The sequence below is a fragment of the Drosophila serrata genome, unplaced genomic scaffold, assembly GCF_035046125.1.
Source record: "Drosophila serrata isolate PLE 108 unplaced genomic scaffold, ASM3504612v1 contig_272, whole genome shotgun sequence".
Classification (NCBI taxonomy): Eukaryota; Metazoa; Arthropoda; class Insecta; order Diptera; family Drosophilidae; genus Drosophila; species Drosophila serrata.
In genome coordinates, this window is record NW_028257170.1 from 11,481,991 (window position 1) to 11,716,667 (window position 234,677).

Below are 234,677 nucleotides of genomic sequence, written 5' to 3' on the forward strand. Positions count from 1 at the left end.
TAACTTATACGAAAGTTGTTTCGTGCCAAACTGAAATTACATTTATCTGGCCCGAATTCGTTTCTGGTACTCGTATCTTATTTGGCTATATTGTTGGCCAAGTCCCTAGACATTTCTAATGGCGCATGGCGTTCGGTCTTACATATAGACTGGCCAAAAGAGATTTATTATCAAGTGTCATTGTCGGAGGCCCACACACGCCCACAGATATATCTATATATATATATTTATTTTATTTTTTTGCCCACCAGCAATCATTTCCACATCTCTCAGGAGCCGCAAGACATTTATTATAATCAAAAGTTGGCTGCTGCCTTGATTTCTATGGCCTCGAAGAAAAAAAGCACACACACAACTAACTTTTCCGAAATAGTTTCTCTGATTTTCCTGGCAATTTGTTTGGCTTAGGGTTGACAGTTCAATAAGGCAGAAATTCTCTTTAATATCCATAAATAACCGGCGCAAACAAAAAAGTTCCTACCTACCTACCTGGGGGCGCAGGGTTACTAATTACGCATACGCAACGGTGTCTTAGGGGTTGGAAAAGTTTCGGCCCGAAAAGTTCCTTAACCTTCTGCGCCCTAATGCCATTTCCAATAACTTCTGCTGCAGTTCCCACAAAATTGAGGGAAAAGTCGAAGAAGATGGCAAAAACGGAGACATTCGCCAAAAATCCCTGCCTCGCCATATATCGTTTTAACATAATTTCTGTGGTAAAATTAACTTTATGAACTGTTGAATGAAACGAGAACGAGAACGAGAACAACCCTCGGAGGCAGCCAGCGAGTAGCTAGCGTGCGTCTCACAACCTGCCACTTAAAACAAATAACAAAGTTTTGCTTAACTTTCCTCTAGCTCCTGGAGCCCGTCCTCGTCCTGCTCCTCGTCCTCGTCCTTTTCCTATTTCCCTTTTTCCTTCATTTTATTCAGGCAGCTCTTGGGGGAAATTATGGCCAGACACAAAGCGAAAAGCGTCGTCAACTACGTCGAGCTGCTTTTGTCTTGGGCGGCACGGCATCCAGCAGGAAAATCATCCTCAACAAGGACTCCTCCTCACTCAGCCCGTCTGGCAAGGAAGTGGCATCGCCAGGCAGAAAGGCAGGCAAAGCACCAAAGCTTCTCCTGATGGCAAAATTACATATGAAAGTGGATTTCATTAAAAAGAAGTTGGCTGCAGTGAAATACGGCAAGTAAAAGACATTTATCCGGGAGGACTTGTCTGTGGCCTAACAGAGATGGCCAGATTTGACGGGATTCGCCATAGAGAGTTGTAGAAAGTCCTTTTTGAAGGTATACAATTTTATGAGGATAAATACTTTTCTAATAAGATTATGTTATTTTTCTTAATATAATATATTCTTATTATATATATACCAAGTTAAAATGGTTAAGTTAAAAAATGTTAACCAATAGCCACGTTCTTTTTAAATATTTAAACAAGTTTTTATATAATTGAATTACTTAAAAACTTTACATATAGTTTAAATATATTACTATTTCTAAGCCAGATTGGATTCAAAAAACTATCTTAGAAATGGTTCTTGTATTAAAATAATTAGTATTGAATTCCGGTTCACAATCTATTATAGAGTAACCTAAACAAAGATGTAAGTAGTTACATTTTCACACATTTCCTAAGCATTTATCCTTCCAATTAGAATCTAAATGTAATTTAAAGAAATTCCAAAGAGTCTCCTGAAAAGTCACTTAGGTCGACTTATAAAAACCCATATTCTCATCTCCAATTACAGAAGTAGTTTTGATGCCTTCAAGCAAGTCCTTGGACAGGTGACGATGCCATGGCGACGGGCAATAAGTTAATGCAAAATAGTTCGACGTTCTTCAGGACTCAGGGACCGAAGCACTTGGACAGAGAGACAAAAGGAAATTTCCATCAAACTAAAACGGCTTCAAGACGTTCGCTAATTGGCTCAAACTGGTGGAGGGGGAAAATACGGAAGTAAATCCGCCAAATACCATCAAACATCATCAACCGTAAAGGTGTTAGAAAAATCGTAATGAGACGTTCAAGCCAAACACAATTGGCTGCATTCAAGTTTGGGGCAATTTAGTTAGGCAATATAGCGTTATGTGGGAAAGGCTTTCAGCCGCTGAACGAACCTCTTTCCGAAAGAGTGAGGGCGTATGTACATATATATAAAAACGGCGCCAACTCGATGCCAACTTCATGAATTTTGAATGAACGTAAAGGGCAGAAACTAATGCCAGCAAAAGCTGGGGGAGTACCCGACGGCGGCTCTTCTGCTCCCAGTTACCAGCTCCAAGCTCCCAGATCGCAGGGAAAAAAGGAAAACTAAGGGCGAGGGCATTTTCCCGCTGACACAAGACATGGAGGAGCCATCGTTTCCAACTTCCGACGACTACTTAGAGACGCCTAAACAGCTTCATTACTTTTATGGAGCTGACGGCGCGCTTCGTTGGCTCGCCATTGTCTGTTTGCCAGTTTGGTTGTTTGGCTGTTTGGCTGTTTGTCTGGCCAGGCGCAAATTTGTTTGTGTAAATTAAATGAAATGACTGTAAAAATGCCAAATAAGCTAATTTGCGGTTAGTTTTTTTCCCCTGTTCCCTTGAATTTATGTACCAGAGAATGCAAAAAGAGACAGAATTGGGGTTCTCTCAAGTTTTGAGTTATGGGATCATTAAGTAACGAAACACAAAAGCTCTTTCTCTTTAAATGGATTTGTTGTTTTTTTATTTTAATTGGTTTTAATAATGTCGTGCTTTGCAACAAAATAAAACAATTTTATAAATATTTTTAAAAATATATCATTCAAGATATATATAACCAATAATCCAGAATTTGCATTATGTTAATCTTAAGCGTAAATATGTAACTTTAAAAAATTGTACACAGGTTGAGTAAAGGAGGAAACTACACACATGTTGAAGAACCAAAATTTGACCATCCGACTCGAAGGACCAAAACGTAAAGATGTAAAATAAACGATATTTACACTTGTTGAGTTCTATGAAACATAATATTTTCAAAACATAATTTCGCTTTAAATACGTAGTCTGAGATTCTGCTTTCAGTATAATCTATGACCTTAGTAGAGACCGAGAGGTCTATGTACAAATATATTTTATCGTTCTGAACTTTAAAATTTGAACGATTTTGCTACAACCAAAAAAATTTTCTAGGCTTCTATAAAATCACTAAATCGCAAGAAGATACACATCACTCTTTTCTTCTTTATTCAGCTTTCAAAAATCTTCTGTAAATACTTGACAGGAGGCAATGTAAGTTTAAGTGTAAGCTAAGCAAGGACCTTGTTTGTAAGGAAATATTCAACAGTGCACTGAAGAGAAATACCGTCTCTTGTATATTTTATAATCTATTTATTTTATTTTCTGGAATGACCACAGTTGTCCTTTTATGTTCCCGCAACCCCAAAGTTAAGATATCATTTGTTTTCCGACATTTCTGTATTATTAAACGATCAATCAGAGACATAAAAGTGTCTTGCAGTCGTTGCTCATTTTCTTCATTAAATTTTTAAAAGTCTCCCACCAAGTCACTCCAATTTGGGTTTAGTTTATGCCGAGTTCCCTGTATCCCCAACAGCTATAGCTCTGTTCAGTCGAGTCGTTGTTGTGGTCACTACACCATTGTCTGGATGGTCATTTTCTGGACTCCACTCAACTCCACTCTGGTTGCATACGAAATGCAGAAGACTTTTTTCCGCACTCCCCTCTCTTCCACCAACTCTGGTTATTTTTCCGCCTGACCATGAATTTTGCATTAGAGTTTAGTTAAAGTGCAGCTGGTGCGAATCCCAAACGGATATGGTAAGCGGAACGCAAGTCCTTTTTTTTATTCGGAATATATATACCGGATAGATATGGAGAGTATGCAGAGCCAGCGCCAGTCAGGGCCATTAACTATGTAAGAAGGGAGAGGGATTTAAAGAATTTAAAGTTGGTTTAAGGGTTGCTGGTAGCAAATAATGTCTATGAAGCTGTAGGAAAAGAATAGAAGGTAACCTAATATTATTAGAAAACCACTAATTGAGGTAAACAAGAAATTTTCCCAAGGAAAACTGTAATTAAAACGATTACTACAAAATCCGAATCAAATAGATATAGGATAGCATTTAAAAGAGAGAGTAAGATAGCAAATTTTCATAGTTGAGACCTTATTATAAATAAATAAATCAACAAATCCAACTAAAACTTTGATAAATAACCATAACTATAAAAATAAACTATAGTTTCTTTATCACTCTGATAAACACAATACAATTTACTTGTCAAAAAGTTAAACCTTCATCTTTCGCGACAGCTGCCACGACAAAGTAATAGAGAAGGCATTTCATGGACCCCTTAATCCTAATATGAAACTAATCCTCAACTCAACTTGGCTTCCCAATTAATCCAACTATTTCCGCTTCAGGCCTCTCATTAGTTTTCTCGATTGCCTGAAGAAATTTTCCTCTTGCAGGATTTCCTCTGAGTTGATAATGGCGAAATGTTTTCCCTCCGCTAGATAACTAAACTCCAACTGAGCGACAACAGCTGCGACAGGGTCCTGTTGGCTCCTTCAAATGAATTATAGCAACAACAAACTTTTGCATTATTTTATGAAATTTTCGTTAAACAAATTTGTTGCCCGCTTGTCAGCATGGTGTGTTTGCATTTGTGTTTGTCTGTTTTACTTAAATGTAAGCAGAACCAGGGGGACACCAGCAAAACTCCCCTGTCCTGAGCTTGAAACTTGTTCAGTTTGTGTCACCCGGACACACCTGAGAGTCCTGGGCGAAAGGATGGGCCGAGGGATATACTCGTATCCAGAGAATGAGTATCTGGCGCAAAACGCCTGCTCCTCCTCCTCGTCATCGTCCTCGCCCTGTAAGTATGGTATTATAACTTTTTCACGGCATAATTTATGCGCACTTTATGCAAATTTTTTCTATAAACCAACCAACGGTGATGCACTGACAAAAATGTACATTTAAATCATAAGCAAGAAAGGTTTTTCAGGTAATGTAAGGAATAGGATAACGTTTGTTTAAGTAAGAAAACTTTTCTAATTTATCTTTAAAATATATATAAATAATATAACGCATATATTTTGAAAGAAATATTTAATCAATATGTCTATATATATCTTTAAATCAATAAACGGGCTATAAGCCCATAAAGCTTTTATACATTTTTCTTTAAATAAATACAAATGTATACTGAATACTAATACTGTCACAATAATACAACTAATTTATTAAAACATCAAATTTGTATGCCATATAAAAGAGCTCTATTAATTTATATAGATTTGTATATAAATATTAAAAAGTATATATTTTTACACACTGTAATACATTGGAATATGAAAATCATTCCTTAATTTTTCCTCTGCATTTAGGAAACATGCGTATATGTGCTGTGTTTTTGAAATGTAAACTGTAAGCGGGTTTTTGCTTTTAAAAAAACAGATATTCAACATGGTGTGGTGTTGGGAGAAGTGGGGTCGATAGAAGAGCGCTACGTAAACGCCAGTAATTATACATTTTTGCAAAAGTTCCTGCTGCCAGGTTCGACTTTTTGGCCCACCAATCCCGGCCAGGCGCTTATTTTAATGAAAAAAGTTACCCCAACTGGTGCCTGGCTCTCTGCGTCCCGGGCAAGTTCTAATTGATTTTTAGATTGATATGCAAAGCGGAGAGGAGGAGCCGAGAGCCAAGCCGAGATTTCTCCCAGCATCCATCTCTCCGGTCGCCGTTGACAGAAAGTTTTTGGTGTCGGGACCCCCTCGAATGCTCCCTGAAAAACTCCGCCCGGATAGGCATATGAAATTTCAATTAAAATGCCAAAAAACGAAATGCTAATGGCCAGTTGATATGCAACTAATTTGCAATTTTATTTTATGTACACAGCTCTTGCCAAAAGTTTTTCATGCTATCCTATAATTTATCAATTTGCTTATCGTTTTTGGGAAATTTTATTCGGATAATTTACTTGTGTCATTTTAGCTTTTTCAGATGTGCTGGAGGGGATATTATGACATATTTTATTTAAGTGAATTTATTATCCATTTGGAGAGCAATTTTCGAACACAAATTTCTTAAATAATTGTTAGATATATTAAATAATAATACTGAATTGGCTTTTATGCTAATATATTTTTCAATTTTTGTATTAACACATGTAGTATGGTTTTTAAAACACTTAAAAATGCGAATGCTACCCAATTAAGTGCAATTTGCTTATATTTTACTACGTTCTATTTTGTATTTTTGATTTGATATGTAAGTTTTTATAAATTTATACAATAAATAAATATATAAATAAATATTCAACTATATTAATACCCCCTTATTTAGTCTTATTATTTATTTGTCCCATTGTATTCATTTTATTTTCCTATTTACTAACCCCTATTTCCATTATTAGACTTTCATTACTGGAACAGTCATTTCTGTCCATATACCAAAACCCATTTCAATTCATTGAGTTAACTTTCCCTTCGCAGTGAATCCAAAAACCTCACACCTCTGAATCCTCCTTCACTTTGGAGTCCTTAATTGAATTCGTGTAATTCGTCCGGCGATTTGCCTTTCCACTGTTCCACCTTCTTTTCTTCCATGTCTCTTTCTTCCTTCCTCTCACACTCTCCACCTTTCCTTCTCTACCTTGTCTCTCGCTCTTCGTTTAATGAGGACTGACAGGCGACAAGCGTAATTAAATTTTATTTTACTCTTACATGCAAATTCTAAGCGAGTTCTTTTTTAGTCACGTCGCTCTGTTCTCTCTGTGTTCTCCCCGGGCCCTGATTTGATTTTCCGGGGTGGTATTATCTTAGTCAATCTGTATTTAGGGGTAGACCTGGGTGTAATTTATGAGCTGACCAGACCAGCGGGTGGTGCGAAAGTGTAGCCCGCAATTGCCCAACTTAAGTTTTCACCACCCGAATTACATCAAATTGAATTTGGCGCACAAAGGACATATTGATTTCACCCCGACACATTAAGTATACGCAGTGGTGGCCAGGCCTTTGAGCTTCTGCTGCTGACTATGATGGAAAATGCAAGTCTGTCACTGACAATGACATATTAGACTCATTTACACATTTTATGTGTATCTCTCTCTAGTCTATATATTACGAGTTTTTTTTTATTTATTTTTTATTCAGTTTTTGACTAAAGCAATTTGTATGCAAAATAGTCGTAAACAATTTTACATACTCTCTCTGTCTAGCTCTCTCTCGCTCTGGGCGGAAAAATAAGTCAAGTGCATTGACGAGTGACTTTTGAAGGCATTTCCACCAGGCTGATGATGATATGGGTTGTACACAGAAATAATTATGTATATAAGTTCCTTTAAAATAAATTAAATTTGATTTCGATAAGTAAAAACCTAAACCAATAAATATCTCACATAAATATAACTGAGAAACAAATAAACAAAATTCTAATTATTCACAATTTTGAATTTAATGCATACATTTATTTGCATTTCATCAAAGATATAATAATTTTTAATATTTAAATATTTTTAAATAAAAAATGTTAAATATTTAATTTTTCTTCTCGATTATTGAACTTTTCTTTGTGTGCAATTTTTCCTCATAGTTATCAGAGTCTCAATTGACATAGAAATCCATTTGCATTTCTCTTTCAACCGATTCTTCATGATACAACATACTTAGCACTAGAAAGAGATGGCCACACAAAGCCAAAGAGAGACAGACAGAGAGACAGAGTTCTGGGTGAGTGAGTTGAACAAGTCGGCGAATTCTTTTAATTAACCCATTGCCTTTTATAGGCCAAAGCGTTTGAATTTGCTTAGATCTTTTAGGAGGGGAATGGGCTAGCAGTTTGTAAAGAAAATACAATTTATCCGAGCCGATTTAATTAGTTAAGTCGGGACAGCTTGAAGCATTTGATAGGTTTTACTATAAAATAGGGGTAAAGTCTGGTACCAGTCATTTGACATACATATACATATATTTTGGTAAATAAAATTGAATTTAATTATTAAAATGGATCGGTGAAAAGGTTTTGGTCAACAAATTGAAGCCATGGCAGGACATGGAGCTCATCAACGACATTTAATTTAGGAGACTTAACAAATTTACATGACTTCGAAGGACTTTATTTTAGTAACTACAATATAATTAAAAGTGCATAATAATTTTTAGTACTAAATCTTATTTATTTACTTATAATTTTATATATAAATTATCCTTATTGCGTTACTGTCTTACTGCCTTACTATATTCCTTTCCAAAAAGAAAGCCATAAGAAATCGATTGGTCAAGTAGTATAAGCAGTATAATTTAATTTATAATTTATACTATACAATATAATGCTTACACAATTTTGTACATAAATAAACATAACAGGTATTAATAATATTATATATTGATAACAGTCTCCATTGATTTCAGTGAATCTAAAATTCGACTTGAACCAGCTCTAAAGACTGTAAACTAATTACAGTCTCGACTGCATATATGCCATTTAGTTAAAGCTGACGCCATCGACATGGGGAGATTGATTTGCTTTCAACGCCCCAATAAATGGCAATTAAGAAGCCGCTTGTTGCAAAACTGTGCCTCGCTACAGTTGCTCCACATTTTACATAACATACATATTCTATAAACTGGTGTTTCCTCCTCCTCTCTCCAGTGATTTTCTCCTTCTATCGGTTGACTATCTGAAGTCTGATTGTCAGCAATAAATAGTCAAGTACATAATACTTGTAATTTATTATGCATATATAAAAAAGAAAATATATAAAAATAATGGCAAACGCCTATGAGATGCTGGAGCCCCTATCTCCCTTATATCTTTTATCCCCTTTATTTCATTTTTTATACAATAGCCGCAATCGTACTTAGTTAGATTTATGGCAAAGTCAGTCGAGCAATTTGCGTGGGTAAACATGCACTAAAACGCAATTTAGAGACGGATACAAGTACAATTTTATATATATATCTTCATATACTGTGTATATATATATTATATATATATATCTATGCCCAGTTCTTGATTGTATGCTGACACAGCGTTGAGGCAGGCGCCCAATTTAATGCGATTTAAGCAAGAGCAGCGCAAATTGAGCGAGCCACTTGAAAGAATGAATGAATGAATGATGGATCCTAGTTGCATGGCTGACTTCTTCAACGAAATGACAATAAAATTGGCTTCCTATGAAACGACTTTTTAATACCCTAGAGTTTCATTTTATTATTTCTATTTCTAAAATTAAGATAGGAACTTAAACATGCTACAGAGAACTGTATAAATATCGACACTGACTCCATAGCTACTATCGATACTATCACGATACTAACGCTCAGTGTAAAGTGTCATTTATGAGCTATGGTCTTAGTAACGTATTATTTAAAATTTGTATATTAAGGTGTGTCAAACAGCCTGTAGTACTCACATTACCCTATTTCAACCACAAGTTAGTCCCACTTCGGCAATGATAACGTTATCAGGCAGGCAAAGACTGTGACAAATCTGGCCTGGGCCTGCCTCACATTATTAAATTACAAAAACTCACGGATCTTGTGCTATCTCTCTCTTTTTCTTTCTCAGGGACTGCTTCTATCTCTTTTTTTCGCTTACCAAAAAGGACCTCCTCTTCGCCTCCACCAATTAATCCCAACTGGATTTGGCATAAAGATAAAATGACGACCAGCACTGCGAAGCTCTCGACTGTCTCAACCGCTGCTCGAGGGCAATATTCCAAGCCCCATCCGAACAATTTTCTAGCGCCCCTGGCTCACCCTAGAGTTTTCCTCACCCTGCCTGACAATTTTCCAGCGCGTGGCGAAGCGGTTTTCCCCCGAAGCCCGGCCTACGATACAAGCAGATAAGTCATTTTTATGTGACACTTTGCCTTAAATATTTCACATTTTTTGTGACCATTTTTGTTGGGCGCCATTATGTAACTAAGCCTCCCCCCTCCTCTCCCTTTCCAAATCTTTGGGCAATGGCACTATTGTGTATTATAATGGATACTGCGCCTTTAATGGCTGACGATTTTGAGGCACTGATATGCCCAAGATGGCCCCCAGTGACCTTCAGTGGCCAGTGGGTGGGATTTGGCAGGCAGGAAAGCTGAATTTTGTCAAAAGGAAACATGAAATGGGAGTGAAATAATATCTTTGTTGGTCTGTGTCAACGTTAGTTTGCGATAATCTTGAGCTTTGCTGCTTATGCAGTAGCTACGAAGTAGGTCATTTGTGCTGAGACAGGTAAAACAGCCAAAGTCACCTTAATCCTGGGCTATCGGGTTCAGTGTTGTTATGTAAACTGATGAAAATGGGTTAAGGATGTGAAAGTCCTGCTTGGAAAATTGCAGTTTTCGTTCAAAATAAGTGATGTGATGTGTCTTCTTGATTTAATTTGTATTTAGGGAACAAAGAAGAGAAGATATCTAGATATCTTACTAGATATCATTCTACTGAAGGTATAGAAACAAAACTATATTATTTATTATTACGAATAAATACAACCTTTTAAAAATAAACTATTAATAATTGATAAACAAATGTTTCTTTGATCATAAAGTCAAATATCTATAGCTTAGAGCCTATACTATCCACCCATTATCTCGAATTTATTACCAATCCAATATACATTTTCCCAGCATCCATCCAATGGACCCTTGAAGGTATTTAAAGCCCTCCAATCACTTCCGTCGCCTACTTTGACACATCTTTTTATGGCGTTAATAATGCCAAAGACCCCCATTGCTTTATACACACCCCACGAAAGTTTCAATTTCAAGTTAATAATAATACAGCGTCCCTGCAGCGAAACGAGAGAAAAAAGCCTCTTAAGAAATTATCGACAACATTTTGCCCACGCAAATGAGAGAATTCGAGTTTCGAACGAGGCATGACAAAATTGAGCCGCTGTCAATTGATCTGCCTCCAATTTGGTGAAATCCCCACCACATTTCCCCCCTGCTCCATCTCTGCGTTTGTAACCGGAGACCGGTGTGTCGAGAAAGCGTTGAAATTGAAATTGTAGAACGCCGAGGTCAGTCTCCCGAGCCGCCCAGCCTCTCCGAGTGCCCCTACCTGCTGGAAAACAAAAACGTGAGCGGGTCGGAGAGCTGGGGCTTAAAAGTAAAGTCCATGAGCCCCCCAGCTCATGGTAATGTAAACATGGCCAGAAAGGTGTGTGTTTGGTTGTGTGTGTAAATAATGCGTAAAAATAATAACCCAAACAAAAACAGAAAAGCATAATTTGTGTTGACTCTTTCAATTTCTGTATTGTCCATCCAATCAAAGAGGGAGATCTCAAGTGTCGCTGGTTTCGGGGGGCTTATAATTAAGCCAAAAGCTGTTGAAATGTGCCCACACCGCCACAGCACACTCTCTAGATTCAATTAAATTTTCCAACCGGCCACAAAATAAATGACTTTATTTTCCGTCCAATTTCGGTTTAGGTGCGAATGCCACAAAAAAACCTGTTTCGACAGGCAACTACTACTATGTACACTCGCACTCGCCAACTTTGGCCAGAACGTGTCGGGTCTATTAAAACGCGAAAGCGAGTTGCAAAAATTGACCAAATACATCGCCGGGCGAGCTGCAATCAAATGTGCAAACTGTGGCAAGTGGCAAACGATCCTAATGACAAATGAGATGGACTGGCCCACTATTTTGGCACTGATGACCCACTTGCTCCGCGTTTGGTCACGCCACTTGCCCGAGGAAACATTTCGAGCTGTAAATGTGTCTCCCGCATCGTTGTCTCCGAGATGGATGGATATCCGAGTGGTGGAGTGGGACAACTCATAGATTAAGTAGGGAGAATAAATGTGAGGGCGAAATAAAGACGAGCAATAGCTATTGGAGACACGAAAAGAAAGCATTTAGCAAGCAATTTAATATACAGAAAACTGGGGTCAATAAATAATACAAAATTTGTAGAAAAGCTACAGGATTATGGTTGAAATTAACATTAAGATGGTCATGGCTAATTCACTTTGTCTAATTATGCTTAAACTGATGAAAAACTTAGATTAAACATAGGGGAAAGACAGAAGTAAGTGTTGACATTTGCTAGAAACATGTTTCGCAACACCAATAAAAATGTTGCTAGAAACATGTTAAGCAACAGCCTTTCAATATGCCAACTTAAAGTCAAGCTTAGGTACTGTTCTTCAGTTCAGTAATTGATATAACTCCCAGATTGCATTAATTTGTATAACAGATTGGAAAATGTAATATTGTAGTTTTTATTTATTTAATTTTCAAATAAAACAAATCGTTACAACTATAAATCACCAATAAATGAAACAACTTCAAACAATTTTCTCAAGCTAACCATAAGCTTTCTGGAATAATTTTTCATGCAGCTTATAGAGCAGAGTTGCATTGCTATTTCTTTCACAATTTCAAGCACTTGTGCTCGACTTTTGACGTGCCTTTAATTACACACAGTTATTGTTTTTAATAAATTTGCATTTCGTTGTCGTTGCCCAGACTCGAGTGCCTCACTGACAGGCCACTTGAATGATGGGAAAACATATTTTTTGCTTATTTTACACATGCAAATACACATTTCCAACATTCCCACCTCACCCTTTACTTATTCCTACCAAAACTCAAGCAGCTCTGAAATTATTTCCCAGAGTTTTGATATTTTCGCTTTTGAATTTCAATTGCATTTGTTTGTTCAACGCTTTTGGATTTTTAACAACATAATAAATAAATAAATCCCCATACAATGTACACGTCAAACGCACTCGAGTGAAGTGAAATTTATGGAAATTGAATAAATGTTTTTCGCAAAATACCATTTTGTGCAAAAATTGTCAAGCTTTTAGACCATGAATTAAACCATCCCCCAGCACAGCCCCCCGATTAAGGGCCTGTTAATCAAACTAATTTGGGCGGCGGCGGCTGCCAGTTATGCTAATCACATTAGGAACCGCACCAGAGGAGGGACTATCTATCTATTGGCTGCCAGACAGGCAGGCTGTCATTTTCATAATTGGCCAAAAAACCAAACAGCGAACCGCACAACTATTAGCCAGGCACCAAACATCGCACACTGACAAACGCACTAAATGCTGGCCAAAAACTGATTGACAGAATGACATTTGGCATTCGAAAAATGTTTTTACGCAAATCATATTCATGATAAGTATGATAAAGTAAGAAATACTATATAAATACTATAATTATTATATTATATGAAGGTGTATTACATTATTAAGACTAAAAGAGATCTGATTAATTAATCCTAGTCTTCAAATTCTAATACAAACTACTGACAATAGTAACGAAAATCGTATCAAATTGTATACCTAAATCTATTATTAAATCATGAAAAGCCTTGTCTATGTATATACTTATTCCGAACCCTGGGGATATGCAAACTAAGCTTGCCGCATAAACCCCAGATGGACATGGCCCTGGTATCGTTGGTTCGTTGCCAGAATTGCCCCGTTATTAAAATTTAACGCCGCAAAAGCGTAAAATTGCCACATTTATGTCCTGCAATGTCGTTTCCCTCCATGTCCCTTTACCATCACCGCTCCTTCTCTGTCTGTTGTGCGTGCATTAAAAGTTTTTAAAATACACACAAATTGACTTTTGATGTTTCGCGGTTGATTTTCTGTATATTTTTGTTGCCGCCGTTGCAATGTTATAAATGGTGCGTAAAAAGTTTATTAAATTTTAAAGTTTTCCCCCCGTTACTGTTTGTGCATTGAGCGTGTGCTGTGTTTGTGTGAGTGGAATTTCCATAAAAATAATTTTTCAATTATGCTGGCGGTAACGAAAGGAGGCTAAGGCTTTGGATTTCAACTGGTTTGCCACTTGGCAACGGCTGTTGAAACACTCGCAATCGTACACAAAACGAATCCATACGGAAAAGTGGTAACAAGGGGAAAAAGACAACTCAATGAGACTGAAGCTTAAAATACTCTTGGAGAAAATAAAATTAAATAGTCATAAACATGAAAAGTTCCTGTTAAATACAAGTGTGGATATTTCTATAAGCTTTGTAAACAGAATTATATACTCCAATAATGCTTTAAACCTCTCTTTCCAAATTCTAAGAGATGGATCTATACTTACTAAAATTTGACACTATTCTTTAATATAAATGTTTTTGTTCAATAATAAATCATTTCCAGTCGGGGATATTTTTTCATAAACAAGCTTGCTTTTTACATAAGCTAGTTTATAGCTTACTTTTCCTTGATTTTTGCAATATACCCTATTTCTGAAACTTCTTTCAGTGATAACGGTGGCGTCATTTAATGAAGTTTTAAATGAAGTGAGACAACTAAAGCAACACCAACAACAGCAACACCAGCATCAACACCAACACCAACAACACCAACACCATCAACAGCACAGGCGACGGTGGAGTCGCACACAACTGCGGCGCGACATTTTGTGGCAATAACGTTGATGATGGTGCCGCCAAAAAGGATCCAAGGGTATTTTTGGTAGAGGGCTGGGTCCTACACAAACACACACATGGGGCGACATGGCAACCTGCGACTATTGCAATAATTTGGCAGCAAGTGGTGCCCCGAGAACGAATGCACGAACTACGAACTCCCAACTACTATTTCCTCTCTACGAATCTTCCCCTTTTCACTTTTTTTATTCGTCAGTTGAAAATACCAAAAGCCTTTTTCATGCACAGAAAGAAACAATCAAATGTTTTTGTTTTTAAAACATGTTTAAAATATTTTTTAAGATATCAATCCTTGTTTTTTCAAGCAAATCCTAAAGCCACTTATAGTATTTTTTCACTTTTTGATGCTGCTTTAAATGAATTTACTTCTGAATATCCATTTAAACATTAAAAATATATATTTCAACAATGAAAAATAATATTTTTAATGCACAAAAGAAATGGTTAATAATATTGAAATATGTTTTTACTGAATACATTATGTATTTTTTTAGTGTAGTGTTAGCAAGCGCCTTCTATGCAGTGTTCGGTGTTCAACGAGCTGTCAACGTTTCTACTTCATATTGTGTTGCAGACTACTCCTTCTTTTTGGCCAAAAAGGAAATTGTATTACGGTTGCCGACAGGACAAGCAGGGTGTTTGACTGTTTTTTATAAAACCAAAAGATGAACAAAATAAACAAAAAAATTCCTAAAATTGAGAACACCAGAGATTTATTATTGAAACATTCCAATAGTCTTATGCTTAAAGAATGAACTTATTCAAACAACTCTTTTAGATGAATTTTCACTTTACTAATTAAATTCTATAATATAGATTTTAAACGCCATGTCATTCGTAAAATTTTATAAAACTAAAATATATAGAAATTTATAAAAAAAAATTTAAAATATTAACCCAAAATGATTAAAAAGATCAAGGTTAAGTGAGTTTTTAAATACCATAAAATTATTCAAAATTTAGTGTAAAGTTTGCACTTGTAATAAATTATACAACCCAGGAGATTTCTGCAATATGTCCGATTAAATAATTTTACCTTTCTTTCCAAGTATCTAATAGGATTCCATAAATGTATTTAGGTTAATATGTATATTCCAGATAAAAAGCTTACCTGTAAAAGAAAGATAGAAAAACAAAGATTAAGTTAAGATAATTTATTAAGCTTTTACTTATTTGAGTTCTAATGAAACCCTTGAAAATATTGTTAAAATATGTTGTAATTTAAAGAGACATCAATAATTGTATATTGCAAGTATATTACTGATACCTACTGGCACCTGTGTTGTAATATTTCTAAAGAAAAGAAATCATAGTCATTTATATTTCTTAGGGCTTTTCTAGCCTACCAATATTTCGAATTTTTCGGTATTTCGCCCTCAACTTCAAGCAATGACATATTGCATTCGAGTACTTAATGTTTTCACTTGCACTTTGATTTCGAGGACTTGTGACCATCTGCTGCTGCTGCTGATGTTAATTATGGATATCAATCAGAAAAAGAGACAAATAGGAGGCAATAAAACAGCTGCCCAACACCCGTTGCACATCGTCTAAAAAAAATTTGAATTTGTTAAACATTTTTGAATAATTCGCTTCACGCTTTTTCATTAGGAGACAACATCTTTCGGAATATATATTTGAATGATCACCTGATGAAGATAAAGAGCGATCAAAACAGTTTAAAGAGCTATCAAACGCAGCGTTATGCAAGAGACATCTGCATAAATAATAAGGGCAGCCCTCGATTGACTATTTGTCGTCTAACACTCACCGGCGGCACCTTTTTGATCTCCCAGCGCCAATTTGGCTTTTATTTCAGCCGTTTTTGTTTTTTATTCTTTTGTGTGTGTTTGTCTGGCAGCGAAATTCCAATCAAGTTGCCAGCTATCAAAGGGAAATACCGACGACGACGCTGTAAAAATGTGTGTCTATTTTGTTTCCATGAAAACTTTTTCTGCCAAACCAGAAAGATAAGCAAAATAGTTGGCAGCCAGCGGCCAGGAATGAATACCATGGCCCAAAAGTTCTTCGTTTTGGCACCTGGGCGAGCGAGCAGCAGAAGAGCACAACAAACAAATATAAATAATAATTACCCAACTGCAGTTACCCTGATTTGTTACTCACAAAAGGTTATCAAAATTTATGCGGCAAAGTTTTTTGGTTTTCTAGGTGCTACTGCCACTGCCACTGCCAGCAAACATTATTTCATAACTCAAATTAATGCTTATTAATTTTTATTGCCATTATTTGTGGCCCATTATTAATTATCTATTTGGTATTTTTATTGCCGCGCGACTGAAAAGGTGCCAACGAAATGAATTCGTTTCTTTATAACGTTTTTGGTTGTGGTTTCTGGCTTCTTTCGGTACGGGTTTTGTATGCAAATGGGAATTATTGAGAAATTATGGAGCATTCGTTTCGGATTTTGCATATATTAATTGTAGTATCGAGGAAAATGAGTATAAAGGTGGCATTACCGTTTAGCAAATTAGCGGATTAAATGCAAATATGGAAAGTTTACCATAATAACTCTAACTCAAAGAGGTTTTATAATTTATTTATAAAATCTTATATTTGCAATACCCAAGGCAATCATTTTCCTATCCAGCAAATGACTTACAATTCATTTGGATATATATACCAGAATCCAAATCTTGGCCATGTTTTTCCCCATTGCTTATCTTATCCATCATTTCAGCTTGATAAGCTTCCCAATGATTGCCAATACTCCTCATCCATCAATCGAAAAAAAGGACTAAAATTAATTAAACTAAAAGCGAGGCAATGCTAATCACTTAATTACTTATCCAATCGCCAGATGTTTTTGCTTCCTCTTCATAGACTTTTCCCAGCTTTCCTTCTCTCTCCCTAGGGGACTCCCTGCATATTTATAATTTCAAATTAAACTTGGGCGAGAAGTGCACGCGTGATCCATTGAGCCGGGGAAAACCAATCAATCAAAGCTAGCAGAGGAGAGCTCCTTCCCTAGACCAGACCCTTACGGTCCCCAGGCTTCGGTGTTGTCCATCCCCTACTTTAGTTTAAGCTGCCCGCTTGATTACCGTTCAAAATTGATTGATTAAATGCCGTTGTCAACCGAACTCCTCCATCGTTTTTCCGACATCGTTCTCCCCTCCCCCCTCCGGTGAGGAAACTGTCAGCGCTTTTGTCAACCGTCTGCGGGTAAATCCCCCAAGGGCTTGCAGCTGGATCCTGACTGGATCCAGCCTCCAGGAAGAGAGAAACCGAAACTGAAAACAGAAAACTGAAACCGAAAACGAAAACGAACGAAAAAACACATGCTCGCATTTTAATTTAATTACTTACAGCATCCGAGCGGCGAAAGGAGCCAACGCGAAGACACATTTACTCCTACATCCGCTTAATTGATTAATAAAGATTGTCAACTGAAACAGTTTCGGTTTTTGGTGGGGAATAAATAGCGTTCGCACGTCATTGCAGTGACAAGGGTTCCCTAACTCCCAGATGGGTGTCAGATGTAGGACTACACAATTACGGGGATCTCATCCTTTTTCCCATTTTATTTTTTTGGGGGGTTGATAATGAGCGGATCGGAGAGAAATAATTATGGAGCTCAAGGAGGTTCCAGAATTAGGGGATGTTCTCCTCGGCTGTCTTGAGACAAATATTTTGAACTGTGAAGAAATTAAGATGAACTGATGGCGGTAATTATGGGAACATTTAAGTAAACACCTTGATTACAAGCATAAAAAAGGACACTTGTCAAAATACAAGTTTATATTTGTAAATATCAATATATCAATATATCAAACAATATCATCATCATTTTATTTTTACATATACGTGTAATATATATTTAAAAGCAATTTCGTAAAAGATATTGCCAACATTTTTTAAGTGTTGGGGATCGTGACTTTAAAATGCTTTAGGCTAAAGATCAAGTGACTTAATGAAAGAGCCTAGACTTAAACAATTTAAATGTCATTGTTTTTTAGAAATTCTTAACAATATGACTGAAATATTAAATAATTGAGATATATATCTTACAGTTTATATTTAAAATATTTACAGGTGAAATACTGAACCAATTTATGTTTCTTTTTTGCAAGTGTTTAAAATAAGAGATTTAGATCAGCCCAAAATGTTTTTATGTTTGATCCTAAAAAGTATTCCTTATTCTATATTTTTATTTAGCAAAAGCAAAAGCTTTCAAGAAGTTTGACTTGTATATATTTAAATATCCGTCATACTATATTTTCTTTATTATCGAAATACAACAATATCGAAACAAGTGCATCATATATACACTATATATGTCACTGCTCACATGTCTGGCCGTAAATTACGTTCAATAAATATACATTTTTGCCGCACTATCGCCTGGATAGAGCCATTACCCGAAGCACTCTTATTTCACATTTCACATCCCGAGTGGCCTTTGTCGTCATCGTAAATCTCAACTAAATGTCAACGCAGCGAGTTCTACGGCACAATTCAATGAGTGCCTCTTCATAAATCTCGACCACCGATGTCACTCTTTCCCAATTTATTTGTCGTTTTTCAATATATTGCTCTCCTTTTCAGAGTTATCAGAGTCACCAGCCAGGTGCAATGGTGTCCCCCTTAAGTGTCTTTAATTTAGTGTACAACTAAAATTACAAAATCACCTGAAAACTAAATTTGTACTGTACACAACAGCGCGAATCAGATTCAGATTACCTCAGTTTCGGCGGAATGGGATCGAAAAGCTAAGACTGGAGCTAAACGAGAAGTTCCTCGAATTGAATCTAATCGTGCGACTATCTACGTGTAATTACAATTAACTTGGATGGGGGAGAGAAAATCGAGGGGAAAGCTAAAAGATAATGAAATAATTTTTTGTGCGTGGCAGGTTCACTGTGTGTGTATTTGTGTGTGGGTGCTGTTGTGGTGGGTATGATGTTGTGTGTGATGGGTGGTAACGCTAAATGTTGGTTAGCCCTAAAAACAGTTTCCACTTTCGGGTTGGTAATCAATCATTGTCAATGCCCTGTCAATGCTGTGGTCTGCATGCCCACAGGGGTTGGATAGGTGGATGGATGGATAGGTGGATCGGTGGATAGGTTGATAGGTGGATGGATGCCCAGGGCAAACTTAAATTACTAACATCTTCACTCAGAAAAATAAGTGTATAAGAATTTAATGGAATATTTTTGCTAAAATCTATAAAGATTAAACATATTGTTATACCCGTTACTGAAAGAGGACAAGGGATGTTGCGCAACATCTGCCAAGCAACATCTACCTTTATTTTGGTGTTTCGAAACAAGAGCCTAGCAACATCTGCACCAATTTGTAAACATTCTCTACTGCTCTCCGCACTGCTCGATTAAAGTACATTGTTTAATTTTCCTTCTGAATTGACTCTAGATTTCCCACTTGCTTATTTTTTCTTTCAATGTATTGAAGTACATTTTTGGTTTGATATCAACCTATATTGTCCCATTTTTTGTCAAACAAAAGGAGGATTCTTCAAACACAAAAAAAACTAAACTAAAACTAGGCCAGCGACGCATGAAAACTAATAAAAATCAAAATAAAATCAAATTAAATAAACAGCCAAGCAACAAAACAGAAAGAAGGAAACAGGAAAATAGAATGCGAATGGCAACAATAAAGCAGGGCAATTACAACAACAACGAACAGACGATAAAAACCAGAGAAAGGACTTGGGAGATGAGGCGAAAATTTAAGGCAACCAAAGGGACTAAGATAAATTTTCTAAAGCAGCAGACACAATGAAAATTACGGCAACACGCCGAGGAAAAGTCAAAGGCTCGGGCTGAAAAGGAAAGCCGAAGAAAAAGTAGCGGAAGGAAATGCCATTATGACGTAAATGTGCTAAAATAAAACAACATGGCGGACAACCCGAGCAACAACAACCAAGCGTGTCGAAAGCTATATGTGTGTGTGTGAGTGTATATGTATATGTGTGTGCGTATTTTGTGAGGCTAATGTCAAAGTCAATCTTAGGAAAAACGCGTAGCGCATAAACATACAACAAGAGTAGAGAGTACAACGGCAAAAGGCAGTAGCAGTTAACCAAAAAACAGAAAGAAAGACTATTACTCGAGTGCCCCGACTATGAGATACCCGGTGTTTATTGCTTTATAATCCTGATCTATTTAGATTTAGAACAAAGTGAGAGTAAAATATTATCAATATTTGTTATGTTGCATAAAATGACTCTTGAAAGTCCTAGTTATGTTAAGTTCAGATCAATATCTTTAGCATTCTATACGTACTGTTCGTGTGCAGAGAAATTAAAAGATAGATCAGTTAAGGCTTTGGGAACAGCTGATTTATAACCGAAATAAATATTTGATAAAAACAATAACCTAAACACCCCAAAATAAAGTATTTATTATAAGACTTAATGGACTATATTGCATTCTACATTTTCCCGAGTACAATATACCCCACCTTAAGTTTTAGTACCGAGTACAAAAAAAAAAGAAAAGGAAACCCCGAAAAGAAAGCAAGAAAAGCAACCCCCAATTTTCAACGCGGGGGGTTTTTGGCCGGAAAAAAAAACCAACGCAAGCCGGAACCCCTCAAACGACAACTCGATTTTTCTTCTGGCACAAGAAAAATTGCCAAAATTAAAGGAAAAAAGAAAAACAATTTTCTCTTTTTCTCTCTTAGCCCCATTTTAAGGGTTAGAAAAATCTTTGGAGACCAAAGTTACGCAAAAGAAAAATTGTTTAAAATGCGAAATGAAGATGAAAATGTTAAACACGTTTCGGAATTGTTTTTTCTCATTTTTTTTTTTCTTTATTTGGCTTGTGTCAGTTTGTGTGATTTGTTTAGGTGCAAGAGGTGAAAAGAATAGGAAATATAGCAACACCAGAAGGAAAAACTAACAAACAAAAGTTGGGGAAAAAGTTGGAATGTGTTTTTTTGGTGGAAAAGTTGAAAAGCTTAAGGTTGGTGGCTATGTGAAAATCTCCCGAGAGCATTTTAATCCGAACGGTCTGGGAATCTTTGGATTAGTAATTTTTCTTTTGTGAAGATCAGAATATATAATGAATTAATATTATAAATATATGAAGGGTATAAGTTTGATATATTACACTAAGACAGACTAACTAAAAATTCATTGTTCATTATTTCATTACCCAGTTATTATTAAATTTTTATGGTTGTATAATAAACTCTTTAATAAAATGAGAATTCTTCGGATGAGGCAATTCATATATCTTAAGTTATAATAAAAACTTTTCTTTTTACCCATTGCTTTTTTAATATTTGTAATTAAAGTAATTGAAGGTTTTTATTTCATAATGACAAACTATCTAATCCAATGAATATTCAAGGCTTCCGCATCTTAATTAAAAGAGTCGAGGTCTATTCGAAAATCATAACAAAGTAGCTCTACCCCTTTTTTGCCAAGGTTATGGAAAATAACAACAACAGAGGACTAGAGCAAAATCTACAGCGTCTACGCTCTCTTTGTCTGCTTTCCCCCAGCTTTTCCCGCTTTCCCTGTTCGCTCTCTTCATTCTCGCTCTGGACTCGCTCTCCGTTTTGGTTCTCCCCCGCAGGATTTTCCCTTTTTTATATATGTATGTATGTGTATACGTATATTTTCTGCAGTCGACACTTTGGGGGTGGTTAGATAAAATGTGGAAATTGTTGAAAATGCCGCCTGCCTCTCAGGCAGCCGATGGTGCTGCATCGTTATGTGGGGAAAACCCGGGTCGACGGACTTGGATGGATGCCGCCTTTGCTGTTTTTGGGGTGGTTGTTGGGCGTTGGGCGTTGGGGAGTTGGGAGTACGCAGCTTGAAGCTCGCAGAAGTGGAAATGGAAGGTGCGACGGCGACAGAAGACAGACGATGGGCGAAGGACGAAGGACGACGGACGACGACAAATGTTGGAGGACAGAATACGGCGGCAACTGTTTTCACTCCATGTCCTTGCCTCCGTCTTCTGCTCCCGCTGCTTCTTCAGCTGGCAGGCATTTTCAAAAAATTTCCTTCTTTATTTTCCCTGATGCACAGAGAAAAAGATAACATTGGTGAGCATTTGTGGGTATTATTCTATAATATTAAATATATAATAATATATTTTGATTTATATATTTTGTATATTGAATACTTGTAGTTTTTGAAGTTGCAAACCTCTCGGATGGTAGGTAGTATAGTCCTACTTGCTTAACCAGTCATTCGAACAGATTGAATTCAATGAACTCAATCTAACCATGTCCGTCTGTCCGTTCATCTGTCCAAAAATTCCAGTCACAATTATTGTTGTCAGTATATATAATATCTTTCATAAAACAAATATAAATAATATTTTTAGATATATTGTATGATTTTCTTTAAATAAAAATGAGAGAATTGCTAAGATAAAAACATATAAAAATAATCAAGGGTGCTACAGTTTTCACTAGGCCTTTTTCAATCCCTGAAATTGGGTCCAAATTTAAACTTAAAGCTGTTAAATTGAAAAAATAAACATTTACTTTATATTCGGCACCTCGAAAATTGCATAGCATACTTTTAAACACCTTTTAAAGAGTTTTATGCCTAGTATGACAATTTATAAACATTTAGAAATTTTTAACAGTATTAAAATCAGATCGATAATCTTTTATAAATCTATACATTTTCCAATTTTCCGAAGACCAGATAAATAATAAACGGGATTACGGTTGAAATTAGTTTTAACAACACTGTATATTGAAAATAATAAAGAAATTATAAATAAAAAAGAAAACAAGAGGTGTAAATTCACCAAATATTACAAAAATAACTGACTTATTAAATTACCTAAAGGATATTTAATTTGCGGATATATCTAGTATCCTATCTTGTTATATTTTTATATGGTTTTCTGTGTTCAAATCAATCAATAATATTTTTAATATTCCAAATTTATTGTATTTAATGCCACCAATATATATTTTTACTTGTAAATATTATTATAACTCTGACTCAAATACGCAATATGACAGTTTTTCCCACAGTACATTTGCTGGGTCTTCTCTCCATTTGGTTCTTTTTTTTTGGAAAACTCGGCAAAAATAACAACAATTTTGCCACTCATAAAAAAGGCAATAGACCAAGAAGAAGGGGAAGGGCGAAGGAAAGTGGAGGCCGAGAGGAAGTAGGAAATTTGAACTTGGGCTTGTGATGTATGTCCGATGTCTGTGGAGACCCAAAAACTGCCAATGCGGCCGACCACTGCGGCAGAGTTTTCCCTGGTCGAAATGAAAATGGCAGACGAAAATGCTAAGCGATGGATGGGCAGTTGCCACCGGGTGTTTCAGTCGGGTGGTTTGACCTCTCACCCCAGCCCCCCACGTCCGCCCCCCGTTCACAATCTCGCCAGTCACCCATCAAGCAAACTGGTGAAAGTTGCCCTTGAATGGTGTTTTCTGGATTATGCCCTGTTCCGCCTGCTCTCCCGATTTCCCTGCCCGCTTTCGTCTAGGCTTTTCCTCTCACTCTCTCTCTCTCACTCTGTTTGTCCCTTTCCCTGTAGGTCCATTTTCCTGCTTTTCTCTGCAATTCCAATTGAGTTTTGGGTCCGGTGTTTGAGAGCAAATTGAAGTCGATAAACAGAAGTCCAGGAAAAGCTAAAGGCAATCAACATATGAAAATAATAATACGAAGCTGTGAAGCAAAGTTGAGCGAAAGATATTTGACAGAGAAAGTAGAAAATTCTCTCAATACATGTGTGTGTGTGGAAAAATATTATTGCTAAGAGGATTTGAAGATTTTATTGGATTTATTTGAATAGTTATTCAAAATTATGTCAAAAAAGATTTCCAAACTTCAATGTATTATGTTTTCTATCAAACTATTCGTTTACCAATTTTCCAAAGTTTATTTTAAAAATATTTAAATTTAGTCTAAACATTTGAAACTGTATTATATAGTTTTAGAATTTATTGGAACAATAAAATATGGTTTTCAGAACTCACCTCCTAAAAATTGATTCCTTTGGTATTATATAGCATTTAATACTGATTGCAAAATTTGTTACTTCACTGCGGTTAAGTTATTTATATATCGGTTATATCGGTTTTGGATCGTATACGGTTTTCGCATTAGCACGGCACGGAACGGAATGGTTGCATTTTCGTATATTTATTTATTTATTTATTTGCTCTCGCAACATCGGATTGCGGACTGTAAAGTTAATTTCTGGCTGGGTATTCGTTCACATTTGATTTGACGAACCTAAAGGAAGATATTTCAAATTAGTTATTGACGAACAAGTGGTGTGAAGAGCAATTAAATGCGAAACAAAGGAATGTTACATGGGCAATAAAAAGCCAGACGATGAACGCGGTAGTTAAAAAAATTAACAAACTAAGAACAACAAAATATATGTATCTACGTTATTTATATGTTCAAAGAACAGTGCGGATAGGTGTGAGGGTAAAGGTGTAACCCGGCCAACAACAACTAAATCAAATCGCAGGAAAATGCCTGGATTTTTCCAGCACCCCCAACCCCTTCGCTTGGCTGACTCTCAATGGGCTCTGGGGCAAATATTTTAAATGCGCAGATTTTTGGCATGTTTTAGTGGCAGTTCACGTTTTGAATTGTTGCCATGCCCCACGGAAACGGACCGACGCTCGTTTCACTGACAATTTAATACAAAAAAATGCCAAACATTTTCACAAAATAAAAGGACCGGCACAAAAAGCTAACGTGGAAAAAGTTTGTCAGTCGTAAAGCGTGTGTTAACCCTTTAAAATAGCCGAAAAAATGTGTGTGTACGTGGGCAGAGGAAAGATAAAAAACTTGTTCCAATCGGTATGGCTGGGTCCTTTTTTATGAACGTGCTTTGCAAAGATATGAATACGAACCAGTTGATATAGGGGATAGTTTAAAAATGATTTGCATTAATGCCAGCTGAATATTTTAGGGGCAAAAATATAAAAAACGGCATCGATAAAGGGTACTATTTTCATGAATGAATCAGGAATAATTTTTGTAATTCCAACTTTGTGGCTTCCCTTTAAATTGTATCGTTTGTATTTTCAAATAAAAGCTTTATAAATTGATACAATTTATGTTCATACAATGTGAATATTACACTTTGAAAATTAATTGGATTTATTTAATTTAAATTGTTTTCAACTGTTTAAGGGATGTTTCCACATCTTATTCTTGCCTCACTCGAGTACTAGTAAATGTATCACTTTGTAAAAATTTCTGCACTTATTGCTTCGGCATTCCCTGAGCATTTTGCATAATTTAACACGCGGGTTAAGCTCGCATCGCATCGCAACGCACCACCCACTCTTCCTGCAGGGATCCCCCGCTGGTCTGGCCTGCAGACCCGCCCCCCCCCCCCCTTTTCCTGCTAATACAATTCCGCCCCCTTCCCCTTCGACCAGAAGTGATGCGTGTGGCTGGCTGGCTTCCATTCAAACGCCAGACTAACTCAATTAGAGAGCGCAGACAGAAGTTGAAGTCGAGTGTTACTTTGACTGCCGGCCAACATGCGAGTGCGAAGAAATAAATAAATATATTCTGAAACAGCTGAAACTGTTTCGGTTGCAGCAAATTTATGGAATTAAAGCGTTGGCTGTTTAAGGAAACCCCCAACAACTGGAGGAGGCGACTCAATGAACACAGAGACAGCCCGGCAAAGAGCTGAGAGTGCTTGCCAAATGTCTAGATACTTTTTGCTAGCCGGGAGATACTTTCAAAACAAAAACAAAAACAGTAAAAGCAACAGCAATGTCTGGACTTGTAAACTCGACTTCTAAAAGTACAGAGAGAGAAAAACCAAGAAGAACTACTAACAAGCTAAAACCAATAAAGGGTCCTTAATTTGTTTTATCATTTTTAATAGTTTTAAGTGTAATGTAATTAATGTTATTAAACTAAAAGATAATGCAACTTCTTTGAATTTTAAAAGAGATAATAATACAATTCATTGACTTTAAAGATATGATATGTTTCTTTATCGTTTTGCTAATATAAAATTTCAGTTGATTTATACTTATTAAAAGTAAATAAAACTCAAGTTTAGAGCTGTTTCTACCCTCCATTTTTTTAGCGATCTAATATTTAAAAGCAAAAAAATAAAAAACAGTTTTAGAAAAGAATATAAATCCTCAAAAAATGATTTTAATGTGGGAATCCCTGCATTTGTCAATTTTAATAGTTAAAAAATGTTCAAAAATATCCCTAAAATATTCTTATAAGAATAGAAGACAATAAATTCTTTGCTTTTAATCCTTCATTGCAAATTAATAAAAAAGAAACAGATTTAAAAAAAGTATTTTATGTGGAAATCCCTGCATTTATAGGTTCATCTTTAATAACTTTCCCAAAATATTTTTTAAAAGTAAAGAAAACTGATATTTTTGAGATGAATATTTTCCTCTCATATTCTCGCTCTCACCGGGCAAAAACAAAAACAGACAAGAAAATAAAATGCAAACAACGGAAAAACGTAAAAAAAAAAGGAAAAATTGGCGTCGTCTGAGTTTTTTTTATCTCTCTATGCTCTCTCCTGCAGCTGTGTGAGTGCGAGTGCTCGAGTGTGTGTTGCTGTTGTTATTTTTCGCATTTTCCCGTAGAAAATGTGAATGATTTTTCCTTCACTTTCATCAACAGCTGCGCTCACACAGATGCAAGTTTTATTCTTTTTTCCGCTATTATCTTTGTGTAAGCATACATACAAACATATTGTATGTGGAAGCTTTTTGTATCTTTACCGTTTTGGCTGCTTCGTTGTTTTCTTGTTTTTATTAGTCGGTGTTTTTGTTGTTGTAGTTTTTTTGGTCTGTTGCCGTTTGTTTTACTTTTTTGCTTGTTATTTAGTATGTTTGTTTATTGATTTCTTGGTGTTGTGTGTTCTTCGCCGGCTTGCTGTTTCGCAAATGCCGCCGAAACTGCAATCAATTGCAGTTTTATATCAGACACACACAGATACTTATCGCACAACTACACCCACACACGTACACACGAGACGGCGACCGCGACGCCGACTGCGACTGCAGCGTCGACTGCGCTGTCAACGTCGTTGTCCGTTAATTAAACGCGCGATTTTTTCATTTGTTTCTGTTTTTATTTGTTTCCCTTTGGCTCTTTTTTCGGGCAGTGCTTTTGTTATTGTTATTAACGCGCCGCACGCTTTGTTATCAGCATTCCGCGCTGCCGACGCCGACAGAGCTGCCTTCGGGATTCTGTTTTTTTTTTGTTCTTCCACTTCCCGTTTTGCGGTATGTGTGAATTTTCACGATTTTCCTTCTGCCGCGTTGTGTAGTTTTTCCGGTGATTTCCACTTGCTAACTGGCGTTTCTTCCGACTTTTCCAAGCGGCAAGCTAAGTTTTGTTTTGCAAAATGCACAGAGAGCGTGCAGAGGAAGATACCGAAAGCCGGGTGATGGAGCGACAGAGAGAAAGAGAGAAAGCTCGCGAAACGTTTTGGCAAATGGAACACACTTACGGCATTACGTGAAGCTAGATAGCAATCACGTAACGTTTTGTAAGCGGGAAACGTTAGATTTGAAAAATCTAATGTATGAATAGAAAAATATTCAATCAAAATATTATACATGAAATTGGGGACCGTATTTAAGTAAATAAAAAATATAACATCGGTCTCTTAAATAAATAAACTTTTGTAAATAAAGGTCAATCATTTATGTTAGAAAGAACTAAAAAAGGAAACTTCCACTTCATAACACATAATAATTATTAGAAAGACTGATAAATATGAAATTAATTATTATTTCTCTCGTAAACTTTCTGTATAAAAAATAGTTTTTTGTACATTTATTTTTTTTTATTTTGTTCAATTGGTAGTTAAAAATAGCTAGTTTTTAATATGACAATATACTACTACTACTACTACAATATACTAACATGAAAGAAAACACTACCCTTATGATCTGTTTTAATATCTGAATTATTAAAAGTAATGATAATAGGGCAATAGTAAGACAATTATTAAAATCCCAAAATTCTCAGACTGAATAAATTCTGAAATTCTATTTGAACTAAAATCATCTGGACTGATTACAAACTTACGGAACTTGAGAACGGGCCAACATAGATGGCTTTTACAAAATCGAAAATGAAACACAAACTGCGCATGATCCTTTCTCAGCCGACTTCTCTCGCAAGTACACAAAAACAAAAGCCAGGCTAACAGCCCAAAAGGGGGTTAGTCTGCTGGGGGAGAGGGTTGCTATAGCAAAGGGGGGCTAAGAAGGGGTCTTGGGGGGCTAAAAGCACCCAGTGTGCGGGTGTACATGACTATATTGCTAATGGCAGAAGCAGAACCAAGTACTGCCGGCCGGCCTTCTCCACCACCTGAATGTGGTTAGCCGAGAAGACCAAGTGACCAAGAGGCAGGAGCACCAGAAGGATCAAATTATTGTTGCAAAAGTTGTTGTAGTCACTATTATTGCTATTGTTGCTGTTGCAGTTGAGTTGACAAATGCAGAGCTGCATTTAAGGTATTTGGGCCTTACTGGCAGCTACCAAAAGATATTAAGAGGAGTTGCAAGCACTTAATATCGGAGCATTGGTTATAAAGAGCAAATACAACTTAAGACATATATTAAAACGAAAAAGGAAAATTAAATAAATAACTCAACAACACATTATTATAAACAATAAAATTAAGAAAAATTTGAATGTGACCTTTCATTAAGAGTAAGAGTAACCTGATAAAGCGGCGTTAAATAAATTTTCAGATTCGTTATCAATGGACGAAACTGCTTAAAATACTATTGCACATAAATATAAGAGTCTATAGTTTTCTACAGTTATTTAGGGTACAATTACAACAACTTAGGTAATAATGCATATAATATATATAGTATGTATACATATAGATATAACTATTACTGTTGACTAACAATTTCCTCTTGGTTTTCATTTTAACTTTAAATATTCGTTAATTTCATTTATATGGTAGATTTTTTCATGGAAGTATATCTTTAATAAAAGATGGTACAGGGAATAATACATTGGAAATATAAAAATATATATTATTTTTCTACTCACTGATTATTATGATTATCGTTTAAAGAAAAAAAAATACTGAGAAGGGACAAATTACATTTTTAAATTCAGTTTCCTGGAGGTCCCTTAGTTTTTTCAGCTTTACTAATCCCCCAATCAATAAATGACTCATTCCTACTAATTATTCAAACTATCCAGACCTAGTCTTCCAATTTTTCCCCTCCCACACTGTCTATCCATCGGCACTTGCACAATATTTTCATAACAATTAGTTTCATTGATACACATTCGGGGGTTTGTTTTCGAATGGGCACACCTGCAGTGCATTGAAATTCGGAATTTGTTTTCGTTGCAATTAGAAATTTTATTATGGCTGGTGGGAGGTGAATTTTTTTGGGGAAGATCTATGCTAAAGAGGTCCCCGGAGAGCTCCAAGACTGTTGTTTTTCTGAGCGATACTTTATGGCCAAAACAAAAGATGGTCAAGAGCCGTTGTTTACCTGCGAGCTGAAAGAGAAAACACCGTCCAGAAATTATGGCACGCGTGCTGGGGCAATTAGTTGAAAAGCCGTGGATCGGGGAGGGGCTCTTCCACTACTATATCTGTCAGATTCGCAACGGGGGCGGCACTCAATTTGCCATTTTTATGGGGCGCTTGGAAGTGAATTGAAAACAGCCCACAAGATATTTCGTCTGGACTCATCTCGGTGTGTCCGGAGGGGTAAACAATCAACAGGGTGGCTGTTGGAGTGAATCAGCGGGAATTAAGTTAACCATCATGCTGGCGGATCTGCACTCTCCATCGCCTCCCTCTTGAAAATAATTTACTATGCGTTTACTCACAATTTTTTGTGGAGCGCGCACTCATTTGTTAATCGTAATGATTTGTGCAAATGCCGTTAAATGCCATTTGACATTTGTCAAACTGAAGTGACCTTAATGCCAGAGTGGGCGTAGTGCCACCTCCTCTCCATCTACTCTCCATATTGTGCACTCGAAAGAAATCAGAGCAAATAATCCACACGACGTTGAGTTATTACAATTGAACTCGATGAGGGTTTTCTAGGGTTTTAGTAACTTATATGTTTTTAAACAAAATGTACAAAAATCACAATTGTACACTTAAAAGTTTTCCATAATTAGACTACAAAATGTAGCATAGGCAAAACGTACAAATTCAAATAATCATATCAAACATAATTCGGTACCTTAAAATATTCGTTGTAATTAGATATCTTTTAGATCCCTTTTTATGGATTTCATAGATTTAAAAAACCCCTAATGACTACCGGAGCCACCCGAGGTACTTGATACAATTATTATTTGTTAATAGATTTAGAAGTTGACATTTTAAAATTATTCTTTGACTTGTTCTACCTTTCTTTTTTCTATTTTCTAAAGCTTTTTGGAAGCCTTTAATTTTATAAAGAACAATATTGCTTTAATGATTCTTATATCACTCAAAGAAATGTTTTCAAATTCCTTACACATTAGATAACTATTTTTTTCTAGTGTGATAAAGGAAATGCTTGCTTGTCCCGGACACCAAATTGAAACTGATGATCCAGTCACTCACTCGGGCACAGCCATTTCCTCATCCTCTCAATCGCACAGCTGCCAAGTGAGCCATCAGGCGGCCTTGCCATTCCCGCTTTTAATCAAAGTCCATGATGTGTTATTTAATTAAAATTATAAATATTATAAACAATACGTGCTCTATATGTGGGCGTGTGTTTGCCTTGGCTATCTGTTAACTGACAGTTGAATAAAGTGTTTACTTTTGGGCTTTCAATGTGTTGCTCTCTGCCACCGATTCGCACAAATAATGAAAGCAATTTTTTCACATCAAGTTAAATTTAATTTTTTAAATGGCATTATGTGAGTAACAAAAGGATGAAATTATTGAATTCTTAAATACGGAACTTATGTGTACACGCATTCCGTAGTATTTTACAGATCACAGATAAATAATAAATAAAGACCAACGTTTAATCAGGACTTTAAATGATTTACGTTATTACTAGACTTTAACTAATTCAATAATTCGTTGGCTTTACAAATGTTTTGTTTACAGATAAAACAACACCAAAACTAAATGCCAATTGAGCCTGGAAAATTTGTCAGCAATTTTCAAAAAGCAGAGATAACAGGAGAGCTCCTGGATAACCCATAATTTATGACCAATTCTACAGTGCATACAAAAAGTCGTTGAACCGATTTCCGTGCTGCATTTGGCTTACCAAAAACCCTTTTTATTTTATTTTATTGTTATTTGCAGCAATTTTCACTGATTAATTAATAACAATAAAAACGGATTGGGGGTGGGGAGGGTGAGAGGAGGAGAAGGTAATGATTAAACACAGTGGCCATCCAACAAAAGCGTCACACACTGCAATACAGAAGCAACAACAACAGCATATTAATTTGTTTGTTGCTTTTGATTTATAGTGGGAAATGCAGGAAGGCGTTGCACACTTTCGGGGCGTTTTTCCGGGCAGCAGCGGAAAATGCTGCTGCCAGAGTGAAAAGCTATAAATCAGTAAATGGTAAAAGTGGGCGACACCATGGATGCACTTGTTTTTTAACCATTTTATGGGATGTGCAAAAATTCAATGAAGCGACCAGCAGCGACAAAACGCCGGAGCGGATCTCCAGCAGCAAAAACCCGACAGCAGGCGCATCGAGAAATTTGCATCACACACAAACAGCAAACACACACACAGAGGCAGAAAACATAGGGCTCAAAAACACATACACTGAAAACTAAAAATATAAATCTGAAATTAATTACAAAAAAAAAAGAATTGCGTCAGAACATAGTAGAAGATATTTTAAGCAATTTTAAAAGAGTTCAAAAAATTCGGTGTTACCAAAGTTGATGCCAAAACCTTTCTACAAATTCTCAAGTTTGAATTTTGAGACAAAATAACAGAATCCTGACTTGGGAATTTCTAGGGCACTCTTTTGCAAATGTTCGGGATGATAACGATCTTTTTACGATATATATATAATTATATACATAAACTTATAATTGTAATTGTAATATAAAATTATGTCAATTACTTGATTTACTTGATTACTTGTAAGTAAGGATAGTAAGTATAGTCAAAGAACACACAAATATTAGCCGCAAGATATTGTTCTAAAATAATTAGGTTTTTTTATTTAAGCTAAACCTTAAATCCAAACATATTGATTTTTATCTCAATTGCAAAATCGGAAATCATATATTTTTAATTGGGTGTCACTTCAAATTTAATAAGCACTTAATCACCCAAAAGATTCCCTAAAATAGTACACCAGAGTACACGGAATAAAAAATAACTTAAATTAAACTAATAAATATAATGAATAAAATATATTTTTGTTTTAAATTAAACCAAAATATATATCGAATAAACTACATTTTAGTTCAATTAACCCATTTATTCCCAGTGTACCCACTGGGTGAGGCACTGGGTGAGGAGACACACAAAATGTTAATGCAAATAAATTGCCTGCTGACTTTATTTAAATTTCCCATAAGACACACATGAACGAAGAAGACTAACGTTAGAGGGAGGCTGGAATGGGTGGGTGTGGGTTAAGGTGTGGACTGGAAGGGAGGGGGAAGGACCATGCCACACGGAGAGTGTTGAAGGAGCCTCCTAAGCAAAGTGTTAGGCCGGAGTTTGCAACCAACCGGTCTCCCTAACAGACATGTGTTGCCTGTGGCAGCTTTTTGTAATTTTAATTTTGATTTTAATTTGTGTTGAAATATTTACATAATCACTGACTGACAACACACTGCAAAAGATGAGACCGTGGGCCGTCTTAAAGGATGAGTTTGTGGGGGAAGGATGTTGTGTTGCTTGGAACATCTGCTTGGGCGCAGCCAATTTTTGGTATCAAACTTTAATGAAAATTTATAGGGTCTGCATGAATGATTAAGTAACCATGTGGTGGCCTGAGAGTCTGAGTTTTGTGCCTTCGTCCTATACTTCATAACTTATATTCTTGGAGTTTTCAGAAAGCAATAAAGAATTTTATTGCCCAAACCGAAGGCACAGGTTTTACAATTATGACACAAATTGTTGGTTTACCTGAACAAATTTTGAGAGAATTATTTAAAAGGGGATTGAAAGCTGCAGTTAAGTTGTTAATTACAATTGCATAGTTTTCAAGATTCTTAATAGCATTTTATAGTAATAGAAAATCAATTAATTTAAATAAAATTAAATATTCGACTATCCAAATTATTTTAATTTATGTGACCTCAAAATACTGTTGGTTGACCTATGAAGTCCTTTTCGGGTTGCCCTTCAATTTGAACTCTCGCTTGGTTGCCTCCAAATCCTAATTAGTCTTGAAAATACCAACGAATTTCCCTTGATGTCAGTTTTAATTGCACTTGCTAACCAAAAAAGAAATATGTATATATGTGCAGGAAAGCAGCATACGGCGCAACAAATATTTTTAATTAGAAGCAAAAACTGAGGCCTATGCCATCCCTAGCCCGCTTTTTTTTTGCAATTAACTTTGGCAAAGGCAGCTCCAAGTGGAAGCTCGACTATCCCCAAGATGCAATCGCTTTCACTTTGGCCAAAGATCAAAGGCAAGCGACAAACATATGCCCAACAATGGCTGCCTCATAGATATATTTCCTCGAGCTCAAACTCCACTCGAGAGCGAAGCCACAGCCTCCCACGAACATATAGAGTGCATATAGAACGCTTAAAACGAGTCGCGGCATCACAACAATAACAAATGCAGCTCCAGGTGAAAGCTAAACGCAGAAAAAATGGTTTTAAAGGTAAAAGGGGAAGGCAGCGAATAAGTGAATGAAAAAATATTTATGAATGGAATGTAACTACCGCTGGCAGATAAAAGCCAAGTCAGTGATGGCAAGACATATTTTTGTACCAAAATTTTAAACTATTTTAATATTAAATATAAATTTAATCAGTATTTGGCAAGGTAAAATACTAAAGTTTATATGTAACTAATAAGACGTCCGATGCGCTGAAATGTATGCTAAGCTTTCTGCAAACTTACCTTTGTGTGCCTAAATATTATACATTGTTCAAAAGATAATACAAGTCGATCTATTATAATTTGGAGAATGTATTATATCGTAAATAATATTATAACTAAAAAAAAAACGAAAAGATTTTATATTTCAAACCAATATTTTACAGTCATTGTCATGTGTTAGGTATGCATTATCAATATTCTCAAAGGAACCACCTTAAACAATCGATTAATTTTGAACTGATTTTTATTTTTGAGGTTTTTGGAAATTCCAACTTATTTTTTGCTGCTAAAAATAAATACATATAAATTACTTTTATTATTTCATTTCAAGAATTCAAATCTAATTACTGGGAGTAATATATACTATATTAGTTTTTAAAACTACGCACAAATATTGAAGTAAAAAGTGTACTGATGCGAATTTTGTGATTAAATCGAAAGAGCTCTAAATGAAATCTTTGTTGTCTTCCTCTTAAAATAAAAGATTTGTGTGATTTAAAATATTATTTAAAATAGTATATAATATAGTATAGTTTTAAAAAATACCTTTTTGATATCAAGTTAATTAAATGTTGGCATAAATATGTTTATCTATTTGTCACTATTCTTTTATTATTTTAAATAAAATCTGGAACGCGTATAACTTTACAGTTTAATTAATATATATTTCTATATCAGCCGGTCTTGTAAACATTAAGCAAAGTACCTACGTACCTAAGTAAGTACCATAACTAACTGAAACTATCTAACCAACAACCATCACTGGGCACAGGAGACTTCAGGCCATAAATACAGGTAGTCGCATACTGAATAGCCTTCGTAAACGATGCCAAGTGAGGGGATGGAACAGGAACTGGATCTGGAGTTGGAGTTGGAGTTGTTGTTGTTGTTGGAGTAGGATCCCAAAGTGAATTGCAGTACACACAACACACTGCACACACCCACACCCGACTGCGTGACAATGGGCCTCTCTGCATTGCAATTGCGTTGTGCATAGTTTGCGAAAGTCCTAGTCCCGAGTTTCCCCTGTTGCAAAGGCCTTTTGATTTATGACATGTGCGTTTTAAGTTTGATTATTATTTTTTTGTAGCTCAAGTTTGCTCGAATGGTTGGTACAGTTGCCTCTTCTATTAATTGGCAATAGCAGGATTGTTGCACAAACTGTATGCGGTTTGGCAAGTGCGGGGAAACCTAAAAGATTTAAGAGGGAGTTGATGGGAGTTCTATTTTGTGATTGGTGTGGTCTTATCAGAACTATAGGGAAATCCTTTAGAACTTGTTGAAGATTTGGTTTCAAAATGTTGCAAAATTGCTTAAAGAATATAATATAATGTGTTTGGTTTCGGAATGAAAAACATAGCATGTGTGTTGATAATATATTAATTTATAAATTATATATTTTACCTAATTAATTTTCTATTTCACTATTAAAATATTTAAATAAACCGAACCACAAATATGTTTAGCTAACAAATCTCATTTACATTTTTGTGGAAATGCGAAAAATGCATATAATGCAAAAGGATAACCATACCGAAAACCAAATGAAGATGCAAGTGCAAAAGAGCCGAGGACTTGGCCGTGCTTAAAACAGGAATAAAAAAAGCGGAGGGTTGATGCCATGAGAATGTTGGTCCAAACGAGCGCCACAAATTGCGGCAGAATGCATTTTTCTAAAGACAAAACCAGCGGGAGAGAGATAGATAATGAGAGAGACGGACATAGAGAGAAAGCGAGTGAGATGGAGCTCTGAGCAGGAGCTGGAGGATGCAATGCAATCTCAAGTGGTTATCTCCGAGGCCCTCTGGACCTGTGGGACATGGGGACCAAAGTCAACATCAAAGTTCACGCCGACAAAGCGCCGAGAGTAAATGTTTAATGAGCGAGGCGAGCGGGGAATGTAGTTTGCTAAAAAGGAGTAGAGGATCACGACTCCTTCAAGCCCTGGCGCAAGCCAATTAAAACAAAAGCCAAAAAACAAATGCACTTCAAGCGGACGGGAAAGGGCTAGATGGAAAGCGCGTTTGACAGTGTCAAAGGACCAAGGCAGCGAGAGCCTACCACGTGAAGTGTTTGGCAACATTGTTGGACCTTCCAGGACTCTCTCCCCCAGCGCGCGCACTCCAAGCAACAGTTCTTCTTTGAAGTCAAAAGGACTTTTTCCAGGCTGCAGCGAAAATCGGAGGCACAGTAAATTAGCTACACTTCACTCGGCTGTGGAGCCCAAGGGAATGGGGACAAAGGATATCCAGAACGGGCGAGTTAAAATTCACGTGACAGCTGCCGGATGGTGGCAGGTTAATCAAGGTGGAAAATTAATGGGGATGAGAGGTGTCATATTCCTCGAGGTTGTCAATCGACGTTTCTAATAAACAAAATGTAATTAATTTATTGCTTAACATTTTGGACACAATTTCTATTAGCTATGTATCTTTTACTTCCCTTTTTTAATAAAAGCTTAATATGTATTCCTTTTGAGAAGCAAAGTTTTAACGAAAAAGAATCTTTTTTAGGGTAATTATCTTAAAACTATGAATATAATACACAGATTTAAGTCACTTATTAAATTAGCAACGCCTTAAAATAATACTCTATCTTCACTATAAAAAACTACATTAAATCTCAATCAATGCACAAAGTTCTTTCGCAAAAGAAAAAGCTTATCTTGCCGTCTAATATCCTAAACCGATTCAAAGCCCTTATTTTTCCCCACAATTTTCCTCGCTTTTAATTATGCTTAGCTGACAGCGCCAACTACAATAGCGACCCAGTGCCAGGAAAGAGGAATACTACCAGGGATAGGGATAGGGCCAGGGCAGGAGCACAGGACAATGGCGATGGATTAGGTTGAGGAGGGGCTTTAGGCCCACTGGCGCCCGGCGATATGTGACAGCCATTTAATTTGATTTATGGCAAGTGAATAGCCTTGATTAGGACGCGTTCGCTACAATGAGAACCGACAACCGACACAGAAGCCTGCGGGGCCAGGATGTGAGTCCTGTACGGCGTATGGTGTATGGTCTTGTGTGTGTGAGTGTGGATGTGTGTGTGTGTGGATGAATTTAACTCAATTTCACATAAATCAAAAATGTAGCCAACCCAAACCTGCTCCCGGAGCCCCATCCTCGTCTCTGCGATCATTTATTCGTTTCCCCGTGTGCACCTTGGCGCTAATCGCATTTCAATTCTTGAAACGAATTGCGAATTGAATGAAGTGTTGAAATTTCAGCAGCCATGCCAGAAGATACAAAAACATACACTCGAAAAAATATATATTTAATTAAATAATAAGTTAACAGTGAATGTTCTTCAATACAGGATTCCGTAATAGGAAACCTCCAATAAATTAGAGCAATTATTAAAAAGCAATTTAAATAAAACTTTTAAAGATTTTGAACTTAAAATTACATAAGAGTTGATAATTATCGTTTTACGAATATTAAAAATAAGTTTGATACAATTTTCAAGCCTTAATTTTGTCAAAATTTTTAATCAGATAAAACTTATTCTTGGGAAGTTTGGTTGTCAATCGTGAAAATGTTCGAGCTTAGATTGACAGGCACCCAGACTTCTGTCAAATATTTTAAGCTGTTTTTTATAGCGTAGTGAAGAAAAAATTACTAGTTTTTAGTGGTTACAATAGCTAAAGGCAACCATGTGGTTGCGCTTTACAGCACAATTATGGTGCTTTACAGGAATAATAGATCATTGACAGGCAGTTAACAGCACAATGTTATTCACGATCAGAAACAACCTCTGAGACAGAGAAAACATTATGGCTTTATGTTTTAAACCATACCTTTATAAACATAATAATGAAATAACAATAATCCTAATTTTCAATATCTAAAACTCATTGTATCTAAGAAAAAAAGTCGCTGGACAAATTGCATTTAAAATTGAACCTTTTCCAATTTGTAATTTAAACAACTTTCCAAACTTTAAGTCGTAAATTTGATTTTTTCTTTGAGTGCAACACACATGTAGATATAGATTTCCCCTATGAGCGAACAAGTTCATAAAAGTAAATCCAAAGCAGGCAACAATAAGCGAATTTAGGTGTCAAACAGCAGGTGGCAGTGGCAGCCAACGGAAGTGCCTGACGTCCTTCGATTGCGGACTTGGGGTTCGGGTTTGGAAATGGATTTGGGTTTGGGGTTTGCTTTCTGGGGTCCCGAGGGTCTGTGGGGACTGCTTGGCTATCGTCAGAGACAGATGATATCTTAAACACACACACACACACATAGTCAGACAATCACACATGACTACCCGGCCAAATGTTATCAGAAAACCAGAAACACGCAAAAAAATACAAAACTGTTGTACAATTTTTGACATGGGTTACTCCAAACAAAGGGCCACCAACCTGGGGTAGGGGCGGGAGCTCGGATCCGGATACGGATACGGATACGTATGTGTGGGACCTTCTTTCGAAATCAGTTGGACAGTGCCTGTGTATTGGCAAACCGCAAGAACATCAACTGATGGCAGATAAATTAAATTTTGCGGTTCTAAATGGGCAATCAATGAGGCGTTCCACCGGAGGTTTCGTTGCAAAACTCTACTCGGAAAACTGAGTGGAAATAAAATTTAAAAATTGAACAAACACGAGCCAATAACTTGACCTCCGACAAAAGGAGACAGACATGCCAAAATTTGGAGAGAGAAAAGAAAGAAAAGTTGTTAGTCAAACTTTCTGCTACGACATCAAATATTGACTCGTGCCGGGGTGTCCCCTGCTCCTGCGTCCCGACTACGCCTCAAGTGGGTGTTGTTGTGTACAGTTGACACCTGGAATCCCCTTCTACGACTCTGTTTATTGGTATTTATTCGACAGCCGGAATGCCTAATCAAACAGTCGGCGGAGGAGGTACTTGAAGGGCTGCTTAAGAACACAACATACAACTAATGTTGTGCGCTGTGTTTGGTGCTTCCAAAGGGAAATCCTTAAAGCCAGACGGTGTGCGTGTGTGTCTCTGAGTAAAGATGTGGAACGAATAAAAAGGGAAAGATGCAACCGAATTTCCCGATTGGCGAGGATTGGTTTCGCGGAAAGGGAATAAAGCTAAAGCCTCAAGGTTTCCATGTAAATATATACTTTTATTTTAAATTGCTTTCACGATTGATGACAAAGGCTTTGAAAGACTGGATTATGTATTGGTTGTTACAACAAGAGGGGAAATTTAAAAGCAATAAATAATAATATAGTCTTATATACTATACTATATCTGTATAAGCAGATCTTAATAATCTTCCCTGTAAAATAAAATACCAAATAACTTAAATACTTTGTTCAGCCTTTGAAATACTACCTCTTCCTGTTAGTCCTCATAATATGTTATTTCCTTAATCCTTTCTATATAGAATAACTGTATTAAATAAATTAATAATCAACAGTTGACCAGTCAAGGCGAGTGGGTCAATGGCTTAACAGTTGAACACCAAATAACTCGGCTCTCGTCCTGGGGCCTAGACTAACTTGAATAAAAGAGGGGCTCCATACAATTCCATACAATTTCTATATCAAAGGCAACCCATTTTTATAGTTCAATGGGACCGCCCTGCAGGGAAATATTTATTAATTAACCATTATCGTTGACTGGACCCGGGCTGACTGCTGATTCTGGCTCTGGCTCTGGATCTGGCTCTGATGCATCGATGATAAATGGATGTCTGAAGAGCAATTTGCATGCGAACTGAACAAAAAAGGGAGTGACGGCGCAAAAAGGGGGAGACTGGGGCGACTGGCGGCAGAGGAAATCAGCGGCGGCCATTGATGCCATTGAGATGTGGACACAAAACAGACGGACAGAAGGACTTCCGGACGTGATGGCAACCTGTCCGTTGATGAGCATCATTATGCCAAAGAACATGCTGCTTGTCCAGCAGAGATCGGGCTCCCAGGAGTTGACAATTATGACAGTGGCAGGCATTCGACATTCGCTCGCCGCTGCTCCCGATGCCCCCGCTGTTGATGCTACTGCTGGAATTAACGCCATTTTAATTGAATTTTAATATTTCACACACGACTCAACAGCCGGAAGTGGAAGTTGGCAGCAGGGCGGATGAGTAGGGCTTTGATATCCACCCGAAACCGCAAGTAAAATGCGAAGAGTAGGCGGAATGGTTTATGGCCAGTGGCCATAAAGGATGGGCCTGTGTATCTGGCACTGACTGGCCAATGAAATAGCCATTATGGAAATCTGTTGCCAAGTTCGGTCACATAATGGATAATGATGCATTAAATTCGGCACAAATTAAATCCAACCCAGAGAGTAACTAATGCATAGGAATAACACAGTTATACATATCGTTAGATGCTTGGTATTGGGAGTTAAGTATTTTATTATTATTAAGTATATTAAAATAATAATAAGAATAATAATAATAATAATAATTATATTAATGAACTAGTTCATATATTGTAGCCACTCCCGTGTGGCAAATGAACATCACCTAAAAGAATCAGTTCAACTCGCTATATTTAACTCAATTAGTAAGACATTTATTTATTGTAAATTTAAAAAATACGCACATATTATCAAGATAAAATTAAAGCAACGATTTATTCAATTGTGTTGTTATGCCGCCATTTTCTATCCGCACTCGACAAGATTAGCTTTCCGCTACAAATCATTTGATCTTGTTTATAAAACATCTCAAATGGATAACTTAACTCACCTTTATGGGGGATGGGATGTTCTTAAATATTCCTTAAATTGGTAGAACAATAGTTTTTAAAGTCAGTTCATAAAACAAGTGTTGGTTTTATGGGTTTACTTTTTTTCTTCAGATTTGCGGAAATTGCAGCACTCCACTCTCCGTCTAAATTAAACCAAAAAAATAATAATTCTTAGAAAATTACTGGTTTTACATTATTGTATTATTATCGATATTTCAACCATCGATATACCCCGTGAAAAAAATCAATCACGATGGAAGCAATTTTGCATCATGATAAAATCTAATAAATCTAAAATCTATCATTGTCAACAAATTACTAAATCAAATAAAATAAAATTTTCAAATTTTTCAATATACATTTTCTTTACACAGCAACATACCTATATAATTAATTTAATATTTTTAATATTTTGTCCATTTTAAGTTTATTTAACAACACGCACAATTATTGATTAATTGGTTAATTGTCGTTGGTGTAGCCACCATATTTAAACAAAGATAAATGGTGATTCTCTAGACAACCAAATTTTCTAACCAGTAATATCAAATATTTCTATATTTTTTAAATTCGAATAAATACCGAAAATACCATTCCGTAACATAACAACTTCAGCAGAAGCACGCACTATCGCCGGATAGAAAATGCAACTCTGATTTAAGTGTTGGCTAACATTTTCAAGTGTTGGAAGGAGTCTGCGTTGTTCTTCATTTCAGAAAGCTCTATTCTATTTCTCGGAAAACCAATCAAACAAAAATGGTTAGTCAAGTACAGTTAATGTGATACATGTAATAAACAAATCTCTTTTAGCCTCCATACTGTGGGAAGTCAAAGAGTCAACACCGAGAGAGACCGAAGCCAGAACCTTCATTCGCCCGGCGTCTTCAGATATTAGAGCGGGAAATTAACAAGCTTACCACATTGTTTCGCGCCTACAAAAAAGAATTCATTGACCCGAAGCCAAAGGGCCATCAAAAAACCACAAAAAAGCCAGCAAATTAACGCGACAAGACCTCGGAATCAACATAAACAGGAAATGCTACATATGGAGTACAGTTTACAGTAAACTAAGTCAAAAGTGAAGTAAAGTAAAATTTGAGAATCAATCACCTAATAAGGAAAAGTAATGTCGTTAATGATTGTACAGGTATAGTCTTTAACTGACATCTTCACCCATTCATTATAAAGATCTGTTATAAATTTGTTACAATTTGTATACATTTGATCAAATCCGAAACCTAACATTGTCCAAGTACATTATATACAAACAGGAAATGTCTGCCAAGTAAATAATATGAAAAATACTGTATTCCATACATACCATAAGTTTTAAAACTGTATTCAAGTGCCACTTAAATATATTCCCACGATGATATGTACAAGAACCTGATCAAATATTTTGCGTGGACCAACGATTTCCTGACGGGAGCATTTGGGTTTGCCAATGTCCAAATATTAAATGCCATTGTGACAAACGCCGCCAACTGGCTATGAAACTGTCAACTATCGATGCCGTTGATGACGCACTGCAGCAGGCCACCGGGGACCAAAGGACCTCAGCCATTCGAATCGAATAGACCCCGCTTGCAATCAGTGAGCGGCAATGGTGGCAAGAGGGCGTGACAAACGCAGTTGGCAATTTCTTCGTGTAACATGCAAATTTCAACGATTTTCAATCACAACTTCGCACTCACTACAGCCCCTCTCGGTGACACATTGCTGAGCCAGTGCTGAGCATTGAGGTATAGTTAAGTATGAAACTAGGATTATATTTATTTATACATTTTGTTTTTTTTTTGTCAGTATTATTATTTACCAACTTGTGACAAAGAGTCAATTTAATTCAGGTAATTACAATTATAGGAATCGGTTTGGGAGATCAATTGGCTATAATCTCATCAGACATGGTTTTACGATCTAATTGAATATTTTGAAGCTTAAAGCGAAGGGTACGTTTTTTAAACCTATTTTAAAAAAGGTTACCTATATATATATCTAAGGTCTCCCAGAGTTAGAATTATACAAATTAAGTTGTGTAACACCGACCGATTCCTATTTTACATAGTTAAATTTTTTGGTTTAGCTGACTCCTTTTTTTTAACGTAAATAAAAAACTAACTATACTTTAAAAAATTAACCTGCAGCCAATTCAAGACCTTATAATATTATCACTCGTACATTTAAATTTCCCTTCTGTGTGTTGTCTGCGTTTGAATTTTGAAATTCGTAATCTTATTTTTATAGGTACTTGAATTTAACGCTCTATAAAATAGTATGTTACTCCTCTTAAAAGAATCTGATCAAGTATTTAATTTAAAATTAGAATGTTAAGTTATTTAGCTTTCTGCCTTCTGTTTTTCTGTCACCACTGTTTTCAGCTTTGCATGGGACACACAGTGCGTATGAGCAATGGAAAAGTAATTAAATTTACCAGGCACTGCAATGGGAACTGTATGGAGTTCAGTGTCCATCCTGTTCTCTACTCTCTGTCGATTTCCCGGCTAGTTAGGCTAACAAAATAAAAAAAAATATTGGGGGAAAACTGTCATTATTAACGCATTGAACGCGGCGCTGACAGCTGTTGCAGCCCCTCGAAAGCGAGGAAATAGGGGCGGGTAGGTGCCATGTTGACACTTTGCCGGGTCCAAATGACATTTATTGAAATTTCATCATTAAGAGTCGAAAGGGGGAAACCCAAACTGCTGCTTGTCAACTTTCCTGTTCGTCGAACTTATTTAAATTCGAATTCTGACACGTGCAGGGAAGAGCCAGCAGATTGTCATATCACCATCAGGTTATCAAAAGGCAGCCCGTCCTGAAGACACAACCCTTGCTTGCTGCTGGAAATCACTTTTTTTTGGCATCGCAAAACAACAATTCAGTGAACTGAAAAATATCCCCAAGGAGAGGAACCAACATTTTCCACATTTTTGCATAATTTTCAAGAAAAACTTTTTCAACTTATGCGTAAGGTGACAGAAATCATCATCATCCCCTTATCGAAGAATGATATGTGGTCTTATAATTCGTATGTAATATGCTTAAGGCAAGTGATGATGACGAGGGTATATGGCAAGGAGTCGATATAATGCCAAAACAATTTCTTCAGGTTTGAACTCGAAGCCGAAAAAAACGATATTGATGGGCTGTAAAAAACAGAAAACTTATTTCAAGTTGAAAGTATTGCACAGTTTGGTTCTTTGTAAATATGTATGCTTAAAATATCTTATAAATATATATCTTATGAAAGTAAACTCAGCTATACGTATAAGCCCTTTCTTATAGAAAGATAGATGATGATTCCAACATTCCTTAAAGGAAGAAATATAATAGTAAAGGGGTGCTAAAGCTTACCAAACCTTTAAAACCCTCAAAGAAGCTTATACTTTACTACTTGTAAAAAAGAATATAGGAATTATCCTTTTTTCTATCGATACAGGTTTAAAGATTCACAGAACAGAAATAATTCTGTGCAAAATGGCAATAAAAGTGGCATTACAATCAATTGCTCGCCAAGTTCAACCCCGCATCCTGACCGAGAGGCCTCCGAGTCACATCAAAAAGCCACCCCTGCGAACATTCCCTTGGAAGGCTCGGCTATATCCTCGTTCTTGGCAGTTGACCAGCCTGGGGGCTCGATGTCGGGCCTGGTGTCTAATCAAAAATGCAATGTTTGGCTTGGTTAAGCGGAAATCGGTAGATTGCGTTCGCACAGTTTTTGCCGCTTGTTGATATTAACACATTCCTACCCCCCATTTCCCATCTCCTCCCATCAACACCCCCAGATTGATGGGCGTGGCAAGGTATGTGGGGGAGTTGGGTTAATGAAACGTCACAGATGATGACGACGTTGGCATAAGATTTCAATGATATGTCAAAACTGAGTGATGCTGATGATGGATGGTTGATCATAATACAGTAACCATCGTCCTTGCACGGTGGGAAAATATGTATACAAAGTTTGAACTTATTTGAAACTCTTTCTAAGACATTTGTTCTAAATATCTTACATTTCTTTTAGAAAATATCTTCAAATTGTACATTTATATCATTTCTAAGTATTTGCAAGAAATATAGAAATATGTTTAGATGTGAGACAAAAAATATCTTGAATCATAAATTTTTTTATTTTATAAACTGATACTATAATCAACTGGTGTTATATTTATAAAAGTTATGGTTTATTATCACCACATTGCAATAAAATTTTGTATATTTTTCAATCCTTGAATCAGTCCCCGTTTTTTTCAGTGCGTGTGTCCACATTGCCCCTTCTCACAGCTCTCTCCCTTTTTCGACTCATACATCACACGCCTCTACGCATAAATTTACGAAATTTGGCCCAACTTGAGCCGCATTTACATGGGATTTCCACGGCGAGAAGAAAGCTGGGAGGGCGCCAGAAAGTGGTGGCTTAGATGGACGCTTGATGGTGGGTGGTGGGTGGTGGGCGCCATAGGAAGACAAACAAACCCAGCATCCGCTTGGTGGCAATTTCCGTTTTGTCACTTAACGCACATCAAATGCAATTTTCCTAGGCAAATAACATAATCAACCGAAAAAGTAGTGAGGGAAATCTGCCGAAAGTACCCCGACCAAGCTGTGTGCCAGGTAAAATTTTATCACACCAAAATGCTTTCAATTTGTGTTTCTATTTACCGGTTACTCTTTTTATTTTTCACTTTGCGCTTCCCATATTGAAATTTGATTTGTCGCTGGCAAAGTGCACCAGGAATATACATTTTTGTGATGGATATTTGAGCAAAACTTGCCCGAAGTGTCGACAATTGAATTTGTGCTGCTTGTGCAATTTGCGAAATTTGATGTGGCACCATTAGACTCATCGCGTGTCGGCTCCTATTTGCCAAGGAAGGGGCAAGTGATGTGAAACCATAATTTTTAATGACATTTTTATATGGAGCAAAAGTGATTTTATTTTAGCGAAGCTGCCAGAAGCTGTGAGTCGAAGACTTTAAGACTTTAAGCAGAGCGAAAGCAAAGACCTTAAAATAATAATATTCCTTTTGAAAAATATTTCTATAGAGCGTGAAACTGGCAGACAACGTATGGCGTTACCTATCTTGTATTTAAAGGTGTTTCTCTAAAAGGTATTTATAATTTTATGAAACAAAATTTAAATAGTTGACTAAGATTAACTATTATATGGCCTTGTTAATCTTATTTTGAAAGGTCTACCTCTAAAAAAAATCAAATAGCAAAAAATAAGTAATTACAACCTAAATGATAATTCGAATTGTTAAGTTTAGATGTGTCAAAAAGATATTAATGGGCCTTTCTGGTTCACTTTTTACACATATTCCCCTGTTTCTAGGGTGTTAATGCGCTCTGATAAAAAGCTAATGATTTAAGAAATATTGAAGAACAATAGCAACCGTGGCAAGTTTTCCCAAGTTTATAGTTTCTATTTTATTTATATTTATTTAAGAACTAATAATTCCTAAAACTAAAAGGTAGTTCCTCCTTAAACCTCAGATGGTGCTTTCAATTCGCGTTTTCCCCTGAAGCAAAACTGAAACCGGAAAGGCCAAACTTGAAATTTAGGCCAGGGAAAAGCAAAAGCTAAATCAAGGTACAAAGGATGGGCTAAAAAGTAAACGCCTTTGGTTAGTTAAAAGTGAAAGAGCAGCGTAAACAAATACGACAGCCGCCGACTCGGGAGCACCTTACATCTGCTGATAAAGAAAGCAGCACGCATCCTTTACAGCCCCGTTCGCATATGAACATATATATCGTGCAGCTTTCAACCCGCTGAGAGGTTGGTCAAAGGGCGGCGGTTTGGTGGAAGAGCCATGAAGCAGACGGAGGGACGAAGACGTCTTTTAATGAAAGATGGCAACAACAACATAGGCGATAAAAGGCTGTCATTAATATTGCAGCGGATGCCGCTGGTTGCTTCATTAGAGACGACGCCTCTTCTTTGCTGGGTTACCGGAGATGGGGTGCCAGGTAGTTCATAGTCCAAACTAGGTTGCCGTTTTTGAGTAAATACCAGTCATGCAGTGCGGTGGGCGGGAAAACGTCATTGAATCAAGATGAAAGTGGAATTTCCAATGAAAACAAAACTTCAGAAGGGCAATTCCCTTAAAATGGAATTTTTGGTCAAAGGACTCTCAAAAAACCTTACTGCTATTTATTATTTAAAAATTGTTATTAAAAGGTTTCCCATGAAGTCACATGCGCTGATAATTATGTTCTACCTTCTTCAAACTTTAATAAATTAAATAAAATAATAGAGGGTTCAAGAAATTTCAAAATTGTTTGTTGATTTAATAATATATCTAAATCTCACCTGCACTCAGAGAAAACCCTGAATCTTGTTTTCGAACTGGCAAGATTGAATCGTAACAGCGGAAGTAATTTTGGACTTTATAATGTATAATCGATCGGTAAAGCATATCATGCAAATTTTCACATTATCTTTGATTTTCACCATGTACTACGAATAAAGCCTGAGATATTAGTTATTTTATACGATTTTAAAATAATGCTTTAAATCGGGTAACTATATCATATAGCCATAGCAATCGGTCTATTGATATAAGAACCTAAAAAGATTTGCAAAAGTTTGGTGTTTTTACTTACATGAACGTTATATATATTTCTCCTGCAAGGTTTTTTCATTTGACCAAAATGGATCGATTTTCAATAATCAAACTGCATACTGCAAGGTTATACAAACTTCGGCGTCCTGAATTAGCCCTTTTTTTGAATATCTAAGTTTCTGGTTGAACTTTTAACTTTTTAAATCAATTGGGGAAATCAAGCGCCCCAAGTTATTCTTGATCAGGCCTGAAAAAAGGATTTGCTTTGATTCTTGAAGGTATTAATGACTTGTACCTCCCGGTCAAGCTCACTCGGATGTGACATTCATACTTATTAAAAAAATCAATCAATCAATCCCTTGTTACGTTGGACGTAAAGAACCTGGATTTTTTTTAAAATAATTATACCATTATCTTAATTTTTCATGATTCGATTCACCTCAGGAGGATATAATCGGGATTGTTTCTACTGTAACTAAAAGTGTTATGGTTATTGATTAAATATTCCTTGGTAGTTTTAAATTCTCATACATCATTCTTTTTTCATTTCTTAATTACCTTTTTAACGATTTGATTTATTTTTCTTGATAAACAGCTTTTTGAACTAAAACAAACGCTTCGAGGGCTCCACCTCCGCCTCGCTATTCCCATCCACCGGACGAGCTAACTCAATTGAATTGATCCTGATCATGGTGTTGGGAGACCGCTGGAAGTTGATGCGCATATACTGCTTCCTGCGCTTCTTCCGGAAGTGTGTCTTCGTGTGCGTTAGTGTCTTCTCCACGACGGTGGCTTTCACAGAAACGAGGCCTGGCTCCAGAATCGGACGTCCTACGAGGGTGAAGTCCCTGGCCCCCGCCAGAAGAACCTTGTCCAAGCTGATTTCATCGCCTATCGTCGGTGGCCAATAGCCTTCCACTAGTATGATGTCCCCAGGAGTAATTTTGAATTGTTTGCCGCACAGATGAACCACGGCAAAGAGACGACCCTGCTCGGACTTGGCCACCTGCTTGTTAATCCGCTCACATATATTCGAGCACTCCTTTTGCTGATCCTTGCTTAAAGCGGATATATCAACTGATTCGGTCGCCGGTTTATTTTGTTGAAGAAAGGCCGGGGAAATGCTCAGGGAACGCATGCCACCTAGAAATACGCAGTGTTATGTCACATTGTTTACAGGGTTTTAATTTATGTTTCTTTAACCTGCGAGTGCCGCAGTGCGATGGGGCACGTGGCGTATCATCTGGCGCACAGTTTGCGCTAGAAACGACATTGTTTTATGCGGTTTTTAACTCAAAAAGTACATAAATAAATTGCACAATATCCAAAAACTCCAAGGCAGTGCTTGCAAACGACAAAATATATAAACAGCTGTGCCTAGATCGGGAGTCTGGCATCGCTGGAGGCTTGAGAAAGTGGCGCTACCAGACAGTTATGTCTGGTGCTGGCAGCGTTGCCAGACTTTTTGGTTTCGAGCTACTAACATTGCCAGACCTTTTATTTTCGAGGCCTAACCACCAATTTTTGGCTATTTTTTAGCTTTCTTATCCCATGTTCCATCCCCAGCAACATGCTGACTTTTCATTTCGGTCGCTTTCCAACACTCGAATTAAAAAGCAGGCCCGGCGTTTCCAATAATTTGCTTAGCAACTTATTTAAGCTCCATAAACAAGTAGTGAGGCGTTGAAAAGGTCGGAATCGAGATAAACGAATAATTGATAATATTTTTTAGAATCACAAAAATGGCCGAAACCGAGAAAATCGAAGTTCGCGACATAACGCGCATCGAACGCATTGGCGCCCATTCACACATCCGCGGTTTGGGTTTGGACGATGTTCTGGAGGCACGTTTGGTTTCCCAGGGCATGGTGGGCCAGAAGGATGCCCGCCGAGCCGCCGGAGTTGTGGTCCAAATGGTTCGCGAGGGCAAAATCGCCGGAAGATGCATCCTGTTGGCTGGAGAGCCCAGCACCGGCAAGACGGCTATCGCCGTGGGAATGGCTCAGGCCCTGGGCACTGAGACCCCATTCACCAGTATGTCGGGGTCGGAGATATATTCACTGGAGATGAGCAAAACTGAGGCCTTGTCCCAGGCTCTGCGCAAAAGTATTGGCGTTCGCATCAAGGAGGAAACTGAGATCATCGAGGGTGAAGTGGTGGAGATACAAATCGAGCGCCCAGCTACGGGCACCGGACAAAAAGTGGGCAAGGTTACCCTGAAGACCACAGAGATGGAGACCAACTACGATTTGGGCAACAAGATTATTGAGTGCTTCATGAAGGAAAAGATCCAGGCGGGCGATGTCATCACCATAGACAAGGCTTCCGGGAAAGTTAACAAGCTCGGCAGAAGCTTCACCCGAGCCAGGGACTACGATGCTACTGGAGCCCAAACTAGATTCGTTCAATGCCCGGAGGGTGAGCTGCAGAAACGCAAGGAGGTGGTGCACACCGTCACCCTTCACGAGATCGATGTGATCAATAGTCGCACCCACGGATTCCTGGCACTGTTCTCCGGCGACACTGGTGAAATCAAGCAAGAAGTACGCGACCAAATCAACAACAAAGTGCTCGAGTGGCGCGAGGAGGGAAAAGCTGAAATAAACCCGGGAGTTCTCTTTATCGATGAAGTTCATATGCTAGATATCGAGTGTTTCTCCTTCCTGAATCGAGCTCTGGAGTCGGACATGGCTCCCGTGGTTGTGATGGCCACCAACAGAGGAATCACTCGCATCAGGGGCACAAACTATCGCAGTCCCCACGGCATTCCGATCGATCTGCTTGATCGTATGATCATCATTCGCACGGTTCCCTATTCGGAAAAGGAAGTCAAGGAGATTCTGAAGATTCGTTGCGAGGAAGAGGACTGCATCATGCACCCAGATGCTCTAACCATTCTCACGCATATTGCCACCAATACGAGTCTGCGCTATGCCATCCAGTTGATCACCACCGCCAACTTGGTGTGTCGCCGTCGCAAGGCCACAGAAGTGAACACGGAGGATGTGAAGAAGGTATACTCGCTGTTCCTAGACGAGAATCGCTCGAGCAAGATACTGAAGGAGTACCAAGACGACTACATGTTTAGCGAAATCAACGAGCAGGAGGAGCAGGATCCAGCTTCTGGCGGAGGAGCCAAGCGCCGTGTAGACGTCGGCAGTGGCGACGGCCAGCCTATGGAGCACTAAAGCGTACATTATTAGCATCTCCTCCGAATACATTCTCATGACCATTTTTATTGATCATAAAAATAAATAAGCTGTTTATGACTTACAAAATGTGTTTCGTTGTAATTAGCTGATATCAGGAATGGCAAAAGATCTATACATCAATATTTTCTTTACATTTGAGTTGCAATAAATTGATATTTTATCGCTTGAATATATGTGCGATAAATTTGTGTTGTGTTTCATAATTGTTAAAAAAAACTTCGATATCAATATTTTAAAATTGGGATATTTTCGATATCTTCCATTTCGATCAATTTAAAGATACTTTCGAATCCGAAACAATTTTTTTGTATATATGTCAAATTGTATTCTCGATATATATTCTTGCCATATATTTACTTCATTTAACCGATACAAGATTTACAATTTGTTATCACCAACGATCCACAACTTAATTTCCATACCCAAATAATAAAGAAAAGTGTAGCAATTACCTAAAAATAACTTCATTGCATTTATTTCGCGTTTCCATTAAAGAAATTTGCACTTAATGTGAGCATATCAAAATATATCTTTCCATTCCTTAATCCTTGCATTGGTATAAAATTGTCTTTATGGCTTAGTTACGATTCCGTGAATGATGCTCCCTCATTAAATACAAGAAATCTGTTACATAAATTATTTGATTTTCATAGACCCGGGTCTCTTAAAAGTCTTATATGTGATCTATCATGATTTTAACACTTATACAATTTACAATTCCATAACGTACATATATACGACTGACAATGTGCTGTTTTGGGGCCAGATAAGCCAGTATCTTATCGCCATAAAACACACTGTATACTTGGGGATGACTCCTCCTTGACTAGGCAGCCGAATTATATGTAAAAAATTGTTCTTTTCGACAGCTAGTTAACAAATCTCTAGTTACAGTGGCATATTATTTGGTAAAACACATTATTTGGTTAGTAAGATTATGATAAATACCAATTCCAAACAATTGTCAAGGAGTAACTAAAATTTTGAAATCTTTCAAACTACTATCTTTCCATGCATTCTTTCTACTCAGACTTCTTGTCATCTGCGTTCTTTTCTCCATTAATTTGCTCTTGCGATTTTTTGTCTTCTGTCGTATTCTCCACTTGCTTTACATCCTCGCCGCCTGGATTTCTCGAACTAGCCCGGAAGAAGGTTCGGTAGGTGTGATAGAAGGCAGCCCAGAGGATAAGGAAAATGAAGCCATAGTAATTAACAGCGCCAAAAACCACGATCCATCGCTCGTATTTCAGGTAAACGAATGCCGTGAGACACCAGCCCATGAAGCAAATGTTGTACGATTTCAGAGCGATGAAGTACAGCAGCCTGTAGATGTCAGAGCTGTTGAGAACGTCGCCCCACTTGGGCAAAACTACGGTAGTGTAGAAGCGGGTAATCTATAAAAACGAGAAAATGGCGCATTATTTCTTAAATACAATGTATTTTGATAATATAATTCCGACATGCACACTCACTTGCTTTTCCGTACTCACGACCATATACTCCATGAGGAAGGTCATGTAGTATCCGCTGTGGTATCCATGCCATACAGCTAGAAAGCCCAGAGCTGCGCCATAGCTAATCGTGCGATTGTTGAGGAACTTGAGACGCTTGTAAATGTACTGTCCCACCCACTGATTCGTGTTTACATTGAAGCTCTGCACGTAGTGTTCCATCGTGTTGCCAGTTTCCAAGAGCATCAACTTGACATTGCTGCAGCCGGACCAGTCGGGCTCACCGTTCTTCTTTTCCCCCTTATAGGTCAGTCCAATGCCTATGAGGGCTCCTTCGGTGAGCAGCCAGCAAGAGATATACTTGTACAGACTGAACTTAGCCCAGAAGCCCAAATAATAAATTTTCTTGAGGAAGGCCTGCTTCGCAAACTCAGGGGTGAGGAAGTAAGAGTCGGGGAAATAACTGAGTCCCACTTGACACACGACTAGGTAGAAGGCTCCAGCTCCGAAGCGACGAGCGCTGGCCTCAACACTTCCCTCGTGTTCACGGTACTGTCCGTTGATGAATGCTTGATATCGGCGATATGGGAACTGCGGCCCCACCAAAAATCCACTGGGGAAATAGGCGAAGGCTAATAGCTCCAGCAGTGATGGTGGGTTTTTTAACGCTGTTTCCTTCTGGTCCTTGGACAGGTCAGACTCTGCCTTCAGGCCATCAGTGACATCAAACCCAAATCCAATCATTCGGAGGACCAAAATACACTGGGGCATTGTCCACAGGATATCGTAATCGTTGCTGGAGGTGAAGAAGTAACCCAACAGCAGATATCCCATATGGAATACAAAGTTAAGGGTCAGGAACAGTTGAGTCTTTCTCCGGAAGATGAGTACCAGGAAATATGTGGTCATAATGCCCACCAGGGAGTGATATGTATCGGAGCCATAGTTGAAGTAGCACAATCCGGCGCCACTGGCGGCAAAGAACAAGTGGTGCACTTTTTTATTGTTTATGCTGGCAACGAATTTCAGATAAAAGATAGCCACGGGATAGCCTGAAAAGTGGAGTATATATTAATATATATAAAACGAACTTAAATTAGCAAGGGGTATACAATTATTGCCGGAACACCTGTACATATGCTCGACATGCACTGCATATATTCACACATGCATACTTATAGGAAAAGAGGCGTATATGTAGGTCTTACCTGCCAAAATGGTGAGCAACAATCGCAGGGCCTCCACGGGAACGCCCACTCGCAAGGAGATTCCATCCATTAGGCCCCTGTGGGGCAACACTTCAGTGTATTCCGTCATGCTAAATCTGGAAATGGAAGAGTTGCAGGGCTTATCAGTCACTTGGCTCGCGTGTTTCGATGGTTCAACGTTCTGCAGTGCTAATCACTCAGTAATTGTTGTTATTGTTATTGGCGCATTATTACGCAAACTGATTGTTTTTTTATCAACACAAACTGAACGGAAGGGGAGGGGATTAATAAAAGAAGAAGAGTTAATACAACAAAAACAACAGCAACAAACGAGTGCACTTGGTCAGGGTCAATGAGAATGAAAATCTCGAATGGACGCCACGAAACCACTAAATTTAATGACGCACTTGTGGCCACGACAGCTTTAAATATTTGATGGTTATTGATTTCACGGCCGGGCCAGAAAAATTAATGGAAAAAACAAACGGCTGCGCCAAGCTACAATTTTGGCTAAGATTACCTAAAGTTATTGAACACTAGACGCGACTGGAGCAGTGTGACCGGCAGTAAGAAAATTTCCAAAGTATATAAGTAATTGTGCGCATGATTAACCCTTAAGTGGTCGGGGTGAGTGTTTATTTTAACGAAAATATACAAAGCACACATTTCTAACTTTGCCTATCAAAAGCTGTTTTGTTCTTAATTTTATTTGTAAATGAAAATATGAAATAACATTTTTATTTGTTATTTGATTTAAAATTAAGAATATTTTAAATTAAATTCAGGTTCAAACAAAAAGAAAGGAAGCTAAAGTTGGCACGCAGAACATTGTAAACCATTGCAGACTGCAATTCGAACAGTTATAATTAATACAATAAAAATTATTTACACCTCTGTTGAAAACAATGATGTAATACCAATTTTCATTACATTCACCGACACTAAATTTACAATTTTAAATTCAGAGCTTTGCATTTTCCTTTATATTTAACGATCGTTTCTGTAGTACCTATATGACGTCTTCCGATTTTCATAAAATTAAAACCAAAATACTAGAACAATCAAAAATGTCTATGTCTTATATTATATCAAAATATATTGATAACTGACAATGTAATTTTTTTCGATCGTTCCGATCGTTTCTATGGCAAACATTTGATATAGTCATCCGATTCGACCCATTCAGTCTTATATGGTAATGAGAGTATATAAGAGACTTTTTGCAAAATTGGTGATTAAGTGTGAAACTAAATAAACTTAATAATTGCTGAAGAGCCTTATAGAATAAAAAAAATATATATTTTTTTTAACTTTATAAAACACATTTTATAATATTTGAATTAAATCTACATGTAAAAGGTACATGATCAGAAGAACAGAAATAAAAAAACAGTAGAAAATATGACAAGAATTAAATGATTAAAAGATTTAATGTTTTATTAATAATACTATTATAACGTTTACTTTAATAGATTTTAAGTAAACCAAATTATAAACTTGGTACGAAGTCGTGCAAGTCGAACAATTTATAGGGTTAATTATGTTTATTTCAAGGAATTTTTGTTCCGTTGCTCTGGTCACACAACACGACGACCAACAATTGCATAGGTTTTTAAAATCTTACATTTATTTAATTGAACATTACTCAGCCAATTTCAAAGTGCCAAGGTAGGGTCAAGGGTCAATGCGAAGTCAGTCACAGAGGTTGCGGTCAGAAACAATCATCACAACAGCTGTCTTGCCGCTGGGTGAGATTCAATGTTTACGTTTACGTGTCACTTGAATGCTTTTATGTGATTTTGAGGATTTACATTAACTCCAAATAAATCTGTACCGATCTATAGCAATCCGAATGCAAAACTGGCACACACTGGGAGCAGCATGCGCCGCAATAACTATCCATACCAGCCCCTGAACCAACACCCATCGGGATCAGGCGCTGCTCCGGCGAGTCATGATTCCTTGGAGGCGGAAAATGAGCTGGCCGCGGAGGAGCTTAAACAGAAAATTGGAGCGCTGAAATCGCTTACCATCGATATAGGCAATGAGGTGCGCTACCAGGATAAGTTACTGCGCGGAATCGACGATGATATGGATCGAACGAGTGGTTTTCTCGGCAACACCATGACCCGGGTGTTGCGGTTGGCCAAACAAGGCGGTGGTGCTCGCCAGATGTGCTACATGTTCCTCTTTGTCCTCGTCGTATTCTTGATCCTCTGGCTGACCCTTAAATTTAAGTAGTTGTATCTTATTTGTGTAAAATATATATGTACCAACAAACCTTTAGTTTGTTTAGTGAAGAGTGTTGTGATTTCTTTATAATTCCAAGGAAAAAAATTCTTAGTATTAATGGGTTTAGCAATTACTTTTCTTTGACTAGATTAGGCAGATAATAATATTTAGATAATTGTTTTCAAACCATTGCAAGTTTTACCATTATGTCAAAACTAAAAGGAATTGCTTTGGGTATTTTCTATATATAAACTTACAAACTTTTATTATTTTCGTAGAGAGAGTGCTGATTTGTTCTAAGTACAAAAGACACGCATACGAATTAAGGTATAGAGGGGGTGGGCTACACTTTGGTCTTACAACTAATGATGATTATGATTAACGGGCATGTTGCAGCTTTCATTTCCACAGAGTTGTTTCTTCCTTAATTGAATTTAGAACTGATTTCTTCACAACATTAAAGGCTATTGCTTTTGGTTAACACAACCCTAGAAAAATGAACAAAACCTAGATGGAATTGATAAAATATCCACAGAATCAGTGAAAATGAAAACCGGAACATTCCTGTGCGTGTCCAGGGCAAACAAAAGCTAGGCATGGAAGGTCTTCATTTTCTTGTTGCGTCTGCTAAAGTCGGGCTGGTCAAGATCATCGTCCTCAATATCTTCGCTGCCCACTTCATCTTCACTGAGGAACTCAGCGAAGTGATCGCCGGCATTCGGACTCTCCAGGGCTCGAACTGGGGATTGGAAAAGTAAACGTATGAGGAAAATTTTTTTGGAATGGAAAATATTGTACAATTTACTTTGTTGATCTAGTATGCTGTTTTGTTTCCTGATCTCCTCAATGTCCTTTTGGTTTTCACTGATCTTTCGCCGCATCGTTTGTATGCATTCCGTGGTTTTCTTTAATATCTGGGCTCGGCTTGCCTATTGGGATATAAAATTAGGGTTACACAAATGTTTACTTTTCAAATTGGGGTTTATCTGATCTTTATATAAAAAGAATTACTTTGAAATAGTCATCATTAAAATTAGTTTTTAAAGTGTAAAATATCCTACGGTGTTACCCAAAAAAAGCTATTGTCTTTTTTGATCTCTGACATGGTCCTGGCCGCCACTGTATCTATCCAAGATCAGCTGTTGGCCTCCGTTACCTTCTCGCCCTTGAGCGTGGGCACCGCCTCCCTGAGATTCGTAAAGCTCTCCTTGATGTGATCCCGCCGCCGTCGCTCCAAGGCATTGTGATGCGCGCGCTTCTCGGCCTTCAAGTATACACAAATAGGAAAATATGTATGTGTAACACAACTCGCTCATCAATACGTAAATAAGATTTCATAACAACAACACACGTGCGCTCTGTGTTTATCAACAACGAACAACGTATGCAGCTTTTTCTTGCCATTTCATTACACTCACTTGGGTAAAGTTTGCTGTACTGGTGTGTCGCGACGAGCCCAAACCATTATCCGAGTCCCCATCATCCTGTAAAAGGGATTTAATTCATATAAAATACCATAAACACAAGGACATATATATATATATTGTGATTAATTGCTTACGTCACTCTCGATATCAATGTCTCTGTCGTCGTCGCTCATACTCATGATTCTGCAGAGGATTTGGATAGTTACAGTGAGTCGCCGGAGAACACAAAGTCTATGTATTAAGATGTTTATTTACAATTATTGTTTTATTTATATTCGCCAGCACGTTATAGAGAACAACAAACCACGAATTGGAGACTTCGACTAGATGCGATAATTTTATATCGATATCTATTTTTCGATACTATCATAACGATACTAAACAGATATTTTTAACAAACGGTCACATCATAATTGTAAACAGAATTTTACGCCATGTATGAGAAAAACGTGTAAAATCGTTCTGTAATGTAAGCCTATACACGGGCATGTTAAATTTCACGAACAAATTGTTAAGAATGTGAGAAATTGACATAAATATAAGTTAAATGAATTTAATAGACAAATAATAAAACAGAAAGTTGATTGACATTTTCCTCCTCCCTCCTTTAGTTAAAAGCTTTTTTAATATTAATATTAATGTAAATAAACCATGTCCGAAACTACAGATTGAAAATGTATATTTCATATAAAAATACACGTAGTATAAATAATATCTATATTTATTTTAATTAATATATATATAATATATGCTAAATAAATATAAAAATAAATTATTTTTAAGGCTAGTTGGAAATTTCATAAATTCCAGTTTGAAATAGATATAGCCTGAAGTAAGCCAAACTGGTCACACTGTTCTATTATTATAAATTTATTTTGTGCCACAATTATTGCTTGTTTTCTTATTCTTTCGAAAGTCAACGGGATGTCTTTTCCCACCACAAGTTCCCAGCAAGCCGAGACGAACCGCAAAATACTCGAGGAGATCCAGACGAAGAAGCAGTTGCTGGCCGGTGGCATCATTAATCTTGGATTGAGTACCACGAGTCAGGTGTGTGTGGAGCATGTGGACATTGAAGATTTTTACGGAACTTAAGATGAAATTTCTTGCAGATGCCCGCTCCTCAGTTACTGGGACAGCCGACAACCGTGAATCCAGATTTCCAGCTGGGCGTGGGCATTGCCACTAATGCCACGCCTACCGCCCGCTCTGCATTTAATCCAACGAGCTCTACAACTCTGGGTTTCTTTATACCTCAGGATTCGTATTTTGGAAACAGCTTTATACCCGTGCTGCCACGTCTGGAGCCGCTGCCGTCGCCCGCGAATACCCCAACCACTCCCAACGCCCCAGCCACCCACAATATCAGCAAATAGACTGCCCGCCAATGGCACGTCTTAAGCTAAAGAAGTTGGAGGAGTATCTGCAGAGTGTCGATGGCTTTGAGCAGCCCAAGATCCTCCTGGAGCAATATCCAACCCCACCGCACATAGCTGCCTGCATGGCGCATCACATGCAGGCCCAACACGAAGATATAGAAGGAAAACTGGTGGGAGACTTGGGCTGTGGGTGCGGAATGCTCAGTATTGCTGCCACTCTCCTGGGCGCCCAGCTCACAGTGGGCTTCGAATTGGACGGCGATGCGATAGACACCTTTAGGGGCAATGTGGTGGAGATGGAGCTGCCCAATGTGGACTGCGTCAGAGCGGATGTGCTGCAGCTAAAGGGGAGCAAGTGGGAGAAGACATTCGACACAGTGGTGATGAATCCTCCGTTTGGCACAAAGCACAATGCTGGGATGGACATGCGATTCCTGGAGGTGGCACTGCGATTGGCGAACCGAGCGGTCTACTCACTCCACAAAACATCTACACGGTATGTCGCAAACTGAACATGTTCTATAAACAACGGATATGACCATTGCAATGTGTTTTATTTTCCACTCCCGCAGTGCCTACATTCAAAAGAAGGCGCAGGAGTGGGGTGCTCGTGGCTCAGTGGTCGCCGAACTTCGGTACAATATCGAGGCCAGCTACAAGTTCCACAAGCACAAGTCCAAGGACATTGAGGTGGACTTCTGGCGCTTTGATATCAGCAAGGATAAGTAATTAACTCGGTTGCATTTCGTTTATGGACATTATTATTGTATATTTAAAAATAAAGAAAATAGGAAGATTAAAAATGATTAACATTTCCCTTTTACTCCACATTGAAGACGACTCCCTGGGCGCAGGCCAGTTCGCCGGAATGATTGACGGTGATGGTGGCCCGCTTGCAGTACTGTTTCCAGGCATCTGATCCGGACTCTCGACCTCCTCCAGTGGCCTTTTCACCTCCAAAGGCTCCGCCAATTTCAGCTCCATTGGTGGTGGTGTTGATGTTGACAATGCCGCAATCGGAACCGCTGGCTCCGATCCACTTGAAAGCCTGTCCAATGTTCTCAGTGAAAATGGCAGAGGAGAGACCCTGCTCCACCTCGTTATTGTACTCGATGGCTTGGTCTACGCTCTTGGCCTTGAGGACGTAAACGATGGGCGCAAAGGTTTCACGATGAACAACGCTGGCATCATGACTGAGTCCTGTGATCACAGTGGGTTCTACATAATGACCGGCTCTTTGGATAACATTGCCACCAAAGGCTACTGTGCCACCTAAGGACTTGGCCTCCTCAATAGCCTTCGTGTAATTCTCCACATTTTGTTGGGTGTGGACGGGACCCACAAGAGTTTGTGCGTCCAACTGATGTCCGATTTTGGGTATTAACTGTTTATATTTGCCAACCAAAGCCTTCACAAACTGATCGTGCAGCTTCTCGTGAACAATGATCCTTCTGGTGGTGGTACATCTCTGACCGCTGGTGCCAATGCAACCGAAGAGTGCAGCATCCAGGGCCATCTTCACGTTGGCTGATTCATCAATGATCAAGGCGTTATTGCCTCCGAGCTCAAGGATTACCTTACCGAATCGCTTTTGGACTTCCACGCCGACATCACGACCAGTTTGGCAGCTGCCCGTAAAGGAGACGAGGTTAACTCGCTTGTCAGCCACCAGAGTCTGGCCCACATCGGTACCTCCTTGGCAGAGAGTAACCACCGGAGGGAGGTTATTTCTGCGCAGCACTTCCGCCACAATTTTTGTGGTTGCCACCGAAACTAAGGGCGTGCTGGGAGCTCCCTTCCAGAGGACACTGTTGCCAGTGGTAAGAGCTATCGCAGCATTCCAGCCGAAGACAGCATTTGGGAAATTGTAGGCCGAAATAACGCCCACCAATCCCAGGGGACGCCAGGCCTCCAAAATTGAGTGATTAGCTCGCTCGGAGTTAATCAGCTGACCGGCATAGATCCGGGAGAGACCCACCGCGTAGTCGCAGATGTCTATAAACTCCTGTACCTCACCCTGTCCCTCGCTGTATATTTTTCCCACCTCCAGGGAGACGAGTTTGCCCAGCGGTTCCTTGTACTTTCTGAGCTCATCACCGATCTGGCGGACGATCTCACCTCGAACTGGAGCTGGCACCTGTCGCCATTGCTTGTACGCACCGACAGCCAAACCGATTGTCTGCTCCAGCTCCTGGACATTTCCCTGACGTACTGTGGCGATCGCTTGACCGGTACCAGGATCATAACTCGTTATGGACGGTCCACGCCCCTGCCAATGACCGGAATAAACACCAGGATTATCCCGCTCCAAGCCCAATTCCTTGAGAAAACTATACTCTGGTTGGTCAATCAGAAAGGATGTGGAAGATGAGCGGCTCGAAGCGACTTGGGTGATCAGTCGGCGGGGCGTGGCGAGCCTCGAAAGATTTCTCAAATGTGCCATCATGCTGAAAGAAAGATAATGTATAAATGTATAAAATTAAATTGAGGTTTTTGGATCTTAAAAACACTTTGAGTACATATAACATACATATGTGTGTAAATAATGCAACATTTGTTATTTATTCATTAATTATTAATTAGTTATGTTCCGATTTGGCTGCATATTTATGAAATGAATATAAGATTTTAAGTCTGTGTGTAGAAGAGCAAGAGGAGATTCATGGATTACTGATTACGCCCTGATACCATTTCTTATCGAGCGATAAGTGCTCCGTTTTGTTTTCTAGTTGCTGGCTGGAAAGTTTTTTTAGATCCCCAGCAGCGCGGATCTACTGATAGCATCTCCGTCAATCTGGTACTCACTTTGATTGCCTCCGGATTGAGAGTTCACGACTGGCCGAGTCGCAAGTCAATTATCAACTGAGGATAGATTTGAATTTTGAACGAGCAGGGCCACCGGCTTTTGTTTGCCGCTTATCGCGGCATAAACTGAATTTAATTCAAAGAGAGAGAGTGGGGAACACTTGGCGTCTTATCAATAATTTTTTATTAAATAGGAGGTTGAGTGCAGTAATTCATCTGTTGTATACTTTCAGGTGAAGGGTAAAAGGTATATAAAACTATTGGAATTTGTCATATACATTTAATAATGTTGCATTTAAAGTGAGCTTAAGGTTTAGTTCGATTTGATTTCATATTCATACATACATAATTCGATTCTTGACTGACCAAGATAACAAAAATATATTTTAAACATGATTTGTTCAGGCATCTTTCAATCTGTTCCCAAAGAATAATTCTAGATCTGTGACCTGGAAATCCGTAGATCAAGAAATTCTTTCTAGTATCTAATAATGCTGAACAAGATTCTTTTTCTATTTTCAATATTCATGTCGGGTGCTGTTTTCGATATCCTCTTCGATAAAGCTACGGCCACGGTTTCCCTGACAACCCGTGTACTACATAAGCTGTTTGTTCGTTATCAAATATTTCGCACACGAATAATAAGCTCATAAAGTATATTTAATAAAAGAAATAACTAAGCATAATGGAGGTACTGGAAGAAGGTAATTTAATGGATAGAGTTCCCATTTTGCTGCAGCGAGACTTGGAGTTTTATCAGGTGAAGTAACATTACATTTATTTTGATAGTTTCTAAACTAAATCACCTTAAAACAGACACATCAACGAGTGCTTCAGGAACCAATTTGCTCAGGAGTCGTGGGAGGAAAATTGGATTTTCCACGTTATGCATCCTTTGCAGCCATTAAATTAATTCGTTGGTAATTAGTTAAAGATTTTAATAATAAAAATGATTTCGAAAAAGTAATTATTTTAAAGGTGGGAAGATGAGTATTTTGCATCTTATCGAAAGCCCTCCGGACTATTGCATACTGAAAAGGAAATGAATGAAGGAGATTTTGTATGAATCAACTTATATCATTTAAAATATATTGAGAAATTATGTTACTTTTTATTTACCCCAGACCAGTGCAACCGTCAAAACCTCAGATCCTGATAAATTTGTTCAGCTCGTCACCAAGTCGGCGGACCTACTTCTAGAGCATATCCATCGTCTCTCCCAGGAGTCCTTGGATCATGCGGACTTATCTGTACTCACTGCCACAATTGGAGCTGCTTCGCTGGTCAAGAATTCTCTGAGCGTTTACATGCAGGCAGCCACCACGACCATTTGTGTCCCGAAGGGAGATGAAAAGGGTGGAGCTCTCAAGCTGAGCTTTAAGCAATATTCACAGATGTCTGAGGCCTTGGCGGAACGTCTCTTGGATTTACATTGCCGATTATTATTGCTCTATATAATGCAGGATGCCGATTGCCTGCATTGGGAGGATACACAACCGTTTTTTGAGTCCGAACGAGGATCCTACACTGTTCAAATGTGGTGGCATTATATGCGCGGTTCCAAGAACGATTTGTGGAATTCGGTGCCTCCTAAAATGGCCCAGAAAATATTTGCCGGAATGCTAAATGAAACGCTGAGCGTACTGACTGTACGCTATACCCAAATAGTGACCAGCGTGGCACGATCCACACTCCATCTGGTGGATATATGCAACATGCTCCTCTGCATCGCAGAGCTGTTGCCCCATATCTGTGAGAGTGGTGAGGCATATGTGGGATTGCAACTGAGTAACCAGAGTGTCATCCTGAGGGATATCCATGCCAAGTGCCGGGAGCTTTTCTATTGCCTCCTCCTCAGGGGAGCTCCATTGGGGGTGCTTTCGAAGGTAATATTTTCATTCTCACAAGATTTACTTATTAATACTAATTAAAATACAATTAAATTGTAGGTCTTCCGTAAAGGTATTGACAATATGGAAATGTTTAGCTCTCGCCATGGCCTTCCAAGTGCTTGGATTATTTTTGCCTTACCCAGGTATTTTCCCAAGGAACAATCCTGCCAATGGGTTACCGAATTTGCCGATCTCTCAACCAATACTGCCATTTCCTTGGATTTGAGGGTTTTGCTCGCTTTTCCCGAGGCTGACTGGTCTTATCTATTGAAAATTCTTTTGATGAGAGATGCCTATCTTACTGGCATTATAATGCGTCATCTTATGCAGCATTTACCTTCGTCGGAGAACTTTAAAAACGTCGCTAAAATTTCTTTTACTAGCGCTGAGGGTGCTCCTCAAAAGTGCGAGGCTTTCTTGTGTCGCGGTGAATGCTTCAATGTCACCGAATCTATTGCCGGCGACATAGGTAAGATGGGATATTTACAAATGTAGATATAGAATTTGGATATGTTATTATTGATGCGATTATTTGTTATTATCCTTTTTCAGATCCTGTTGGCCAGTCCAACTATCAGATAGTCCTGTCACTCACCTACTTAGTTGTGGCTGTTGGCAAGGCAGTGGATATCAAATCCTGTCTGATTAAAACACTTGAGGAACATGCTATCGCCGGGTGGAGCGATTGCCTGGACAAGCGACAGGTGTGGAACCAGAAGAGGACTCCTTGGCTGGAGGCCATTATGCACTTTGTCTATCCCGTCCTAGATTGTGTGGTGGAGATGCTAGTGAATGCGGTGGAAAATGGAGCCAGCATGTATCAGGCCATGTCATTGGCACTCACCTGTGTCTCTGAGATTTGGGACTGCCTACCCGAGGGACTGTATAAGATAGCCTCCTTGCTGCAGGATATCATTCCAGTTTCAACGCGGCCTCTGGGGGATTCAGTACTCCTACAGGTGGTTTTTGCCGCCTTATATACCGAGCTGATAAAGACAGCGGAAATGTATGAGCAGAGTGAGTATTTAATTAATAAATAATTTTATTTTTGTTTATTAATCGTATTTCTTTTTCAGGCAAAAACGAGGACAAGGCCTCCATTTGCTATTCCATATCAGAAGCCATTTGCTCAATCGATGAAGATGACAAGCACACGGATCAGATTGAATTATTCCTCAAACAGGCCAAGCAGAGTATCAATTTGGACACCGATTTTGAGGGAACCGTGGGTAGTAACTGCCGAGGGGCAGGTGGAATGAGTGCCGTCAGTACCATCAAAATGGACGACTTAGCCTTGACAAATGCAGAATCAGAACGTCTTAGCCATAGTCCGCCAAACAATTACGCCATGGAGCTGGATGTGGGCATTGCTGACTATATAGCCGAGGTCCTTGTCAGCGATATATTAACCACAAATATTGGTAAGCAAGCCCTCAAGGTGGTCTATAATTATTTAAAATTCAACAAGGATTGGCTGCTGGAGCAACTGGGCACCGGTGACAATGATCCGAGTCCGTTTCAAGGAGTCCAGGGCCAGAATATCAAGGAGGCCAAGACTTCGGTGCTTAGGTCTATGTTCTTCATAGGGAATACCCCCTTCGACCAGCTGCTCACGGGATCCCTGAAAATAGACTATGTCAGCTGGCTGCAGATGCCGCTGTCCCTGAATCCGGAAAGAACCTGGCTGCATTTAACCAGACGTTGCGACTTCCAGGAGGATGCCAAGTTGGCGCTGCCCGAGGTGGCCATGGTCGCTGGTATTACAAAGATAATGAAGCGGCGCAAGGAGTTCCCCAAGTGAGCTGTCCGGGATGTATCATTAGCATCACTTCACTTGAAGAAAAAATGTTACTTTAACGATTTAAAGTTGTTCTTTAAGAAAATAACCAAATGCCTTTAAAACACTCTAAAAAATAATCTTATATAGTCTAACATATAGTCCCAGGATAATTTATTGGTGAAACCGATTCGAAATTATCCTACTCAAATATATAATAAATATAAATAGTTACTTATAATGTGTTTTATGGATTAAAGCTATCGCCTCCCAAACATTGGTCCTTCGAGCAGGATATAGAGGGTTATTTTATAGTTACTTTCTTTGTTTATAATTAAAGTAATCTAAATACATTTTCTATTCTTATTTGCAAACATACTCTTAACTTTTGGTATTCAGAATTTCAATTTTTAAAGTTAGCATCTTTTGACTTTAATACAAATCTTAATGCTTGGGGCGTCCTTTATAGCTTTCTTTCTTTTGGTAATTCGCGGTAATTCAAGGAAATTAAATTTTCTGTGTAAGGCAGCTGTAAATTATGTCGTAGATGCTGGCGACAGTGGAGAATTTCCTCGGGGGGCGTCTTCCCCACTTTGGATGTCATTAACGCCGCATAATGCAAACAAGACTGACGATAGGCACCTTAGCAAATGCACAGCACAATAAGCGGAGGGGCTAAAAAAATATTTACTCGTGCTTCTCACTGCTTAATATATATGTATAGAAGGAAGCCGGCAGCAGCCGAAAATGTTTTTGTCCACATTCTGCGTAGTTGCTTGGCACTTGGCAATTGCTCAGCTTTGCTCCTGGTCGCCTTTTGAGCTTCTTTTCGCCTCCTCTCCGTTTCGCTCCTCATTCAGCCAGTTATGAAAATTACTGAAACGTAGCCAAGGGGAGGAGAAGAGGCAGCAGAAAGTGGCAGGACCAGCAGGACGAAGGCACGCACACACAGGGAGAAGCCAGGCAATAGCAACAAACATGAGGAGCAGCTCACACAGGACAACGTGACAAATAAAATCAAGCTAGAATTGGAAAGAAGCTCAGCAGGATGATGGTGACTTTGGGTATGCGCTACTCTTAGGTAATATAATTAATTTACAGTTTCATTTTATTTACGTTTCTTAAAAGGTGAGTTCAAGATTTTAGGGCATAATTTAGAAAAATTATTTGAAGTATTTTATTCCTTAGTTATGAGGTTTTCCTGATTAGTTAGTTGAAATGCATTATAAATTACATAATGCTTCTTTTAAGAGGTTCTTATAAAAAGAAAATAACATTTGAATGAAAAAATTGTTAAAAAACACTATTTGCATATTTTAATAAAAAGTCATTAGCTTGGTTAAGAAGCTTAATAACTTTAAATGTTACATAATAGCTATTAATATTCAAAATATTTCCACAGATATTTAAACAAATTTTAACAGGCTACTAGAATATACATCCTTTTCAATAACATTTGATTAAGCAGTTGCAATAAGTTTGTTATAAAAAATAAATAAAATAAACAAGTAAATTATAATAAAATAATACTAATGCTAATAATAAAGCTAAATAACCTTAAACAAATATTACTAAAGTCAAACTAAAAATACTCAGATTTAAAATTCCAGGAATAATTACCAATGATTACCTCTTCAATTCAATTCAATTCATATTGTACCAAATTTCTGGGGTAAATATTATAACCTCTTAATCTTTATAATACAAAATCTATGATTATTTATTGGATTGAGTTTTGTTAAGCAAAATAAAAAGGCATAGTTTTTCTCTCTAATTTAAATATTAAACAAATATTCCACTCTAAATGAATAATTACAGCGAAAAAGTATTTTTGTGGTTACCATAAATCTCCAACTGAAAGCCACTTTTTGTTCAACTCTTGGATGTAAGCATTTAAAAAGAAATAAACACCGAAGCGTCCTCTCATAACAAATCAGCTCGGCAAGTTCGAATGCAGCGCCGCCCCATTGGCTGGCCTTTTGGCTACAAAGCAGTGGCAGTAGGAAAAGCAGCCTCAGCGGCGACTCTGGATCTGACTCCGAATATAGAAACGATTCCCTGCTAGGTCCTTTCATTCAGTTTCATTCGGCTAGCGCTGCTGGGAGCGTGCGGACGTTCGTTCGTTGTTTAGAGCACGGTCATAAAGTCAAGTGGCAAGGCGGGCAAAGAGTGGCACCTTCAAAAAAATAACACAAAAAAATGCATAAAAGAAGGAACAAAAAAATAAATTGAAACCGAAAAAAAGGACACAAAAACGTGCGGGGGTAAAGTGCAAATGGTAACGGTAATTTGCAGACATTACACACACACGCACACTAGCATATATAACGGTGATTAAATACTGTGGAAGCAGAAGTGCGAAAAGTGTCACATTACGCATACGCAGCGTATGCCCAACTTAAATACCGCAAATTTAAAAACGAAATTTAAAAGCGTAATGAGTTGGTATTCACGTTGAAATTGAAAATGCTTTTGTCGTTAAGTTGAACTTCTCAGTATGCCAAGCACGTAGTGGACTTTTGTGATGTGGATACGGCTCTTTGATTGTTTTATTAGCCATTCTTGGATGGTAGTGAGGTCTTAAGGATCGAGTGGAAAAATCAAATAAAAATAGAAAAAATTAAGAAACTATAAAAGTGCAAATATAAATATATTGAATAAAGTGGAAATACATGAGAAATAAAATAAGTTACAAAGGAAAATATGTGAGAGAGTCAACGATAAAGACAGATACAGCAAATAAAAAGAAAACTTAAAATAAGTTAAAGTTATATTTTCTAATTTAAAAACTAATTATGAGCCAAATGCAAATGCAACAGCAACGCCATCGGCGAGGACGACATCATCATCGTCCTCAGTCCGCCGAGTGCGAGTGTTTACGTCCTGTGATAAGGGTTTTTGGTCTGCTGACTTCATTCGGTAAGCTCAAGTGCCTTGCAAATCCATGCAGGCAAAATAATATAACTCTCAGGACAGGTGACCCTCCATCCCCCGCCTACTCAAGATAATGCCAATCACGATATGGGGTTAGATGCATGTGCATCAATAAATGCATGTGCATTGCTCTTGTGTCCCTTTTTCGGAATGTTTACCCTTGACAAATCGTAGGAAATGCTTGTGCATGGAAATCTAGCCTCGGGATATGTTGAGTGCTGTGGCTTATTATATTTCTTGCCATTCAATATGAATTCTAAAGCTAAGCTGCTGAGTGAATGCGTTCACTCTCAGAATCTCTTTATGACTTCCTTTAATAAAAAAACCAGTATTCCTTCAAGACAATTTTCCTGGGCATTGTAACAAGAGAAGGGAAATAAATTCTATTAAAATTAAATTCAAGGGAAAATGAACGAAATAAAATTGAATTAAGTTTATGGAAATAAAGTTTTACCAAACAGAAATGACCAATCAAATTAAATTTCATTACTTGCAATTTACATAAATTTTTCCATTTAATTATAGATTATTCTTTGAAGCCAATATGGTCTTTATTTTTTCTCTTAAACGGCAGCCTATAAAAAAGTAGCGTTTAAATTAATTGATTTCTATCAGTTAGTAAGTAGAAAAAATTATTGCAACGCAATTTAAATATTTTCTCTCATAAAATTAAACACATTTAATATCTGAACTTTCTGTTATCTTCAATCTGCATAAAAAATATGGAAATTCAGTCAATTTTTTTAAGGATTTTTCTCGGCCATCTGGTGCAGTTATCAAACTTGGCTTAAACTCTTATCACGGCCAATCACAACGATTTTTCAGCCAGCAACCGAGATTTCCCTAATGCGCTTAAAATAGTGAACTCGCCAGAAGAATGACAGAATTTTGATAAATGGCTGGTGGGGAGGACATAACAAAAACGTTGGGTCAAGTTTAAACTAATTTCCTTCCAAATTGTTTTGAGCAACGCAGAAAAACAAGGACTAAAATCTCGATATAGTTCATAAACCCCTCTCTTAATGGAGGGTAGAGAATGGGAGGTTCCAAGGAAATCCTTTTTGTCAGAGCCATTAACAAGGCATTGGCCTCTATGCAGCTTGCAGTTCACATTTCGCATCCTGTGCCAAGAGCAGCGTTTTCCCCCCATTTTCCCCTATCAGAGCAACTTTTCCATACGGTCGACAATGAGCTTTGTTGTTAGCCTTTTGGCGCCAGCCATTCGCCAAGTTTTCCCCTCCATTTCCAGTGATATCTATTTTTTCTCCATCGCTTTCAATTATCCAGATAATTTTTGCATGTTTTTTCGATTTCCGCTTTTTCGATTTTTGTCCCGTTCCGAGTCTTTAATGTAATTGGTTTGGTTTTGGGCTCTGCAGTGTCATTTAAATACGACCCATATATACATATATCTAACTGGTTTAATCTGATTTGTTTTTCGCGGCTTGGCATAATAAAAACAACTTAATTAGATTGAGTTTTTACGCAGATGGGGGCAAGGGGCAGTGTTGGCTTTTCTTGGCCATATTTTACACATTGGAAGTGGATTTGGTAGCTGCGAATCGGGGGACTCATAATGTGGTTAGAATATGAATATTTTAGGGGGTTGTATGAGAAAATCATGGAGGGAGTGATAGAAGTTGTCAAGGTTTTCTTAAGTTCAGAAACATAAAAATTTTACTATAACGAATTTTGTTTTTCGATTTTATTTAGCTAACCTAAAGTCCAAGTTTAAAAAATTTGTTTATATGTATAAGTATAACTTAAAGTTTAAAGTTATTCCGTTTGAAGGTTTGTATTACCTAATCAGGAGTGTGATATGATAAGTTGTTAAGATTTAGTTGAATTCTCTAAATATATAAACGTTACCCAATTTAGTTTTTTAATTCTATTTAGCTAAGCAAAAGCTTAAGTTAGTTAATGAAATTAGTTTAAAATATATTTGATTAAAAACTATCACTTAAAGCTTAAAGTTACTCCGTCTAAATTTTTTAGAGAATTTATTCATTTTTTTAAAATAATTTTAACAAAGAACATGCTGTAAATTCTCTAGTTCAAATTATTTTATGTTGTAAAAAAATTTAAATTAAATAGTGTAAGAAAAACATTATGGTTTTCCTTACTTAATAGAAATCTAAATAAATATAATTTCTAAATAATATAAACATATTTCTAGTTTCATATTATAAAAATTTAAAACATACATACACCTTACTTGTCGAACAAAATGTATTTAAATTTAAATCTACATAATGGTTGTTTAATGCCTCGAAACTTCTCATCCCCACCTCGGTGCTTTTCTTCGGTTTCCTATTACATTTAATGGCCCCATCTTGGTAAACAAAAAAGCCCCAACTCAATAAATATGCTTATAAATATATTCGCGCAGACAAAATCACATTATTTTATAGGCTTGTTCAAGGATAACACTCTCCATTCCGCCCCGCACCCACAAAATGTTTAAGCCATTTTTCGTTTCAGTTATCTGCGGCGTCGGCGTTGATGTCTACATGCATGGCTATAAGGCTGGCCTATATATAGTGTAAGCCATATCGTATATAGCCCGGAATTAAATTAATTAGTGGTTAGTTTTTCAGCCGTGCTGGTAATGTTTATTGAGATCAAATGGCTGGTGACAATTTTCCTGCAGCTGCAGTGCTCGGAGTAAGCAAATATGGCAATTATATTTTTAAATTTAAGAATAATGAGAATAATAATGAGACTGAGAATATAATATATAAATATTTAAGGTAATTAAACTGAAATATTCAATGAATTTCGGTTTAATTTAATAAAAAAAATTGTTTAATGCTCTCCGATAGAGATACCTTATTCGAATTAATTCCTTTAGTTTTTCTCTTATCCAAATAAATATATTTATTGTTCTGATGACTTCAAACTATAATAATTTAATACCCATATTTATGGTATTAATTTTATTTCAGAAATAATTACCAGCGGACATCCTGCAACTGCTTGGCCTGCTGGCGTCTGTCAGCCATTTGCGGTGGGTGGCGACCCACGCCCGTTTATGCGGTCATCGGCGTGTGCTTGATCCTGTACCCACACAATCTGTGGCTCAGCTATGTGGCCGGGATGTTCCTGATACTCCTTGGCCTGCTGAGACTCTGCACGCTGCTCCGGTTCAGCCCCTCGAAGGACGAAGGCCTCCTGCCGCAGTGCGACTTTGAAAAGTGATGGCAGAAAACTTGGAACCTTGCCTGGAATTTGTTTCTAATCTTTGTTTGTTTTGTGTGTTGATAGGGTCTCGAGCTTTGTGGATAACATGGAGGATGATTTCGCGGAGGTTAGTGCCTCTCAAGCGGCCTTGGATGACGAGGAGGCGGAGGAGGAGGTCGATGACAATCATCCTGTCATAGACGATGATGTTTGCTAATAGTTAAGATGTATACTTTTTTATTTCCCATCTTGATTTATGTTTGCCCCACAAACTGTTTAATAACATACGAGTTGTAAAAAGGTTTCAATTGAATGGTTGCACTAATTAAGCGTTTGTCTCAGTTTTTATCAAAACGTAAAAGTCGGATTACTATAACATATAGTAGTCAAAACTACATAAAGTTTCTGAATTTATATTACTATCCTGTTTAATTTAATAATTTCATTAATAAAACTTAAACGTAAAACATCTTCAATCTCAATTCATAGTATTTACAGTATTTACTTTGAAGAATAATGAAGAATGATTATTTCTTAGCTTTCTGTGTTATACTTTAATTTATTAATTATTAGTTCTAAACGACCCTAAAAATTGTTAATCATTTAAAAATAATTTGTTACTTGAAATTTATTAAGAAAAAGTGCCTAAAGAGTTTTAGCACAGAGTTTTTTACATACAAATTATGAAAACACTTGCTATAAATTGTCGTAAAAAGATGAAACTTTAAAATCAGCATTAGAAAAATTTTAGTTTTCACACAAACAATGTCTTTCCAGTAAGTAAATTAAGTTTTAAACACAAAATAAAACCAACCGCATTTAATAACGAAATTGGTTTGTTTCAATTTAACTTTAAAATCAAATAAAATAAAAACCAAAATCGTTTTACCCTAGATGATAAATACATTTGGTACTTCAGACATTTAAATTTATGCTTCTGCTTCTCAGTAGTAATTTGGCAAATATATAGGTTTTATAGATCAATATTTATAGATGTCTCTGATGATCAAATCAAAAAGTCTCTCTTTTTTTTTTAATCTCAGTAAAAACAACTCTGTTTAATTTCGTCTTTTATTTGATTTTGAAATAAGTGGATTTCTCTGATGGCTAAATGCCAAGATAAGGGGTTTATTGTCAAATTGATCCTCTTCTATAATACTAAAGGCGCGTTCGTGACCATAATGGTCGTCGTCCTCTTCGTGGTATTCATCATCGTAGATGCGATGATGACCTCCATGACCATGACCGTGTCCGTGTCCGTGTCCATGTCCGTGTCCAGGTGGAGGATATGGATAGGGGGGATATGCACCTCCAGGGTATCCAGGTGGACCCTGGGGCCCAGGCATTCCTGGCATACCGGAATAACCCTTGTCTCCCTGCGCTCCCTTCTCGCCGGGATCGCCCTTGGAGCCCTTGGGGCCAGGATAGCCCTTCAGGCCGGGCAGTCCGGGTGTTCCAGGAGGTCCTGGGGGACCAGGAGGACCTGGCGGGCAATGACAGTGCGACGGTGGCGAATGCGGAGGATATGGATAGCTTGGGGGATACGCCGGAGGATGATGGTGGTGATGGTGGTCGTAGTCCCCTTCGATGATCACTTCCTGGGGCGGCGGAGCAGGGGCCGGACTTCCGGCTTGGAGGGTAATAAGACGTCCCACAGAGGCATCATCCTGGGCTTTTATTCCCAATGAAATTGTCAGCAAAACTGACACCAAAATAATGCAGTTCGCGAGGCGAACTTCCAATCGTGACTCCATGGTGACAACTAACCAAAATCCGATCATTGTTCCATCTTTTTATATGGGGACAAAGCCCTGAAGAATGGCAAAAAGAGAAGAATCACTCAAAACTACCGTTAAAATGGCTCATTTAGATTTATATACCTTGTCTTATATACGTATTTTATGCAAATGCCTCTTGTTTAATAAACTAAGCCAACTATATATAAAGTGTGCATAATTTGCATAAAAATCAATGAATGACTTGAGAACTTTCACACTAAATCGGCATTGGACTTTTGCGATTGAGCCATGAAAAGTGAATTCTATGTCAAAGAACTAAATATAAAACAAGAGATAAATGATTATAATGTCGATGGAAATGGAGCATTGACATTTATTGGTATAACCATCACTTTAATTAAGTGTTTTATATTTACTTACCTGTTGGAATTTGTACCATTTTAGCATAATTTAATATGTTCCCTTCACTTTATTGTGACTCACAAATGAAAACACTTTCCAGAAATGCACGTGGGTTTTTAAATCATTATTTTATTGTGGGTTCTTTATTCTTTTGTTGGAGTGAAGTGGAACTCATGCTGAGACAAAAGCCCCGCCCACCCAGACCTTAACATAATTCTGGTTTCTGGGCAGATCTCATAACAAATCTCCTAACGAAATACTCACGCTTCAGTCTAAGTCATTTGGTTTTAGGGGGACTTTTGTAATATTTCTCATTGTAATATTTATGCTGTGTCAACATATGTAAATAGTTGTAACTTTTAAAGTTAGCTTTTATTTGTTGTTTTGCTTCTTTTCGGTTTCATACATGTTTGCTATGCAATAAACATATTTTATAGTATTTATATATTAATCATATACTTTGTTTAACTATTATTCTCTCTTTTTCGCGTTTTCGGTGAGAAAACCTTGAGGTAGCTGCGTTTTTAATTAATTGTTACAAGTAGGTGTTTTCTTATGTTGCTTGTCAATCCCTGATATTGGCTATATAAAGTTCTGTTGTGATTAAGAAGAGTTCACTGGTGATAACACATATTTCACTATTTTCACAAAATAAACACAAAGGAAGAGTAAAAGAATCAACGAAAGGAAAGTAACTACATTTTATATTTATTTTATTTTGTATATATATATATATTTATATAATATTAAGATATATATTACGCATCAACATAGACATAAAAAATATTTAAATCGTTTAAATTATAAATAGAAAGTATTTGAAAAAAAATCAAAAACAGAAAAATATCAACATTTAGGCGAAACAAAAGCGGAGGTTTGTCTGTTTTGTCAGATGGCTTCAGACTAGTTTCTCGATCGGGGAATAAAGATCATGGGACTGAACTATTTCCAAGCCATGAAGGTCTCAAAAGTAAACTCGAATTGACTAGATAATGGATGTTGGTTATAGTTATAGTTATAGTTAACTTTTGACTCGGTTTCTGTGCTCGAATGGATCTATAGAACGAATGAGCCGATCGTCTAGTCGCTCTTACCAAACAAAGAGTGAGTTAATGGTGCTAAGCTCATTGAATAATAAATCAGAACTGTTGCTGAACTTTCGATTAACCTCGGTTAATCTCTTCACAAAGAATTATTTCTGTACATGTACATAAAACTGGCAGAAACCCAACCTTATTAACCCGAACCCGATCCAACTGTGAACAAACAAACCTAGGAGAAAACCATAGTTAAAATTGGGCTGCAACTGAAAACAGAAGAAAACATTGAGAAAAGAAACTCATCAGATTTTTAGTTTGTTATCACTTGCTCTTCTTATAAGATACGACTAACAACTATCTTTGGGATTCATTCGAACTCTGCTGGCTCTTCTTATTTGTTCGCACTACTCTGATTTGTATATTTTTAGTTATTGTTGTGGCGCTCCTTCACAGTTTTAACAGCTTTAACAGCTCATCTACCCCTTCTCTAGCCTGTCCACTCCATTATAAAAATATAAACAATTTTTTCCATTTTATCGGAAGGGCAGGGTGGTTCGATTCTTTGGTGTTTAAAAAAACTATACAATTTGTGGGAAAGTAAGTAATTGATGAACCGTTTTAAAGGGCTTCAATCACTATATTATAGTCGTAAGCTTGTTATCTTTGTTAGAATTGCTTTTGAATTGCCTGTGTGCTTACTTTTAACGAATAACTTCACCAATTTTGATTAAATTAATTGTTATTTTACATTTTCTACTCTTTAAATACTTTTCATTAAAATATTTAAAGCATCTTTCATTGGTAGCAGTGACAAAATGTGAAATACAATCAATCATATTTCGATACGAATATCCTTTTAACTGTTCAATTATTACTTTATGCCACTTCAATTTTTAGTTTCTTCAAATCGATACACCCTAACAAAGAGGGAGCTGGATGAGGATGACAACTCCGATCTGATCTGTGATCTCTTACTGGCCGTGATCTAGGGAATTCGAATTCATTGGGGGAGACTTTGGGAGGACACACACAACGTCAAGGACAGGGATGTATCCCAGACCTTGGTGTCGTGTCATGGGGCTGGTGATGAGATGGACTCCTAGTGCCTTTAGTGCGGACCCAACGCCACCGCCTAGTAGAAGGAGCTGCACCAGGCATCGCCCGCCGTGGGGCTTAGCATTCCGACCAGACTGGCAGAATGGTCAGAGGTTACGGCGCCAGTCGCCACGGACGGAGGCGATGCCGTCGTGCTGCCGGTGGCATGTGTCGAGCTGGGCAGACACTGGAAGCAGTAGTTGGCCCCGTAATTGTTATCCCAGAACTGTTGGCCCTTGCACTGGAACCTCACGGCGAACTCCAGCCGCTGGCCCACATGCAGCGAGTTGCCGAACAGCACAAAGGTGAATTTGTCGGAGAAGCCATCGCAGGAGTTCTCCACGTAGTTGGCCTGCAAGTCCGCATAGCTCCTCCAGCCGTCCAGCGAATACCTTATGTGCACCGACTTGTGGAAATCGAGATTTCGCACTCGAACCGATCCGGCTATCGTCTGGTTTATGTTATCCGACACGGCCGCGTTCTCCAGCGACACCTGCTTCTCCCTGACCGCATCGAGGAATGTGGCCAGGCCACCTGGCTGCTGGAACAGCGGCATCAGCAGTTTGTCCGACTTGGGACCCAGCTGCAGAGGTGGCTCTGACTCCAGTATCTCCAGGTCCTCGAACGCTGACTTTGGTATGGTGGGTATCTCGTCCAGGAAGGTCTTCACATCCGCCAAATCCAAGCCCAGGACATCAGCGAATCTCACAATCTTCTTTCGTCCGGGGGTTCCGGGCGGTGTCTTTCCCGTCTTCAGGGAAGAACAACGCCTCACTCGCTGAGGTCTGCAATCATCCTCATCATCAGTGGTATCTATGCCGTGGCTATGTCCACCACTCTTCTCCACAGCGTTTTCCACATCTTGTTTGGCCTGTTCGATTTGTGCCAGCTCCACATTCACGGTGAGATTGCTGGCCGACTTGTCTGTCTCGTCTACACCACTGTCGGGCGACAGTTCCTCGTTCTGGAGAGATCGATCGGGGAAGATGGATTCCTCTGTGGCGGTTCTGTCGATGGGGGTTTCCTCTTGAACCCTTTCGTTGGTGGTTTCGTCTTGAACCCTCTCAGGGCAACCTTCTTGCTGAACCCTGTCACAAGGTGCTTCCTCCTGAGTTCTTTCCGTGGAGATTGCCTCTTGAATCCTATCGGTTGGGACTTCCTTCAGAGCTTTTTCGCTGGAGACGACCTCTGGAACTCTGTTTGCAGTGCCAGCTACGTCTAGGACTTCCATCAACCCCTTGAGTTCCAGTTGCTCCACCTCCTCCCCAAGATGGCCATTGGTGAGATTATCCTCCTGGGGCTTAGTCTGATCCTGTGCCTTCAAACTGATGCTATGCTGCTGAATTTCACTCAGGATCTGGGCCTGCAGTAAGGCCTCATCCTCGTGAACGACATCCTCGCTATGTGGCTGCTCCTCCGGCAACCCGTTCACCAGCTCATGACTGCCGTTCAACTGTAGGGTATTCACATATTCTTTTAGGTCCGAGGCCGGTAGCTTTGGCTCCTGAGCAGCTGCTGCTGTGGATGTGGAAGCGGATCCCGATGCGGAGGCATCGAAATAGGGACCATCGGTGCTGCTGCTGTGACTGCTGGCCACTGAAGCGCAGGCGTAACCCGATTCCGCCGTTGAGTTGTGCGGCGTATTCGAGGCGGTTTCGATTAGGCGCAGGTACTCGCACTCATCCACAGGACTCCCGGGCGACTCCAGCTCGCAGTCGAAGTCGAAGAAGGAGTCGGACTCGTGGCGCAGGGGCTGAAGGTCCGTCACTGTCTGTTCAGAGTCGTGTGAGTTGACCCACGTGTTCGTGCTGGTTCCATTGATGATGGGCTCATCTTCCGCATTGCCCTCGCCTTCCTCGGTTGTCTGTAAAAAAGTAAGGGCTTATTAAAAAATGCTCAAAAACATCTCATAAAAATCTCTCCCTGAATACCAACTTCCTTAAAACATTATAGGCTTTTCCGATTTACTTAGTTTTCAAATTCTAATTCATAGTAGGCCCATCTGAGAAACTTCATTGCTCGACTTGGATTCTATTCATTCAGTCTACATCCTCTACAACGAAAACACTGAACACACCGTTCAGAAAATCTCTCTCACACAAAAATCAACTTATAAAACAATAGGAAACCCGATAATAAAATATTAACAAAACCGACAAATGAAACAATAAGAAACCCGTCAAGATGCGGATGCTAAATATAAACCAAGTTGCTCCAAACTTTTCCACAATTGCGGTGATGAACGGTGCCATGCGGAGTTTAGCACTGGAGGATCTACGTGGGAGATATGTCCTGCTATTATTTTATCCGGCAGACTTCTCATTTGTTTGCCCCTCGGAGTTGCAGGCTTTTAGCGATCGATCCGAGGAGTTTCGCAATGTTGGCTGCGATGTAATGGCCTGTTCCACTGATAGTCATTATTGCCACTGCGCCTGGATGAATCAGCCCAGGAAGGGCGGCGGTCTGGGCGAGATGGACATCCCATTGCTGGCGGATAAGTCTATGAAGATCGCCAGGGACTATGGGGTACTTGATGAGGCCACAGGATTAGCTCTGCGCGCCTTGTTCATCATTGATCGCGAGGGACGCATTCGCCAAATCACAGTGAATGATATGGGCGTTGGTCGAAGTGTGGATGAGGCATTGCGTCTAGTTCAGGCCTTCCAGTTCAGCGATGAATATGGAGAGGTTTGCCCAGTTAACTGGCGACCAGGCGCCAGGACCATGAAGGCGAATCAAGCCGGTATGGAGGAATACTTCAAGCACGCCACATAAGAAGATACTTCAATTTCTTTAAGCCGAGTTCAAGCAGCAAAATAAAGTTTACGTTCAAGCTTTACGACCTCTCTTTATTTAATTTATCTTTAAAACAAGTAGATGCCGGGTATAATTAAAAGGAATATGAGTATCTGAGCTGACTCTCACTGCCTTATTGTGCTCAAATTTATAAAAGGCTTCAATTAAACAAGACTGAATGCAGAAAAACATGGCTAATGTTGCTGGGAACATGTTGAGCAACATTGATTGGTACTGCCAACAGAGATGTAAATGTTGCAGAAGTTTTGAGACTTTTTGTTTAGCATTTTAGGAAAAGGGCTTTAAACAAACTGTCAGTTAAAAATACTAAAAAAAACTGCTCTCTCACCTGTGATCCCAAGGTGCGCAGCTTGGAGGACAGACTCCGTGCGAAGGCCTCGGCTCTTCCTCGGCATGAGGACATCCCAATGGTTGGTATGATGGAAATAATGCTGCAGGGCGGCCTGCTGTCCGGCGTGCTCGTGTGTGTCAGTGGTATATCGCCGGGATCGTTCATTTACGTCACGTCACCACACAGTAGTGCCTGGTGCAGTCGATTGGCGGAATATCTGCAAGTATATAACCATCGGGATATATGACGTGAGTGATATATTGGAACGGGATGAGGCAGCTTTAAGTAAACAAATAAATTCGCTCGAAATGTTGTTTTTCATCACTTTCCCTTTTCGTTTTTTTCGCCAATGTATATTCGTCGGTGGCATTTAAAAACAGCTGAGAAAATATATATTATGCAGTATATCTGCTTTTATTATCCCATTCCCCGGCGCATTTCTCATTTTTCGAGCACTTTTGTTGCCTTTTCATTTGATTTAGTTGGTTGTCATTAAAATTTAAATAGACTATTCAAAGAATTTGTCGGGTTAATTAGTTTTATCTCACAAAAATGTTAAGTTTAACGAATATGTAAATGAAAATGAAAATAATATTTAATAAGAAGCGTGTTATGGAAAACTTTTGAACAAAATGAAGAAAACAAAAACACAATAATGAAAATATATGTAAATTGTATACATATCTGTATACAACCAATAACAAAATAAATATGTAACGCAAGTGGGAGCTAAATTATTAAAATATATATGATATAGTTTCAATATAATATTATTAATAGAAATTAGCAAACTAAAATATAGTTTATTGGTGGTTAATGCTCAAAGCATTAATAAAAGTTTATTAAATGACATTTAAATTTAAACGAATACATAAATAAAACGTAAAATTTTCTATTAATTTAAACAATTACTTTAAACTCTATACTCTAAGTTATATAATCTTTGAAATAAAAATAATATTTAAATTCTTATTTATTATTTTATATATTATAGCCGTCCAAATTTACATTATTTATTTTATTAAACAAGAGTTAATCAAAATAAATTAATATTGCAACCAATTTGTTATAAAAAAAGAATTTAAATAAATTTGTAGTGTTATTTAATAGTTTCAATTAATTGCCGTATTCTTTTTGTCTTTTTAAGTAACATGATATTTAAGTTATGTCAAACGTATTTCAATTTATTTCCAAAAAATAATTATCTCAATTTATTTTATGTTTAAATCAGGTGATGAAAACCCGTGATGATTTGCCCCGAATGAAAAAAAGCAAATGATGTCTGTGAAACACCAATGTGAACCGGGTGACCATAACAAATTGTTAACACCTCTTCGTTTTGCTTTTGGCAGATGGTATTGTTATTGTTTTCCTTTCGGTGACAGCACGTGCATTACCTTTGATCAGGTGCAGTGGCAGGCCACGCCCAGTTATAGATCTACATATATACATATATATACTGGGAGAGAGCGATGGGAAGCAAATTAGCAAAGGAAGTGCCGCCCAATGAAGACATCAGAGTTTTTATTTTCGAAATTAGATGCGCCAATCGAGACGAGACAAAGTCAATTGGCCTTGAACTCTTCGCGGCATTTATTTTTTTTGTCTATTCGGATTTTCCGTCTCTGTTTGGTGTATATGTTTTACTTTTTATTTTTGGCAGCATGCATAGGAAATTTAATTAAGCAGTAAAGCGAGTAAAAAGAAGTAAAACGCTGAGCAGCCAAATGGCGTCGGCAAAGTTTTAAATAAATAAACGATCGTCTGACAATCAATCGGTTAAGGGGGTCAAAATGCCAATCTCTTTGAAATTTCCTTAAAATAAAAGCAGACCTGCAGTATACGGATGCGAAAAAAATGAGGTGATGCCACTTATGGCAGATATTTTATAATTCATGCATATCCCTTGAAGATTCTCTCATTTGTTGCACCCTTTTTGAATTTTTTTCTCAGATAAATGGATTCTTGTTCTGGCTTTCGGCCAAGTGGCTAAATGCGTTTTGGGCGCTGATGACGTTGGGTCAAGAAAGAGATTACAGAATGAAATATATACACTTAAAATATATGTGAATAATATATACATTCGAATTCATTGACGTTTAATTGAGCATGTCCTCATTAATTGCGAAATTAAAAAACATTCCGAAATAAATTGACGTATATAAATATTAATTAAAATAATCTCAACCTTTTTGCAAACAAAATAAATGAAATATTAAGAAACGGTCCCAAAAATCATCATTGTTTTGAAACACTTTTCAAATTCAAAAATACTTTTTATATAAATAATAATTCGTAATGCAGTGTCTCAAGCTCACATTTTATAAATAAAATATATGTACAGAAAGAAAGAAATGAAAATAAATAACACACAATCACGAAATCTATAAATAAAGCTAAGACAACATATGTCTTTGACTTTTATTTTTCGGCCAAAGTAACATTTCCGTTTCTTGCTCAATTTTGTTTCGCTTTTTTTTGCACTTTATTTGCGATTTTTTTACACAATGTTACTGCATAACTGTGAGATACTTTTACTCCAAGTATTCGACTTAAGTAGATACACGCACTGAGCGGTAAGACACCACCCAAAGAGGCTTAATTGAATTAAATTGGGGGAAATGTACGGAATTGATGTTAAAGTGGACAAACGCAATAAAAAATATCTTTGAATTATGCTTGATTAGTTCACTTTTAGGGTATTTTTATGAAATAAAGTCAAGGTGCTGTTGAGGTGCCAATTTGGTTCAAGAAAGAGGCAATAATATAAGGAAACCAACACAATTATGATTCTAATTTAGCTAAATTTGTTTACAACTAAAGAGAATTTTAAGGAATATTTTCCCGGTACCATTTAATTGATATTTTTGGTAAACTTTATAGTGCTTCAATTCCTTTTTAAGTTAAAAGGTATTAAATATGTGAAAGGAAAAGCATGTAAATATATTCCTATTACGTATATGTATAAGGGAATAATATTAAAGAAAAGAGGTCTAATTAGAAAAGGTATTTATAGCAAACAAGTTGCAAATCAAAAGTTAATAAAATCCAATAAATAATGGGTTCATAATGAACTTGAGCTCGAAAACTCAATTAGATTGTTGAATGCATCTACAGGTGCTTCGATCGCCAGACACAACAAATGTCCTCCTTATCATTTGCATTTCACAGTAACACTTCTCATGTTCGGTTTGTTAGTCACTGGGACAGAGATGGATGCGCCATTAGCTGTTCACACCATTTAAATAGTTCGATTAGATGTTTCTAGGCCTACAACCGGACCATATAGTTTTTAAGTTGTTGTTGTTGCTGGTCGACGGCTTATCACCTGAACCCCACATGATATTTGCAGTATTTGCGATGGGTGGGTGAGTGGGTGGTTCGCCGGCTAGGGGGAGGCGCTTAATCATGCTGCGGCGGCGTCTCGATTATGGCTTGTGATAACGAATTTGCAATTTTATTTATAGCAATCAGAATTGACCCGCGAACCGCGAACCGCGAAACCGAGAACGCCTCACTCACAATTACACTTTCCGCGAATTTTACACTTACACTAGCCGACGGTGATGTAAGGGAGTAGTAACCCAAGGTTGTACTATATTCGAGCAAAGTAATGTGTGTTATTTCCTTGGGTAGCTGGAACCAAGGGCCAGAGCCACAACCAGCTGAGTAAACCACCGAAAGGCCCACGAACTGCACCACGTCTGCAGCGTCACGGTGTCGGGCGTGCACTGACTACCAAACGATCTTTTTGTTGTGTTTTTGGCATTCAGCAAATCCACCCTGATTGATAAGGCAAAATCGGATCGGAACGGATCGGATCGGATGGGATGGGATGGATGCGATGCGATGGGATGGGATGGGATCGGATCGAAATCGAAGCGCAGGGCAGCGGAGCAAAATCGCAAATCGTAGCCAAGCACTGCCCTCACGCTGATTGCACTCACCCCGCATCCGCATCCGCCTCTGCTGGTATCTGTATCTGTATCGGTGCCCAAGTATCTGTATCTGTATCTGTATTGTATATTAGCTGTGCATCCCAAAAGGTAGATGCAGGCTATATACAAATGCTCGTGATCGGTGACGTTGCAGCCTCAGATGTCTGCCTCAATAGTAATCTTACGTACACATTTATTTGGGAATATCAGCTCAGGTAGGAAAGAAGATAGTTCAAAGGTATTAAAAAGGATTTCCATTTAAATTTATATTAAATTTTAATCTATATTCTTCTTGAAACATGTTTAGAATACTATAAAAGTATCACAAGAATTCCCAAAGATTTTTTCCAGGGTATTATCAATGAATCAACGTACTGTTCCCCGTTATGGCAATAAATTGGTAAATGCTTTGCCAACAATAATGTTAGCCATATCGCAGTGTTACCTGCAGATAAACTATCAGCGTTCAGCATTTTGCAGCATTTAAGCCCCGTGGGCTTTTGGGACCGCCCGCTGTGATTGTGGTGGGATTATATATATTATAATATCAACTTGGTCATATTCAATATGTCCCTAATCAGTGCAGTGGTGGAGGGGCTAAGCTAGAGATTAGGTAACTAATTAGCTATTATTTGAATTTGGCGCCGGAACAGTTTGTAATCCTGATTTAGCACTACTCAGCGACTCGAGTTGGATTGACGGCTGACAGTAGAGCCCGAAGGTGATAAGATTGATAAGCGGATCATTGAACTGTTCTCCAAAGCAAATATGCTTAGAAAATTAAAGTCTTAACAGGCAATTAATTAGGAAATTGCCACTGCACTTGAAGCAGTGCAGATAAGATAAGACTTGAGATAATTTAAATTATGGAAACGTTAAGATAACTGATTTTTTTAAGAATAACAATAAGAAAAAAGGTCATTCAAGTTTTTAAATATATTTGTTTTGAATTGTATCTAATGTTTCTCAAATAAACCATGTATAATTTCTTGTTAATTCTAGAAAATAGAATAAAATCGGTTAGATTCCTGCAAAATAGCTTTAGTAAACGAATCCTTTGAAAATCCACTTGAATGGCTGAGCTTATAGAAAACTAAATAAATATTCGGTTTAGCTTTTTCGCTGTCATTTTCTGTCGCATATATCATTAGCATAAATTCTATTCAGAACATTTTTTTTTTGTTTCAGACCGGCAAGTGCCGCCCACGCTTTGGTAAGAGCGATATAGATACTTGTTCTACCCATCAACAAACCACAACAGCTGACTGGTTGACTGGCTTTCGGTTTTTGTTTTTTATTTATAAATAAACCAAAATTAATAATATATATTCTTTATGGTAAATTAGCTAAAAATTCCGGCTGGCGCATGTTGCTTATTATTCCCGGGCTTCTGATTTGGAATCCTCTTCCCCAGACCCCCGAAAATATCGATTTGCATTGGAATTCTACTGTAATCATATATATATAAAACAAGTGGCTTACACGAGCCACATTTGAAGCGCTAATTTTCCCTCAGCAATTCTTTGTATCTGTCAGATACATTGTGTGCGTGTGTCAGTGCGTGTGTTTGGGTGTGGGTGGCTTCCATATTATTTAATTTTCTTTTTTATTTTGGCTTTTCGGCTAGCGCGTGCTTCTATTTTCTTTATATTTGTATGACATTGCTATCGAACGAAATGTCAAAAGCAAACAAAGCCAAGCACCGTGAACACAACAAAAGCAAGTGGAAAAACGCTTGCGCCTTACTAAAAACTCAGTTACGGATACAAAGATACTCGGGTGGAAGAAGATACTTTCGCTTTCAACTGGCTTTCGCTTTCCTTTTTTTATGGTTATAAGTTCCTAGCCTTGTTTGGATTATTATGATAACGAGATTAGAATGGGTTTGTTTTGATTGCGATAGCCAAGAAATTGGGGCAAAGGGATGTAAGAATTCAAATCGTTTTAGGAAAGGGAATATAATTATTCCTGATGTATTTATATACATTTTAACATATAGAGTAAGAAAACCTTCTGATTTTGCTGATTATTTATAAAGGAGCCATGAAACAGTTACTTAAAATAAATATCAATTATGTTAAACTATCTATTAAATAGAAAATTAAATGAAATTAACTAGGGTTCTAAACATATATAAACATAAACATAAAACTTCTATATTTAACTCATACGTCCTTGTAATTACTTGAAAAACGATTTCAAAATCGTCATTATTTAAAGAAAACTGGTTAATAAATGTAGAGCATAGCAGCATCTAACTAAATGCACTCAATTGAACTCGTTTTGACTTTTAGGTTGAATTCAAGTTACCGATAAATTGCGAAAACTACATACGTGCTTAGATTTGACTTTAAATGGCAAAATCAAAGTCAAATGTATCCGATGGATACACGCACATGCTAATTGCAGCAGCATCAATTGAAGCCACATACATAATTATTGGCATGCCATATCTATATAAAACACGCACTTAATTCCGCTGTCGCTTATATATGGGAAATGTGTGTTGTAATAATTTTGATTAACCAACCTGATGTTTTTATTTTATTCCAAGGCGTTCCCTTTTTGGCCTTTACCAGCGCTCGTCGGCGAACCAATAAAAAGAATTAGTTGTCAAAAGTCGTGGCATAAATATCGCCTACATATACTGTAATATATATTTATCGTGGAAATATATATATATATTTACATATATATATATGTATACTCGTAGTTAATATATGTTGGGGGTTGCCTTCTAGATATTGCGTGCCCGGATGCCGTTTATGTGGGAGGTGAGGTGACCCAGTGTTTGGAGGGAAAGGTTACCGAAGGATATAGTCGTCCAGTCGAGAACTTTCACTTTCGCACACAAACACACACTCACACACAAGCACCTGGCCGGCGGGGGTGCGCTAGTTAGATAACACTTTCGCGGCCGATTTCTTAGATATGTTTCGCTTTAATTTCTTTTCTCGAATATTTTAGCAAATATTTAAATTAATTTATATTTATTTTATATAATTTTCTACGGGATTCGTTTCTATTTTCCACACACTCGTTTTGATTTGGGTTAAGGCTGTGATAAGGACCCGTCGGGGTTGCTCGGCTTTTGACCCACGAAGGCTGACGAAAATGTTCTGAATTCAATCAAATTTTCACATTTATTCGGCGTCGTGTTTTTGTTTATTTACTTATTTTTTTGCAAGTATTTTTAAATTTATTATTATTATTATTATTATTTATTTAGCCAGAGCTGAGAGGCAGCCGTGGCAGCAGCGCCCGTTGTAGTGGCAACGTTGGCGACTTGGTCGCAATAAGAGTGTCATTCAAGGGCATTGCAAGGTCGCAGCAGTTGCGTCTTTCGCCCGCTGAGATGCGAGAGCGCCAAACGACGACGACGACGACCGCACATGGCGGCCTCTTTTTAGTCGATTTCTCCGATACACAGATACAATGATTTTTGAGAATTATTTCCTTTGGTTTATTATAAATTTTTAGCGAAAAATTAGAGAGAGAGACAGGCCGGCCAAGGGGCGAGTGGAGGGTGAATGCGAACGTCACGCAGTGCCTTAATTATTACTAATTTGGTGTATCTCGGGGATACGTTTCTGGCGCAGACCTCCGGCTCGTATCTCTCAGTTCGCCCGTTTGGCCGTCCTGTCGTGTGGCAACTGAGGCAAGCTCCGCCAAAAGTTGCAACCGCTTCTCACTTTCGCTCTCACCTCGGTGCTTCGATGCCGCCTTGCCCCTTGTCACCGAAACTCTCTCGCGGTGGGCGGTTGTTTTGGGAGGTACTTCTAGATACTGCTGGGCTCTAAATGTCAAGTCAGAGAGCCAAACAAACGGGAGAGGCACGGCACAGTGGTTTTAGATAAAACTGAATTAATATAAATGAAGTATTTAATAATATTTATATGTTTTATTTACTGTAAAGTGGTAACACTAAAAAGTAAAATACAATGCAAATTTCTAAAGTAGGATGGATTTATTATCAATAAAAAAGAAGAAGAGGTTTTTGTTAAAATATAACAAATAGATTGGTTAATTTTACGAAATTCGTTCGGTTCATTCATATTTTAAAACAAGCATATAATTTTCTTGTTTAATGCTTTGCTTAATTTCAGTACATCTATTATTTAGTCACTTTTTGTATAAGTTTATAAGTTTCTTTATTTTTCCTTAGGAGACTGCAATGATTCTTAACTCCAGTACATATAAACATTTCTCAATTTCGTGTGACCATACAATTCATGTACCATTTGTGTTAATTATAATGTATTTCAAAACATAAGGTCATAAATTTCCGTAGTTTTTTTTTTTCATAATAATATTAATGAACTTATAAGAAAAAGTGGTGGTAAGAAATATTTATTTTTATATTATTAGTTCTTTACTCCAATTAAATATACTTTCATATTCTAAAATAAAATAAATTAAGGTATAAGTAAGATTTTGAATTATTTACCTTATAAACATCATAATGTATAAATTTATATTTTGATACAAATTTTATCTGACAAATAACACTGTGCACCTTTTGTTTGCTGTTCGAGTTGAGGCTCTCTCCCGGTTTCTCAGTTTATCACAGCTCTACTCTCAATTCTTGTTCTCTTTAGCGTTCCACTTGTCGTTCAGCCGGCATTTTTCAACATTTCTGCTTTTTGTTTATATTTGCGTACCTAAATTGTTTGCCCGATGTTTGTTTTTATTTCATTATTCAATTAATTGCTTGCTTGTTTTTTTTTAGCAAGAAGTCGCTCCGTCGTTATCTTATAATGCTGCAAAAACACCCATTTCCCTCTGTGGAAATTGTGTCAATTGTGTAAATTTCTCTGTTATTTTTATAGTGCATTGACTTTCGGGCGTAGTCTATGCAAAAATTACAATTCCATTTAATGGAAATTGCATTTCTGCGGGTTAAAGATGCAGATACAAAGATGTAGATACTTCTCTCTTTGGTTCCTCTCTTCTCGGTCGAACCATTCTCTTCGTTGTGATACTTTCCGCTGGCCAACTTTCGCTTTCATTTCAATGAGATGGGGCTCTCTGCAAAAACAATTTCCATGATATCAGCGCCACGTGCCAACCCCCCGGCCACCTCCTCCCCCTTCATCAAGGCCGGAAAATGCTACATGAGACAGGGATAGTGTGCGAGAGAGTGAGCTAAGCGGACTTCCTTTTATTTGGTTCAAATCGGCTTTGTTTATCACATGACATTAAATTAACTGTAATTTAATTTTAAATTTGGGTGTCTAATTAGTCAGTTAGTCAGTTGAATACAAATTTATATGAAGTCATTCTGATGCACATTAAATGCTTTTGAACATTAACATTTTTAACATTGTTTTTTAAAAATGTGTTACCATATTTTTTAAATAGATATATAATTGACATAACTTTTTCGTACATCTAAATATATGGAATTTATTGTAACATTAGCAGATGTACTGAACCAATTTTATAACAGATTTTTAAGATTAACCATTAACCTCATTTTTTATATAATTAAATATTGAAATAGGATAAATTCAGTTAATTCAGAATACTTCAACATTATTTATATAGTTTACCAAAAATTTCTTGTTTGCCTTTGGTAATAATTGCATTTTTGACAATAAAGATCAAAATTTTAATACTTTAGATATTCCTATTTTATAACTTTGACATGGATATAATTCTTTGTAATATTAATTTAATTTAATACTTAGTCTAATTTATATAAAATAAAACATTATAAAATAGGTAAATATTTTCTTGTCTAATATTAATTTTAATCTTGATATGTATAATATTAAAAGTTTAAGGTCCTTTTTGCCTGTCAAAAACATATTTTACATGCCTGCAATGTAATTTACGCCAAGCGCCAACGTGTTAATATTTGGAACTTCCCAAAAACATAAAATTACAATCATACTTTTGGGCGATTTTCGAAAAAGTCGTTAAGTTTTATGGAATATTTTGTAAACAAACAGGTCTGCACAAAAGTCCATGCTGAAATAGAAAACAATAAAACAGAATGTTCTCTTTAAAACTGAATGATTGAAAGAAACATATTTTGGCGCAGCTTTTACGGTATCCCTGGTCGATAATCGATAGGCCCAATCAGCTGTTCGTCGCACTATTACAGTTGTGTGCGTTTGAGGTTACGAGTAAAAATACAAGTAAAATATTATCAACAAATTTCCTGATGTCGTTATAATTAAACATTCAAAACGTCGTACTGTTCTTACTTTCGGGTTTGTTTCGGGCGCGGATTGTTAAGAGCGAAGAACGGGAATCCAATTAGAATGTCAGCCAGTGCAGTGATTCGCTCCCTCCCGAGCAAGCTCCGTGAGCCCCACAACTCCAATATCCCGCTTTTCCAAGAACAACAACAAAAACAACAACCACAACATGGGATACAACAACCACCAGCCCGCCACTCTGTAAGTTTACACGCCTTGTTGTTGGTTGCTGGGGGCAACGGGACAGCTGTGCTGCTCAGCTGCCTCGCCACACTGAGAAAAATATAATTCGATCATTATAATTAATTATTTGTATATGAAATATTTTCAAAAAACATTCCACTTTGAATTAATTTATGTTTAACCAAGATGTTGTTAAAAAGAAAACACTGTTAAAGAGGATTGAAATTTATATAAAATATAAGTATGCTCTTTCTTATCATTCTGTTTTTTACAGACCCCACAAAAAAAAAAAAATAACAAGCTATGGAAAAATTTGTGATAGGTAACTAGAAACAAAGAAAGATAGTATTTTTATATGTGGTCAAGAAGAAAAAAAGCTATTTTTGCGTTCAACCATTTAAACGCTGATATTAGCGAAACAAGAAAATATTTAAATAAAAGATTTTTATTTTTACATTTTTGATTTTGGACTCACTGATAACAAATAATGTGATGTTGATCGGGAAAAGTAAAAATATATAAAATAAAAGGACTTGTTTTAATAGAATTGTTCAGTGTAAGGGGAATCTTAAGCGTTTAGGAAAACAAATATAAATTGGTATATTGAGACCTCAGTTCTAGTTTCGTCGTTGTTGAAAGCGCATTAAATTAACATAGTTTTATATGTTATTTCTTATATCCCATTTTAAATAAACATTCAAACCGGTTTAAATCAGATTTTTAGTATTATATTTTTAAGGTAAGGATTAAGGATTATTTATATTCTAATTCCGCTTTTAATTCTCAAATAAAAATATTGAAATTGTTTTTCTTTTTGTTTTTTAACCATTAACATGTTTACAATATATACTATCTGAAAAATTTTTTATTGTAATTAAACGTGGAATCAAATAGAAGTTTTATGACAATTTTAAATTTGTAAGCAAATAAATTTTTTTGGTACGTCATTAATCTTGTGGTAAATGTTTTATCATAACACTAGATTTGTTATATGCGTCGATACCGTATAAATTATCTTGCCAAGCAATCCTAAATAAATATATTCTAGGACTAAAATAAAATAGAATAAAATACATAACAGATCGACATGGAAAACCATAAAAAATTACAATTACATGCTGTCAAAATATACTTATATTTAAAAACTGATTTTAAATTTATAGATGCTTATCGAAGACGAAGTGCACGGAATAATCGAGCTGCCGTGCTACATACAGGAAATCGTAGAGCATCCACTGTTTCAACGACTTAAAAAGGTTCATCAATTAGGCCTCGTACCGTGGGCCCTTGATAAAAAGGCCAATCAGAAGCGATATGATCATTGCTTGGGGTGAGCTAGAAACTGTGTTTTAGTAAATCAGAATGAAATAAATGGTTATGTACTTTTCAGAACGTACAAGAGTGCCCAAGATCACCTTAAAGCCATCGAACGCAACTCACGATATGAGCTTAAACTACCGGACTGGTGTCGCCAGGCAGTGGAAATAGCTGCCCTTCTTCACGACATCGGGCACGGTCCTATGTCCCATTGCTGGGAATCTGTTTGCAATTACAGATTTGATGTAAGTATAATTTTATCAAGGAAAAAGGAAAACATTTTATTTATTTTTATAATATTTATTTTAAAGCACGAGAAAAATGCTTTGGCCTGTGTCGATCGCATTTTCAATGATTCCCATAATCGGGAGCTGGTTTCTTTGAGAGATGACGCTAGTGGTCGGGGAGTTCAATTAATTAAGGCTCTGATTCTCGGCTGCAGTGACTCTCTATCATTTCCCATGTTGGGACACAACTATATCTTTGATATCGTTCACAATCGACGTTGTGGATTGGATGTGGACAAGTGGGATTATCTTAGACGGGATAACAAGCGTGTGAATGTCCTTAACTCTGATGAAATGGACTTTGATGATGTCTTTCTGCAGTCGCGCATATCGGCCGACGGTCAACGCATCGAGTACCGTTATCAGGACTATCATCGTATATATCGTTTGTTTGAGGCAAGATCGCGCCTCCATGTTGCAGTGTATCAACATCCTCTTACGTGTGCTTTGGATGTTATTTTCTCCAAAGCAGTGCAAAGGCTGGCTCCTGAGCTATTGAATCTTCGATCGGAAGCCCCAGATTGGCTGCAACTACATGATGAAAACATTCTAGATATAATTAAAATGGATCCCGATTCGATATATATTCACGAACCGCAACGAATTGTAGAGATGCCACCCAATGAATGCTCAAAATCGAATGTAATTCGGGTGCAGAGAGTAATACCTGGACCTTGGGAGGCTATGAAATCAGCAAAGGCATTCGCTTTCTATGGCAACAAGCGGTGAGTAAATAAGTCCAACTTCTGTAACTTAAATTAAGGATATCCATTTGATTTATTCACAGCAAGAAGCGCCCTATCAACAGATGTGAGAAACCGACTATGATCAATAAGTGCTATAAGTTACAGTAAAAAATTTCGGCCAGAGAAAACCCAGTTCATAGAATAGTTCTTGTTAAGGCAGTCAACCAAACGTAAATTATTATTTCGCTGCTTTTTTGGTTTCTATATTTTATTAAAGTATATTTTTTGACATTATGGATGCTCGCTATGTTGCGTTTTATATAGTATTGTACTACTGTTAACATTATATTACCTAAAACTATGTTAAAAGTCGTTGATTTCATATGTTATGTTAAGTTATTTTGATCATTATCATTTCTTGTTATTTTCCACTCCCACTTAGAAGTCAAATAGTACAAAGAAAAAGTGTTCTTAAAATATTCTTTTATTAGTTTATACATGGTATTATCGTAAGCATCTTAAGTCTAAAATACTAAAACAAAAATTTCAACAGTTCACTTGAAGACATCACAATTCAAATTCAGGTTCTTCTAACATTAAGTACTCACTAATCAATATAAATATTAAAGGGATTTGTCATATTTTTGATAACCATTTTGAAATATACACAAGAGAAAACAATCAATTTGCTACAACATATTGGGGAACTTAGCTGACTACAGTTTCGAGTATGATTTTGTTTGTCAAATTTGTTCTTTACATTTGTTTGAATATATAATTCAATTGCCTATCAGAGGGGGAAGATGTGCCGAGTCTGTGATAATTCTCTGTGGTAAGTGGGCAGCCAGATATTGTTTATGGAGTCTCTGGCGGCAGAACTGATAGAACTCGATCTCATTCGTGAAGTTACGTCGCACTATATCCTTAACATGCTCGCTGACCGGGGGCTTAAAGTTGTTCTTGTTGATTTTAGTCAAGTATTCGGCGCTTGCTGCAAAACGATATAAACAAAATATATTGTAATGGTTATTACTTCATAATCTCAAGTGGATCTCAATTGAATTTCTCTGTCTACTTACTTGCATATATATCTCTTACGCCCTCAAAGAATCGCGGTACATATTTCTCAAGCACAGAGAGAGTGGTGTTCAGATCTTCCAGCACTCCAACAACTGCATATTGTTGCTCCACGGCAAATTTGGCTCGTTCCAGGGCACCCACAGTATTAAAAGGACTAAAATAAGCATGAAAAATGATTAGTAAGGTGTAGTTAAGAATGTACAAAAGGATGTCTTATCAACCTGCCAGTTTAGATTATTATTTTTGTGTACAAAAAAACTCACGTGCACTCGTAGTCGTGACCACAGAAAAACAAGCTCTGTCGCCGATGATCGCCAATGCCCTCCACAGTGACACCTTGTGTGTAAGTACATTCCTGATCCCCACTGAGGACACATGTCTCAAAGTCCTTTTTAAGCCAAGCCGGATGCGGCAGCGGGAGGTCGGGAAAGGCAGCTTTACGCTCCACAAAATACCAAGGCGCTCGGACATAGTAGAACCAGCTAATCACGCGTTCCACAGGATCTCGAACCACATTTAGGTAAATGGGTTTTGGCAGGTTGAATTTGGTAAAGTTTGTGAAGCACACATGCTTAATGAAAACGGAAGGTTCTGGCAGTTCGCTGATCACCTCAGCCATTTCCTGCTGCTGGTCCTCCGCCAAGCGAATGGTCTCCACCTTTTGCACAGCATCTCGATGGAACTGGAAATTATTACGCTCTGATAGACGGCGCAGGAGCTCCATGAACGTCTGACTTCCCACTTTTGGAACTCTATTAAAGAACACCAAGTCCATTTGTGCCTTGCGGGTATTGTTCAGATCCCGCACATTAAGGGAAGACATCTGGGAAGAATTTTAAAATTTAGTATATATAAATTTAGTATAATATAAAACAATTCATTTATTTGTTACCTTCAAGTCCTTGGGTTTGATACGCATTTGTTTGGGAATAAGAGGGAGTAGTATCTACCTAACTTAGCTCACTTACAAAACAATATTTCTTAAAGATTTAGGGAGGGAGAATTCCTGACCGCTTATTTAATTTAAATAAATGTATAGAAAGGTAAGTAATACTCGTATTTATATTTATTCAGTAGCAATAGACTCAGTTATATTCTCAGTATTTCAATACTATTTTCAATTAAGATTATTCTCGAGTTGCAGGGCCAGATATTGTTTATACAAACGCTGCTTGCAAAAGTAGTAGAACTCGTATTCGTTGGTAAAGTTGCGTCTTACCATCTCCTTAACATCTGGGTCAATGTGGGGTTTACGATTATTCCGATTCCGATTCCGAATACTTTTGCTATTCACTGAAAAAATAAGTCTTTATATAACATTTCCTATGGTGTGGGCGGTACTTGAACCCTGGTTTTGTATTGAAACCCCTGGTACTACCTACATTTGTATAGGAAACGGGCGTGATTAAAGAATCTGGGTATATATTTTTCGAAAACAGTCAGCGTTATATTGGTTTCCTCAAGGGTTCCCACCACAGCATATTCCTTTTCTACTCGACGTTTTGCTACTTGTATAGCATTGTGGGAATTAAACGGCCTACAGATTGATTATGTTATATAGTCTTGAAGACCAGGAAGAGTTAACCTACTCACAAGCAATCGGCTTCTGAGCCGCAAAAGTAAAGGGATTGCCTTTTAAAGTCCTGGATATAGTCCGTTACTGAATACTGGACAAATCGGCATTCCGGATCTCCACTTCTTACACACTCGCTGAAACTTAGATTGTACCATTCCTCTGGCCTCTCCCGACGCCCTGGATACATCCTTCGGAATATAGCTCTCTTCACCCAAGAGCGGCGTTTGTAGAAATCCGTGACCATCCGATCTATGGGATCTCTCACTAAGGAAACATAGATCGGTTTCTTGTAGCCAAAGCCTTCAAAGTCTAGCCAGTTGGAGTGTGCCATATAGATGGATCCCTTCTCCAGTTCACTGGCCCATTCCAATTCTGTGAGTTGCTCCTTTTCAGTGCGTGTCCTGTTCATCGTTCTCACGGGTCCATTAAGCACCACATTAATATCATTCATAGCAGCCAGTTGCCGCAAAAGTGGCATCATTTGCTCGCTTTCCACCCGGGTTGGTCGATTGAAGACAACCACTTCCAGAGCCGCAAATCGTGTAATATTCAATTTCATAAGGGTCACCCGTCCGAGCTGGGAAGATCATTGGTTTTGTTTTTTTTTTTTTTTTGTTCAGCAGAGTTCTAAGCTAATACAAAAATACGGATTGATGAGACACGGAGTGTATGAAGTGTAGGTATATTCTGCTAACTATCCCAGGGGCCAATAGTGCCTAAAGTGTTCAAGTACCGAATGAAACTAAGTATCCTTGCATCCATTTCCAAATCTGACATTTAAGCCCCCTTCAAGGTATTATGGATTTGGAATTGGAAGTAAGACGAGACCTACTCTCAAAGATATCCCTGACTCCTTTGAAAAATCTTGGAATGTAGGCTTCAAGTACAGTTAGAGTAATGTTGGTCTCTTCCCAAGTACCCACAACCGCATAATCCCGCTCCACATTCAATTTGGCTAGCTGAATGGCATGTTGAGAGTCGAAGGGCCTGAAATGTACTTTCAATTGAAGATTTCCTCACGGCAACCGTTCTGCTTCCATAGTTACTTACAAGCATTCACGACTGTGGCCGCAGAAAAAAAGGGATTGTCTCTTGTAATTACCCTCAGTTTCTTTAACACTTCCAGGGATATATTGACACTCGGGATCTCCGCTGCGAACACAGTCGTTATAGCTCTTTTTGAACCACGTTTCCGATTTGATAGTGGCATTGGGAAATCGACGATGGTGGATAGCACTGCGATAGCCACTGCGAACATAGTAATACCAACTGATCATCCGCTCGACCGGATCTCGAACCAGGTTTATGTAGATGGGTCTTGGTAGCTGATATCTGTGGAAATCCAGCCAATTGCAATGTTCGATGTATATAGTGCCCGGCTCTAGCTCGTTAATCCAAAGAGCCTGTACCATTCGTTCTGGAGGCGATCGGGTGCGGGAATTACTCTGCAGAATGCCCTTGGTCACCACTGTCAGATTATTATTGGGCGCCATGGTCTGGGTAAGTTGCATCAATGCCTCACTTCCCACTTTGGCGTTACGATTAAAGAAGATCACGTCCAGTCGGGACTTTCGAGTGTTATTTAAACGAGCACTCCGCAACGAATCAAGCTGGATTTAGGATTCGGGTATGTATTAAGTCACGTTTTTGCCACTGTCCTACAGGTTAGTTACAATTACTAATGAGTACTTTATTAACGAACTACAGAAAGAACTACATAAAAAAACAACTAATGAGAGGTCAGTCTTTTACGATTAAGGGTGAATTAGTCCCTCCAGTTCCTTTCGTTTTAGGGCTATATACTGGGTATAAAGGCGCTGTTTGCAGAAGTAGTAGAAATCATACTCGTGGGTAAAATTACGTCTGACCATGGCCCTGACATCTTCGTCCACTATCGGCTTTCGATTATTGCGATTGCGATTCTGTAGAGACTTTTGGTACACTAGAAACGGAACTTGTGTGAGCTAACTTTATGATATATCTCTGTATGATATTCTTACTGTGGAAGATGATCTTAGCTCTAGCAAAATAACGAGGTATATAGTGCTCTAGAACGGTCAGAGTTATGTTGGTCTCCTCCCAAGTTCCCACTACTGCAAATTCCGATTCAACCCTACGTTTGGCCATCTGAACAGCCAGAGGGGAGTTGAAGGGCCTGAAAGAGGTTTTGGGTTAGGCAAACACTTCTCATAACTTAGCCCCCCTACCAGCACTCACAAGCAGTCCTGACTGTGGCCACAGAAGAATAAAGATTGCCTTTTAAAGTTGCCCTCTGCATCGGCAACTGCCAATGGCACATACTGACATTCGGGGTCCCCACTCCTCACACAGTCGTTGTAGCTCTTCTTGAACCATGCCGTGGGCTTTAGCGGGGCCAACGGATGATTTCGGTAGAATATCGCATTCCTATATGAGTTGCGGACGTAGTAATACCAGCTGATCATGCGTTCCACAGGATCTCGAACCAGGTTAATGAAGATCGGCTTGGGCAGGTTATACTCATTGAAGTCGATCCAAGGGATGTGTTCTATGTATACGGATCCCTCATCCAGGTTATATACGTAGCCAGCGACCTCCGCCTGAGCCAGGGGCTTCAGTTGCCTCTTTGACTTTTTATTCACTCCGTACTTATCCACACGGAAGTTGTTGATATCCTGCAGATGCTCCATGAACTCCATTAGCGACTCGCTGCCCACCTTGGCGCATCTCGCGAAAAAGAGACGATCCATTTCGGCCTTGGCTGTGTTGTTTAAGTGACGAGGTGTTAGGTCACCTAACTGATTGGGGGATAGGGCAAGGGTTTAGAAGCTTCATGGGAGGGTAGCGAACAATGAGACACTGAGATGGGTTCAACGTGTACGAGTACGGATAGTGTGTCTAGTCTAGTCTACTAATTTACTGATTTACTGAGTACTATTTATTGAAAGAGTATGTTTTGTTCGCATAATATATCACCGACTACAATCTAAATAAACTTCAGGGCTCTAACCCAACTAATACAAAAGACCATGCTTCTCCAACTCTTTGAGATTTATGGCCAGATACTGCTTGTACAAGCGCTGTTTGCAGAAATAATAAAACTCGTACTCGTTGGTGAAGTTCTTGCGAATCATCGCCTTTACCTCGGGATCAATATAAGGCTTGCGCTTGTTCTTGTTCCGATTGGTGATCTTGTCATTGTTCACTGTTTCGAGATGGGGTTTATATGTAAATAAGTAATATTATCTTTGGTGCTATGCATTTTGTAGACCTACTTTCATACATCAGCTTGGCACCGCGAAAGAATCGCGGGATATAGTTCTCAAGTACGGTTAGGGTGACATTGGTATCCTCCCAACTTCCGACCACTGCGTAATCCCGTTCCACGTGCTCCTTGGCCATTTGCACAGCAGTTGGCGAGTTGAAGGGTCTAAAATATCGTGTTAGCTCACTTCTTGTCTCCGGAAGCATTTAATCTTCACGAATGTCCTATCTACTTACATACAATCATCGTGGTGACCGCAATAAAACAACGACTGCCTTTTGAAATTCCCCACCGGGTCCTTGACAGTATGCGGCACATACTGGCACTCCGGATCTCCGCTCCGAACGCAGTCATTGAAATTCTTTTTATACCAGGACTCTGGCCTTAATTTTTGGTCCGGTTTTTTTTTATATTCGATGGCATTTTTGTAGGCGCCACGTGCGTAGAAGTACCAGCTTATGACCCGTTCCACCGGGTCACGGACCAGATTTATATATATGGGCTTGGGCAAATCGAATTCGTCAAAGTTCAACCAATTGATGTGTTCTATGTACATGGTTCCATCCTCCAGGTCGGCGATGTATTCCGCGGACTCGCGCCTCGTAGGTTTATCCATTTGGCGAACGGTGCGAGTGTGCAAACCGTGTCGGTCCAGGGTAAGGTCCTCGTGGTACTTTTCCAGGGCTATGAAAAGTTCCAGCATTGACTCACTTCCGACTTTGGCGGCTCGATTAAAAAACAACACTTCGATGTCTGCATTCTTAGTGTTGTTCAGGCGACTTGCGCTCAGTAGGTGAAGCTGAAGGTGAGTTTAACAAGATGAACGATCGTACTCAAGGTCCGGTGAGTATGCTTACGAATTCCCCTAAATGTTTTCCTTTTGTTATTAAGCAATAAATTAAATTCCTGCCTTTCTCGGATTATTAAGCGATAGGTAAAACCCTAAACAATATTTCGTAGTGCTGCGAAGGTCAGGGAGAGAAGCGATAGACGTTTTTCCTTATTTTGTTTATAAAGCAATAGTTTTAAGTTTTTCATTCAATTCAAAGCAGATCTTTAAAAGATGTTTAAGAGAGCAGAAAATATAGGATATTTACATACCCTTAGTTAGTAGAAATTATATCGTAGCACAGGACATAATTAGTTCAATTTCTCAATTTGTCAAAAAGTGTTCAGTTATTTATCCCCTCGAGAGAATGCTTATATCATTCCCTTTTCTTTATTAATATATTTATGAATAAATTATTTTATAAAATTAGTTTCCTATGGCCATTTCGTTGGCCTCACTTAATCTGGACAGACCCTTGTCAAACTTCTTGAGATCATTCAGCTTAAGGGCTAGATACTGTTTATGTAGGTGCTGACGACAGAATTGATAGAATTCTATTTCCCGTGTAAAGTTTCGACGAACCATATCGATTATATGCTGCGAAATATGCGGCTTCATGGGATTGGTATTCTGACGATTGGCGTGTAGACCCGCTGTGAAAAATGTGTTCCTAAGTAACTAAGCTTTTTACTGACTCTAAACTCTGAAGAACGAATTCATTCAAAAATCAATTGAAACAGAATCAGATACTATTATCTTCAAAAGTAATAAATATTAATATACTTTCGTGCCATAGAACTAAAATAACTTTATCATAATCTTTGGTCTCTGGTATAGAGTATCCGTTTGAATTGCAAAGCTACTTTTGATTTTGAAAACATTCCTTCTTCAGAGTTGGCCTCAACGAAACTTACAGTAATACATCTTGGAGGCATTCGCAAAATAGCGAGGTATGTAGGCCTCCAGAACAGCCAGGGTTTCATTTGTGTGCTCCCAAGTTCCCACCACAGCGTACTCTCGCTCCACATTCATTTTGGCCAATTGCAGGGGCAGACGAGCATTAAAGGGCCTACGGAACGGTTTCAAGGGATGACAGAAATCGGGATAAAACTACCTAACTCACGTGCACTTGAACTCATTGTGACCGCAGAAGAACAAGGTCTGTCGCCGATGGTCGCCCACATGTTCCAACAGGGAATTCTCAATGTAGGTGCAGACTTTCTCGCCACTTTCCACGCACTGATCATACTCGGTGTTAACCCATTTGGGATTTGGCATTTCGCGGTTATTCTTCCGCCTTCCGGGCACAAAGACCCACGGAGCCCGAATGTAGTAATACCAACTAATGACCCTCTCCACGGGATCCCGGACCATGTTTATGTAAATGGGCCTCGGTTGCTCATACTTGGTGAAGTTCAGGTAATTAACGTGACTGGCGAATACTGTACCATCTTGTAGGTTGGCAATATTATCGATCATGTCGCTTTCCCCGGCGGGTTCTAACAGGGCAACGACACCTCCATTCTGAGGATCTTTTTCCACCTCATAATCGTGGATTTTACCCAGCTGTCTCATCAGCTCAATTAGCTGCATACTGCCGGTCTTTGGAACCCGATTGAAAAACAACACATCAATTTCCGCTTTGGGGGTATTGTTCAGTTTCGCAGCACTAAGTTGGAGGATCTGCAAAGGTTTCATAGACCCTTGAGTTGGTTTCTTGTATGGGTAGTGCGGCGGAGAGTGAATTCAAGCAGGATATCCAAAAATGATTAGTAGCGAAAGGAGAAGAAAGACTCGGTTTGAAATTTGGATGTAAAATCATTGGTTAAACTATTTGGTCTTGGTAAAATCTTTATTATTTGATATGTATATCTAAGCTGTGGGAAATTCATCCTTATGGACAGCAATGTACTGCTTGTAGAGTCGTTGCTTAATAAACAGATACAGCTCAATTTCGCAGGAGAAACTGTTTCTCAGATACGCCTCCACATCCGCATCCAGATGTTTGTCATGCGACACAGTGTTTATGTTGAAACTTTGCATTTCGCCTAGGTAGAAAATGTTCAGGGAAATATCTGAGTGAGTACTGATCAATTATGAATAAATTATGGCGTAAACCTACTGTAGTAGACCGTCCTGGCATTGGCAAAGAACTTGGGTATGTATGCCTCTAAAACGGCTAAGGTCACATTCGTATCCTCCCAACTGCCCACCACTGCGTATTCGCGTTCCACTTTCATCTTGGTTAATTGCATAGTGACTTCAGAGTTGAAATGTCTACGTAAGAGTATTCAAAGTCTCATTTACTCACTGAAGCTCAACGAAACTGTTTATTCACAAAGCCGAGTACTAAAGGGATTGGAATTTAACTTCATTTGAATTGGTTTTCGTTATACTTGAATAACCTGACTTTAATTAATGAGCAACAAAGAGTTAAGAAATCCCTTCTTCTAGCTCAAACAACAATCCCGTTTGTACTTGCTTTGGGTTTTCATATTTTCTGTGTACTTCGTAAAGACCTACGTGCAAATTTCCGAATTTCCGCAGAGGTGAAGTGAAAGCCTCCGCCAATCGCCGTTGAAGGGATTGTGGGAATCGAAGACGCAATGAGGGGCTATCCTCTGTTTAACGCACTCGTTAAAGGTGGTATCGAAATACTTCTTGGTCTGTACCCTTTTATTGGGATTACGCATCAGACTCTGGGCAAAGATCAGTGGGTGACGCTGGTAATAGTACGCACTGATCACCTTTTGAATGGGATCGCGCACCATGTTGATGTAGATTGGACGTGGACTGTCGTGCTTGGTAAAGTTGATCCAGTTAGAGTGCTCCACGTAGACGCCGGGAGTAGGGAGCTGGGACAGCTGTTCCACCAGATCCTCTTCATCCTCCTCAGTATGTATATTTGGCTTCGCGACTCTTACTAGATTCCGAAATGTATCAAATCCGTTTTCATCGCCCAGACGACTTAGGAGTCGCGTCATCGACTGACTGCCCGTTTTCTCCAGACGATTGTAGAAGATGAAGTCCCTCTCAGCTTTGGGGGTATTATTCAGTTGAGCGGCATCCAAAGATTCCAGCTTAAAAGTGTGCAGATAGATGAGTCTCCTCTCCTCACACAAACATTCAAAATACTCGACACCGAAAACTAAATACAGGATTACGAGGAAGTAATTAGTGGAAAAGAAAGAGAAACTTTCTTGGGTCCTTAGACATGCAAGTGTCTGTTTATTGCAAAATATTGCCTATACAGGCGCTGTTTACAAAAGTGATAAAACTCATATTCCTGAGTGAAATTGGCTCGCATTATTTGCTTGATGCGTTCGCTAATCTTGGGCTTCCAGTGGTTTGTATTTTGCTTCTTAAAAGCCAGGCCCTTGATGGGTTCTACGGAGAGATGGGAATTATATCTTCTTATCCCCTATGTTGCTTAATTTTAATTTGGGTTTACCATAGTACACATCAGTGCTGCCCTTGAAGAAACGAGGTATGTAGTGCTCGAGCACAGTCAAAGTCACATTAACATCCTCCCAGGAACCAATTACGGAGTAATCTCGCTCCACATTCTGTTTGGCCCTGGCTATTGCTCCTGGCGTATTAAATGGCCTGGGGGAAACTTAATAGTTAACGAAACTATGGGAATGTCGAACTAAGAACATACTCGCAAATGGGAGAGTGTCCACAGAAGAACAAACTCTGACGTTTGTGATCGGCGGAATCTTCTTTGAACTTGAGACCGAAATCGTAACGACATTCCGGATCGTGCGTGAGCACACAATCCTCAAAGTTTTTGACATAATGCGAACGATTCTGAAACTTTCCGGTGACTTCAAACATTTTCACAGAGTTCCAGGGAGTGCGTTTATAGTAGAACCAACTGATAACTCTTTCGATGGGGTCGCGTATCTGATAAATGTACGGTTTAATAGGGGGGAACCTCAGAAGTGCATATAATTGTTCCTACCAAGTTAATGAAGATGGGCTGGGGGAAATGGAGTGGCCTTAGGTTCATGTAGTTCATGTGCTCCACATAGACGAATGCAGAATCCTCCTGCAGATCAAAAATTCTCTGGGCCTCTGATTTCTGACGCTCCACGGACCAGTAAATTCCAACGGGCTTTGAGAACGGCGCCCGCTCGTTCTGATAGTCGTTTCTTTCGCCCAGACGTATCATTAACTCGATCAGAGTCTCGCTTCCCGTCTTGGGCACTCGGTTGTAAAAGACTATATCACGAGAGTGAAACTTGGTGTTGTTGAGGAACTTGGGATTCAAGCGCCACAGCTGCAAAGGTCAGGACACAGGTGTAAGAAGGAGATCGATCACAGACAGACGCACAGATATCGGTACAGATGCAGATACACACAGAAAGCTCTAGGCGAGGTACGGGGTAAACAGAAAGCAAACGAATACTGGGTATATCGGAGGCTATAGGAATCAAAACTTGTCTGGTGTTTCTTTCTAAATTTCGAATCAGAATCGCTCCTATAGATTGGGATGATTAAATTAAAACTTCATTAGCATTAAGTAAAATTAGGTTTATGTGGCATCCTGAGTTGAGTTACATTTCACACTTCCTTAGCACTAAATGAGTTTGTTTCTGTGGCAATTGATCCCTGCTAATACTCCTCGTTGTAATCGTTTTTCTGTTCTGGCACCAAAAGATAGTCATCTTCCCCGAATCTCTTGCCATGACTCAAGGCGGCGTATTGCAGATACAAACGTTGCTTGCAGAACTCGTAAAACTCAATCTCGTTGGTGAGATTTTTCCTCAGAATAACGCGAGTTTCCTCGCTAACGACTCGAGTGACATTATTGCGATTCACTTTTGACAAACGTTCCTTGCCCACTGAAAATATGACAATGATTGAGACTACCCTCAGCTTGAGCTCGGATTCGGTTTCTTACGGTAGTAGGCAACCTTGGCGTTGCGGAAGAAACGCGGTATGTAGGCCTCCAGAACGGTTAGCGTAATATTGGTATCCTCCCAGGTCCCCACTACTGCGTATTCCGACTCCACTGTTCGCTTGGCCTTTTGCATTGCAGCCTCCGAGTTAAAGGGCCTATCGAGGGTTAGGTGGCGTTGATGAGCTTGTTAAGGTCCCTGTCGGCTTCCTACTTACATGCACAGCTTCTGATTCATGCCGCAGAAGAAGAGCGTTTGCCGGCGATGATCGCCCACTGGGTTCTTGATCTGATCCTGGGTAAAGGTGCAGTGCGGATCGTGGTTCTTCACACAGGTGTCCAGGTCGAGGTTAAGGAACTCATCCGAGGGCATGGCCGGTGCCTTGTCACCCAGCTTGGCCTGCATGTCCCGATAATACCAGGGAGCGCGGATATAGTAGTGCCAGCTGATGATGCGGTCGATGGGATCACGGACCAAATTAATATATATCGGCTTCGGCAGGTGGAAGCGAGTGAAGTTAATGTAGGCTATGTGCTGGCTATAAATATGCGGCTTTGGCCGGGTCAGGAGTTCGGCAACCAGTTCACCCTGGCGCTGTTTGTTCATGAGGACCGTTTCGTGGGCACCGCCCTTATTGCGAGCGTGGTTAAATCCATTGATTTTGCCCAAACGGGCCATCAGCTCCATCAGGGATTGACTTCCCACCTTTGGAACTCTGTTGAAGAACACAAAGTCCGACTCGGCAAACTTGGTGTTGTTCAGGAGATCGGCTTCGAAATTAAAGCTATCGTCACCTTGGGTTGCCACCCCATCGGCCAAGTCATCGTCGTCGTCCTCTTCATCGTCCTCGTCGTCCTCGAAAATATCTTTATCCGCTTTGTGCCCACTTTCGGGTATAGCCAGTTGCTTGTCATGTGCTGCCTTGTGATCAGGATCACCGACCTTTGCCTGGTGATGCACATGATGGTGGTGTGAGTGGTGATCGTGGTGATGCCCATGGTTGCCGGAATCGGCATACTCCTCCTCGCTGCTCCGACGAGCGTGAACATTATATCCAATACGCTGCATAGACGATATGGGCGACATAAGACTAAATCTGAGCATTATCCTACCCAAGCTTGCAATCAAAAAAGTCCACCAAGCTGTAGTTAGAATTAAACCGGAAAAGATTACGGAAGGATAACGAAAATTAGCATAGTTTTATTTCTCGACTATAGCCTCAGCTTGGGATTAGCATCCAGTTGAAGCGCTATATACTGTTTGTACAATCGGTGCCTGGTAAACTGATAGAACTCGATCTCTCGTGTGAGGTTTCGGCTTAGCAGGGCCCTCGCATTGTCACTGAGAGTGGGCCTAAAGGCATTCCGATTGACATCTCCCAACTTGCTCCTCAAAATGTAATACTCCTCCTTGGCCCCGGCAAAGAAGCGTGGTATATAGCCCTCTAAAACGGATAGGGTGATATTCGTATCCTCCCAGGTTCCAACCACTGCGTAGTGCTCCTCCACATTCTTCTTGGCCCGCTGCATGGCCTCGTGGGAATTGAATGGCCTAAGGATAAGTGGGTTTCATTTCCTTCCTTGCCTTAATTTTGGTGGAAAATCAGCCAAGGTGGGGTTGCTCTTAAGTCGATAACTTTACCGACAAACTCAATATAATCTTTATGGATTTGAAGTGCATTTTTGGACTTGGAAAAATAATCGATAATTTGATTTAATATTTTGAGTTCCACAAGGGAAATACACTTTTTATGTTGAAGGGAGTTGAAGAGTCAACAAATTCATTGTCAAAATAAAAATTGTTTATATTTTTTAATTTTTAATTTTCCTGATTGGTAAGATTTTTATCCCTAATTGAACAGCCCCACCCATAGCTAGATTCCATCAATTCTCTGGCACAGCTCTACTCACATGCACACCTCCATGACCTGACCACAGAAGTACAGTGACTGCCGCCTGTGATCACCCAGGTTACCCATTTCCATTTGCTCATAGACACACTCGGGATCCTGCTCCTCGATGCAGCGATTAAAGTCCTTCTTGAGCCACTCGATACTGGGCATTTGTACGGCCTCCCCGAAGGTCTCCCGCCTCTCGGCCAGGTACCAAGGAGCGCGGGCATAGTAAAACCAACTGACCAGTCGCTCAATGGGATCGCGAACCATATTAAAGTATATGGGCCAGGGTTCGTCCAGCAGGGCAAAGTCTATAAAGGCCACGTGCTTGGTGTATGTGTTGGCCATGGTGCTATTCAGGATGTCGGTGTGAATGAAGTTCTTGGCGTAGGCGTTGTGCATAATGACCACCTCGTAGAGTCCTTCGACATCGCGGCGAGCCTCGAAATTATTTCGTACGGCCAGGATCTTGAGCAACTCCATCATCTTCTCGCTGCCTGTCTTGGTGACGCGATTGAAGAACACCGTCTCCAGCTGGGCCCGCGGGGTGTTGTTCAGCTGAGCGGCGGTCAGGTGGGTTAGCTGCCGGATTGCAAAAGTTGGGAGTGCTAGTTGGAGTAGTTTTCAGCTTGCGGGTTTCTACCATTGGTGGTGGCGGAGAGCACAGAGAGCACACGTACATAAACGAGTCAAACACAAGTAGGACAACAACATATAGTATAAAGTTTTGTAAAAGACGAGTAGACTTTAAGCGGTTTGGCGATTTAATTTTTTTTATTTTGTGGAAGCAACAAAGAAGGCACCTGGAGGCGTCCCATCTCTTAAGGAATTTCGCAAAGATTTGAACGTAACTCTCGCAGCTGGAGTACGTGGGCATAAATAATAATCCTCCCCATAACGGACACTTACCTTTGCTATTTAATCTTTATAAATCGATTTTCTATTGCGTCTATGTCGCAAACTAACTAACGACCCAAAAAATGCCGCCTTTCGAACTGAGCTATCAAAATTCCAAGACAGAGTCGAAGTGTCTTTATAGTTTTCGTAGTTTGGTTAGTGTAAGGAGGGATAGTGTAGGAGAGCTAGCTGGAGTCAGAGTCGGTATAGAATAGTATATAGGTATAGGGATAGCTAATAGACTACCAGAGGACTAAACTGCATATTTCTAGTGTGTGTTTGGTGAGGGAGTGTTGTTTGTGTTGTATGTGTGTGAGGTCTCGGGAGGAGAATGCTACAGATATTTATGAGAGTCCACGCTTGACACAATGAATGCGAGACGGAGAGAGACAGAATGGGTGAGATTTTAGGGCAGGCAATATGCTATATATGCTATATAATGCTATATGCTGTAAGCTACAGGCTAAATGCAGTATCAAACACCAAGGAGCTGAAGCTACCTTTCCACATGTCGGTCGCTTTTGATGGTTTCTTTTATTTTTCTGCTTTATGAGCCACCAGAAATGTATGCAACAATGTTTACGACGAGATGGCAAAATGCAAGATATATCGGATTTATGGAACTCGAGCTTACCTGTCCGGTACTCTTCAGATATTGGTAGGTGCCGTGCAGAGTGTTGATGTCATCGTGCTCTGAAATTGTTAGCAAAGGTGGGTTAAGGGACATGTACTATAATAGAAAGTAGAGTTTCATAGCAAATAAATCATTTCCCCGAAGACACCCCACTATTATCTCATCTTAATCTACTTTGATTACAAATATCAGCTGTGTCGACCCCAATTAGATTGAATTATTTCGATGACCTTAAAAACTGACGCCAAAAAAGGAAGCAACCCGAAACACTTTTACTTTTCACTTGAGCCCAAAAGTGTTTATGCAATATTCGAAAGACGAAGGCGAAGTTGAGGCCATTTACAGCTATGATAAATAAATAAAGACGAGTGCAATAAATATGCAAGCTCATGATGACTCCTTTCACTTTTCCGGCTCACTTCGGATGCGATAGGGATCATCCTCGATGGGTTTCGAAAGGTATCTCTCTCCCTCCGCCGAGATTTCAAAGCCAACGCATGCAAATGGATATTTCTGCGTGTCTTGTGGTCAATTAAAATCCTGATGCCAGGCATTTGTCCAGCCAGAGTTTAGTGCCCACTGGCAAATGACTGCAATTGATCAGCAGTTCGAGGCGGAGAGATGCGGAAAAACATCTTGATTTTCAAGTGTACAGTGTGGGCCACTTTTGTTTTGGCTTCGATTTTTATGGCCAAGTATTTCATAATTCGATGGCAAACTGTAAACAAGGAAGTCTGTAAATCGACGCATATCCAGTCCGATTGCCTTTAAACCAGATCCGTTGTATTTGGTCAATTGGACAGTTCGCTGGAAAATGTGAATGAAAGTGTTGCCCCAACTGGTTTTCGCCGAGTTTCTGCTCAAAAACCACCGACACAAAGTCACTGAACCAAGAGTGAAATACATTTTGCGGTCGAAACCTTAAAATAGAAGCCTGCTCTCCAGCACTTCTCTTTTATTTGTCACTTTTTAACTTGATTCTTTTATTTTTTGGGTTTGTGTGGTTTCGAAATTGGGTCACATCCCAATTGCAGTACTATGTTACTCTGATTGGGTTTTGGCTTTTGGTTTTCTCTGCGTTGTTCTATGGCGACCTTCAATATAGCTATAGCCTAGCTCCGGTTATTGGCCATTTGAACTGTCATCTGTGTTGAAGGTGAACGACATAACACATGTTACAGTCTATAGAATATGAGCCACTCATGAATACCTAGGTGTATTTATTCTGTGGCGGGGCTTGGTCAGTGTTTTTGGTTGAAAATTGTAAAAGGAAAGAGGTGACTCAAGTAAAACTAGTGAAATATTAATTGGGAGAAAAGGTTGTTTTTTATTAATACTAATTAACATTTTATGGCAAACTTTAAACAGTTTTACAGCCATTTCTTTGGGACTTGAGTATATATCTGGCATAGTAGCTTAAATATAAAACTGAAGTCTTTTATTAATGCTTTAATTTTCCTTATTTCCTTATTCCGCATCAAACAATAACCTTCAATTGCTTCGATTGAAGCCGGAATTCTGAGACAGACCCACCCAAAACCTTGTTCATTAGTTTAATGTTATGTTTCACTTCTCAATCTCTCTTTCCCGCCCTATCTCAAGATCTGACTCTAACATTATCCGAGCCCCTTGGTACCGCCTCTGCTAACACAAATTGCTTGCTTACTTGCATTTTCCAACCGAATTGGACCTCAACTCCGAAACACTTAGTTTGGCCAGCTAACGAACTAGCTGCACTTGGAAAAATGTAATATTTAACCTTAATTTTTAGACATTAAGAAGATAATTTAAAATTCGATTCGATATTAATATTCGTTTACGCAAACAAAGTTTAAGTATCACATAGAGTTGAGATATATGGATTTGGTTCTTGGAATTTGGTAAGCTTTAACAATTTCTTGACTGCCATTTAAAGACTATTATTTTCGGTGTAAGTATAGGTACTGCTATTGCTGTTGGTGCTATTTTTATGGGTGTTTGGTCCGTGTCTTAGTTCGTGTCTATGTGGCTGTCTAATTGAAAATAAAGCTGCCCGGTTCGGTAGTGAGCGCGAAAAACTGGTTTGCAATGCATTTCAGCCAGGGGCAAAGTTGGCATTGCTACATTTTCTCAAAGATTTTTGTTTTTTCGCTGTTCCAGTTAAAGGTGCAGGCAATTGTCGGGTTTGTATTTTAACTTGAGAGACAATGGCTTCTGACAGGGTGGAGTGCCGAAAGGTTCTTAAGATGGTTGATCTATTACGGCGAGGGTTGGCACAATGACATGGGATAGTTCTTGAAAGATTTGCGGAAAAACTATAGAGGTATCAATAATATTATTTGGGAAATTGTGGGATATAAATTCACATTTAGAAGTGTCTGAATGTCATTTGTTTATCTAAAATGATTTGTCTATACAGGAACCCTTATTATTTTAGTTTTTTTAAGCAGATAATACAACTTATCTGGCATAGTTTTCATAAACAACATTTGAGTTATTTTTACTAGATTGAACCAATCAATTCAAATATCAGAAAATCTTTCTTTATTTCACTTATTTTCCGGCATTCATCTCTGCTATTCCTATTTATAAAAGTTGTTAGATTTGTTTTTAAGAGAACTTTCATAATCGGCAAAGCTTTTAAGCTTAAAAAGGAATAATTTAAACAGAATTAATTTAATTAAATTTTTAAATGAATAAATTAGAAACAATTCAGATCATGTATAGAAACCGCTAAAACAGGGGCCAGTTAATATTAATTAGTGTCAGCAATTTATCCAAGCATAAAGTATCTTAAAACCATATCCATATCTTTGGATGAATTTGCGGATTTTGGCTTAATGTAAATCGCTATAAAAACTAGGTTAAATTCCATAATTAATTCTTTGGTTACCCCACTTGCTAAATTTTTCTCCATTCGAGAAATTAACATAAAAGATCTGAGGCCCCAAGCCTTTCTCTGCACATTTCCACTTGCTCATTAGACCACGAAATCAACCAACCACCAGCCAAGTTGGCTTGCAACGTTCAGCGCCGTTAATTAACTTAAGTCAAGTTCAATGTTGCCAGACAAATACATGTGTGTACGTCACATATATAAAAATAAAATACAAAAACAAAACAAAAAACAGTCAGACCAAAAAACCGACAACGGCCAACAAACGGTGTCATCATCATGATGGCTTAAACGAGCATGTTGAGTACGTCGTCATAATCGTATCTTTATCTCGTACTCGACCCCGAGTCGTGTGAGTCAATTAAATGAAATATTTATGAATGGATGCATGAACGAGTAGCTTAAGGCGAACCTTTTTGATGAATTTCACACTGTTTATTTCGTTTTGTCTTTTGCCAGGAGAAAAAAATGCATTCCCTTCTTTAAATGTGTTTTTCCTCAAATATTTTCTTTCTTTCTTACTTTTTCTTTTTATGTAGGTACATTTGGCATTAGCCGGTTTTTTTTTGTCTTTGGGAGTCGTGGAGAGGGGCTAACAGGGTACAATTTGTAACTGTCGGCAATTGACGCGTGCGCAGACGCAAATGCAAGAGCGGCAACAATGAAGATGCCACCAGCTGTGTGGCAAATACAGCGCACAAGTGCACTCTGGACTCTACGGTGCATCTGCCCCGACTTTATCCGCTTCCACATCATCATTACCATCATCATTACTCACTGCAAAGTGTAAAATCGACTTGGTAACGGAATTTTACCCTTTTTTCTTACCCCTTTTCAAATTGACTTTAATTGGGATTAGGCATTATTGAAAGTTTAAACATTCATTAAAAAAGCTGACTACAAATATTTTAACATATATCTTAGGTTCATTGAATAAGAATTCTAAAACAACACAATTATTCCATTTATATTAATTTAATATACAACTTAAAATGAATACGATTTTAGTTTTACTTAAAAGTTTATTACATGCTTCTTATATAATTGAAATGGAATCTAATCATCACCATTAACAAGGAATAAAATATAAGTTAAACATTAAATAGAGGGTGTAATGATCTTTAACATGTTTCTGGGCTAAAACGGCTTCAAACAATTTAATGTGTGAGTTCATCATGAAAACTACTAAATTACTAAATTAAGTACGTTGAAATGCAACTTACATCAAAGATAATTTTTTAGTACAACTATTTATAAGTATTGGGATTTTAGACAATTTGTTTCTATTAAAAAAAAAAATTGTTGTTTTTCATCGTTCAAGTTCTTATACGTGTACTTCAGAGGAGGAATAATGCAGGAGTTACATAGACAGGTGCATTAACACTTGAAGTAATCTTTCCCTTATTCTTTCAAACAATATAAAGTATGATCTACGTTATACATATTTGTTAGTCATTAAAAAATAATTAAATATAAAAATCTATTTGTATTAAAAAACAAATTTAAAACTTAAAAGAAACTAATTCGAAGTAGCTTCATGATTCACTTGTCTCTTAGGGTATTTTATTTTCGCGACCCAAAGAGAGGCTTTCTTTCTTTTACTATAACCACCAAACAAACTGGCGTCAGCTGACTGGCGTTGTTGTTGTTTGGCAATCACCGCAGTAAGGCGTGAAATCTTCTGTTTTCCCGCTCCTCGGCCCCCTGGGCTCACGGTTTTCCCCTGGCGAAGAAAAGCAGCCAAGTGGAGATCACTTGGTGGCACAGCTGTGCTGCTGCTGCTGCTGTTGGGGCAACTTTTGCCTAATTTGCAAGTGGAATGGCACGGCCCGGGCAGGCCGCAAAACTTCCGGCATGGAAATTAGGGTTTGCATTTCCAGAGAGGGTTTTGATTCGATTTTGGATTTTCCGCTGTTGCCTAATGACGGCAGCGTTATTAGTAAGTAGCCCAATTCGGGCTTTCATGCTGACGACTACTAAATGGCAGAATCTCAAGTGACGCTCCAGAAAACGCTCGTTTTTGTTTGGCAGCAAATTATGTATGCCTTATTCCGATACGCAACGCGAATGCAATCGAGCGCAAATTCTGGCCCACAATCTGGCCTTGTGTTCGTTGTTGCGAGATGGAAATGAGGCTCCTCTCAGGTGCGAGATGTGTATGTACATCTATGCGATGGCTGTATCTGAGTATGATGGGAGTATCTGGGGAGTATCTGGGGGATATAGTGACTTACTGCCCGCATCGTGTCCGCTGATGTGATTGCCGGTCAGTCCGAGGGCCGAAAACTCGGACGGCTGCAGCTTCACCTCCATTTCCTTGAGGCGGCTGTTCAGCTTGTTCGTGTGCATGAACAGGAAGAAGGTGCACGAAATAGCCAGCAGGGCTATCAGCTCCACCGAACTGCAAGAGAACAAGTAAATAAATTGTTAGTCAAAGGTTGCTCAACGAGGCAGGGGCAGCCCCGCTTACAAAGCCCATTAAGCTTTTATAATTTACGCCAAATTGGTTTTTAGCAGCTATTATTTCATTTACACTTCGAATTGCTGTCACAAACAGCCAACGCTGCCAATGGAGCGGACCGGACCGCTCCTCTACCCCCAGGACAGGACGAGGGAGTAAATGGTGGCATAGGGGCAGAGGTCCTGGCACTGGGACTACAAAGTGTGCGCTGTGACAACATTTAATTAAGTTCTGAAAACCTGGAACGGAAACGAAACGAAACAACAAAGCAAAAATCGGCGAAGGGACACCAGAAATGCACCGGACTGAGTGAGGGGAGAGAGAAAGAAAAATTGCAAAAATTATAAAAGAAATTAACAAACAAAGAGGGATGAGTTGTGGGCAGTTGCTCCAAGGGTTACCTGTCAGGTGTGCGCGGTACAGCAAAGGTTATAGGGTATTTTAACGAACTTAAAGAGCTTTGGTAAGGTAAAGTCGACAGTGATTTTTTTGGTACTCTTGTAAAATGATTATTCAAATTATTTGGAAAATAAAATAATAGAATACAATATATATAATCTCATTTGGTATTAAACATTCTCTCTTTCAATTTAAATCCAATAAAAAGATTTCCTGCTCCAGAAAGATACATTTATCAATCACAGCTTCAAAGTATATATTCTGTAGCTTACTTTGCTTAAGCTCACATACAAGCTTAAACTACTTTCGATTGTTCTATTTTCTGAATATATATTTTTTATACACCATCAAATTGAATTCGCAGCATTCAGATTTGGCATTATTTCTGCTCGAGTCGGTAAGCCAGGGAGGACAACAATGACCCAGTTGAAAGTTGAAAGTTGGATGCTGGATGCTGGCAGGGCTTAACCGAGTTGCAACAGACCGGACAACCTTTTGTGGGCCCTGGTCACTCCTAATGTACACACAAAAAAATATAAAATAAAAACATACATATATATCTATTTCTATTTAGTTTTTTCCTATTTTGTATTCTTTTGCACAATGTTGATAGCTGAAAAGAAATATAACGAAAACAACAAACGAAAGAAGGAGAGCTGAAAAATAAAAGCAAGGAAAAATTGCAATGCAAACTGTTTTCTTTGGCAACTTTTTAATGCAGCTGTCCGAAGCTCCGACTGGACAGCGCCAGAAAGAAACAAAATTAAAAGCAAAAGAAAAGTGTGTATATATATTTTTTATTGTTGGCTTTTGTTGGCATAAATCTACCGGCAGATAGCAGGAAAACTGTGCAGACAACAACAGAAAATTTAAAAAAGGTATCAAAATAATAATGACAATAAATGCGGCCATAGAAGGGAATACAAATACAAGAAATAAACAGAGCACAGGTTCATCGATTTCAGAAGTCGAAAGTTTAAATACACTTTAGCAGGTATTTATATTGTGTTTAGTTTAAATTTTTAAGTATAATATTATTGTATTAATGCAAAGAATTTCTTCTTAACTCAGCGTAATCTAAATTATTTCACATCTTGTGATCTTTCTGGTTTATATGTATGCTGGTTTATTAATATAATTGTATATTCATTTTTCTATTCTTTATTTATAAATTGACAGTCTTTTTGCAAATATTTTGAAATTGTTAAAATACTCTATTTAACGAAAACCTTCCCCATCTTCTGGAGTTTAGTCCGAGGGGTCTTTTTTAGTTTGTCATCAGGTGCACGGAGTAATTTATCTCAAACGATTGCTCTGGAGTTGCTCAGCTGGACGGAAAAGGAGGAAAATGGGGGAACAACCTTTGGAAAAATCCCAGTTCTGACTTTAGTGAAATGTATCTGCCGGATAGACAGATGCAATTGATAGCTGAAACACTGACCAGGGGCTAACCAGAAAAAGAACCCAACAAAAACACAGACGGTCACCTGCTGTGCGGAATCAGCTCAAGTTCTTAAGTATATAGTACATATATATATATATTTTTTTTTTTTTTTTTGGGGGGAGGCTTCATTTCATTAGCCCACAGTGGCCGCCAAAAGTTTGCGGCTTATGTGCAGGCGAATGTTTCTGTTCGGCATTTATGCGCCACGTTCTTTTTTCGACCAACTTATTGTTAAAGTTGACACTAAAGTGCCCCGCAAATCCCACTTAAGCGCTCTGGCCGCTGAAACTTCTACTTTTTCTTCTGCATATCCCAACTTTGTTACTGAAATACAAATGTGGTCGAAACAATAGTCATTGGAGTATGTTTTTAGAATATTTTAACAGCAGCAGCTGTTTGTAAATAAACATTTATTTCAACATTAATATGTTTTCTTGATATCAGATAAAATGCAGGCCCTGGTTTACTATTGTAATCAATCATTAACATCAAAATTTATGGATAAATGTAAGACGGTTTGGAAATCGAGTTCTTTTTACGATAGGTTTATCTGTTGACTAACTTTAACAGACAGATTTGACAATTTGACAGTGGGGGAGAAACTAGCTCAAAATTTCTATAACAATTCTTATTACTGTGCTTATAAACTATATTCTAATAAATAATGAAGTCAATGCATTAAAAATAAATAGTTATTTCCTGTGTAATCTCTTTGCTTATTGACATTAATTTTTCAGCAATTGACAGAAATTAATATTCATTTACTTAATAAAATATGTATTACAATTCCCAGGCAAGGTATTAAAACTATATTGTTTGATTCTAATTTTCTCACCGCTTCTGTATTTGTACTTATTCTTTTTTAGCTCAAACAAAAAGTCCGAAATTTATTGACATTTTGTTTGCTGCTCCCATTGGATCGCCCGGCGTGTAAATGCCGAAAGTTATGTGATTATTAAAATAATTTTACGTGACTGCGTCGATTTCTTTTGGACATTTCTAGTCTAGGTTTCTAGGAATGGGTCTTGTAGGGTTAAGGGGGTGTATTTCGCCCGTGTCCGACTGCAGTTCGTTTGCTGCCACGTAGCACATGTGCAGGCCATTAGGGACCAAGAGCCAGGGACCTCGGCCACACTTGGTTCGTTAGCGATTTTTTTCGGCAGTCTCAACACACTACCATATATACTATATACTATATGCGATACGGGCTCTATTTCCCTGGCACTGAGGGGGCGTTCTGGGCGTGGCAAGTGGGAAGTGATGAGGTTCCAAGAGTAATGGCTTGGAGCTCGATTTCCACAGTGGCACAGTTGGCTGCAACTTCATCAAGATGATTGAAATATGTGCGTGCATGCTGGTAATGAGTGAAATGGAACGGAGAGTTATACGAATTTATAAGATAAACTGGCTTTTTGTAGCAAGAATTTTCGGATAAGATTGGGAGAGAAGTTGGGATTCTGGGGAAAGCATTGTTCTTCGAACAGGATTTTTATTTGCAATACTTGTTTGAAGTCTCTTCTTATGTTTGTTTAACATTAGATGTTTTGTTTTTGATTTGTAAGATATTTGAACTTTATTTTTTACGTACTAAGAAATGTTGAATAATGTTCCTTCCTCAATTATGAAATCTAAAGAGTAAAGAAACTAGTATACATAATTTTTAAACATTTGAATTTCTCCTAATGTTGGTCTATTAATACCCATTTAAATCACATTTTAAAGTATATTCAAGTATAATGGTTTGCAAATCATACTAATTAACTCAAGATCATTATGCTTAAAATAATAAATGGTTAACATACCATTCTCTACCTAACTGTATCTTTCTAGCAGGTAAAGCTATTGGCCATGACTATAGGTACAGAATGGTTGTTTAGATAATTTCTACGGTTCATGCATATCCAGCAATTTTCTTTTTTAGCAAATTCAATTTCCATCTCGGTGTGGAGAAATTACAGAATCACCGAGAAGTTGCCTTAGAACGCAGAGTTCAATGGCCAAGATGCTTTTCAGCGTTAGGTTGGCCAACGGACCGCACCTTTCACTTAAGAGGCAGGGGCAGGTTAGGGGAGATATGGAAATGGAATAAGTCAGCTGCCGTTGCATGCAAATTGCCCGCCATTTCCGCTCATTGTCATTCGACTGCCCATACACGTAAGCGCAGGCACCAACTCCTACCAACTATCAACTACCGACTGAAGACATAATTTAATTAAACGATGGCAAATTTTCCAGCTAATCAAACTGTAAAGCGGCGAGCGACCAACCAAATTGCAGCCAGTTTCCAAGGCATTAGAAATGAAAATTGCAAAATGTGCGACACACGGGGAAAAAATAGTGTACATCCTACAAAAATCATATATTTTATTTAAACAAGAATATGTAAGTTAAGCTCAGTTGTCACTTCTTTGTATATATTACTCCTTGACTAAAACCCATTATAATATAATAGTACTCATGAATACAAATCATTTGACTTGAAATTCTTTGAATCCCAACGTTTTATGCCGCACACTCTCGCTGGTTGGAATTATGGAATTTGCACTGTAAACAAACAACACTCGAAATATGCCTCGGTGATATACAATGAAGCAACCTCAACTCCAGTCACAGATCCCGCCAAGAGCTCCATCTTGGTTTATTTTGCAGAGCAGGCGCAACAAATTGTTCGAGACATGAAGATCTCTTTCGCAATGGGCCCCGATTTCCGTGGGGGAGCCGCGTTGAAGATGAAAAATCCGAATAGCGACTGGAAGCCGGCACACACTCCAATCAATACACGCATTAGGCAAGTTTTCGAAAGGTGTTTGAACCCAGTTATGCCCCCGGGGCATCGGGGCATTAGATAGATAGATAGAAGTGGCCAAGCAAGTTGGTAAGAACGCAAAGGCTGACGGAATTATGAAATCATGGGATCGGAGAATATCTGGCCCTGACTTTGGCGAAATATTCTTTGTGCCAACATTAGCATTTTGGAGGAAATGCCTGGCACCATGACATAACCCAACCGCTCGGCGGCAGATCTTTTTATAACTAGTTTGGCCCCGGGTCAGACAATGATTTGCCTGATTTAATATGCAAAGAAATTGAATTTTTTTCCTTACCCGAAACATATTTTTAATTTTATTTTGCCGTAGCAAAAGTTCAACAAACTTTCAGCCACCATTTTTTCTGGAAACCTTTCGCCTGACTTTTGGCTCGCATTCGCAATCCATGAGCACTTCATTAGGCAATTTTCGTGGGTCCGGCTCAAACAGCCATTAAAATTGTCAACTAAGGTCAGTTAATGAGGCCTTCCGAGTTGGTTGTGTAAGCCCGTAGGAAAAGTGTGTGAGAAGCGCATAGAGAGGTGCAATGAGGTCAGCTGGGTCAGGGTTCAATTTCTTAGGCGACGGGTTCCGTTAGGGACAAACCCCGAAAATAAAGAGTTAGCCCGTTTAAGGTCATAGGAAAGCCATTTTGAGATAATTTCTTGGGATTTTATCTGCCCAAGATGTTTGCCAAGACAAAGAGTTGTACAGAGCTGGACTTTGTTCGTGTATTTCTTTGGGATTAATTGGGACTGCGAGTTTTGAGTTCATAAGTTCATGATTTAAAAGCAAAGATATATGGTTTTTTTTTTTTGTAGAGTGGCTTTACTAAAGAATACAAAATATAGGTACAGAATCTTGGATAGTCTTTGTTAATTACTTGTAATTTGTATATAACATTTAAGCACAGTAAATGTTCTAAGAATTTTATAACAACGAAATATCTTATCAATCTAAACAACCAATCTTTGTATTATGTTAATTCTAATTCAAAAGCTATGTACTTCTTTGAACTTACTAATGGAACTGGAAACATACTAATGGAACTTGAAACTTACTAATAAAAAAGAAATAGTATAACCTTAAAAAAATATTGTTTCTACAGACATTCAACCTATATCCAAAGACCTATTTCGGCACATTTCATCACATTTCCCTGGGGCTTGGCTGTAGGAAACGTTGTTCCCTGTGGCCCACTCCCAATTAAACTATTAACTCTGATCTGATAGCAGCCTCCATGACGTGGGCCGGCATATATACTTATCTCCAGATAGCCATCAGGTACAGCCACAACTCAGGCTGGTCCTAAATCTGGGCTCGGAGCGAAACTAGGCCAATTGTAATTAAAGCGTTCTACGTGCCTCTGTCGATGATTTTTGGTTTTACTTTGGCAGCTGATGACCCACATTTTCGAGTATTTTCAGAGTATTTTTCGGAGCAATCTTGGACGAAAAGTGCGTAGCGGAAGCTGTGAGTTTTGAAAATCTAAGCGAAGAAAATCGAAGCGTACTTTTTAGTTGCGGCTGATTGAGTCAATTGAGCAATTGAATTTAGTGACGGCACCGAAAGTGAAGTAAGGCAATGTTTGAAAATAACGAAAAATGCGCCACGAGTAATAATAATAAAATAATATTTTGATTAGAAAGTTGTATAATCTGAAAAAGAGACGAGCGCGAACGATTCGAGCCATGTGAATTTTTTATGCAATTGTTTTTCTTTTCTGTTTTCAGTTTTCAGTTTTTTGGTTTTCGGTTTTGAGTTTTGTTTTTGCACGTCTCCCATCCCGACTGGCAGTGGAAAAGAGACGAACTGTCTGGGGGCGGTTGATATTGTATTGTATAAGTAGCTAAAGCCATAGATATAGCAACGGTTTTCAGCAGCACGAAAAGCCAGCAAAGCTTGGCATATGATTTAATTGAAGCCACAAAACAAAAGTAGCAACAACCATCCACAGATTGGAACTGTGTTTATTTTAATTTCACAAATGTTATGCCACTTTTGAACTACATTTTACCATTATTCTCTTTATTTTTTCTGCATTCGCCGCTGCTCTTTTATTTCGTTATTTTTTTGTGGTTTGTTTACTCTAATAACAAGACTCTGTCAGCATTTAAAAACTCATCAAAAAACAGTTTTTCTCGTTTTTCATTGCGTTTTATGTGGCAAGTAATTGTGATAAATTTTAAGTAAACAAGCCAACGGAACCAAAATAAAAAAGTTGGGTCAACAAATTGCTTTTAGACCATGTTTAAGCAGGGCGAGAGAGGGTCTAGCAAATTTGCTTGGACCCTAATGGAATTTCGGTAGTGGCTTTCACCATTAAGAGTTTAGCAGTGTTTTAGGCAAAAGTTAATGCATTAAATTACATTAAATTCATATAAGATTTAAAGCCTTTAAATTATTCATATATTTGTTGAAGCGTAAAATTGCAAATGTTCTTATGTTTATATACTATTTAACAATTACATTTTATACTTAAAAATACAAGACTCTTTTCTACTCAACAAATAAGAAGCTGCGATGAAAACTTATTTAACTTTAACTATGTAATTAATTATTGATATACTTAACACCATAAGAATTAATTTTAATGAGGAATGTATAACAAATACAATATATTCGATTCGAAGCCAGAACTTTACTCTAAGTTAATAAAGCAGTACGTTCTCTTGTACATAAAACTATAAATATAGTTCAATTAGGGCAAATTAGCACTTCTAATACTCGTCTACTTGTAATATTTGAGTATTTTTACCTCTTTTCCATGTTAGCCCACCATTAGCTACCAAAATTTAATGAGTGCAGCCTCAAAATCCACATACAATTAAGCCAAAAGCGACGACTTGCCCGAAATTATTGTAATCTTCTTCGGCACGCTCAAGTGTAATATAATACAACAAAATAAAAGTTAATGACTTTGCCAGCCGAAGCGTTCAACAGCCGCAAAATAATAATCAAAACACAACAATTGCTGAGGAGAGAGATGCTGGCGGAGAAAAGGAAAATACATATTTTCGAAGGCATTTCGCGCCTGTATCGAATATCGTAAATCGGACATAACATAGCAGCATATCGTGTGCTATAAAGAGGCGCTTAACACGCACTTGAAAATTGAGTTGAATGCGCGGGTTGGGGTTGTATGTTACTCTTTCCCTGATTTTCTATATCTAAATATTTCTATCCTCCTTCTCTCTCATGATTTACTTCCATCCATCACCTGGCTTGTTGCAAATAATTCACGTTTCAAATAGAACGTGATCCCATAAAAGAGAGCGGAGTTAAAAATTAAAAAAAAAAGAAACGGAAAATGGAAATGAAAAAGAGGGAAAAACCAAATCCGAACCGGACACAGCATTCTGTTGGTGCGAAAAGGTCTTCTTTTCGATCAAATGGCTAACTGCGGTTACTGTGCAAAAGACGTAAAAAAGTGAAAAATCCAACTCAACTTTCAATTGCAAATTGTGCGGCGTTTTCAAGAAACGTGCAACTGCAACGCTCCGTTGCAAATCTGCAAGCCTGCCACTCCCCCCGCCCAAACGACAAATTGTTTTCGCCTCATCCGATACAAGTGCAGATACAGATAGATAGGTACAGTCAAATCTCCCTAGGTTCAACCAGCAACAATTACAAAGAAAAAGCAACCAAAACCGTAAAATATTCAAGTTGTTAGAATTATATCTTATACATTTATTTAAGAACCGCAAGAATGTTTATTTTCCAGTCATAGATACTTATTATGTAATATTAAGAAAATTACATAACTTTTAATAATAATTTTTTTAGGTTCTAAAATATTTTTTATACTTGAAAATTTTGTGTATTTCTGTAACTTTAACTTAATCTTTCAATTACAATTTAGGTTACCAAAATAAAATGATCTATATTTAATTCGACTCATAAAATTAAGATTAGCTAATGTCTCATATATGCAAGTATTACTGTACCCAGATAGATAGATAGATGGAGACATCTGTGCAAATCGAGCAGCGGCTAAAAGTCAGAGTCACAGTCATGGTCGTTGAATAAAAGTGTCAATCAGGCCAACAACATCTTCATTATCGCCTTCATCATTATTAGTGGCAAGACAATTTGCCTTTTTGTTTTCAAATTTTGCTTTTGCCGAAGACAAAAAAACGTGAGCGCGAAATATTGAATGGAAAGTAACTCGAAAAAGTGACAGATGTCTGAAGATATGCTGTAGTAATATTTACTCTAAGTTTTTGCTGAATAGTTTTTGTATTCTGGAATTTACAATGAGGGTCCTTTGTTGCCAAAAAGTTGTGTTGCATAATAAATTCATTTAATGATAGCTTACTCTTAACTTAAATTATTTCTTAATTGATTTAAAATTGTATTACTTGATTTGAAGACTTTATAAATCTAAATAATGCTGTTTTTAAGTTGAATTTGGGGATAAATTGATATAAATCTCTAGTTTCCAGTGGTTATTTTTTATTTACCTTTTTAAAACTGCTTAGGTCTCTATATCAACCGTCCAATTAAAATGCTAGCTCACTTTGTAAAGCAAGTTCCTCTCCTTTTTTATGAACTCCCATTTAAATTCCCTTTTCCATTCCTGTGCCATGTGCATGTCAAATGCAAAGTGAACGAGTGAGGTGAAGCTTCATTTGGCTTAGATTAACGCGACTTCTAATTAAGTTGTAAAACCTACGTGCGGGCTTTTCAAGTATCTGGCCCCCACATATAAAAGTCCTAAGTACACAACGTGGATTGCAAGGTTGAACGGGGAGTTGAAAACTTGTGGCAGGAATTTAACTGGAAATTCATTAAGCGTTGACTTAGTTCTTTTTAGAGCATTAGAAAATAAGCTGAGTAAAAAAAGAATGAATTTGTGAATGTATCGAAACATATTTATAGTTTCACTAGGTTTCTAGTTCTATTTAAAATGGATAAGCGCGAAGCATAGGAAATAAATTTTGAAGAACTTGAACATCACATTTCTCTCCATATAAATTATATCCTTAGAGCAATCCGATTAATATTAAAAGTGTTTATTTTTCTTGTGTTTACTTCCTCGTTTAACTCTCTTTCCCTTCACTATTTTTCCAGATATTCAGGTAAATAGAAGGTGCTGCTCTGCTCAGGTAAGCTGTAAGTGCTGAGCGAGAGATGTTGAGAGGCGTCCATTAACACACTCCAATTGTCATTTGTTTTGTTTCCAGCCGGTCTAGAATTTGTCCACGGAGGGAGGCGATGCGATGTGTGTTGACAATTAACGAATTCCACATCATGGCCATAAATCAGTCCGAATCGCTGGAGTGTAGAATAGCCCTCGGCAAGGAGGAAGCCAGTGTGTGTTGTGTGTAGTGTAGTGTGTTTGTGCCAAATTGCTTTTGTGGGTCAAATTGTAAACAATTAACTGTTATGGCAACGGATTTCGCCGCGAAGGTTTATTTTTAATGCGATAATGGAGCAATGAGAGCGGTGAATTTTTCGAGGCGGTTAAGCTTGGAGAGTCATCTTAATGATAATGAAAATAATAATTTGTCATTTTCAGTCTAGGTTTTATAATGGGATTAATGCCATTCAATGTCATTTGGAAATGGTACCTTAAAGTCAGTATAAATCCTTGATGTAATATATTTAAAATAATATACAAAACAACAATTATTTAATTTAAAACTGGAAAAAATAGAGTTGTTGAACGATATGCCGAGCTAAAAAATTGTCCAACTTCTAAGCTGAGTTTCAGGCAACATTGCCAGAGGCAAAAGAAAATAGCTGTAAGCCTTTTTTTGTATTTTCCTTTCTTACCATCACTTATTTAACTTGCAACAAATGTTAATACAATTTTGTTTCAACACAACACAAGGAACAGTAACAACCATTGCCACAACAACAACAACAGAAACAGACAAAATTTACGCACTCGAGAACAGAAGCGAACAACGCGACTCGGTATTTGCTGCTGTTGTCGCCATCGTTGTCATTTCCTTTAACGAGCTCATCCTTGGTGCAACCAGCGCACGTGACGCCCACACAGCCACGCCCCCTTTTCCCAGAGAGAAAACCCCGAAACGAGGCTGGAAAGGCTGCTCCTTGGGAGTCGCCGTTGCCTTCGTCTTCTTGGGTGCTTACTTTTACTACTTGACGCTGTCATTTGCGGCATTGCAATTAATTTTTGCCTGCTCTCAGTGTACGAGCGTGTGTGTGTGTGTGTGGGAGGGGATGGGGTAGGGGTTCACACTGAGAGAAAAAAGAGCAGAATTATTGCAAAAATATGAATAGAATTGAAGTATTCAAACAATAGACTATGTTTGAAAATAAGTTAGAATTGCATAATATTATCGTTTAAGAGATTTAACTTATAAGTTGATTCCTAGATATAAATAAATTATTTTTTATTCAAGCTTATAATTTTAATGTTATGAATTTAATGATATTTTATTCTTCATATATTTAGTATTATTTTTTGTTTAATAATTTAATTAACACTGGTAAAGCTGGATTTATTTCCTACTTGCATAAGCAATTAAGTTGTGTACCCTGCATTTGACCATGTCCTTTGAAAATATGTGAAATTTTACTTCTTTTACATTTTGAAATTCGCACAGAATATAAGTGGACTTGCACCAAAATTTTAAAGTTTGGATTCTGGGAAACTATTTTTTAAGAAATTAACACTAAAGCGAGGAGTTCAATAGATATATAGATTTGGAAACAGATTGAAACGCGTCCGGATAAGCCTTACTATAGTGATCTGTGATTATTTAATATATTAGAGTCTCAAGAAATACTTGTATGCCTATGGAATCGAGCTCATATAGATCTCGTATTCAACCCTTCACAAAAACCTTAAGGTTTTTCAATAAGATATAAGTTACATGTCATAAAATGAACTTGCAAAGTATATTTTTGATTCTTTAAAAACCCAATTTGTAAGTATTTATTAACAAATTAGTTCTAGGGGTGAAGCTTAATTTCTCTCAGTGCAAGGAATAGGAAAATATGGGTGGTTCCGGGGCCAAATAACTTGGCCCACTAATTTCTGATCTCCAACTTGGGAGGGTGGCATGGCGCCTTCCTCGTTGTCAAACGCTTCTCATTTAACGCCTGCATGGTCTCCATAGTGCAAGCGGGGAAAATATTGTGTCTTGCCCTGGAAATTCGAGCTAGCTTTTCCGACCTGCCATAGCCATGATAAGCATTTGCATTGTTGTCATTATTTTACCTGAGAGGATGGCCCTGCGACTGAGAAAATTGATATTGACAAAGAGAGTTTAAAGACGATTTTCCAAAGACTTGGTAAATGGGCTTATGTTGGAGGGAAAGGTATGGAATTAAGGTTAGTTTTTTTAATTTCGAGGGGATTTGCAATATTTTATAAAAGTAATTGCAGTTTCCAGATAATCTCAACCCTGGCTTTGTTTTCCTTTCAAGGATTCACTGTATTTTTAGCTACCACAATAATTAATCTAACTAATTCAAATAATTTTACTTTTTAAATAATGAAATTCACTTTCTTATAAAACTGAATCAATTTTTCTTCTGTGATTGCATTGACCTACAAAAGGAATCCCTGCAGCAGCTGTCGAATGCATATTGGCCACGTTAGCCAATTGGCGTTAACCGAAACCTCCTGGGGGTCTGCAGAGGGTGGCATTAAGTATTTAGTATTTGTATCACTCCTTGACTTTCACATGGCGAACCCGATCCTATTTTCTGCTTGTTTGTGATGTAAAAAGAGCGGCCCGACTGACAGAGACTTGCCATTCAAATTGGTGTCAACCAGTCATCTGGACGCCAAAGAAAGTGGCGCCAACGAGCAAAAGGCAGAAGGTGCACTGGGAAAAATGTATAGTAAAAAAGTGTAAGCAAAAGGGGAAGGCATAGTTTTTGCCAAGAAAAATGTCATGCAATTTGGAAAACTTAAAATATAATATATATTTTAATACATAATTTATTATATAGTATTTATGTTTGGGATGCATAACTTTCTTCGGTGCGCGGCTGCTGGTTTTGACTGTTTTTTTTTCGCCAGAGATCACCGAGTCTTTGGGAGCTCCCGTCTCGGTCTTGGTCTCAGTCCGAATCCAAGTCGAAGTCCCAGTCACAGGCGGGGCCAAAAGTGGGTCGCCTTCGCCGTCTCGGCAACTCGTTTAACCGGCGACCGAAGGAAAAGCTCGCTCGCATATAAAAATCTCAAAGAGAAGGAATAAAAAGACAGCAAAAGGAGAAAAGAAGAAAAAATGGAAATGCATCCTGGGGGACATCTTTGACTAAACGAGACTAAGCTGCATTAAAATTAAATTTTATTTTCCAATTTTATTTGCAGTTTTGTCTCCCAGCATCACCCAGCGCGCCTCTTGTTTTCGAAAAGAGGAAGCGAGTGTGGAAATTAATTAAGCAATTCAATTTCCCTTGCAGGTATTTGTCTGGCGTATGTTTGCCTTGGCATTTATGTTAATTGGAAGGCAGAGGGGAATAGAGAAAGGATGTTGGCTATATCTAACGGCGCAGTTATCTGGCCAGGAAAGCTAAGAAATTGAGCTCTTGGGAAGTTTATCTTAAGTGTTCTAATCAACCGAACGGGAAATGCAATTAAATACTCTGGACATGTATTTATTGATTCGAGTTGGCAAGATATGGCTTTTAGATTCATTAGATACAAAGATCTTAATGAAATATGTTCTTGTCTGAATGATATCTATCTTCATATATGTATTACTTAAACTATCTCTTTTATATTCTTTTAGGTAAGAAAAAATAACATCTTTCGGCTAAGCTGATTTCTTTTACTTTGCGTTAATAAATCACTATATTTATATCTTTATTTTTAGTCCTAAATCATGTAGCATTTTCCCTTAGTCATTCTCATTTTATTTCGATATCGGTTTCGTAACCAAATCCGCGTAAAAATTAATTTTAGCTACTTGTGGTCCGGCTAATTAAAAAGATATATGAACAACGTCCGGGAGGGATTACGTTTAAGCTCTGCCATTATCTAAAGCATCCATATGCAGCCGGACAAGGCAAACAAAAGAGGTAAGCCAAGCTCAACTCACCTGGCATCAGTGCCTTTTGTTTAGTGAAAGGCAGGTGAGTGCCTGCTGCACCTGCCGCCCGTCGAAGGCTCCGCCTAATATCCAAACATTTGTTCAAGACTCTAAGACAGTTGCCGTGGAAAGTACACGCACAGCTTGCGACCCCATCAAAATATCTTTCCCCCAGTCATAGCTCCACCGAATCCGGATCGAATACCCATCATCCGTATGCCCCCGGGTCATGATGCTTATTTTTTTGGTCGAAAAGGCACCCTGCTTGCCTGCCCTTTCTTCAGGTGGCAACAAAACGAAATGATAGCAAGATTTATGATTTACGAACATGATGTTCGGTACATGTCCGATAAGCGATCCGAATCGAAGACATCATTAAAATCAATTTTGATTCGCCAGGCAACCTCCTCCTTTCACCGGGCTCCGAGTAACAGCTGCTCCGCGAGGGGGAGAAATTGGATTACAACTCTTATTGGGGGTGTTCAGTGGCAAGTTACAACACCCGACATTCATTAGGGATCATTTTAACTTTCCTTTACAGGACAATTCGAATTCGTTAACTCTTTTTGGGTCCCGGCAATTTGAGGCAATCAAATCTGGGCTTTAATAGTCCATGAACTTTATTAATTTTGTGGCATTGATATTGAAAATATAAGGGTGATTCAATAGGGGTTTTAAAGCCTTTGAAATGGTGTTCATATGCCGGACTTTAAGATACATTTTATAGTGTTTTTAAAGCTTATATGATTTCTAAAGCAGTATTTGTCAAAGCAAGATATTAATGCAGAAGTTTGACTTTCTGTAACTTTAGAGTACTTTACCAATAAAAGTAAATCTTAGAACATAAAATATAGATAAAGTGCTATAAAAATCAGTGTTAATCAAAACCAAAATGAAACCTTAGACCCATAAGCTGCAATCATGAAATTCACTCATCTCCCAAGTATTTTGGACTTACTCAATCCCCAACTTTTATGGTATTTATGGGCTTTAATAACTTTAATCTTTCGTCCCAATTGCCATTTAAATCTGGAATGACCACTTCGAGAAAATGCAGTCAAGATTTCTAGTTTTTCCCCACATACTTGTCATGCCCAGGCCAATCCCCCTGGCAATTAAAAGACCGCAGAGAGCGCAATTATAAAAATATTTAATTATAGTAAGTCTCGGGATCTTCCTTGAGCCGTGGACCGATTTTCCGTATGTGGTTTGGCCTAAAAGCCAGCGAGAGGCACATGACTTGGCCGGGCCGGGTGGCTTCATGTGGTCATTACGTCATGATGCAGCTTTTGGAGTGGCACAGCCAAAAGGCAACAGACATGGGGCGGCAGCGAAACGGGGAAGCTAAAAACGGGGGAAAACTTGCAAGTTGGGGCAGACAAAAACCGCATATTTGTCGTGAGCATTTTGTTACAATTTCAATTTTGGCCTGGTCCATTGTTGGGGGTCGGTTTCTAGACTCCACTCTTGATATGCTCACGGAATCTTGTAGTTTTATTTTATTTTTTCGCCCGTTCGTTTAGGCGTCGCCTTCGCCTTTTTGTGTCGACTGCCACTACTCGGCTTTTGCTTGCATTTGAAAGTGCATTTGTTTCGGTCTTGGCCAATATTTGCCAACTATCAAACTGGTTTATTGCGGTTTCTTTTCTATAGTTTTCTTAAGCGTTGATGAAATGGCCTTTTCTAGCCAGTTCGACTCGAACAGCTCGACTTCTCAAGTGCAAGGGAATGGGAATGGAAATGGGGAAGTTTTTTTTAATGTGAAGATCATAACAATAACATTTGTAGGAATATATTTGATAATGTTTTAATTTATTTGTATATCTTATTAAAAGTGTTTAAATAAATGTTATTACTAACCATTTTGACAGGAAATCCATAAAACAAGAAAATAAACATGTAAAGTATGTGATTTTTCGAATGATATTTCAAATAATTTATCACTGTTCCTTAGCTATTATTTTGTTCATTTTCTGATCGATTGTTCATCAATTTCCATTAATAAATTCCTTTCAAAAGCTTTTAAGAGGTTCAAAAGCATGTTAATTAAATTCTAAAATTTCAACTTCCCAAAAGAAGAGAGTGTAACTTTGGCACCTCGATACCCAAAACTAATAAAGAGAGTGTTTATATCGGAAATTATCACCTAAAAGTTCTTCGATTGACTGCCAAAAAAGTGAAAATATCCACAAATACTCCACATACTCTCTACTAATTGCAGTTCAATGCTTTCACTTGATAATGGAACTCCGTACTCCAAATGTTTGGTGGCGCCCACCCACCTGGGAATCCAGCTTTTTGGATCCCAGACATGTCCCGCCGTAAAATATTCTGCTCGCCTAAGTAGCTGGCGCCCATAAATCTCCGGCAGTTTGTTGGCTGTTTAAAAAAAGGTGATTTACATACTGGAGGAAGCCTCGACTTTGGATCTGAAGCTGAGCGTTAACTCACTTTCGCTGTGTGAGAGTACAGAGGCAGGGAAGAAATTAAATTGAAATTTGCCTCGTCTGCATTTGGCAAACATAAAGACAAAAACAACACAAGAAAACAGAAAAATGTTTGCAAACAAGTAAAAACAATTTTTTCTTTTTTTTTACTTTTTCTGTTTTTTATTTATAGCATTTTGCATGCATATTTGATCAAAAACAATAAAATTGTAGCCAAAGTATGAGGAACATGGCTGACAAAAATCTTGATCTTTTGGGAAAAATGAAAATTGAAAGGTTTTGAGTGATTTTTTTTCTCTTAATTTTTTTGCAACGTTTTTGTGCGTTGCATAAATATCATTATCATCATTTGAAAGTCTGGGAAGTGCTCAAAGCAAATCTGAGGAACTGCGTTGTTGAAGTGGTATTAACGAGTTGTGTTCATTATTATTAACAGGGCAGTGAAAGGGAAATTAGTCGATGAAAATTTAATCTTAATGAGCCAAGCGAGCTCTCTCGAAAATGTCTAATTAATGTTAAGCAAACATACAAATATTTCAAGTAAAGTAATTGCATTTTCAGAAGCTTTAATTGCTAAAAAAAAAAAACAATAATCTTAACCATTACTAGCACCCTTCAACTTTCTTTATATTAAATAATTATCCTTAACCCCCGCCTTGATTTCAGCCACGATTATTCCATTTAATTTATAGTTCAGTGGCTTTGAACTATATCCACCTTTCCACTAATTCCACCTTTTGCCGAGCAATTTACACTTTTTGCTCGGCCAACTTCAGACTTCAGAAAACCCGTCGGAAGACGAAAAAATTCATCATTGTCATCATCACTTGGCTGTTACGCATTGCTGGCCACGCCCCCTTTGCCCCCAGAGCCCATATTTGTATATCAAGTGAAAGCTATACACATAATTTCCACTTTTCAGTATCTCTCTCTCGGGCTATGTATATTTTTTTGCACTTGTCTTATTTTTAGTCGAAAAGCCTTGCAGCACATTTTTCACATGATTGTGTTAATCAGCGTTCGCCTTTCTTGTACCAAAAATATTGCGAATTTTGTTATTTTTCATTCGCATCCCGGCTCGACATTTGACCGTTTTTACATAATGTAGAAATGCTCTTTCATCGCCGGGCCCGTGGGAGAGGGCGGTTGTTTTTGGTATCCACACAGGCATAACCAAAAGTTTATGTTTTTGTGACCAACTAATAATAACAAGCAGATAGTTATAGACTATCTCTCTGGCTCCGGGTACATAGTGGGCGGACGGTCCGGATTTGGCCCAGTAAAACTGTTAGTCACCTCGCCTTCTGAAATGTGCTAAACGGCTGCGGTTATAAATTGCTATAATGTATACAAACATGTGAGTGTTTTGTGGGCTTTCACTGGCCAAAAGTTGCGTGCGAAATATCATAGAAAAAGGGAGGGATGTTGGCCTAGAGGGCGCAGAGTTTCACCTGATCATGCGGGCCAGGTGTGAAGTGTGATGGAAAAACTGTGTAAAATGCGGGCTCTGAAAAGGGGTGAAAAGGAGTATTTGTAAATTGCAATAAAACTATTGCTAATGTTTGCTCTTGTTATTTTAAATATTTTTGGAACAAGTGGAGCGAATGAATAACTTCATAACTGGGAGGAGTAATATGAAAGTTGGAAAATGATCTATTTCAAAAGACCAATGATTCGGAAAAGATCGGGTTAGATTATGTTAACTTGTATAGTCGTGATCGGGGTTAATACCATAATTTTTTTTATTTTTCAAATGTTATATTATTGATTTAATAAACTAAGTGTAATAATTTTAATTGGTTCCCTATAATAATATACCCATAATAAATAAATAATATAACAAAATGATGTTGCCTTTTGAACAATTTCTCACTTATAATTTTTATTTTTAATTATTTAATTGCACTTCTTAAATTAAATACACATAAAAAAATATGTTATTATTAAATAATTTTATTTCCTTCTTATTTTTTTTGTTAACAATTTGTTATTTATACATTTTTTGAGTTATCAAACAATGCACATTCATTATAAATCAATTTTTAAACCTTCATTTGGGCATAATAAAAGGACATATAATTATGTTTTTAGCAGAAAATGTGAAAATATATACCGAATTGCATGTGGATTTTATTAAAATTAACTTTTTAAATTTATTATTAATACATTTTTAATGTACCACCCGCCGCAGGCAGACAGCAATAATTAGCTTTCCCATGGCCCACCAGCAGCGTGTAAAATTCCCAATATGTGTAATTTCTCGTCGCCCGGGGCCATAAAGATGGATGGAAATTGGTAAGAAACACAGACACTAGGAGAAGAAAGCCAGGGAAACCGAAGAGTTGGCAGTACGCTCTTCGTTTAAGCCCGGCTTAAAGCCAGCTCTCTCTCTCTCTTTTGCTCTCTGTATTGACCCGCTTCTGGGACGTTCTAAATAATTTCTGTCACGCTTCGGCTTGCAGTGAAAATAAAAGTAAATCTAGTGTTAGGTAAGCCCTAATCCATTCGGAAAACAAATTGGGAAACGTAATTAATGCTAATTCATGCGAAAGTGAGCCAGATTGCATAACCTTGCCTTTGGTTCTACGGCCAACTGCTTTTGAATTTATAAATCGCTTTTGACGGATTTCCACCGACTGCGAGGGCATTGAACTCATTTTCTCCATATGCATTTCTGCATCGCGTGCCTGCTTAATGAAGCTGCCAAACATCTGTCCGAGAGTTATTTAAGCAAAACCAATTAATTTAATTAATTAATATCAATTCGCGAATGCACAAAAGAGATGTGCAAATAACGACAACAAGTGCGCACATCAATATGCCCGGGAAATTATGCTTTCCTCTAGGATAATATTTTCCCTCGCTGTAAATCATGGCCATATTTAAACATTTGCATAATTCTGCTGTAAGATTGTCCTTTCACTAAATTGCTGCAAATAAAAAATAACTGTTTACCCATCGCCAGATTGATTGACGGACCGATTGAGTGGCTAACTGATTGAATGAGAGTTGCAGCTGCATGAAATTGTCAAAATGAGCGTGAAATGCGTGCCACTGCAACATTTTAAATGTATCTCCATTTAAATCATGTGTTTAATTAATGCCAGTAATTCATATATTAAATGTTATAATTTGTTCTGTAAATAAGGGGGAAATTGGGTTGATAAAAAAGAGAGAGAGAGAGAGATAAGTAAATATAATAAATGCTTTAATAACACTATATATTCTGCATAATTACTAAGCATATTTGTTATCTTACAAATAATCAGTTTATTATTGATTTATTATTCATTTATCATATCTCTAGTTTACTTTGCCTTAACGAAAGGTAAATTCTCACACCCTCTTTGAAAAACTAACAAATGGTACAAAAAATATTTTCCCAAACGCCAATTAGCCCACAACATGTGTATTCGGCCTATCATTAGTTTACATCTCAACGCACTCGTTGCAACAATTTCAGTGTGTTTTTGGCCACAAAAGCATAAAAAAAGAGCGAAACTTGCACAATAGCGGACGCAGTGGCTCAGTTCTCTGGCCTAAACACCTTTTAATGGCCAAAATTGTTATGGGCGGCCGTCCGTCGACCATCAACCATCGACTAATGAGCGGGCAGTCAAGTCAGCGGGCTCTTAACTCTTGACTGAACCGAACTGAACTGGAGCTGGGTTCTGTAAAAGGCCAGAATAAACACTGAAAAATGTTGGCCAAGACAATGCAGCCAGCGTGGGGGAAGCTGGCAAGACATGGCTCTTTTGGCTACTTGAAATAGTTGATGTTGAGTTTGGCTTTGCGGTTTTCCCTCTTTTCATCTCTGTAAAGCTGGCCCCGAGGTGCTACACCAAATGAATTATGAGAAGAATTGAATGAAAAAAACAAAAAAATTGAAGCATTTTAACTAGATCAAGAATGAATAAAAAATAAACTAACTCCACAGAGAAAAATATCAATAATAAGAAATTGTTTTGATGTATAGATTGTGTTAAAAGTAATCCATGAGTCCTTGTACAGAAGTTTGATTCAATTAAATCTAATCTAGATCATCTCTGCAAGAAGTCCTTCTAATACTTTTGTTTTAATCTATATTCCTTACCATTTCTAAGCTTTCAACAAAATTTAATTTACTTTAAATTAAAAATTAAATTCTCAGTTTTATGTGTTACCATTTTCAGATAGACTAAATAAATTTTCAAATTTTCTCAGTGTTTAGAATGCGCTGCAATTAATTCACTTGCTGGCAAGTACTTAAAGTCCGGCATAAATGTTTGAACTGATTTTGCTAGCAATTGAAGTTTGTATTTAATTATATTTATCAAATGCGACGACCCTGAAATGTCTTTCACTTTTAGCCAGCTGCGAAAAACGGAAAGTTAAATGCCTTCGATGGAGAATCGAGAGCAAAGTCTTTTTTTTTATTGTAATCTTCCGCCGATGGACCAAACGCACTTCTCGGTCTGCAAGCTTGGTTCTCAGGCCGGTCCATAAGCAATTATGACCGGTTTTCAATTAAACTGAAACTGGAACTCGATTGCATTTCCTCCTCGAGACTTTGAGCCCCGTTCTCGGGTGAAAAGAAATGAAATCTCTTTCGGGGGGAATCACACTTACCGCTTGGGGTACGGTATGCGCCGATACTTGAAGGCATTTTCCACATCGCGCAGTTTCATTTTGTACGAACGTTCGGCGTTCAGAGACATCCAGAGGGGAGTTACACAAAAAACACAAACGCTTGAGATCTTTTCCGGAGACCTTTCTTGGCCAAAAGAATTTCCCGGTCAGCACTTTTCTCACTTCTAGCCCCGATACGAGTTGTGGCGAGCTATAGACGTCCGTAGCGCTCAGCGATCGCGGCTTGACTGAATGTTCCTTGGGGCACTTGGCCGCCTTTTTGGCCAAGTTTAAGACGTCGACAGCGGCGGCTTGCGTTTCGTTGCCTGTTTGCTTTTACCATTTTCTTCAGCACTCACGATCGCGCTCTCTTAGACTCTGTTTGCTCGCTCTCTTCGCCGCTCTTTGTTCGGCCGCTGGCGGTATAGTTATGGACGTGACTGTAGCCCATTTGTCTGTGGAAACATTTTTATTATTACCCGCATCTGACATTAATCTACTTAGACATATTTATTTAGGTCGCTCAAACAGCTCTGTTCTTTCGGCCAGGAATCTAATTTTGGCCACTTGTCCAAATATCCTTTATTGAAACAGTTGGCCAAGCGACCCTATAATGGATTCTTTAACCAGAAAGTCAAGAGTCGTGGGTTGGAGACCACGTTGGCAAAAAACAAGAAACCCAAGACCAGAAGATTGCTTCAGCTAATTTCGTTTTTTAGACAAGCGAATTAGAATAAGAAACAGGTTTACCTTTGAACTTACCCCACTCCCTAATGGCCAGTCGAAAAGCTGACCTTCCCGCTTTTGTAATTTCCATCGATTTCTTTTTGCCAGTCGTGCATAAATATAAGATTCTTCTCGGCATCGCTCGCTGGCCAGGCTTAGAGATTTGTATAATTTTGGCGGAGTCAATTTTATGAATTTCTATGGCTGTTCGGTTCCATGTGCCTCCGCACTTGCTGTCCACAGAGCGCATTGACCTTTATTCGATTGAAGACACTTGAGGCACAGTGGGTAACGCAAGTTTTTCGGCCACATAAAGCTAATAATTGTGTTACAGTAAATATAAATGAGTTTCCTTATGAACAATTTAAATTAAATATTTAAGAATTCGTTCAAGTTTAAATTAGAAAACGTTACTTAATATATGTAATAAAATGTTATTTATTGGAAACAGGTTAAAATTTAATTAAGGAAAAAACCCACTCACCTTTCTGAGTACAATTTTAAAGATATTGTATCTTAATATGCTATGAAATAAGTTTTTATTCAAAATAAAATAAAAAGTCTTTTAATTATTAAATATATAATTATTAAAATTCTTTAATTACTAATAGTATTGATCTGAAATCCTAAAATGTATTACGAAAAACTGTATTTTTTAACCTTTTTAAAAGTTCGATATATGTATCTATGCGGTAATTTTAATAACAAAAAAAATGTCTTTAATTTTAATATAAAGTTCAAAGTTAAGTTTAATATGCCATGGACAGTTAAAATCTATTTTAATAATTTTTAACAGGGACTTTAACTCGTATAATCCCTCAGGACTTGGTCAAAAAAAGACAACTGAGAAAATTAATAATCTAATATTAATCTATTTTCAGTTCATTCCATTTTGTGTGGTTAACAGCACTTTGTTATTCTTTATTGTTTATATAAATGACAGAAGTGTAGAATACCGATTTATTTTTCGACAAATATATCTGTTACCAATAAAAGAATAACAACCTTTTTAAAATGTAATCATAGGACTAAAGTAAAAAATAATTATTTCCTTCATTGCCCTTTATTGTTTACTTAATTCTTTGGCTCACTGTGGCTTAAATGTCCACCGACTGGCGTCTGTCGGCTGTCAGAGTTAAGCGTTTTACCCACAACTATCTGCATAGGTTCACATATTCTGGACTGGCAAAAAAACGGACTGTTTATATTTACTATATTTTTTTTTTATTTCAGCAACAAGCTGAAAATTCGTGTAAATTTCTCGATAACAAAGGCAAAAAACTGAAAAGTGCTGACGTCCACAATTTATTCAGACAATATATGATAATGTAGCTAAAACGAAAATGTCGTTGGCGGCACATGTCCCAAAGTGCAGATGGTTGTAATTGACAGCATTTCAGTAATTAGCCATAAGAAAGCATACATATGTACATATGTGAAAGATATAGTAGTGAGTTGCAGAAAACATAACTTCAGCTGGAAGACTTTTCAAGTTGCGGGGAATTGCATCGATGAGTTTCTAAATCGATTGAGATGGATGGGACATCGAAATGATTGGACTCTTTCGCCCGGTTTCAAAACTCGAAAGCTGATTCAGTTTATCAGCTGTCCACTCCTATATCTTGGCTATATCTCTGGCCCGATGTTATTGTTTTTTCTGCTGCCGATTGCCTGATGCTTGTTGTGCCATTTGTTGGTACTCTCGGTGTAGTTGTCGTTGCTGTCAGGCGGGACAATTGTGCTGAGCTGGCCACTCAATTGTAAACAACTGCAATTGGCCCTAGGTGCAAATATAAATATGCGGATCTGTGTGTGACTGTGTGTGTGTGTGTGTGTTTGTGGCAGGTGTGCGTATACATTAACTCGTGTGTGTGCGTATGGTTTTTCTACATGTAACGAGGGTCTCTCAGGTAGTTGGTTTTCTGAAGTCATAGAAGATTTGTTTAACTACTATTGTGGTTTTTACACTTCACACTTTTGGACTTTACTGCTAAATAAAAAAATTATGAACCCCATATATAATACAATTTCTTGGCATTAATTAAATACTTATTTTTAGATGGTGATAGCCTAACAAAAAAATATAAACTTTTATCCAAAGTGGTTTGTTAACCAATAATTTATGCATTGCATTGCCATAGTATGGTCTTGTACTTCACGAATCAACTTTGCAAAATGCTTTTTCCATATAAAACTTCAACTAAAAGTGCTATATCCAAAAAGAAAAAAACTGAATTCCATTGGTTTTGTTGATCACTTTATTCTTTAGTTAATAGTTTCTTCAGTAGAGCTAATAAAAGGTCCGTTAGTATTCAAAATAGATTTTAAGGGACTGTAAAAAAAACTACACATTTTTGTATAATTTTCTTGAATATTAATTTGGTTAAAATATATTTTCAATAAGAATACATACCTTTACTAATGTAAGATAACTGTGCCGCAAAAACTATAGCATAAAATGAAAACAAAGTACGTCTTACCTTGAAATCATTAATAATTATTCATCTTTAAATGACTTAATGATTTAATAACTTAGTTTAGTAGTTGACTTAGCTTTAATACTTTGAGACCTCTTCTTAAAAGACAAATCACTTTTATTCTTTAAAGTTGATAATTGAATTTTTAACCTTTGATTTGCTTAATAAAACTTCTATAACTATAAATTCTTTCTATTTGTAGTTAACAAGTTGAATTGAGAAATAAATATTTTCTGGTAAACAAATTAATCATATGTCAATATATATACATATTTTTTAACTCCCTAACCGCACCTCGTGGGAATTTTCCAGGCTTTCTGCCGCCCACGCTTATCAAAGCCATTTTCGCCAATTGCAGAGGTAGTGGAGGCCAGGTCCAGGGCCAGGGATTGGGCCAGGTCCAGGGCCAGGTCCAGTGCCCGGGCCAGAAACAGAAACAGAGCTGCCGGCCATAAACACAGAGTCACAGGACGGTAGGTTTTCAGGAGTGCAGGTGGCCATTGGGGTATTCAGAGCACACAACACGGGGTTCCGTGGCTTATGTTTTATGCGGGTTAACGAAGGACGTCGCGTCGGCGGAGGCAAAGCCCAGTCCAAAAACCGAAACCCAAACCCAAATCCAATCCCAATCCCAAACCGGTGAGAACACACGCCTGGAGCAGCCGGCTTGGCTTTAACACCATCTCGTTCGATGGCCCGAATTTCCGAGGATGTCCACCGATGGCCGCCCGGATGCGGGCAATCAAAATCTGTGGCCTACTTGACTGCCAGCTATTTGGGCACGATTTTCAGTTAGCCTTAGTTTGGCCAACGGTTTCCCCTTCTTCCAGATGTCGCACGGAATCCAGCATCCACCCAAAATCCTTCAAACCCCCCAAATAAAGACAGGTGTCACAGGATAAATTGAATTCTTTTTCTTCCACTTTTATTTTGTCTTAAAGTTCTGTTTTTGGTTTTAATTGTCTTGGTTTTTTTATTAAATACTCGTTTCATCTATTTGATTCAGTGCGTCATTAAGGTTAGGGATTTCCTTGTCCATATACGTATAATAATATCTCTATATAAATATTTTGTTTAGTTTTATTTATCATACAAGTGAAACTTATTTAAGGGGGGCAAAACTGAAGGAACCCAAAACTGATCTCCATTAGATTTCGGTTTCGTCTCTGTCTTGAATTTAATATGCGTTGACTGTACGCAGTTTGACTATTTACACAGCTGTCTGTATTTTATTATTATTTACCATCTCGCGCACGGTTTTCCTCTCTTTTCTCTTTATTTTTGGGTTATTTATTTTCGAACATTTCAAATAAATTACATGCAATGTTTTATGCGCGGTAATAATTCAATTTCTCCCTTCGCTCTCATTGTTCGTTCCGTTTATTCGAATTTTATCTTCGAATACTACTTTAAACACAGTTGGCACAGAAATTTCCATAGTTTGGTTTGGTTTTGAGAGAAGGAACTGAACCGAACTGGCGATTGAGATGTGTGTGTAATGTGTGTGTGGTGTGACAGTAATGGCCAACGAAGTAGTATCCAGCTCCAGCTGGTCTTAAAGCTACTTATTTAAATGCACTGCCAACCGTGTTCTTTCACTATATTTGCCGGCAGCTAAAATGCATTTTCCTGGCCTACGCGCCAATTTTAATTAATTTAATTTGTATTCGTTTTTTTATATGTGTGGCTTTTTCAGTATTATTTTATCGCTTATGTGGATGCGTGTAAAATATCCCATATGTATATGCTGCTGCTTGCCGGTGTGTCTGGAAATAATAATAATTCTTTGTTTTTCATCAAATTGTACAAAGTGCGCGTGGTTCTTGTTTCTTTCCTTTTTTGGCTATAAATATTTAGGTTATTTGCTATCAAAAAATGCCAAATGAAATATTTGATTTAATTTATGTATTCCTTTTCTTTTTTTACCCTTCCATGGCGACTAAATCAGATATATATATATATTTATTTATACACGTGCTTTTCAGTAAAACTTGATTGAAGTTGAAATTTTAATGGGTTTTTATAGATGTGGATTCTGTCTGCATATGTCAGAGGTTTTTAAATTTTTAAAATTCGCATTGCAGGCAGCTTTATTATTCCTCGTTATTATATTCTGTATCATTTTCATTCTCATAATTTTGTTCCTAGTTTAGCGTCTATAAAATAAAGTACTTATGTCTTGTTTATTCGCTTAACTTTGGTTTGGTGTTTGCTTAATCCTAGCAACTGCCAAAAGTTTGATTGTTTATATGGGTTGTGGGACATGGCTTAAATGGTAGAGTACACTTCAATATTATGTTTTGCTTGTAGTTTCCTTTTTTTTACAAAGTCCATGTAACGTTAGGAATATTATTTACTGCAGCTAATTATGGGAAACAATTGTGTTCAATTTACGAACTCAAATGCAAAGTAATTGCTTGACAAAAATATGTACATATGATTGTTCCTTTAGCTTTAAAATTCTTTTGGCAGTTCTCTCGGTCGAGATAAAGCGTGAACATATCTCTGTTTCGGGTTTCTACTTAACCATTAATAACAATTGCATTTCTTAATTTGTCGCTTCGATTTGTTTGAATGTAATAAACCACTAAGTGATGCTCTCGGCTGGTGTGTCTGTGCTGTACGATAAAAACCCAAGAGTGCTGCAATATTTATTGACTATATACTAGCTAATGACTAAACCAAAGTATGTATACATATATATCATACCGAGTGTTAATCATGTAAATGCTTCGACTTGCTTGTGTTTAAACATAGTTCAGTATGTGCATGCCTTAGATCACAACACTGTAGAGATTTTCCTCAACTCTCCCGCTCAACTCACATTCAAATGCTGCTAACAGTTTTCATACTTAGTCTAATCACTTAGAGATAATGCCAGAGGGCCCCCGAAGAGGGATCTGCTTTGCTTTTTTTACTGAGTTACTCTCTCTATACAATTTCATTGTAGTTTATGATCTTTTTCATTTAGTTGCTAAATGTAATTTGTTTACCTTCCTTTTAATGGGTGCTATGTGCTATGTGGAAAATATGCCAAAGGCATCTACGTACTGACCACGAATTTTTCTTGCTCTCTAGCTGATCTATAACTGTATTAAAGGTACCTAATTTACAATAGTTTTCTCTGCAATGTTCTGTTTGCTTTCCTGTGTGTAGTCTTAATGAAGGAGTAATGCGAAAGACAATTTATAAATAATGTAGAAGTCAAAACTGGGTAAATTTTAAAAATGTGACAGTTTCTATGCATGCCTAGAATTGTAATTTAATGTTTTAATTTTAAAGATAAAATTAAGATTCAATGTGGTGTTAAAAGAAGTAAGGCAGTGTCTGCAGGGATTTCAATAAAAATTGAAATGATTTATGGAATTAAGAAGTCCTGACTTCTTTGTAACTGATCGAATAAAAATATATACAGACTAGCTAGGGAATAAAAAATTGATCAGAAAACCCAGGAAAACCTATTTGAAGGCTCATATCTATAAACATTCCACTGAACACACACACTTTCGCGCTCATTCCTAATTTGTTTGACTCCCAGAAGCGTTTAGAAAAAGTTATCGACTTAAAATGTAGGTTCTTTTAGTGTCCTCATACCTTCAGGCGTTAACGCTGTATCTTTAAAATCCCCAGGCCAGATTTTGAACGGTCAGGCCTGCTCCATGCAAAGCTCCACATGATCATAGGTGATGCCACAGCCGGCGGCAACATATCACACGGTGGTCTCGCGGTCCACGTGGATATACTCGACCGGCTGGAGCCCGTGTCAGGAGGCCGGATCGATGTACAGTGCCTCCTTCTTGAAGTCCTTCTTCAGTGTGCCGATGCTGGCGGCGGACACGTTGCCATTGCTTGCCCCATTCATGAAGCCGATGCCCACGCCCATGCCGCCAACGCCCCCGACGCCGCCCACTCCGCCGCCCTTCTGCACCACCGACTTTTTCCGCTTCCTCATCAGGCCGAACATGCAGAATATCAGGCAGGCGGTCAGGGCGGCCGCGATGCAGCCCAGAGCGGCGAACACGCCGCCCGGCAACTCCAGCAGCTTTCGAGCGGTGCCGCACTCCTCCTCCGATTCGTCGAATCCACTGGGGCAGTTGTGATGACCTGTAGGAGTACAAGGATGCAGTGAGAGAAAGGATGTTCTAAACTTAAGTATTATAAGAGAAACTTGGACACTCTTCATTTAAAATTGTGACAAAGCTGGAATGGAAAATTGCTTTTCCAACTTTGTTTATAAAGGGAGAATTGATTACTCTTCTTATACTAGAATATTTATGATATTTAACAATAGTATGTATAAGATGCATAGCGCTATATGATTTTTTTGGGATTCAAGTTCCCTGGAAATTTGGTTAAAGAGTCAATGCAGTAACGCGTATTTAAGTAAATATACATAATGTGGCTCAATCAAAGACAATATTAGGTAGAAGATTCATAACGCCATACAGATTTTTAGAATGTTTCAGTCTTATAAAAGGCTTTCTAAGCAATTGCCTTGAAAAGCCAAAGAGTAATTTATCTATAAAGCAAGCTATTCTCATTTTCATGCAAATGACAAGTAAAATGTTCTTATTTCTTATTCATCTTATTCATTATATACCCTTTCTACTTCAAGCCAAAAATGACTATTAACCAAAAGGTCTGTACTTTATTTCTCCCTCTGCAAAAATAGATTTAGCTACCGAGATAGAGGCAGAGCAGAGCGCTGATTGAAAAATTGAAAGTAGATTGGGGTCTCGGGGAGACTGCAGAGCTTCTGGGTGGCCTACTCTAAGGTTACAAATTGAATGCAGTGTCACTTGAGTGGCCCGTGGGGTCCGAAAGCTTGTTTAATGCCCTGGCTTTTGCGGTTAACCAGCTCCAGATGCAGACGCGCCTGGCTGCCCATAAATAATTGAAGCTAAAAAGGCAAAGTCCAGGCCAGCAGCCCTATATATTTTTTACCCGAGAAAGCATAGTAAAGTTTAAAGAGTGCATAGGGGACTTTCGGTTAAGTACCTAATTCCCTAACCTAAGAGAATTCCTAGTTATATTAAAATTGTATCTACATATTGTGTATCTAAATATTACTATTTAAACTACTTTTTGTTAGGTAATCAGAATTGTAAAAATACTATATAACCCTTTTCAATTGCGAAGAAAACTAGGAATATATTATAATTTTTGCATCTATTTTCACCAAGAGGGTATTTCAGACTATAATACTGTTTATAATGATCCCTGTTTTATGCCCTGCTCTTCATCTCTCAAGTGCATCGCAAATAAGTTTGGCACAGCTGTTGCGGCCATTTGGCTGGGGCTGGGCCTGTGCTGGACTGGGACAAACTTTTTGCACAAGACATTTTGGGGTTTTGCTGCTGCGGGTTTGTCCAACAAGCGGCCATCCCACGAGTCGGCCAGCAACCGCCGGCAACCAACAACCACGGACTACGACAACGGAGGCGACTAGCAACCAGCAGGACTATTGCAGGCAGTGTGCAGTTGTCAGGAAACTTTGCCTGATTACAAAAACGTGGACAGCTTGCAACGAAATTAACAGACAAGCCAGCCACAAGTGAAATTTCGGTTGCCTTGCGCCGGACGTACGCGCTCCAAAGGACCAAAGTCGAAGGACGACCGCCAAATCACGAACAAATAATGAAAAAATACTGCATAAAAGGGAGTATCAAGGACTTCTTTGGTTACTTCACAAATCAGCCTGTCTTAACCCCTTATTAATATTTCATTTTGTCGAATGTGTATTATCTTGTTTTGATTTAAATGATATATACGTTCTGGAATATATCAGTTTGCATATCAAATATGATAGAAGTAAGAAACTTTAATTTCTTTTCAAATTATCCTTCCAGCAATCATCTATAAAAAATCCCACTTGGCCCCAAAATCACATCCTTTACTTACCATCACACCACAGGCTGGCCGCAATGCATGCATCAATTTCAGGACATTTGTATTCGCAGTCCGACTCCTTGGGAAAGAAACCGAACTCGTTCAGTGTCTCGTTGGCCGTCGCGCTGCCTCCAGAGCCTCCTGCTCCCCCGGTATTGGGGGATCCTGCGCCACCACTGGTGCCGCCCAGTCCGCCAATTCCCGTATTGGAGCTGGACGAGGAGGATTGGGAGGAGGTCTGGCTGCCACCGCCCAAGCCCGTGGTAACGCTCGCATTCACATGCAGGTCCAGCTGCTGCAGCAGGGCGTTCTTGGTGCGATGGATCTCTAGCCACGTAAAGGCTATGTCGCCCGGCTCCTTGAGGATGGGTTCCAGCACCAGGCTGATGGGTCTGAAAGGAAAAACGAGATGTTAAGAGAGTGATTAAAAAAATTTAGTTTCCCTAATAAGACTTTAGAATATATCAATATTTATTATTTACTTGACTAAAATATTAACATATTTTTCTTACATTTCATTCTATTCTTATTTTATTTTCAGTGCACCAAGAGCACTAGAAGTCGGCCATGTCGTAAATATTTTCAAAAGGGGATAAGGCCTTCCCCTAGCCCCTTTAATTTCGGCGCGTCTGTCATGCTCTACATAACTTTTGTGGCAACTTTTTTGCCAATGGAATGGGTGGGCTCGAGGATTGGATCTGGCTTTTCCTATCCTTTTCCCCATTCTGGTATCTCCCCAGACTAGTAGTTGCTCAACTGCAACTAATTACGCGCAACTTTCTAGCTTCTATAGACAAAATATCTTATTCAGAGTTGACTTAAGTCGCGCCTTAAGCGAGTTAGCCATCACAGTTTGGTAATAGGATTTCTAAGGCAATTGGATTCGTTGAAAGGAATTGAAAGTATAGTTTGTTTATCTCCCTATACTATATATTATATTTTTTTTTATTATTATTATAAACTATAACCCATTAGTTCATTGAACTTACGATTTCTTATGCATCATAACTTGGCAATGCAACATTTACTAATGTATCCCAGTTCACTTACACACTCTTTCGACACATTCTATGGGTTTAGTGTGCGGTCATTTTAATTCACAACTGAGTTGAAAAGCTCGCAATTAATTATCTAAAAAGGCTCAACACACTCATTAGGCTGCACGGATATCCAGTGCAATGTCCAATTACCCTTTGGGGTCCCATAAAAATATGTTTTCACATGTCGTCCTCCACAATGCAATATTCTCGTTCTTCCCTTTTCCCTGTGACTTCACATACATCCTCCCTTTTCTTTTTTATGTTCTGCGGCGACAAAATTGAGCAAAATGCAAACATGGGGAAAAAAGGAGAAAAAGTTGACCATAAAATTTAATGGCGACACGTTAAATGCAGGCGCTGGAAAACGGACACAAGGTTGGTAAGCTGACCGGAGTTTCCCCCAAGAAAGGAGTCCGGCGTTCTAGGTTCAACGGTTCATTTCGGTGGCACGCACCTTGGACATAAATTGCCAGAGCACATACGGCCAAGTTCCCTTACCTGTATTCAGCCCACCTAACCCCCCTGCCACATGTTTCACCTGTCTTTGCCCCATGTTCGTTTTGCATATTTGTAGGTGACCAAACAGCAGAGGATGAAGTTATAGTATCTAAGAAAGAATTTATAAGAAATTGAATTTTAAAGAACTAGAGGATTTGATTTGTCTTCATAAGCTTAAACATTTTAAACTGATTATTTTGTGATAGCTTAAATGAATAAGTTCAATTTATTGAGTCAAATTAGATTCGAGTTTGAATTAATTATTTATTTTAATGTTTAAGATGGTAGTTTTCTAAGAGTGAGGGGCTAATATAACTCCAGTAGCTGGGCTTTAATCAGAATTAAAAGTTGTACGGAATATGATTAAATATATCTTTTATAAGTAACAGTATCAAATGTTTGCGTTTATGCATAAGAATTCTAGTAAATGATTCAGTTAAAATAATATAAATTTACTAGTGTGTCTCATAAACATCTAGGGCATTTAAAATGCCCCTTACAAATATGCATAGAACATTTCTTGAAGTATATTTTTTTATTGTTATTTTCTTGAAGATTTTTTATCTTTAGTGAATGCTGTAAATATTTAATCATTTGAATTATAGCCCAAAAACTTTAAAATATCATTGAAACCACACACCATTTTATTGCTATTTTTTCATGATTCTAGCGCTCCTATTAACTTTTCCACAGGTGTGCTTATGTGTTCATGTCTGACGGCCATGTTTGTTTGCCTGGACTTCGTCTCTTTTACGTTTTACGTTTTCCTCTTTATTTTTTCCCCTCGTATATAGCATATTTCTTTGCGCTCAATTTCCTGTATTTTGTTGCCGTCGTAGCCATTTCCTGTTATTGCATTTTTAAGCAGAACTCTTTGATGGAGCTCAGGGGAGAGGTTCCTCTCCGGGCTCAAAATAACTGGTAGCAGTGCATTTAGTGCACAACATTTTGTTTTTTCTTTGAAATATTAGCAACTATTAAAATGCAATTAATTTTGGGTAAAAAGCTAAGAGGCTTTCTGTGTAGTGTTCAGTAGTTGCTCGAGTGTACTTGCCTCACATGCACTCGATAATGGAACGTCATGAATGTTTTCCAGTCTCTCGTGTTTCTTTCATTTCCTATTTCATAGATGTTTGGCCTTTGGGAGTGGGATTGGGTAATTGGACGGGCAAGTTGGCCAAAGGTGGGCGAACTCATGAGATTATTCCTACTGTCAGATATAAGGTCAATTTGTTTCAATTTAGAATCTGACCAAAAAAGTTACTTTTATTAATTTATTTATGAGGAAAAAAAAACTATGCAAAAATGAACTATAAGAGGTTATTACATCAAGGTTATCCAATGAACTTAAACAAGATATTTAAGTCCAAGTCAAAAAGTCTTTCTTCATACAATCCTCATCGAACTAATTTTAAGAGCGTAGTTTTATAAGTCTATATATATAAAACTTACTTGTTCATAAACAAGGGTTGTCCATTGGTCCAGTCCTCTGAGAATATATGCAAGGACATTGGCCTGGGCCCACTCTGCGCAGGACATACAACCCTCATGGGTCGCAGTGGTCGTCCGGAATATATCATCAGTCGGTTCTTGGTGTGACATCTCATGGCATCCTCTGAGGTGGGATCCACCGGCAAATAGGCTCCCCAGGTTTGCACAAACAGTGATCTTTCTGCGGACTGGGCCTCAATGTACCAGGCTAAGCCCTCGCAGCTGGCATCCTGAGTCTTGAGCGGATACTTCAGATCGTCCTCTCCTCCGGCGCCCTTCAGCTTCAACTGCTTTCTGCAGTCCGGCTGCCGCTTAAACTCGTATGAAGCCGAGAAGAAAACATCCGCGAAGTCCTCGGAGATATTTAACCGCGTGACCGTAAAGGAGAGCTCCATTATCCTGGAGTGGGAAACAAAGGTCAGCGGTGCATTGCTGTACAGAGCACTGGAGTTATCGCAGAAGCAGCCCAGCTGGATTTTCACATCCCTGAAAGGGACATCGAACAGTCGCAGCTCTGTGATTCGACCCTCCGGATCCAGTTGGTTGCAGCGAGGTCGGCCCGTATGCAAATCCGAGTCCGTGGTGCAGGCCGTACCCTCCCCGAAGGAGACATTGTGTAGGACCAGCTTAACCCTCTCCGAAGGACCCGCCTCGAAGCGATACAAGCAGGTTATATTTTTGGCACCGCCTCTCCCGTAAAGGAACACATTCCTCGGCACTTGGATGTTGCCCTTGCGCTTCCGGAAAACTCTGGAGCAGAGCGGCGGCACAGGGTCCTCGCCACGCCTTCCCGTCCAGGTCTCCCCGCCCTGCTCCGTGTCCACAAACTCGTAGTTGAGGGCAAACTGGGCCGGGAACAAAGCGGTGCCCGTATGCGTGTGGAACTCCAGTTTCTGAAAAAGAAAGGGTATTATGAGAAATGATCTACACTGAAAGAGGTTTCTGAGAGAGATTATTTATAATAATATAAATAAAATTCTAAACATTTACTTTTGTAAGCCTGTGAGAGATAATATGAATGTTAGGCTTTAATGCTATGTATTGAAATAAGTAAATAATGCTAAAAAGGACCTTAAATATTTGTAGGGCAATATGTATACTATATCCTGGGGTTTTTTGTTATATTTTAGGCAGGTTAAAGTTTTCCTTTCTAGGCATTACTGTCAACATTGTGCTTTATATTTTAGAAAAAACTATTTATTTTATGTAAGGATATCAGACTGTTAAGTCAAACTAAATATTGAGAAACCAATAAAATGTTATTGGCAGAGACTAACTTAATAAATTATCCAGTCTCTCTCCTATATAATATTTCTTTAGTTTCAAAGGTTGTGACCATGATTTTGATTTTGTAAAATTCAATTTTTTTAAATTATGTTTTCCTTTTACTAATAAATTATTAAATAAGAACCACATATTAGGAAATGCCTTTAAAAAGTTAACTTAATGTGACTTACACAAAAAGAAACTTAATTTTGCACAAGTATCTCTAAAACGATATAAACGATAGAATGTTACGTAAAATGATCTCTTATTGTAAGCTATGTAACTTTATTATTATTTTTTTTTTTTAGGTGTATCTTTGCACAATGCGCGGAGGCTTCAATTTGGCATCACAATATTTGCAGTTCATATTTGTCAACGACGAGCGACGTCAAAAAGGCTAAGCAAGCTTATTGCGGTTGTCTGTTTGTCCGTGCATGCCGCCAATGCCGCCCACGGATCCCCCCTCCCCACTGCCACCCCCCTGGCGGCGCCCCCGTATTTGCCTTTGTGTGCTGATGGGTGTGTGTGTGTGTTCAGTGCTTTGGCGAATTTGAATTTGGCGCTCGCCTCTGGGAAATTCGCTTCGCTCCTTCGTTATTTGTGCACGTCTGGCGATGCAGTCGAGTGTTTAATTTGATTAATTTTGTCAAGTTTAAAGTAAACACGAAACGTTCTGCACTCTGCCAAAAAAAAATAAAAATTTCCAGTGCCCAGGAGCCCAGGAGCTGCCAGGCTCCCCGGTTCCCAGGATCCAGAACTCCGGTTGCGTTCTATTTGTTGTGAGAGCCCTTGGGCGTGCCAAATTGGGCACTCGGCATTCGTTACTCGCCGGCAGCCAAGGTGCAGTCACAAAGTCGCTTTGCTTTGCTTATTTCTTCATTCTTATTTTTTTAAGCCAAACGCGCAAAAGCGAACAAACAAACACAGCGGCAGCTGACAAATTAGAAAAGTCCTTCGGTTAAGTTCTTATTTTCGTTTATATCGTTTGGATACTAAGAGCAGCCTGAAGGTAGGCAACAGTTTTGATTGGCATCGCGCTGCTGGGCAAAGGGCTGTTGCCTGCTTTTCGGCGGGACTGAGAAGAGTTTACGATATTTGAACAGCAAGGCATGTGAATTTACGATATCCTAAGAGCTGTGACCCATTATAAAACTATTGGTTTAAAACTATCTAATTAAAAGTCTTCCCGTAATAACTACATTTAAAAAAACTATAAGCTTAAATGCATTCCACGTTTTTGAAATCATTTTTGTAGACCCATTTACAATAAAGTAAATAAACAATGATTTTTATACCCTTGCAGGGTATTATAATTTCAGTCAGAAGTTTGCAACGCAGTGAAGGAGGCACCTCCGACTATATAAAGTATATATATTCTTGATCAGGATCAACAGCCGAGTCGATCTAGCCATGTCCGTCTGTCCGTCTGTCCGTCTGTCCGTCTGTCCGTTTCTACGCAAACTAGTCTCTCAGTTTTGAAGCTATCTGAATGAAACTTTGTAGTTAGCCTTCTATATACTCTCACTCGTATATATGTCGGAACGGGCCGGATCGGACGACTATATCATATAGCTGCCATAGGAATGATCGTAAAATTTTTACAAAAAAATTTTAACTTTTTTAGTTTTCAATAGAATTGGATCAAATTTAAGATATAGCCATTTTACTATACTCTACAATTTTGTGTAAAATTTTATGAAAATCGGACTAATATATCATATAGCTCCCATAGGAACGATCGAGAAATTAATACAATTAAATTTATAACTTTTTCAGTTTTAAGCTGATTTTCATCAAATTTAAGGTATAGCTATTTTATATTAGTCTTAAATTTTGTGTCAAATTTTATGAAAATCGGACGACTATATCTTATACAAACAAACGATCGTTTGATGTAGAAGAAAAATGCAAGTCTGTGTATGTAAAACTGCAAATATAATATGTATAGGTGAATGAAATGAAAGCAGCTATTACTTCATTGTTTTTTAACACAAATATATATAATTTATATTGTATGGATTCCTATTCATAGAAGTTCTATCTGCAAGGGTATATAAACTTCGGCGTGCCGAAGTTAGCTTTCTTTCTTGTAATAATTACAAACGCTGTTTAAGCTCCAAATTCTTCATTTTGATGAAATGTCAATATTTGCATTGGTTTTTAGTTAAGAAGCAAACTTTAAGAAAAGTTTTTCGCTAAGAAAAGTTATAGAACTTTGTAAGCAGTAATTTGAAATTTATTTTAGGTGCTTCATATATAAATTTGTAGGTCGAATAATTACTTGAATAATTTAATTTTACTATCATGAACAGGGTTTCGTTAGTATTTATAGTTAGTTTAGTTTAAATATTTATATATTCACCATAAAATTTATAAACTAAAACTATTAACAATTATTTTGGATACTTCAGAAATCCGTAGAGTTATAAAATCCTCTTGAAAGTTTTCCAAAGTTATCCATAGAAAGTAAGTAACTATTAAATTCTACTATTCACACTTTTAATATATTAATTTAATTAAAATATAAAATATATCTCCTTAATATTCTTTAACCTATAAATATTTTTTCAAACAACTCACCAAATCTCTTCCAGTGCTCACGTAGCTTTCCAATGGACTGCAGGGCCTCTGCTTGTTGCCACCCATAACGGCACTGCTTCCACTAACACCACTTCCAATGGCCGTGTGGTCACAAAGTTTTGGGGTCTCATAGTCGTAGATCTCCAGCATAAGTCGCCGCTTTCCCTTGGTGCTCATCAGGGCCAGAGCACTATTCCGATCCGAGCTGAGAACAGCGGCAGCGGAGACCTCCTTCGAGGACTTGCCGCTGGCAATAAAGTTGAGACTGTCCTTGACGCCCGGCAAGTGCTTGGCGGAGCCACCTGCTCCTGCTGATGCCCCGCCCGGCCCTCCGCCTTGGTAGCCACTGTACTTGTTCTCCTGATTAAAGACACTGGATTGCGTGGGCCCATAGATGTAGGTGTCCACCGGATTCCAGGCGTTGTCAATGTTCACCCGCAGGTTCCGATTCAGCTTCGGATTGCTGGCACTGTAGTAGTAGCTGCCGTAGTTGCTCTGATTCAGGAGCGTGGGCTTGCCCCCGTCCGCCGAGGAGGCCACGGGCGGCGGTGGGGGTGGCTGTCCGGTGGTTGAACTTGTCGATTTCATGGGCACATAGGTTCCGTAGCTATCCCACATCCTCAGGCGCGTTATCCACGGCGGCAGATCGCTCTGGGGGAAATAATAGGAGAAGGCGAACACATGTTATTGTTTAATTCTACTGTTGACATTATTTTTATGTATGCACTCGGAAAAACAACACTGTTAAATTATACATCAGTAGTAGAGGAGATACTTTAAATGTTTATGTGATTTGAAGTTAGCTTCTTTTTAAATAAATAATATCGTATATACAAATTCCACAGGTGGAATGGAGCAGATTATATTATAATATTTGTTATAATTAGTTAAAAATGTATGCTTTTTAAGAACAAGCATATGAATTTTAAACCTTAATCCTATTTTTTTTAAACCTCTTATGGTAAATGACATTCATTATGTGATTTTCATAGTGAACTTATATACTTATATATTTTTTGTAACTCCATGAACATGCTTCTTTTTTGTTCGAGTTTTTCACGCTTTCCCTTTGGCTGGTTGGTTGCTTTCTCCTTTGTTAGTTCCCCCCTCTGCCGTCCTTTGTCACATGTCATATTCAAACAGTTCCAAGTGTGAGTTATTTGTCGTTTGTCACTGTCCCTCGTCCCCTGTCCCCTGCCCCTGTCCCATCCCCTGCAGTCTTTACATTCTTCGGAGAGTCTCCTTGTTGTTGTTTGCCGGCATTAAATATTTTTCCGAGACGCCTCCTTGGCTGACAATGTTTATGTTTTCCCCTCGCAACTCGCTCTATGCCATTCCTAGGCCCTGATTATTGTTGACTGTGTTAATAATGAAAAAGACAGTTGCAAACAGCTGTGGCTTGACAGAAGAAGAACTGAAGTAACAGACTCCCGGGTCTGGCTCGAAGTGTTGGCCCAGAAAACTAACTGACAGCTATTTAAGCCCGGCTACCTAGTCCTTTTAATTTGTCCGATTTAGTAAGGAAATTTAAGTACAGCAAGTGAAATGTTATAAAACGTAAATTGTATTTTAAATACTAAAATACCTGGATATTTGAGGGATATGTTTTATTTTTACATGTATCGACATGGGTCTGATTTTTAATTAATTTGTTTAATAAATCTTTCTTTCTTTACTCTGCAAATTTGACCTTCAAATGGCTTGGCATCTGTGCATAATATTAAATTCCTGAAATTCCGAGATCCTCATCACTTTCGCTGCTTTTCAGTTTAATAAATGCCACAGACAACACAGACCACACCAATAAGGGCCACATATAAAGGCATACCACACGTGCTGCTCCTTGATTACTTTCACACATTCCCCAGGACATCTCCTGCAGGACTCGGGACGAGAAGGCTGTGGAATCTTTTCACCTGTCGCCTAATCAGATAAATTGCCAACAGCCTTTTAAGGCACTCAAGGTCGTTCTCCGTCTAGACGTGAATTCCGAATGAAACAGAGGCATCTAATTTATTTTTGGTAGCCACATTCCCCGAGTCTTTGTAAATGTTTGGTGCCAATTAATTTGGTAACCCCATTGTGGCAAAAAGAAAAAGAATAAATAAATAAAAACGGGAGCAGATAAATGGTGACTGAACTCTCAGCCAACACCCACACAATTGTCTCTTCCGTTTCGGGGCTACGCCCCGCGCAGGATGCTCCCTCTGTCCGTGTCAATTGCAGTTGCCTCACCTCCACTTTAAATTGCTAAAAATGAAAAGCTGCCAGCAGCACACACAAATAAACAAAAAACGAGAACTGAAACTGAAACAACAAAAAATACGGCGAGGGGCAGCGAGCGAAATAAAGCAAAACAACTTTGCAGTAACACCTACTGTACACACGTACACCCACCGCCCATTCAGCCATTCTCTGCACTGAGAAGAAATCTTAATAGAGGTGGATTCCCCTCATTTGAAGTTGAATATACTACATATATTTCTTTATAATATTTAATTTTCTATGCCTTATAAATTGGGTGCCCTAGAAAGCACTTAATGGTTTTGAAAGAATGTAAGAGGTGTTAAAAATTACAAAATCATACAAATCACATTTAAGCAGAGTTTCATTGCTTATTTTTGGATACATTTAAATGGGTTTTAAACACTGAATTTATAATAGATTATTATTTTTAGTATTTTATATATATATTTTCATATTATTGTTACTTATTTGTTCATTTTATTTCACATAAATCAACCCCGAACTTAAATGGATGATCGTGCTAAAATGATGACACGTGCAGCAGCTTGTCTATACAGGTATTTTCGCTACAAGGACACACATCCTTTTCCTATTTTCTCACTGTAGTTCGCCCATACTTCCCACTCTTTAGCGACTACAAACGGGAGTACAATAAAAAGTGACAGAACAAAAATATGTGTAAAATAAAACACAAAACGGGCGACTCCGGTGGGTGGACGAGAGTGGAAAACGGCAAAAACAGTTCATGAATTTTGTAACAGCCAGGGAAAAGTGACAAAAACAACAGCAGCAGCAGGTACTGGTACTGGGGGAAGCTGAACTGAAGTCATTGGAACGTTGGCGATGCCATTTTTCGGAGGAGTTTGAGAGGGGGACAACAACAAGCTCACAAGCAAGTGAATGCGAATTTTCTAAAATGAAAAGGAACCGAATGAAAAATATAAAAACAAACATACAAACATACACACACACAACAGAAAGCGGGGCAAAGCAAACTTTTTAAATTAAGAAGCAAAGTTAAAACTCGCCGACAAAACGAACGAAAATACCAACAATGCAGGGTGCGGGATAGATTGGAGTGTGGCTGGGAAGGGAATTGTTGGAAATACTTGTAATGCGACGACATTTATGAGACCACGCCAAGCGTTGACATGTCCCCGCCGAATCGTTCCATATCACCTCCCATTATATCCAGCCCCTGTTTGTGCTCTATGATCTTTGGGCCATGCCGTAAATGCTGGAATTGTTGACAAGTTTCTAGCACTTGGACCACCAGCTTTAGAACTCGACAAGAGTTTAAACTTAGCGACTTGTCACTTTAAAGTCACCTTTTTATTTTGCAGGACAGACTTAAAATTAAGGAAAACTTTGAAAAGGGGAAACATCTTTGGATAGAAACTATTGGTAGAATTGAAGTGCAGGTAGGATTTGTTTACCTGCCATTGCACGGATGAGAAAATTATAAAATATATCATTTGAACGTATCCTAAGCATTTGATTTTGTTCAGCACGAATAATGATATTTCAATATTTATGTTTATCCCGATATGTTAATGGCGATTTATCTTAACTGTCATTATTTTGGAGTGATTTCCATTTGAGCCTAACTCACAACTTCCTATATCATATATTATATCATATATTGGAATATAAACTATATCTTATGCAACCCTTTTTAAATCGAACATATTTTCTTGGGAACTCTCTCGATTATCCTTAATCGCTAAGAGATTCTGATAAATATAGATAGAGATAGGGAAAACATAAATATCTATAAGAAAATCATACAAAAGAGTTCATAGAGTTTAAGCAGTTCTTCAATTATTACACATCATAACAATATTTCCCTTGTTCCGAGCTTTGAATATTTCCATCAGCAATATTAATACAACAAAATATAGATGTGAATAATAAAGTAAACTCATTCTCGCTATTGTTTCCCTTTCTATTAACTTCCATCGCTGCTTTATTCCGTCCATATCTTGGGCATAAATCACCGCTTCTTAACATAAATCATGGTGCTTGTCGCAGAACCTGCAACCTCCGCCTCAAATGAACTTTCGCCTGGGCTAGCCTAAATGACCATTCAGTTATCTGGGCAGAGAGGAGGGAAGGAGGTAGGACACAGGACACTTCATCCTTTGGGGCGCCCGCTGACCCGACATTACGCGCTATCGTCGCTGGTCCAGGCGAACTCAACATTCTACCTTGACACAATTCACGGACCGTTAGGCAGGCGACAACGAACATTTAAAATGCACACGCCACTATGATGAGCACACTGTGCAAAATTCTACCTACATTATCTATTAAATAAATAGTATTTCGGAAAGAAAATTATTTCTTCTCTTTACAAGTATATTTTAAAGTTCAAGATGTTTATTTTCTTGATTTCAAACTATAATAAAAACGAATTTTAGGCCATTCTATCCATACTTAAAGTGGATCATATGGAAATGAATTCTTTTTATTTAAAATTAAGGGAGCAAGGTATTTGCCATAAAAACAAACTATTACATATTTATACAGTTTGTGTATTTTTACAATTTGATTTACCATTTCATTTAAAGTTTTATAGCACTAGTAAAAAGTTTAAAGCAACAAATCCCATTGCTTTTGTTTTACTGTGCAAATAAGAAAGAGACAAATAGCTGAGTTGCGAAAGAGAGAGGGCAGGACATTATTATTATGGTCGCTTGTTGCCGTTGCCAGTGTCGCATTTTGACGCAGTTGCTGTGCCGGCGGGCAGACTTCAGACTCAAAAATGTCTCGTTAGGAGTTGCGTAAGCTTTCACTTAATTATATATTTTATATGTTGCATTTCTATGGCTGCATTTTTAATTGGCCAGCAGAGACAAAGTGTCGACCGACTGGCACTAATAGCAAAACATCTAGAAGGGATATGGAGATATACACGAGGAGGGATATAGAGAGAGAGCTCCAAAGACAATGAATGGAATGTGGAGGCAACGCCGCTGGCGTAGACGCAATGCATTTAAAGGACAATGCAAGCGGTAAACTGTGTAAGCCACCCAAAACCACCCATCCAGCTCCACCCACCACCACCTCTATCCTTTTCCCCGGCATACACATTATGCATTTATGTAAACGGTTAACTATAACAGCAGCTGAACGGCTACACAGAGGGAAAAAGGAAGCAAGATATAAATTTTATATATCTTTTCAATTTATTCAGAGATATATATCATATCTCGCTACAGATTTCTTTTTATAATTTTGTGTGTTCTCTAAGGACCGGTTTTTAGTCTTCCTGTCATCATTTTTTAAAGTACAGTTAACACCAGAACATCGATTAGCTTTACGATAAGCTTATCTGATGACCTTTCTTTGGGACTATTAGATATCAGGCACTTTTCATCGTGACGGTGGAACCTGAACACGTATTATCTTATAGCATATGAATTTTCATTAAGTTATTCATATCATTTGTATTATTATTTACATATCTTTTAATAAGACGAATATCTTGTAAATGAGAATATCGGGTGTCTTTCTATATATATATTAAATCTAGAAACTCATATATCCATAGATGCAATTTATTCACTGAGATAGTTAATACTATCTGTTAATAATATCCAATTGTTTTTCCAAGTGCATTATGACCACCCCCAATAGTCGTTCGGTTAAACATTTTATGGTGGAAACAAAGTCACTGAAGCCAGCCTTACACAACCGAACCGCACCGTACCGCACCGTACCGAACCGAACAGAACCCAACCGAACTCAACTCACCCGTCCCAGCGTATTGTTGTCGTGTATCGCCTGCTGCAGGATCTGCAGATTGTAGCTGGTGAACGATAACCAAATCAGGTCACCAGGATATCCGTGAAAGTGGTACGTGCATGTCGTATTCGGCGGAAGCGTGTGACGCGGACTCACAATGCGTCCCATGCGGCCGCGACGCGAGAATAGCACATCATCTGTAAAGAGCGGAAAAAACGAGGGGGTGAGATTATAATATTCATATCCGCATATATATCATATAGATATTTATGTAAGCTGCCGTACGGAGTCACTCGTCCTTCTCGGAGCGTTTTAATATGTCCTCAGAATGTTGTATGACAAACGGCTTACATGCGATTTAGGTTAATTTACAATCTGTGGATGGTGTAGCGACTTTTCGCATTGTTTTACTTCTGGCTTACCATAAATGTACATAGTTGGCTGTTAATGTAGGATTTTCTCAATTTAAATTCCCAAAAGATTAAATCCCAAGTCTAGTTGCTAGCTTATTCTGTAGCATTTCATCCTCAGAGGCAACTTTGTGAAAGACTGGCTGCGAATACAATGTTAAAGCTGCCTCCAGTTGCCTAATGTTGCAATTCCGGCACTCGGCTTTAATTAAAGTTGCCAAAGGGAAGTGGCAACAAAGAAGCGGCGAAACGAGCCGGGCTAACAACGCAGAGTGCAAACCAAAACCCAGAGCTACACAGTTTCGGCCCGGGACAACTTTGGCAACTTTTGATTCAAGTGACAAATTAAAAAAGGCAACGGGAGCAAAACATTGCCGCAAAAAAGCGAAGGAGCGATGGCAAAAAGCAACATCTACTCGGCGTTTCAATTGGCAAAAGTCGCCACGTTTCGTAGCAATGCGCCCAGCCGGCAGGAAAAGCCGTTTGGGCGGGTGGGAAATGGGAAATGGGAAAGACGAGGCGGCTGGCTGAAGTGCCAGTCGATATAAAGGAAACAATCGTCAACGGTATCGATGATAACACCTGCGTCGCTTCTAGCCGCTGCGACAGCTTTTCCAACTTGCCGGCGTTCAGAGAGAGGGGGCCCGGAGACTTTTGATGTGTGCCGTGCCGCATCGAGTGGCAGACAGAAGGGAAAAGTTGGTGCAGCTGCCACAAGGCAAAAGTTGTCGGCCCGTTGGGCTCCGTTTTTTTGGGTGGGAGAACGGAGAAGTTAAAGATCGATGCTGGTTGGAAAGCGGCTCCCTAGTACACTTTTAAAAAATTCAAATAATTCTAAATTTAAATGTGAAATCTTAAGAATTATTATTATTAATACAACAATTAACCATATAATATTCGTTTTTCCACTATCTCAGTAGTGTAAATGTTTATGAATTGTACAATCTTGTCAATACTCTGAACGGAATAAGATTTAATAAAGATCTCTCAAAAAATCTTCCAAATTCTTTTATCATTCCTATAAATGACTTACAGTTAGTTGTTAAGAACTTATTGTATATTATACATATTACTTGTTGTATTAATTATATTATTTATTTATTCCCTTCACTTGTACTTTTGTATTTTACAGACTTTGAACACTAAAGTTTGTCAAGTGTAACGACGTCTCGTTTTATTATTTTTCCGCCGTATCCCGAATGTGTGTGAGAGTGCTAGCTAAGTAATACGGTTTTATGAGATTTTTATTGTCACATTTCGCTGGTTGTGGCATATAAAAGTAAAGTGGCCTTTAAACATGAGCTGCTCCTTCACAGCAACCTGAATGGGAGTTTAAAAAACTCCCATGGCATGGCGAAGGGGGTGCAGGCAGGGAGTGGAATAATAAAAACATTGTTTCAAAAACCTCAAATCCATTGTTCATTCCATTTCTGTCGTTTGAAATATACAAATCAAATTTAACTCATATTTCAAATGCATGAGAGAGCGGCTTTTCAGGCCCTTCTGTGCGGAGTGGCTCAACCAAAGTGAACGCTCATTAAATTTGCAGTCGAAACTGTCAACAGAAATCTCAATAACATTTTTTAGCACACTGGGGAATGTGATTTCACATATCAACTAAAATTCTCAAAATAATCGACAACTCCGCACATGAGAGATTCATATATGTATATAGAGATACATAGGTATGTTATGGCACTGGGTGTGGATAGAGGTGTGCCCACAAGGACTCGCATGAGAGTGTGTGTGTGAGTAGAGTCCTGCATATGGCACATGAAATGTAATCATTGGCCATTCCTGCCATGGCATGTGAATTAGTTAACAGATGGCCGGGAGCACTCACATCTAGAGATGGAATATGGGAGAATAGGAAAAGAATAACGGAAAATATATATATCTGATATATCAGAGTCATGAAATATTAAAGGTAAGAGGGATGAACTTGGTCTTCCGATTAATACTAGAAAGTAACAAAATCGGGTAAAATAGTTGTAGTCTGAACACTGAAGTCAAGTAATTTTAATTGGGTTCTATTTATAAATATATTAATGAAAAGAGAAAGAATTAGCAATGGTGATCTAATAGCTGATAGGGGGTAGCGCCATCCAAGTGCTTGCCACTTTTGATCCTTCGAGCCGGATGGTCTACCAAGACTTAAGTAAATACCAAATCAAGTATATTCAAATGTATTCCTTATGACTCTCTAGACATTCTTCAAAACTATTCCATACAGAAAATACAAAAATATTTTTCTTTTTTTTTTTTGAAAAATCAAGGAAAACTATCCCACGAGCACACCTCTAATTTCCGCTGGCTACAGTTGCCCAAGTTCGCAGTAATAAATTTCGCTTCGACACATTTGCGCTGACTGCGTGGGCCATACAACAATAAGTGTTCCTTTGGCCATGCCTTTGGGCCATATAGCTACTATATATCCCCACAAACACACTCGCACACACTCGGAATAATTCAGGCTAGTGACTGTGTGGGTGCGTAATAGCTGCAATAATAATAATATGCTTATCAGCTGGCCGTAAAGTGTGACTATCGAGTGGCAACACTGGGCACAGGGACAGGTGTGTACGTATACCTGGGCCAGGACCAGGACCAGGACCAGGACCAGGTATTGGTGAAACCGCAAGCGCTGGCAATAAAATTGTTATTTTGCGATTTATTATTAGAGTGCATTTGGGCCGCCGGCGGTGGTGGCGAAATGATGGTAACGGTTACTCGGTGGCTTTTGTATTTTTTCCTCTCGGCCAAAAGCCGCAAAATGTAGTCGCAACACATTTGGGGCATTAAATTATGGGGTGTTACCCTTATTGATTGCACGAATTGGAATGTATGGGCGAGGGCAGGGAAAGGGCCAGAAAAGGGGGTCCTGGAACACCTAACTATTGCTGATTGAGTAGCATTTCCATTTCCATTCATGCCCTTTTCCTCGCTGATTGTTTATTGCCGCTGTTTTTGTTGTTTTTCGATTTTCGGGCCAAACCCGAGCGCAAATTAAATAGAATTTTCCCTGCAGGCTGTTATGCGTATGTGTTTGTGTGTGTCGTATCTTCCCATGGCGAATTTCCCAGTCCGGCCTGTTTATTTTCATTTTATGCTGCATTACATTTAACACATTCAAACAATTAGCCAGGCCAGAAACCGAATCCATCCTGTGCGATATTTAAAATTCAAGTGGATGCTGCCCCATGCCGTCTATATATTCGCCATATATCACTTAATGGATTGTCACGCATATTTGATGGCCCTGGATTGGTTTTCGTTGCCGGTAAATCGCCATAAGCCTAATGGTCATTCAACATTAAATTGACAAATACGTACATACGTCTGGTTCTGTCGACTTATTTAAAATACTTTATTTTCTGCAAATTATCGTTTGCCTCATTAACCTTTCGTCAGTTTTAATCATTTTGATTTGCCGTAAAGTTGGTTTAGTAGAAAATCATATATTCAGAAATAGTAATTCAAATTGATTTTATATTGTATTATATTAAAATAAATCCTATTTTTAAAATATAATACAAAGAAGCTCCTAATATTTGTTTGATGGATTGAATTTAGCTCAGATTTCAATAATTTTCAATAACCTTATTTAGAGGTTTTCAATTTCTTATTATGCTAGATTAAATTCAAATGACTCAATTTGGGTCCAATTGTAGTTCAAATTTGTAACACTGTATGGAAAATATTAACCTTTTCATTGTCATTACAATAATTATTGTACTAAAGAACACAATTAATATGAATAGAGCTTAGTGGAAAGGTATGCATTTGGCTAAGTTTTGGCTTTTGTTTATATTTTATTAGACTGCATTTTCTAAGCATTCATATTCATAAGCTAAAAACTTATTTAATTGATATTTTATTGTTGTAGTGTGAAATATTTGTAATTCATTTTTAACAAGATAATCCAAATTATACTTAGTGAATATTCTTTCCTGCAAACAACTGCAACTGAACTGAACCACACTAAATATGTATTCCAAATTGACCGATAACCGCTCCGAACCAAATACTGAAATATGATTAGTCGGTCTGGCCAACAAAGTAAATTAAACCTAATAAATAGTAAATGAGAAACAAACAAAAACATAAATTCTTTCTGCCCCCAGTGCCAGTTTTGCCAACACATTTGTTGGTCATACGAATACGTACCACATCGAGCAAGTTAATAATGTTTTTGTGCGCGGCCAGGACCGAAATTTAGAAAATTTTCAGCTGGCGGCAGAAAGTGGCTTAATAAATATATGCAGAGGCATGCCCCGGTGTCCCTAATGGAAAATGGCGTATTTTGTGTGTTTCCCCTAATAATTAATTTCCATGGAAAATTAAGTTGCCAAAGCTTTCAGCCAATTAATGCTGAAGGGTCCAGATAAGCCCGATCTGTGCCAAATTAAATCGATTTGCGCTCTTTAAAACAAATGCTCGCTGCAAATCGCTGCTCATCGGAATAAATTTATGAATAAACAAGCTGCAATATTTTCAATATTTGTCTAACAATCAAAACCCACAAAAAATGGCACACAGTTAATAGAAAGTTGCTAGAATTTTGCTTTTCATTGACAAATTCACGTTTAAATATTGATATTACATAAAAGCACATACATACGTATATGTACATGTATTTCAATGCGCACCCACACTAGAGTGCAAATAAAATGTGCCGTTATGTGCAAATATGCTAATTTGTTGTTTGCCAATCATTTCCTCCCCCTTTCCCCTTTCCCCATCCGCCGGCATCCCTTCGCCCTTCCCGTTGTTGTTTCCAATAGCTTCCTCTTGCCATCCGCTGATTGCAAACAAAATTGCAACTCAATAAGCAAACTAAACAGCAAATATTCCTCGGCTTCTATAACATCGCAGTTCCCTCTGGTTGGAAATTCATCCCCCGCACACTGCCACCCCCACCCCAATGGACCACGATGGAAAATCGGAGAAATAAAGCCAATATCGACCGATTTAATGTGCTTGACTTACAGATGTATCGCAAAGCTAAACAATAAATGTTGGACACATTCTCTAAAACCAATGTATCTATCTCTATTTTTAAGTTATGAACAGGTAAATATTAAGAGTGAAAAATTCTTTGAATAAGTTAAGAAACTATCAAAAACAATTAACAAAGTTCAAAATTCTAGAAAGAGATTTAAATAATTATAAAGACAAGCCAAACAATGCTGGTCAAAAAATAACTTCCTTAACTATAAATATAATTTAAATCACTTCCTTTAATATAATCGCTTGGTGAAAATTTCTCTTTAATTTATAAATCACTTTTCACATTAACATTTTCTCCTCTTATAATTTCTCAGGATACCTATAATTTTACATATTGCAACAGAGACGAAACTCCACCCGCCAACATATTAAATATAAATTCCATTGTCTCTGCCCGCTGCTCTCCACGCCTCATTGTTTGCTTTCCCTTTCTTTGTTTTCGTCTGTTGACTTTATGAAATTAAAAAGGAAAATTTCCACAAACGTGCCGAAAGAAAAAGGAGCGAGCGAAGAAAGGCAACAAAATTGAAAGGTTTTGTTTAAAGTTTGCAGAAAAACTTTACGAAACTTTAGGTGTAACAACAGCTGAGAAAAGCGTTGTAAAGATGGTTTGAGCTACTTGGCAGGGCTCCACAAGAAACTTGTGATTCATTGAGGCATACTGGTGGTTTTTCCCCCAACTATGTCATCAGCATTTAATCCGTAAATCAATGAAAAGTAAAACGTCAAAACAACTTCAGCTGAATTGGCAATTAAAGAGACATAAGAGTGCAACATTGTCAGCCTAATAAGGGTAAAATGGGGGAAATTTGAAGCGATTAGAGTTGTCTATTTTATAATTGAAATCTATTTGTAGGTGAAAGAATCTTCTCTGAAAATGGGAGTAGAAAATTAGGAAATGTTGATATTTCCTAGAAAATATAATAGATAAATTAAAAGTCATTTCACTTGTATAAAAAGGAAAAAGTGATGTTGTATTTAAGATATTTTTACTATCAATAAATATTTTTCATAATATTGTAAACACTTTTGTTGCCTATTTTTGTAATATTCGAATATTCTTAGAGGCCATGGAGCAAGTCATAAACCGGAAACCGTCTGAAAAGCCATAAATTTCCAGCATCTGCGGTTCGCATCTCCCGCTCTCCCATCCATTTTCCCCCTCAGGTTTCCATCGATGTTTGTGTATTCCAGTTGTGCCTGCTTAGTTGGCACAAATGATCTGGGGCGAATCTTACAGCGATTCATACGGGGTAATTTATTACCCGACTCAGATTGGCGGAATTATCATTCTGTGGATGTGGAGGTGGATGTGGGAGAGAAGTTGCCATGCCAATGGACATGTCAAATATTCGCACGATGAAGTTTTTCCGCATTTGTGGACGGTTATTGCATGTGGAATGTTGGGCTGAAGTTGATTAGCACTAATTAGGGAATCCAGACGGAATCGGATATTGATTGGGTCAGATAACGCCTGGCTGACGGAGAAATCCTTTTTAGGATATAATTGGTTCGCCAATTGGCAGCTATGACAATCAGTTCCCGGAAGGACCTTTTGGTTAATGTCAGCAGTGAGACCGACTGATGAAACATACTTTAAACGCAGACTTTTCAGGAGCTGTCAGCGAGTAAAACAAGCAAACAAATTTTAATTAAAATCGACACGAACACGCACACACACACACCGCAAACCCAGAGGGCTTTTCTTCGCTTCGACTGGGCGAAAAGTTGCACATTTAATTAAACTTAATTGGAAAAGTTATGGCCAAATCAAACCGAATTAAATATGCAACAGATTTTGTTGCCCAATCAGCGAAGAGAGCGAACTTTGGCACACAAAGCATTTGCATTTGCAGTTTATTAATCATACGCCGCGTGGTCCCTGGCACCCTTTTGCATTGATTATCGCAAAAGGATCCTGAATAAAGCACTGCTGATGATTATGTTATGTATAACATTGCCATGACCTTTGCCGCACATAACAAATTGTCCTTGTTCCCCTGTTGATATTTTCAAATATTCAAATACAAATGCATATTGAATTTAGCATCCCCACATGCTTAATGATGGCAAAAGAGAGCCGGAGCGGTGCTGGGGTATAAAAACCGCACACCCACACTCACACAGCGAACAAATGAAAGCAAAATGAAACGATAAATATTTGGTTTTCGTTAAAACTTTAATTAAAATCATGCTGCACCCCCCTCCTCCCCCTAATAATTTATTTGTAGCGCGCAATGCTGCTGCTGCCCCTTCCACACTGAGGGGGGATTCCCCGGGTGCGTGTTTTGTGTGCGTCGATAACAAAACAATTATAGCGCTTTGTTTGCCCGAAATGTTAGCCAACTCCTTCTGGCCCCGCCCAGCCGGAAAATCGCCTTGTGTGGCTACTTGGCCATTATAAATAAATGTTTCACTCGCCGGACGGGCTTCTCTAATTAAACGCGCCGCAATATTTTCGCTTGAATTGAAGGAATTTGTGGCATTTTTCATATTTGTGAAACAGTTTGCATTAACGGAATGCGATTTGTTATTTTTGATTAGTATTTATCGATGCCAGGAGTCTAATGAATGTCTTTATTGGTTTTTAGTTAATAAGTTATGAAATAATGCTACCCACCCTATTATAGTTTGTATTTCGTTTTAGGCTTGAACACTATTAAAGTTCTGATATTATAGCTCCGTCACCTTGACTTGGAATGGATAATAACTATGATAGATATAGCCACCAAATGGGCATTTCCTCCCCAACAATTTCGCCTAATGATAGCAGACACATCTGTTCAATTTCCCAGCCAACGCATTAAGCAAAGCCGAAGTGAGAAGGAGACGCAGGACGAAAGGCATTTCACAAAAGTTAAACGGTCAAAAATTAAGCACAAACAGAAACAACAACACCTAAATTTGTATATATGTATGTATGTATAAGCCGGGAAGTTAATGAGCACAACAACAAGGCATAGAAAAGCCGTTGTGTAAGGGAAAATGGGGAAAATAAACAGGGAATGAGTTGATTTTCCCTATACTTTTATGCCCCGAAATTGCCAGCTCAAGCAAAAAACTAATTTTAAATGGGAATTCTCTCAATTTTCCGCTTTCTATATTATTATTATTTTTTTTGCAAGATAAAGAGCGTAGGAGAAAATAATAAATGCCCAGCGTTTTTGGTTTGGCCAGCAAAATAAAATCTACTCAAAAGTTATTAAGTGCAAATTAATGAACATTAGCGGCTGCCATGGCGTTGCCTACTTTTGGCCACCACTGTGGCCGCTGCACTAAATTGATGGAGCGCCAGAGTCCCGGGGTTCTGGGTTCCGGGGCTCCAGAGGCTCCAGAGGTGCAGAAGGGCAGTCTGAAATTTCATTTAATAATTTTTCAATTAAATGCAGCTGACTGCCGACCGGGGAGCATGAAATTTCAGGAGATGCCAAGCCGAGAGGAAAGCTTAGGAGCAGAATCCGGGTGGAAAACCAAAGGGGAGGAGCTATGGGCCATGGGAAAAACAAGCTTAGAATAGAGCACATCTTCAAGAAGAATATTAACTTAACGAGGTATATTAATTAATGGCAAAGCGAGGAGCTGAAAATTAAATCCAATGCAAATATATATTGTGAAAAAAAGAGATAATAAAATTTTATAAATTTCAATGAATATTCTCCTTTAAAGCCTTTTTCTTTTGTTTAAATTTTATTATATTCAAATAATGGTGAAAAATCCATCAATTTCTCAAGCTAATAAATCAGATTTTTCCTTAAATATAAATATAATTAAAATGAAGTTAATACCAAATCCAATAAATTCCCCATTCCAGCTATCGTTTTCCTCTCCCAATGGGGTTTCGCTCAACTTTTCCGACTTTCTTTTACTTGTTTCAAACATTATCTGCTGCCCAAGCAATTACTCATACTTTCTTTTTGGTGGCCACATCAACTCAAGCCTAAAAAGCCATTTGGCCGGCTTACGCCCTCGGTTTCCATGGGGGTTTCTTCGTCTGGCCTTGAATTTAATTAAAATCTCATTTAGTCTGCTTAGATTAGGGCCAAAGGCTAATCGGAGGCTATATCTGTAGTTTCGTTTACTGCCATTAAATTACGAACACCTCAGCGACTCCTTCTTCGCCAAACTACTCCGATTACACTCCATGGAAAAGGGAGCCTTTCAGCATTTCTTTTTGCTTTTCTGGCAATTAAGCAGCCAATAAAATGCCCAACCAAGAATCGTTTATAATTTGAGCTATCAAATAAGAGCGACTCAGTTTATTGCTCTGAAATATCCTTGATGTTGGTTAAATTTAGAAAAATACTAACCATATCTTTATTATACTATATGACAAACACCTTATATCGAATATAAGTGTAGGGGAATTTAGTTTAATAATTCACATACAATAATTTATTTACAAGATTGGTTTAAACATAAGTGCTTAGATTAGGTTCACAAGTTCATTTTCTTTTTGTTTTCACACACAGCGTCTTCTTTTCACAACTTCTCACTAGCTCTCTCAAACGACGACTCTCTTACTTCTAGCTTTTATTATTAGGTCTTAAAACTATCGGTTATTATCTAAATATCGAAACTAATTATGGGTTGCCAGATAGCTTAACCCGCTTCTAGTACGCCGCGAAGGAAACCCGCCTATTTCGAATCCCACATTCGGCCCTCCTGACTGTTCATTCGCCCCGAATGGACCTGGCCATGGCTTCATGAATTCAGAAACGGTTGACGTTTTGAACGGACCCTCTGTGTCCCCTATACGCTCAACTTCATATCGCCCATGATCTTTGACAGCAACTATTTTGTATGGCCCTAAGAACTTTCCCTTAAGCTTTAACCCTACTCCGTACTGGGTCCTCTTAATCGCTACTAGGTCATTGACTTTATAAACTCTTTCCTGTTTCCGTTTCAAATCAAACGCTTTTTTATTCTCTTCCTGCAACTGTTTGATACTTTCTCTGGCTGTTTGGCGATATTTCTCTCTTTCTTCATCCAACTCTTTTACTGCAAACTCCTGCATCAAATCTTTCAGCTCGCTGCAGTCGGTCAATCGCATTTCAACTCCTGTCAAAAGCTTAAAAGGCGTGATCCTGGTACTTCTTGGCTCGGTGCTGTTTATAATCTGCTGAACTCTTCCAACGTGCTTATACCATGCAAAAGGACTTTCATAACTCAACTTTGTAAGCATTGGTACGACGATCTTGTGAATCCTTTCGACTTGGCCATTTCCGCGCGGTACACCTGTCGCTATGAGCAAATGCTGTATATTGTTCGACTCGCAATACTCCTTGAATGCTTGAGATGTAAAAGCAGTGCCTCTGTCCGTCACTATGCGGCAAGGATTTCCAAAATGTACAGCTTGCTTCTCCAGACTGCTTACGACTTCATCCACACCCGTGCTACGAGTTGGGTAGAGCCAAACATACTTCGAAAAACCATCTACTACGACCAGAATATGATTGTAGCGCTTGGTCGTTGTCTCCATTGGTCCGACGTGATCAATGTGGTATGTTATGAAGGGTCGGTCACCTTTGTCAATTGAAGTAAGAAACCCTTCCCTTTTACCCGCTTTGGCGTTTACAATTATACATCTGATGCAACTCTCGACGTTTCGCTCTGTCTTTTCTTTTAACTTGGGGATATAATACGACTTTTCGATAAGTTCTTGTGTCTTTCTGGCTGAGAAATGTCCTTGATTGTGCGCTTTTTGAATTACTTCATTTTCCATCGACGAAGGCACAACAACTAGTTCGCGATTCGGGTCTTTTAAAAGAACGTCATTCTCCGTGTAGAAATCTTGGTATGCATCCTTTTCTACAAGACTTCTAACTGCTTGTGTCCATTCATCCTTAGTTTGGGCTTCTTTCAAACGGTGGGTTATAGAGTCTGATAAAAAGAAACACGAGACTCGACTCAGAGCATCCGCATGTTTCATTTTCGTACCGGAACGATGCTCAATCTTGTAGTTAAAATCCTGTAAGTATAAAGCCCAACGAGCTACGCGAAGAGGAACTTCCCTCTTGTTCATGGTCATCTTGAACGCGTTACAGTCCGTAACAATTGTGAAATTTATGCCCAACACATAAACACGCCACTTCACTAGAGCTCCAATGATAGCTAACACCTCCAGCTCGTACGAGTCATATTTCTCCTCAAATGGTGAAGTCTTTCGGCTCATATATTGAACTGGATGAAATAAACTGTCTTCGGGATCCTTCTGCAGCAAGACTGCTCCAAAACCGTACTTGGACGCATCTGTATGGATCTCAGTTTGTAAAGTTGGATTGTATAGCTTGAGGACTGGTTCACTGATGAGAGCAGTCTTCAACTTTTCAAACGCCAATCGTTGTTTTTCCCCGAATTCAAACTTGGCATCACCTTTCAACAAATCCGACAAAGGCCTGGCAATGGTAGCATATCCCTCAATGAATTTTCTGAAATATGAAGTCAGACCTAGGAATCGTTGAATACCTTTTTTATCGCGTGGATCGGGAAAATCTTTTACGGCTTGTATCTTCTCGGGACCTGGAGTGATATTTCCACCTTGGATGATGTATCCTAAAAACTGTACTCTGCTATGTAATAGTTGGCACTTACTCCAGTTGATCCGCAAACCGTTTCTAGCAGCAACTTCTAGTACCTCCTTTAACTTAACAAGTCCTTCTTCAATGTCCTGGCTGGGTATAATTACGTCGTCCATATACACAACAACCATTTTGGTGACGATGAGGTCCCTTAGAACTGCCATGATAAATCTGGTGAAAACTGCCGGTGAATTAGATATGCCAAATGGAACATATAAAAATTCAAACTGTCCTGACTGTGTCACAAATGACGTATACTTCCGAGAACCTGGTTCAATTGGAACGTGGAAAAACCCGTTGGTTAAATCCAAAGTCGTGAATATTTTGAACCCTTGTAGCTTGTCTAAAACGGTCTCCATGTGAGCCATCGGAAAATTGTCTCGAATAATCTTTTCATTCAACTTTCGATAGTCACAACACAGACGTTTCTTTCCGTTCTTCTTCGATACCAAAACTACTGGCGATGCATATTCAGAAGTACTCGGTTGGATAATTTTCTCAGCAAGCCACTCCTTAACTTGGTCATCAACTGTTTTCTGATCACAGACTGGCAAACGACGTGGATGCTGAAAAACTGGTATTTCGTCCTTTAGAATTATTTTCATATGTACCGGTGCATTTACGTTTCGTTCGGGTACATATTCTTCAATAACTCTCTTGACTTCGACCTTCTGAAATTGATTTAAATGGGACAAATCAACCTGATCTGAAACTGCCACCTGTTCTGCGCACATGCCCCTAAACTCCTGCAGAAACTCTATATCCATGTTGCTCTGCTCCTCGTCAATATTTCTCGATTCGATCCGACGCAGAAACTCAGTGCCTTCTTTGGTAACTTTCATGTCCACTTGCTCCAAAATAGTTCTGCCCAATATAGCTTCGAAGCCCATGTCTTCCTCCGGTACTACGTGGAATTCTACATTCATTTGTATGTTGTCTATTTCGACTGGCAGAGTTATGCTTCCAAACGTCAACACCTGACTCTCGCCTATTCCTGTCAAGCATTTCTCTTTCCCAGTAAGAAGTTTGCTGCCCAGCTTAAGGAAGATATTCCTGCGCAGTAAACATAAATCTGCACCTGTGTCGACAAGTCCTTTGAATTGGACGACGGAATGCTTGACAACTTTTAGTTCAAGTCCGGAAACAGTAAACTCGCTCTTTGGTTTCGCGGCTTCACTCTCGAAGTGAACGGCATTGGTGTTACTCTCCTGTTTCACCTCGACCGTGCACTGTGCAGCACGATGACCTGGCTGTCCGCAACGAAAACAATTGTAGTTGTCCCTTTTCTTGCAATCTTTCTTTAAGTGGGACGAATCCCCGCACTTAAAGCATTTACGTACAAAACTCGGGTTCGAATCCAAACTTTTTGATCCTTCTGTCTCCGTTGCACGCTCTTCATTCTTGTACGATACCTTGTACGTGCCTCGAACTTTCTTGTAGACTTCCATCTGCTCCTTTAGATCTTTTATCGTTTTAGCCTGGTACAACATTATCTTATTTGCCTTTGCATCCGGCACTCCCTTCACAAAGTACTCAATCAAACTCTCTTCATCTAATTTGACTGGCTTCGCAATTTCCATTAAAGCATACAAATATTCTCGTAATGTTTCTCCTTTCTTTTGCACCCGTTGACCTAGCTTACGATGCACCTCAGCAGACGATATTTTGATGGCAAATTCCTCACGCAATGCTGCCTTAAGAGAATCCCAGTTGCGAATATTAACCTGACTACGAATGAATGACTTTGCGGCTCCACTGAGCAACTGCTTGGCGTAAATGAATATTTGAAGCTGGTTCCACTCAACTGTCAAAGCGCATTCCTCTAACTCCACTATCCATTGGTCTACATCTGGGCTACCTGTTCCTGCAAAAATTGATACGCTGCCTTCTACGTCCTTGAGTGTAAACAAAGAACGTCTTTCCTGCACGCTACGATCGAGAGCGGTAACTACAGATTCGACCTCATCAGAATCGTTATCTTCGTCATCCTGAATGCCAAAATGAGCAAGAAGCCTATCTTGTAAATCGCGCTTCCTACCGGTTGTGACTAAATGCAATTCTCCTAGCTTTGTGCACAAATCGCTACATCTCATTAACATTATTTCCTCGAGCTGCATTTTGAGAAATTTTGTTTACAATGGTTGATATTATCTTAATGGTAAAATCTGCTTGGACTGCTTGCCAGACAATTCCAATTGGTTTTCAGTTCCGGTTTGCACCTATTTCGATGCACTGCTTATATCGCACTGCTTATCGTATATCGGTTACTATATATGTAGATCTGCTCTCCAGATTTCGTCACCTCGCCTCAGTTCTTCTAGGAAGATCCGCCTGCTCCAAACTGCTTGCTTACCCAGATCTCCTGGCCAACTGCCTCTCCACAAAGATTTGCTTGCCCACTGATGGAGGCTTCGTGCCCTCCAGATTGTAACCGTCGCTGCTTGCCCGCTTGTTCCGCCTGCTCCAGCCTGCTTGCTCCGTCTGCTCCAGCCTGCTCCAGATTTCGTCACCTCGCCTCAGCTCTTCCAGTCTCCGCCTCACGCTCCTGACTTGCTCCGCTCGCCTCTGCCTAACGCTGCTCCCAACGCCTTCCACAGATCAGCCTTTGCAAATTAGTTCACCGTGACCGGCCGGATCTCCGACTGCCGCTCTGACGATCTTTGACGCACTGCCTCCTGGACTGCAGTCGCTACTTCTACAAGCGTCTGTCTGCACGTTTTCCAGCTCGTCTCACATGCACTCACACATGCCAAGAATTGCTGCTCTTCGCCGTCGTTTTCTTAGGAATCTGCAACTGTACTCATGCCGTTTCCTCCAGCTTTGGGTATTTCACCACAATTCGCAATCTTTGTTCATATGTGTTTGTGTGTGAAAACGCACTTCGCCACTCTCTAATTGTCTTGCACTTAATGTTTGGGTCAATCCCGGTTGAGCCCCCAAATTGTAGGGGAATTTAGTTTAATAATTCACATACAATAATTTATTTACAAGATTGGTTTAAACATAAGTGCTTAGATTAGGTTCACAAGTTCATTTTCTTTTTGTTTTCACACACAGCGTCTTCTTTTCACAACTTCTCACTAGCTCTCTCAAACGACGACTCTCTTACTTCTAGCTTTTATTATTAGGTCTTAAAACTATCGGTTATTATCTAAATATCGAAACTAATTATGGGTTGCCAGATAGCTTAACCCGCTTCTAGTACGCCGCGAAGGAAACCCGCCTATTTCGAATCCCACATAAGGCTTTTGTTTATATTGTTATTATATAATGAACGTATTTACTGTTTTCATATACAAACGTATATATAGTGCCAGCAAATAAGACCACCCCTGCTACATCATCTGGGTTCTGTCATAATTGTCACAATTTTTGGATATTTATATTAATTAATGATAGTTTATCTTACCTGGATTCGAGGCATTAACGTGGAATTCACATAGGTTCTTGGTACCTTGGGCAAAGTCAAACGAATCGGAGTCAGTAAATAGTATGTCCACGTCCAGTTCAAAGCCGCGATTCGGTATTCCCTGCTGCAAGGGTGCGGAAAATGGGCTAGAGTGGAAAGCCACCAGCATTTCCGGACCACTACAAATACAGATAATTAATTTAAATTAAATTAGAGTTTCTAGTTTAGGTTAGGTTTTTATTAGGTAAGTATCAGGTTAAAATAAATGCAAGTTCAAGGTACGTACTCTCACTGTCTCACTGTTTTATAAGACTTTACCTACTTGTATCGCTTTATACATAAATAAAATGATTAAATTCAACACAATATTGTCTTACTTATTTGTTTTAAGATCTCACTGTTTATAAATTAATATTTAATTTATAACATATAATATAGTTTATTTCAAACTTCGAGTCTTATAAGACTTGTATCGCTTTATTGCCTTGTAAAATGATTAAATTCAACACAATATTGTCTTACTTATTTGTTTTAAATTCTATAAAACTTGCCAATAAGTGGCTTTTGGCAACCCCCATGCGCTTGAGAAGTTTCTTTCAAAGAAATCTCAAAAGTTTTGCCCAATATCGCGCATACGCCACGTTGTATGGTCGGATGGCGGTGCTCGTGATGTTTGTCCATAACCAGGCCACTGGCACTCCAATTAGAGGCGTGAAAAAACTTTGGCTCACATAAATTTAATTTGCACAATTCGGCAAACAAGAAAAGTCGTAAACTTTTTGCCCACGAAAGAGGCAACAAACCCAAAACAGCCCGAAACAATCCGAAAAGCCCACGAAATAGCACAAACAAGCGGCGTGGTGGGCGTTTTGCCAGAATGCCGACGAGCTTCTACGCCCAAAAGTATGACGCAGTGCTCGCCCGCTTTGTTTTGGGCTATTTAAAGTGTCCGCTCCGTCTGGTTGTTTGCATTTTTGCTGCCAAATTAACTTTTTTCGCCATTGTCTCGTTGGTGGGTGGGTGGCAGCCGGGAGCCGGGAGCCGGGAGCCGGGAGCCGCTGGTCGCTGGGGAGGTGTACGAAAAGTTTTAGGCAAATTTTTTGGCATAACAAAGTAACTGAGTCGAGTCGGGCCAAAAATTTTGCCGTTTGTCTTTTGATTTTGCTGGCCAAAAATTATGAAATGTCAGTCGCCTGTGGGTGTTGCACCAAAAGCATTGCTCACCCGCTCCCATTTTTTCTCTGTCTGTATTTGTAGACGGCGCGTCGCCAGATTTTACGGTGGGCGGAATCGAACTGCATTCGGTGTGTGTGTGTGTGGGTGTGGGTGTGGGTGTAAGAGGTGAATCAGGAGCCATGGAAATGACATCGAGTGCTCATAAAACTTTGGATACTTATGGCCAAGAGGACAATTTTCATTCAAGTTATCACTTCGACTCGAATTTAGTTTTAATAGAATGCTCGAGACTGAAAAAATAATATTCTGTATTAAAATCATCATTCTAGCAGCAATGATGACGAATATATGCATCAATAACTGGACTTTAAGTAAATCCAACAAAATGGATAAATTTGAGCAAATTTCCATTGCAAATAGCCTGAAATTTAAGGCAACAGTAGAGGATACTATGTACTTTAACTTTCGCCCGATAGTATCGTCACAAGGAATATAAAATCAAACTCCATTTTCAGGTATCCCCCATATTTTCCATTTGGTTAGCATGCCGCATTCATGACCACATAAATTACGTTCAAAGTTTTCAATTTAAACATCAAATTGAATTTTTATTGCCCGGGCAAGAGGTGGCCACATACGGCGTATGCGTAATATGGCCTGGCATAAAATAAAACAGGAACTGAGCTCCCTCGCATATACGCATACAACCACCTAAGCCAGGACTTTGAACACTTAAAAAGAAACGCACACGCAGACGATGTCAAAAGCCATCAAACATGGCCAACGAAATGGCTTTTTAATACGTGTAAGTGTGGCCAAGTGTGAGTGGCAAAGCTCCTTATTATTTAAGCGAAACGTGCTCTTGGACGGGGTCCCTGGATTAGAGGGGCGGAGTGGCAGGAGTGGACGGGGCTGGTGGAGCAGCTGCAATGATTGTGTCAGTGCCAAGTGCAATAAACTGCAAATGAAAAGTAAATTAATTTTTAATAAAGCGACACAAATGCCGGGTCCCAGTCCCCACTCGGAGACCCTGGAATTCACCAGGGGGATGTCCTGGTTACTCCGGAATGCCCTTTTCGCCTGTTCTCTTTGTGTGTGTGGGTGCACTCTAAAAAACGAATCTAATAAATTTGTAAATGTCGTCAAAAGTCACTTTTAAATTTCAAAGAGATGTGTTTAAAATCTCAGCTTGTTTGCTTTATGAAAACTAATTACCAAGGATTGTCTTAAGTATGTATTTAATGTTTATTCATGGAGTAGTGCTTCTGTAGATCTAAAATCAATTTAAACTTGAGAAAACATTTTCCCCGAGTGAGTCCCAGTTTCTGAATGTGCGTACTTGCGTGGCATTTGGTTACTTTATGGCTTGCGGCACACTTGTGGGTGTCGTAAAATCAACACGAATCCATAGCCAAGGGCCCTCCTCGCTCTGGTTCTTTGCTCATACCACCGTCCGTCCCTACCCCAAAACGCCGCTCCTTTGTCGGTTATCAATACACGGAAACTTCTCCGAAGCGTCAGAGTGTCCTGACCGCAAATGGCAGTGCTGTATCCTGCCAGAACCTCTGCCCCCGAAACTCTATGGACTTGTGGTTACCCCGGGGGCTTCTACTGCCTCTGCATGCCCCGTGTTTGGCGGTGAACTCCTGAGTGCATGAGAATTTCGAGTGATTAAAGGAGACTGAGTGAATTATACGCAACTTCGGATGCCGCATCAGGAGGTTTTTCGATTTACAAGGAAAAAACCCAACACACAAGTGGGGAATACACTTGCTTTATACCAGTTTCAATTGTAATTTGAATTAATTACAGAGAAAGATAATATAGACCTTTGATTTTGTCTCAACCCTGATACCAAGGTTTTATCTTGAGATGCACTAAATGTCAAAGTTGCAAAATAAACATTAAACCAATAAGATAAGAACTATATATCATTGCAGAACCGCGTTCTACTCTCATTCTGATTAGATTTGTTCAAAGTATTGATTTATTTTTAAAGTTATGGGTATATAAAGATAGATTAATATATATTTTTCATTTCAAGTTTATGGTAAATGAATTTGCATTCAACTCTGAGGCATTAAGTTCTTTAAGCAAAGCCTTTTCCAGACAAAATCCCCTTCAGAAAATTAGTATTAACCAAAAGTAAACATCCCACCCCTAGTGCCCCGATTTTCCGGCAACCTAATCCGCAAAGTGCAACCACAAAAAACAGGTGGAGCGGAAAGCTGGGGCGGAGGTTGGGCGTTGAGTCTTGCCATAAAAAATTAATATGCAATTTAAAAAGTTATCGCTTTGAGTTTTTCTTTTCTTGGCTAACAAAAATTAACATTTACTTAGAGGAAAAGCAACAGCTGCTGCAGCTGAGGGGAAAACACAACTTTTCCAGCTTTTTCGTACCCCCTCTACAAAATAAAAAAAAACTGTGGAACGAGAGAAAAAGAAACCAATAAAATACGAACGTCTCACGGCACCTTTAGCTTGTTGCAATTTTAAGTTGCGCTGGGAAATTAATAATTTTCGTGTAGCTTTTCCCTCACCATCTTCCCTTCCTCTCCCCTCCCTGTGTGCATATGCGATTTTCCCGAAAGTCGGGGAACCATGTCTGAGGTGAGAAGTAAAGCGAGAGATGTTTGCCGACGAAGGAAAGGGGCTTTCCCCCGTCACGTGTATGTGTGCATTTATAATTCGTATGCTCATGTCGCGTACGACGTTGACACAATGTACAGGAAACAAATTATTATCTTTTGAATGCTAAGATTATGATTTTGAATAGGATTATTCCCATACCTTTGGTCTATAATCTAAAAATTAGAGAAATAAATTAGCGAATTAATAATCACTGAACCTTCTTTTTCCTACTTCTTTTTCGAATTAAAGACATGAGAAATACTTTCTGTGTTTCAGTGCATGGAAAAAAGAAAACCTGGCAGCTGAGGGATTGGTTGGGGAGGGGGGATTGTGGAAAGCGGTGCACGAGCTACGGTCCTGGCTTCTTAATGCCGTTTTTCTTGGGCACCCACTTTTCCATCAAGTTCTCTGAGCGTCTTTTGCTTCGTTCGTTTTCTCCTTCATGTGCATATTACGCTCTATGCATATTTGATGTGCCACCCTCTGCCTCTCCAGCCTGCTCCCCTTTGGCACCTGTGCACGCTTATAAGATTTTCCCAAGGATACGGAAAGGATGTCAATAAATGCGAGAGTGCAACTCATTAAGAGATTAAGGGGCCACAAGGCTGAGCGATCATCGTCATTGCGTCATCTTAATAAACGACCAGTTATAATTTGCAGGAAGCTAGTAAATAAATGATTCAGGAAACTGTTCTTAGAATTTTCTAAAACTTCTGAAAATGTTGCTAAAAAGATTTCAGACCTATCTGTGTAGTAAAATAAAATTACTATAACCGTTTACTTGCAAATTTGTAGTTAGAAAACTACAAGTCTGAAAAAGCTTCAATTTTTCTTGAAATTAAAAACTTTAAAATTCGGCTGAATTTAGATTGCATCTGATTTCGCATCGTAGATATTTTTTCAGCTGCATAGCCGGCAGAAAGAAAACCTCACAAAAAAAATCAAAGTTTATGTGCCTGTCTCAAGAGGTCTCCGAGTGGCCAAAAGGAGACCCTGGGGGGGAGCTAACTTTTGGCCCTGACCGAAGACCGAAAGACAACAAAAACAAATTCTTGAGTGCTAGATAAATGGCCAGAGGCGTCGGCAGGGGAGCCAAGGTGCCTGTAAGGATATGAAGGGACGGGCTGGAGGGGCGACTCAGCCCCTTGAACGCCATGTAAAGGCGGGGGCGTGGCTGAGAGCTGCATTCGAGCATTTTGGGGTATGTCCTGGAAGTGTTTTTAAGTGCTTCGAGAGCAGACCCACAAGAATTTATGACAATCTAAACCAAATGAACTGGTAGTTCCGGATTTCAAGTGATAAATGTGTTATTTGTTTTATGGTCTCTAAATTATTCAAGGTAACCTAAGAGAGCCATCTTAGTGCAATAAAATTGTCTGAAAAATTGAAGAGCATCAAGATTTAAAATTTTTAAATTCTATTTAAAGAGAAAAACCGTTTGCTTTGTTTACCTTACCTTTAAAGTTCTCACATATTACATGACAATTTTGCAAGTTAAATAAAATCCTAAATAATTTGCCAGAGCATAAAGTTAACACAAGTCCTGACGGATTGTACTAATGAGAGAACTAGTTCTAAAAACTCGGCTGAAACTATTAGTAGTTGCATTTTAATTGCTTAAACCCAAACTGTAAGCCGCAGCAGGTATCCGTGCGAGTGTGTGTGTGTGCCCAACCGCTGGAGTTGGAAAACTTGAAATTGCTTTTGAAAGGCTGGGGAGTCTTTAAGAATTTATGGCTGATGATCTAAGTGCTGGCAACTTGGCAACTAATGAGCAAAATTTTGCCATTGCATAAATCACATGCATCAAAATGTTTTCAATAGATGGCACAAGCAGCAAAGTTTCAAACGGCAGCATAAATCTATTTGTTTCTCTGTGTGCGCCAGGATGCTTCCTGCACCATAATGCGTTTTCATGTGTGAATGTATCTCTATCTCGAGTTTCGTATCTCTTTTTCACTTTTCAGCGTCCGTCCGTCCGTCCTTCGGCTTCTGTCTGCCGAGCAACCCAATTTCCGGTTTTGCTTAAGCATTGCGCACAATTGTAAGGCGCACCAACACGCGGACATGCTACATATCCATGTGTTGTGTATCTATGTGTGGCTTTGTATCTATGTGTAACTGAATTGGAACACATGCGCCCCGGGCCAAAACTGCAGTGCAGTGCACTAGGCTGCGGTCCTTCCTCACACACACACACACACAGTCGTAGTCGTAGTGACACGAAAATGCCAGTGATGAGGGGAAAGAGACTGATCACAGTGATTGAAAAATCACGATAGAAAAATCACAAATAGAACGTTATAAATTTGTAAATTTAATAAAGAAGTTACTAGGAAATTAAAGGAGGAAACAAAGGTATTTTGAAAGTTTTAAAATATACTTTACCTAGCTTTTTTTTAAACCAATTAGATCAGCTTCTTGTGAACTATTCAAACTATATAAGTTTTTGTATATTCGTTTCCTATATACAAGTTAATTGTATAAATTTAAGCTCTAAATAACCCTATTTTTATTTTGTTTAAAATATTATTTAAAACTTAACAAAATGTCCGTAATGTTAGGCTATAAGTTTTCTCCTAAAATTCACTTTTTCGCATCACTATGGGTGCCACACACACAAATGTAGTGTGGGACACTGCCACACACCCATGCTCATTAAAAATGTCTGTCTATCTTTTCTTGTAAATGTATTATGAGCCTTGCCGAGCTCATATTTAACTTTTTCATAAAAGGGAAGAAATGGCGTTAAATAAATGTCCTCCGTCTGTCTAACTTGCCTCTCCGTCCCCTTTCCTTATACATAATTCATATTAAAGAAGCATAAAATCATGAGATCCTAGGGAATGTGAAATTATTTGAACTCACCGTGAAACGACGCGTGGCAGCCAATCTCCGCCGCAGTATTTGGCCAAAACAGGATCGTTGGTGGAACTGCCGTCATAGAAAATGAGGTGATCCCTTTCACCTGTACAGTCCGACCACGCTCGGATGGATCGTGAGGTTTTGTTGAAGCTAGCAATTGAGCTGTTAAAACAAATTTAAATATCAATTTGAAATTAATAAATATATTCTAAAGGGGAGTTGATCCTGCCACCTCTTTATTGAAACTTATTTTATAAAATGCCTACATTTGATTTATTTAAATTTAAAATATATCTTTACTTCCACTAATATAGTAAAGAGTTTCTAAAATCAGTTCTTATTCTTATTCATTTTAATCATGGACTTTATTGATGGACTGCTTTAACTTGCTTAAAATAAGCTTTTCATATCCGATTCAAACTCGATTTTATTTTCAAAAATGTAGTAAATGAAAGCTTTTATGAGAAATGGATTTACCTAATCCCATTAATACAATTAGAAACTGCACGTTGTGGCCTTTAATACGGCTTTGCAAACAAATGGCATCGGGTGGCGGCTGGCTGTTTGCTGCATTTAATTGGAATATACAAAACTTTTTGGGCGACGACGAATGCTCAACATTCTCGGACACGAAACAGTTTCATTTGTTCCGTCAGTTAACAAACTGCAAACTGGAACTTCGCCTAGCAATTTGCTAAATTGAAATTTGTCATACAAATGCAGATTCAGACACAGATGCACTTCGCCCGGCTGGCCGGGATATATGTTATGTTGTGTATCGTATCGCATGCCTGGGAGCAGGGGGATAGAGTGCTTGGTAATGCTTATTTAATGCTCTCCAATGCAGGTGGCATAGAATTTTCGGTAGTCATTCGACATTCTGCAGGGCATTCTTGAACATTCGGAGTCCAGGTCCCGCACTTACCGCTTCACCAAGGCCTTGTGCTGATTCTCCTGGCTGACGGCAATCATGGCGTGCTTGCTGGTCGGGACCTCCTTCTGCCGGATCGTCCAGTAGCAGGTTACGTTCCTCGGATACATTCCGGGATAATTCGGACTTTGCAGGCGACACTTGTTACGATAGCATTCATCGAATTGCCTGGTACAATAGGTGCCGGGTGTCACACGGCCCAATTCGAGCGGCTTATCGGGCAGTCCGTATCTGGAAAAGGTGGAAATGAGGCCGAGGGGTCAGTTCCCAGTTCACTAAGTGTCGTGTGAGTTCATGCTCGCATTGGGTTCGTGGGTGTATCCCTTGAATGGTATTTAAGGCAGGAACAAAAGCACAAAGACCAGAAATTTGCATAAAATGTGCTACGGGTATTCCACACGCATCACACCCACTCGAATCCCACTTTTGTGTATAGATGGTCAAGCCTGGACTCGCATCCTTGTTTAGTTTGCTAATGGTGTGTGTACACGATGCTCTCGCACTCGAACAAAAACCAGGGACTAAAATATATATTGAGTAATTTTATGACCGGAACAAAATTACCAAAATGAATTTAAATTGAAATAAATATAATCGAAATATAATCTACTTTTAACATTATATTATTTATATAGCATTAAGCTTAAAATAGGAGTGAATATCTTCCTGTCACATATATATATATATTATTTTGAGTTTTGCCTTGAAAATGATTTCAAAAACGATTTGTTATTTTGTCTTGCAAATTTCTGCGAAACCCATTGAACCGTGAGAATACATTTCCATTTCTATTTTGCTCACTCTCTAATTTTCCACGCGCAAACAAAAAGCGCGACACATGGAAAAGTAAGTGAAAAGGACCTACAATACAGGGACAAATTTGACACATGCCTAAGCACGGTGCACAAATGGATTGCACGGCAAATACACGAGGTGAGGATACTTTTGCAATTCTATTGAACATCCAGACAGTCGGTTCACGAAGCTCATGTTTTATGTAGGCAGCATCCCATCTCCTCTCCGTATCCTCAATTTTCCCAAAAAGCCATCCCCAAGGCAACCAAGTGGCATTGTTCTTTCAGGTAGAACGATTTAACTTTTAAGCAAGTATCTTCTTCGAATAGAAACATCTACAGAAAGATGAAAGCCGGAGCGGGAATAGCTGAAACAGACTGATGACATTACTGGGGGGAACTGGGAGGGAGAATCGGATCGCGGAGGACCGGGGAAAATGCATCGAACCAATATCAATTGAATACTTTTCAAGCTGCACAGATATTTGTCAGTTTGCCGGGAATTTCCGGGCAGCAACTTACCTCACAACTGCATCCGACTGGCTTATAAATTTATATCTTATGCTGAACTCAAAGGGCTTCTCGTCTCGGATATTGCGTGGGGGATGAAATACCTGTAAGAAAATGCAATTTCAAATGTTAAAATGCCAAAAAGTGCAATCATTGCGAAAATTTTCCAGCGCAGACGTGACTGTGTGAGGATAAGCAATTGCAATTGTTGCTTAATGAGTTCAACATTTCCCTATCTTCAATGGTAAAAAAACTTGGCGAAATAAATATCGTCATACCTATCTTTTTGATACATTTTTAAGTTAAATAATAGTGGCATATGAAGTGTTATTTTAACTAACTTAACAGACACACAAGTCATTATTTATAATACGTAAAGTCAATCTTAAAATTAAATGGCATTTACTCTGAAGTCCTAGCGATACTTGGATTTCACAGGTAAAATGTGCCACCTACAATCGCAATTTCCCTTTAATTGTGCAATCTGCGAATTGTCCTTTGATTTTCCTCCATTGCCATGTCAACTGCTCATCAACACTTTGGACGGCAAGAAGTGTCCGAAGGAGTGCCGTGCCCTCTCACACAACGAATGAATTTTTATTAATTTTCATAATTTATGCGCGGCAACTCGACGGCAGAAACTGAAACCAGAATCTCGTCCAGCAGCTTTCCATGGACATGTGTCTTGTCCTTTATGCCTTCCCTTGTCCATTTGCCCATTTTTATGGCAACGCGTTTATTTAAAAATTAATCAAAAAGTGGCAATGGCATTGCTTCATCGCCTGACTGCCTCAAGTAAACATTACGCATACGCCGTGTGGCGCGCAGGAAGTGTTCTTCAATATTAAATGAAAACGAAAAGGAGGACATGTAAACTTTGGGATGAGCTGGAGATTTTCTGCTCTGAAGAAATAATTGAATGGGCTTCGGCTCTCTCGCAGCATGTTGATGGAAATGAGAAGCAAGTAATGCATCTGTCGATATGGCTACAATGGGACATGTGGAGCTCTTTACTTTGCTGTGTGCTCTTTAAGCCAAATAGGTAAAGTATGTAGCAAAACTCATGTAATTAAAGTAAAATTTGTGAGTTAATATAAAGGAACGTAACTATTTAAATTTCGGAGACATGAAACATTTCTTTGTTGTTAAAATTTTGCTTTATATGTCACTGTCAATTTTAAATTATAAACTCTGACAATTTAAAATATTCAAGTTTGCTTTGTGTCCTTGCCTCACTCACACTCCCACTTACCTTCACTGACGCTGTCACCGTGGATGTTTCGCTAAAGTACAATTGCGGTCCTGTGGCCTTGCCGCACCAGGAGCCACCGGTGAATGGGCGTCCCAATTCGCTGAGCTGCCAGGTAAATAAATAAAAATTTAATTAATTAAAAATCAAGTTTGTTTCGCTGGTCACCCGCCCACAGAAACAGCCAAACAGAAGGGCTAAAAGCAATTTTCCATAGTCCTGCAGAGGGCTGTGACGCAACATTTAAAGCCTCACATACACACACGGTCGCTCCCATGCTGGCTGGCACATTAAAAAATTGGGTTAAGTTATAGAGTTCGTACACTCTTATTGATTTTATTGGCACTGGGTAAGTGAAAAACGCATACAAAATTAATAAACGCACGTTACGGGTGGCCATCTGGCGTTGGGCTAATGGATTATGAGTGCGTGCTGGGCAGTGTAGACTTTTTTTCCCTTTTTGTATTTTAACGACCACCTTTTCCGCTCAATATTTGATTGTTTTCCTTGCCCTGCCTCCGCATCGTGGCACTTGGCACCCAGGACAAAAAGAACTGCGGCATGCATTTGGGCAGGTATTTTATGTATGCGAAAAACTGCTGGCCACCGTCGAAGGTGTGCGAGCAGCAGGTGAAACAACACCGCGACAACGCCGGGCAGCAAGCCATGCGAATTGCCACTGCAAGTGCTGGCCCATAAATGTATTTACATTGTGACCAAAAAGGATCCCCAAAAGCTAGCCAATCGTAAAGTGGTTAAATTATTAACAGAAACCAAAATCGTGAGCCAGATGGGAGCGAGAATTTTACTAGGAAGAAGAATATATCGAATAAGCCTTGTTAAAGATTTCTCCATTAATGCAGTAAATTTATTTATATTACTTCAAAAAATTTTTATACTTTGACACGACAAAAATTTGAATAAATAAAATCCTTACTCAGCAAGTCAATAAGAATTTGCATCTCTTAGGGAAGGTAAAAACTAACAGATATCTTCAAAATTACTCTAGTATGAGAAGAGAGAAAGAAACCATTTTACCAATTCACTAAATATTGTGATTAAATCATTAAAATATTATTAATTTCAATCATTCATATTACCTATGTTTTTATGTACAACTATCCTAAATAATCATTAAAACAAAGGTAAAGTTAGTATTTATATGTCCACACAATTTCGTACACCCTATATGTATCTGAAGCATAACCCATTAAATACAAATCCTCTACCCATACTAGGGCCCCTGTTCGCCCCAGGACAACTGACATTTATTGAGCCTGGTCGCATAGGCAGCAGCATTAATATTGCCTATACCAGCAGGCGGAGGACACTGCCCTGTCCTTTTTCCAACATTTTTTTCCCCCCAGCCTGCGGCCTGGGTCAGTGGCCACCAGTCGATAAATGTGGGGATTGGAAAATGGTAGCGGTAGCGGCGACGGCAGCTCATTTACACTGAGGTTCCAATTGATTAAGTTTTTAGTTAATGGGTTATTTGAACTGAACCGACGAGCAACGAGCCTTAGGGCTTCTGTGTGTCCTTTCTCCCCGGACATGTCCTGCGGCTGGCCCAAACCCAAACAACAATTTTTGCTGTAATTGCAAAGTCGCCAATCGAGGTCTGGCCAATATTTGTAACTGGTTAGAGTTGCAGTTGCACTGAAGTCGAGTCGGTCCATTGCTGCTGTCATATTGAATGACCAGGGCAAGTCCATTGGCCATCCTCTTCTAGCCCATAACCAGGATGAGTGGGGATCGCTGGTGGATTGGACTGGAAAAGCTGGAAGAGCAGCAGGAGGAGCCAGAACAGGAGCAGGAGCTGGAGAGGCAGGAGGCGATGGCCACAGGCAGGCTTGACTGACCGGCATAATGGTAATTTTCTGATTTCGATTTTGTGTAAATTCATTGCAGGCTCTGCTCGAGTCCTGGACACAGGCCTCTTCTCCTTACACTTGGAGAAAATAACCAATGTGTAAAATGTTCTTTGAGTACTTTAAAACTTCAAGATGTTTATACACTAAGCTGCACAATTTAGAATGTTAAAGCATTGGTAGATGTATCCAAATATTGCTCAAGTGGTTTTGAATTTACCGAACTGGTTTTGAATGTAATTGAAAATTCTTCTAGTGCATCTGCCTGTTACCCCTCTCCACACAGTTTTCCCACCATCTTACCCCATTGGTCGTTCCACTTCATCATCGTCATCATGTCCATTGTGTGCAGTGGAGCGTTATTAGCATCGACTTCATAACGAATTATTGGATATTCGTCCTTGTGTGTGTGCCTTTTTCTCTCCGTTTAGCCCGCTTCCTCAATCGTTGCCCTATCTGCTCTTGCTTTTTCTGCCTCGTTTTGTGTTGGTTTTAAATTGATTGAATTATTATTGTAGCATAATATTTTTTGACCCGCACTCGCCCTCTGGTTAAATTATACAGTAAATTTATTTGATTAGGCCAAGGCTAATAGTGGCCGACTTTTTGGCCAAACATTTGCTCACATATCAGTTTGAATAGTCTCATGATGCTGGAACTAAAAAGGACATTTAATTGTGAGAGGAACAAGGTCAGGTTCCGAAACATTTTGTAATGAAAGAATAATAGGAAAATTTAAAAATGGGTTGCATCTCTTTCTATATTATTAACTTTGATTTTAACAGATTTAAAATTCACTTCGTAGGTGTAAATCCTTAACAGCATAATATTTTAAGTATTTGGGTTTGTCCCTTCAAAACTAAATCTCGCTTCTGCTTAATTAGTTTTGCTAGTGCAATTAACTTAAATTTAGTTCAAAATGATCAAACCAAAAACAGTTAAACTGTGAAATACCTAATGATAATGATTCTTGAATAAATTCCGGACATGCCCACAAATATCTGAATGACAGTGTTCGGAGCTCAAGGATATCGCTGAAACGCAGGACACGCACATACTGAGTGCGATAAAAGTTTTATCTGAATTGCTGATGTACTGGCATCCGCTGAATCCTTCTCGCCTCATAATCTGCCAACAATAAACAAAGGACAACGATGTAACTCCACCGTCGTGCTGGTTTCAACTTAATTGTGAAACAATTTAAGCGCATAATACCCGCTCCGTCCCACTGTCGCCGCTGCCTATTTGATTTATAGTAATTTAAAGCATTCGGCATATTACACATACATTATTTAAGCGTGACGGCTTTTAATTTGCAATACAGAGCCACGGGGGACGAGCAAATAAATAAGCATAGGAAATGCTCGAAACTTGAGAGACTTTTGCTCAGCAAAAATCGTAAATTTCGACTAACTTTCGTGTGGTCAATGTTGAGTTATGAGCTTAACCAAGGCAAAGTTGTTAGACAATGTATACGTATTATATGTGTATATGTATTTAGTCCAATAAAAACTATTGACAAACTGAAGCAGGTCCAAGCTGCTTTCACTCCTTGCCGTTGTCCTTTGCCTGGAAGCAGGAAGGAGGAAGCCAGGCGAAGGGCTGGGGCTGTTATGATTGTCAAATATTGAATCATTTGCCCAAGCTGCTCTCGCAAGGACACTCAAGGATAACAGCCTTCCGTACCACCCTGCTGCTGGCTTTGTTGTTGCTGTTGATTTAGGTTAATACGTTTATGCATAAACTTTATTATTTATGATAAGCAATATTAGCAAATATCTAAAAGGTCCAGCAGGAGGTCCTGCAGGACTTTAATAACTATCGCAATACCTCCTAAATTAAACTAAATTAATTAATTACTGATGAAATGAATTATTTGTAAGTTTAATTATCACATATACAGAGTCTGTACTGTACTGTTTTAAATACAACCTAGAACAAAAACTTATGCTAGTTACAGGATTTGTATCTATGTATATTAAGGTCCTTCGTTCCGCTTTCTCCGACAGCCAAAGATTGTTTGCTGAATTATTAAAAATAATTCCGAAAAGGTCAAGATAAGGACAGCCCAGCTTTGCTCCCCTTTTGGCCTGCTACAAAATGCATGAGACAGAATGTCCAACTAAATTGAATAAATGATTAAACTGAAACTTTGGGGCGCTGGACCTGAGCCTGCCCCGGCGCAGGGTAAATCATATATAAACGTATATGTGGGAAGGCAGCGGATATAAATTTTCCGTTTCGGTCAAGAATTTATGTGGCCAGGCCATGACACGCATTATTTATACAGATCGAGGGGCCGGGGAGGAGTTTACAAAACCGCGTCAGCAGTTAAAATTGCCTTCAGTGGCGAAAAAAAATACCGGCTTCGATGGAAATGGAGTTTTTGAAGGGGGAAAACACAACACAAACCTGCGGTTAGTTACGAGTCTATACACAACTGCAATGATAAAACGGAACAAAAGTGCGCGGGTTGCGTTAAAAAATTTAAAATATTTAAATTCGTTGTAAAAACAAAATGTGCAAGAAGCAAACCAGAAATAAACAGAAAGAAAATGTTTGTTTGTTAAATAAAATTCTGAAATACTCTGCAAAGCAAAGTATTCAGGCTGCGCTTATTTATTAATATATTAAATAAAAAAAGAAAGAGAATCTGCAATAATCATATTACAACTAAATTTCATTTTTTATCGTTTTAATGAGTTTATCAAATTAATTGTACTTTACACACATTCTGCTTCTTAATAAATGTTTTTAAATTTGAGGACATATCTTCATATCTTTTAGAAAATATTTACATATCAAGTTAAATCAAAGTTAATGGAAATAATGGAAAATGATACATTTATGCATCTTTAAATTTAAACCCAATATAATACAATATGTATGGAATACAGCTAATAATTAAATAGTAAATAAATATCTTTGATATCAATAGAAACTGATATAAATTTATTGCGCCGCCTGTAAGAATATAAATACCCCCAGAAAGGGCATGGCTACGGTTGCTCTCGGAAAATGTGGCGCCAATAAAAACTAGAGGCTTGCCCCTCGTCCTTTTGCGGAAATCCCTCAACGCCGTACACATGTCAAGCGCCAAATGAAACCTCAACAGGACAGCCCAGGAGTGCAGGCGACTGCACTGGATGGCTATTCCATATCCCGTATTGCAGCTCCCGTTTTTCCCAGTTTTTCGGGACGAGCACCGCAAAATGTCGGTGCACGCCCCACGCTTGTTAAAATTTATTGTTGCACAAAGAGAGACCGGGAGAGATACATGGACGGCCCATGGGGAAAAACGGACGGGTTTCCCGAGCCTACGGAGCTAAACTAATAGAGGTTTATGGTTTTCCAACGGACCCGCTGTCGGGCTAAAAAAGCCCTCCCTAGTTAGCAGAGGAAAATGGATCCAATGAGAATCTGTAGTCCCCGGAAAAGTGTACAGATTATGGGACGGAGTTGGAAATATCCACGAAATCCTAGTGGGTTTTATTATACCTTTAATAGGAGTTAAATGGGGCTTGAAATCATAAAACAAATGATATATACACTATATTATATAGACAATCAATAAGTACAACTTTTAACACGTTAACTTAAAATTGAATTTACTTTTATTTGGCTAACATTAAACAATCCAATTTCAATTAAATTAACATTTCCCCCCAACAAATTGGACTCATTTTCATTTCAATAAAACATGCAGCGTGTGCATAATATATCCTTCCAACTTCGTTGTCATGAAATTTATTTAGAACACAAGATTAAGCAACACTACATTTATTTTCGCCATTTGCATTTCAGCACTCCAGTGCGAACATTTTATTTAAGCCCCAAATTAAAACAGCTTAAGATATCCTGGGAAACGAACAAACGGACTGGAGTTTATCAAAAGCGATTCAAGCTGAGCCAGTCAACCCGAAACCGAGCTAAAGATACAGATGCAGATTCGCAAAGTGAAACAAAAACTAAAACAGATACAGACACAGATACAGATACAGCAACGAAACGGAGGGAGCCTTTCGAACATATTGCACAAGTCAATTACAGGGATTTGGTGAGCTTTTTCCTACATTTTATTTGACCAGGATTTTGGCTGAGCACAGTATCGCCATTCCTCACTAAATGTGTCCGCAACATTTACGATAAAAATATATACCACACAGCTCAGAGGACATGTTAAATAGTTCTCCTTTTTGGCCCAGAGACAAGCAAATGGATATGACCCAACAACACTAACAGCACTCAGTCCCAGGATCGACGGGACACACAGATACAGATATTGGCAGAGACACGCACACAGGCGCACCATTCAATTCAATTTGCCGGGCTAATGTGGTATTTGTCAACAGAGAACCAAACAGAAAATTACAGAATTACTCGGACATTGATTGAATCGAACGACGACGACGACGAGGACGAGGACGAGGACGACGACGAAAGCTACCAATGATGACAAGCCAAAGTCCTGGCCGGGATTTACCACCCAGCTTCCAGCAAGGCCACCCCATTTTTCCCCGCCCACATCTCCTAGTGGGCCATCAAATTACAACCCCCTACGCAGGCAAATGGAGTGCCAGCTCCCGGACACAATTTCCCTCAAACTATTTTTATTATCACGTAACATGAATTTTAATAAATGGAATTCCAGCACTCTCACCTGCATGAAGCCCTCGGGACAGCCGGGCAGCTCGCCGGTGGGACTAAGGTTCGTTTCGTAACCATCCACGTCCGTGTCGACCATGCCCTCATCGAACCTGCCCACCGTAAAGCCATCAAAGATTATCTGAAAGAATAAAAAAGGATATATTCAATATAAGGCTTAAAAACATCATTTGAGGCAGTGCAATTTATGTACATTTCTATTTTAAGCCATTTTACAATAATATTTATGATCTTAAAAACTTAGCAAAATGAACTATGAGGGAATGATGAAATTCTGAATTCGTATGCAATGTAACTATGTTGCTTTCAAACTTATAGACATGTTTGTCTGAAAGAAATAATCAAATATCAGAATTGCTTAAGTTATCTTTCTGTCTTACGACATACTTTATTCATTCGAAACATTGTCAAATTGTTGAGATTTTCATAGACTTAACATTTTAATATTGTTTTCCCGCAAGTAAATCATTTCTAAGCATTCCTGAAATCCTTTAAAGCTTAGTTTAGCCAGCTTTTCCAGGGTATTAAAACTATATTTTATATTTGCCTAAAGTTATGCAAATGAAATTCCATTTGCGAAAAATGTTAAGGACTTGCCATGCCTCATTGTGCCCGCCCACTGTTTGCATATTTGATTGGCCATAAAGAAGGGAAGACCGCACTCACACCCCCCTGGGTGGAGAGTCAAGTCAAGGTCAAAGTGAGGAAGTTGTGCGGCAGAAAGTCAAGTGTCTAATCTGGTATGCAATATGTACATTATGTACTCCCGTGTACGCATGTTTTTTTCTCAATAAAATATGCAAATAAATGCGTATGTGTATGTGTGTGTCGAAAATTGGAAAGAAAAGTCCAATAAAAGGGTTCAGCTTCAGGTTTCACTTGGCAGCCACTTGCTTTTCATTTAGCCGAATTTCCCAACTCCCACGCAGCCGAAGAGATTTTCACATCCAATTTTGAAATATTAAACAAAGGGAAAAGTGACAGCGACGAAAAACTGGAGAACTGACGATAGGCTGGGCCCACATCGCACATGGCATTTGTGGCTTCATTAGAAACGACAACTGGACTGGAGCGAAAAATTTTTGCAAAAACTTTTGAATTTGCAAATTCTGACTCGGACCTGGAATCCTGGAAACTCTCCGGGGGAAATGAAGAAGCAAAGTTTATGTACACTGTAGCCCTCCCAAAAGTTTTTTTTATGCTGCCTTTTCTCCTTTTGCTCTTGTGACAAAGTGTGAATCCCTAACAAAACTATTCATCAACTGCAAACAAGAATTTCTTGATATTATTATGACAGTAAATTAGACCTTTATTTAAGTGTTTTAACGCCATAAAACCATTAAGAACCCAACTACCAAAGTGGTTACAGATTTTAAATTAAACTTCATCAGTGAAAACTAACTGAGCAGGGATCGTATCAATTTTATGATATTTGTTATATAAACAAAAATATAGACAAAAATACATTTGTTACAAAAAATATATATACATATGAAGAAAAACACGTAGATGAAAAATATAAATTTCCACGCCCAAATAAACAAAGGGTTCGAAAAAATTAAAATTGTGCATGGTAAACTCTGTTTAATTATGAGAAAGAAAAAACGTGATTTATGCAAAGTACTGTCTGTTTTTACAACCAAAAAAACAGCTCTTTTTGGTTGATTTGTTGTATATATTTTCCCGTCCATTAGAGGGCATGAAAAACACGCTTAAATTACGAAAATAGCTGGCGCTAACGGCCCTTACATTAAAGCAAACATATTGCGGAGTTTGGGTTAAGGTATTTCCATTAAAAATTAGCCCTTGGGTAAACGGCGCGGAGTCCCAGGCAATTTAAACTTCTCCCTTCCGAAGGTCTGGGACTCTCGCTGACAATCATCAATCAATATGTACAAACAGACAGCAGCACCTCGTCTCGTCCTCCCCAGTGTCTAACATTATTATTTCAAGCAATTTCCCACACAGACGCACCAGAGTGAGCAGCGGAAAAATATATATGTATAAAAAAGTGAAAGGAGGGCGGGGAAAATGGGTGAAGCCAAGGGAAAGCCAACCGCATGATTTATATGGTACTATGAAGAGTTGAACAGAAAATTGTACACGGAAAAGAATTGAACCGATGAAGTATCGATTTTTGTTAAGCAGTTTAACCTATTAAACCTTACTAAAAGCGTTTAAAACCATAAAATTCTTTAGTATTCATTATGAAGTGTGAAATCTGACATTTAAAGGATGTGGGTCTCTGATTGTTTTTATTATAATACAACGAATTAGTTAATAATAATTACTGATACCTTGATGTTTTCTTCATCCTAATCTGAAAAATGGTCCTTATAGTGTACCTAAGTAAAGTTAAGATAACTCTAAAAATATGTATGATATGTTATAAAATAAAATATAATTGATTTTTCCTTGTGTAACCACGTTCAAGCCAAAAAATGTGGTCTACAAATGCGAAAACAGAAAATAAAAAGTTATAAATTATGCCTGACAGATTTGTGCAAGGTGCAAAGCCCACGGAGGAACATTTTGCATATATCATTCCAAATACTTGCTCAGAAATATGTGCGAGACACCCAAGCGGATTGGCGGGGGAATTCAAGGAGCAAATGGGGTGGCAGGGGATCTGGGGGAACAGATTTGCTGACTAGCACTTCCTGGGACTCAACTGCTCATTGCGATGTTTACGCAAATTGCAAGGGAAATCAATTATTTTCGAAATTGAAATTGACGTTTCTCTGACAGCTCGCCAAAAATGTTTTGAAGCGGGTCTAATTTCATTGTCAACGTGGGTGGCTCTGCCACTCTGCCTTGCTGCTCGATTTGTTTGCTTATTTTCCCCGAAATCTCCTCTGTCCATCCGTCTCCTTCGGAGTCCCCGAGGGCTTTTTAAAGACCAGTTTTCCGCTTAAATAATACGTGTGGACAGGAAGGCCAGGATTCAGTTGCAATCGCTGGAAGTCCTAATTAAGCACGCACCAAATGCCTGGACCCCAAAAATGTCATGAGATATGCCGACGAGGCGAGTAATGAAGGCATTATACCCTGCCTATGCCTTAAATAATAGATAAGCTCTTTCTGAATACCCTTTTTACTGCCATGGATAAAAATTTCTAGGAAGATAATAAGGATATTTGTATAAATAGGTTGAATTCAATCTGCTTCTTAACTAGATTATAATAAAGAATTTTTAAAATCATGTTGTGTTCAGAACGGTTTTGTATCTTCATAAATATAGTAAATAAGGTTTAAACCGAAGTTTACTTTATTTATTTTTGAGACTAAACCTTTTTTTTACAAATCTTTGCATTTATTTTCGACTCCCAAATGTTTTCTCCTGTAATCCTTGGTATCAAATCAGTCAGGCTCAATTCCAGACAGATCCCATATATACTACCTTGTGCGAATGCCCGGTCCAGACATCTCCTCATGCGATATGTACATACATATATATAGCGATCCGGAGGCTGGCTATTGTTGGAAGAGGGAGTCCTGGGCGGATGTGTCTCGGAATGTTTCACGGCGGTGCATTTGTGCGTGTCGCTGTCTCCTGACAATGCCTCCTGTGTGTGTGTGTGTGTGTATGTGTGGCTCTTGGTTCTCGTTAGAGTGCTCTCTTCCGGCAGAGCCTCCCCTTCGTTCGGACACTCAAGTGCATGGGTGTGTGTGTGTGCATTGCACTTTTATGTCGCTGACGCACGGCTAATCTTTGGCCCACGGCACACTAAAGCCAACAGACGGAGGACAGAGGGACGAGCGGACAACGAGGAGCGGAGAACAACACAAGCCGGACAAACACTCCACGCACTCAGCACCACCAGTCCACAGTGGCGGGGGGAGAAAAAAAAGAAAATGTATACACAAGGAAAAAAGGTGTGTGTATTCTTGGACAAAAAATAGTTTGTTTCGGTTTGGAATCAATAAAGAATGTGGTCAGTTTTGTATATATTTTTAAAAGTTTTTAATGATGTTGCATGCTTTGCAACGCTATGGCAATCTCTGTGCTTTGCCTTGGTAGGTGTTTGTATAGTTAATATTTTAAATAACACATGGTATATTAACTAATAATTTATTGAAAATAGATTTTTAATTTATAAAGATTTCCAATTATGGAACTGTTTTAAACAATACTATAAATACCTAAATCATTGTAGTGAAAAACGTAGGACTCTGCCTCTCAAAATTTGCATCTGACCTTTTTTAGTATCTATTTATAAATGTAACATATTACCCTTACAAAACATATCTTAAGAAAAAGATAACCTATTCTTTTTGCATTTAAATTTTATAATATATCCTAGAGATTTTCCACCTTAAGTATCTCATGGATCGTAATTTATATAGTTGTGATAGTCAAAAAATTCTGTTTCTTTTTGTTTTATGTACCGTAAGGAGAGGATAAGTATTAATTATCGTTTATCATTTAAGAATTTACGAATCAAAAATTATTTAAGTTTATTTACTTTATTTCTGTAGCGATTTGGAAAGCAATCCAAAATCATTTTCTTGCTAAAAATTAAGTACTTAAAATGTAAAACAAGGTACTTATAACTACCTAAGTAATTGTGGTACATTTATACAATTACCCAACACTGGCAAGCCCCCACTCGCTGCCACCTGTATCCCACACCCACATACGCACCTGGACAATGTCGCCTTGATCATGACCGGATGCTGTGAATGTCAAGTGACAGAGGAACGGCAATTTATTCCACTGTGGCGTTGGCACTTTTATGGCGTAGGTCCGTCCAATATCGCCATAATATGTGCGATTGCAGACTGTCGGTGGAAATAAATAAAAAGAATAATGTGAGCAGCAGTTACACAATAGTTAAAGACAATAAACCGGAGAAAAAATGTAAGTACTCATTTTACTTCGATAAAAATATTAAAGACCATTTAAATGTTTTGATTCATAGATATGTCAAAAATATGTATTGATTTAATTTGTTATTTCAAAGATAAAGTGCTAAAATGTAATAATACATTTTCATCATTATTGTTTTCCAATTGAGTCTGTTTCTTCGATAGTTCACTGTACTTTGTTTGCAAAAGGGGTGGGGTGGGAGTGGGAAACGATAACAGCAGCTGGCAGCATTTACTCACCGGAGCAATGTTTGGGCTCATCGCTGCCATCGGCACAATCGCTGCGTCCGTCGCAGTATTTGTCCAGGGGAACGCAAATGGTGCCGCTGTTCCCGCTGCCCTTGCACGAGAACTCGGAGACGCGGCAGGCGAGGCCGAGGGTGGTGGCCAGCAGCAGGACGAGCACCGCCGGCAGGAGGAGCTGCAGCTCCACCAGCCGCTGCAGCTGGGATGATGAAGATGAACCGCACAGCCGATGATGGTAGTGCTTGTGACGTCTCCCCATTCCGGGCATCTGAAAGGGGACGGAAATGGACCGAGGAGGAGAAGATTAGTTGAGTCAACAAATTGTCAGGTGATGTGCTGGAATCAAAGCGGTCCTGTCAACCGGAAAATGAGCTGGCGGTGAGTCGGAGGAAATGACCGCCAGCTGACCTAGATGAGTGGTGCGAACTCGAGCTGACGGGTAATGTCTTTCGGCATCAGGAAGTGCACGAATGACTAAGCAGCCATAAGGAGAGTATCCTTTAAAGTTGGTTGATTCTTATCTGAGCAGATACACTTGGTATCTAAAATACTATAATATACTCTTTATTCTTGCCCCTCAGTGACATTTAAATGCAATTCCATATCAATTCTAATAATATATCCGAGCATTTAGCCTATCCCTTAGCCTGCTTTCTTTTTAATTTATTCCCTTTTCCCCCCAGCTCACTTTCCTCTTTTATCTCTTTGAGCTTTCCCCTGTGGCCTTCTCATTTTTCCGGAATTCCAGCTTAGCCTCCCCAGCTAATTATTTTAGCTTCAGTTGGGATACTTTTCGTTGGCCACTTGTAAGTTGCTGAAAAACAACGGAGTCAGAAGAGGGAAAAAAATGGAAGGAAGGAAGCCTCTCAGATCCAGTCCTTCAGTCCTTCGGTCCCCGAGCAGCAGAAGCTCCCCAGCTAAGTAACTGAAAGTGTCCCGGCTGGCATAATCTTCATTCCTTAACCCTCGCTGACACACATAGTTCCGGGGAGGGAGGTCACAATTATAGCACAAGTCGAGCGGGAAGCATATTGACAAGAGAAAACCCACGAGGGTCTGAATCTCAAGAAAAGGGAGCTGGAAAATAGGGAGCGAAGCGTTATGAGTGTTTTCCCGTTTGGCACGCGTCGCCTTTTCTCATTCCTGCCGCCCCTTTTTCCATCTCCCTTCCTTCTGATTGTCATGCCACATTATTATGCTTTATTTCCGTGTGTCCTCCTCTTCCAGCTTGGTTTATATTAAAAATGTCGGCGCATTTACATATACACTCAGGAAACTAATCTGGAAACGTCCTAAGACCCTTTCACTTTTCGAATTTAAAACATGGAAAATGATTTTAACTTGTTTCTTTCTTTCCCTTATGGGAGACATGTTAGAATGTATTATATTTCAGTCTTGAGGTTGGAATACTTTTACAAACTTGATGAAAATGTTTTGTTGTGTAGAGAGAAAAGAATCCAGAGGAAGTCCCGTCGCCGCTTGAGACGCTGTCTTGGACTTGGAACTTCCTTGCCCTTTTGGTCTTTCTCGGGTTACTGTTATTGTGGCTTTGGCTGCTATCCCGTGTCCTGCGCTGAAGTGTTTACAACACTTCCGGCGCATAATGGAAAACAAAAGGCTTAAAAGGGGATACACAAAGGATTTGAGCAATCAAGTGCGCTTTTGAGCACGCAGACCGATAACAGTTTTCATTTCTTTTCTTTTTTTCTCGCTTTCTTTTTCAGCCGCCCATTTATTTTTTCTGCTTGCACCTGCCATTAAGTTGAGGGCTAAGGCGAAAGGATGCTTTCGCCCTCAGTTTGTTTCAAAGTCATAACAATGCTGAGTTTTCAATATGCTCCGAGAGGAGCCCACACGTATGAGCCATAAAGTCCTCCCATGTGGCAGAGCAGAGAATGGAAAAAAGAGGGCAGAAACGGGGCATAAAACTTCAAGTAGTTGCGTCCAAATGTCTGCACGGTTTTAGCCGAGCCGAGCCGAGCAGCAACAATAAAGCCCCGAGGGGTGGACAGGGGAAAAAAGAATTTCAAGGGGTCTGGCTTTTATGTCTAAAGTTTCAGTTTCACCACACACACAAGCATACACTCGCTCTGGAAAAACGCCATTTAAATTCTACACGAAATGCATCTATGTGCAAAGGGGATTATTCCGGACTCGAGGAATTTTAATTATAAAACTCAACTGGATTTTCCGACAGGCGTCCACAAAAATACGAATATTGTACTGTTAATTCAATGCGTATTCACTTCCTGTTTGATTGAGCTAAAGAATGCCATTACAACCAGCTGGAAATCATGAATAAGGCCACTGTGAGCTGGAAGGATTAAATGCAGAAATAAGGAAGGAGCAGGAGAGAATAGAGACTTGCAGGATAATCGGATGCAGGGTCACGAGGAGAGGCAGGAAAAAACAAGGAAGCAGCTTGTAAGCCATTCCTAAGCCACATGCCAGCAAACAGGCCAACCAAGAAAGCTGGACAAAAAAAACAATGGTAGAAGCTCCAAAGGAGAAACATTGACTGGGAAGCTCCAAACAGAATGAACACAAAATGTAAAATGTATAAAAAAGGAGTTGATGGAGAAGATGTACTACAAATATAACCCATTGACAACTGTTGTGAAAAGAATCTTTGATATTTTTAAAAGTATAATATTTAAATTAGGAAATATTAATGCATGTTAACATACAAACAAGTCTCTGATACTTTTTTTTATTAATTCAAGCAAACATCATTGCACAACTGTTCACAACCTAGTCAGAAGTACTTTTCCTTTCCCTCATCTCAAAGATTCCCATTGTCATTGTAAAGAATTCTTTTACAATTACCGCAATGTGTCACAACTTCCTTTTTGCCATTTCATGCACTGGTCTTCAGGTTCATTTCATTTATGACCAACCACATGGCTGGCAGGGCTAATCCAATCAATGCACTCTCCTGGCTCGCACAATCAAATTCTAGTTACAGCTTCAGGACTTCGCATCCACATTCACATGGCACAATTAGAGGGAAAAGGGAACGAGAAAACTGGAAAACTACATAACAAGGCATTGCAGAGGGGACGACTGACAATCTCTCTGGCTAAAAATTTGCCACAATTGACAAAGAATTTATGCGATGCTTATGAAAGGGCTTTCCAGCTAAGACCCTTTCACCAAATGACAGAGTTTCACTTTTTTTGGGAGGGAACCACGTGCAGGAAAATGGAGGAACCCAATGAAATCGATGGCATTATGTGTCACAGCTGTAAGTAAACGGACTCTAGGTCAGTAAAAGCCAACTAGGATAGATAGAAGCCATGTAGTTTGAACAAAAAAATACCATTCTTTCTTGGGTTTAGCAAGTTAGTAATATAATATTATTTATACAATCATAGATACTTTATTTGCATAAGATACTATATGAAAACATGCCTTTCAGCTCGGAAATTATTGTATTACAATCTAAATACAGAGATTGTTTTTAATTTCCATGAAATTATATAAATGTTCAGCGGAAAAGACAAAAAAAAAATAAAATAATATTTATAATTAAATTAATAAGAAACAGCATCAAAAGCCAACAAGGGCCAACAGGCGACTCCGATGGCCAGAAGGCGTCAAAAAATTAGCATAACAAAGCCATTAACGGAGGCGCAGGGAGTTCCACTGGATTCTGATTTCAAAGGCACAGAAAACAGCGAACGGTGGCAATGACAGAGGCACCAGGCCGAGGGGCAGGAAAAGCTGGGAGGGCTGGAAAATGGAATGCTGGAGCTGCCGGGGAAAACGGCAACACAAACACAAACAGACTACGAATGTCACCCGCAGAGCTGGATACACTCGAAATAAAAACAGTAACTGGAGATTAATAATTTTCTTGAATTAAAAGAATATATATATTTAAAAGTCACAAACATATTCTATACTAATATTTTTTTCTGTTAGTTCATCATATATTTTTTTTTTATTTAATGTTAAGAACAGCTTTAGTTTCAGCTTCTATATGTAAAAAAAAAGCGTATGATCTTTGAATAATAATTTTTTTGAATATTTATAAACATTTTTCAATTGGAAATGGTAAAGTATTTGAAATAAAAACTTGTATTAAAGAAGATTAGTTAACTAGAAGTAAATGTTTTTTAAACCTCGGAAGTTTTGTCTTAGTTTTTCTTCATAAATTAATACTTCCTAATTCCTTTTCTCTAGAGAATAATATTAATAATACCCTTAAAAGTATATTACTAAATTTTTGCAGGAATTAAGATCACCTTGGGAATGCTACGTTTGGTAGATTTTTACAATATAATTTTTAAAATAATACACAGGTTTTGTACAACATTTTCTAGTGTATGCCGCTTTTTGTTGGTTGCCATTTCTCCGCTGGACTTTTTTTTAGTCGCATTCTACGTGCGAAGCTACTTTTTGAGTAATGGCCAAGATTACGCTGCAATGTGGGGGAAATGGGAAATGGCTGGTGGCCGGAGTGCGCGGCGAGCGACTGGGACGGAGGCCAGGGACAAGGATGAGGTCCTGCCGCTTGTCTTCCCACAATTTAAAGTTGGTGTCACGCATCACGCTTCGGTCTAATGAGTCTCGTTTTCTCCTCTCGTTTGCCATTCAGCTTCGTCTGTGGCAATTGCAACGTGATTTGGCCAACGCAGCTCAATCAAGCCAGGAGGAGGACCCAGAGAAAGGTCGAGGAATACGACCGACTATGGGGCGTATGAGTAATATATAATTGGGAATTGGCTAAACCAAGGAAATATATATTTTCTTATCATAATAAACTTTACCAGATTTTTGTGTTCCTTAAATGCTTATTATTCATTTAAATATTTGTAAATAAATACATGTATCATGTATATTCAAAATAACCACATTCACAATTTGAGTAAATTGTAAATTATGTTCTTTACTTTCCTTGTACCCACAATAATTTAATTCTCAGTTTATTTGCACATACTCCTCCCATTTTTATCTCTCAATATTTGTACTATTTCTCATCAACTTGGGAGTAAAAATACCAAAAGTCATGACCATTAAAGTTGGCAAACATAAAACTCTGACGCAGCTCCCTTTTTCGCCACATTAAAAATGTAAACTTAATTTTAAAGCCAAGGCAGCCAGTGGAATGGCGGGAATTTGTAGTTGAAGTTGGAATTGGTAGAAAAGGCGGCAGAGAAGCTGGGAGCTCATACAACTATAATGCCGAATCCCGGAGGTTCCCTTCTTTCCTGCGAAAACATTTCGCATAAAATGCCAAATGCCTTTGGCCCTGCCACACATGTGTGTGTGTGTGTGTGTGTGTGTATGGGTGTGTGTGTGTGGGCGTGGTCGTAAAGCAAGCGATTGTAGCAAAGCTACAAACTGACAACAATGTAGACCGTCGTGGATTTTTATGCCCGGCAAACTGTAAAAAAGGCCGAAACCGACTCGCTACCAAACAAATTGCATATGAGCATTTTGCATTTTCAATTTACATTTTTCGCGCTCCCTATGCCTTGGCTTTTCATTTTCAGATAGAGAAAGAAAAGCGAAGTCTGGCAGCTGGCAAAAGTAAAAATTCACGCTGTCTTTGCATTTAAGTTCCCTTAAAAAGAGAGCGGCGAAAAAGAAAAACCGCAGGGCGTTGAACCCTTGGGCTAAGCTAATACTGCAAACGCATTGGCCTAGGAAAACTGAGAATCTCGAGGTGAGTTCAAGGACTGGCCAGACATTGTCGGTAGCCTTCGGCGCCAGGACTAGACTTTTCTTTGCGTTCGCTTCCTACGAGCTGAGCATAATGAGTTTCATCGTCTTGGAAAACTGCACACACGCACACATCACGCATACGCCCCATTGCACAGTGAACGCTTAAAAGAAAATGTGGGAAATGTACACATTAAAAGTTGTACAAAAATATATATAACATATATTGTAGAAAAATCTATTGGGACTACATATATATATATTTCTAGGCAAGTTCCGGTAGAAGGTAATGAGTGCATTTATTAAATATTTGATGGGTTAAGCAATTATATCATGTATTCTAAGTTACTAAGGGTTATGAGCATTAAAATAGAGTCAGTGTTAAAGTCTTTTCTACCTTTTATAGGCTGAACTTAGCTTTAGTCCACTGAACGCAAAGATATCTAAGATATCTATAGAGATGGCGATGTTAGGGGAACGAGATAGGGCGGCCTGGGCTTTTGCGTTTAATCTTATGAATCTTTGAACATACTTTAGCACTTTGACACTTTTGCCCATCGCCAGCGGCGGTGGCAGTGTATAACCATGGCAAACAGTTTTCGGCCGGCTTTTTAGACTTTGTTAGCAGCGGCAGAGTGCCATTAGTACGTGGTTAGGGGTGTCTCAGGGTCGCCCGGACTGAGGGAGCTCCTTACATGAGAAACGGCTATGGGAGTGTCTCGGATTAATGGCGAAAAAGCTGAGCTCGACGACGTGCTCGAGTGCATAGTTTTCGTTCCTATATGTGATATACTCACCTTTCCAATATTAAACCTATGTGTTGTGTTAATTTCCTGACTTCAGAAGGAGATTTTCTTTAAACTATGACAGTCATGTCCCTTGATAAGACAGATTTCATGTCAATCCATTGTAGTCTTTAAGTTCCACTTGAAGATATTTAATATATTTTCATTGCATGACCACAATGTGTGCCAATGATTCGTTGCAAATTCATTGGCCACGCCCAAAAACACACATTTTAAATGAAAGAAAAACAGCCGTAAACACGTTGCAGGTATTTTAGGGGATTTTGTTTTTGCTCGTTTTTATTTTGCGGTGTGGCATTGCAACTAAATGGAAAATGAAAAATTTATAGAAATTCAAATGCAATGCGAGCTCGAAAGTAAAGCTGGCTTAAAGACCCGCTCTTCGGACGGGTTAGGGAAACAAACTGAAAAAGATACCGAGGGGGCAGGGTGAGAGCTATCAATGGCAGCAGTTGCTACAAAATGCCAAATTTGCATATAAAGTAAAATTGAAAATGCCACTGGGACCGGGCTAAGGCAGAAAACCAAAAGGAGAAAAATCGGGAAAATGGAAGAAAGCTTTCCAAAAGCCGACAAATGCAGTTCCTGACTTGGCCTGAATTTTTCCCCTCCACAATTGCTTTAACCTTTTCGAGGTTTCCCCTCTCTGCCCCTCTGCCTCTCTCTGCGGCGTGTTCCTTAAAAATATTTACATTGATTTGCCTGGCTTTGTCGGCCAGAATTCCACAGCCGCCTTCCACTTTCCGCTCTGCGTTCAAATATAAATTGCCGGCATTTTACATTTGATAGGCAGACTTGCGAAAATGCGCGTCACGTACACTGAGCGAATAGGGGGGCACGTGGATGAGCCCGAGTCAAAAAACCAACAGAGGCCACAAATCACAAGCCAACTAAAGCTAAAGCCTGCTTCTGGATCCTAGAGTTGATAGCGTGATTTTTGATTTAGAATACAAATAATATACTCTCACGTATTGCATTCAAATTGTAATTATTATAAGGAACAGAAATATATGTATAATATTGAGTTCTTTATTTTTGGTACGTTATGTTATGATGTATTTTTATAAAACGAATAAATGTCAATAGCAAAACATTTAATTTCTTTATCAAGAAGGTATACTTGGTAAATTAAGAACATAAGACTTAAGATTTTACTCCTGTATAAATAGATCGAAATTAGAGCTTTACTAAGAGTTTTCCGAATCGTAAACTAAAACACTTAATTGGCCTCACGCGGCCATCTCTGCATTGCCGCCTCACGCGCATTGCCGTGAACTATTTTCCTGTACTTTTTTGGGTTTTTTCGTTCTGCCGCTTTGGGTTGCAATGGTACAGGTAAACCAGGTAAACGCCGCCGGGGAGCGAGTACTCCTGGCCACGGCCTAACTGATACAAATTTGTTACACGTACATCTGCGGGGGCGGCTAGAGATACGGCCGAGCCGCGTACGTGTGTTCGTTAGCCTAAAATCCGCGTGGCCTAAACACTCAGCCCCCGCCCCCGCCCCGCTCCCTAGTCCGTGTCCTGTCGGGCTAAAAACTAATTCGAAATTCATGGGCTCGATTTGCATTTTTGATTACTTGGAATACACTACACTACACGCAGCCACGACTAGCTGAACTATGAGGATCCACTAGCTCCCATTGTCTTGGAGCAAAAGTGGGATACATGCCACCAAGCCACGGATGTACTATGTGTAGTATATGTGCCATGTGTATGCTCAGGTGGGTGAAAAGGTGTGATATTTATATTTACCAAACGAAAATTGTACGACTTTGGGGACTTTGGGACATTGGTGGGGGTTTTTTGCTAGTTTTAAGTAATTGGGCGCCGTTTTATGGCACACACACACGCACACAGAGGCAGAAATACACTTGGGGCGCATGGCAAAAAACACATAAATATTAAAATAAAATTATAATGTATGCGTTATGGTTTAATTGGTTGCAGTAAAACGTGTCTCTTTTTCTTCTTTTTCTCCTGTGTGCTGCATTTCGGTGGCTTTAATTAAAAGCCTGTGTAGGCAGCCAGGGGGGGAGGGAGGAGTTGCAAAGCCCAAAGACTGGGGGAAGCTGGGGGACTGTCATAAAACAGAGACCGTAAAATGTGCATAACTAGTTTGAGGGAATGTTTTTTTCTGCTCTTAATTTAATGGGTGGAGGAAATTAAAGTTTATTACTTTGTTAGCATGCTTTTTAATATAGCTTCAGCCATAAATCTGCAGCAATTATTTTGATAAATACATTTTTTACAACTTTATTTTATTACTTTATTTTTAATTTCCACAAAAGAATTTAAAATTTAACATAAAATTATAGTGGTGCTTATAAATCAATAAATCTTTATTAATTTATGTTGTGAAACCCAGTATCCCGATTTTCGTAGTATGATGAAGCTGCCTTTTTCAAACTTTCTATGAAGAGACCAATGCCCTTTTGCGTGAATTAGATTCATTGAGGCTAGTCAGTTGCAAATGAATTTTTTAACTGAATACAGCTCTCGCCTTTCTTTCCTTATCCAGGATTCTGCAGTCACCCCCAATACAGAGATTGGTCCTTTGAGCCGGGTTATTTTATTTGAAATAAAGTCAAACTTTCAATAATGTAAATTTATGTATTTTATAATAAATGATATATAAATAGGTAAGTAAAGTCAACCCTTCTTATATTCATACATTTTAATTTCCCGTGTCAGTCTCACACTTTAACAAACACAAAGCACCAGTCACTAATTTGCCAATTTATCCCAAATAAGCTGGGAAATAAGCAACGGCATGCAGAGTTGGGATAATTCCAGTCCCATTTTCCCAGATTTCCACCTCCAATTAAGAGGCCCGAAATCCACCCCATCCGACTAATGGATACAGCCCATTTGTAGCCTTTTTCCTCATACCTTCATTAGGACACTTTGCCTGGCTGTCACCTGCGGCCAAGAAACTAGCAATTCCATTGCATAACAGCATGAAAATGTGCTAATTTGTTTAGTCAACGCCACTTTCCAACTGCTCTAATGCTGACAAATAACTATAATAATGGCACAGTTGCAGTAACAACTATTCGGAGTGTTGCGACAAAACTTTCAAATATGCTGAGCCCAACTCAGGGAATTGTTCTGTTTGGGCCTCGGAATGGGTTGGATCCCCATTGTCATTGCCGTTGATGGCGTTGATTGTCTACGTGTTTGCGTGTCACCCGAACATTACGGCCAGAAATGTCAGCCGGCCACGAAGGCAGCTCTTCAGCACCTCAGCTCACCTGCGAGCCGAATGACTTAATTAGTCAAAAATTTTGGCAATGTCTTGCACCTAAATAAACTGTATTAAACTAATGAACAAACACTAGGGGAAAAGGTGTCATCTTAACATTCTTTATTCCTAATATTCAAAATAATCTACACAGCTAATTAAGCCAGCAAAGAAAGTGTCGTCCCGAGATGTGGCATCCAATAAATTACATAATCAGCATAGGTCTTTTTCCTGTTGATTTTTCATTATGTCAGCCTGCTCAGTATGTGTTTCGAAGCCTTTTCCCTTTCCATTCCGTGGGACGTGCACACGTGCCTGCCAACTGCCGGGCCATCTTTTCTAATCAATGACCCTTATCACCCTGTCGTTGGTGGCTTTAATTAAAGTTCAAACTGTCAGACGGCAGCGACTGAATCGAACGGACGTAAATTGAATTTTAATGTGCGTATACGGTATATTTCCTCGGCTTTTCCAGTTTTCCCGCCTTTAATGCAATCAATAGACGACGGAGCAGAGCTCAACTTAGCCCACATTGCTCAGAACAGTGAGCTCTGAAGCAGCCACTTGACAAGCAGTTGCCTGCGGGACGAGAAAGGGGGAAAATGCGGCAAAAGCGCTGGGAAATGCGGAAAAGCGAGAAAGAGAGAGCGGAGCAAGGAGCGAACGGCGACGTCCTCAATTTCTCCATTTTTGTCTTCGCCTGCTTTTTGTTGTACTCTGTGGCCTAGTTTTCGGGGAGCATGCAATCAAAGCGGTATTGGCGCCTATTAGAAAATAAAAATTCCCCTCAGAGGCGGCAAGTTGGAGAAAGTGGCGAAAGGGGAGTTTGTAATTGGGTGAGGGCATAAATTTCCATGGACCATTTATGAAAAGCTTTTATGGGGCTTTAGAAAGAAAGCGGTACACCTGGAACAGTGATTGATTAATATATTTGGAAATATTATTAAGCAAGTAAAATACATAACAGAAATAGGCATAAGCTCTTGGTTATTTACAATTGAAATTTGTAATTTAATTTATTATATATAATAAGTATTTCAAACTGTTTATTAGCTTATAGAACTTATAGAAATATTTTTTGAAATTTTTACCAAATGTCCAAAAGAATTTTAACAGGTTTTAAAGTTTTATTTCTATTGATTTAAACCCAAACATGTCCCCATTTAGAAACCCAAAAAATGTGCCTGATATTCAGGTGGAGATTTAAATCTATTTTTCCACTAAATTTCAAATATTCAAAATAAATATATGTATAAGTGGAATATGTATTCAATTCATAAATGGCTTGGCAAGCACTGAGCTGGCTCGATGTTTGATATCCACTTGTTTCAGTTTGCAACATGGCCCTGTACTCTTGGCCCGGCGCGTGTTTATTGTGAACTTTTTGGTATTTATTGGCACTTGATTTTCTGTGGCCAGTAATTGAGTGCGTCACGTCTCTCGTTTTTTCATTTGTCTGGGCCCGGGCTGTCAAAGCTTTTGCAAAGTTTTATCTTGGCAATTTATTTGGGTTTTATGCAAATCAAATTACGCCAAACAACAAATTCATAAAAACAGTTTCATATTTACTCTGCGGCTCTGAGGCATATTCAATTTAAATGCTAAAATACCTTTAAACGAGCTCATGTGCAGTTTCATGTATATTATATACATACATTTATACAAAGCTCAGTTTTTAAATTAATTGATGGCGTTTTTGTGACAGCCAGAAGTCGAGAACGATAGATAAAAGTTGCAACCAGTGGGACAGGTCAAATATTATAGATATGGAATATAGATTGGTTAAACAATTAGATTTTCAAACCGCTTAAGCTTGAGTCCTACAAATTATAAAGAACATAATTTGCGATTTACTAATGAAACAACATTCACTTTTTCGAACCTCTTGCTGTTACAATTTGCCTGGTCTGGCATCAAGTAATACAAATTGTGACAGGATCTTTTGATTTCCACTCTGGAAAACTTTTAAATTAGCTGCTGAGCTGTAAAAACAAGACTAGACACGAAAAAGCAATTGCTGCGACCAAGAAAATTCGATTCCGAACCAACTTTGTCTGCAAATGGGGAACTTGGCCTGTCATGTGCGGCGAAATATAGCAATCTGCAGGAATATTTTTAAGGCAAGTCGGAATATTTTCTCATTTCGCATTTACTGCGGCTCCGGCAAACATTTTCCTCCTCCCGTTGCATATGCAGAGTGAAACTAAATGGCGTGTAACAAGCTCCGAGCAAGAAAAACAATAAACTTCTGCTAGGGTTTTCCTTCCCAGATATGAGGGAACTGCAAAAGTCTTTTGAGCAGAAGAGCGAAAAAATTGAAAAGATATTAAAGACTGGCGCCAAGAGTTGATCAAATTGATGCTTGGCTTTTGGGACAGCGGCCAAAAGCGATGGCCCAGCAAAGAAAATGCTGCGAAACTTGTAAACTTTGGCAACAACAAATGGAAATAAACTGAAATAGAAAAGCAGAAAACGAAATGGCATGTGAGTGGAAAAACCACGGAGTCGGAGCCCGGCTCGGAGGTCCTTGCATTCCTTCCCCGGCTCACGCAAACAGAGCGCAACGGACACGTAGACACGGAGAGCCTTCTACGTTGGTAGAACTTACATCTCTCCGAGCGAAAAAAGGGGGCGTGGCAGGGCCATAACAGCCAACAAACAACAGCTCTCTTGGGCCTGCCACTGGCACAGTTCAATTTCGTTTTAGAGCGAAATCAAACAGAAAACAAAAGGAATCGAGGCAAGCTTGAGAAGAAAAACGAAACTTGCCAGAAAAGGCTGTCATCGATTTAATCAGGACAAAGTTTTATTTATATTATTCCCCTACAGATTGTTCACTTGTTTTTCTTCGGGTAATTGCGGCCAAGCTGACAGAGTGAAAATGGAGCTGGTGAGAAAAATGGTTGACTTTTTGGTTAAGGACTTTGAATAGTTTCCTATAATTTACTTAATAAATCTGAATATTTCGAAACATCTCTTTTTTTTGGTATGTAATTCGAAGATTATCTGACTTAAATAAGGAGCATCTACTATGCTCAATTTATACTCTATTGAAATGCAGCGAAATACATATTCATTTATAAAAATTAACAATTCATTTGACCAACACCTTCATCATATTTTGTTAGCTTAGCCTTAGCATTCCCAGATACTTTGTGTATTATTTTCAATGAGGAAATAATAACTTCTTATACTGACAAATGAACAATGCAAAATTGCAATGGTTTTACGAACAAGAACCCTTATTTATTTGCAAATTCTGTTGCAGTGACTTTCAAGTTCTATTCAGTATTTAATAAAAGTAAAGGAGCAAGAAGACCAAGCTTCAGTTCTCCATTGGCCAAGTCAGGCTGCCGTCCAAAACTTTGCATAATTGGCAACAGCAACTTGACACGAAGCCACTTGACGACGGACCCTCAAACTTTGTTCCCCTTCTCCGAATTCCCTGCAAATTTAATGCATCCGTTCGGTGAACGAAGTCCAAATGAAATACGCTCCTAATTAGTGGCGACCCTGTGCCCGATTCAATTTCATTTTTTATTTCGCCCGCGCCTCTCACAAAGGCCAAACAAAACGAGAAATTTAATTATTTATGAAAACATGGAAGGCAGCAGCGGCAGCACGGCTCCTCAAAAAACATTTTTCATTAGAGCCGAGAGTTAACCCCCCTCGAAAAAGGGAAAAGGGAAGCCCAGCACAATGTAATTGCCGGGCTAAACCCAAACAGAAACCAACTTTGACCGACTACGGCCTGACCACCATTGTGGCCTTGAGCGACTGCAAAAAGGCCAAGCCGCGGCGGGTCGTTTGCTGCGAAATGGGGGTTAAACTCATATGTAATTTGCCTTTGCCCAGCCAGTTCCGAGTTCCGAGTTCCATTTTCATCATGCAATGCAAAGGCAAACAGCGGTACTAACCGTTCTATATCGTGTATTATGTTATACGGCCGCGATATATATTAAGCCCGTACACGCGAGAGGGCCAAGAGCAGCGAAAATGGCCCGGAGAAGAGTTTGCTAAAAAGGAGGGAGCCATAAAACATCCGGCGGAGGGGAAAAGTCAAAGTGAAAGTATCACGGAAACCCCGAATAAAATGTCGGTCGCATTATGGTAATTTATATTTGATATGTTGGCCAGCAAATGGAAACCGGTTCCGCATTTGGATAACGGTGTGATACATATGTCTGGTACTTAAATTTGATTGATGTTATAGAGGATATTCGTGTCCATAATGGGTTTGGGATCTGAATTCCTATCGATTTCGCATTGTGCGAATGCGAAAGTGCTATTAAAATGGCCTACTTTTTCTTCTTTAGTATGCAACAATATGGATTCGATATTTTTTTCGTTTTTAATTTGTGGCCGAAGGTAAATTCTTTTGTTTTTTCTTACTAAACTAAATTACATTTAGCGCTAGCTATAGGATCAGTAAGGCATAATTACCATAATTTATTTATTCCACTCCACAGTAATGTATTCTCTCATTCTTTAGATGTCTATCTGAAATTTAACGATAATCAAACTACATTTTCAATTCAGTTTTATCTTCGGTCAAAATTGTATAAGTTAATAAAATAATATAAATGTTGTGTACACTAATAACTAATTTCCACTAAAGTATCATATAAACATTTACAAAGTAAAATCACCTAATATTATTACTTTTACGGAACATTAATATTATTATTAAGCCTACACGAAAAATTAGGTCAAATTAAGTTAGGAAACCTAACATTTATTCAAATCCAACCTATAATCTGTTGTTTTGCCATATATTTATATAAGATGCATTTTATTTAAGAGTCATAAGATAAAATTACTATCGTATGAGTACTTTAAAAGTAACGTGAGTATGAGTATTAAGTATTTATTTCAAATAGTTATTTTTTCTTGTATAGAAATTCTGAAATAACTAAATGTTCACTAAATCACTTGTGTGTTACGCATAAAATCCACTCGTAATGAAATCCCGACTTTACAACTCACAGCCAAGGCTGAAAAAAAACAGTGTTGGCTTAACAATTTACATTACAATATCATGTTATATTGTGTTCTCAAACAAGATGAGGCTAAATGCCAATAAAACCAGCTTTCAACCAAGTTTTTTTGTTTCCCGTTTTTTGTATTCCACTGGCCTTGTGTATCCTTTTTCATCCTGTGTGTGTGGCTATCCTTTGCAGCCCTCATGTATCTATGCATGCAAAATGCCCATTTTGGTTGTTGGCTAAATGTTGCTTTTTTTCGCTGGCTTTTTATTTTTACTTTGTTTTTTGTAGGGACCCCGTTTAGCCTTCAACTCTGGCCGCTGTGGGTTATTGATTTTCGGGGCTTCCTAGTAGTTTCGGCACAAGGTTTTTAATATTTAAACACTGGTCGCGCCCTCTCTCTCGCCGGACGAGTCCTGTCTCTGTTGCGCAAACACAATTCGGAAATGACCCAAAAATGCTTAAATCTCAATAAAAGGGCATTTTGACTTGAACTGTCAGTCGGTGAGTAAGGCGAAGGGCTTTCTGGGTCGATGTGACGGGTCGTCGGGCACCGAGTCCGCCGGAATTGGACGGGGATATATGTGCTATGTCCTACGAGTGTGTGTATGTTGGCCTGGCCTGTTGTTTTTAGTCGTCAACAGTTTCTATGCCAAGTACTCGCACACTCACCGCCACACTCGCAGTCCGTTGTTCCCTCAGCAAAGTGAAATTGTGTTAAAAATCGCATTCCTTTCTCTATTTCTGTGCAGCGGAAATTGAAAATAGCGTCGCGTTGTGTGCCACTCTCGTCCTTGTTTTTCCAGTTGCAGTGCGAAATGCTCATATGGCATGAAAATTTAATTGGAGTAAAATGCTGCTGCGCAACTCTCAAAAACTAGTTAGCGAAGGCAAAAACGAAAAAGGAAAGCGCAGGAAAAAAGCGAGGAAAACTAGCACATAAATCAGCGAGAGTTTCCGCTTTTCCACCGCCACCTTTCGCCCCTTTTTACTTTTTCCCCGAGTTTCGAGATTGAAATGTGCATATGGCATTAGCTTTAAATATAGAAGAAGCTTATATAAATAACATGAATCTTGTGTGTGCGGCCAAGTGGTAACGAAAATGTTTATTAGTCATGGAAATGGAGTTGTTTTTTTTTTTTTTTTGTTGGAACTAAAAATAGAATATTACATTTTGGTATCCTATTCCAATGCTACGAAACTGTAGCCATTTTAACGGAAATAAAAGCAAACATAGCGTAATATAATTTGTGGTTTTAATTTACTTATTAAAAATTACGTGGGACTTTTAACTTCTTGCGCCTTAATATCAAGAATTTTCAAAAGTGTTTGAATTTACTAAAATCCCACTTTCTGAGACATTTTTTAGCCAGAGTTTCCTTAAAGTGTTTCAAGATCTATTTTGAAGTAACTCATGCCTGAAAACTTTTTAATTACGATTTTTTATATACTTAGTAAAGAGAATGTAAGTTAATCTATAACAATTTTATAAATAACCTTGAATTTACCTCAAGGCACTATAATAGCTCTACGGGTGCTCATTCGTAGCTAAAAAGTATAATTCCAAAGTATTTAAGAAGTCTTCTGTTTGTTGTTTGCTTCATCTTTATGTAAGAATAATGTTCAAATAAAAATATTAGAAAAGTCACAGCGTAACTCAATTCATTTAAGTACTTCCTAACATTTGGTTTTTCAAATTAAGCACTTTTATTTTTTCACCAACAAACCACACACAAATTCTAGGAACGCCTAAAAGGCAGCAACCTATTTATGATGGCCAGCGCAGGGAGTTCGGCATAAAATGTAACGATATTCCAGTTGAAGCCAAAATAAACACTTAATTTATGCAGGAAGAACTATTTTGGCCTGGCTTTCGAGTGAGTGTCCTATGGTCGCCTGCGGGGTGCATTTGCTGATAAATCAGAGCCCGCAAAAAGTCTTTGACACTGCACTCGGCCATGGTCGAGTGGCTGTCGAAGAACTACCTCTGCCTCCATGGCCACGCCCATTTTCGGTACTTTTATGTCTGCCCATGCACTTAGAGAAAATGTCAACAAAAACAAATATACTAAAAAAACGAAAAAGTATTTGTGGTTCTTTTTGCATTCATTTAATTTAGATTTTTTATTTCCAAATAATAAAAGATTGAAATCATTTTAATTTTAATACAATTTTTCAGAGCTAAAAAAAAGTTATTTTTATCGATTATACTGGACAATAAATACACTTTCCAAACTAAATTGTTTATAAGTCTAGTAATTTATTTATTATTATTTAGATACCAAAATGAATATCCTGAGTTCAGATTTATATTTTATAATAACCAGAAACCCAAAATTCCAATCGATAAGATGGTTAACCTTTTTCTCCGTGTTATTCTCAGGAGAGAGTCTGAAACAAAAAACACGTAAAACTCACACATTTTATGCTGACATCAGCTGTTTTGGCTAGAGCTTACGGCTTAGATTTCAGCTCTGACCTCGTTTTCGCCGGGCCCACAAGTCAAAGTAACAAGCAAGTATAAAAACACAAAAAGTAGGGAAAACCAAACAAAGTACAATCGAAAAAAATACCAGAAGACAACAGAGGAATATGTTGTCCGATGGGCAAATATTTGTCGTAATGCGTACAGCAAACAGAGTGCCGGAGATGATGGAAATATATTTGGGGAAATGTCTCCGAGAGGCAAAGTCATAATGCATAACTCATACGCCACGTGGGCGGGGCAATCCCCTCGATATGGGGTGCTGTTTTCCCTCCTTTTTCTTGTACTTGTGCGATGACAAAGTTAAAAAAGGGCGCATGTAGATAGCGCCTAATGGGACGTCATCAACAATCTTTAAACCGAAATTAACTTGATTCGAGTTGAGCCAACATTGATAAGCTGCAAAGTTACTCGACTTGCGTATATCAAATATTAACGTTTTTAGATGAACTTTGCTGATGGTTTTACTCAAGAATGTTTTAAAAGAAGTTTTATAAAGAAGCATCCATTATTCCCTCTTGAAACTCAACCAAAAGTGCATTCGTTCTCTGTTAAATAATTTAACTTTTATTCAAAATAATCCAGGCAAAGAAGAAACGCATTTTAAGGTCTTAAATGCTCGTTAGCATTTAGTTATAAGTTTAAATATATTTCAACACAAACTCCGATTACTTTGTTCTTGCCAAAAGTTATGTGGACACTCAATTCGATTAAGTACAAGTATTAAGAATAAAGAACAATGCACAAAAGTCATATTTTCATTACTTAAGCACTCGAGAGCGAAAATCTGTGGCCCGACCTGCCTCAAAGTTCCCTTTCGGAGGCCTACCTGTAAATGCAGTCGCGCAGGAACATGGCGACAAATAATAGACAAAGGCCAAAAACTATGTCAGGCGCCCACAAAAATACCCAATACAAAAATAATCCAACAGTTGATACTCGGTTCGTTGTCCTACAAACAGAATAGCGAAGAAGGAAGGACCTGCGACAAGAGGCTGCCTGCAGACTTGTCTTTGTAGCCGGCTTAAGGACCGCTCTCCCTCCTCAGATGTCCCCCTGTATGTGGTATATAATGTATCCGTGTGTGTCTAAAACCGAGAGATAAGCTTGCGGTGCACACACACACTAAGAATGGATGGCATCCTCGGCAGGATTACCTCCTTTCCACACCGAATTCTCCCCTCACTTTTACACGAAACACGCAAGGAATATTCGATTTTCGTTTGTCAGTCTGGGGTTGAATTGGGCTTACTTTAATTTCGCTGTCTTGGTGAACGGCTGATGACTTTAAAGTGCCTGCAAAGGGGTTTTGTTTGCTTTTACTATTATTATTGTTTGTTTGCTTTTTTTATGCGTCGTAGATCCTTATGTTTTTGTGGGTGACATGGGGCGACGTCGACCTTGACTGTCAGCTGCACACATTTCACTGCTCGAGCCTCAGAGAAGAGGCTGCCCTTTAAACTTTCACTGTTTTATCGGCATTTCCTTTTCGATTTTCCTTTTTGTTTGAATGTGGCTTTGCTGCTGCTGCTGCTGCTGGGCAATCAATAAAACAACACTTCGCACACGTTGCGTATACGTAACGACAGACTGCTGATTTGGCACAATTATTGCTGCATCGGCGAGAAACACACGCACACTCAGCACTGGAGTATATGAAGATACTCATTTATTTGAACAGCGGAATTTTTAAATTTTTTATTGTGTGCTGCTTACATATTTATGAACTTTTTTTCTGTGAATTAAATCGCGCTCGGGCCACTGTTATGGTTGCGCGCTGAGATTCTGCACGTAACGCGTCCTTGTTCCAACTGCTGACGTTCGAACGCAATGACTTGGCCACAAACTCGGAATCCTGGACGCCCCGAAAGGCTGGTCGAAAAGTGAGCTTTTCACCCATCGGAGAGCTCTCTCTCTTCTCGTCGCTTTTCACTCTTCTCTGGCTTCCATTCAGCGCATTTTCTGCGCCTGCCCATTGCTGATTTTCCCTCTGTGCTCTGTTTTTCCTGCACGTGCTCCCCTTTTTTCGCCTCTCGCTTTGGATTCTTCACGTTTTTGTTTTGTTTTCGCCATTCGTCGTTAGGCAAGGTTAACAAAAACAAAGCCCTCTCTGTCTGTGTGAGCGCACACACACCCCTGCCCGAGTGTGTGTGTCTGGGCGCCAACATTCCAAAACATCTGATTGCTGTCAAAAAATGTAGCTTGTGTCGGGGATTCGGTTGGACATGCGCATTTTTGGGACAGCATTGTAGTCCTTGGCTTCAGGTTGTCGCTCTACGTAATGTGGGAGGATGTGTGGCAGGACATTGAGTTGGGATCAAGCAAAAAAAAAAACACACACACACACATAATATATGTTCTATATTTATATACATCAGTTAAATAGAGCAATATAGAGCCGTCAATACCTGTCAAACGGACAAAAGGTCTGTAAATAAAGTATGAACTTATGTTATCTTCATTATTATCTCTCATTTAAAATACTAAAATATTTATAAAATAGAAATGAAATACGGGATTATTTTTGAATACTTATTTTAAAATTGTTCAAAAGTATAAAATCATTTGCCTTTATGAGCCAATTCGGTTTTGTAAGGTCTACAGATTATCGATACCTACCCAAAAAAAAGAGGTTTGCATGGATCAAATCCTGATATAAACTGTAATGGAGTCTTTGATCTCTACTCTTCTTATAATTTTGAATATTTTGTGAAGTATCCTACTCACTATTTCGATCTTGTGACTACTACTGGCGCCACACTAAGTTTAAACCTAAACCAGCAGCTAAAACACAGGTGACTTAACTAACCAATCCCAACCAACATTAAAGTGCCAACAGCCACTTTCAGCCATCCTCTGGCCGGTGACCTCCGCCTTATGCTGGGTTCAGACCCAAAACTAACCACAAACACCAATTACGCGTGTTCCTCTCTGCCGAAAACAAAAAAATATATATACCACGAGAGCCGTTGCATGGCGAAATTACGGCGAGGACCGCAAAATAAAATGAGACAGGCTCAGGAACAGGACCAGGAACAGGACCAACACCAGGACCAGGACCTGCCGTTGGAGGTGCACCTGATCCAGCAGTTAACCCTCAACTGCAGCTAGTTAGTTAGTTTTGGGAAACCCGCGCGCATGCATACATATTTCAGAAAAGTTGCGACATTTTCGCCATGGACACTTTTTACTTTTTAGCCGGCGCGTGAAAATCCGAGAGGTGACACTTGTCCAAATTATCTTGCTGGATAAACAAGCGCACTTAACGTGTTATCAGAGGCGAACGATGCCAGGATCCGGCAGGATGCGGCTGCCACACACACACACAGACACTTGCATTCGCACTCACACTCGGCGAGGGCGAGAACATAACCAGCATTGTAATCAAAAGCAGGCAAAGGCTGGAGGAGCGAACAAAACTGGCATGCAGTTGACTCCAAAAGAGTCGTAGCCTCGCAGGACACGAGATGGAGACCCCTGCCAGTCCTCCTGCCATGCAATGGACGCTCGAGAGTGTGACCGAGGTCGACAGGAAAGCGTCGCTGCACAGCGAGAAAAATCGCTACAAAATGTACATAAATGTTAACATATTATTATTATAAAATAGTTTAAATCATTACAAATCTTCTCTACGTATATTTTTTCATAATAATGATTTACTTTCGTAGGTATTTAGAGGATTTGAGTTATTATTTCAGGGTATCTTTTCTTCCCCCTTTTCTGAACTTTTCTTTTAGATGATTTCACCTCTTTTATTGTAATTGCTTGACTATAATTCTTAATATATAATTTCAAGAGATAAATACTGGATATTTCCTCAAACATTTCGTGCAGTGTACATGAATGTGAGTGCGCTGACTTTGTTTGTGTGCGTCCGCACGGGCGACAGCTGCTGCATAACCCATAGAGCTTTCGCACACACACACCCATACACACACCCACACACACACTCGCCCTCGCACTCAAGGCAAGCTGAAAATGTTTAACACGAAAAGGAGTTATCACGCTGACAGCCTAGCCAAGGCCCCGGGGCAGGGGCAGGGGCAGGACATCAGAGGATCCGGGGACTCGGCGGAGTCAGGAGAAGTCGACGTGCCTCGCTGCAAAATTATGACAAAGTTCTGCGGGAGAAAAATGCCTCGGAGGGCGTAGAAAAAATGCTCGGGAATGAAAACGAGAAAATAGGGTTCGTTGTCGGGCAGGAAACTTAGGCGTTTGCTTCCCTTTAAGAAATGAGAAATGCTTTGCTGATAAAGTAATAATCCGGTAGCTCAAACAAGGCAAATACAATTGCCTCAAAATGCTGTAAAAACTGGAAATAATACTTTGTCAGTACTCATAAGAAATCCCTTGAATTTGTGCCGTAAAGGTTTCTCTGCTCTTAGTAAAAAAAGGATCCTTGCTATACAAATAAAATCTCCTAAAATACAAATTCTCAAGCCTCCCAATTACACACAAAAGAAAAAAGAAATCCAAAGAGGACACTCAAAATTAAAGCACTCCGCCATGGCAAAAAACTGCCGGAAAATGAAGGCTTTCCAAAACCGCAGCTAGTGCGACAGCCGCGCAACTAAAAGGATCGACGGGGGGAAAATACCAGCAGGAAAACCTAGACAACGCACCACGCCTACAGAGGGGGGCCGTCAGCCACTGTCACTCACCAACATTTCACCCCTTTTCTCTTTTTTTTGCCCCATCCTGCCTGCAAGTGAGATGAATTGCGCGGTCGAAGAATTGAAGTGGCCGCCCCGGGAAAATGAAGTTCCTGGAGTTGCAAATGTCGATTCGGATGGGATGAATCGTCAGTGGTTGGCCGCGGCGGCGCCTTTGGGTCACCTCAGAATTGACTTCAAAATGTGGCCACAGAGGCATTTAACATCAGATTATGACTAAGTCTGCGCGACTAATTACACATGAACCGCCTCATTTAAATTTACTTTTCCCCTCAACACTGGGAGAAATGTATTATCTGCAAAGGTGTGGATAACGATATGTAGTTATATATTTTAAGCAGTAAATCTTTCTTATTTGATTTTTTGCGGTCCTTAACTCTAAGAAAAGTAGATTTCACGGCTTCTTACAATATCTCCAAGTACGAATATGCTTTCCTCCGTGCATGTCTGTTGTTTTAGGCACCGCTTAAAACAAAAACATGGTCACAAAAGGCAACTTAACCCGTTAACGCGTTAAAGAGCCAGCCGAGTGGTTAAAAGCTATGCCAAGCAGGGATGATGATGATGGTGATGATGGTGATGATGAGGACTACAGCGACTGGTTAACTCTGCCTGACTGGGTGCCTTGGTTTACTGGTTGGTTGCCTTAGTTTTTTGCCTTGATCCAAAGTTGGGCAAAGGGGTAGTGGAATGGCAAGTCAAAGACTTTTTGAGTGGACTGCAGCACTCTGCAGAGGTTAAACACTAACCTGATGATGCCAAGCACAGCCGCACAACAGCAAGAAATGTGAAGAGGACTTTGAGGGACTTGAAACTGAGGCTCTAATACTCTTTAGTCCCATAAGGCAGGCGAATTAAATAATTTACTCTAGGTTATAGTATATATTTAAATAAAAGAATTATGAGGTTGGAAGACATGAAGGTCTTGACTACTTCATTGATATAGCTTGACATAAAGATTCTCTAATTTGGTTTAAAATCAACAAAATAATTTTAAACATTTTTAAAAGATTTATAAATTAAGTCATGTATGTCTCTCTCTCACGCTAGTACAACTTAAATGAAACAAAAACTTGGGCTCTGTAAATAATACATAATTTGCCACTTTAAATTCTGCCCGAACAGCACAAAAAACTGTGAGTCTTCTCCCTGAAATATTCATATAAATATTCCATAAAAAGTTATCTCTTTCGGCGCCAACTTCATGCGATAGTGAAAACACCTTTGACTTTCCATCTCGGCCCCGCAAAACCATCAAAGTGGGGTTCTGTTTATGCAAATATGTTTGGTCTGAGGTTTTCCTCCTGCCAGTTGCTGGCCGGCGTTGTTGTACATGTTGATGTTCCTGCACATTTGTAACTGTGTTAGGCGTTACCTAAAAAGCAGAAGAGCAAAAGAAGGCTCTGCCGTCGAGGGCAGGTAAAAATGAAGACATTTCGGGTGTGTCCGTGTGCGAGTGTTAAAGTTGAAGTTTGTTTGCCAGGAATTTGCGAGAGTTTGTTTACCCTTTGCCGTCCAGGAAGTTTTTCTGCACCGCCTTTTTTCGTCAGTTTCCAGTTAAGAACATAAGCAAACAGCAAATGCGGTGGCTGCAGTCTTGAAATGTGAAAACATGATGACTTTATGAACACCAAATGTGTGTTTTTGCCTTGTGTCTTTATGTATTATTTGTATTTTCGGCTGCCATATCTTATGTCGGTTGCGGCTAGTGTCGACTCTCGTCTGTGGCATGTCGCATCAACAACCGCGCTGTGACGTTGACGAATAACTTTCAAACCTTTTTTTCCAAGAGCAACAGGGGAATTGCCACCTTTTTAATATAGTTAGGATGAAGTATGATGCCCAGAAAAAAAGTGCTGGGGAATGCAATACATTCCTATTATGATGAAGAGGTGGTATTTATGACAAGTACGTTGATTTATGCTATGCAAATATGACAGCAATGATTGTGCTTTATTTTGCTACTTGAAAAAATGTTGAAAAAAGCGAACTAGGAAAATGAGGCATTACAGAATCAAGATAAATTCGAATCTTATAGTCTGATAGAGTTATTAGAGAGTTTTTAAGATGAATAATAATAAGTACTTCATTTAGATATTTAAAAAGAAGACAGAGGGTGAAGTAAATGAATTGATGGAACATCTATTTAATCTCCTCATCTTCCACTTTCTCTTGTCTCTTTTTGTCTTTGCCATTTTCCATTGACTTCTCCCACTTTTCTTTAGTTTTCCAACCCAGATGGCTGGCAGCCCGAAAAGCACAAAGAGGCTGGGGCTGGCCGCATAAAACTAAACCAAAACTACACTCAGCTCAACCTCAAAACTAGCTAACCAACAAACCTTATTAAAATGCGAGCTGCCCCCTTAACCCATCGCTCCCTGACCCTCTCCTCCCCTCCCCTCCTCCCCTCCTCCCCCCTCCGCCCACGCACGTAAGGAAGCGTATAATTTAATTAAATTATCTGGGGCAGCTGCTGATGCTGCTTCTGTTGCAAGTAGCAACGAAAAATGTGCATCAAAGTGCACTTAAATCATCAGCGAGGCACGGCGACATACAGAGAGATAGAGATGGATATAGAGAGCTAGAAAGAGAGGGAGTCGGCGGGAATTGGACAGAGGCGGAGGATGAGACGGGGGAGAAACGAGGGGGCGGCCCAAAATGGCGTTGGACAAGTGCCGTGGCAGGGAGTAGAGAGCAGCGAAGAGCCCAAAGCTTGTACACTGAAAGAAAACGTTTGCCAACAAAAGAACATTTTCTATGAAGTTAATGATATATTGATGGTACACTAATGAAGTAATACTCTGCTTGTTAATAAAAAAGATTCTGGTAGTATTGTTTACTTGTAGATTCTAGAATAATTATTATCTTTTTAATTATTTAAATAATTATTTCTTATCTATCTTTAAATGAAGGTCACAAAGAGCTATCATTTTCTCGCTGTGCACAGATAAGTGGGCTAGTGGGGAAAGTCGGCAGCCAAGCAACTTTGTACTTTGACTTGTATTAGTGACCGGAAATGCAGCTTTCAACAAGGAACAGGATCAGCACAGGACCTGCCCCAATGACTCTCCAAAGGCAGCGGCGGCAGAGAATGGGGGAAAAGCGAATGCCGAGGGGAAACAGGGGAAACTTGAGCGGAACCGTTGACAAATGCTTTATGTATATACCGACCTTTTTTTGAATATTTTTATTTGCAGCTTGCAAAATTTTATGAGCAAAGCGTTTGCATTTGAATGGCAAATAGATTTATGAAAGGAGTGGAGGTCGACTGCGAGAAGGAGAGAAAAGAATATATCTAACAAAAAGCGCAAACTTTTCTATTTAAATACATAAAATGTTAACTGTGAAATGGAATGGAAAATCTTTAGAAATTTTCGTCTAAGAAGCTTAAAGGAATGTAATATAATAATTATTTATTTCATAAGCCCTTCATTCATATTAATAATATAAAATATTGTTTAGACAAAACAATAAAGGAGAACCAATTATTGTTTATTATCTAAATATCATAAATTTAATTGGGATTGCAATTATTATAAAAATGTACTTAAAAAACTTATCAGATACTGCCTCCTTTTTCCCTCATTCTTATCATATTTTTGATATAAAGGATCGGAGTAATATTCTTAGACATATTTATAGCAGGAGGAAGAAGAAATGATCTCAAGGTCATTTAGCCCACGGTCTTTATAATTTTCTAAATATTTTTAAATTTCAATTTTAACATCGTTCCCAAAAGTTCAACTACTCTCAGCTAATGCAATAAACGTGAATCCTTTTGGGACATGAAGCATCATTATCCTCGCGACAGTCAGCCCCCAGCAGAACTCATGCAGCAATACCTTGACATCGTTTTCCGCAGAAATTTTCTTTTAAATTATGCACGACATTTTCCTTCATTGTTTCGATGCTCCGACTTGCTTTCCATATTTTTTTAGTGTCAAGTCTCCGAGGAAAAACCCGGGGTAGGATGATGGAAAAAAGAGAGGGGGACAGTCAACCTAATGCATCGGCTGACATGCAAAATGAGTTAATGGCATTGGAGGCCAGAGGAAAGTGAAAGCAAAAGGCTGCTCCCCCGGCGGGGGAATACATTCCTCGGGCGATTTGTAGTGAATTCCATGGCATTAGAACGGATGAGATAAATTGCTCTCGTAAGTTTACTCGTTTTAACGCAGAAATTAATTCTCGGGCTCGCTCAGATATTTAATTTGCACAACTATTACCCTCAGATATATTTCGCAGTAACGAGAATTTTCATACAGCTTCCCTGGGCAAATATTTGAAATTAAATCCGTGCACCGCCCGATAAGTTCCAGCCCCCGAATCCATCCCCTTAACATTGTTATGCCGGCAATCATGAAAACTTAATTAGAAGCTTATTTGGTGTTTTACAAAAACGTCACAATTTGCATACCGCATTTCATTTGCTGCCTCGCATCTGGCGATAAACGGACCGCAAAACATTTCTGGCCGATGGGAAGGACGCCCGGCAGAGAGCACTGTAAAATACTAAAATTAAATGAGCTAAAATTAACATAAACAATGAAACGATAAGCACAAAATTGGCCTGCGCCCAACACAGTCAACACGATGGGCGAATGGAAAATTGAACAACTAATTTGGTTGAACGGGTTTTGCCAATTTGCACAGAGGCGACTAAAAAGTTGATGTTTATTGAAAATATCTAAAGGGATTTTGCTTAACTGGCAAAACACAACATGTAGAGTGAAGAAAACTACTTAAGCCTGAAGCTTACTTATTAAAATTATTCGAATTTTGTATGCATTAAGAGTTTACTTAATCTGCTTTATGTATCTTTATTTGATTTATCCCGTGTATATTGATTTTAATTCAAATTGGGCTATATTCTCTACTCTAAACAGACAAGTGTAAATAAAGTATTTTAGCTTACAGGACCTTTCTTTCAAGTTAAGTTAAAGGTCTATACACAACTGTAAATTGTGTCAAAGGATTCGCGACTAGGTCCTTGTTATAATCCAATACGCGCGCACAACTCAAGGCCCCTCGAAAGCCGTCAAAATGCCTATGTAAATAAGTTGTTAATTAATTTTGAAACGTTTTATGTGCCTAGAGTCGTACTCGTCATCTCTTCGTCCTCGTAGTTCTTGGTCCTTGCAGTGCTGAGAGTTTTGGTGGTTGTAGCCGTATTTTCTGGGATGCTTGTTAAATTTAATAAACTTATGCGAACTTAATTAAAATGAAATTAATTCACATTCTCTGGAGAAACTTAAAGGGTACCCGCAATGTGCACACATGAAAGAAGCCGACTCACTGTGGGCCTTTAGAACAAATTCCAAGTCAAAATGCATGGAAAATGCTGTTTTTAGAATATAAATAACTTTGAAATTGCTTAGAGAAGTTTTTAATCTTTAAATTTGGTTTTAATCAAGGTTTTAATCGAGTCTATGCTAAAAACCCGGGACGTTTATTTAATTATGAGTTTATTTACTCTACATTATGTATGTATTATACTTGAAAAACTTCCTATTGGCAAAAAAAAAAAAACAACAGTAACGTAGATTTGAAGATTTAAGGAATTAAGACAGATTTAGCCACTATGCTTTATCCACGTAGAAATATGTATATATACTTCGTTAAATCGAATTTCTGATTTGCCTATCTTGTCCCACAGTGCGTATGCATAATTTTACGAAGAATTGCAGAGCTCATTGCGCATACGCCGCATTGTCTGCCATAAGAGAGCTTTGCATTAATTTTGATTCTCATCTGGTTTTATTTCATTCCATTTTTTGGCAAGAATGTTGCTCGCTTTTCGCGCCTTTCACGCTTTTCTTTTCCCGTGTAATTTATGTGCGCTCAGAAAAAATGTTTGCGAAGTTACTATCAAGTTTCAAGCCTTCTTTTGTTGCACGAAACAGACCTTCTTCTAATTAAAAACAAAAGTTTTTTAATCTGCTTTATGGCATAAGGCAAATAATTTTACAGAAGAAAGTAGTGCACAAAAACCAGAGTTGCTTCATATAATTTTATTTATATCGATATTTATTGATTTTACCAAATAAATGTATTACTAATTGAATTTTCCATATCAAAACCTTTGGCTGCCAAGATTGCAATAAATAATTTAAGCTGTGTAGACTTATAATTAACTAAAGTTGAGGTAGATTTTCACTCTGCTTACCATATGTATGTAGGTATTGCATTTACATATGGACACTTTGGGAGTCCTGAAAGACTAACTGCATTTTCCTTTCGGACCTAATCGGAAGATTAAGTCAGGCACTGCATTTCTGATTAGCATTCTGAAGGCACTGCCAAAAGTTGCAGCACTGCACTTCTCGACCAAGTCGGCCTGCTTTGGAATGTAAACAATCCATTAACCAGAAACTTAATCAATTGGAACTAGTTTGGAATGGCAAGTGCATTTTGCCGAGCACAGCAACTGCCAGGAGTCGAACGTGGATTGCCCAATGCAGACGGACTCGGTTCGCTTCATTTTCCAAATGCCCGAGAAGTTTTCCACCGAAGTTTGTGGGTCTGCCTGTATCTATAATGGAGTGTGTTTGTCGAAATGTGCGTTTGCGATGTGTTTGCCATCGAAGGGGGTATCCTTTGGCCAAAGATTCGGCTGCAAACTCACAGTTTCTGGGCAAAGTTTACATGCGGCTGCCACTGCTGGCCGAAAAGGTAACTGATAACTTTTGTGATTTAAAATTTGAGTTTAGATTGGGTTTTAATTGTATTTCGGCTCAGACTCCCTCGTCCTCGGCTTCTATTCAAATCCCTGGCTTGTGCAAATTTGCCAAGTGCCAAAACGATGATGATGAATGAACTCTGATGCTGAAGAGGGTCTCAATTTTGTTTTTCGTGGATTTCTGTTTATTCAGGGTGGTTTCTATCAGCCCTCAAGGCAGTAATAATGCCCTAGTATTGAATGATTTTGTGTCTTGAGAAAGGACTTTCAGGTATCTTCGCCATCAGAAGGGTTAATTATGAAGTACTGGAGCTAAAAAACACTTGTCAGTTGAATGAAATGGAAATGAAATGAAATAGAAAGAGCACTTTGCAGACTAGAATCTACACGTATTTACAATTTTGATTTATAGCTGAATTTATTTATATTTTAAACTCAATCAAGACTAAATAGATGGCTTAGTTCTGCTCAGCTTTCCCTTACGAATAAAAAGGACATAGATATTTCTAACTAATTTACCAAGGCTCTGTCCGATATATATTTAGTATGTGATCCCAGCAGCATATTGTGGAAGATATAGGGCCCTGGGAAAACGTTAAATTAATGTTATCGTAGTTTGATTTATACCTAATTCCGAGGAGGTTTTCGGGGGTTTCCAGCCCCCCTAAGCAGCTTCCCCCCTTGGAAAACGACATCGGCAGCAGTTGTCGCTTCACACATTAAAATATTACAACATGAACTGGAAACATGAACACGATGACACACAGACACACTCGCACTTACTCGCATACACTGACAGAAATTATGATGTGTCAGCAGAGCATGTTAGCGCCGCCATCCCGCTCACACCCAGGGCCGACATGAGCTCGAACATGAGCTCATATTTTGCCGAGCTATAAATAAACTAAATTGCCAAAAGTCGAGACAGTAGGACCTCGAAGCCAGAGCCTTTTGGCTTAACGGCAGATTAAACAGGATGTGCGTTTCCCAGTGATGGGATCGTGATAACATATGCCGTGTCACGAGGCGGTACTCTTATTTACAGGTGTGAACGAGTTCTTTAAAATCATACCAGCAATAAGAAATTCAGGATATCTTTGATGCAATTTAATACTTTTTTAAATTCTCCCAAATGTGTAATTAATGTAAGATTACAAATATTTATATTTCTGTTTATCCTCACTGAGAGTCTCGCTGTAGAGCATCTCTACCAACCTATAAACACTACCCCTGCCAAGTCCACCCCCAGTTTTCCGTTACCATTTTCCCCCTGTTTGCCTTTATTAACTATGCATGCGTGTTCGGCTTGTTGTTGTTAGCGATTACAAGTCTAAAGTGCATGAGTCGAAAGACGAGCTAGTCCACACCTGGGAAATCCGCTAACCAAAAACTTTGCAGCCAGCTAATTGACGTGTCGGAGCACTCGCAGCCACCAGAAATGATCATAAAATCATCCCCACGGCACTCGGGACAATTGCTGATTAAGCCAGAGTAGAAAACTCGAAAAATATTAAAAAAAGAAGATAAAAGCCGCTGGCCCTCATCGCTGAAATTTACTTTGTGCGGCGACTGTGAAAAGCAAATGAGCAAAGAGAGTTGAAGGCACTCCACCGAGGTGGCACCCAACCGCCCACTGGAACACCCTCTAAAGCACCACCAGACACACTCCCTGGCACACCCCATGTCCACACCACACCACCACCCAGGGGACCTAGCATATGCAAATAATTGCTGTGAACTTTTGGCACAGAAAGCAGGCAGCAGCGGCAAATGCAATAGAGCTCAGTTAGCAATCAAATTACGAGTATCAAAAGAAAGCCCAGAGAAGGACAAGCCAGAAAAAACGAGAGAAACGAAAATGTTGACAAGCCAGAAAATGTTGGTCCGCCGGACAGGACCGAAATGTTAATTGGGCTCATGACACTGCCGGCCAAGGCATAAATCATAAAAATGTAACAGCAGCGACACAAGGTGGCCCAGAAAGCTGGAAGCACCGAAAATGCAGGCAAGAGTCTGAAAAAACGTACCAATATTCGGGGAACTCTTGGAGTACGTGGGCGGATCGGACCCGAAATCGGGTCGGAGAAGGCACCGGATCAGAGCCGGGGGAAAGGAGCTGGCCAGACGAGACTAACGAAACGTAACGACCAAGCGAAAACTTAACAAGTGTGAAGGAAGCGGTGATGGATGATGGCCAAAAGAAGTGCCCTAGACACTTGGCCAAAATTCTGGATAGACCATCCTGTTACTGCTACTCTAATATTAAAAATTATTATAAGAAAAATGATACTACTAACTATAGAAACCTTTAATATTTACCAAAATACGCTTAATTTAAAGAGATTTAAAGGACAAAACTTTCATAGAAATATAATACATATAAAACAAATTCATATGTATTTATCCCTTATATAACTCAAACTCTTTTTGCAGCCTAATCTACCCGTTGCATCCATGGCCCATTAGTGGGCATAAAAATGAGTTTATGCTTGCCTGACTCTTGGCTTTTTAGACAAGCCCACACGCCCAAAAGGAAAATATAGAAAACGAATATAGTCAGAGGATGGTTGGAAATGGAAAAAAGCTAGTGGTAGCTGTGTGGAAAACTTTGGACCGCTGGAGGTCCGTGAAGTGAAATGTAAGTACAACGTAACTTAAGCAGTTTTACATCTTCAAGCAGCATGAAATTGATTGATGGCCAGAATTCTCTCTGCCGCAGCGAAAACTAGCGAAAAAATGAAAAATGATTTGCGCGGATTATGAATTTCCCTCGATCTCCAACCTCCCTAGACATTCGACCCCGCCATCCATCTCGCTTTTCCAAGGACGAGAGCGAAGGAGGGCTGGAAAGCGGATGGCCAGGGCGAACTTTTTAACCTTGCGCTGGTGGCAGGGACGTGGCATTGATTAAAGCCGTCGCCTGTCACCAAAGTCAAAGTTAAGTAGGTATTAGCCAGAGATAAGAGATGGGCGATCCGAGATAAAGGACAGGGCCAGGGACAGAGACAGAGAGAGCGATGGGATAGGTCCTGTGGAAGGCGTCGGCTGATGGCCGCATTTCCGCTGGCCTAGGCAGTCAAGAAAAGCCCGCTGATTGGCTTCCTCAGGAAAGGACTTTCAGGTAACTGGCAAGCTTAACCCTTGCCTGAACAGCAACCTAGACTTAAATTAAGAAATATTAAAGAGGACTTAATACATATGCAAATATCAAGTAGGTAGGGAAATACATAAAATCGAAATTATCATCTTATAACGATAAAATGTTTTAAATCTCCATATTTAAACCAATTTAAAAATGCTCCCAGACTTCCATATCCTTCAAGGGTTAAGTGTCTTTTATTGCTATACAGAGACGTGCATGTAAACGTTTCAACTAAATTGCGGTTGCTAAGTTCAAGGTTAACGCTTTTTTGCCAGCGGTTTTCCTCCTCCGGCTAGGTTCCGAGGTAGCATAATTAATTTTCGTTTAATTGCCAGGCGCTAGTTAAACTAACAAGCAGAACACACTCGTGCACTATGTTCTCTCCCTCCCTCTCCCTCCGCTTCCTGGGTTGCCCCAGTTTTCCTGGAAATTCCCTCTCTCTCCGCAGATGGCCGGCAGCATTTCAATTAATTAATGTGCCAACATTGTGGGCGTAGAAGGACGCCTGGTTCAAGGAGCGAAAAGGGACTCGGCGGCAGAGGTTCGGCAGTTGACAGCGACAAACACAAGTTGGCCCACATATAAAGCAAGAAATCAAACATGGCAGCCCCTGACCAGGAAGTTGAAAGATTTGGCATAGTGTGGGATATATATATAGACGTATATATGTTATATGGCACAGAAGCGGCTGCTGCTGTTCGTTCCCATTAATGATGGGGAGGCTGTCCTCCTGTTTCATCTACTGAATCCACTGCTGGCACTGCCACTACTACTACGACTTCTTTGTGTGAAAGCGTTAACGACTTCCGATAGTTGCAAAAGTTAAGACCACATTGCCTCACAACCTGACTCGCAATGCGCTTGGAAAAGGATTCGCAAAAGAGCCGCAGGATGTCTGATAAACTAAAAAGAAGAAAAGCAAACATGCATGAGTTCAAGAGGGATGGACATTGAGTTACATCTTTAAAAATTTACTATTATAAAACCTATATCTATAATCTTGGATTTATCAAGTTAAAATATTTTAAATTTTGTTTCAAGACAGGTGATATACAATAGTGTTATCATATGAGGTCCTTCAAGGCGGATTTTATTGTCCATTTCCGTGCCAGATCTTTGCAGACATAAGCAAGCTTAAGTCTTAAATGAAAGAATAATAAAAAAGTTGTATTTTAAATCTATAATCTATTTCGAATTGAGGTGTTTATAAACCCGATTTCTCATCTCGTTAAAACTCTCAACCAACCCTCTTTAAGGGGTATACACAAGGACCAGGCAGCGGCCAGCATATGTTGGGTAACTCTCAGCGCCAACTCGGTGCCTCATTATATAATTGCAACTGTTTTGAAGTTATGATGCCGCCCTCTAATGCCGCCTCGCCCATCCTGCAATCCCTGGTAACCCCCTTCTGCCATGGTCTGTGTTTTGTGTCGTAATTTGTAATCTCAGCGCTGGCATGTGGAACTTTGTTATCGTTTTAATGTTTGTTGCTTAAATTGCCACAGCAACGCAGTCCCGAATGGGGGAGAGGAGAGAGCAGAGCCTAAGAAATATGAAATAAAGTAAAAGGGGTTTAACGCGTCTATCATATTATGGGGGGTATTTCTGCCAACGTGTGTGTGTGTTTGCTTCGGAGTTTCGTCTAGACTTTGCACAGGTAACCGACCAGGCCAAAGTAAAAGTTGAGTGAACTGCAAAGGCTTACAAATAAGCAGAAAAGGAAGATCCGGGGAGCGGTGGAAAATCAGGCCCGCTCAGCCCTGCTAAGTATGCTACAAAATATTATATTAGCAAACAAAAGCAGATGCAGCAAAAACACAGATACTCGCACACATGTATCGCTTCGTCGCTTCACCACAAGCGCATTGCGTCACCAGGTCGAATACGTAATGTGCGAGTGAGTGTGCGTGAAAGAAAATTATATTGAAATTACAAAATCCTCAAGTCGCCCGAGGAAAGAGGTGTGAAAATGGTCGAAGAAAGCAAGGTTGAGGCGGGTCATGGCCCGAGTGTTTCACCCAAGTAGCGTCTAGTCGCTGAGCTCATTAAACGGATGGATGGAGTGCTTGGAAATATGAAAGAAAACCCACTCGCACGACATTTTGTTGATTCAGGCTATTAACATGGCTACTTGTGAGGGCTTCTTACACCTATTAATTGAAAGTAAGCCATTCATAAAGGTTTTCGAGAGATATCAAGCGTTGATAAGGAGTGGAAGTGAGTGGTTTTCAGTTCTTTTTAATATTTTTTTTCTCTTGATCTCTATTTTAATTAAATTCGTAAAACGTACAGACTGAAAACCTAACAAACTTATCATTTCATCCTGCTTTACAATATAAGAAGACAAGAAGACATTGTTAAATTATAATCATGAAGGAGCGGATTTTCCGTAAATGCAAATCCAAATCACCTTTCACATCTCGTCCGCATCCATCAAAGACAAGCTGAATCCATTTAAGGACAATTTAACCTCCAGAGGAACCAGGAAGATAATCACCTCCGCAGTAAAGACAAACTTGTTTGCCAGACACACATTAAAAACAAATTACAAATAGATCATTGCGGCTCAAATAAAATGCAAACCACTTCTATCAGATGCTTCTATGTAAATATTTACACTTCGTTAGCTGTCAAAGATACCCAATGCGCATACAACAAAGGAAAAATTAAATCCACCGCATTTGGAGGGGGATTTCCTCCACACATTGTACACACGATGGGCATTTATAAAGCGCGCTCCGTCCGCTCTTACAATTTTGTATTTCTCCGAAAAGCATTTTATGCAAATGCCGAGCGCCAAAAAATATATAAAAAGGAAAATGGGAAATAAAAGAAATACACTTTCTGGGCCACAGCCTGACAAAGGAAATGGGGAAAGCCGGGGATAAAGGGAATTTTAAGTGCTGCTAAACAGCTCCCGATGGGTGGATAATTTAACCTTACAAATTGCAGGACAAGTATAAATCTTTCATTGGGGCATACCCCGCCCGCGATTTAAGTCAATTCAAATCAATCAACTAACACTAATGGCACGGGCTAATAATTTCTTTCTCTTTTCTTCGGTCTTAGCGGTGGCTTAAATTGCGAGTAGAAGCAAATTTTCCCTGCACTTTCTGCCCTCACTCTCTTTTCCTTTCTATCTTTGCGCTGGACAAACCACAAACACCTGCTGGAAATTCTTTTAATTAGCGCAGAACAAAGGCGGACCAAACGGTGCTGATGATGATGGGGTTTGTTGGTTGGTGGGTACTAAAAAAAAAACAAAAAAAGGATACTAGGAGGAGGAGTAACGGGCGGAACAGCCAAACAATGAGCGTTAAATTCTATTCAATGGCAAAAATGAAAGCAAGGCAAATAATTGAAGTAGTTTGGCCAGCCAAGAAAAGCGGAATAAAAAAAACGACAGAAGGACAGCAGCATAGGAAAAAAACAACAACATTAATGAGCTTGCTCGCTGCCTCGCTCTTCCGTTTTTCTTGGCTTTTGTCTCGGCCCTGTGGAAAATGACATTATTGAAGGGCCAGCAAAACGGATGTCGAGTCGTTGTTTTGGTCGCTTTTGCAGCCATTGTGATTTGTATTTGTATTTTCTTCTTTGTCGATTGCTCGAAATTGGCAGCTTATGCATTTGACAGGTATTGATTATGATTATGTTGTTATTTATTATGAAGTGCGACCGGCTTTTAAGCCACCAGCCCCTATTAAATTATTCTCTAAAGTACTTTACGACCGTAGCTTACTTTACTTTGTGTTTCGTAAGCGCATTTAATGTTTAGCTCTGAAAATATAGAACTGTTGCAAGACGAAAAAGGAGCGAAATTCAAGTAAAAACGATTTCAGTGGCACTGTCGGTGCTTTAGAATTTTACTTCTACTATTATTTAATTTATTTAGATACCTAAATTGTGTATGAAATTGATATTTGTTGCTTTCACATGTAATTTTAAATGAAAATATTACTCAAATAACTATTTTCTTCAATGTCACAACAAATAAGGTAACTTATTATTAGAAAGTATTACATTTGTTTATTAAAAAGACTACTAAACTTTTAAAAATTTATAAATATTCAAGTAGCCTAAATCTAAGACGTGTGTGAATATTAACTTATAACTTAATATAATAATATAATACAACTTAAGGTTGGAGAAATTTAGACGTTTATATACATAAATTTATTATAATCTTGATCTTTTTAACTAATTTTCCCTCTTATAATTGTAAGAGTTTTATAATCCAACCATTTCTATGAATTTAAATTCTCCCAAATTCCTATCAGCTAAGAAGTACAAGGTTTCACAGTAGTTTGCGTCATCAGTTAAAGTTTTCAGCATCTTAGACCTTCCATAATAAAGTCTTTAATATCGCCATGGATTTTCCTGCTCACAACTGAGCTCTATACGCTGCCAAAGGCAATGGGCGAATGTGGAGCAGCACAAATGAAAATCTTGGGAAAAAGAGAAAAGCCCGAATAAATTGAAAGGACTCAGAGAGACTGAGAGAATTTGTTTCTATCCCATCTTATGTTTTATTCAATCTCTAAGCCCCATTTCCAGTCAGCAGCTGGCCAGAGAGCGAGGGAAAGGAAAAGCTTTCACCAGCTGAATTTTCCGAGAGAGAGAGAAAAGAAAGTAGAATGGGAGCGGGAGAGCGCACAGCACGTGCTTGTGCGTGAAATCACTGAATGGCGAGCACAAAGAGAAACGGACAAAACAGAGAGACAAAGGATTGTAGAATAAAATATATGCTATGAAATGTTCCACACACAGATATACAGATATATATATATATAGAAGCATCATGCATGTATAGGAATGGCAACATATGACAGCTGTCATGTTACAGTCTTTAGCAGCAACAGCAATGAAAGTTGGGTTAGGTTGTGGAATTGCGAGATTAGAACTGAACAGTCGGAAGTGGATGATGGCAGATATGGCAGGAAAGCTGAAAAAGTGAGGCGGGATTAACGCTTGCAGGCGGGGATTATCAAGTTGTCAATGAACAAATGAAACGAATGAAGAGATAAACCGGACAGGAAGCGTCTTAAATGGATTATTAAACGACCTGCCCGTTCTCCACAGATGATGAATTGCGACTGCGGCGAGGGAAAATCTCGAAAACTTGGGTTAATATTTTAAAATCAACTCAATTCAAAGGCAAGCAGTGTTTATCATGGTCAACTTAAATCGAAAGAATTTATCCCTTATTTTTTCAATTGAAATGTCACCTTCAATACTCTACAATGCTCTATATGACATCAAAAGTAAGAAAATATATCTTTCAAAAAAACATAAAATAATAATCAACAGAGTAGAATATAACTATAGAATAATAATAATATTTAAAAATATATGTATTTAATAAAGTAAACATATCTATAATATACAGTAGCAAAATAAATTTCAAATTTATTTCCATTTCTTGCAATTGAAGAGCTTCCCCGAGGTCTCAGCAAAAAAGAAGGGGTTAAGCCAGTATTAACCCAACACGTTAGCAGTGGGGGTGAAGGGAAGTCGGGAAGATTAAAAGCTGTAAGCAGGGGACTCCCCTAGGTTTATCAAATCATGGGCAGCCAAACGCAGTCAGCAGATTCTGCAATGGGGGAAATCCAATACGCAGCCAACTATGCCATCGCAAATTATAGTCAGCGGCAGCAGCCCCATTTCGAATCCGGTATCCAAGGATCCGGGCAACAGTTGTCAACTCGGGGCGCCTTGGAAATCTGAGAGTTTTTGCATATGATGGAAAAAGGCAGCAAATCGAAGCGGGTTAAATGACGCGTAAAATGCTAAAAGGCAACCGTTGACAGACGGAGCTGAAAAGCACTTGAAAAATTTCCAAAGCGCAAAGTTTTAATTTAAGTTTATTCCTAATTTATTACATTTCGCTTCAAGTAACCTAATTCATTTTATTCTATTGCCTTTCTTTAACGATTAATATTCATAATTACTATTAAATGTTAATAAGTCCTGGGTCATGCTGCTATTTATTCTAAAATGTTTTTCAAGTGTAATAGATAGGCGGGCTGTCTTTTGTAACTGAAGGCGCAATAAACATGGCCGAAAACGGACTGTTATTCCTGGCTTTAGCACTGGAGCAGCAGGATGGAGTTCCGGATTGGAACTGCGCGATTGCAACCACAGAATGCATGTCAACCGCAGGAGCGGCAAACAACAACAACATCAGCAGCAACGACAACGTGGACAAACAACCATAAAAACAAGGCAAATTAATATTTTATAACTTAATTAAAAACAACAACAACAGTGCCCGCTGGCTGCAGTAAAACGAAAAAAAAAACAACATGCAGAAAAATAAATGGGGGAAAATGCATTCCTGAGGTTGCCAGCAACTTTAAGTTCTGCGCAATGATCATTTTTTATTATTCATACGCAACGGCGACCGCTGGGAACGGTTTTCTAACGTAAAACACTGGACACCGCACAGTCAATTTAATTTTAATTTACACTTCATGCATAAAAAATTAAATGCATGTTGCCGTGTCAATTGATGAGCAGCAAAAAGGCACACACACGCTGCGGAAAGTCCGATGCCAGTTGAGGACTTTCAGGACCCGTGGCTCCTGTGGAAAACATTTATAAAAATCATTTCCCCCGTTCCGGGGACGATTCCACCGAAATAGCCCAGACCATTAAGCACGAGGACGAAAAGGATGCGGTCGATTCAGCAATTGTTTGTGGAAATGTGCAGCGGAAGCAGGAATGGAAGTATTTTACGGCCAACTGCCAATGCAGCAGCAAGGATTCAGGATCTGGAGCAGGGATATGCGTCCGGAGGTGACTCGGGAATGTAAATTTGATTGAGATCTTAAGCAGCCGAGCTCAAGAAAATGTTGCCTTGTAATTCGCTGCCCAAGCGCACAGGAAAATTGCAAATGTGCACCGCTAAGGGAAAATTATGTATGCTGAAAAAGTTTTATCCTGATTAAAGGAACACAGGAATACATGGTTTTTGCAGCACAGTAATTTTATGTAAGGTGTTCTGCGATGTGCTATAATATTAATATTATTTAATATCTATGTTAAAATATATAACGCGCTGATATAAATAGGGAATGGAAGCTTTATTTCCTATCTACTTAAAAAATAAATGATTTTAAGAACTAAACTCGCTTGTTAACTATATTTTAACTGTAATTATAAATGTAAATATATATATATTCTTGCAAAAAGCACTCGGTTTACTTACCTTCAAGTTTGTTAGCTTTAATCTAACATCTTCCTTATTGCACGAAAAAACATTTTTGTCGATTTATTTTCGCATATATGAAATACGAGCGTGATCAATCAGTTATGTCAAGCGTTTGTCAATTTGATATATGCCTATCGGCCCCGCCCATAGACATGCCACGCCTACACTCCAAATGTATATATATGAGACTTTGTTTGGTTTATGACGACAAAACATGGAGGAAAGCATTTTGGAAGGATAGACAGAGTTGCTAACACATCACTGGACTCAAAACAATTTCTATGTTTTCAGTGGCCAGTGTTGTTCGTCAGTGTTGTCTTTATGACACAAGCATGTCTGGAATTGAAGGAAAAATTTAAATATTTGAACCCAACGCAAGAACTTAATTAGCTCCAACGATTAATATCTTAAAACCTTAAAGACTGCGCTCATTGTTGGGACCCATTTCCGATAAAACATAATTACTTTGGCTGGCGGAGTCTGAAAACCGGAAGCAAACAGGCTACAAAGGCACCCAAAAAACAGGCAGACAAACAGAGATCGATAAACTTTTGTAGGAGCAAGCGATTTGTATACTATAAGACCCCTAGTCCCCGCTCTCCCTCCCCAGAAACATAGACAATAAATTTGAACAAAAGGCAAAACACATTCGACGAGTGGCAACAGCAGCCGAACCAGAAAAAATATAAGGGAAAATCGAAAAAGAAAATTGTCAGAGACAGGCGAGAGAAAGTCGGGGGGGTGGTTAAGGGAAACATAGAGACAGTGAACAAGGAAAACCAAAAACCCCAAACAAAATGGCAGCTCTTTTAGTCTCGGCTTCGATTTATATAGTTGTATATTTGGGGAAGCGGGAGCTGAAATGCCTTTGGTTGCCCATTGGAGCGGCAAATTCTTTTGCGGCTGCCGCTGGTAAATGTTGCACCAAATATTCATTGACTAGCACACAGAGAAAAAATGTTATTTTCCAAGGACTCTGATTGTTTAACAAACAAATATACATATAAACCAAGAGTAATTTCTATGGATAATTCGGTTGTTGAAGCAACTTTCTTTCTTCTTCAGAAATATGGGAAGAATAATCAGAAAGTATATGTTAAAATGGATTAATCAACCTAAAACGCTTCCCTTAAATTTATATAATAATTAAATGTTTCATTGCCCAATGTAATTCTAAAGCTAACCTGGTCCGATGGAGATCATGTCGTCTCTAACAATATCTGAAGAATGTGAATTTTACATAGACACATTCTGAGTAATAAACATAATATAATATTATATTGAGTATATCATTTTCCGCCATGTAAAATGACTGATGGAAATAAAAGCCAGCGAGAGGGCACTCTCCAGTTGCATAAACTTATTTTTTATGCCCTGTTAATTGTCCCCTTCCCGTCTTCCGAAACATTTTCGCCACTTTGCATACGCAACTGTCAACTTTTGCCATTTTCGCCAAACTTCACACCAGTTTCGGGGGGAGGTGGTGGAAAAACACAGCCCACTCGCCCTTTTCCGCATTCCCCGCAATACTCATATGTGTGTGTGTGTGTGTTTGGGCATCATAAATATTTTCCAGCCCATTGATTTTCGGTCGTTTGGGCTCCCAGCCGTTGCTGATGAAGTCGCCATAGACATTTCCCGCCGTGTGTGGGTGTTCCGGAAATAAAATTCTCCAAAGTCTAAACGAGGCGGCAAAGTTCGAGAAATGCAGCATTATAGGCTTAGGAAAAGCCTCTAATAATTGCCATCTGAGGGCGTTTTTCGAAGCACAATCAGGACTCTCGTCCTTTGCAATGAAAGGGACGCTCTAAAATGTCAAACAATTGATTGACGAATTGAAAGGGAAAAGGGAACTCGGAGGGTTGAGCGAGTGAGAACATTAACGATATTCTGATGCTGCTTTTGCTGCTCGTCACGCATAAGCTACCGTTGCTGCCCCCTGACCTCTGCCCTTACCCCGTTCCGACCCACTACCATCCCCCCCTTTTACATACATATTTTCCATGTGTTTTGTTTTCAGCGACACTTGATTGCCTTTGCGGGTGCGTAAGTATGCCTATGAGATTGGGATACCCTACATGACAATCCCTTTCCCTTTCAAACAATCATTTTAGAAAGCCTCACAAAAATGTTAATTTTAAATAGTATTTACTTATAATTAAAGTAATGAATGCTTAAGTAGATATAAAAACATCATAATGAACGGGACTACAGCAAAAGCACAATAATCATACAAAGAAATGATTCGATTTAAGTTAGCACTTCTAAAAGTTTTGGAACCGAGAAATATGTTGATCAATTGCTTAAGAAAATTATAACAAGTCATTGTAAAAGTTAAAATTATATATATTTAAGAATATACATACATATTTTATTTAATAAGCTGTTCCCTATATAAAACTATTCCTACTAGAGTATTCTGCTCTTCGGTATTCAAATCGAATTTTAATTTATCTTTTTGTTGTTGGCCCTATGGGTTCAGACCCAAAAAGTATGCTATGCTTAAAATAGACGCAAATTATGTTGTCTGCCTGATGCAAGAGCGTAAGAGGAACAAACAAAGGGGTGAGGAGAGGAAGGAAACCTGTGTGTACATGTATGTACGTGTGTGTGCGAGTCTGTGTTTGGCTCGTTCGATGCGTTTTTATGCCCAACAAATTTTATATGGCAGGCTCATAAATATTTTTGCTCAAGTTAATTGAAACATTACCAAAAAATGCTTGTTGGCAAATATTTAACATTTCTCGTTGTTTGCGGAGTTTCCACTGCCCCCATACACATGCACACTCACTCCAGCAGCAACGCACAAGACAAATGGATGTATACACAAGAGTACACGTATATTTTTTAGCATAAAACGATTTTTCGTAATGATTTATTGGCAGCTGATGGATATAAATGGGGAGAGAAATGTTTGCCTGTTGTTATGTGGCAAACACATCCGCTCGAAATTTTATGGCACCGAGTGCAAGCCTTGAAAAAATACTGAATATCAAATACCCGCCGGTTGTCAAGCTTTTGTAAATGAAGAATTTTTCGTAATTGCGATTCCTTTACACAATTGGATGGTTCAGAAGATGCTTGACCAATCGATTGTAAGTACACACCGTAATCACACACGACTTAATTAATTACAACTTAACAATACATTTCTGTCAAGAAAATAACTTGGAAAAAAATGTTAAAGATGTTTCTTTGGAAAAGATGGATTGCATTTGGTCTGGTCGTTTTGCAGCTTGTTATTTAAGGTTCTTTGGTACACGATTAACCATCAACATGTATTATTAAGCTCTTACTTGCATTTTTGTTTTCAATTCTAAATTGGCCAGTATAACAAGTTCTTTAAATGAACGTCAATGTCTAACACCCATTAAAATTCAACCTATTTCTCTTTTTTTTTTTTTGTGTAAAATTGCAACCACATAATTTGGCAACATTTTGCGGTTCAACTTTCTCACATTTCGGCACTTTTTCTCCAGTTAATTTTGCGGTTTTTAATTAAAATTTGTTTGCACCATACAAAGGCTGATATTTGCTGCCTTTGTCTGGTCTTTTCTAATTAGGGTTGCGTTCCCTTTCCGAATAAAAAATAACCAAGTCCCACGCAGCGCGCAGTCCTTTTAATAATGCCGCTGAAAGTGTGCGTTTATATTTTTTGACAGACAACCAAAGAAACGGCGTCTGCGGCTAATTGAAAAAAATACATTTTAATAGCATAATTTTCAACGCCTTGTGCCCCAGCCAGAAAGCAAAAGGATGTCTGTGGTAATGGCGAGGGGAAAGCAAGGAGAAAGTTTCCCAGAACCCCTGAAACTCTCTTGGTGGAGAAATCTTCCCTTTAATATTGTTTATCACCTGACGAAAATCTTCGGGGTGGATAGCGGGCGAATGTCACGTCTCGACATCAAACACTATTCAAATGAAATTTGTTTTTGATTAGACAATTTCTATGCAAAAATCAACGCCAACGGAGTTTAATAAAACAAATTGGGTTTCCCCCGCTTTTCCCGCGATTTCCCTCTGCTTTTTTTTCATTGGTATATGCTGTTTGCTTACAGCTAAATTAAATTAAAAATTCAATGCGAGGACATTAGGCGGGCGACAAGATTGAATTCCTCATCTCCAAACTGAAATTGTCTTCCATATCGATGATGCAAATGAGCCGAGGAGCGTCCAGAAAAGAATACTGTATATAACAGATGATGCCTCGGAAAATAAACCTCAGACTGTTGAATGTCGACTTCATTTAGAAAAGATTGAAATTACTTCGAAGGGAATGAAGATTTTTTCTGCAGGTTCGAG

At 38.6% G+C, this 234,677-nt stretch overlaps 22 protein-coding genes, 3 long non-coding RNA genes and 1 pseudogene across 44 annotated transcripts in view; 11 read left to right on the forward strand and 15 right to left on the reverse strand.

Moving 5' to 3' along the window:
- Positions 1-2,554, forward strand: part of LOC147643569 (uncharacterized) — a 2,905-nt gene extending 351 nt beyond the window's left edge. Inside the window, exons 1-2 of the long non-coding RNA XR_015272049.1 lie at positions 1-1,290; positions 1,752-2,554. The exon at positions 1-1,290 is cut by the window's left edge and continues 351 nt beyond it. This is a non-coding gene — a long non-coding RNA (uncharacterized LOC147643569). The remainder of the gene's footprint in view (positions 1,291-1,751) is intronic.
- Positions 2,555-48,017: 45,463 nt separating this feature from the next.
- On the reverse strand, positions 48,018-49,077 carry mRpL21 (mitochondrial ribosomal protein L21). Its single transcript, XM_020960089.2, has 2 exons — positions 48,859-49,077; positions 48,018-48,798 (listed from the first exon to the last, which is right to left on the reverse strand). Exons 1-2 carry the CDS (start codon positions 48,926-48,928, stop codon positions 48,260-48,262), a joined length of 609 nt encoding a protein of 202 aa, XP_020815748.2. The 5' UTR covers positions 48,929-49,077; the 3' UTR covers positions 48,018-48,259.
- A 61-nt stretch (positions 49,078-49,138) lies between these two features.
- rept (RuvB-like helicase 2 rept) lies at positions 49,139-50,933 on the forward strand. Of its 2 annotated transcripts, none has more exons than XM_020960418.2 (2): positions 49,139-49,327; positions 49,388-50,933. In XM_020960418.2, the coding sequence occupies exon 2, from the start codon at positions 49,398-49,400 to the stop codon at positions 50,841-50,843; it is 1,446 nt and encodes a 481-aa protein (XP_020816077.1). In that variant the 5' UTR covers positions 49,139-49,327; positions 49,388-49,397; the 3' UTR covers positions 50,844-50,933. The 2 variants fall into 2 exon arrangements, with proteins under 2 accessions (XP_020816077.1, XP_020816076.1); XM_020960417.2 differs by having other exon boundaries at positions 49,207-49,330.
- Positions 50,934-51,315: 382 nt separating this feature from the next.
- On the reverse strand, positions 51,316-54,160 carry nes (lysophosphatidylcholine acyltransferase 3 protein nessy). Of its 3 annotated transcripts, none has more exons than XM_020960416.2 (4): positions 54,047-54,160; positions 53,527-53,642; positions 52,340-53,370; positions 51,316-52,261 (listed from the first exon to the last, which is right to left on the reverse strand). In XM_020960416.2, the coding sequence occupies exons 2-4, from the start codon at positions 53,633-53,635 to the stop codon at positions 51,890-51,892; spliced, it is 1,512 nt and encodes a 503-aa protein (XP_020816075.2). In that variant the 5' UTR covers positions 53,636-53,642; positions 54,047-54,160; the 3' UTR covers positions 51,316-51,889. The 3 variants fall into 3 exon arrangements, with proteins under 3 accessions (XP_020816075.2, XP_020816074.2, XP_086690602.1); XM_020960415.2 differs by having other exon boundaries at positions 53,934-54,084; XM_086834476.1 differs by lacking the exon at positions 54,047-54,160 and adding an exon at positions 53,836-54,040.
- A 912-nt stretch (positions 54,161-55,072) lies between these two features.
- Positions 55,073-55,826, forward strand: Bet1 (blocked early in transport 1). 2 transcript variants are annotated; one of them, XM_020960563.2, is made up of 2 exons: positions 55,073-55,274; positions 55,371-55,826. In XM_020960563.2, exon 2 carries the CDS (start codon positions 55,408-55,410, stop codon positions 55,765-55,767), a length of 360 nt encoding a protein of 119 aa, XP_020816222.1. In that variant the 5' UTR covers positions 55,073-55,274; positions 55,371-55,407; the 3' UTR covers positions 55,768-55,826. The 2 variants fall into 2 exon arrangements, with proteins under 2 accessions (XP_020816222.1, XP_020816223.1); XM_020960564.2 differs by having other exon boundaries at positions 55,089-55,194.
- Positions 55,827-55,995: 169 nt separating this feature from the next.
- Positions 55,996-57,625, reverse strand: Max (MYC associated factor X). Of its 2 annotated transcripts, none has more exons than XM_020960429.2 (6): positions 57,490-57,625; positions 57,320-57,416; positions 57,177-57,242; positions 56,915-57,022; positions 56,564-56,687; positions 55,996-56,497 (listed from the first exon to the last, which is right to left on the reverse strand). In XM_020960429.2, exons 2-6 carry the CDS (start codon positions 57,362-57,364, stop codon positions 56,349-56,351), a joined length of 492 nt encoding a protein of 163 aa, XP_020816088.1. In that variant the 5' UTR covers positions 57,365-57,416; positions 57,490-57,625; the 3' UTR covers positions 55,996-56,348. The 2 variants fall into 2 exon arrangements, with proteins under 2 accessions (XP_020816088.1, XP_020816089.1); XM_020960430.2 differs by having other exon boundaries at positions 57,320-57,368; positions 57,441-57,532.
- On the forward strand, positions 56,915-59,367 carry LOC110190222 (SOSS complex subunit C homolog). Of its 3 annotated transcripts, none has more exons than XM_086834479.1 (4): positions 56,915-57,050; positions 58,102-58,235; positions 58,298-59,060; positions 59,137-59,367. In XM_086834479.1, the coding sequence occupies exons 1-3, from the start codon at positions 57,005-57,007 to the stop codon at positions 58,559-58,561; spliced, it is 444 nt and encodes a 147-aa protein (XP_086690605.1). In that variant the 5' UTR covers positions 56,915-57,004; the 3' UTR covers positions 58,562-59,060; positions 59,137-59,367. The 3 variants fall into 3 exon arrangements, with proteins under 3 accessions (XP_086690605.1, XP_086690606.1, XP_086690607.1); XM_086834480.1 differs by lacking the exon at positions 56,915-57,050 and adding an exon at positions 57,602-57,704; XM_086834481.1 differs by lacking the exon at positions 56,915-57,050 and adding an exon at positions 57,999-58,017.
- Mettl5 (Methyltransferase like 5) lies at positions 58,298-59,618 on the forward strand. 3 transcript variants are annotated; one of them, XM_086834478.1, is made up of 3 exons: positions 58,573-59,060; positions 59,137-59,330; positions 59,401-59,618. In XM_086834478.1, exons 1-2 carry the CDS (start codon positions 58,573-58,575, stop codon positions 59,291-59,293), a joined length of 645 nt encoding a protein of 214 aa, XP_086690604.1. In that variant the 3' UTR covers positions 59,294-59,330; positions 59,401-59,618. The 3 variants fall into 3 exon arrangements, with proteins under 3 accessions (XP_086690603.1, XP_086690604.1, XP_020816238.2); XM_020960579.2 differs by having other exon boundaries at positions 59,137-59,289; XM_086834477.1 differs by lacking the exon at positions 59,401-59,618 and having other exon boundaries at positions 58,298-59,060; positions 59,137-59,367.
- Aldh7A1 (aldehyde dehydrogenase 7 family member A1) lies at positions 59,308-61,470 on the reverse strand. The gene is made up of 2 exons (XM_020960578.2): positions 61,370-61,470; positions 59,308-61,011 (listed from the first exon to the last, which is right to left on the reverse strand). Exon 2 carries the CDS (start codon positions 61,008-61,010, stop codon positions 59,385-59,387), a length of 1,626 nt encoding a protein of 541 aa, XP_020816237.2. The 5' UTR covers position 61,011; positions 61,370-61,470; the 3' UTR covers positions 59,308-59,384.
- A 497-nt stretch (positions 61,471-61,967) lies between these two features.
- Positions 61,968-65,270, forward strand: LOC110190370 (uncharacterized). The gene is made up of 7 exons (XM_020960782.2): positions 61,968-62,129; positions 62,186-62,289; positions 62,348-62,429; positions 62,494-63,255; positions 63,319-63,730; positions 63,814-64,278; positions 64,338-65,270. Exons 1-7 carry the CDS (start codon positions 62,055-62,057, stop codon positions 65,060-65,062), a joined length of 2,625 nt encoding a protein of 874 aa, XP_020816441.2. The 5' UTR covers positions 61,968-62,054; the 3' UTR covers positions 65,063-65,270.
- A 1,851-nt stretch (positions 65,271-67,121) lies between these two features.
- Positions 67,122-71,566, forward strand: LOC110190369 (uncharacterized). The gene is made up of 5 exons (XM_020960781.2): positions 67,122-67,957; positions 70,454-70,514; positions 70,562-70,636; positions 70,918-71,166; positions 71,237-71,566. The coding sequence occupies exons 1-5, from the start codon at positions 67,834-67,836 to the stop codon at positions 71,367-71,369; spliced, it is 642 nt and encodes a 213-aa protein (XP_020816440.2). The 5' UTR covers positions 67,122-67,833; the 3' UTR covers positions 71,370-71,566.
- Positions 71,567-72,210: 644 nt separating this feature from the next.
- On the reverse strand, positions 72,211-72,906 carry LOC110190378 (uncharacterized). Its single transcript, XM_020960808.2, has one exon. It carries the CDS (start codon positions 72,904-72,906, stop codon positions 72,211-72,213), a length of 696 nt encoding a protein of 231 aa, XP_020816467.2.
- Positions 72,907-73,402: 496 nt separating this feature from the next.
- Gbs-76A (Glycogen binding subunit 76A) lies at positions 73,403-86,172 on the reverse strand. Of its 2 annotated transcripts, XM_086834482.1 has the most exons (4): positions 86,077-86,172; positions 85,045-85,161; positions 78,574-78,793; positions 73,403-77,292 (listed from the first exon to the last, which is right to left on the reverse strand). In XM_086834482.1, the coding sequence occupies exons 3-4, from the start codon at positions 78,739-78,741 to the stop codon at positions 75,466-75,468; spliced, it is 1,995 nt and encodes a 664-aa protein (XP_086690608.1). In that variant the 5' UTR covers positions 78,742-78,793; positions 85,045-85,161; positions 86,077-86,172; the 3' UTR covers positions 73,403-75,465. The 2 variants fall into 2 exon arrangements, with proteins under 2 accessions (XP_086690608.1, XP_020815923.2); XM_020960264.2 differs by lacking the exons at positions 85,045-85,161; positions 86,077-86,172 and adding an exon at positions 82,129-82,487.
- On the forward strand, positions 77,461-78,267 carry Prx1 (Peroxiredoxin 1). Its single transcript, XM_020960265.2, has one exon. The coding sequence runs from the start codon at positions 77,613-77,615 to the stop codon at positions 78,201-78,203; it is 591 nt and encodes a 196-aa protein (XP_020815924.1). The 5' UTR covers positions 77,461-77,612; the 3' UTR covers positions 78,204-78,267.
- Positions 86,173-88,570: 2,398 nt separating the features above from the next.
- On the forward strand, positions 88,571-91,874 carry fal (SAM and HD domain containing deoxynucleoside triphosphate triphosphohydrolase falten). 3 transcript variants are annotated; one of them, XM_020960526.2, is made up of 5 exons: positions 88,571-88,921; positions 90,067-90,233; positions 90,294-90,465; positions 90,532-91,232; positions 91,295-91,874. In XM_020960526.2, exons 1-5 carry the CDS (start codon positions 88,784-88,786, stop codon positions 91,359-91,361), a joined length of 1,245 nt encoding a protein of 414 aa, XP_020816185.1. In that variant the 5' UTR covers positions 88,571-88,783; the 3' UTR covers positions 91,362-91,874. The 3 variants fall into 3 exon arrangements, with proteins under 3 accessions (XP_020816185.1, XP_086690610.1, XP_086690609.1); XM_086834484.1 differs by lacking the exon at positions 88,571-88,921 and adding an exon at positions 88,943-89,225; XM_086834483.1 differs by lacking the exon at positions 88,571-88,921 and adding an exon at positions 89,253-89,642.
- LOC110190179 (uronyl 2-sulfotransferase homolog pip-like) lies at positions 91,660-132,632 on the reverse strand. Of its 5 annotated transcripts, XM_020960527.2 has the most exons (6): positions 132,313-132,632; positions 111,361-111,527; positions 106,252-106,310; positions 92,537-93,096; positions 92,273-92,427; positions 91,660-92,184 (listed from the first exon to the last, which is right to left on the reverse strand). In XM_020960527.2, the coding sequence occupies exons 1-6, from the start codon at positions 132,399-132,401 to the stop codon at positions 91,973-91,975; spliced, it is 1,242 nt and encodes a 413-aa protein (XP_020816186.1). In that variant the 5' UTR covers positions 132,402-132,632; the 3' UTR covers positions 91,660-91,972. The 5 variants fall into 5 exon arrangements, with proteins under 5 accessions (XP_020816186.1, XP_086690612.1, XP_086690614.1 ...); XM_086834485.1 differs by lacking the exons at positions 91,660-92,184; positions 92,273-92,427; positions 92,537-93,096 and adding exons at positions 102,444-104,377; positions 104,737-105,302; XM_086834486.1 differs by lacking the exons at positions 106,252-106,310; positions 111,361-111,527; positions 132,313-132,632 and adding an exon at positions 93,166-93,614.
- LOC110190014 (uronyl 2-sulfotransferase homolog pip-like) lies at positions 93,391-94,607 on the reverse strand. Its single transcript, XM_020960312.2, has 4 exons — positions 94,593-94,607; positions 93,867-94,426; positions 93,656-93,810; positions 93,391-93,566 (listed from the first exon to the last, which is right to left on the reverse strand). Exons 1-4 carry the CDS (start codon positions 94,605-94,607, stop codon positions 93,391-93,393), a joined length of 906 nt encoding a protein of 301 aa, XP_020815971.2.
- On the reverse strand, positions 94,450-95,456 carry LOC110190012 (uronyl 2-sulfotransferase homolog pip-like). Its single transcript, XM_020960311.2, has 2 exons — positions 94,900-95,456; positions 94,450-94,836 (listed from the first exon to the last, which is right to left on the reverse strand). Exons 1-2 carry the CDS (start codon positions 95,358-95,360, stop codon positions 94,638-94,640), a joined length of 660 nt encoding a protein of 219 aa, XP_020815970.2. The 5' UTR covers positions 95,361-95,456; the 3' UTR covers positions 94,450-94,637.
- On the reverse strand, positions 95,519-96,647 carry LOC110190011 (uronyl 2-sulfotransferase homolog pip pseudogene; annotated as a pseudogene). Its single transcript, XR_015271995.1, has 3 exons — positions 96,067-96,647; positions 95,850-96,004; positions 95,519-95,791 (listed from the first exon to the last, which is right to left on the reverse strand). The product of XR_015271995.1 is annotated as a uronyl 2-sulfotransferase homolog pip pseudogene (transcript).
- On the reverse strand, positions 96,755-97,299 carry LOC147643570 (uronyl 2-sulfotransferase homolog pip-like). Its single transcript, XM_086834489.1, has 2 exons — positions 97,074-97,299; positions 96,755-97,039 (listed from the first exon to the last, which is right to left on the reverse strand). The coding sequence occupies exons 1-2, from the start codon at positions 97,297-97,299 to the stop codon at positions 96,843-96,845; spliced, it is 423 nt and encodes a 140-aa protein (XP_086690615.1). The 3' UTR covers positions 96,755-96,842.
- Positions 98,273-99,483, reverse strand: LOC110190010 (uronyl 2-sulfotransferase homolog pip-like). Its single transcript, XM_020960309.2, has 3 exons — positions 99,046-99,483; positions 98,837-98,991; positions 98,273-98,575 (listed from the first exon to the last, which is right to left on the reverse strand). The coding sequence occupies exons 1-3, from the start codon at positions 99,399-99,401 to the stop codon at positions 98,349-98,351; spliced, it is 738 nt and encodes a 245-aa protein (XP_020815968.2). The 5' UTR covers positions 99,402-99,483; the 3' UTR covers positions 98,273-98,348.
- On the reverse strand, positions 99,795-102,438 carry LOC110190009 (uncharacterized). The gene is made up of 9 exons (XM_086834307.1): positions 102,434-102,438; positions 102,287-102,332; positions 101,887-102,204; positions 101,584-101,828; positions 101,374-101,528; positions 101,137-101,309; positions 100,446-101,002; positions 100,045-100,199; positions 99,795-99,970 (listed from the first exon to the last, which is right to left on the reverse strand). Exons 1-9 carry the CDS (start codon positions 102,436-102,438, stop codon positions 99,795-99,797), a joined length of 1,830 nt encoding a protein of 609 aa, XP_086690433.1.
- Positions 102,450-104,237, reverse strand: LOC110190008 (uronyl 2-sulfotransferase homolog pip-like). Its single transcript, XM_020960306.2, has 3 exons — positions 103,044-104,237; positions 102,829-102,983; positions 102,450-102,769 (listed from the first exon to the last, which is right to left on the reverse strand). Exons 1-3 carry the CDS (start codon positions 103,928-103,930, stop codon positions 102,540-102,542), a joined length of 1,272 nt encoding a protein of 423 aa, XP_020815965.2. The 5' UTR covers positions 103,931-104,237; the 3' UTR covers positions 102,450-102,539.
- Positions 132,633-136,414: 3,782 nt separating the features above from the next.
- Positions 136,415-210,996, reverse strand: LOC110190152 (uncharacterized). The gene is made up of 14 exons (XM_020960489.2): positions 209,924-210,996; positions 191,479-191,752; positions 191,015-191,151; positions 186,365-186,490; positions 179,840-179,944; positions 178,600-178,691; positions 177,278-177,514; positions 176,356-176,514; positions 169,681-169,859; positions 154,283-154,470; positions 148,280-148,930; positions 144,395-145,326; positions 141,417-141,796; positions 136,415-139,619 (listed from the first exon to the last, which is right to left on the reverse strand). Exons 2-14 carry the CDS (start codon positions 191,750-191,752, stop codon positions 139,279-139,281), a joined length of 3,801 nt encoding a protein of 1,266 aa, XP_020816148.1. The 5' UTR covers positions 209,924-210,996; the 3' UTR covers positions 136,415-139,278.
- Positions 177,471-178,858, forward strand: LOC147643571 (uncharacterized). Its single transcript, XR_015272053.1, has 3 exons — positions 177,471-178,216; positions 178,285-178,693; positions 178,763-178,858. It is a non-coding gene; the product is annotated as an uncharacterized LOC147643571 (long non-coding RNA).
- On the forward strand, positions 179,580-185,217 carry LOC110190153 (uncharacterized). Of its 3 annotated transcripts, XR_015272051.1 has the most exons (4): positions 179,683-179,951; positions 180,015-180,185; positions 181,075-181,705; positions 184,693-185,217. It is a non-coding gene; the product is annotated as an uncharacterized LOC110190153 (long non-coding RNA). The 3 variants fall into 3 exon arrangements; XR_015272052.1 differs by lacking the exon at positions 181,075-181,705 and having other exon boundaries at positions 179,714-179,951; XR_002319987.2 differs by lacking the exons at positions 181,075-181,705; positions 184,693-185,217 and having other exon boundaries at positions 179,580-179,951; positions 180,015-180,147.
- Positions 210,997-234,677: the final 23,681 nt, after the last annotated feature.

Coding starts and splice junctions, on each gene's coding strand:
- mRpL21 (XM_020960089.2), bottom strand. CDS start 48,928: ATGTCGTTTCTAGCGCAAACTGTGCGCCAGATGATACGCCACGTGCCC. Junction 48,799..48,858: donor TCGCACTGCGGCACTCGCAG/GTTAAAGAAACA, acceptor GCGTATTTCTAG/GTGGCATGCGTTCCCTGAGC.
- rept (XM_020960418.2), top strand. CDS start 49,398: ATGGCCGAAACCGAGAAAATCGAAGTTCGCGACATAACGCGCATCGAA.
- nes (XM_020960416.2), bottom strand. CDS start 53,635: ATGACGGAATACACTGAAGTGTTGCCCCACAGGGGCCTAATGGATGGA. Junction 53,371..53,526: donor GTTGCTCACCATTTTGGCAG/GTAAGACCTACA, acceptor TCCACTTTTCAG/GCTATCCCGTGGCTATCTTT. Junction 52,262..52,339: donor TCGTGAGTACGGAAAAGCAA/GTGAGTGTGCAT, acceptor TCGTTTTTATAG/ATTACCCGCTTCTACACTAC.
- Bet1 (XM_020960563.2), top strand. CDS start 55,408: ATGCGCCGCAATAACTATCCATACCAGCCCCTGAACCAACACCCATCG.
- LOC110190222 (XM_086834479.1), top strand. CDS start 57,005: ATGCGCGCGCTTCTCGGCCTTCAAGTATACACAAATAGGAAAATAT. Junction 57,051..58,101: donor ATACACAAATAGGAAAATAT/GTATGTGTAACA, acceptor TTCTTTCGAAAG/TCAACGGGATGTCTTTTCCC. Junction 58,236..58,297: donor GATTGAGTACCACGAGTCAG/GTGTGTGTGGAG, acceptor AATTTCTTGCAG/ATGCCCGCTCCTCAGTTACT.
- Max (XM_020960429.2), bottom strand. CDS start 57,364: ATGAGTATGAGCGACGACGACAGAGACATTGATATCGAGAGTGAC. Junction 57,243..57,319: donor ACATTGATATCGAGAGTGAC/GTAAGCAATTAA, acceptor TCCCTTTTACAG/GATGATGGGGACTCGGATAA. Junction 57,023..57,176: donor GTACAGCAAACTTTACCCAA/GTGAGTGTAATG, acceptor GTATACTTGAAG/GCCGAGAAGCGCGCGCATCA.
- Mettl5 (XM_020960579.2), top strand. CDS start 58,573: ATGGCACGTCTTAAGCTAAAGAAGTTGGAGGAGTATCTGCAGAGTGTC. Junction 59,061..59,136: donor CTCCACAAAACATCTACACG/GTATGTCGCAAA, acceptor CCACTCCCGCAG/TGCCTACATTCAAAAGAAGG. Junction 59,290..59,400: donor TTTGATATCAGCAAGGATAA/GTAATTAACTCG, acceptor TCCACATTGAAG/ACGACTCCCTGGGCGCAGGC.
- Aldh7A1 (XM_020960578.2), bottom strand. CDS start 61,010: ATGATGGCACATTTGAGAAATCTTTCGAGGCTCGCCACGCCCCGCCGA.
- LOC110190370 (XM_020960782.2), top strand. CDS start 62,055: ATGGAGGTACTGGAAGAAGGTAATTTAATGGATAGAGTTCCCATTTTG. Junction 62,130..62,185: donor GAGACTTGGAGTTTTATCAG/GTGAAGTAACAT, acceptor ACCTTAAAACAG/ACACATCAACGAGTGCTTCA. Junction 62,290..62,347: donor GCCATTAAATTAATTCGTTG/GTAATTAGTTAA, acceptor ATTATTTTAAAG/GTGGGAAGATGAGTATTTTG.
- LOC110190369 (XM_020960781.2), top strand. CDS start 67,834: ATGAGCCAAATGCAAATGCAACAGCAACGCCATCGGCGAGGACGACAT. Junction 70,637..70,917: donor CTGCAGCTGCAGTGCTCGGA/GTAAGCAAATAT, acceptor ATTTTATTTCAG/AAATAATTACCAGCGGACAT. Junction 71,167..71,236: donor CCGCAGTGCGACTTTGAAAA/GTGATGGCAGAA, acceptor GTGTGTTGATAG/GGTCTCGAGCTTTGTGGATA.
- LOC110190378 (XM_020960808.2), bottom strand. CDS start 72,906: ATGGAGTCACGATTGGAAGTTCGCCTCGCGAACTGCATTATTTTGGTG.
- Prx1 (XM_020960265.2), top strand. CDS start 77,613: ATGCGGATGCTAAATATAAACCAAGTTGCTCCAAACTTTTCCACAATT.
- Gbs-76A (XM_086834482.1), bottom strand. CDS start 78,741: ATGAACGATCCCGGCGATATACCACTGACACACACGAGCACGCCGGAC. Junction 77,293..78,573: donor TGCGCACCTTGGGATCACAG/GTGAGAGAGCAG, acceptor ACTTTTTTACAG/ACAACCGAGGAAGGCGAGGG.
- fal (XM_020960526.2), top strand. CDS start 88,784: ATGTCAGCCAGTGCAGTGATTCGCTCCCTCCCGAGCAAGCTCCGTGAG. Junction 88,922..90,066: donor AACCACCAGCCCGCCACTCT/GTAAGTTTACAC, acceptor TTAAATTTATAG/ATGCTTATCGAAGACGAAGT. Junction 90,234..90,293: donor CGATATGATCATTGCTTGGG/GTGAGCTAGAAA, acceptor TGTACTTTTCAG/AACGTACAAGAGTGCCCAAG.
- LOC110190014 (XM_020960312.2), bottom strand. Junction 93,811..93,866: donor GGCTCAGAAGCCGATTGCTT/GTGAGTAGGTTA, acceptor ATCAATCTGTAG/GCCGTTTAATTCCCACAATG. Junction 93,567..93,655: donor CGCCCGTTTCCTATACAAAT/GTAGGTAGTACC, acceptor TTATTTTTTCAG/TGAATAGCAAAAGTATTCGG.
- LOC110190012 (XM_020960311.2), bottom strand. CDS start 95,360: ATGCAACTTACCCAGACCATGGCGCCCAATAATAATCTGACAGTGGTG. Junction 94,837..94,899: donor GGCCACAGTCGTGAATGCTT/GTAAGTAACTAT, acceptor AGTACATTTCAG/GCCCTTCGACTCTCAACATG.
- LOC147643570 (XM_086834489.1), bottom strand. CDS start 97,299: ATGCTTCCGGAGACAAGAAGTGAGCTAACACGATATTTTAGACCCTTC. Junction 97,040..97,073: donor AAAATGCATAGCACCAAAGA/TAATATTACTTA, acceptor AACCCCATCTCG/AAACAGTGAACAATGACAAG.
- LOC110190010 (XM_020960309.2), bottom strand. CDS start 99,401: ATGATCGATAATATTGCCAACCTACAAGATGGTACAGTATTCGCCAGT. Junction 98,992..99,045: donor CACAATGAGTTCAAGTGCAC/GTGAGTTAGGTA, acceptor ACCGTTCCGTAG/GCCCTTTAATGCTCGTCTGC. Junction 98,576..98,836: donor TGCCTCCAAGATGTATTACT/GTAAGTTTCGTT, acceptor CATTTTTCACAG/CGGGTCTACACGCCAATCGT.
- LOC110190009 (XM_086834307.1), bottom strand. Junction 101,003..101,136: donor CAATAAACAGACACTTGCAT/GTCTAAGGACCC, acceptor CACACTTTTAAG/CTGGAATCTTTGGATGCCGC. Junction 99,971..100,044: donor TGCCAGGACGGTCTACTACA/GTAGGTTTACGC, acceptor TTTTCTACCTAG/GCGAAATGCAAAGTTTCAAC.
- LOC110190008 (XM_020960306.2), bottom strand. CDS start 103,930: ATGCTCAGATTTAGTCTTATGTCGCCCATATCGTCTATGCAGCGTATT. Junction 102,984..103,043: donor ATGAATCAGAAGCTGTGCAT/GTAAGTAGGAAG, acceptor AACCCTCGATAG/GCCCTTTAACTCGGAGGCTG. Junction 102,770..102,828: donor CGCCAAGGTTGCCTACTACC/GTAAGAAACCGA, acceptor TCATATTTTCAG/TGGGCAAGGAACGTTTGTCA.
- LOC110190179 (XM_020960527.2), bottom strand. CDS start 132,401: ATGTCTCTGAACGCCGAACGTTCGTACAAAATGAAACTGCGCGATGTG. Junction 106,311..111,360: donor CAGCGGACACGATGCGGGCA/GTAAGTCACTAT, acceptor TAACAATTTCAG/AGCACGATGACATCAACACT. Junction 92,185..92,272: donor CGTAAGAGATATATATGCAA/GTAAGTAGACAG, acceptor ATCGTTTTGCAG/CAAGCGCCGAATACTTGACT.
- LOC110190152 (XM_020960489.2), bottom strand. CDS start 191,752: ATGCCCGGAATGGGGAGACGTCACAAGCACTACCATCATCGGCTGTGC. Junction 169,860..176,355: donor CTGCCACGCGTCGTTTCACG/GTGAGTTCAAAT, acceptor CTGTATTTGTAG/TGGTCCGGAAATGCTGGTGG. Junction 139,620..141,416: donor GGCCAGCCTGTGGTGTGATG/GTAAGTAAAGGA, acceptor GTACTCCTACAG/GTCATCACAACTGCCCCAGT.